Here is a 288,358-nt window from a genome sequence, read left to right as displayed (position 1 = left end):
TGCAAACCCAGCAGACTCTAAATTCTACTATAACCTCTGACTGAAAGAAAATGTGACTTCCACTAGATTATCTGATACAATTTAGTTATAAAAAACATGTCTTCTTATTTCTAGTGCAATATAATATCCATGGAATCATACTGCCTGAAGAGTAAATATATTCCCAGACAAATAAAAACTGAAGGAGTTTGCAAAAACTATACACCACTCTTCAAGAAACATACAAAGGAACTATAGTATCTAAGTCAAACAGAAACACAAAGAACTAGAAAATGAAAAAGATACAACCTCAAAATTACAGGCAAAATAGGAACAACCAACTTTCATTTATCAATAGTCATTCTAAGTGTTAATAAATTAAATTCAACAATTTAAAGACACAAAGTATCTGGTTTAATTAAGAATGGAATCCAATATTCTGCTGTCTCCAAGAGACACACCTGAGCTCCAAAGATAAACATAGGCTCAAGGTAAAGACTTGGGAAACAATCCAGCAAGCAAATGTGACCCAAAGGAAGGCCGGTGGAAATGTACACTGGTCCAGCCCCTATGGAAAGAAGTGTGGAGATTCCTCAAAAGACTAGAAATGTATTTATCATATGACCTAGCAACTCCACTCCTAGGTAGCTATCCAAACAGCACAAAAATACTAAATGGAAAGAAAACCTGCACTCCTATGTTTATAGCAGTATTATTTACAAAAGTCAAGATTTGGAAACATCAATCTAAATGCTGCAGAACAGATGAGTGGATAAAGATGTGGCACATATACACAGTGGAATACTACTCAATGATTAAAATAGAAAAACTCATGTCATTGTAGCAACATGGATAGAACTGGAAGGGACATGAGCCAGAAAGAGAAACATAAATACTGGATGGTTTCATTTATTTATGGAATCTAGAGAAATGATACAAAGTACCAAAGACAAACTGTAAGTCTGACCCTTGAATGCAAACAGTAGATCTGAAATACTCAGGAGGGGAGGAGGAGAGTAGGGAATGGGGTGGAGCATAGAGAGGGAAGGGGGACATGGTAGATGACGTGGACACTTTGTTGGTGGGGAAATTATGGAGATCACACCTGAGGTAAGAAATCCTATCTTGTTAAAAAATAAACAAGGATGTTTAAAAACAAACAAATAAATAAATAAATAAATACATAAAATAAGCTAGCAAGAGAAAGGTATCAACACTAGATAATGATTCAGGGAAGAGTACATCAGAAGGACAAAACTCATCAGCATATACTCACCAAAAGAAGGAACACCAAAATACATTAGGCAACTACTTTCAATACAGGAAAGAAACATTGGGGAAAAATGGTGGGAGACCATAACAGCCCACTAACACCAACGGAAATTTGAGTTAAATGATGATAGCTCTGGGTTTGCTATATATGTCCTTTATTACTTTGATGTATGTTGCATCTATGTTCAGTTTTTTGAACTTTTTTTTATCACAGATGCATATTGTATTTTATCCAATTTTTTCTACATCTATTGATATGACCATATAATTTTATATTTATTTTTATTGATGTGGTGAATTATGTTAATTTTTGGGTCTTGAACCACCATTGCCTCCGTGGTATAAATTCCACTTGGTCATTGTGTATAATTTATTGTATGCATCACTAATTCAGTTTGCTATTTTATTGAGGATTTTTGTATCTGTTCTTCATTAGGGAAATAGGTCTATAGTTTTCTCTTTTTGTGTTGTCTTTGGTTTTGGTATTATAGTAATGGTTTCTCATAAAGTGTATTTTGACTATTACTTCACCCTCAGATTTTTGGAAGAGCTTGAAAAGGACAGGTATAAGTTCAAATCTGAAGACTTGGTAGAACTCACTTGTGAACCCATCTGGCCCTGAACATGTGTTATTATGGGAGAGTTTTAATTAGTGTTTCAGTACGTTTTCTTATGTCTCTTTAAGTTTTCTATATTTTTCCTATTAATCTCAGATGGTTGTGTAATTCTGAGAATGTGTCCATCTCTTAGATTGAACTTATCATATAAATGTTCATAGTAGTCTCATTATTTTCTGAATTTCTGCAGTGCCTATTGTAATTTCTGTTTTCATTTCTGATCCTACTTGTTTGAATTTTCTCTTTTATTTTCATAGTGATGCTAATGAAAGGTTATTTTGTTTATTTTTTCAAGCTGCCTTTTATTAATCTTCATTAATCTTTTGGAATATCTTTTTATTTTATTTGTGCTCTAATATATCAATTCCTTACTTCTGTTGGGTTTTGGTTTTGTTTTGTTTTTAAAGATTTATTTATTTATGTATACAAGAACTGGGGTACAGGCCAGAGTTGCAAGGGGTGAGAGGATTCATGAGACAGAGTGGGGAACAGAACAGCCAGACTGACTGAAATGCACTGCTGAGGAGAGCAGTGGGTGAGTCAGGAGAGGTCTGTTGTGCCATGTGTGTAGCTCCCTGGCCTGGTATCAAACTTATGCTGCAGTGTCTGTGGATAGTTTCATGGGTGGCATCTTAACCCCTTGTGCCACCAGGGAGGCCCAGGTTTTGCTTTTGTTTGTTCATCTTTTTCTAACTCCTTAAGGTTTTAGATAAAATTATTTGAATTCTTTCTTGTTTCTTAATGTGTCCCTTAATTTCTGGAAGGTTGTGTCCTCATTTTCATGTGCCTTTAGGTATTGTTTAATTTCTTCTTTGATTCCCTCCTTTACCCAAAATTCATTCAGTAGTGTGTTGTTGAATCTGCACATATTTGGGATTTTCCTGCATCTTGTGATTGATTTTATTTTGATAACTTTGTTATTAGAAAATATATATAGTTGATATGCTCTCAATCTTATTGATTTTATTGATACTTGTTTTGTAACCCACCACATGGTGATTCCCAGACAATGTCCCTTGTGTACTTGAGAATGTGTATTCAGCATGTTATGATTGCAGTGCCCTTAACTGTCTATTAGGACCACATGGTTTAATTCTTTGTCTAAGGCTATTGTGTCTTTATTTATATTGTCTGGTTTATCTGTCCATTGATAAAGATGGATTGGTTTAGACCCCGACAATTGTGTTTTCCCAATGTCTATTTTCAGATTCGACATAAATTGACATAGGAATCTTGAAGCTCCTGTACTTGTTGAGTGTACATTCTGTGTACATTAAATGTTATGTCTTCTGATGTATTATTATTCCCTAAGCCATTATACAGTACCTTCACTGTCTTTTATTACCTTTTCTAGGGGAAATTATTTTATCTAATATAATGTATTGGCCCTGCTTTCCTTAGGGTCCATTTTTTGTAGGATTGCTTTTCAACATTTTCCCCTGAGCCATTTTGTCTTTAAGTTTGTGGCTCTATCTAGTTTTTTGTGGGTATCGTTCTCTTTGATTCAGACATCAGTGATAATTTCAACATTTCTTGGTCGGGATTCTAGAGTTACTTAATACTTTCACAATCTAATTGACTGAAAAGGCCATTATTTCTCCTTCACATTTGAAGGAGATCCTTGAAGGATAGAATATTTTTAGCTGGAAATTTTGATCTTCAATTATTTTGATTACATCAATCCTTTATTTCCTTGCTTGTAGTGTTTCTTCAGGGAAATCAGATGTAAACCGGATTGGAGTTCCTTTATATGTTATCTGCCTCTTCCACCTAACCAGTTCAGTATTGTTTATTTTTCCTGAACTTTGGAAATTTCTTGGTATATGCTTCATTACATTAATTGCCCACATGTTATTTTACCTTCATGGACTTGTATATTTAGTTCCTTCATGTTTTGGTAGTTTTCCTCTGTTATTTATTTAAATAAGTTCTCTTTCCCTGCCTCTCTTTCTTCCCTTTCTGAAATACCCACTATTCTTATATTGCCTTTCCTTATGTACTTGTATAATTCTCAAAGTGTTTCCTCATTTTTTGTTGTATTTTTCTTTCTCCATATGTATTATTTGTGCATTGTCACCTTTGAGGTCACATATTTGATCTTCCATTTATTATTTTCTATTTATATATATTTCTCCAAAAATTTTATCTCCTCTGTTGATCTTTACACATCCTGCATCCCTGTTATTTTCTTATTTAAGCTTAAATTTTGACATTTTATTTATTTCCCAGGACATTTATATTTTTTCTGAGCATTCTTATATATTTTTGATCAACTTTTCTGTGTTTTCTGCACATTCTTTGCATTTATTTATCATGACAATTTTGAACTCTGTATCTGATAGGAAGAAAATATCTTCCATGTTTGTTGTTGGTTTCTGGAGGTTTGTTCTCTCTCTGTGGTGAAGTATTCCCCTAAGGACTCAAGGCATCATTTATTGTATTTTTCCATATTCCCATTATTAGTTTATTTTTACGTTCAAGTGTCATACGGGTGCAGGTCATCCACTTTTCCAGTGGATGGCACTGTATGGCAGGGAGATCTAATCTATAGCTGATTCTCTCCGTGAAACGATATCTCCTTGTAGCTTTGAATGCATTTCCTGAAGACTAATGTTTATCATATCTTCATGATATTAGCAAATATTTTCTCACATTCTGTGTGTTTTATGTATATACTTTCTTCGCAGCCACAATCCCTCTATTTTAGAAGAAAATTAATTATTTAAATGTTCTCTTTGAATTCTAGAACTATGCACTTTTTTAGAATAAGGTAGTTTTACAACTGAACACCTCAATTTAATTAAGTACCTACTCATTAAAATACCACAGAACCTTACAACTCCTGTTTCATTTGCCTCTAATATATACCTTAAGATATATATATATATATATATATATATATATATATATATACACACATACCTGCCAGAGTGCACTTATTTTTAAAGATTTATTTATTTTTTATGTATACAAGAGCTGGGGTATAGGCCAGAGTTGCAGGGGTGTGAGAGGATTCACCAGAGACAGAGTGGGAAACAGAACGGCAGATTGACTGAAATACACTGCTGAGGGGAGCAGCAGGTGAGTCAGGAGAGGTCTGCTGCACCATGTGGGTTGCTCCATGGCTGGGGATCGAACTCATGCTGCAGTGGCTGCTGTTAGCTTCGAAAGTTGCGTCTAAACCCCTTGCGCCACCAGGGAGGCCCATACCAGAGTGCACTTTAAAGCATTTATTTTCCTAGAATGAACAGTGACCCAATTGTTCCATATTAAGGAAAAGTTTAGAGTAATTTTGGTAGTAGCATGGTGAAGTTTCGTCTACAAATCAAAACTGATGCTACTAGATGACTTATTTCTGTACTCTGCTTAAAATATTGTCCATAACAAAATAAATATTTACTAAATTAGTCTATCCATTTCTGATATATTAGCACAGTTCATTTTCTCACACTTAGTAGGTATTCAATAAATTTTGTCTGAATTTAAATATTTCAAATAGTGTCTGAACCCAGGAAAATGAACATGGAAATTCTTATTTCTTTCTTGCTATATCAAATAAAAACTTCAGCTTATATTTAGCATTTTCACTTATACGTTTCTTTGTTCAAATCACAGAGAAACAATATGAATAAGAAATGCATCACTGTTATATATGGTAAATCTATGCTAGCAGGAATATTTGGTAAAATATAACTTCCTAATCCCCAATTGTGTCATATTAAAGTAGATTTCATATGTCTCAGTAACTAAATATTGAGTTGCCCTAGATATAACAGCCTTTATGAAACATATAATAATGTTTTGTATTAGAAATGTTTTTACTTTAAAAAGGGAAATAATTGAGTTTTATAACAGTATAATTATATTACTATAATACTTGACTAATTGATTGTAAATAATAGCACCAAATTATTAATACCACGGTAATAAAATAAAAATAAAAAACATCTTTGTTGTAAATTTTATTATGTATTTCAAAGACTTGATAGGAAATCCCTGAAAGAAAAATTATTTCATATAGATGGAAACATGGGACTGTCTATTCAAGTACATTCTTTCTCATAAAAACAATTTTAAAAATTCACTAAAAGAGACAGAAATCTGTGAAATAAATCTAGAGTTGTCAATAAGGATTTTGGAGTAAGGGAGAACTTGAGCATATACTAAATACTCTGTTGCTTTTACCAGAATCTGTGGCTTGGAGTATCCCTTTCCCTCAGCAATGGAATTCCCAGTCATGTGTCAAAGATAAGTAGTTTTCAGTCATCCCAGCAATAACATTTGAGAGTAGAGACAGGTCAGGAGAAGGCTAGCAAATGGTTTAGGGCATGATCCAGTAAATTAAGAAGAACAATTGAAAATTGTCCTTAAGTGGCCTAAAAGTCAAGTAGCTTAAAATGGCCATAATATTTTTGGTTTTGTGTTCATTTAGTAAACATCTATTAATTACCAATTTGTGAATAATTATGTCCTGAGACATATAAAACATATCAAATACAAATACTCATAACTGAGAGTTACTGTGAATGGAATTTTCTTTAATTTTATTAAGAAAATTAATGAATGAGTGCTAAGGGGAAAATGTGGGGAGTTTAAGAGTGCAACATAGAGTTCAACAACATAAAATCAATCTTGAACATATTAATTAGGTGAGACTTCACTCTATCAAATTTATGTACCATTACAGGGTTTGAAAGTATTGCAGTAAAATCCAAGGTGACAATTTTATGGGAAGACAGGATTGGTCTTAAGAATATTAGATATAATATGAAGAACATTGGAGAAAATAACTTCTCTCTGTTTGTGAAATACCAACATTAAAATGTGCTCTTCCATTCTGTCTCTTAAAGTTCAGGTGCAATTAACAAAAGAAATATGCTATGGTACTATCCATAGTTTGCATCTTAGTGTGATTTTTCTTTTATTTACTGAGGTTTTGGTTTACAACTGTATGTGATTCTCATGCAGAGCCTCATATCTCTTCAGATGTAAGGTACACCACCATACCCCAAACTAAGGAACATCTCGTCTTCCACCACCATACCCCATTTGCTATCCACATAGCCCCTAATTTCTGGTAGCTTCAATTTTAAAGAGTAGATTGCTAGGGTTTGCTTTTGTTTTGTTTTGTTTTGCATGTATGTAAACACATCAGGTATTTATCTTGCTCCTTTTGACATATTCCATTCACCATAACACCCCTTTGAATTAATGTTTTTGTATACTTTGGGTAGATACCTATGAGTAGAATTGCTGATTATATAAGAAATCTATTTTTAAAATTTTGCAAAACTTCCATATTTTTTCCATGGGGGTTGAACCATACTATACTCTCACTGCTAGTGTACAAGTGTCCCTTTCCCTTCACATTCTCACTAGCACTTGTTTCTGCTCTTTTGGATGTGGGCCATTCTCATAGGTGTGAGATATATCTCATTGTAGTTTTGATTTGCATTTTCCTGATGATAAGTGATATTGAACATTTTTTCTTGTGCCTCTTAGTCATCCATGTGTATTTTAAAGAGTGTCCATTTATTGATTGGTAATTATTGTTGTTGTTGAGTTGTATGGTTTCTTTGTAGATCTGGATATATATCACTTGCCAGAAGTATGATGTGTAAACATTTCTCCCATTCAGTAGGGTATCTTTTCATTTTATTTATTTTTTTTAAAAGATTTATTTTTTATTTATTTATACAAGCACTGGGTATAGACAGTAGCGCGGGAGGGTGAGAGAATCCACCAGAGCCAGAACGGGGAGCAGAGCAGGCAGAAGGACCGAAGTACACTGCTGAGGGGAGCAGTGGGCAGCAGGAGAGGTCTGCGCGCCATGTGGGACCCTCCTCCGGTGGCCGGGGAGCAGCCGGGGATTGAACCAGAGCTGCAGAGACTGCGGGCAGCTTCGCAACCCAGCACTCAACTGCTGAGCTGCCATGGAGGCCCGGGTATCTTTTCATTTTAAAGACATATTTTCTTTTTTTTTTTTTTGTGAACAAGTTTTTGAGTATGATGTAGTCCCATTTGTTTATTTTTGCTTTTAGTTAACTCATGGTGGAGTCAAGCCCCAAAATGCATCTATGAAGTCAATGCCATGAAGTGTTTTCCTTATGTTTTCGTCCATGTATTTTTTTTGGTTTTCAGATCATAGATTCAACCATTAATACACTTTGAGTCAATTTTTGTATGTGGTGTGAGGTAGTAGTCTAGTTTAACTCTTTTGTAGGTGGCTGTCAGTTTTCCCAGCACCATTTGTTGAAGAGATTTCTCTTTTCATGGTGTATACTCTTGACACTTTTGTCATAGATTAACTGTCCATATCAATGTGGGTTTATTTCTAGCAATTGAATTCTAGTCCACTTGTCTGTATCTGTATTTATCCCACGACCATAGTCTATCGATTATTATAGCTTTTAAGTATACTTTGGGTATGAGATTCCTCCATTGGCCGCTTTTTTTTTTTGGTCAGTATTTTTTGGTCTATTTGGGGTCTTCTGTGTTTCATATAAAAAATTCAGTAATGTCTGTTCTATTTCTTTGGAGAATGCCATTGAAAATTTGCTAATGGTTGCATTCAATCTGTATGTTGTTTTGGATAAGATGGTCATTTTAATAATGATAATTCTTTCTAACTATGAGCATTGAATATATTTATTTATTTAATTCATGTATTTATTTAGTTATTTTTGTGTTCTCCTTTTAACAATGTCTCATAGTTTTCATTGTAGAGGTCTTTCACCTCATTTTTTAAATTTTATTCCTAGATATTGAAAAAAATAATGTTATAGTAAATGAGATTATTTTCTTGATTTCTTTCTCTTCTAGTTTGTTGTTTGCATATAGGTATGCAACTGATTTTTGTAAATAAATATTGTAATCTGACACATTACTGTATTGATTTATTTTTTCTACAAGAAATGTTTTACTGTTGTCTTATGGTTTTATATGTATATTATTACCATGTTCTCTGTAAATGGTTACAGTTTACTTATTATTTCCAAATTTATATCCTTTTATATCATTCTTTTGCAGGTTTACTCCAGCTAGGACTACTAATAATATGTTGTAGAGTAGTGGTGAAAGTGGACTTTCTTGTCTTGTACCTGATCTTTGAGATAAAACTTCATTTTTTTCACCATTTATTATGATGTTAGCCTTTTTTATGTCATATATGACCTTTATTAAGTGCTAAATGACCTTTATTATGGATGTTGAATTTGTCAAATGCTTTCTATACATTTGTTTACATGATTTTTATCTTTCCTTTTGTTGATGTGGTGAATTACATTGAACAATTTGCACATATTGAATAATCCTTGTGTCCCTGGAGTAAACCCTACCTGGTGATGATGTAACTAGTTCTTTGAAAAAAATAGACAAACCTCTACTAGGCTCACAAAAGTGTGGAAAAACTAATAAATAGAATCAGAACTACATGAGATAATAAGAAACTGCTATGAACAACTATATGTTAATATATTGAATAACTTACAAGAAATGAACAATTTCTTAGAAGTATACATCCTTCTGAGACTCAATTAGGAATGTATAATAAACCTAAACAGACCAATTGCAAGCAATCAAACGTCTCCCCAAAACACAAAAACCTAGTGAGTTCTACAAAACCTTCAAAGACAAACTACTTCCTATCTTTCTCAATCTCTTCCAACAATTTGAGGAAAGAGAATGCTTCCAAACATATTTTATTAGGTCAACAATACTCTGATACCAAAATTTGACAATGACTTCACAAAAAATAAAATTATACAGCAATATTCCTGATAAAGTTAGATGCAAATATCCTCAACACTATCCTAGCAAAACAAATTCAACAATACAATAAAATGATTATACATCTTGTGTAATTTTTCAAGAATTCAGTATAATTTTTTTCATGATCACTTGTAAAAGAATATGTTTTGAAAGGTAAATTTTGAAATGATATAATTTATCTAGGCATGGAATAATAAAATTTGAAAAAAAATTGGGAGAAAAAAACTAAAACAAACTCAAATTCCCTATTTTTTAGCACTCAGCATCCAATGCCACCGACATTGCCCAACCATTTCCTATAAGTACACAGTATGAAAATTGGGCATGATGCTGCTACTTAAGAAATCCCCTATGTCACATCTCTTACCTATTTTGTTGGTGGCTTTGTTTTTTGCTTATGTCCTCTTCTGCCTTACCTATCTTTCAAGCCTTTTGAACTCTGGGAAAATTCATTCTAATCTAACTCGATGATTTAGAAAAAAATGGTTTATTCATCTAGAAAATTGTGAGAACAGGAGCAGGGGACAAGATTTCTCTTAGCTTGGATGTGGAATACTGAGCACAGGTAATAATGTGTACCACGTGGTGATTTGATATATGGATATAATGTGAAGTCTTACCACAATTGGTTTGGATAATATCTGTGGCCAAACATAGTTAAAAGTTTTCTTGTTAAGAAAACTTTTAAGATCAAACTCCCTTAACAACATTCAAATATTCAGTAGTGTTGCTAACTATAGTCACTATATTTTAAATGATATCCCCAGGAAATATTTGCTATAAATTGAGAAATTTTGCTATATGAATTTCTTCACCCATTTCCCCCATCACCCTTAGAAACCAACAATCTGTCCTATGAATCCATGAAATTTATTTTTAGATTTCACAAACTAGTGAGAACATACAATATATTTCTCTGTTTAATTTCACTTAGCATAATGCCCTGAAAGTCCAAGTTCATCTATGTTGTCAGAAGTAACAAGGTTTCCATTGCTACTGTATAATATCTGTGTTTGTGTGAGTGTGTGTGTGTGTATATACATATATATATATATATATATTTCCTTCATATAAATATAAATATAAATGAATGGAATTACTGGTTCTGTAGTAGGACTTATTTTATCTTTTTGATGAATCTACATACTGCTCCCCATAGTGGTCATACTTATTTACATTCTCACCAACAGCACAAAAGTTTTGTGCTCTATTAACTTACCTTCAGATCCTTGCAACAATTTCTTGCGTTTTTTTTTTTTTTGATAAAAACTATTCTAACAGTTATGAGTTGATATTTTGTTTTGATATTTATTTGCTTTACTATAATAATTAGTGGTATTGAATATATTTTCCTTAAATAGTTGGTCATTGTTTTTTGTAAGTCTTCTTTGAAAAAATATATTCTGCTCAAATTTATATCAGATTTCTTAATTGAGTTCTTAATTCAATTTCTTAATTGATTCATGTGATTTATTTATATGTTCTCTCCTTTATTTCTGAAGGGCAACTTCACTGGATAGATTATAAACTTTTTGCTTTTTTTTTCTATCAGCTCTTTAATCTAAAGGACAACTCCTTCCTGGCTTACAATATGTCTGCTGAAAAATCTGCTGATAGTCTTATTCAAGTTCCCTTTTATGTAACAAGTTATTCTTTTGCTGCTTTTAAGATTCTCTGCTAGATTTTAATTATTTTTTTAACATTTATTTTTATTTATTTATACAAGCACTGGGTACAGTCAGAAGCGCGGGAGGGTGAGAGAATTCACCAGAGCCAGAGCAGGGAGCAGAGCAGGCAGAAGGACCGAAGTACACTGCTGAGGGGAGCAGCGGGCAGCAGGAGAGGTCTGCGCGCCATGTGGGACCCTCGCCTGGTGGCCGGGGAGCAGCCGGGGATCGAACCGGCGCTGCAGAGGCTGCGGGCAGCTTCGCAACCCAGCGCTCAACCGCTGCGCCACCGGGGAGGCCCTGCTAGATTTTAATTATAATGTATCTTGACGTGGATCTCTTTTGACCCCTTATTTGAAACCCTTTGAATTTCCTGGATTTTAATGTATGTTTACATCCTCAGTATGGGCAGTTTGTCAGCCATTATTTCTTCAAATATATTTTTTTTTCTTTTGCGGCATTATCTAGTTTCTCTTTCTGATACACCTATAATGCAAATGCTGGTTTGTTTGATTTCCTAAAAGTCCCTTACACTTTACTCTTCATAATTAATTTGTTTCCCTTTCACTCCTTTGATTAGATCAATTCCGGTACTCTGGCCTCAGTTTCTCACATTTATTCTTTCATTTTATCTAGTTTAATGCTGAAGTATTCTGTTGTATTTTTAATTCAAATGTTGTATTCTTTAGGTCCATGATTTCTTTTTGTTACTTTCCTACATTTACTATCTCCTTAAAATCATCACATTATTCATGCATTGTTCTCCCGACCTCAGTAAGTGTCTTTTTTACCATTATTGTGAGCATCATCAGGTAAGTCACTTATCATTAGAACCCTGAGCCCATAGGTAATTAAAAACTATTTCTTTGATTGTTACCATCCTTTTAAAATTGTTAACACAAGGCTGTTGACTACCAGGGGTAAGGTATCAATAGATATATCCTCTGGGCAGCAGTCACGACACCTGGTGTGCCAGGTGTGAGCAAAAAAATTAATAGAAATATTATTGTGGGGAAAGGGAGAGTTCAAAGTTAGACTCCACTAGTTTCTCTGGTCTCCAGAGATGATTGCAGCCCTGCCCTTGATATGTGTTAAATTAGAGGCATGTTATTAAAAGAAGCAAAAGTGTCTATTTAAGGGCAAGTGTGAGCATTTTATTCAGCTGCCTTTATGCTATGCCCTGGGATTCTGGCAGTGATAGTCATGTAGGACATGCAAATGAAGCTCCACTGGCCACCTTAACCAGACAGCCACACATACACACACACAGCACTGACTGTGTGCACAATCTCCTATTTGGGAGACACCATTAACTTAAAACAAGTCAGAAGAAGAACATGAAGATTGCTAATACCAGGCCCTGGGTCTTTGGAAAGTATTGCAATCGGTCCCATTGTGTATTAAATTAGAAGTCTGCCACTGAGACAAGACCTTTTAAGAAAAACATATCAGCCTTCTTCTTCATGGAAATACTCAATACTTCAGTGTTCTTGAAGTGTACCTGAATGCTTCAGTGGCCCTGCTAGGCCATAGGAACTTAGTCACAGTGAGTCCATCTATGCCCTTTGAAACTGTCTCTCACTTTGTGGTTAAGAGATTGCATTTTTCTTACTTGGATTGCAATATTTCAAGCAAATTTTTGTTGTGAAAAACTAATTTCAATGAATATGTGTTAATTCTTAAGAAATAAAGATCAACAATGGCATTGTGACATATGGCTTAAAATGATTAAAATATGTTTTAAACAGTTAAACACTAATAGCTATACTATGGAAATGTATTAATGTGTTTCATAATTACATATGCCTTATATTCTCTAAATTTTGAGATTTGTTTTTTAAAAACTAATTCAAAACTTAATTTTAAATTGACAGCTTTGGGAAAATTAATATTAATTTTTTTTAAAAAAGAAAAATATTAAATGCTTATGTGACTCAGATAAATCACATATTGATGACTTCAATATAAATACATAAGAAGCATATGGAATAAATAGCTCTGAAAATATATTACATATAGATTTGCAAATGGAATTTCAGTGATTTTAAAAAATGTATACTTGGTTCTGAACTCAAATATGAATAATATAATTCAATATATAGCACATCAACCAATGTAAAAATCTCAACAAAATAAAAGTTATTGAGTATGTGGTGCCAGGCACTTTGATGTAATCTAGCATCACAAAATCTGATCGGGGTCTCCCTGGTGGCACAAGGGATAGAGCACCACACTCTGAAGAAATTTGCAGCCTCTGCATCAGGAGTTCAGTCCCCAGGTGGCCAGGCAGCAACCCGCATGGTGCAGCAGACCTCTCCTGACTCTCCTGCTGCTCCCCTCAGCAGTGTACTTTGTTCAATCTGCCTGTTCTGTTCCCCACTCTGTCTCTGATGAATCTTCCCATGCCCCACATCTCTGGCCTGTACCCCAGCTCTTGTAGGCATAAATAAATAAGTCTTTTTAAAAAAACTGATCAAAGTACAGTTTATTACATTTTGAGGCAAAACAAGATTTGGGGAAACAGCAATTAAAAAAAATCTACTTTTGGACTGAGAAACTTAATAGAAGATATCAACTAGTAGTTATGTATACACATTTGGTTTCCAGAGGTCTGAAATGAAGATAAAGTTAAAGTTATCTGTGCAGGAATAGTTTTTAAATAAGGAAAATGAATCAAGAATTTGTAAAGAGAAGAGATCCAAAAGTAGGGTCCTGAGGACAAGCAATATTTAGAAATTTGGTAGAGACAGAAAAGGTGTCAAGACATCTACAGAATACTGCACCCCCAAAAATCTGAGTACACATTTTTCTCAAGCACACGTGGATCATTATCCAAGATCCATCACAAACTGGGACACAAGACAATTGCAAATGGTCCCATTGTGTATTAAATTAGAAGTCTGCCACTGAGACCAGACCTTTTAAGATAAACATAACAGCCTTCTTCTTCATGGAAATACTCAATGCTTCAGTGTAACTGAAGTGTACCTGAATCAACAAACATCAACAGACACACAAAGATTCAAATCATACCAACTCTTTTCTTTGACTATGAAGGCATCAAACTGAAATAAAACATAAAAAAGAAGGCAAGGAACCCTCCTACCTCATGGACATTGAAACCCACACTACTGGAAGACCATTGTATCAATGAGGATATCAAAGAAGAAATTAAAAAAAATACCTTGAGATGAATGATAATGAGGACACAACACTCCAGAACATATGGAACACAGCAAAAGTAGTTAAAACAAGAAAGAACATAGAAATATAGGCTCACATCAAGAAATAAGAAAGATCACAAAGAAACAACCTAATCTCCCACCTTAAAGAACAGGAAAAAAGAACAACAACAACAACAAAAAAAAAAAACAGTAGAAGTAAGGAAACAATAATGATCAAAGCAGAAATAAATGAAATAGAGTTTAAGAAAACAATCCAAAAGCTCAATGAAACCAAAAAGTTGGTGCTTCAAAAACATAAACAAAATAGACAAACCACTAGCCAGGTTCACAAACCAAAAATGGGAGAAGACACAAATAAATAGGGTCACAAATGAAAGAGGAGAAATCACAACAGACACAGCAGAAATCAAACGAATAATCAGAAACTACTACGAACAGTTATATGCAAACAAGTTCAACAATCTAGAAGAAATGGACAAATTCCTACAACTTTACAATCAACCAATGCTAGATAAAGAAGAAATGCAACACCTAAACAGATCAATTACAAGCAGGGAAATTGAAATGGTAATCAAAACCCTCTCCAAAAACAAAAGCCCAGAACCAGATGGAGGTACAAATGAATTCTACCAAACGTTCAGAAACAAACAAGTGTCCATCCTGCACAAATTCTTTAAAAAAATTGAGAAGGAAGGGTTAATATCAAACACATTCTATGACACCAAAATTACACTAATACCAAAACCAAACAAGGGCAACACAAAAGAAAGAAAACTACAGGACCCTATGTCTAATGAACACTGATGCAAAAATCCTCAATAAAATCTTAGCCAACAGAATACAGCAATGCATCAATAAGATAATTCACCACAAATAATTGGGATTTATTCCAGAGACATAAGTATGGGTCAACATCTGAAAATCAATCAATGTAATCCAATACATCAACAAAAAGAAAAATGAAAACCATATGATAATATACATTGATGCTGAGAAAGCATTCAATAAAGTTCAATATCTATTTATGATAAAGTCCCTCAAAATTCTTGGGATATAAAGAACATACCTCAACATCATAAAGGCCATATAGGACAAGACCATAGCCAATATCATTCACAATGATGAAAAGTTAAAGGCATTTCCATCAACCACTATGGAGAGCTGTGTGGAGATTTCTGGACCTACTAAACATAGAGCTTCCATATGATCCAGCAATTCCACTCCTAGGTATTTACCCAAAGGACACAGAAACATCCATTCCAAAGAGCACCTGCACCCCTATGTTTATAGCAGCACTGTTTACAATAGCTAAGCTTTGGAAACAACCCAAATGCCCAAAAATAGATGACTGGATCAAGAAGATGTGGTACATATATACCATGGAATATTACTCAGCATTCAAAAAAGATAAACACATGCAATTTGCAGCAACATGGATGGCGCTGGAAGGGATCATGCTCAGCGAAATAAGCCAAAAAGAAAAAGAAAAATACCGGATGGTCTCACTCATAGCAGGAATCTAGAAAACTTAAATAAGGGACCAGGAAAATGAATATAAGAAAGTGAAAATCAAAATCAACAAAAAACTATGAACCAGAGACACTTTTTGGGGGGGGGGGCGGGAGGGGAAGGATTGGGGTTAGAATGGGGCGTTTGCAATTGTATGGGGGAATATAAAAATAAAATTTATTATTTAAAAAAAAAAAAGATCTGGAAAAAGATGAGAATGTCCACTTTCACCACTGTTTTTAATATAATACTGAAAGTCCTATCCAGAGCAAAAAGACAAGAGAAAGATATACAAGGAATCCAAATAGGGAAAGAAGTAAAACTATAACAATTCACAGATGATATGATAATATACATAGAGAATTCCAAAAACTCCACAGAAAAACTGAACAAATTAATCAACCAGTTAGGTAAAGTAGAAGGATACAAAATCAACAAACAAACAAAAAAAAAATCAATACCTTTCCTATAGGCAAACAATAAATTTGAAGAAGAAATCAAGAAAAACATCCCTTTCATAATCGAAACAAAAAAAATCAAATACTTGGGAATAAAACTAACAAAAGAGGTAAAGGACATATACAAAGAAAACCATAAAACACTGTTAAAAGCAATAGAAGGAGACACAAAGAAATGGAAATACATCCCCTGCACATGGACTGGAAGAATTAACATTATCAAAATGGCCATCCTACCAAAAGCAATTTACAGATTCAATGTTATTCCAATAAAAATTCCAATGACATTCTTCAAATAGATTGGAACAAATATTGATGAAATTCATATGGAGCTACAAAAAAATAACCCGAATAGCCAAAGTTCTCCTGAAAAAAACAAAAAACAAAAAACAAAACAAAAGAATGGAGGTAGCACACTCACAGACTTCAAACTATACTACAGAGCCATAATAATAAAAACTGCATGGTACAGGCACAAGAACAGACACACAGACAAATAGAACTATGGAACTGAATAAAAACCACAGAAATAAACCCACAGATTTATGGTTAACTAATCTTTGACAAAGCCTCAAAGAATATGCAAAGGAGAAAACAAAGTTTGTTCAATAAATGGTGGTGGGAGAACTGGGCTACTACATGCAAAATAATGAAACTTGATTACTAACGCACACCATGCACAAAAAACAACTCAAAATGGATTAAAGAACTAGATGTAAGAACTGAACCATAAAATATATAGAAGAAAATATAGGTAAAACACTACATGATATACACCACAGTAACATCTTTAAAGACACAACACCCAAAGCAAAGACAGTGAAGGAAATGATAAACACCTAGGACTACATCAAATTAAAGGGTTTATGTACAGCAAAAGAGAAATTAACCAAAATAGACACTGCAGTGATAGGTGAAAGTTTTTGAACACAATGCTAATGACAAGGGACTCATCACAAAAATCTACAAAGAGCTGATGAGACTCAACAAAAACAAACTAAATAACCTAGTCAAAAAATGGGCAGAAGAGTTAAAAAGAAACTTCTCCAAAGAAGAAATGCAAATGGCCAACAGGTATATGAAAAATTGTATGTCACTTGTAATCAAGGAAATGCAAATCAAACCCACAATGACATAGTATCTTACACCGATGAGAATGGCACATATTAAAAAAAAATGAAACTAACAACAACAAATGTTGGTGAGAATGTGGTGAAAAAGGTACTCTTGTACACTGCTGGTAGGAATGAAAACATCCAGCCACTATGGAAAGCTGTTTGAAGGTTCCTCAAACTGCAGAAAATGGAGCTTCCATATGATCCAGCAATTCTACTCCCAGGTATCTACCCAAAGGACACAAAAACATCAATCCAAAAGGACAACTGCACCCTTATGTTAATTCCAGCACCATTTACAATAGCTAAGCTATGGAAAAAACCCAAATGCCCAAAAATAGATAACTGAATTAAGAGGATGTTGTGTATATATATATATAGTGGAATATTATGCAGCACTCAAAAAGATAAACTCATGCTATTTGCAGCATCATGGATGGAGCTGGAAGGGATCTTGCTCAGTGAAAGGAGCCAGAAAGAAAAAGAAAATTATCAGACGGTTTCACTTATAGGAGGAATGTAGAGGAGCCAAATAAGGAATCATAATAATTATAATAAAGTAAAAAAATCAACAGGTAACTATAAACCAGAGACATTCTGCAGGGGTGGGAGAAGGGAGTAGGATCAAAACAAGGGTGGGAGGAAAACAAGGGACTATGATGGTAGTTCACAGGTGAATGGGTGGTGGGAATTTGATGTGAACTCTAACTGAGATGAAAATGCAGACATTGTACAAAAATGAAAAATGATATAAAATATGTAAAGTGAAATTTAAAAACAATAACTTGGAAAGGTGTCAAGAAAAGAAAATCAAGAAATGTGTTTTCCTGAAAGCATTATAATGTGACTTATAAAGAGTAGATGATAAATGGCATGAGGTTAAATAATATGAGAATAGACATTTGACTTTTGGATTTAGCAGGATTTAGAGGTGTTAATGATCATGAGGGTGAGAGTTTTGTAAAAATGTTATGTATGGAGGTCATTTAATAATGGCATGTATAGAAGGCAGCAGCAGATGTGCACAGTTCCTGGAAGTCAACCCAAAGCCTGTACAGGAGGAAGAACCTCACCAAACACAAAATACCTGAGAGAGGGGTACTTCCCAGTAAGTTCACCCTCTTATCTAAGAGGGGCAGAATCAAACCCAGTCTAGAATCAACCCTCAAAGCAGTGGGGACCCAAAGGAAAAAAAATGCAGAGATGAAGAAACAGAGCAAATGTAAACATGGATCCTTAGTGGTATACCACACCACAGAAAGGGAACAGATCTTTAGAAAGCAATTGCAAAAACATGGAAGATCTGTTCTTCCTATCAGAAACAGAATTCAAAATTTCCATGATAAAGAATTTTTTTAAATTGTAAAAAATCAGAAAAATAATTTAATGTATTAAGAAATAAAATCAATAAATGGAAGATTAAAATAGAACTTAAAAATAAGTAAATGGAAACGTAGGATCTAAAAAAAAATGACAATGAAGCAGGTATCCTATAAAGGTGTTCCAATCAGGTTAACATGGGAGTTCTCTAAAGAAACACTATGGGCAATAAGAGAATGGAATGACCTGATCCAAATAATTAAATGTAAAATCTGTCACATAAGGATACTCTACCCAGAAATTCTTACCCTTTAAATATGAGAAAGAAATAAAGGACTTCTCATACAAAACAAACTGAAGGAGTTTGGAATCACTAGACCTCCCCTCCAAAAAAAATAATGAAACTAATTCTTGTAACTGCAATGGAGGGAGAAGCATACCCAAAGAACTGCAAAAAAAGAAATAGAACACAAGTGTTGTGGATAAATGGCAGAAGTCTTCCATAGATCTATAACCACTCTAAATGTAAATGGACTGATATCAACAATTTAAGGACACTGAGTAATTGGGTGGACTAAGATATAGAATCAAACTTCTGATGACTCCAGGAAATTCACCTAAGCTCCAAAGATAAATGTAGACTCAGGAAAAGGATCAGAAAAAAATCCTACAAGCGAGTACAGCACAAAGACAGACAGAGACACTTGTATCATTCAAAATAGATTTCCAGTTAAAACAGGCAATAAGAGACAGGATCAAGGAAACAATAAAACAGGAAGACATAACAATTATCAATGTATACTCACAAAATTAAGGTGCACCAAAATAAATCAGGACATGACTTTCAAATCTGAAAATGGACATTAGTAAAAAGCACATTTGTGGGAGATTTCAAAAATCCAGTCACACCAACTGATAGGTAAACTAGACAAAAACAAATAGCCTTAAACAAAGAATTAAAAAACATGAGCCTAATAAGCAATTAGAAGGCATGGCACCTCCCCAAAAAAGTTGAATACATGTGTTTCTAGAGTACACATGGGACAATCTCTAACATTGACAACATAATGGTTCACAAAACAATTATCAACAAATTCATGAAGATCAATATCACACCAGCTATCTTTATTAACCATAAAGGCATCAAACTAGAAATCAATTATAAAAAGCAGGAAAATCTGCCAAAACATATATACAAAACAGTACATTACTAAGAGTACTGCGTTAATGAATAAATAAAAGAAGATATTAAGAAAATGCCTTGAGACAAATGGCAATGAGTACAAACCTTCCTGATCTTCTGGGACACACCACATGCAGTGCTAAGAGTTGAATATAGCAATACAAACCCAAATTAAGAAACAAGAAATATCTCAAATGAATAATCTATTCTTGCACCTCAAGGGAATAGAAAAGAACAAACAAAATCAAAAACAAGCAAAATAAATGAAATAATAAAAATGAGAGAAGAAATATAATAGAAATAATAAAACAGTCCAAAGGATTAATGAAACCAAAAACTAATTTTTAATTACACAAAATAGATAAATATATCCTAGGATCACTAAGAAAGTAATGGAGAAAACTCAAATAAATAGGATCATAAATGAAAGAGGAGAACTTACAACACAGTGCAGAAATTCAGAGACAAATAAGAGACTACTATGAACATCTGTATGCCATTAAGTTCAATAACCTAGAAGAGATGAACTAATTTTTATATTACATAAACATCTGAAACTGAATAGGGAAGAAACTGAAAGTCTAAACAGACCAATCACAAGCAAGGACATTTACACAGTAATCAAAGCACCCACAGAACAAAAACCTAGGATGAGACAGATTCACAAGCGAGTTCTACAAAACCTTCACAAGTGAAATAATCCCTACATTGTTTAAATTCTTCCAATCAATTGAGAAAGAAAAGGTACTCCCAAACATATTTTATGAGGCCAATGGTACTCTAATAGCCCCCAAAAATAATAAGACACACATAAAAGAAAAATATAGACAAATTTCCCTAATGAACACAGATACAAAAATCCTCTGTAATATCTTAGCAAACAGAATCCAACAATGCATTAAAAGAACTATACACCATGACCAAGTGGGACTAACATCAAAAACACAAGGGTGCTTCATCATCTGAAGATCAAACAATTTAATTCACTACATCAACAAAAAGAATGATAAAAACAATATGATCATAGGGCCTCCCCGGTGGCGCAGCGGTTGAGCGCTGGGTTGCGAAACTGCGCGCGGCCTCTGAGGCGCCGGTTCGATCCCCGGCTGCTCCCCGGCCACCAGAGGAGGGTCCCACATGGCGCGCAGACCTCTCCTGCCGCCCGCTGCTCCCCTCAGCAGTGTACTTCGGTCCTTCTGCCTGCTCTGCTCCCCGCTCTGGCTCTGGTGAATTCTCTCACCCTCCCGCGCTTCTGACTGTACCCAGTGCATGTATAAACAAAAACAAACAAACAAACCAGCAAACAAATAAATAAAGCATGCCCCTATTAAAAAAAAAAAAATCGTTAAAAAAAAAAAAAAAAAAAAACAAGATGATCATATATGCTGATAAAGCATTTGATAAGATGCAATGCCCATTTATGAGAAAAACTCTTCAAATATTGTAGATAAATAAAAAATAACGTAATGGATGCCATATATGACAAACTCACAGGTAACACATTTCTCAAAGTTGAAAAACAAAGTTTTTCCACTAAAACAATAGAATAAGAATAGGTATCTACACTCACCATTACAATTCAATATAATAGTAGAAGCCCTAGGTAGAGCAATTAAGCGAGAGAAGAATATAAAACTTACTCTGAGTTGAGAAAGTGGAAGCAAAACTATCATTATTTGTTGATGACATGATTTTATATATATATATATATATATATATACAAAATACCATAAAGACGCCACTGAAAAACTAACTGAAAAAGTAAATCAGTTAACTAAATTGGCAAGATATAAAATCAATACAGAAGAAAACAGTTATCTTCTATATATACAAACAATAACCTAGAAGAGGAAGAAAGTAGGACAAACATCCCATTTAAAATAACTGAATAAATAAATATTAGGAAATCTAACAGATAAAATGAAGAACCTGTACAAAGAAAATTAAAAGACTTCATTAAAGGAAATAAAAGACACAAAGAAATGGAATGCTATTCCCTGCTCATAGATTGAAAAAAAAATCAATAATCAAAATGGCCATCATATCCACAGCATCACACAGATTCAATCATATTGCAATCAAAAATTAAATGGTATTCTTCAAAGAATGCTTTAAAGAATTCAATTATTTAAAGAATTCTGGGGAGTGTGTGTGTCTGTGTATACACATTATTAAAATTCATGTATTTTCATAAAAGACCTTGGATAACCAATGCAATCATGAGGAAAAAATTTAAAAATATGTGGCATTAAATTTCCAGACTGGGGGCCTCCCTGGTGGCGTAAGAGGTTAAAAAACAACCTATGAAGCTATCCCTAGCCACTGCAGAATGCGTCGATCCCCAGCCAGCAAGGGAGCCACCCATATGGCACAGTAGACCTCTCCTGTCTTGCTCACTGCTCCCCTCAGCAGTGTATTTCAGTCAGTCTGTTCTGTTCTCCACTCTGTCTCTGGTGAATCCTATCACCACCCACACCTCTGGCCTGTACCCCAGTTCTTGTATGCATAAATAAATAAATCTCAAAAAATAAAAATAAATTACAGACTTCAAATCATACTATAAAGCTCTATATGTTTTTGATTGAACAAAAACCAATACACAGGGAAGAGGAACAGAACTGAGACCCCAGAAAAAGAGCCACATATATTGACAGTTAATATATGACAAAGGAGCCAAGAACATACATTGGAATAAGGAAAGTTCTTTCAATTAATGATGTTGGGAAAAGTGAACAGCCACATGCAAAAAAATGAAGCTAGATTACTATCTAACACTGTTCATGGAAATCAACTCAAAATAGAGAGAAGACTTGAAAGTAAGACCTGAAACCATAAAGTACATAGGAGAAAACATAGTCAGAACACTTCACAACATTATCTTCAGTGATGTCTCTGTGATACATATCTAACAGCAAGGAAAACAAAAGATAATATGAATATTTGGGATTACATAAAGCTAAAAAGCTTTTTCGGGATGTAAAATAATGGCACATCATTTTTTTTTTTTTACAAAAAGCTTCTGCACAGCAAAACAAACCATAACTAGACAAAAGGACACCAAAATGAATGGGAGAAATTTTTATACACCATTCACCTGACAAGGGACTGATATCAAAGACCTAAAAATTGTTCATACAGTTCAACAAAAAGATATAACCCGAAAAAAATATGAGCAGGGGAACTAAAAAAGAAGTTCTCAAAAGAAGACACCATTGCCTGATCATTGACATTGCCTGCTGATCAGGGCTCTGTGCTCACTCCACCTCTAGAGATTCCCCCTATTGCTATTGCCACTTCACAGCCAGCCTGGCATCCATGCTACTGTTATTGGCTGCTGCAATGCTGAGGCAGCACCACCTGATTGTTTTTGTCACCGTAAGTGCACTGCAATTGCAGACAATTGGCAAGATTTGATTTAGAGTAATTTCTATTTATTTTTTTTATATTTCTTACATCATTCTTCATTTTTGTACAATGTATGCTTTCTCATCTCCGTTATAGTCCCCATGATATTCCCACCACCAATTCACCAGTGTACAATTACCATAGTCCCTTGTGCTCTTCCCACCCCTGTTTTGATCCTATTCCCTTCTTTCCCACTGCAAAATATCTCTGGTTTATAGTTGCTTGCTGATTTTGATGATTTAGAGTAATTTAGAATAGATGTGGGTTCAACCTTCAGTTTGGGGTGGCACTGATTCTCCTTTTTCTTGTTCTTTCTCTTCTGCCTCTGCCCCTCCCCCTCCTCCTTCCATGTCTTCCTATCTTGTGGTTTGGCAAATTTAATAAGGTCTGGTGTATTCAAGTTGATTTTTTTTTGGGGGGGGTTGTATGAGCATACAATTGGGGCTTGTTTACAACTTTTAACTTAAGTTTTTTTTTTTTTTTTAATCTGGAGGGCTTCTTGGGTATATGTGTATCTACTTTCTAGTTTCCTTTGAGGTTAGAGAGGAGGTGAGCCTTCTTTAGTTGAGAGTTTTCAAGAACAGATTCCAGTTGCCCTCCATAAATTAAATTTGAAGGAGACAAGGGCTCATTTGATGGCACAAAGCAAAGGTAACAATCTTCCTTCCCTTAAAATTGATATTTGTAATGGGTGGGCACAAGAAGAAGCAGACTTCCACTTAGTGGCAGCCTCAAATACACTAAGGGAAAATCCCTTCCCTGCAGCCAGTGCCCCTTCTGGGAAGGAGGTGGAGCTTCCATGGGCCTCACTGTCTTCCCACCATTTACCCCCTGGAAGAGCTTCTCCTTCTCATATCAGACAGGGCATACAATTTGGCCAAAAGAGCAGCCCTGGGGAAGGACAGTTCCCTCTTCAATTCCCAATGGGAATATTGAATGAATGGGGTTAGCCTACTGGGTATTATTGGGCATATAAAAACCCATTTCCACTGGAGACCTTCTGAATTGGATAAATTCTGTCCTTCCATAACATCAGGATCCTACAATGATGATCAATTTTTGCATCTATTTTTGCCTTCTATTGCCCTACTTGAGCAGGCATACAATTTATATCATATATATTCTTTTTTTTTAAAGATTTATTTATACAAGAACCAGGGTACAGGCCAGATGTGCGGGAGGGTGAGAGGATTCACCAGAGACAGAGTGGGGAACAGAACAGGCAGACTGAAGAAATACACTGCTGAGGGGAGCAGTGGGTGAGACCAGAGAGGTCTACCACGTCATTTGGGATCCTCACCAGCTGGCCTGGATCGAATCGGCGCTGCAGAGGCTGCGGACAGCTTCACAGCGCGGTGCTCACCCACCAGAGCCACCAAGAGAGGCCCTATGACATATATATTCTTATCATCTGATGAATGGAGAATGGTTTTAAGGAAGGCTGCTGAAGAGGTTCATTTTGTGTACCAGGAGGCTATAGAAACCCCAGGACCAAAGGAAGCGCTCCCAGTGGTAGATCCTAACTGGAACAATAATGATAGCAGTATGGAAATGCTAGTGCACTATCAGAAGTGCTTATTAGTAGGGCTAAATCAGGGGAATTCTTAAGCAAAAAAGTTTCATAAAGTTACTGGAACTTCTTCAAAAGGCCAATGAATTCCTTGAAAGGATCATGTAAACTTCTAATACCTACACAGCTATGAATCCTGATGGTCCATAAAATGTTTTGATGATTAATATGACATTCATTGATCAGAGTACTCTGAATATAAGGAGGAAAATAACTAAGATAGAGGGTGCTATAATGATTCCTCAATGGCGGTTATAACCTTAGCCTTATAATGCAAGAGAGGAAAGGAAGCCTAGGCCCATAATGCTATTTTTAAGAGAGAAGACAGGATTAGGTACAGAAGGAAGAAAAAGGACATGGAGAGAAAAAAAGAGAACTTTTTAGGAAGAATAAGTAAGGATATTGAAAGAACAGGTGTACCAGGATGGAAGCAAGAAAGGGGAGAAATACAAAGGGCACAAAAACACTAATTTGAAAGCAAACCTGCACTCCTATGTTTATAACATCACTATTTACAATGGCAAAGATATGAAAATAACCCAAATGCCCCAAAACAGATGAATGTATGAATGTATCAAGAAGACGCAATATATAGGGCCTCCCCTGGTGGCACAGCGGTTGAGCACTGGGCTGCAAGGCTGCCTGCAGCCTCTGCAACACTGGTTCATTCCCCAGCCACTGGCGAGCATCCTACCAAAAAAAAAAAAAAGAAGAAGAAGAAGATGTAGTATATATACACAGTGGAAGCTGGCACTCCTTTTCTTACAAGAAACAAGCTGGACAAACTGAAAAACACCAACACTTCTTGAACTGACAAACAACTGACATAATGGAAAAAAAAAAACACCACTTTTCAATTTAGATATATAAGCACATCCAGAGAAAAACAGTAACTGAATTTATCCTATCTCAAGAAGTCATTATAGTCATAATCTGGTGGGAACACTGAAATGATGGTCTTGATAAGTGATTCCTGGTAAAATGCAGAGTAGCTTAAGAATGAGAAACTACTGGGATAGAAGTTTTGGGAGGAAATATATTCTAGGGCTTTATTTCTAGAAACCCCATCATATTTTTATGGTGAAGAAGCAAAACAAAATCCTCTCAGTGTTCTGGCAGGGGAAACAAAGTTGTACCATTGCAAAATACACCCATAGATTTTCCATAAAAATTCTTAATCTAGAGAGGAAAGGATTTTGTTGGAGCACAATATTGAAACATTATCCCATCTGTGAAAAGAGACTACTTCTTAACTCTGGGCATTTAAGCTTTTCTGTTCCACCTACGGGAATAGAGAAACATGTAAAAAATATCAGGTTTTCAAATAAATTGATTGAAGATGTTCCAACCAGGGAATGCAGGAAAGATCATAACAGAGAAGAGGGACAGAAGTATTACTGAAGGTAACAACTGCAACACTGAGATTCTCTAAAAGACTAATACCTAACTGACAAATTTCATAAAAGTCTCCCATCCCACTTTACTACCACCCCAAGACAGCACCAGTACAATAATTTTGAAACACAGTTTAAAATATTTATAAGAAAGAATCTCTGAAAGGCACTACCCACAGCAACCTCAAACTCCAGAAGAGAGACAAAAGCAAGGACACTAGGGGTATATGAAATCTCTAATAATTAACTACAGCAAATATTAAAGGCAATCAAAACCCTTGCAAGATTAACATTGAACCTCACGCTATAGGCCTATATACATCAGATTCAAACATGACAGGATTTTGGAATATTACAAATCAATTTAAATAACTATATATTAAGGAATTAAATGGAAAAAGTGGAAAACCTGCAGAAACAGATGGGTAATATAAGAAAAGAGATAAAAACTCTAAGAAAACATAAAAATAAGCTAGAAATCAAAATATTTTAACAGAAATGAATAATGTGTTCTGTGGACTCATTATTGGACACCAGCAACTAGGAATCAATCAGTGAATTAGAAGTTAGTTATTAGTTAGATGGTGAATTAGATAGTTCAAAAGAAACTTACTTAACTGTAAAGCAAAAGGAAAACATAATATATATAATTTTTAAAAATGGAGCAAATAGCTCAGAACTATGGGATAATCATAGATGATGGAATGTACACATAATAGGAATGCCAGCAGGAAAAAAAGGAAGAGAATTATCTCAAGAAATAATGACTGAGATTGTTTTCAGAAAGTAATGACAGAAAAAAAGCACAGATTCGGGAAGTTCAGTTAACAAAAATCATATTAAACTATCAAAACAACAGTGATTGGGCATATCACATTCATATGATAGAAAACCATCAAATGAGAAAGGAGACATCTTGAAAGCAAGGAGATTTGTTCCATATATATATCAAGATACAAATTACACTGGATTTCTTTTCAGAAACCACACATCCAAAAATAGAAGGAAGGAAATATGTAGTCATGAAAAAGATTAATTTAGCAATATAAAATTCTTTACCCATGAATTTATTCTTCAAAAGTAAAGGAAAAATATTTCCTTGGCTAAACAAAATGAAGGAAATGTGTTTTCAGGGGACATTACTGGCATATGTTATTAAAATGAGTATGTCAGAGACATGCTATTAGATACATACATAGGTCAAAAGCATGGAGCTATATAAAGTAAGGAAGAGCACAGTGAAGAAATAAAGAAAGGTCAATTAATTTATTTAAATTTTCTTTATTCTGAATAGATCTAACAAATGTTGGTTTGTTCGAATTAATAATAGTTTCCACGTATTAACTAAACGTAGATTGTGGATGAGTGAAATGAATGACAGCAGTGATATAAAGGATGGGAGGAAAAAATTTGGAATATTCTATATAAAGTGCTGGCACTGATAAAGGGCAGAAAGTGGCATTAAAACCGGCCAAGGACACTGCCCAATAGTTTACAGGTCACTGTCTGAGTTCTTCACCCATGTGCACAATTGCAAGACTATTCAGGTTCAGAGAACAACAATAATGGGATTTCTTTAACAAACCAGGGAAAAGAAAGCGTTACTAAGGCCACAAATGGCCATTTATCTCACCCAAAGCAGCGTCCAGTGTTTTAAAGTCCTAAACTCAAATGCTCCCAAGATGGTGTCTTCCTGCAACTGAGGACCTGGAGCACAGGCTATAGATGGGTTCCAACTCATGGAGACAACGGAAGACACGAGTGATGCTCCCCAGAGCTGCTGAGATGCCCCAGTGCAGCACCAGACAAGCAACACTCAAAACAGCAGCAGCAGTAGCTGAATGACCTGACAAATGGCCACACTCATGCAGCTCAGGAAGAGCCTACTCCAGATCTTGGCCTTCTCAGTCAGGCTGTAACAGCAGCAAAACCGGTAACAGTTTCAATTGCTTGGCTACTTGCAAAACCTCCAAACTTTTCCCCTTGGCTGCTGGAAGCCTCTCCACATTCTTCGAGTCCTGCAATAACCTTCTGGAAGATCAGCACAGTGAGGGCAGAAATCCCTGACCCTGGAATCACTGAAGATCCAAAAATGCTGAAATCATGAACATTGAATGCCGAACACTGATTGCTTGAACACTCAATCCGGAAAACTGAATGCTGGGGACTGCTTTTACAGCCTGTTATATTTCTTTTCAGAGTATCCACCCCCACGGGTACTTTGTTTGCACTTCACCTGGGGCCATCCATCCTCATCAGCACCCCGCTTCAGGGGATACCACCTGTAATAGTCTGATTTCAGCCACTGGTTTCAATACTGCTAGGGTGTAGGGTAAATGACTTTTAGGCTTTTCTGTGCTCCCATCATTAGGATTGCAATCATGATAGCTGGCACCTACATTTAGTTGCATTGTAATATTTAGTTATATTGTTTACTTCTGTGGGCCATGGCTGCAGTATTGATATATTTGCCAAGAGAAGCAGAGGCAGGAGTGAGAACAGGACAGAGAACAAGAAAGAGAAGCCAGAGAGGCCAGGAAAGTGTGGAGATTTGCCTGGGGCTGGGAGGCCTGCCAGCATCTTGGCCCCCTGGCACCCCTGCCTGCCATGTACCTGGTTGCTGCATTACATGTAAAAGCTCAATAAAAGCCTGAGAAATCCACCAAGGGCTCCAGGACTCTCCTTTACCCATCTTCTCTGATCATAGAAAATCTGCTCAGTGCCCTTCCTGGCACCACATAGGATAATACTGATAACTCTAGAGAAACTAGATTTAAAAGAATTACAAATTGATATACTAAAAAAGGAGAAAATAAAAGTTTAAGATATGATCAATTTAATCCAGAGAAGACAGAAAACAGAAGACAAAAAATACAATGATATAAAATAGAATATTTTAAAATATGGTAGATAGGCATTTCTTGGGGGGCGGAGCAACATGGCGGCTAGGAGACACTGCGAGTAAGATCTCCCATTAAAAAAAGTTAATAGGGAGGAAAAGCGGCAGGTCCCAGTGAGAACTGGGACACGGAAGATAAACGGACAACTTCAGCAAACTACCCGAAGAAGAAAGTTGCCATAAAAGAGGACCAGAAGGGAGGAAAGCGCAGAGCCCTGCTCCCCTCCCCCACCCACAGAGTCCGCACTCTCCGACCGGCAGAGAGGAGGAAAACAACAAACCAAAACAGCCAACAAGAACAAACGACGCAGCAAGCGGGACTGTGAGTGGAAAGGAACTATTGCAGCCACCACACCCCGTGAACGGGAGCTGTGGAGAACCCTGCAGGATTCGCCATGGCTGCGAGCAAATGGCTTCGGGCGCCATTAGAGAAGAACAAAGAGACTCTGGAGGAGACCTGCACTCAGCCCCTGGCGGCCCATAAGCTTGCTCGGAAAAGCAGTGCGCTTGGCGCGCTTGAAAAGAAAACTCGGACCAGGATCCCGGCTGCCAAGGTCACCGCACCTGAACCTAACTTGCAGGGAGACGCGCGGAGGCCCTCACGGGGGTGAAAGTCCCTCACTGAGTAAGCAGGAACCAGGCGCCCAGGCACAGGAGCAGGGTGCAAAAGGCGCCATTCCCGCGCCACTGAACTGGGCTACAGCCCGCGTCCTGGACCTGAGGGCTTTGAACTGAGACCCGGGGCACGAAAATTCCGGGCGTGGGGTCTTCACGACGGTGGGGCACAAGGCAGACACAGCACCCCAGGCTGTTGAGGTGTACCCTACCATTCCCGCTCTGTTCCCTGTCCCACGGGGTGGGGGGAGGCGAAAAACAGCCCCCCAAGGACAATAGGAGAGATCTCTGGCGCCACCTAGCGACCAGAAAAAAAAAGTCACTAATACCCCATAGAACAGGAAATTTCTTAAGACTGCTTGAAAAGAGCAGAAGGCTTCTGGAGGACCCAGTGGCCAGCTGGGAAGTTAGCCCACGCGAGGCCCCTTCCGACCAGCAGTCTGAGCCCACAGAGGGAGCAGGCACCCACGTCCGGGGCAGACCGGGTGCGCAGAAGAGTGTGCCTGAAACCAGAGGCGCAGGGACTGCATTCCGCTTCGCCATTTTAGAACAGGAACATTTCTTCAGTAAAAACTGCCTAAAACCAGCAGAAAGCTCCCCCAGAAGCCAGAGATGGCTCCTGGAGGAGCCAGAGGGGAGCGGAGAAGTTCACCCAAGATGCCAGCCAGACCGAGCAACACAGTGTCCCAATGCATACGACAAATTAGAAAACAGACAGTAGGGAGTAGAAGAACCACAAGCAACCTAACAACTCCTCAGGAAAGAAGCACACCACAAAAAGAAAACCACTCCCCAGATTGCAACGACAACAACTTGGAAGAACTTCTGAGCCTTCCAGAAAGAGAATTTAAAATTGCCATGATTAAAAAAGTGATAGATCAGAAGAAGGAAATTGAGTCCCTAAAGAGGGAGAACAATGGTCAGAAGAATGAAATTGAGTCCCTAAAGAGGGAAGTAAAAGAAATGCAGGAGATCAAAGAATTAATGGAGGAACTAAAGAACTCTGGGAAAAGCAATGAAAGCAGAATAGATGAAATGGAAGAACGAATAAGTACTCTTGAAGACACAGAAATAAAAAGAACCAAAACAGAAAAGGAAAGAGAAGTACGAAGGAAAAAGAACGAAGAAAGACTTCGGGAACTATCTGACTCCATGAGGAAAGGAAATATAAGAGTTATAGGAATTCCAGAAAGAGAGGAGAGAGATGTAGGAACAGAGAAAATATTCCAGGAGATAATTGAAGAGAACTTCCCAAATGCGAAGAAGGAGCTGAAAATTGATATACAAGAAGCAAGAACACCAAACTTCCACGACGAAAGGAAAAACACAGCAAGACACATAATAGTAAAGCTCCCAAAAATCCAGGACAAGGAAAAAATAATGAAGCTGACAAGAGGGAAGAAACAGATAACATTCAAAGGAAAACCAATCAGGCTGACATCAGACTTCTCTGAAGAAACACTATGGGCAAGGAGAGAGTGGAGGGACATAGTAAACAGACTCCAAGAAAACAGATGCCAACCAAGAATACTCTATCCCGAAAGCTCTCTATCCTCCATGAAGAAAGAATATGGACCTTCCCAGACAAAGAGAAACTCCGGAATTTCATTACAAATAAACCCCCACTCCAAAAAATACTACAAGGAATCCTAAAGCCAGAACCTCAGAGGGACGAATAACAACGAAAGAAGACCAAAAAAAAAAAAGTTATTAAAAGAATAAATAAATAAAATCAAAGGAAAGACAAACATAATGGCAAATACAGATGCTAACATATCAATATTAACTCTAAATGTAAATGGACTAAACTCTTCAATAAAAAGACACAGAGTCTCAGCCTGGATTAAGAAACAAAACCCAACCTTTTGCTGTCTCCAGGAAACACATTTAGCTACAAAAGATAAAAATAGGCTCAAAGTCAAAGGATGGAAAACAATCCTACAAGCAAATGGGCCAAAATAGAAAGCAGGAACAGCTATACTTATATCAGATAAAACAGACTTCAAACTCAAAAAGATAAAAAGAGACCCCAATGGTCACTACATTATGATCAAGGGGACAATACTTCAAGAAGAAATAACACTCATTATCATATACTCACCAAGCGAAAGAGCACCAAAATATATCAGACAACTGTTGTCCTCTCTGAAAACAGACATCAGAGAAAACACATACGTAGTGGGAGACTTCAACACAACACTATCAACAATGGATAGATCAACAAGACAAAAAATAAGTAAAGAAACTAAAGCTCTAAATAAGGACCTAGAGCATTTGGGCTTAACAGACATCTATAGAACACTAAACCCAAAAAAAACGGAGTACACATTTTTCTCAAGTGCACACGGATCATTCTCCAGGATCGATCACATACTGGGGCACAAGACAAACATCAACAGATACACCAAGACTGAAATCATACCAACCATCTTTTTCTGACTACGAAGGCATCAAACTAGAAATAAACCATAAAAAGAAGGCAAGGAACTATTCTACCTCATGGAGATTAAAAACCATACTACTGGAAGACGACTGGACTAACGAGGAGATCAAAGAAGAAATTAAAAAATTCTTTGAATTGAATGACAAGGAGGACACCAATATCCTAAATGTATGGGATGCAGCAAAAGCAGTAATAAGAGGAAAATATATAGCAATAGAAACTCACATCAAAAAATAAGAAAGAACTCAAAGACAGAACCTAATCTCGAAGCTCAAAGATCTAGAAAAAGAACAACAAAAAAACCCCAAAACCAGTAGAAGAAAAGAAATAATAAAAACCAAAGCAGAAATTAATGAAATTGAAACTAAAAAGCAATCCAAAAGATCAATGAAACCAAGAGCTGGTTCTTTGAAAAAATAAGTAAAAGAGACAAACCCCGATCCAGGGTCACAAAGGAAAAAAGGGAGAAATCACAAATACACAGGATCATAAATGAAAGAGGAGAAATAACAACGGACGGACACAGCAGAAATCAAAAGAATAATCAGTAACTACTATGAACAGTTATATGGAAACAAGTTCAACAATCTAGAGGAGATGGACAAATTCCTACAACTCCACAATCACCCAAAGCTAGATAAAGAAGAAATAGAACACCTAAACAGACCAATTACAATTAGCAAAATTGAAATGGTAATCAAAAACCTCTCCAAAAACAAAAGCCCAGGACCTGATGGATTTACAAATGAATTCTACCAAACATTCAGAGACGAATTGGTGCCTATCCTTCACAAACTCTTCCAAAAAATTGAGAAAGAAGGGACAATACCAAACACGTTCTATGAAGCCAACATTACACTAATACCAAAACCGAACAAGGACAACACAAAAAAGGAAAACTACAGGCCAATCTCCCTAATGAACACTGATGCAAAAATCCTCAATAAAATTTTTGCTATCAGAATCCAACAATGTATCCATAAGATAATTCAACACGACCAAGTTGGATTCATTCCAGGGACACAAGGATGGTTTAACATCCGAAAATCATTCAACGTTATACAACACATCAACAAAAAGAAATATAAAAACCATATGATAATATCAATAGATGCTGAGAAAGCTTTCGACAAAGTGCAACACCCATTCATGATAAAAGCCCTTGAAATTCTTGGGATACAAGGAACATACCTCAACATCATAAAGGCCATCTATGACAAGCCAACATCCAGTATCATTCTCAATGGTAAAAAGCTGAAAGCAATTCCATTAAGATCTGGAACAAGACAAGGATGTCCACTCTCACCACTGCTTTTCAATATAATACTGGAAGTCCTAGACAGAGCAACAAGACAAGAGAAAGACATCCAAGGAATCCAAATAGGAAAAGAAGAAGTCAAACTATCACTATTTGCAGATGATATGATAATATACATAGAGAACCCCAAAAACTGCACAGAAAAACTAATTCAACTCATCAATCAATTCAGTAAAGTGGCAGGATACAAAATCAACACGCAAAAGTCAGTAGCCTTCCTATACACAAACAATAAATCTGAAGAAGAAGAAATCAAAAAAAAAACATCCCTTTTATTATCAAAACAAAAAAAATAAAATATTTGGGAATAAATCTAACAAAAGAGGTAAAGGACCCATACAAAGAAATCTATAAAACACTGTTAAAAGAAATAGAAGAAGACACAAAGAAATGGAAAGACATCCCCTGCTCATGGATTGGAAGAATAAACATTATTAAAATGGCCATCCTACCAAAAGCAATCTACAGATTCAATGCTATTCCAATCAAAATTTCAATGTCATTCTTCAAAGAAATAGAACAATTATTGATGAAATTCATATGGAATCACCAAAAACCCCGAATAGCCAAAGCTCTCCTGAAAAAAAAAAATAAGGAAATGGAGGCATCACACTCCCAGGCTTCAAACTATACTACAAAGCCATAATCATCAAAACTGCATGGTATTGGAACAAGAACAGACATACAGACCAATGGAATCAAATAGAAAATCCAGAAATAAACCCACAGATTTATGGTCAACTAATCTTTGACAAAGGAGCAAAGACTATGCATTGGAGCAAAGAAAGTTTGTTCAATAAATGGTGCTGGGAAAACTGGGTCGCTACATGCAAAAGAATGAAGCTTGACCACTACCTCACACCATACACAAAAATCAACTCAAAATGGATTAAAGAACTAGACATAAGACCTGAAACCATAAAATACATAGAAGGAAATATAGGCGAAACACTACGGGAATTGCACATCAAAGACATCTTTACAGACACATCACCCAAAGCAGTGATAGTGAAGGCAAAGATCAACAGCTGGGACTGCATCAAATTAAAGAGCTTCTGCACAGCAAAAGAGACAATAACAAAAACAAAGAGAAACCCCACCAACTGGGAGAACATTTTTGCACCCAACACTAATGATAAAGGACTGATCACAAAAATCTGCAAAGAGCTGATGAGACTCAACAACAACAAAGAAAATAATCCAGTCAAAAAATGGGCAGAAGAGCTAAAAAGAAACTTCTCTGAAGAGGAAATGCAAATGGCCAACAGACATATGAAAAAATGTTCAACATCACTTGTAATCAGGGAAATGCAAATCAAAACTACCATGAGATACCATCTCACACCAGTGAGAATGGCACATATTAAAAAAACTAGCAACAACAAATATTGGCGAGGGTGTGGAGAAAAAGGAACTCTTCTGCACTGTTGGTGGGAGTGCAAACTGGTCCAACCACTATGCAGAGCTGTGTGGAGATTTCTGGACCTACTAAACATAGAGCTTCCATATGATCCAGCAATTCCACTCCTAGGTATTTACCCAAAGGACACAGAAACATCCATTCCAAAGAACACCTGCACCCCTATGTTTATAGCAGCACCGTTTACAATAGCTAAGTTTTGGAAACAACCCAAATGCCCAAAAATAGATGACTGGATCAAGAAGATGTGGTACATATACACCATGGAATATTACTCAGCATTCAAAAAAGATAAACACATGCAATTTGCAGCAACATGGATGGCGCTGGAAGGGATCATGCTCAGCGAAATAAGCCAAAAAGAAAAAGAAAAATATCGGATGGTCTCACTCATAGCAGGAATCTAGAAAACTTAAATAAGGGACCAGGAAAATGAATATAAGAAAGTGAAAATCAAAATCAACAAAAAACTATGAACCAGAGACACTTTTTGGGGGGTGGGTGGCGGGAGGGGAAGGATTGGGGTCAGAATGGGGCGTTTGCAATTGTATGAGGGAATATAAAAATAAAATCTATTATTTAAAAAAAATAAAATCTGGAAAAAAATAATAAAATATAATATGGTAGATATTAGCACGTTGATACAGTATATATCAATATCTTTAATATCAACAGTCAAAGTAAACAAAGTAATAGGCATAGATGGCCAGGGTGAATAAAAAAATATTTTCTACCTGCAAGAACTCTAAAGGTAAATGAACATATCAATTAAAAGCATAAAGGTGGAAAAAATATACCAGTCTGCTGTGCAACCATCCCAGGCCAGGTAGGTTCATTGTCAGTTCTGGCAGACGAAAAGAGAATTGGAGCTTTTCATGGACTTTGCATTCCTTTAATGCCGAGACAGGGAGCCACATACACAAGCAGGCAGACAGAGCAAGAGAGACTCCAACACTAAGAGAGGCAGAACAGCAACTCCACTGCCTAGACCCTGTAGGGTAAATGATTCAATAATTGTCAGGTTTTCTGCCCTCCTGCCATTAGGATTGATGATGGATCTCTGCCATCCTGAATGCTGCCTGATGACAGGCACCTGGAGTAGGGTGTGGGCATAACGTAGGTGGGATACACCTGGGCTAACACTGGGCTTATAAGGGCAGTATCACAAGGACACCAGCAGAGCAAAACAGGAGTGGAGATAGAACAGGACAAAGAACACCAGAAGGAGAACCAGCAGAGAAGCAGAGGCCGCTAGCGAACGCCAGAGAGCCCAGAAAGAGTGAAGAGTCACCAGGGGCTAGGAGGCCTGCCAGCCTCCCTGCCCCTCCCCGCCCCTCCCTGCCATGTATCTGGTAAACTCAATGAAAACCTGAAAAAGGCACTGAGGGTTCCAGGATTGCTCCTTCACCTGTCTGCTCTGATCATATTGCTCCTGACCTGTGCCCTTCCTCCTGCTACACCCCCATTACACTGTTAAGTTCCCATAGCCACACAACCAATACAATGTTGTAAATGCAAGGCCCATCTGTGGTTTGATAGATTTCCTAAGGGTGGAAACATAGCATTTCAAGGTACGGTGTATCTGTTGTGTGGAAAGCGAAAAATAGGCTGATTTCAACACATTTTCCTTACACAGACTAACACTAAACAATGGAAAGTAGGAATTGCTATACCTATTTCAGATAGAGAAGATTTAAGAGCAAAAGTTGCTATTTCCAAGATGTAGGGACAGGAAGGACCACTGAACAGGTTTTCTGATCCCATGCAGACCAGGTAAAGGAGGAGACAGAGTCCTCAGTGGTTTTTTGCAAGTTTTTTATTTAGATTACCAGGTACACGGCAGGCAGGGGTGCTGGGAGGCTGGCAGGCCTCCCAGCCCCCCAGCAGGTCTTCACTAAGGGCTCTCCGGCCTTCTCTCGGCTTCTCTTTTGGCTTCTCCTCAACTTCTACTTGTGTCCCCGTGACACCGCCCTAAAAGGCACAGTCTTAGCCCAGGTGAATCCCATCTACCTATGCCCACACCCTATTCCAGGTGTCCGCCATCAGGCATGCATTCACGTGAGTGCAGAAAAGCCTGACATTTTTCCTTACCCTATACAAGAATAAATAACAATTCTAAACATGAAAGACATTAACAAATGTGAATCAAATTACATGAAGTAAAATCTGATAGAGCAGAGACAGGAAATATACACAATGATAGGTTATTTCAATACCTATTCTTTTTAAGATTTATTTATTTATGCATACACAAGAACTGGGGCATAGGCCAGAGGTGCAGGGGGTGAGAGGATTCACCAGAAGCAGAGTGGGGAACAACAGGCAGACTGACTGGAATACACTGCTGAGGGGAGCAGCAGGCAAGTCAGGAGAGGTCTGCCTCGCCATGTGGGTAGCTCCCTGGTGGGAGGCTTGAACTCATGCTGCAGTGGCTGTGGACAGCATCATAGGTTGTGTCTTAACCCATTGCGCCACCAGGGAGGCCCTCAATACCTATTTTTAAGTTACTAACAAATCAAGCAAGTAGAAATCAATGAGAAATAATTACATGAAAGAATATCAATTGAATTGAATGGAACTGAGAGTGTGTAGGATAACGAAAAATGTCAGACTTTTCTGCCCTCCTGCCATCAGGATAGATGATGGATCCTTGCGGTCCTGAATGGATGCCTGATGGCGGACACCTGGAATAGGGTGTGGGCATAGGTAGATGGGATTCACCTGGGCTAAGACTGTACTTTTAAGGGTGGCATCACGGGGATGCCAGCAGCAGCAGAAGCTGAAAGAGAAGCTGAGAAAGAAGTAGTAGAAGCCAAAAGAGAAGCCAAGAGAAGGCCGGAGAGCCCAGATAGTGAGGATTTGCTGGGGGCTGGGAGGACTGCCAACCTCCTGGCCCTCCAGCACCCCTGCCTGCCATATGCCTGGTGAACCCCAATAAAAAACCTGCAAAATCACTGAGGAATCTGACTCCTCCTTCACCCGGTCTGCGTGGGATCAGAAAACCTGCACAGTGTCTGTTCCTGACCCTACAATTGGCGTAGTTGGCAGGATGATACATGCAGATGGGTATGGAGCTCTCCGAAGACCTGGAGGGACTCAGGAGTAACAGACTGTTTGCCTGTGACGATGCTGGAGGCATCAGGGCAGCACAGGAGATGGACAAGGTCCAGGAGCTACAGGACGAGACCTGGCATGAAGGAGACGCCCAAGAGGACCAGCCAATGACCCCCAAGGCAGCAAGAATCGTTGGGGAAGAGAGGACCACAATTCGGAGCTCGCCAGTGCTGATGGAAAGGCCTAATGGACTTGGACTGATGGACTTGGACTGACAATCCCGCCAGAAGGTGGAGGACCTTGGCAGGTTATGTTTTTTTTTTGGGGGGGGATCTGGGGGAGGCCAGTGGGCCTTGATGGCCAAAAGCATCCTGTGTATGCCCAGCAGCCAGGCAGAGAAGAAAAGCCAACTGAGAAGGCAAAAGCTGGTGCTGATGCTAAGTTTGGGAAGCCCTGAGTGGCTGTGAAGCAGCCTGAGTATGATGAAGAACTGTGAGTCTCATAAAATCAGCTGTGGGTAATGCTGTGCTCATTGTTGAGTGAGGGTGAGTTGCTGAGGAACCCGTCCTTGGGGATAGGTGGGGAACATGGCTTGGGGTGGAGCCCAAGCCAAATGTAGAGTTTGGATCCCTGACCCATATGCTTGTGCAGTGGGTTGGCCTGAGTGCAGGGGTCTGCGAGTCGCATTGGTGGCTATGAAGGCTGAATGTTAGAGTGACTGCAGACAGAAACCCTGAGGGTTGGCGATTACCCCCAACAGAATAGAATTGCCAATCCCGGAGCGAGTGCATCCTGGGGGTGGATGCTGTGTGTGGCTTGTAGTCGAGACTAAAGCCCGAGAAGGCCAGGACGTCTGACAGCTCCTGGTGTATTACAGTAGATGCCATGAGCAGTTCCCCTCCCTCGTATGAGCAGTGCCTTCGGCAGCAGATTTGGTGGGTCATCTGCTGGTACCAATAATTGTCTTTTGCCACTAGGTTGGAACCCTGCCTGGACTTATTTGTGTTCTGTTATATTTTTTTTTATATTGTGATGTATTTGCTTGTGTGGGCCATGGCTGCACTGTTTATGTTTGCTAAGAAAATTGTATATATATGTAGATTATATGGCAGAAAACCCTGAGGGGGTGGACTGTAGGGTAAGGAAAAATGTCAGGCTTTTCTGTCCTCCTGCCATCAGGATAGATGATGGATCCTTGCTGTCCTGAATGCATACCTGATGGCAGGCACCTGGAATAGGGTGTGGGCGTAGGTAGATGGGATTCACCAGGGCTAAGACTGTGCTTTTAAGGGCGGCGTCACGGGAATGCCAGCAGCAGCAGAAGCCGAAAGAGAAGCCGAGAAAGAAGTGGTAGAAGCCAAGAGAGAAGCCGAGAGAAGGCCGGAGAGCCCAGATAGTGAGGATTTGCTGGGGGCTGGGAGGACTGCCAACCTCCTGGCCCTCCAGCACCCCTGCCTGCCATATGCCTGGTGAACCCCAATACAAAACCTGCAATACCACTGAGTACTCTGACTCCCCCTTCACCCGGTCTGCATGGGATCAGAAAACCTGCACTGTATCTGTTCCTGACCCTACAGAGTGCTTAATCATATATTCATAATAGTAGAATACACATTTTTTCTCTACTCACAGGGAATATTCATCAGGACATCATATTTTGAGGAATAAAATACACATTAACAAATTTGAAAAAATATAAAGGAGTCAGGCATGATGATAGCAAAGTGAAGTTGCTATGTTTACCTCCTCCACATATTTGCAAAAAAAAAAATCACATGTAAAACAAAACAACTACCCCTTTATTATAAACTGGTTACTATTGTATATATCAAGAGTAATGACTTGGTGGAAATGATTAGGGAAAACTGCAATTAAACTATGCTGGGAGTGATATCAGGGCAACAGAATCCATGAGTGGAAGGAATGGTTGCCAGAAAGAACCTTTCTGTTGTTAACTTAAAAGAACATGCCCATATTGAGGAATTTTAAAAACTGTAACTACACAGATGTCTGAACATATTTTACATGTAAGACAGGGAGTGCACAACAGGAGAACTGTAGCAGGGTAGGGTAAGTGATTATAAGGCTTTTCTGCACTCCTGCCATTAGGATTAATGATGGATCCCTGAGGTTCTGAATGCATGCCTGATGGTGGGCACCTGTAGTGGGGTGTGGGCATCATAAGTGGATACACCTGGGCTGAGACTGGGCTTATAAGGGCGGCGTCACAGAGAATGAGTAAAATGAAAGAAAACTAGCAGAAGAGGAAGAAGGAGACCACGAGAGACCACCAGAGAGCCCAGAAAAGAATGAAGATTTGCTGGGGGCTGGGAAGCCTGCCAGCCTCCTGGCACCCCAGCACCCCTGCCTGCCATGTACCCAGTAAAAGCCCAATAAAAAGCTGAAAAGCCACCGAGGACTCCAGAACTCTCCTTTACCCGTCTTTATAGGTTCATAGAGATCATGCTCTGTGCCATCTTGGCACTACAAGGAGTAAGTGTGTAGAATAATGATTATTGGCTTCAGTCTGTGACTCACAAACAATTGAAGCCAAAACAGGTATAGTGAGATTGGATCATCTGTCTCACTAAAGAAAAGACTATTATTTTTAACCTGTAACTATGCTATACATATTTTCCCTAACCAAAGCCAAAATAAAGACAACCAAACATTAATTTATCAAAACTAAAACTCCTGGACTTGAACAACTGGGGCGAGTGTCATAGGTCAACTCTTCAGGATGCTTTGGATGAGAAATCAGGCTAATGGAGTTGATTACTGTGTATCTTCACCATACAACTCAGGTACCCACCACCTACAGGAAGCTTAGACACTCAGTGCTCATTGGAAGTGACCTTTAGTGGCCTTCTCCCCCAGTTCCTACATATTATCACTTACCAGAATCAGTGCCAGGATCATCCGAAGAGATTCAGATGCACTGCTCTATAAAACAATAGACGCTTAAGATCCCGGATATAAAATCTAGGATTATGCCCAGTTACATTTAAGCAGAGTATATATCGAATTTGTCATAAGAAAACTCCCATTACAACCCATAAAACCTAAAAATAAGGAATGAGAAGAATGGATCATAAATGCTGGATGAAAATAAAAATATATCTCAATCCAGCAGAAATTCCAAATATGTGAATATGCCTGATGAAAGCATACAGGTCTCCCTGGTGTTGCAGCGGGTTGAGCGCAGTGCTGTGAAGCTGTCCACAGCCTCTACAGCGCGGGTTAGATTCCCAGCTGGCCAGGGAGATACCCACCTGGCACGACAGACCTCTCCTGTCTCACTCGCTGTTCCCCTCAGCAGTGTTTTTGTTCCTTCTGCCTGTTCTGCTCCCTATTAACTCTGTCTCTGGTGAATCCTCTCACCCTCCACTGCCTCGGGCCTGTACCCCAGTTCTTGTATAAATAAATAAATCTTAAAAAAAGAAAGTTTAAGCATACATTGTACAACAATGAACAATAATATAAAATATATAAATAAAAACAATAATAAATTATAAATAGGAGGAATACATGTTTCTGGGGGTAGAGATAAAAAAAAGAAAGTTTGAGCAGTTATAAACATGCTTGCTGAATTAAAAACAATTGATGATCAAAAATAAGAACCAAATAAAGACAATGAAAATGAGTTTGCTATAAATAGAATAAATGGATCTGAAAAATACCATCATAGAATTTATAAAAATATGATAGAGCTCAACAACGGAAAAATGCAAGTAATGTAATCAGTGAACTTGAATGTGCAGTGGTGGAGAGCACATATATAGAAAAACAAATATCAACAATTACCAAAGAAAAAAAAGGAAATACTCCCAGCTGCACTCGAGCGAGTGTCCCTAGCCCTGTGCCTATCTTCCAGCACCATGGGAAACAAACAGGCCTCAGTCCAGGTCATACAAAGCCCGATATGCCAGCGGTGAAACACCCACCCTCAAGTGAGCACCCCAGCCCCAGATCCATCAGCTAGCACGATGGGAAATGTGCAGTTGCACGTTGAAGAGTGCCACCAGTTCTGAACCCATCTTCCAGTGCCATGGGAACAACACAGGCCCCAGCCCAAGCTATGCAAGGCACTGCCTGGCAGCAGTAACCCCATCACCCTCCAGTGAGTGCATCCAGCCCCATATGCAGTGGTAGAGACTTAACATGGAGAGGTCATCCACAGCATTGAGATTCTGAAAGCAATGAGGAAACAAAATAACAAAATGAATGACCACAGGAGTCTTAAGGGAATTGCTACAAAACAGAAAGAGAACATAACTCCAGAACCCAATCACCAAGGCATGGGAGATTTATTCCCAGAATCAGATACAGAATTAAATCTCGCCATTATAAAGAAATTCAAAAAACTCAGAGAAGATTCAGAAAAGTTGACAAAGTTTATACAAGAGGGCATGGAGAAAAGACAGTATCTTTAATAAATGATGCTAGGAAAATTGTAAAGACACACATGAAAGAATACAGTTGCATTATTCACTAACACCAAACACAAAAATTAATTATTAATAGATTAAAAATTTAAATATAAGACTTGCAACAATAAAATACGTCAAAGAAAACTTTGGCAATATATTCCATGATAGCAACAATAAAGATAATTTTGGTGACTCAATCCCTATGGAAAGAGTTTTATTTTATTTTTTAATTGATTTTCAATGCTATTTTCTTTTTACATCATTGATTATTTTTATACAATATTTGCTTCCCCCCAACCTCTCAGGTTTAGTCCCTATATAATTTCCTTCCCCAGTGCACCCATGCACCATCACCACAGTCCCCTGTGCTCCTTCCTCCTTTCCACTGATCCCTCTCACTCCTCCTCCACCGCAGTATGTCTCTGATTTATAATTCTCCATTTTTGCTTTGCTGTGTTTTATACCATTAATATCTTTTTACACTGATGTCTTATTTGGTTTCCCTATATACCTGTTATAAGTGAAACCATCTGATATTTACTTTTTTTCTTTTTCCTTCTGGCTTATTTCACTGAGCATGATTCCTTCTAGCTCCATCCACGTTGCTGCAAATGGCATGCATTTATCTTTTTGATTGCTGAATAATATCCCATTGTGTATATAGATCACATCTTCTTGATCCAGTCATCTATTTGGGGGCATTTGGGTTGTTTCCTGGTTTTGCCAATTGTAAATAGTGCTGCAATAAACATAGGGGTACAGGTGTTCTTTTTGAATCAAAGTTTTTGTGTCCTTTGAGTAGATTCCTAGGAGTGGAATTGCAGGGTCATATGGAAGCTCCATGATTAGCCGGTTGAGGAATCTCCAGACAGCTTTTCATAATGGTTGAACCAGTGCAATCCCACCAGCAATGTAAGAGAGTTCCTTTTTCACCACATCCTCCCAACATTTGTTGTTGCTTGGTTTTTTTTTTTTTTTGATATGTGTCATTCTTACTGGTGTTAGGTGGTATCTCAGTGTGGTTTTGATTTGCATTTCCCTGATTATAAGGGGTATTGAACATTTTTTTTCATATGTCTGCTGGCCATTTGCATTTCCTCTTTGGAGAAACGTCTTTTAAGTTCTTCTGCCCATGCCTTGACTGGATTGTTTATTTTGTTTTTGTTGAGCTTTGTGAGTTCTTTATATAGCTTTGTGATCAGTCCTGTATCAGTTGACTGGGGTGCAAAGATTCTTTTTTCCAATCAGTGGGGTGTCTCTCTCTTTGGCTTAATGTCTATTTTGCTGTACAGAAGCATTTCAGTTTGATGTAATCCTATGTATTTATCATTGCCTTAACTATCGCTACTTTGGGTGATGAGTCTTTTTTTTTTAAGTTTTATTTATTTATACAAGCACTGGGTACAGTCAGAAGTGCGGGAGGGTGAGAGAATCCACCAGAGCCAGAGTGGGGAACAGAACAGGCAGACTGATGAAATACACTGCTGAGGGGAGCAGCGGCGGGGCAGGAGCGGTCCATCGCACCATGTGGGACTCTCGCTGGCAGCTGGGGATCGAACCAGCGCTGCTGAGGCTGTGGGCAGCTTCACAGCCCAGCACTCAACCACTGCACCACCAGGGGTGGCCCTGGGTGATGAGTCTTTAAAGATGTTTCTGAGATGTATGTATTGTAGTGTTTTACCTATATTTTCTTCTATATATTTTATGGTTTCAGGTCTTATGTCCAGTTCTTTTATCCATTTTGAGTTGATTTTTGTGCACAGTGAGAGGTAGTGGTCTAGTTTCATTTTTTTGCATGTGGAGGTCCAGTTTTCCCAGCACCATTTATTGAACAAACTATCCACAATCCATTGCATATACTTTGCTCCTTTGTCAAAGATTAGTTGTCCATATAAGTGTGGCTTTATTTCTGGGCTTTCTACTCGGTTCCATTGTTCTGTGTGTCTGTTTTTGTTCCAATACCAAACTGTTTTAATTATTATGGCTTTGTAGTATAGCTTGAAGTTTGGAAGTGGTGTGCTACCTCCTTTTTCCTTTGTTTTCATCAGCAGGGCTTAAGCTGTTCGCATTTTTTTGTGGTTCCATATGAATTTCATCAGTATTTGTACTGTTTCTTTGAAGAATGTCATTGAGATTGTTACTGGAATAATATTGAACCTGTATATTGCTTTTGGGAAGAAGGCCATTTTAATAAAGTTAATTCTTCCAATCCATAAGCAGGGGATTTCTTTCCATTTCTTTATGTCTTCTTCAATTTTGTTTAACAGCGTTTTATATATATATATATATATATATATATATATATATATATTTTTTTTTTTGGTATAGGTCTTTCACCTCCTCTTTTGTTAGGTTTCATCCCAGGTATTTAATTTTTTTTGTTTCAATTATAAAAGGGATGGTTTTCTTGATTTCTTCTTATTCCTATTGATCGTTTGTGTATAGGAATGCTACTGATTTTTGTGTGTTGATTTTGTATCCTGCTACTTTACTGAACTGGTTGATTATTTTGAGTAGTTTTTTTTTTTTTCCTGTGGAGTTTTAGGGTTCTATATGTATATTATCACATCGTCTCAAATAGTGATAGTTTTACTTCTTCTTTCCCTATTTGGATTCCTTGTATGTCTTTCTCTTGTCCTATTGTCCTGGCTAGGACCTCCAGTATAACATTAAAGAGCAGTGGTGAGAGAGGGCATCCTTGTCTTGTTCCTGATCTTAAAGGAAAGGCCTTCAGCTTTTCACCATTGAGAATAATATTGGTGGTGGGTTTGTAATATATGGCTTTTATCATTTTAAGATATGTTCCTTCTATCTGGAGAATTTCAAGGGCCTTCATCATAAATGGGTGTTGGACTTTGTTGAATACTTTCTCAGCATCTATTGATATGATCACATGGTTTTTCTTTTTCTTTTTGTTGATGTGTTGGATTACACTTATCAATTTTCATATGTTGAACCATCCAAGTAGGATGAATCCTACTTGAACATGGCTTACTATCCCTTTGATGTAGTGTTGGGTACTGTTGGCAAGGATTTTGTTGAGGATTTGCATCAGTGTTCATTAGGGAGATTGGCCTGTAATGTTATTTTTTTTGTGTTGTCCTTGTTGGTTTTGTTATTTGTGTAAGATTGGCTTCGTAGACCATATCTGGTAGTATTACTTCTTTTTCAATTTTTTCAAAGAGTTTGTGTAGGATAGGCACTAATGCACTGCTGAACATTTGCTAGAATTCATTTGTGAAGCCGTCTAGGCCTGGGCTTTTGTTTTTGGGGAGTGTTTGTGATTACTGCCTCAATTTTCTGCTCTGTTTAGTTGTTCTATTTCTTCTTTGTCCAGCTTTGGATGATTATATCATTCTTGGAATTTGCCCATCTCTTCTAGGTTGTTGAATTTGTTTGCTTATAAGTGTTCATAGTAATCTCTGATTATTCTTTTTTTTTTAATTTTCTAGAGGCATGTCTTATTTATTTATTTATTTATTATTTGTTTGTTTGTTTGGTTTATACATGCACTGGGTACAGTCAGAAGCGCGGGAGGGTGAGAGAATTCACCAGAGCCAGAGCAGGGAGCAGAGCAGGCAGAAGGACCGAAGTACACTGCTGAGGGGAGCAGCGGGCGGCAGGAGAGGTCTGCACACCATGTGGGACCCTCCTCCAGTGGCCGGGGAGCAGCCGGGGATCAAACCATCGTACTGGCGCCGCAGAGGCCGCAGGTAGCTTCGCAACCCAGCGCTCAACCGCTGCGCCACCGGGGAGGCCCTGATTATTCTTTTGATTTATACTGAGTCTGTTGTAATCTCTCATCTTTCATTTGTAATCCTATTTACATGTGTTTTCTCCCATCTTTTCTTTGTGAGCCTGGATAGAGGTTTGTCTATTTTGTTTATTTTTTCAAAGAACCAACTTTTGGTTTCATTGATCTTTTGGATTATTTTTTAATATATATTTCATTTATTTTTGCTTTGATTTTTATTATTTCCTTTCTTCTACTGGCTTTAGGGTTTTTTTGGTGTTCATTTTCTAGATATCTGAGATGTGAGATTAGGTTTTTTCTTTCAGTTCTTTCTTGTTTCTTGATGTGAGTCTGTATTGCTATATATTTTCCTCTAATTACTGCTTTTGCTGCATCCCATACATTCTGACAAGTGGTAGCCTCCTTGTCATTCAACTCAAAGTATTTTTTAATTTCTTCTTTGATCTCCTCATTAGTTCAATGAACATATTTTATTTTCATTGCATTGTATTGGTTCTTTATAGATGTTGGATATCAGTCTATTGTCAGATATATGGTGCAAAAATTATTTCCTCTCGGGCTTTCCCAGTGGTGAAAGGGGTAAAGACACAACCTATGAAGCTGTCCATAGCCACTGCAGCATGAGTTTGATCCCTGGCCAGGGAGCTACTCACATTATGCAGCAGACCTTTCCTGACTCGCCCACTGCTCCCCTCAGCAGTGTATTTCAGTCAGTCTGCCTGTTCTGTTCCCCACTCTGTCTCTGGTGTACCCTCTCACCCTCCCACACATCTGGCCTGTACACCGGTTCTTGTATAAATAAATAAATAAATCTAAAAAAAAAAGAAGATGTGGTATATATACCCAATGGAATACTACTCAGTGATCATAAAAGATAAACCCATGTCATTTGTGGCAACATAGATGGAAATGTAAATTATTGTAAGTGAAGTGATCCAGAAAGAGAAAAGTAAATCCTGGATGGTTTCACTTATATATGCAATCTGGAGAAACCAAACAAAGAATCTGGTCAATGAAGACTGACCCTTGAAAGTAGACAGTAGATCTGAGACACTCCAGAGGGGAGGGAGAGTGGGAAGGAAAGGGTAGAATAAAAAACAGTGGGGTATGAGAGCAACATGGAGTATGGTGGATGATTGTGGGCACTTTGTTGGTGGGAAAACTATGGTGACCACACCTGAGGAAGAAATCCTATATAATAAAAAATAAACAAGGATGCTTTAAAAATTAACAATAAATAAAATGTCAACCAAAAATAACATTTGTTACTATCACCACCAATCTGGTCAGGCAATTGTTTTGGGGAAAAAATATTTTTTTTTTATTTATGTATAGAAGAGCTGGGGTGTAGGCCAGAGGTGTGAGGGGGAGGTGAGAAGATTCACCACAGACAGAGTAGTGAGCAGGACAAGCAGATCTAGTGAAATACATTGTCAAGGGGAGCAGTGGGTGCAACAGAAGAGTTCTGCTTCTCCACATGTGTGTTAGCTCCCTGGCCAAGGGATGGAACTCAGGCCGCAGTGGTGAGAGTGTGATAGTGCTGAGATTTAACACCTGCACCATCAGGGAAGCCCCAACAATTCTTTAATTACTGGGAGAATGTCAAACTCATCTAGTAACAATTTTCCGTATTTTTATTTTTTGCTTGAAAACTCAAATTATGTCATTTGCAATGAATACTAACAGTTACATTCCTTTAAGTGGACATTCTATTTAATTTGAGGGGGGGAAAGCCTACAAATATCCGTATCTGGATATTTTTCTATTAGTGTTTAGGAGTGAAGAATATATAACATACTAGTGTGATTTGATATCACAATGCCTTGATTTCCATTTGTATAATCTGCAAATGTCAGCACAGTGAAAAAGGCAAATAATATCTTATTATTATGAAAGTGGGTTTGACTCTGCAGGCATCTGAAACCATCTTGGAACCTCCACAGTGATCTTTCATCAACACTTTAAGTACCACTACTCTAAAACAATGCTTCTCAAAATTTAATGTGTATAAAATTTCCCAGAGAACTTATTAAAATTCAATTCCTGAGTCATTAAATATGGAGTAGGGCCCATGGTTTTAACTCTCTAACAAGTTCCCATATAATAATATAACATGATATTGATTCCCTCATACTTTGAGTAGCAGGACTCTGAAGTATCAGTGATTAATTAGTTCAAATGCTACCTTTGTTTAGACTTGTCAGCTTCAATGATAAAGTAGTTTTATTTTTTTGCTTAGGTTTTCCTACTGATGATGAATCATTAATGTAGAATAAAATATATAAAAATATACAACCCCATTGATAAATGTTGAGAACACTTTTTTTTTTTAAGATTTATTTATTTATTTATACATGCACTGGGTACAGTTAGAAGGGCGGGAGGGTGAGAGAATTCACCAGAGCCAGAGCAGGGAGCAGAACAGGCAGACTGACAAAGTACACTGCTGAGGGGAGCAGCAGGTGGCAGGAGAGGTCCACGCGCTATCTGGGACCCCCGCCCAGCAGCCGGGGATCAAACTGGCACTGCAGAGGCTGCGGGCAGCTTCGCATTGCTCAACCGCTGCGCCACCGGGGAGGCCCGAGAACACTTTTTTAAATAAGGTAAATATATCCTTATTTTATTTGTCTTCATAGATGATTAAGTTGTTGAAATTAAAAATAAATCTTATGGTGAATAAACTATTTGTTCTTATTGTGTCCTTTCTCAGGTTTCCTATATTGTGAATGATACAGAACAACATGATCAATCTGGCATTACCTACCCATGTTACTAATTTATAGGGATCATTTTAGTAGATAGACTAGTGTTCATTAGCTAAAAATTTAGAAATCATGAAGGATTTGAACTGTATCTTTCAACTTGTATGTTAAAAAGTATGTGAGTCTAATTGAGCATGTTAGCATTTCCAAAAATTCAGTTATTCTTATACCACCCTTGTGACTTTTTCCCATATTTTGAATATCAGCTATACTATTTTTAACTTTATACTTTTTAAATTGCTTTGAGTCAGCATCTTTGAAATTCAAACTTATACTAATCAAATCCATGAAAACAGAGGTCTAAAGCAGTATTTTTTCTAATACATTTTAATGTCTAACCTTTAACATACAGAATATTCATGTATCCTCTAAATCTCCCATACCACAAGAAAATTGACTTCAGTTTACGTAGGAAAGTTATCTGCCTGGTCTAGGTAACTAAATGGCATTGGGACTTTACAAAAACATCCAAAAAGTCTCTTAAGATTGGTAAAACTTTCTATCTCTTAGAGTCAAATATATTCTAACCACCATATGAATAACTACAATGTAAATATGAAATACTCAGAGTGACATTTTCAGATGAGTTTCTAGTAAGTTTCTTGCCACTGAAGATCAGAAAAAAGTGTTATCTGTGTGACTGTGAGGATAATATTGAAGCCGGATTCCTGCCATTTAAACATTGGATGTGGGGAATTGAACCCAGCGCTCTGCAGCACAAGCCTCCAGGTAAGATCTACTTTGCCAGGGCTAACTACCTGGGCACTGTCATGTTGAGGCCTAGTGGCAGTGGCTGGTTTCTGCCCTGTTGCTACAGCTGCAGGAGGAGGGCTCCAGGAGCGGCAGCAGCAGCTGAAGTTGGGGGTTCCAGCCAGCTGGAACATGCTGCCTGAGAGCAGCCCACCCTCGACAACAGCACACCTTGATTCTAGGGCCCCTAGACTCAGGTAGAGGTGTCAGTTGCAACTCTGAATACTGCCTCTGGGAAGGCCCCAGGCCGCACTGCGGTAGAAGGCTGCAGGATGGCTTGGGCCAGGCTTGATAGCCCTGGGCACTAGCAGAGGTCTGAGGCTGAAGCAGCCCCCCTCGAGGTCCTGGCTCTGGGCCCCAGAAGCAGCTTGTAGGCAGGGCAAGAGTCAGGGGTTGGCCCCACTGGGGCTCAGGCTGCAAGTAAGGGACAGCAGTGATGGCTGGAGCCAGTAGCTCCCTTACCAGGCAGTCTCAGTGCATGCAACCCCACAGCCCTGTGCTGGGGCTCCAGACTCAAGCCAAGATGGCATGGAGGAGGGACTGCATACAGGCAGCACACACTGGTCTTGCCTCCAGGCTTGTGCCACGGGATGCAGGCTTCAGTATCTGTTCTGGTACATCTTGAATCATTTTCTCCCATGTTTTTCTGATCTCCTGTTTCCCACAATGTTTTTGTCTTATGTATCTGTGCTGTAATTTTGACCCCTTTCCTTTTCTGGGATCTTTATGTAAATTTGTAGATTTTCAAACTTGGTTTACATGATTATTTCAAGTTCATTTCAAGTATAGATTTATTATTACTATTTCCTAAGGATTTTAATTCCAACAGCCCATGGGAAAAAAATTAGTTTCTTTCTTACCTTGGTAGCAGTAGCTTCATTATTTGCTGTAAAAGTTCTGGAGCTCTTTGCCTAACCCAATCCCCCCTTCCTGCCTCTGTTTTCTAATACATATGTTCTCACTCACACGTTTACAATTTAGGTTCCAGTGATTTTTATGTATATTCTACTTTAGTCTGTGGTAGAAAGCAAAATGAAAATGGCTCTAAAATTAAAACTGCCCCCTGGATTGTTAAGAGTCAAGCCTTATTATTGAGAGTTTAGCTAAGCTACTGTACGGTATTGCTGCTTTGGTATCCATTTTAATTGACCAAGCCACCCATGGGTGACTTAAAGTGACACTAGCTCCTTCATGCAAGTGCATACCCAAGAGAATAACAGCTTAGAGAGCCATAAGCAAATGTAAGTTTTGATGTGACTTTCCTAAAAAACCTTTATCAATGCTTTATCAACCCTTGATCAATAGTCTCCTACATCTCAGGACATTCTTCAATAGTCTCCTACATCTCAGGACATTCTTCTTGTGTGCGTCATAAGTGAGACTTCCCCAGAACTTATGAAAACCTTGCCCTTTTGGCTTGAATTGACTAACAAGACCTTAGCCCAAGAACCCCAAAACACTTGATCCACGGATCCCAATAAAGGCATATGCTTCTCGCTCTGTCTGCACCTTGCCTTGACCTCTGCATAGGGGCCTTTGAAACATGTCATGTAATTTCATAAGGATCCATAAGCAATAAATTTCACTATTTCAGTTTATAATCTAGCCCTCTGTTGAATCATGGTTTACTGCAATCTGACACCTGGTGCATCAACTAACACATATTAATTTAATAAAGTTGTAACACTTCTGTATCACACAATTAAATATTATTTTTTTGTCTCAGGACATTTCTGTGCAACTATGTCATATTTAATATTACACAATATTTTAAAAAAATTGATTCCTGCTCCCAATAGCATGCAACACATATAAAAACATTGTTTAAGATATCTGCTTTGGAAACATATATACAGATGTAGATGTGAAATCTATTCTTACTTTATCAGGCAAATGTCCTCCTATGTAAAGATATGGATAGTACCAGCATTACTTTATAGGGTAAATTGGTTCATCCTGGAAGCAAACAAGGATGAAAAATAGGATATTTTAATATATTTAATCTCTGGTGGTGAACTCTCTTTGTTCCTGGATCTCCTTAGATTTTACACCTACCTGTATATATTCAACTGACCTTCCAGTGGCTCTTTCAACATTTTTAACATTGTTGTTTTTTTATTTTTTTTAATAAATTTTATTTTTATATTCCCCGTACAATTGCAACCCCCTTAATTTGACCCCAATCCCATCACTCCCCACCCCCCAACCCCCAAAGAGTGTCTCTGGTTCATAGTTTGTTGTTTGTTGATTTTGATTTTCATTTTCTTAAAGTTATTCACTTTCCTGGTCCATTATTTAAGTTTTCTAGATTCCTGCTATGAGTGAGACCATCTGGTATTTTTCTTTTTCTCTCTGGCATATTTCGCTGAGCATGATCCCTTCCAGCGCCATCCATGTTGCTGCAAATTGCAGGTGTTTATCTTTTTTGAATGCTGAGTAATATTCCATGGTGTATATGTACCACATCTTCTTGATCCAGTCATCTATTTTGGGGCATTTGGGTTGTTTCCAAAGCTTAGCTATTCTAAACAGTGCTGCTATAATCATAGGGGTGAAGGTGCTCTTTGGGATTGATGTTTCTGTGTCCTTTGAGTAAATACCTAGAAGTGGAATTGCTGGATCATATGGAAGCTCAATGTTTAGTAGGTCCAGAAATCTCTACACAGCTTCCCATAGTGGTTGGACCAGTTTGCACTCCCACCAACAGTGCAGGAGAATTCCTTTTTCTCCACATCCTAGCCAACATTTGTTGTTGATAGTTTTTTTTTTAATATGTGACATTCTCACTGGTGTAAGATGGTATCACATGGTAGTTTTGATTTGCATTTCCCTGATTACAAGTGATATTGAACATTTTTTCATATACCTGTTGGCCATTTGTAATTCCTCTTTTGAGAAGTTTCTTTTTAGCTCTTCTGCCCATTTTTTGACTGGATGATTTTCTTTGTTTTTGTTGAGTCTCATCAGCTCTTTGCAGATTTTTGTGATCAGTCCTTTATCATTAGTGTTGTGTGCAAAAATGTTCTCCCAGTCGGTGGGGTTTCACTTTGTTTTTGTTATTGTCTCTTTTGCTGTGCAGAAGCTCTTTAATTTGATGTAGTCCCAGCTGTTTATCTTTGCCTTCACTCTTCACTATCACTGCTTTGGGTGATGTGTCTGCAAAGATGTCTTTGATGTGCATATCATGTAGTTTTTCGCCTATATTTCCTTCTATGTATTTTATGGTTTCAGGTCTTATGTCTAGTTCTTTAATCCATTTTGAGTTGATTTTTGTGTATGGTGTGAGGTCGTGGTCAAGCTTCATTCTTTTGCATGTAGTGACCCAGTTTTCCCAGCACCATTTATTGAATAAACTTTCTTTACTCCAATGCATATTCTTTGCTCCTTTGTCAAAGATTAGTTGACCATAAATCTGTGGGTTTATTTCTGGATTTTCTATTCTATTCCACTGGTCTGTGTGTCTGTTCTTGTTCCAATGCCATGCAGTTTTGATGATTATGGCTTTGTAGTATAGTTTGAAGTCTGGAGTGTGATGCCTCCATTCCCTTCTTTTTTTTTTTTTTCAGTAGAGCTTTGGCCATTCGGGTTTTTTTTGTGATTCCATAGGAATTTCATCAATAATTGTTCTATTTCTTTGAAGAATGACATTGAAATTTTGATTGGAATAGCATTGAATCTGTATATTGCTTTTGGTAGGATGGCCATTTTAATAATGTTTATTCTTCCAATCCATGAGCAGGGGATGTCTTTCCATTTATTTGTGTCTTCTTCTATTTCTTTTAACAGTGTTTTATAGTTTTCTTTGTATAGGTCCTTTACCTCATTTGTTAGATTTATTCCCAAATATTTGATTTTCTTTGTTTCGATAATAAAAGGGATTTTTTTTTTTGATTTCTTCTTCTTCAGATTTATTGTTTGTGTATAGGAAGGCTACTGACTTTTGCCTGTTGATTTTGTATCCTGCCATTTTACTGAATTGATTGATGAGTTGAATTAGTTTTTCTGTGCAGTTTTTGGGGTTCTTTATGTATATTATCATATCATCTGCAAATAGTGATAGTTTGACTTCTTCTTTTCCTATTTGGATTCCTTGTATGTCTTTCTCTTGTCTTGTTGCTCTGTCTAGGACTTCCAGTATTATATTGAAAAGCAGTGGTGAGAGTGGGCATCCTTGTCTTGTTCCAGATCTTAATGGAATTGCTTTCAGCTTTTCACCATTGAGAATAATACTGGCTGTTGGCTTGTCATAGATGGCCTTTATGATGTTGAGGCATGTTCCTTGTATCCCAAGAATTTCAAGGGCTTTTATCATGAATGGGTGTTGCACTTTGTCGAAAGCTTTCTCAGCATCTATTGATATTATCATATGGTTTTTATATTTTTTTGTTGATGTGTTGTATAACGTTGATTGATTTTCGGATGTTAAACCATCCTTGTGTCCCTGGAATGAATCCTACTTGGTCGTGGTGGATTATCTTATGGTTACATTGTTGGATTCTGATAGCTAAAATTTTATTGAGGATTTTTGCATCGGTGTTCTTTAGGGAGATTGGCCTGTAGTTTTCCTTTTTTGTGTTGTCCTTATTCGGTTTTGGTATTAGTGTAATGTTGGCTTCATAGAACGTGTTTGGTATTGTCCCTTCCTTCTCAATTTTTTGGAAGAGTTTGTGAAGGATAGGCACTAATTCATCTCTGAATGTTTGGTAGAATGTATTTGTAAATCCATCAGGTCCTGGGCTTTTGTTTTTTTGGGGGGGGGGTTTTGATTACCATTTCAATTTCGCTGCTTGTAATTGGTCGGTTTAGGTGTTCTATTTCTTCTTTATCTAGTTTTGGGAGATTGTAGAGTTGTAAGAATTGGTCCATCTCCTCTAGATTGGTGAACTTGTTTCCATATAAATGTTCATAGTAGTTACTGATTTTTCTTTTGATTTCTGCTGTGTCCGTTGTGATTTCTCCTCTTTGATTTATGATCCTATTTATTTGTGCTTTCTCCCTTTTTTCCTTTGTGAGCCTGGCTAGGGGTTTGTCTATTTTATTGATTTTTTCAAAGAACCATCTCTTGGTTTCATTGATATTTTGGATTTTTTTTTAGTTTCAATTTCATTTATTTCTGCTTTGGTTTTTATTATTTCTTTTCTTCTATTGGTTTTGTTTTTTTTGTTGTTGTTGTTCTTTCCCTAGCTCTCTGAGCTTCGAGTTTAGGTTGTTTCTTTGAGTTCTTTCTTGTTTTTTGATGTGAGCTTCTATTGCTATATATTTTCCTCTCATTACTGCTTTTGCTGCATCCCATACATTTAGGATATTGGTGTCCTCCTTGTCATTCAATTCAAAGAATATTTTAATTTCTTCTTTGATCTCCTCGTTAGTCCAGTGGTCTTCCAGTAGTGTGGTTTTTAATCTCCATGATGTAGGATAGTTCCTTGACTTCTTTTTATGGTTTATTTCTAGTTTGATGCATTTATGGTCAGAAAAGTTGGTTGGTATGATTTCAATCTTGGTGTATCTGTTGATGTTTGTCTTGTGCCCCAGTATGTGATCGATCCTGGAGAATGATCCGTGAGCACTTGAGAAAAATGTGTACTCCGTTTTTTTTGGGTTTAGTGTTCTATAGATGTCTGTTAAGCCAAATGCTCTAGGTCCTTATTTAGAGCTTTAGTTTCTTTACTTATTTTTTGTCTTGTTGATCTATCCATTGTTGATAGTTGTGTGTTGAAGTCTCCCACAACGTATGTGTTTTCTCTGATGTCTTTTTTCAGAGAGGACAACAGTTGTCTGATATATTTTGTTGCTCCTTCATTTGGTAAGTATATGTTAATGAGTGTTATTTCTTCTTGAAGTATTGTCCCCTTGATCATAATGTAGTGACCATTGTGGTCTCTTTTTATTTTTTTGAGTTTGAAGTCTGTTTTATCTGACATAAGTATAGCTGCTCCTGCTTTCTTTTTTGGTCCATTCGCTTGTAGGATTGTTTTCCATCCTATAACTTTGAGCCTATTTTTATCTTTTGTAGCTAAATGTGTTTCCTGGAGACAGCAAAAGGTTGGGTTTTGTTTCTTTATCCAGCCTGAGACTCTGTGTCTTTTTATTGAAGAGTTTAGTCCATTTACATTTAGAGTTAATATTGATATGTTAGCATCTGTATTTGCCATTGTGTTTGTCTTTCCTTTGATTTTATTTATTTATTCTTTTAATAACTTTTTTTTTGGTCCTATTTCATTGTTTTTCATCCCTCTGAGGTTCTGGCTTTAGGATTCCTTGTAGTATTTTTTGGAGTGGGTGTTTAGTTGTAATGAAATTCCGGAGTTTCTGTTTGCCTGGGAAGGTCCTTATTCTTTCTTCATAGAGGAAGGAGAGCTTTGTGGGATAGAGTATTCTTGGTTGGCATCTGTTTTCTTGGAGTCTGTTGACTATGTCCCTCCACTCTCTCCTTGCCCGTAGTGTTTCTTCAGAGAAGTCTGATGTCAGCCTGATTGGTTTTCCTTTGAATGTTATCTGTTTCTTCCCTCTTGTCACCTTCATTATTTTTTCCTTGTCCTGGATTCTTGGGATCTTTACTATTATGTGTCTTGCTGTATATTTTCCTTTCGTCGTGGAAGTTTGGTGTTCTTCTTGCTTCTTGTATATCAATTTTCAGCTCCTTCTTCGCATTTGGGAACTTCTCTTCAATTATATCCTGGAATATTTTCTCTGTTCCTACATCTCTCTCCTCTCCTTCTGGTATTCCTATAACTCTTATATTTCCTTTCCTCATGGAGTCAGATATTTCCCGAAGTCTTTCTTCGTTCTTTTTCCTTCGTACTTCTCTTTCCTTTTCTGTTTTGGTTCTTTTTTATTTCTGTGTCTTCAAGAGTACTTATTTTTTCTTCCTTTCTTCCATTTCATCTATTCTGCTTTCATTGCTTTTCCCAGAGTTCTTTAGTTCCTCCATTAATTCTTTGATCTCCTGCATTTCTTTTACTTCCCTCTTTAGGGACTCAATTTCATTCTTCTGGCCATTATTTTCCCTCTTTAGGGAGTCAATTTCCTTCTTCTGATCATTGTTTTCCATTATGACTTCTGTCACTTTTTTAATCATGGCTATTTTAAATTCTCTTTCTGGAAGGCTCAGATGTTCTTCCAAGTTACTGTCGTTGCAATCTGGGCGGTGGTTTTCTTTTTGTGGTATACTTCTTTCCTGAGGAGTTGTTAGGTTGCGTGTGGTTCTTCTACTCCCTACTGTCTGTTTTCTAATTTGTCGTATTCATTGGGACTCTGTGTTGCTCGGACTGGCCGGCATCTTGGGGGAACTTCTCCGCTCCCCTCTGGCTCCTCCAGGAGCCATCTCTGGCTTATGGGGGAGCTTTCTGCTGGTTTTAGGCAGTCTTTATTGAAGAAATGTCCCTGATCTAAAATGGCGAAGCGGGACTCAGTCCCTGTGCATCCGGTCTCAGGCACACTCTTCTGCGTGCCCGGTCTGCCCCGGACGTGGGTGCCTTCTCCCTCTGTGGGCTCAGACCGCTGGTTGGAAGGGCCTGGCGTGGGCTAACTTCCCAGCTGGCCACTGGGTCCTCCAGAATCCTTCTGCCCTTTTCAAGAAGTCTTTTCTTAAGAAATTTCCCTGTTCTGTGGGGTGTTAGTGACTTTTTTTTCTGGTCGCTAGGTAGCGCCAGAGATCTCTCCTATTGTCCTTGGGGGGCTGCTTTTCGACACCCCCCCCCCGTGGGACAGGGAACAGAGTGAGAATCGTAGGGTAAACCTCAACGTCTTTGGGGTGCTGTGTCTGCCTTGTGCCCCACCGTCGTGGAGAACCCACACCCCGAATTTTGTGCCCTGGGTCTCAGTTCCAAAGCCCTCAGGTCCAGGACTCGGGCTGTAGCCCAGTTCAGTGGCGCGGGAATGGTGCCTTTTGCACCCCGCTCCCGTGCCTGGGCACCTGTTTCCTGCTTACTCAGTGAGGGACTTTCACCTCAGTGAGGGCCTCCGCGCGTCTCCCCACAAGCCTAGGTCTCAGGTGTGGGGAGCTGGGCAGCCATGATCCCGATCCGCGTTTGCTCTTCAAGAGCGCCAAGTGCACAGCTTTTCCACGCAAGCTTACTGGCTGGCCCGGGGCTGTGTGCAGGTCTCCTCCAGAGTCTCTTTGTTCTCCAATGGCGCCAGGAGCCGTTCGCTCACCGCAGCGGCGAATCCTGCAGGGTTCTCCACAGCTCCCGTTCACGGGGTGTGGTGGCTGCAATAGTTCCTTTCCACTCACAGTCCCGCTTGCTGCATAGTTTGTTCTTATTTGTCATTTTAGTTTGTTTTTTTCCTCCTCTCTGCTGGTCGGAGGGTGCAGACTTTGTGGGTGGGGGAGCGGAGCAGGGTTCTGCGCTTTCCTCCCTTCTAGTCTTCTTTTATGGCAACTTTCTTCTTTGGGCAGTTTGCTGGAGTCACCCGTTTATCTTCCGTGTCCCAGTTCTCACTGGGACCTGCCGCTTTTCCTCCCTATTAACTTTTTTAAATGGGAGATCTTACTCGCAGCATCTCCTCGCCGCCATGTTGCTCTGCCCCTCTCAAGCAGCCTTTTTTGAAGAAAGTTCCCTTTTCGAAAAAGGCAATGTGTGTACGTACTCCCATGCACCCCCGGTCTGCCCCGGCCGTAGGTGCCCGCTCCCCCTCTGGGCTCAGACTGCTGGCCAGAAGGGGCTTGGCGTGGGCGAACTTCCCAGCTCACCTCTAGCTCCTTCAGGAGCCTTCTGCCAGGTTCAAGCAGTCTTTACTGAAGAAAGGTCCCTATTCTAAAATAGCGATTCAGAGACAGGCACACTCTTCCGCACGCCTGGTCTGCCCCGGCCGTGAGTGCCCGTTTCCCCTCTGGGCTCGGACTGCTGGTCAGAAGGGGCCTGGTGTGTGCGAATTTCCCAGCTCACGACCGGCTCCTCTGGGAACGTTTTACTGGTTTCAAGCAGTCTTTACTGAAGAAAGGTCCCTATTCTATGGGGTGTTGGTTATTTTTTTTTCTGGTCGCTAGGTGGTACCAGAGATCTCTCCTAGTGTCCTTGAGGAGCTGTTTTTTTCACCCCGTGGGACAGGGAACAGAGTGGGAATGGTGGGGAAAGCCTCAACGGATTTGGGGTGCTGTGTCTGCCTTTTGCTCCACCGTCGTGAGGAACCCACACCCCGAATTTCGTGCCCCGGGTCTCAGTTCCAAAGCCCTCAGATCCAAGACGCGGGCTGTAGCCCAGTTCAGTGTCTGCAGAAATGGCGCCTTTTGCACCCCGCTCCCGTGTCCGGGTGCCTGGTTTCTGATTACTCAGTAAGGGACATTCACCTCAGTGAGGGCCCCCAGGTGTCTCCCTGCAAGCCTAGGTCACAGGCGCGGGGACTTGGGCAGCCGCGATCCACGTTTGCTTTTCAAGCATGCTGCTTTTCTGCACAAGCTTACTGGCTGGCCTGGGGCTGTGTGTAAGTCTCCAGAAGTCTTTGTTTTTCTCTAATGGCACCTGGAGCAGTTCGCTCAACTCCAGGGCAAATCCTGTGGGGTTCTCCACAGCTCCAGTTCACAGGGTGTGGTGGCTGAGATAGGTCCTTTCCACTCGCAGTCCCGCTTGATGCGTAGTTTGTTCTTGGTTGTTTTAGTTTTTTTTTTTGGGGTTTTTCCTCCTTTCTTTGGTCGGAGAGTGCTGACTTTGTGGGTGGGGGAGGGTAGCAGGTTTCTGAACTTTCCTCCCTTCTAGTCCTCTTTTATGGCAACTTTCTTCTTCGGGTAGTTTGCTGGAGCCGTCCGTTTATCTTCCGTGTGCCAGTTCTCACTGGGACCTCCCACTTTTCCTCCCTATTAACTTTTTTTTTAATGGGAGATCTTACTCACAGCATCTCCTCGCTGCCATGTTGCTCCGCTCCGCTCTTCCCCCTCTCAAATCTTAAGGACAGTCTTGAAGTATCGTGTAGTTTTGGCTGTTAGCTTTTATCTTTAAGTATTTGGAACATACCCTTCTGTTCTCTCCTCCCTCATAATGTTTTCAGAGTTGTCTGATGTCAGCCCAATTGGGATACTTTTATGGGTTATCTGTTTCTATCCCCTTGCCAGCTATGATATTCTTTCTTTGTCCTGAACTCATGGTAGTTTCACAATTACGTGTATTAGAGTTGTTCTTTTTCTTTTCCTAGGTATGCTAGGTTTCTTTTATTTTCTGTATTTTTATTTTTATTACCTTCCCTTGGTTTGGGAAGTCATCCTCCATTATTTCTTTAAATACAGCTTCTCTTCCTTTGCCCTCTTTCCCCCTTTGGTATCCCCATTATTCTGTTGCCATCTCACATGGACTTTGATCCTTGCAGTTTTTCTTCATTTCTCTCTTTCCTTCTTTACCTGGCTTCTCTTAATATCTGCATCTTCAATTTAACTCATATTTCCACTTGATCTAATTAAATTCTACGACTTTCTGCTATTTTTCATGTCCTATATTTTTCTTTTTAAATACTGAAATTTCATTCTTATCTAATTTAGTTTCATTTTCTACTTTCAGTTGATTGATTTTATGTCCAAAGATTTCATTTTTCTGAGTTTTCTTCCATTTTTTGGAATTTCTTTATCATTAAAATTCTAATCACTGTCTATGATAGGGCAAACATAACTTCCATGTCTGTGAATTGGGGTTCTGGATTTTTTCTCTATGTATCATAATATTCCTTTGAACATTCATTTTGCCATTTATTTTATTTAACATTATTCTGGTTATTTCCTTTGGAACCCAACTGCTGTATGTAGGACTTCCTCTGACCATGTTTACTGCCTCCTCACTGAGCAGGGGTTTCACCTATTTGGGCAAGCAGCTAGCAGGGTCTCATGGGAAATTGTGAGGTCTCTGGGAGATCTGGGTGGGCACTGGAGGGGTATCAAGGCAAATGACAAAGTTTCTGTCCACTATGGCTCCTTCCTTGATGTGGGTCTAGGGTTTCACCCATTTGAACAGGTGCTGGCATGGTCTTGCATGGGGTCACAAGACTTCTGGCCACTCTGGAACCTTGCCTGACACAGTTCCACATGGGACTGAATAGGGGTTTGTGATAAGTCTCAAGGCCTCTGTCTATTTTTGCCAGTGCTGGGAGAGTCATTTGGGAGATTCCCATATCTCTTGCCACTCTGGCACATTCCTGGACACAGGTTTGGGGTCTCACCAGTCCAGGTGGGCCCTGCAATGGGAGTTATGCAGAAGGTTGCAAGGCCTCTGCTTGTCAGGGCAGTCACTGGCAAGATTCCACTGCAAATTTCAGTGGGCACTGGTGGGGTCTCTCAAAAGATCACAGGGCCTCTGCTGGTCTGGAAGGTAATTGTGTGGTTGTTGTATTCTTATAGATTACATTTATGAACTTCCTAAAGCTTTCCTAATGGCTTCATTATTTTTCAAACTACAAAGTCATACAAAATCAGAGTTGGAAATTCTAACACTTACTAACTAGCCCATTGGAAGATACTGACATCCAATTTATATCCCCCAGAAAATGAGACCCTTCTCATTCAAGAAAGGAATTGAATCAACAGCAGTTTTATAAGGCTTCCCATAGAACTCTAATGTTCAACCATGATTGGGAACCATTTATCTAATTTAACCCTTATCATATATTTAAAATGCTACTCACATATTCTAAAGTCCAAATAATTATGTAGAGTATTAACGTAGTTCATCCTTTAATTTTGTATATAGAAAACATAAGTCACAAATAGACTGAGGGGCAAAATCAAGTCCTATTATATTATATGGATTTCTCAGTTTATAACTCACTTCATTTTGGCATTGTACTGAAGAATCAATGAAAATTATTAGAGAAGGGAATGATAGGAGAGAAAAAGGTTTTCTTTACTAATATTTAGTAATGTTGAAACAATTACAAGGAGGTTCTAAATAAGAATGACTTGTAGCTTCAATAAGAATGAATGAAAAGCATGATTCCTTCTAGCTCCATCCATGTTGCTGCAAACTGCATGTGTTTAGCTCAGTGAAATAAGTCAGAAAGAGGATGATCTCACTCATAGCAGGAATTTAGAAAACCTAAATAAGGGACCAGGAAAAAGACTAATAAATACAAAATTAAAATCAAAATCAACAAACAACTATAAACCAGAGACACACAGTGGGGGGGAGTGGGGAGAGGAAGGATTAGGGTCAAAATAAGGGGGGTGCAATTGTATGGGGACTATAACCAAAATGAAAATGCAGACATTGTGCAAAAATGAAAAATGATGTAAGACTTATATAAAATAAAATATTAAAAAAGAAAAAAATGAATGCAAAATAAAGGTAATAAAGAAAATTGATCCAATAATTTTTGTATTACCTACAGTGCATTCATTAATGAAGAGTACAATAGGACTATAACACAGGATCTTTACATTTAAAAACATATATCTATGTTATAGATGCATAATATATATATGCCATATATATATTACAGATGTATAATACCATATTATATAATATGCTATGTATATATATCTATATCTATATATCTATATATATATATGAAAACATCTGTGAATCATCATGGGAAATCAATATCACCGTCAACTAAGTATTTTTGTTGCCTAATGATGTGTTTGGCATTTAATAAATGCTTATTATATATTGAGGACATGAATATATGCAAAATAAGCAGGAACCATTAGTAGCTTATCAAGAGGAAAACTAACTCTAGACTGCAGTGGTTGGAAAATCTTTATGTATAAGAAATTACAGTTAATCCCTGAGGAGAAGGGGATTTTGTATAAGTACAAAATAAGGGGACAAGTGATACAAGACAAGAAAATATGCATAAGAAAATTAGTTCATGATGGCTGGCATAGAGGAAATTGACTAGAACAGATTTATTTAGGAAATCAGTAACAAAAAGAAGGACATGCTGATGTCAGATTATAGAGAATCTTAAGTGGTGCTCAACTGGGAGTTTTATCTTGAGGGCAGCTGGTGACCATTACTTATTTCTGAAAAGGCAGATGATCTATTGAAAGTGGTATCACTTATACATTCAGTCTTCATAATGATTTTCTTCTACTGAAAAAATATTACAGTTCAAATAAGCTCTACTTACTTCCAGAAAAAGGAAATTACTGTAGCATGAAACTGTTAGAGTTTATAACTGCCAATATATATTTTAAAATTTAACTTGTTAGGGGATTATTGCTAAGTATCATACTGGCAATTTTTTAAAATGGAACATACTCAAGGGATTGTTAGTATGATCAATTTTCTTGAGTTTATAAAAAAACATATTTAGAAATAAAACACTGTATATAGCAACAAGTCTAGATTGGTAGCTTTTCTGTTTGGCTGTCATATTTATCTTTTGCTGAAAGCCAACAAGCTTCTTTTTTATACACTTAGGCCATTTGTTAAAAATACTAGTATTCTCATCACAATGTTTTTCTTAAACCTAAGCGAGGTGCACACATTTGAAGATATGAGCACAGGAAATTACTAAATTATTTGACAATGAAGAAATATTAGAAGGAAATTCTGATATTTCACTACAAAATATTGCCAATTATGGAAGCTGTCAATTTAACAATAGGCTTATTCACTATGGTGCTTGATTAATGTGAAATTATTCAGTTGGCTAACTTGTGGTTGGCCTATTTTTGTGTCCAATTAGTATGCTAATAATGGTAATTATGTTCTATACTGCATGTCTCATCACCTAGAGGGTTTTTAAAATGATAAAATAATGAGAATAAACAAGCTGATGCTGACATTCAGTGGGCCATTCTAATTACTTGCTGAGAGCTCTCTGGGGAATCAACACTCAACTAGAGAAAATGATTCTTGCTTACTTTGTTAAAACTACTTTTTCTGAAGAACAGTAAATGTTTGCTGCTGTTCTCATTATTATTGAAATATTTTATATACTTATCCCATTTTTATTTTTTATGTATACTTTCTGTATTTACTAAAAGATACAAACTTATATTTTTATTTATTTTTTAAATAATAAATTTTATTTTTATATTCCCCATACAATTGCAACCCCCCCATTCTGACCCCAATCCCTCCCCTCCCACCCCCCACCCTCCAAAAAGTGTCTCTGGTTCATAGATTTTTGTTGATTTTGATTTTCACTTTCTTATAGTTATTCATTTTCCCTGAACATCATAAAGGCCACTTATGACAAGCCAACAGCCAGTATCATTCTCAATGGTGAAAAGCTGAAAGCAATCCATTAAGATCTGGAACAAGACAAGGATGTCCACTCTCACCACTGCTTTTCGATACAAACTTATATTTACATTTTGTAATTTACAATAAGGTGCTAGAAAAATAAAGTTGGAAAATTATTTAATTGTACACCTTGCCACCCAGTAACTCCTATTTCTTTCTTTTTTTCCATTATCTACAAAAGAACAAAATAAATATAAACAAAATTAAAGTGCTCTACTGACAACTTTTTTGTGATTAAGGATGTATGATGAGAAGTGATGATTTTTGCTTAATCCTCAACAAGATAACCAAACATACACAGGACAGACTATTCTCAAAAACTTAAAACAAAAACTCTGTTGTTTGGTTAATAAACCAATATTTTAAGATCACCAGATGATCTGTTTTAGGTAATCATTATGGAGTCATCATGTTATTATGATCAAGTTATTGTGATAACTTATACTATTACTATACAATATATTCTATAGTATACAAAATTTAAATGTATAATTGATAATTGATACTTCTCAACTTTCCAGATAGATATAAAGTGATTCATAGAGTTTATGTTCTAAATCATTAGAAGTTAAAATAATAGCTTGGAAATTTATAAAATAAAAGTGTTATGCAGTATAATTGTATTTCTTTAGGAGAGTAAAGCAAAAGAAATCTCATTCCTTGGAAAACTTATGATGAATTTAAAAAAAAAAAAGACTGCTAAACATTTAATTCCTTGCTCATCTGATAAGAAACTGTAATTTTAGGCAAATTAGTTGTGCACTCTGATCTTCAGTTAGTTTAATTTTTTTTGAACTGCAATATAAGTGGGTTCAAGTAGACAAGAGTTTCTCAATTGGTTTCCATGAGACTATTACATGTGATAGTAACAAAGTTTGTATAAGAAAGGAATTATGTGTTCAAATGAATTTTGGAAATGCTGGATTAAATTGAGGTAAACATATTTGCTTACTACAGAATATTGCAAAACATTTAATGTAGAAATAATGTGTACTTTACAATTATAGGCATATATAGTACTTTTCAATTTGATCACTAAAACCTATTTATTTCTCAAATAGCTACTACTTAACCTTCAATTACTAACACTTTACAAACAATATTTTGGAAAATATTGGATCAGACAAACATTTTAAGGTCCTTCTAAGCAACAATATATTTTTCTCTCAAAACATTTAAGATCCATGATAGTAGGGAGAGGTAAAAGGGGTTGGAGTTAGGGCTCGATACAGACAGTGTGTGTAGTGGACCAGGCACAGTGAATCATTTATTTTCAGAAAGGGGAGTACAGACCCATAAGCACACAGAGGCTGGGACCACTGGTTTCAGTGACAGAAGAACTATTTACCAGCAGCATTGGTGACAGAGTCACATTTTCCCCTCCCTGCTGAAGATTGGGGAAACAGACATGTTCAGTGTCACAGAACAGAGTGAAAATAGGAAGGGACATGGAATTTGGGCTTGGTCAAGCAGTGAATAGAGCTCGTTCTGGAGAAAAGGGAGGGGATGCAAATCCTCCTTGAGTAGCCTTCCCTTCCCACCAAGACCAAGACAAGACAAAGTTTCAGCACTCCAAAGATTAAGCACTCCAAATTCCCATTACTCCCTCACCTGCCACCAAGTGAAACAAATATAAACAACAACATCAAAAACTAACAGTATCCTAACTAGGAAATAGTAAATAAGGCAACACACACGCTTAGGAAGTCAGGAATTTCTGACACAAGATGGAAAGCTGAAAGATAATAATATAAGCCCAGAGACTGAGCCAGAATCCCTGCCATCTGTATCTTCTGTCCCAGGTAGCAGCCTCCAGGCCTTTCTTTCCAACAACAGAAATCAGTGAATCAAGGAGGTACAAAAAACTTAGGAGTACAAATTAATAACCTCAGAAATAAAACAATAATGAAAATAAAGTAGAAATTGAAGCTTTAAATAAGAAAGGAACAGAGATTCAGTATTTAAATGAGGAAAAGAAACCTGAAGATATTTTTGAATGTAGAATAAAGGGAATAATGAATCAGTGACCTTGAAAATAGTAATACACAAAGGAATGAGGTGGTTTTCAACAGAGAGTTGAGATGTAAAAATAAAATAAACATTTTGAGATTATCTGAACTATTAGGAAAGACAATATAAATATGATTGTTACCTTAAAGGAGGAAGTATTTATTCAAAATAATAATAGAGAAAAACATGACAAACTTGATGGGAGATTTAAACTAGAATCCCATGAGGTTAATTGAACACTTAGTTATCTACAATAAATGCACACTAAGACAAATAGACAAGAAACTACCAAGAGTTCAAGAAAAAGAAAGAATATTAAAGTTAGCTGGGGTGGGGGGCAACTAATTTATGAAGTTACTCCCATCAAACTGTCAAAATATTATTTCAGAAAAGAAGAGAATGGAATGACAAATATTCAGATTTAAAAAGCTGTCAGCCAAAGTTACTATACACTAGAAGAGTATCAATGAGATATGAAGAAGTAATAAAGGCCTTCCTAGATAACTGAACAGGTTTAGCAGCACAATAACTCCCCTATGATAATTGTTGAAAGAAGTTTTTCCATGAAAATGAAGAAAATCTGCAAAAAAAGAACAGAAAACAAAAGACAAAATATCAGTATCAAGCCCACATATTATTTCAAAATCAACCAAATATTAATGGAATGAACACTAATCAAAATGTAAAAAGTGGCTGGTTGGATCATAATACAAAACACAACTTTCTGCTGTCTTCAGGAGACCCATTTGAGCTCAAAAGATAAATATGTGCTCAGAGTAATTAGTTTGAAAAAATCCTACAAACAAATACTATTCTCAAAAAGGCAGGGAGAGCAATAATTTTATCAGATAAAATAGACACTAGCAAAAAAAATAGTTAACAAAAAATGGATCTGCCATGTGACCCAACAATTCCACACCTAGGAATCTACCCAAACAACACAAAAGCTCTAATTTGAAAGAAACTTACACACCTATATTTATTGAAGCACTATTTATAATAGCCAAGATATGGAAACAACCTAAATTACCCAAAAGACATTAATGGATCAATAAGATGTTTTGTACATACATAATGAAATACTAACTACTCAGAGATGTAAAAAGATAAACTCATGCCATTTACAGGCACAAGGATGGAACTGGAAATATTGATGTTAAGTGAAATAAGTTGGAAGGAAAAAAAAATATCAGATGGTTTCATTTATATATGGAATATAGAAAAAACATAAAAAGGTCAGACAAAGACAAACCTTGAAAGCAGACTGCAGTAGATCTGAGATGCTCAGGAGGGAGGGGGAAAGAGAGGGAGGGAGAAATGTGCAGAGGGATGTGAAAACATAAGAGAATATTGTGATGGACTATGGCTGCTTTGGTGGTGGTAAAACCATGTGACCACACCTGAAGGGTGTCTATAAATTAACAACAATGTAAGAAAAGAATAATACATTTGAAAATAAAAAAAAAAAAACAAATCACTTAATAAATCAAAATAATTTAACAAGTGACAGGAATGTACATTAAGTAATGGTTGAAGGATCAGTACATCAGAAGGACATAAACCTTATCAATATACATGCACTAAATGGAGGAACAGCAAATGACAAAGCAACTACTTACAAACCTATAAGTGGATATTGGCACATAAACGGTAACACATAAACAGTAACAGTAACACATAAACAATGGGTGACTTCAGAAGGCCAATTATAGATATGGGCAGATTAACCACAGTAAGTCAACAAGGAAACAATAAACTAAAATACAGAATTAGATAAGTTTGATCTAATAGGTATTTATAGTTTCCTGCAACCCAAAATAGCTGAGTGGACATTCATCTCAAGTGCACATGAAACATTCTTGAGATAGCCAAGTATTAATGAGTTCATATTGATGTAAATCATATCAAGTATCTCCTCTGGTCAAATAGATTTCATAATATGAATTGACCACAGAAATAGGGAAAAACCTTAAATATATGAAGACTATAAAACATGCAACTGAATTATTAAACAGGATTGAAAAAGGAATCAAAAGATAAATTAAAAAAATAACTGGAGACAAACAAAAATGAAAGCATTAGCTACTTTTTGGATGAAATTAAAGTGCAACTAAGATGAAGATATATATTAATACAAGCCTACATCAATGAATAAGATCCCAAATCAATGAACAACTAATCTTTGACAAAGGAGCAAAGAATATGCAATGGAACATGGACAGTTTGTTCAATAAATGGTGCTGGGAAAACTGGACATCCACATGCAAAAAAATGAAACTAGACCACTACCTCTCACTGTGCACAAAAATCAACTCAAAATGGATAAAAGAATTGGACATAAGACCTGAAACCATAAAATATATAGAAGAAAATATAGGTAAAACACTACAAGACATACATCTCAAAAATATATTTAAAGACTCATCACCTAAAACAATGATAGTGAAGGGAAAGATAAACACCTGGGATTACATCAAACTGAAAAGCTTCTGTACAGCAAAAGGGACATTAACCAAAATAGAGAGACACCCCATTGATTGGGAAAAAAATCTTAGCACTCCAGTCAACTGATAAGGAACAGATCACAATGATATACAAAGAACTCACACAGCTCAACAAAAAACAAAATAAAAAATCCAGTCAAGAAATGGGCAGAAGAACTCAAAAGACATTTCTCCAAAGAGGAAATGCAAATGGCCAAGAGGCATATGAAAAAATGTTTAACATCCCTTATAATCAGGGAAATGCAAATCAAAACCACACTGAGAGACCACCTTACACCAGTAAAAATGGCACATATCAACAAAACAAGCAACAACAAATGTTGGCGAGGATGTGGTGGAAAAGGAACTCTCCTACATTGCTGGGGGGCTGTGCAAACTGGTCCAACCATTGTGGAAAAATGTCTGAAGTTTCCTCAGTTTACTAAAAATGGAGCTACCATACCATCTGGCAATTCCACTCCTAGGGATCTACCCAAAGGACACAAAAACAGTGATTCAAAAGAGCACCTGGGGCCTCCCTGGTGGCGCAGTGGTTGAGCGCTGGGCTGCGAAGCTGCCCGCAGCCTCTGCAGTGCCAGTTCGATCTCTGGCCGCCAGGCGAGGGTCCCACATGGCGCGCAGACCTCTCCTGCCGCCCGCTGCTCCCCTCAGCAGTGTACTTCGTCAGTCTGCCTGTTCTGTTCCCTGTTCTGGCTCAGGTGAATTCTCTCACCCTCCTGCGCTTCTGACTGTACCCAGTGCTTGTATAAATAAATAAATAAATATATTTAAAAAAAAAAACAAAAAACAAAAGAGCACCTGTACACTTATGATTATTGCAGCACTATTTACAATTGGTAAAACCGGGAAACAACCCAAATGCCCAAAAATAGATGACTGGATCAAGAAGATGTGGTATATATACACAATGAAATATTATTCAGCAATCAAAAAGATGAACTCATGTCATTTGCAGCAACACGGATGGAGCTAGAAGGAATTAAGCTCAGTGAAATAAGCCAGAAGGAAAAAGAAAAATATTAGATGGTTTCACTTATAACAGTTATATAGGGGAACCGAATAAGACATCAGGGTAAAAAAAATAATATCAGTACAAAACACAACAAAGCAAAATCAGACAATTATAAACCAGAGACATACTGTGGGGGAGGAGGAGGGAGAGGGGTGAAAGGGATGGAGGGAGGAGCACTGGGGACTGTGGTTATGGTGCATGGGTGCCTTGGGGAAGGAGATTCTATGGGTCTCAATCTGAGGGGGTGGGGGGAAGCAAAACTTATCTAAAAATATAAAAAATGATAAATGTTAAAATAGAAAAATGAAAAATGAAAGAAAAAAATCTCAAATCAATAATTTAATCTTACACCATAAAAAGTAGGAAAGGAAGAACAAATGAAATAAAAAATAAACTAGAAAGAATGAAATAATAAAAATTAGAGTGGAAATAAATAAAATAGATGTCAATATAATAGTTTAAAAGATCAATGAGACAAAAAAATTGTTACTCTGAAAAGAAAAATGAAATAGAGAAAGTTCCAAGTCAGCTCATAAAAGGAGAAGAGGGTGAAACTTTATGAAATATAATCAGAATTGAAAGTGATTTACAAGAGAGCTCACAAACACAGACAATAAGAAATTATTGTGATCGTTTATGCCAATAAATTAGATTATCTCAAAGAAATACATCCATTTTTTGAAGCACACAATCTTCCAAGACAGATTTAGGAAGAAATAGAAAATATGGGCAAATCACAAACAAAGGCATTATTAATCAAAAGTCTATGAAAAAAAAAAGTTCAGGAACAGACAGTTGCACTTGTTAATTCTACCCAAACCTGCAAAGACAAAGAAATACCACCACTTCTAAAATCTTCCAAGTAATTGAGGGAAAGGGATGATTCCAAACACATTTTATATGACCAAATTTACAGTGATAACATTGATAGACAAAGGCAACACAATAAAGGAAAAATCCATGGAGCAATTTCCTTAATGAACTTAGATGAAAAAAATCTTCAACAAAATCATGGAAAACAATGTTGAACAACACCTTAAAAGATTCATATGTCAAGACTAAGTAGGATTGATTCCAGAGGTACAATGATGGTTCAACATCTGCAAATCAATTAGGCAGGAGAATGATATAAAATTAATTCTAATTGTGAAATAAAAACTGAAGCTAACATTACTTGTAGATGACATAATATACATAGAGTAGGCTAAAGACTCCACAGAAAAACTAAATATATATAAATCAGATCAGCAATTTTTCAGGCTATAAAATCACTACACAAAAATCTTTCACCTTCCTATAACCAACAATGAAGTAGATGAAGAAATTAAGAAAAGTACCTCACAATACCACAAAAATTAATTATCTAGGAATAAACCTAACAAAGGAGGCAAAGAACCTATGCAAAGAAAATTATAAAACTTTGTTAAAAGAAATATCAGCCCAGAAATAACCCCACACATTTATGGATAGATAATCTATGACAGCGAGTGAAGAATATACACTGGAACAAAGAAAATCTCTTTAGTAAATGGAGTTGGGAAATTTAGAATGCTAAAGTATAAAACTAGTCCTTTGTCATACACAAAAAGCATATCAACGTGGATAAAAGACTTGGATATAAGATCTGAAATCATATGATACAAAGAAGAAAATAGGCAAAGAAGAACTCCACAACATAGGTTTCTGAGATTTCTTTGAAGATTCTTCCTAGCATCACGGATGCCAAATATCTACAAAGATATCATCCAATGCAACAAAATGAGAACAAGTAACCCAATCAAAAAATGGGCAGAAAAGCTAAATAAGCACTTCTCTAAATGTATACAGATGGTCTATGGACACATGAAAAAATGTTCATCTTTATTTATCATTAGAGAAATTCAAATCAAAACCACAATGAGATATCACCTCACATCTGTGATAATGGCCCATGTCAAAAAGAACAGAAATGACAACTTCTGGGGAGAGTTTGAAAAAAAAAAAAGAACACTCTTACAGTGTTGGTGAGAATGTAGACTTGTTCAATACCTCGAGAGCAGTGAGGAGGTTTCTCAAAAGACTAAAAAAAGACTTGCCATATGACCAGCAATCCTAGGTATCTACCTGAAGAACACCAAAATATTCATTTGAAAGGAACCCTGTATTCCTGTATTTATTGCAGAACTGCTTACTATAGCCAAGCTATGGAAACAATGGAAGTGCCCAAAAAGAGATATGTGGAATATATATAGAGTGGAATACTGCTCAGTAATCAAAAATGATAAATTGATGCCTTATACAGCAACATGAATGGTTCATGAATGGATTATGGTACTCAATATAAGCCAGAAAGAGAAGAATATATACAGGATGGTGTCACTTGTATATGGAATATAGAAAAATCAAGTAAAGGATCTGACAAACTTAACCATTAAAACCAACATGTGAGAGTTGACTAGAGATTTGAGACATCCAGTGGGGGAGGGGAGAAAGGACACTTAAGAAAAGGGCGGGGAGGGCCTCCCCGGTGGCGCAGTAGTTGAGCGCTGGGTTGTGAAGCTGCTCACAGCCTCTGCAGTGCCAGTTCCATCCCCGGCCACTGGGCGAGGGTCCTACATGGCATGCAGATCTCTCCTGCCGCCCGCTGCTCCCCTCAGCAGTGTACTTTGGTCCTTCTGCCTGTTCTGCTCCCTGCTCTGGCAATGGTGAATTCTCTCAACTTCCTGCGCTTCTGACTGTACCCAGTGCTTGTATAAATAAACAAACAAACAAACAAACAAATAAATAAATAAATAAATATTTTTTTTAAAAAATGAAAGAAAGAAAAGGGAGGGGAGAGCACACAGTAGATTATGATGGAGGACTAGGAGTGCACTGGTGGTGTGAGTGCTATGATGATGTAAAATAATTGTATTTGAATAAAAATAATTTAAAAAGAAATGAAGAAACAAATAAATGGAAATGTATTCCTTTGTTATGGATTGGAATAATACTTAAAATGGTCATCTTACTCAAAGTACTATATAGATTCAATGCAATAACTATCAAACTTTCAATAGCAGTCTTCAAAAACAATGGAAAAATGATAATGCCATTTTTTTTGAAGATAAAAGATCCTGAATAACTGACACAATCCTAAGAAGAAAAGAACAGATATCTCAATCTCTAAGACTTGAAATTATACAACAAAGATACAGTAATCCAATTCCAATATGGAATTGAAACAAAAATTGACATATAGATCAATGGAATAACATTAAGACCCCAGAATAAGGAGACAAATATCTAGAGACAATTAATATATGAAAAAGAAGTAAGTGAATGGAATATAGAAGGGAAAGTCTCTTTAACAAACTGTGTCAAAACTTGGTAGCCGATGCAAAAGAATGAAACTATATCACTATCTCATAGATTCAAAATGTATCAAAATAGGGCCTCCCCTGGTGGCACAGCGGTTGAGCGCTGGGCTGCGAAGCTGCCCGCAGCCTCTGCAGCACCAGTTCGATCCCCAGCCGCTGGGTCCCACATGGCATGCAGACCTCTCCTGCCACAGACCTCTCCTGCCATGCCCACTGCTCCCCTCAGCAGTGGCACGCAGATCTCTCCTGCCACAGACCTCTCCTGCCACACCCGCTGCTCCCCTCAGCAATGTATTTTGTCGGTCTGCCTGTTCTGTTCCCCGCTCTGGCACTGGTGAATTCCCTCACCCTCCTGAGCTTCTGACTATAACCAGTGCTTGTATAAATAAATAAATAAATAAATGTTTAAAAAAATATATTGGACCTGAGACCTGAAACCATAAGACACATAGAAGAAAACATGCAGAACAGTCAACAAAATTGACTGCAATGATATCTTTAGAGACTCTAATATTTAGGGTAGGAAAAGCAAAAATAGGCAAATTCAGTAACATCAAACTCAAAAGATACTGTATAATGAAAGATATTATCAGTAAAATGAAAAATTAAATACACGCAACCAAATGGGAGAAAATATTTCCACATTATACATCAGGCAAGGTGCTAATACTAAAAATCTGCAGAAAAGTCATAAATCTCAACAAATGAAAACAACCTAGACTGGTGCGTAGAATTGCTAAGTAGACACTTCCCCAAAGAAGACATAGACATGATACAAAGAAGACACATGGAAAATGCTTACCAGCACTGAGCATAAGGGAAATGCAAATCAAAAACATGAGGATATATCACATTACAGCTGTGATAATAGCTAATATCAAATACACCAGAAATAATAAGTGTTGGGAAGGTTGTGGTGAAAAAGGACTGTAATGCACTATTGGAAAAATGGACTGATCCATTCCTTATGACAAATTATAGAGAAGATTATCAAAGTATTAGTAGATGATGATCTGTCACAGAACAGAGTAGCATGGAATCACAATATGAATTTATGACAAGTGAAGCACAGAACAGGACTTGCTCTTGAGAGAGAAAAAAGAAGTCAGAGGTGATCAACATCACTCTTCAAAAAAACTGAGATGGAGAAATTAAGGCCCAGATATCCCTCCAGCTCCCAGATCATGACAACATAAACAAAGACAAACAAACTAAACTAAACATGAAGAAGTCCCAAACAAAAAAAAAAAAAAAAAGCAAATAGGCAACCCATATGCCTGGGACATATGGAAAATCTGAAAACAAGATGAAAAGCAAAAAGAATAAAACAGAAGTTCTGGGCCATCCATAAAATATGCAGAAATAGAAGACATATTAGACAAAGATATTAAAACAATAATGTTAAAGAACATGGAAGCAAGGAAACACTGCTAGTAAGATCTCCCATTAAAACAAAAAAGTTAATAGGGAGGAAAAGGGGCAGGTCCCAGTGAGAACTGGAACACGGAAGATAAACGGACGGCTCCAGCAAACTACCCGAAGAAGAAAGTTGCCATAAAAGAGGACTAGAAGGGAGGAAAGCTCAGAAACCTGCTACCCTCCCCCACCCACAAAGTCAGCACTCTCCGACCAAAGAAAGGAGGAAAAACCCCCAAAAAAAAAACTAAAACAACCAAGAACAAACTACGCATCAAGCGGGACTGCGAGTGGAAAGGACCTATCTCAGCCACCACACCCTGTGAACTGGAGCTGTGGAGAACCCCACAGGATTTGCCCTGGAGGTGAGCGAACTGCTCCAGGTGCCATTAGAGAAAAACAAAGACTTCTGGAGACTTACACACAGCCCCAGGCCAGCCAGTAAGCTTGTGCAGAAAAGCAGCATGCTTGAAAAGCAAACGTGGATCGCGGCTGCCCAAGTCCCCGCGCCTGTGACCTAGGCTTGCAGGGAGACACCTGGGGGCCCTCACTGAGGTGAATGTCCCTTACTGAGTAATCAGAAACCAGGCACCCGGACACGGGAGCGGGGTGCAAAAGGCGCCATTTCTGCAGACACTGAACTGGGCTACAGCCCGCGTCTTGGATCTGAGGGCTTTGGAACTGAGACCCGGGGCACGAAATTCGGGGTGTGGGTTCCTCACGACGGTGGAGCAAAAGGCAGACACAGCACCCCAAATCCGTTGAGGCTTTCCCCACCATTCCCACTCTGTTCCCTGTCCCACGGGGTGAAAAAAACAGCTCCTCAAGGACACTAGGAGAGATCTCTGGTACCACCTAGCGACCAGAAAAAAAAATAACCAACACCCCATAGAATAGGGACCTTTCTTCAGTAAAGACTGCTTGAAACCAGTAAAACGTTCCCAGAGGAGCCGGTCGTGAGCTGGGAAATTCGCACACACCAGGCCCCTTCTGACCAGCAGTCCGAGCCCAGAGGGGAAACGGGCACTCACGGCCGGGGCAGACCAGGCGTGCGGAAGAGTGTGCCTGTCTCTGAATCGCTATTTTAGAATAGGGACCTTTCTTCAGTAAAGACTGCTTGAACCTGGCAGAAGGCTCCTGAAGGAGCTAGAGGTGAGCTGGGAAGTTCGCCCACGCCAAGCCCCTTCTGGCCAGCAGTCTGAGCCCAGAGGGGGAGCGGGCACCTACGGCCGGGGCAGACCGGGGGTGCATGGGAGTACGTACACACATTGCCTTTTTCGAAAAGGGAACTTTCTTCAAAAAAGGCTGCTTGAGAGGGGCAGAGCAACATGGCGGCGAGGAGATGCTGCGAGTAAGATCTCCCATTTAAAAAAGTTAATAGGGAGGAAAAGCGGCAGGTCCCAGTGAGAACTGGGACACGGAAGATAAACGGGTGACTCCAGCAAACTGCCCAAAGAAGAAAGTTGCCATAAAAGAAGACTAGAAGGGAGGAAAGCGCAGAACCCTGCTCCGCTCCCCCACCCACAAAGTCTGCACCCTCCGACCAGCAGAGAGGAGGAAAAAAACAAACTAAAATGACAAATAAGAACAAACTATGCAGCAAGCGGGACTGTGAGTGGAAAGGAACTATTGCAGCCACCACACCCCGTGAACGGGAGCTGTGGAGAACCCTGCAGGATTCGCCGCTGCGGTGAGCGAACGGCTCCTGGCGCCATTGGAGAACAAAGAGACTCTGGAGGAGACCTGCACACAGCCCCGGGCCAGCCAGTAAGCTTGCGTGGAAAAGCTGTGCACTTGGCGCTCTTGAAGAGCAAACGCGGATCGGGATCATGGCTGCCCAGCTCCCCACACCTGAGACCTAGGCTTGTGGGGAGACGCGCGGAGGCCCTCACTGAGGTGAAAGTCCCTCACTGAGTAAGCAGGAAACAGGTGCCCAGGCACGGGAGCGGGGTGCAAAAGGCACCATTCCCGCGCCACTGAACTGGGCTACAGCCCGAGTCCTGGACCTGAGGGCTTTGGAACTGAGACCCAGGGCACAAAATTCGGGGTGTGGGTTCTCCACGACGGTGGGGCACAAGGCAGACACAGCACCCCAAAGACGTTGAGGTTTACCCTACGATTCTCACTCTGTTCCCTGTCCCACGGGGGGGGGTGTCGAAAAGCAGCCCCCCAAGGACAATAGGAGAGATCTCTGGCGCTACCTAGCGACCAGAAAAAAAAGTCACTAACACCCCACAGAACAGGGAAATTTCTTAAGAAAAGACTTCTTGAAAAGGGCAGAAGGATTCTGGAGGACCCAGTGGCCAGCTGGGAAGTTAGCCCACGCCAGGCCCTTCCAACCAGCGGTCTGAGCCCACAGAGGGAGAAGGCACCCACGTCCGGGGCAGACCGGGCACGCAGAAGAGTGTGCCTGAGACCGGATGCACAGGGACTGAGTCCCGCTTCGCCATTTTAGATCAGGGACATTTCTTCAATAAAGACTGCCTAAAACCAGCAGAAAGCTCCCCCATAAGCCAGAGATGGCTCCTGGAGGAGCCAGAGGGGAGCGGAGAAGTTCCCCCAAGATGCCGGCCAGTCCGAGCAACACAGAGTCCCAATGAATACGACAAATTAGAAAACAGACAGTAGGGAGTAGAAGAACCACACGCAACCTAACAACTCCTCAGGAAAGAAGTATACCACAAAAAGAAAACCACCGCCCAGATTGCAACGACAGTAACTTGGAAGAACATCTGAGCCTTCCAGAAAGAGAATTTAAAATAGCCATGATTAAAAAAGTGACAGAAGTCATAATGGAAAACAATGATCAGAAGAAGGAAATTGACTCCCTAAAGAGGGAAAATAATGGCCAGAAGAATGAAATTGAGTCCCTAAAGAGGGAAGTAAAAGAAATGCAGGAGATCAAAGAATTAATGGAGGAACTAAAGAACTCTGGGAAAAGCAATGAAAGCAGAATAGATGAAATGGAAGAAAGGAAGAAAAAATAAGTACTCTTGAAGACACAGAAATAAAAAAGAACCAAAACAGAAAAGGAAAGAGAAGTACGAAGGAAAAAGAACGAAGAAAGACTTCGGGAAATATCTGACTCCATGAGGAAAGGAAATATAAGAGTTATAGGAATACCAGAAGGAGAGGAGAGAGATGTAGGAACAGAGAAAATATTCCAGGATATAATTGAAGAGAAGTTCCCAAATGCGAAGAAGGAGCTGAAAATTGATATACAAGAAGCAAGAAGAACACCAAACTTCCACGACGAAAGGAAAATATACAGCAAGACACATAATAGTAAAGATCCCAAGAATCCAGGACAAGGAAAAAATAATGAAGGTGACAAGAGGGAAGAAACAGATAACATTCAAAGGAAAACCAATCAGGCTGACATCAGACTTCTCTGAAGAAACACTACGGGCAAGGAGAGAGTGGAGGGACATAGTCAACAGACTCCAAGAAAACAGATGCCAACCAAGAATACTCTATCCCACAAAGCTCTCCTTCCTCTATGAAGAAAGAATAAGGACCTTCCCAGGCAAACAGAAACTCCGGAATTTCATTACAACTAAACACCCACTCCAAAAAATACTACAAGGAATCCTAAAGCCAGAACCTCAGAGGGATGAAAAACAATGAAATAGGACCAAAAAAAAAGTTATTAAAAGAATAAATAAATAAAATCAAAGGAAAGACAAACACAATGGCAAATACAGATGCTAACATATCAATATTAACTCTAAATGTAAATGGACTAAACTCTTCAATAAAAAGACACAGAGTCTCAGGCTGGATAAAGAAACAAAACCCAACCTTTTGCTGTCTCCAGGAAACACATTTAGCTACAAAAGATAAAAATAGGCTCAAAGTTATAGGATGGAAAACAATCCTACAAGCGAATGGACCAAAAAAGAAAGCAGGAGCAGCTATACTTATGTCAGATAAAACAGACTTCAAACTCAAAAAAATAAAAAGAGACCACAATGGTCACTACATTATGATCAAGGGGACAATACTTCAAGAAGAAATAACACTCATTAACATATACTTACCAAATGAAGGAGCAACAAAATATATCAGACAACTGTTGTCCTCTCTGAAAAAAGACATCAGAGAAAACACATACGTTGTGGGAGACTTCAACACACAACTATCAACAATGGATAGATCAACAAGACAAAAAATAAGTAAAGAAACTAAAGCTCTAAATAAGGACCTAGAGCATTTGGCTTAACAGACATCTATAGAACACTAAACCCAAAAAAAACGGAGTACACATTTTTCTCAAGTGCTCACGGATCATTCTCCAGGATCGATCACATACTGGGGCACAAGACAAACATCAACAGATACACCAAGATTGAAATCATACCAACCAACTTTTCTGACCATAAATGCATCAAACTAGAAATAAACCATAAAAAGAAGTCAAGGAACTATCCTACATCATGGAGATTAAAAACCACACTACTGGAAGACCACTGGACTAACGAGGAGATCAAAGAAGAAATTAAAATATTCTTTGAATTGAATGACAAGGAGGACACCAATATCCTAAATGTATGGGATGCAGCAAAAGCAGTAATGAGAGGAAAATATATAGCAATAGAAGCTCACATCAAAAAACAAGAAAGAACTCAAAGAAACAACCTAAACTCGAAGCTCAGAGAGCTAGGGAAAGAACAACAACAACAAAAAAAACAAAACCAATAGAAGAAAAGAAATAATAAAAACCAAAGCAGAAATAAATGAAATTGAAACTAAAAAAAAATCCAAAATATCAATGAAACCAAGAGATGGTTCTTTGAAAAAATCAATAAAATAGACAAACCCCTAGCCAGGCTCACAAAGGAAAAAAGGGAGAAAGCACAAATAAATAGGATCATAAATCAAAGAGGAGAAATCACAACGGACACAGCAGAAATCAAAAGAAAAATCAGTAACTACTATGAACATTTATATGGAAACAAGTTCACCAATCTAGAGGAGATGGACCAATTCTTACAACTCTACAATCTCCCAAAACTAGATAAAGAAGAAATAGAACACCTAAACCGACCAATTACAAGCAGCGAAATTGAAATGGTAATCAAAACCCCCCCCCCAAAAAAACAAAAGCCCAGGACCTGATGGATTTACAAATACATTCTACCAAACATTCAGAGATGAATTAGTGCCTATCCTTCACAAACTCTTCCAAAAAATTGAGAAGGAAGGGACAATACCAAACACGTTCTATGAAGCCAACATTACACTAATACCAAAACCGAATAAGGACAACACAAAAAAGGAAAACTACAGGCCAATCTCCCTAAAGAACACCGATGCAAAAATCCTCAATAAAATTTTAGCTATCAGAATCCAACAATGTAACCATAAGATAATCCACCACGACCAAGTAGGATTCATTCCAGGGACACAAGGATGGTTTAACATCCGAAAATCAATCAACGTTATACAACACATCAACAAAAAAATATAAAAACCATATGATAATATCAATAGATGCTGAGAAAGCTTTCGACAAAGTGCAACACCCATTCATGATAAAAGCCCTTGAAATTCTTGGGATACAAGGAACATGCCTCAACATCATAAAGGCCATCTATGACAAGCCAACAGCCAGTATTATTCTCAATGGTGAAAAGCTGAAAGCAATTCCATTAAGATCTGGAACAAGACAAGGATGCCCACTCTCACCACTGCTTTTCAATATAATACTGGAAGTCCTAGACAGAGCAACAAGACAAGAGAAAGACATACAAGGAATCCAAATAGGAAAAGAAGAAGTCAAACTATCACTATTTGCAGATGATATGATAATATACATAAAGAACCCCAAAAACTGCACAGAAAAACTAATTCAACTCATCAATCAATTCAGTAAAATGGCAGGATACAAAATCAACAGGCAAAAGTCAGTAGCCTTCCTATACACAAACAATAAATCTGAAGAAGAAGAAATCAAAAAAAAAAATCCCTTTTATTATCGAAACAAAGAAAATCAAATATTTGGGAATAAATCTAACAAATGAGGTAAAGGACCTATACAAAGAAAACTATAAAACACTGTTAAAAGAAATAGAAGAAGACACAAATAAATGGAAAGACATCCCCTGCTCATGGATTGGAAGAATAAACATTATTAAAATGGCCATCCTACCAAAAGCAATATACAGATTCAATGCTATTCCAATCAAAATTTCAATGTCATTCTTCAAAGAAATAGAACAATTATTGATGAAATTCCTATGGAATCACAAAAAAAACCCGAATGGCCAAAGCTCTACTGAAAAAAAAAAAAAAGAAGGGAATGGAGGCATCACACTCCAGACTTCAAACTATACTACAAAGCCATAATCATCAAAACTGCATGGCATTGGAACAAGAACAGACACACAGACCAGTGGAATAGAATAGAAAATCCAGAAATAAACCCACAGATTTATGGTCAACTAATCTTTGACAAAGGAGCAAAGAATATGCATTGGAGTAAAGAAAGTTTATTCAATAAATGGTGCTGGGAAAACTGGGTCACTACATGCAAAAGAATGAAGCTTGACCACGACCTCACACCATACACAAAAATCAACTCAAAATGGATTAAAGAACTAGACATAAGACCTGAAACCATAAAATACATAGAAGGAAATATAGGCGAAAAACTACATGATATGCACATCAAAGACATCTTTGCAGACACATCACCCAAAGCAGTGATAGTGAAGAGTGAAGGCAAAGATAAACAGCTGGGACTACATCAAATTAAAGAGCTTCTGCACAGCAAAAGAGACAATAACAAAAACAAAGTGAAACCCCACCGACTGGGAGAACATTTTTGCACACAACACTAATGATAAAGGACTGATCACAAAAATCTGCAAAGAGCTGATGAGACTCAACAAAAACAAAGAAAATCATCCAGTCAAAAAATGGGCAGAAGAGCTAAAAAGAAACTTCTCAAAAGAGGAATTACAAATGGCCAACAGGTATATGAAAAAATGTTCAATATCACTTGTAATCAGGGAAATGCAAATCAAAACTACCATGTGATACCATCTTACACCAGTGAGAATGTCACATATTAAAAAAAAAACTATCAACAACAAATGTTGGCTAGGATGTGGAGAAAAAGGAATTCTCCTGCACTGTTGGTGGGAGTGCAAACTGGTCCAACCACTATGGGAAGCTGTGTAGAGATTTCTGGACCTACTAAACATTGAGCTTCCATATGATCCAGCAATTCCACTTCTAGGTATTTACTCAAAGGACACAGAAACATCAATCCCAAAGAGCACCTTCACCCCTATGATTATAGCAGCACTGTTTAGAATAGCTAAGCTTTGGAAACAACCCAAATGCCCCAAAATAGATGACTGGATCAAGAAGATGTGGTACATATACACCATGGAATATTACTCAGCATTCAAAAAAGATAAACACCTGCAATTTGCAGCAACATGGATGGCGCTGGAAGGGATCATGCTCAGCGAAATATGCCAGAGAGAAAAAGAAAAATACCAGATGGTCTCACTCATAGCAGGAATCTAGAAAACTTAAATAATGGACCAGGAAAGTGAATAACTTTAAGAAAATGAAAATCAAAATCAACAAACAACAAACTATGAACCAGAGACACTCTTTGGGGGTTGGGGGGTGGGGAGTGATGGGATTGGGGTCAAATTAAGGGGGTTGCAATTGTACGGGGAATATAAAAATAAAATTTATTAAAAAAAATAAAAAAACAACAATGTTAAAAATGTTGAAAGAGCCACTGGAAGGTCAGTTGAATATATACAGGTAGGTGTAAAATCTAAGGAGATCCAGGAACAAAGAGAGTTCACCACCAGAGATTAAATATATTAAAATATCCTATTTTTCATCCTTGTTTGCTTCCAGGATGAACCAATTTACCCTATAAAGTAATGCTGGTACTATCCATATCTTTACATAGGAGGACATTTGCCTGATAAAGTAAGAATAGATTTCACATCTACATCTGTATATATGTTTCCAAAGCAGATATCTTAAACAATGTTTTTATATGTGTTGCATGCTATTGGGAGCAGGAATCAATTTTTTTAAAATATTGTGTAATATTAAATATGACATAGTTGCACAGAAATGTCCTGAGACAAAAAAATAATATTTAATTGTGTGATACAGAAGTGTTACAACTTTATTAAATTAATATGTGTTAGTTGATGCACCAGGTGTCAGATTGCAGTAAACCATGATTCAACAGAGGGCTAGATTATAAACTGAAATAGTGAAATTTATTGCTTATGGATCCTTATGAAATTACATGACATGTTTCAAAGGCCCCTATGCAGAGGTCAAGGCAAGGTGCAGACAGAGCGAGAAGCATATGCCTTTATTGGGATCCGTGGATCAAGTGTTTTGGGGTTCTTGGGCTAAGGTCTTGTTAGTCAATTCAAGCCAAAAGGGCAAGGTTTTCATAAGTTCTGGGGAAGTCTCACTTATGACGCACACAAGAAGAATGTCCTGAGATGTAGGAGACTATTGAAGAATGTCCTGAGATGTAGGAGACTATTGATCAAGGGTTGATAAAGCATTGATAAAGGTTTTTTAGGAAAGTCACATCAAAACTTACATCTGCTTATGGCTCTCTAAGCTGTTATTCTCTTGGGTATGCACTTGCATGAAGGAGCTAGTGTCACTTTAAGTCACCCATGGGTGGCTTGGTCAATTAAAATGGATACCAAAGCAGCAATACCGTACAGTAGCTTAGCTAAACTCTCAATAATAAGGCTTGACTCTTAACAATCCAGGGGGCAGTTTTAATTTTAGAGCCATTTTCATTTTGCTTTCTACCACAGACTAAAGTAGAATATACATAAAAATCACTGGAACCTAAATTGTAAACGTGTGAGTGAGAACATATGTATTAGAAAACAGAGGCAGGAAGGGGGGATTGGGTTAGGCAAAGAGCTCCAGAACTTTTACAGCAAATAATGAAGCTACTGCTACCAAGGTAAGAAAGAAACTAATTTTTTTCCCATGGGCTGTTGGAATTAAAATCCTTAGGAAATAGTAATAATAAATCTATACTTGAAATGAACTTGAAATAATCATGTAAACCAAGTTTGAAAATCTACAAATTTACATAAAGATCCCAGAAAAGGAAAGGGGTCAAAATTACAGCACAGATACATAAGACAAAAACATTGTGGGAAACAGGAGATCAGAAAAACATGGGAGAAAATGATTCAAGATGTACCAGAACAGATACTGAAGCCTGCATCCCGTGGCACAAGCCTGGAGGCAAGACCAGTGTGTGCTGCCTGTATGCAGTCCCTCCTCCATGCCATCTTGGCTTGAGTCTGGAGCCCCAGCACAGGGCTGTGGGGTTGCATGCACTGAGACTGCCTGGTAAGGGAGCTACTGGCTCCAGCCATCACTGCTGTCCCTTACTTGCAGCCTGAGCCCCAGTGGGGCCAACCCCTGACTCTTGCCCTGCCTACAAGCTGCTTCTGGGGCCCAGAGCCAGGACCTCGAGGGGGGCTGCTTCAGCCTCAGACCTCTGCTAGTGCCCAGGGCTATCAAGCCTGGCCCAAGCCATCCTGCAGCCTTCTACCGCAGTGCGGCCTGGGGCCTTCCCAGAGGCAGTATTCAGAGTTGCAACTGACACCTCTACCTGAGTCTAGGGGCCCTAGAATCAAGGTGTGCTGTTGTCGAGGGTGGGCTGCTCTCAGGCAGCATGTTCCAGCTGGCTGGAACCCCCAACTTCAGCTGCTGCTGCCGCTCCTGGAGCCCTCCTCCTGCAGCTGTAGCAACAGGGCAGAAACCAGCCACTGCCACTAGGCCTCAACATGACAGTGCCCAGGTAGTTAGCCCTGGCAAAGTAGATCTTACCTGGAGGCTTGTGCTGCAGAGCGCTGGGTTCAATTCCCCACATCCAATGTTTAAATGGCAGGAATCCGGCTTCAATATTATCCTCACAGTCACACAGATAACACTTTTTTCTGATCTTCAGTGGCAAGAAACTTACTAGAAACTCATCTGAAAATGTCACTCTGAGTATTTCATATTTACATTGTAGTTATTCATATGGTGGTTAGAATATATTTGACTCTAAGAGATAGAAAGTTTTACCAATCTTAAGAGACTTTTTGGATGTTTTTGTAAAGTCCCAATGCCATTTAGTTACCTAGACCAGGCAGATAACTTTCCTACGTAAACTGAAGTCAATTTTCTTGTGGTATGGGAGATTTAGAGGATACATGAATATTCTGTATGTTAAAGGTTAGACATTAAAATGTATTAGAAAAAATACTGCTTTAGACCTCTGTTTTCATGGATTTGATTAGTATAAGTTTGAATTTCAAAGATGCTGACTCAAAGCAATTTAAAAAGTATAAAGTTAAAAATAGTATAGCTGATATTCAAAATATGGGAAAAAGTCACAAGGGTGGTATAAGAATAACTGAATTTTTGGAAATGCTAACATGCTCAATTAGACTCACATACTTTTTAACATACAAGTTGAAAGATACAGTTCAAATCCTTCATGATTTCTAAATTTTTAGCTAATGAACACTAGTCTATCTACTAAAATGATCCCTATAAATTAGTAACATGGGTAGGTAATGCCAGATTGATCATGTTGTTCTGTATCATTCACAATATAGGAAACCTGAGAAAGGACACAATAAGAACAAATAGTTTATTCACCATAAGATTTATTTTTAATTTCAACAACTTAATCATCTATGAAGACAAATAAAATAAGGATATATTTACCTTATTTAAAAAAGTGTTCTCGGGCCTCCCCGGTGGCGCAGCGGTTGAGCAATGCGAAGCTGCCCGCAGCCTCTGCAGTGCCAGTTTGATCCCCGGCTGCTGGGCGGGGGTCCCAGATAGCGCGTGGACCTCTCCTGCCACCTGCTGCTCCCCTCAGCAGTGTACTTTGTCAGTCTGCCTGTTCTGCTCCCTGCTCTGGCTCTGGTGAATTCTCTCACCCTCCCGCCCTTCTAACTGTACCCAGTGCATGTATAAATAAATAAATAAATCTTAAAAAAAAAAAGTGTTCTCAACATTTATCAATGGGGTTGTATATTTTTATATATTTTATTCTACATTAATGATTCATCATCAGTAGGAAAACCTAAGCAAAAAAATAAAACTACTTTATCATTGAAGCTGACAAGTCTAAACAAAGGTAGCATTTGAACTAATTAATCACTGATACTTCAGAGTCCTGCTACTCAAAGTATGAGGGAATCAATATCATGTTATATTATTATATGGGAACTTGTTAGAGAGTTAAAACCATGGGCCCTACTCCATATTTAATGACTCAGGAATTGAATTTTAATAAGTTCTCTGGGAAATTTTATACACATTAAATTTTGAGAAGCATTGTTTTAGAGTAGTGGTACTTAAAGTGTTGATGAAAGATCACTGTGGAGGTTCCAAGATGGTTTCAGATGCCTGCAGAGTCAAACCCACTTTCATAATAATAAGATATTATTTGCCTTTTTCACTGTGCTGACATTTGCAGATTATACAAATGGAAATCAAGGCATTGTGATATCAAATCACACTAGTATGTTATATATTCTTCACTCCTAAACACTAATAGAAAAATATCCAGATACGGATATTTGTAGGCTTTCCCCCCCTCAAATTAAATAGAATGTCCACTTAAAGGAATGTAACTGTTAGTATTCATTGCAAATGACATAATTTGAGTTTTCAAGCAAAAAATAAAAATACGGAAAATTGTTACTAGATGAGTTTGACATTCTCCCAGTAATTAAAGAATTGTTGGGGCTTCCCTGATGGTGCAGGTGTTAAATCTCAGCACTATCACACTCTCACCACTGCGGCCTGAGTTCCATCCCTTGGCCAGGGAGCTAACACACATGTGGAGAAGCAGAACTCTTCTGTTGCACCCACTGCTCCCCTTGACAATGTATTTCACTAGATCTGCTTGTCCTGCTCACTACTCTGTCTGTGGTGAATCTTCTCACCTCCCCCTCACACCTCTGGCCTACACCCCAGCTCTTCTATACATAAATAAAAAAAAAATATTTTTTCCCCAAAACAATTGCCTGACCAGATTGGTGGTGATAGTAACAAATGTTATTTTTGGTTGACATTTTATTTATTGTTAATTTTTAAAGCATCCTTGTTTATTTTTTATTATATAGGATTTCTTCCTCAGGTGTGGTCACCATAGTTTTCCCACCAACAAAGTGCCCACAATCATCCACCATACTCCATGTTGCTCTCATACCCCACTGTTTTTTATTCTACCCTTTCCTTCCCACTCTCCCTCCCCTCTGGAGTGTCTCAGATCTACTGTCTACTTTCAAGGGTCAGTCTTCATTGACCAGATTCTTTGTTTGGTTTCTCCAGATTGCATATATAAGTGAAACCATCCAGGATTTACTTTTCTCTTTCTGGATCACTTCACTTACAATAATTTACATTTCCATCTATGTTGCCACAAATGACATGGGTTTATCTTTTATGATCACTGAGTAGTATTCCATTGGGTATATATACCACATCTTCTTTTTTTTTTAGATTTATTTATTTATTTATACAAGAACCGGTGTACAGGCCAGATGTGTGGGAGGGTGAGAGGGTACACCAGAGACAGAGTGGGGAACAGAACAGGCAGACTGACTGAAATACACTGCTGAGGGGAGCAGTGGGCGAGTCAGGAAAGGTCTGCTGCATAATGTGAGTAGCTCCCTGGCCAGGGATCAAACTCATGCTGCAGTGGCTATGGACAGCTTCATAGGTTGTGTCTTTACCCCTTTCACCACTGGGAAAGCCCGAGAGGAAATAATTTTTGCACCATATATCTGACAATAGACTGATATCCAACATCTATAAAGAACCAATACAATGCAATGAAAATAAAATATGTTCATTGAACTAATGAGGAGATCAAAGAAGAAATTAAAAAATACTTTGAGTTGAATGACAAGGAGGCTACCACTTGTCAGAATGTATGGGATGCAGCAAAAGCAGTAATTAGAGGAAAATATATAGCAATACAGACTCACATCAAGAAACAAGAAAGAACTGAAAGAAAAAACCTAATCTCACATCTCAGATATCTAGAAAATGAACACCAAAAAAACCCTAAAGCCAGTAGAAGAAAGGAAATAATAAAAATCAAAGCAAAAATAAATGAAATATATATTAAAAAATAATCCAAAAGATCAATGAAACCAAAAGTTGGTTCTTTGAAAAAATAAACAAAATAGACAAACCTCTATCCAGGCTCACAAAGAAAAGATGGGAGAAAACACATGTAAATAGGATTACAAATGAAAGATGAGAGATTACAACAGACTCAGTATAAATCAAAAGAATAATCAGGGCCTCCCCGGTGGCGCAGCGGTTGAGCGCTGGGTTGCGAAGCTACCTGCGGCCTCTGCGGCGCCAGTACGATGGTTTGATCCCCGGCTGCTCCCCGGCCACTGGAGGAGGGTCCCACATGGTGTGCAGACCTCTCCTGCCGCCCGCTGCTCCCCTCAGCAGTGTACTTCGGTCCTTCTGCCTGCTCTGCTCCCTGCTCTGGCTCTGGTGAATTCTCTCACCCTCCCGCGCTTCTGACTGTACCCAGTGCATGTATAAACCAAACAAACAAACAAATAATAAATAAATAAATAAATAAGACATGCCTCTAGAAAATTAAAAAAAAAAGAATAATCAGAGATTACTATGAACACTTATAAGCAAACAAATTCAACAACCTAGAAGAGATGGGCAAATTCCAAGAATGATATAATCATCCAAAGCTGGACAAAGAAGAAATAGAACAACTAAACAGAGCAGAAAATTGAGGCAGTAATCACAAACACTCCCCAAAAACAAAAGCCCAGGCCTAGACGGCTTCACAAATGAATTCTAGCAAATGTTCAGCAGTGCATTAGTGCCTATCCTACACAAACTCTTTGAAAAAATTGAAAAAGAAGTAATACTACCAGATATGGTCTACGAAGCCAATCTTACACAAATAACAAAACCAACAAGGACAACACAAAAAAAATAACATTACAGGCCAATCTCCCTAATGAACACTGATGCAAATCCTCAACAAAATCCTTGCCAACAGTACCCAACACTACATCAAAGGGATAGTAAGCCATGTTCAAGTAGGATTCATCCTACTTGGATGGTTCAACATATGAAAATTGATAAGTGTAATCCAACACATCAACAAAAAGAAAAAGAAAAACCATGTGATCATATCAATAGATGCTGAGAAAGTATTCAACAAAGTCCAACACCCATTTATGATGAAGGCCCTTGAAATTCTCCAGATAGAAGGAACATATCTTAAAATGATAAAAGCCATATATTACAAACCCACCACCAATATTATTCTCAATGGTGAAAAGCTGAAGGCCTTTCCTTTAAGATCAGGAACAAGACAAGGATGCCCTCTCTCACCACTGCTCTTTAATGTTATACTGGAGGTCCTAGCCAGGACAATAGGACAAGAGAAAGACATACAAGGAATCCAAATAGGGAAAGAAGAAGTAAAACTATCACTATTTGAGACGATGTGATAATATACATATAGAACCCTAAAACTCCACAGGAAAAAAAAAAAAACTACTCAAAATAATCAACCAGTTCAGTAAAGTAGCAGGATACAAAATCAACACACAAAAATCAGTAGCATTCCTATACACAAACGATCAATAGGAATAAGAAGAAATCAAGAAAACCATCCCTTTTATAATTGAAACAAAAAAAATTAAATACCTGGGATGAAACCTAACAAAAGAGGAGGTGAAAGACCTATACCAAAAAAAAAAATATATATATATATATATATATATATATATATATATATAAAACGCTGTTAAACAAAATTGAAGAAGACATAAAGAAATGGAAAGAAATCCCCTGCTTATGGATTGGAAGAATTAACTTTATTAAAATGGCCTTCTTCCCAAAAGCAATATACAGGTTCAATATTATTCCAGTAACAATCTCAATGACATTCTTCAAAGAAACAGTACAAATACTGATGAAATTCATATGGAACCACAAAAAAATGCGAACAGCTTAAGCCCTGCTGATGAAAACAAAGGAAAAAGGAGGTAGCACACCACTTCCAAACTTCAAGCTATACTACAAAGCCATAATAATTAAAACAGTTTGGTATTGGAACAAAAACAGACACACAGAACAATGGAACCGAGTAGAAAGCCCAGAAATAAAGCCACACTTATATGGACAACTAATCTTTGACAAAGGAGCAAAGTATATGCAATGGATTGTGGATAGTTTGTTCAATAAATGGTGCTGGGAAAACTGGACCTCCACATGCAAAAAAATGAAACTAGACCACTACCTCTCACTGTGCACAAAAATCAACTCAAAATGGATAAAAGAACTGGACATAAGACCTGAAACCATAAAATATATAGAAGAAAATATAGGTAAAACACTACAATACATACATCTCAGAAACATCTTTAAAGACTCATCACCCAGGGCCACCCCTGGTGGTGCAGTGGTTGAGTGCTGGGCTGTGAAGCTGCCCACAGCCTCAGCAGCGCTGGTTCGATCCCCAGCTGCCAGCGAGAGTCCCACATGGTGCGATGGACCGCTCCTGCCCCGCCGCTGCTCCCCTCAGCAGTGTATTTCATCAGTCTGCCTGTTCTGTTCCCCACTCTGGCTCTGGTGGATTCTCTCACCCTCCCGCACTTCTGACTGTACCCAGTGCTTGTATAAATAAATAAAACTTAAAAAAAAAAGACTCATCACCCAAAGTAGCGATAGTTAAGGCAATGATAAATACATAGGATTACATCAAACTGAAATGCTTCTGTACAGCAAAATAGACATTAAGCCAAAGAGAGAGACACCCCACTGATTGGAAAAAAGAATCTTTGCACCCCAGTCAACTGATACAGGACTGATCACAAAGCTATATAAAGAACTCACAAAGCTCAACAAAAACAAAATAAACAATCCAGTCAAGGCATGGGCAGAAGAACTTAAAAGACGTTTCTCCAAAGAGGAAATGCAAATGGCCAGCAGACATATGAAAAAAAATGTTCAATACCCCTTATAATCAGGGAAATGCAAATCAAAACCACACTGAGATACCACCTAACACCAGTAAGAATGACACATATCAAAAAAAAAAAAAAACCAAGCAACAACAAATGTTGGGAGGATGTGGTGAAAAAGGAACTCTCTTACATTGCTGGTGGGATTGCACTGGTTCAACCATTATGAAAAGCTGTCTGGAGATTCCTCAACCGGCTAATCATGGAGCTTCCATATGACCCTGCAATTCCACTCCTAGGAATCTACTCAAAGGACACAAAAACTTTGATTCAAAAAGAACACCTGTACCCCTATGTTTATTGCAGCACTATTTACAATTGGCAAAACCAGGAAACAACCCAAATGCCCCCAAATAGATGACTGGATCAAGAAGATGTGATCTATATACACAATGGGATATTATTCAGCAATCAAAAAGATAAATGCATGCCATTTGCAGCAACGTGGATGGAGCTAGAAGGAATCATGCTCAGTGAAATAAGCCAGAAGGAAAAAGAAAAAAAGTAAATATCAGATGGTTTCACTTATAACAGGTATATAGGGAAACCAAATAAGACATCAGTGTAAAAAGATATTAATGGTATAAAACACAGCAAAGCAAAAATGGAGAATTATAAATCAGAGACATACTGCGGTGGAGGAGGAGTGAGAGGGATCAGTGGAAAGGAGGAAGGAGCACAGGGGACTGTGGTGATGGTGCATGGGTGCACTGGGGAAGGAAATTATATAGGGACTAAACCTGAGAGGTTGGGGGGAAGCAAATATTGTATAAAAATAATCAATGATGTAAAAAGAAAATAGCATTGAAAATCAATTAAAAAATAAAATAAAACTCTTTCCATAGGGATTGAGTCACCAAAATTATCTTTATTGTTGCTATCATGGAATATATTGCCAAAGTTTTCTTTGACGTATTTTATTGTTGCAAGTCTTATATTTAAATTTTTAATCTATTAATAATTAATTTTTGTGTTTGGTGTTAGTGAATAATGCAACTGTATTCTTTCATGTGTGTCTTTACAATTTTCCTAGCATCATTTATTAAAGATACTGTCTTTTCTCCATGCCCTCTTGTATAAACTTTGTCAACTTTTCTGAATCTTCTCTGAGTTTTTTGAATTTCTTTATAATGGCGAGATTTAATTCTGTATCTGATTCTGGGAATAAATCTCCCATGCCTTGGTGATTGGGTTCTGGAGTTATGTTCTCTTTCTGTTTTGTAGCAATTCCCTTAAGACTCCTGTGGTCATTCATTTTGTTATTTTGTTTCCTCATTGCTTTCAGAATCTCAATGCTGTGGATGACCTCTCCATGTTAAGTCTCTACCACTGCATATGGGGCTGGATGCACTCACTGGAGGGTGATGGGGTTACTGCTGCCAGGCAGTGCCTTGCATAGCTTGGGCTGGGGCCTGTGTTGTTCCCATGGCACTGGAAGATGGGTTCAGAACTGGTGGCACTCTTCAACGTGCAACTGCACATTTCCCATCGTGCTAGCTGATGGATCTGGGGCTGGGGTGCTCACTTGAGGGTGGGTGTTTCACCGCTGGCATATCGGGCTTTGTATGACCTGGACTGAGGCCTGTTTGTTTCCCATGGTGCTGGAAGATAGGCACAGGGCTAGGGACACTCGCTCGAGTGCAGCTGGGAGTATTTCCTTTTTTTTCTTTGGTAATTGTTGATATTTGTTTTTCTATATATGTGCTCTCCACCACTGCACATTCAAGTTCACTGATTACATTACTTGCATTTTTCCGTTGTTGAGCTCTATCATATTTTTATAAATTCTATGATGGTATTTTTCAGATCCATTTATTCTATTTATAGCAAACTCATTTTCATTGTCTTTATTTGGTTCTTATTTTTGATCATCAATTGTTTTTAATTCAGCAAGCATGTTTATAACTGCTCAAACTTTCTTTTTTTTATCTCTACCCCCAGAAACATGTATTCCTCCTATTTATAATTTATTATTGTTTTTATTTATATATTTTATATTATTGTTCATTGTTGTACAATGTATGCTTAAACTTTCTTTTTTTAAGATTTATTTATTTATACAAGAACTGGGGTACAGGCCCGAGGCAGTGGAGGGTGAGAGGATTCACCAGAGACAGAGTTAATAGGGAGCAGAACAGGCAGAAGGAACAAAAACACTGCTGAGGGGAACAGCGAGTGAGACAGGAGAGGTCTGTCGTGCCAGGTGGGTATCTCCCTGGCCAGCTGGGAATCTAACCCGCGCTGTAGAGGCTGTGGACAGCTTCACAGCACTGCGCTCAACCCGCTGCAACACCAGGGAGACCTGTATGCTTTCATCAGGCATATTCACATATTTGGAATTTCTGCTGGATTGAGATATATTTTTATTTTCATCCAGCATTTATGATCCATTCTTCTCATTCCTTATTTTTAGGTTTTATGGGTTGTAATGGGAGTTTTCTTATGACAAATTCGATATATACTCTGCTTAAATGTAACTGGGCATAATCCTAGATTTTATATCCGGGATCTTAAGCGTCTATTGTTTTATAGAGCAGTGCATCTGAATCTCTTCGGATGATCCTGGCACTGATTCTGGTAAGTGATAATATGTAGGAACTGGGGGAGAAGGCCACTAAAGGTCACTTCCAATGAGCACTGAGTGTCTAAGCTTCCTGTAGGTGGTGGGTACCTGAGTTGTATGGTGAAGATACACAGTAATCAACTCCATTAGCCTGATTTCTCATCCAAAGCATCCTGAAGAGTTGACCTATGACACTCGCCCCAGTTGTTCAAGTCCAGGAGTTTTAGTTTTGATAAATTAATGTTTGGTTGTCTTTATTTTGGCTTTGGTTAGGGAAAATATGTATAGCATAGTTACAGGTTAAAAATAATAGTCTTTTCTTTAGTGAGACAGATGATCCAATCTCACTATACCTGTTTTGGCTTCAATTGTTTGTGAGTCACAGACTGAAGCCAATAATCATTATTCTACACACTTACTCCTTGTAGTGCCAAGATGGCACAGAGCATGATCTCTATGAACCTATAAAGACGGGTAAAGGAGAGTTCTGGAGTCCTCGGTGGCTTTTCAGCTTTTTATTGGGCTTTTACTGGGTACATGGCAGGCAGGGGTGCTGGGGTGCCAGGAGGCTGGCAGGCTTCCCAGCCCCCAGCAAATCTTCATTCTTTTCTGGGCTCTCTGGTGGTCTCTCGTGGTCTCCTTCTTCCTCTTCTGCTAGTTTTCTTTCATTTTACTCATTCTCTGTGACGCCGCCCTTATAAGCCCAGTCTCAGCCCAGGTGTATCCACTTATGATGCCCACACCCCACTACAGGTGCCCACCATCAGGCATGCATTCAGAACCTCAGGGATCCATCATTAATCCTAATGGCAGGAGTGCAGAAAAGCCTTATAATCACTTACCCTACCCTGCTACAGTTCTCCTGTTGTGCACTCCCTGTCTTACATGTAAAATATGTTCAGACATCTGTGTAGTTACAGTTTTTAAAATTCCTCAATATGGGCATGTTCTTTTAAGTTAACAACAGAAAGGTTCTTTCTGGCAACCATTCCTTCCACTCATGGATTCTGTTGCCCTGATATCACTCCCAGCATAGTTTAATTGCAGTTTTCCCTAATCATTTCCACCAAGTCATTACTCTTGATATATACAATAGTAACCAGTTTATAATAAAGGGGTAGTTGTTTTGTTTTACATGTGATTTTTTTTTTTGCAAATATGTGGAGGAGGTAAACATAGCAACTTCACTTTGCTATCATCATGCCTGACTCCTTTATATTTTTTCAAATTTGTTAATGTGTATTTTATTCCTCAAAATATGATGTCCTGATGAATATTCCCTGTGAGTAGAGAAAAAATGTGTATTCTACTATTATGAATATATGATTAAGCACTCTGTAGGGTCAGGAACAGATACAGTGCAGGTTTTCTGATCCCATGCAGACCGGGTGAAGGGGGAGTCAGAGTACTCAGTGGTATTGCAGGTTTTGTATTGGGGTTCACCAGGCATATGGCAGGCAGGGGTGCTGGAGGGCCAGGAGGTTGGCAGTCCTCCCAGCCCCCAGCAAATCCTCACTATCTGGGCTCTCCGGCCTTCTCTCGGCTTCTCTCTTGGCTTCTACCACTTCTTTCTCGGCTTCTCTTTCGGCTTCTGCTGCTGCTGGCATTCCCGTGACGCCGCCCTTAAAAGCACAGTCTTAGCCCTGGTGAATCCCATCTACCTACGCCCACACCCTATTCCAGGTGCCTGCCATCAGGTATGCATTCAGGACAGCAAGGATCCATCATCTATCCTGATGGCAGGAGGACAGAAAAGCCTGACATTTTTCCTTACCCTACAGTCCACCCCCTCAGGGTTTTCTGCCATATAATCTACATATATATACAATTTTCTTAGCAAACATAAACAGTGCAGCCATGGCCCACACAAGCAAATACATCACAATATAAAAAAAAAATATAACAGAACACAAATAAGTCCAGGCAGGGTTCCAACCTAGTGGCAAAAGACAATTATTGGTACCAGCAGATGAGCCACCAAATCTGCTCCCGAAGGCACTGCTCATACGAGGAAGGGGAACCGCTCATGGCATCTACTGTAATACACCAGGAGCTGTCAGACGTCCTGGCCTTCTCGGGCTGTAGTCTCGACTACAAGCCACACACAGCATCCACCCCCAGGATGCACTCGCTCCGGGATTGGCAATTCTATTCTGTTGGGGGTAATCGCCAACCCTCAGGGTTTCTGTCTGCAGTCACTCTAACATTCAGCCTTCATAGCCACCAATGCGACTCGCAGACCCCTGCACTCAGGCCAACCCACTGCACAAGCATATGGGTCAGGGATCCAAACTCTACATTTGGCTTGGGCTCCACCCCAAGCCATGTTCCCCACCTATCCCCAAGGACGGGTTCCTCAGCAACTCACCCTCACTCAACAATGAGCACGGCATTACCCACAGCTGATTTTATGAGACTCACAGTTCTTCATCATACTCAGGCTGCTTCACAGCCAATCAGGGCTTCCCAAACTTAGCATCAGCACCAGCTTTTGCCTTCTCAGTTGGCTTTTCTTCTCTGCCTGGCTGCTGGGCATACACAGGATGCTTTTGGCCATCAAGGCCCACTGGCCTCCCCCAGATCCCCCCCAAAAAAAAAAAAACATAACCTGCCAAGGTCCTCCACCTTCTGGCGGGATTGTCAGTCCAAGTCCATCAGTCCAAGTCCATTAGGCCTTTCCATCAGCACTGGCGAGCTCCGAATTGTGGTCCTTTCTTCCCCAACGATTCTTGCTGCCTTGGGGGTCATTGGCTGGTCCTCTTGGGCGTCTCCTTCATGCCAGGTCTCGTCCTGTAGCTCCTGGACCTTGTCCATCTCCTGTGCTGCCCTGATGCCTCCAGCATCGTCACAGGCAAACAGTCTGTTACTCCTGAGTCCCTCCGGGTCTTCGGAGAGCTCCATACCCATCTGCATGTATCCTCCTGCCAACTACGCCAATTGTAGGGTCAGGAACAGACACTGTGCAGGTTTTCTGATCCCACGCAGACCGGGTGAAGGAGGAGTCAGATTCCTCAGTGATTTTGCAGGTTTTTTATTGGGGTTCACCAGGCATATGGCAGGCAGGGGTGCTGGAGGGCCAGAAGGTTGGCAGTCCTCCCAGCCCCCAGCAAATCCTCACTATCTGGGCTCTCCGGCCTTCTCTTGGCTTCTCTTTTGGCTTCTACTACTTCTTTCTCAGCTTCTCTTTCAGCTTCTGCTGCTGCTGGCATCCCCGTGATGCCACCCTTAAAAGCACAGTCTTAGCCCAGGTGAATCCCATCTACCTATGCCCACACCCTATTCCAGGTGTCCGCCATCAGGCATCCATTCAGGACCGCAAGGATCCATCATCTATCCTGATGGCAGGAGGGCAGAAAAGTCTGACATTTTTCGTTATCCTACACACTCTCAGTTCCATTCAATTCAATTGATATTCTTTCATGTATTTATTTCTCATTGATTTCTACTTGCTTGATTTGTTAATAACTTAAAAATAGGTATTGAGGGCCTCCCTGGTGGCGCAATGGGTTAAGACACAACCTATGATGCTTTCCACAGCCACTGCAGCATGAGTGCAAGCCTCCCACCAGGGAGCTACCCACATGGCGAGGCAGACCTCTCCTGAATTGCCTGCTGCTCCCCTCAGCAGTGTATTCCAGTCAGTCTGCCTGTTGTTCCCCACTCTGCTTCTGGTGAATCCTCTCACCCCCTGCACCTCTGGCCTATGCCCCAGTTCTTGTGTATGCATAAATGAATAAATCTTAAAAAGAATAGTCATTAAAATAACCTATTAATGTGTATATTTCCTGTCTCTGCTCTATCAGATTTTACTTCATGTAATTTGATTCACATTTGTTATTTGCTTTCATGTTTAGAATTGTTACAAGCAGCAAAATTGAAATGGTAATCAAAAACCTCCCCAAAAACAAAAGCCCAGCACCTGATAGATTTACAAATGAATTCTACCAAACATTCAGGGACGAATTTGTGCCTATCCCGCACAAACTCTTTCAAAAAATTGAGAAGGAAGGGATAATACCAAACACATTCTATGAAGCCAACATTACACTAATACCAAAACTGTACAAGGACAACACAAAAAAACGGAAAACTACAGTCCAATCTCCCTAATGAACACTGATGCAAAAATTCTCAATAAAATTTTAGCTATCAGAATGCAACAATGTATCCATAAGATAATTCACCACAACCAAGTAGGATTCATTCCAGGGACACAAGGATGGTTTAACATCGAAAATCAATCAACATTATCCAACACATCAACAAAAAGAAATATAAAAACCATATGATAGTATCAATAGATGCTGAGAAAGCTTTTGACAAAGTGCAACACCCATTCATGATAAAAGCCCTTGAATAGAAGGGATACAAGGATACAAGGAACATACCTCAACATCATAAAGGCCATTTATGAGAAGCCAACAGCCAGTATCATTCTCAATGGTGAAAAGCTGAAAGCAATTCCATTAAATCTGGAACAAGACAAGGATGTACACTCTCACCACTGCTTTTCAATATAATACTGGAAGTCCTAGCCAGAGCAATAAGACAAGAGAAAGTCATGCAAGGAATCCAAAAAGGAAAAGAAGAAGTCAAACTATCACTATTTGCAGATGATATGACAATATACATGGAGAACCCCAAGAACTCCACAGAAAAAGTAATTCAACTCTTCAATCAGTTCAGTAAAGTTGCCGGATACAAAATCAACACGCAAAAGTCAGTAGCCTTCCTATACACAAGCTCCAAGAGGCCAAAAAATCTTTGACAAAGGAGCAAAGACTATGCATTGGAGCAAAGAAAGTTTGTTCAATAAATATTGCTGGGAAAACTGGGTCGCTACATGTGAAAGAATGAAGCTTGAACCACTACCTCACACCATCCACAAAAATCAACTCAAAATGGATTAAAGAACTAGACATAAGACCTGAAACCATAAAATACATAGAAGGAAATATAGGCGAAACACTACAGGATATGCACATCAAAGACATCTTTACAGACACATCACCCAAAGCAGTGATAGTGAAGGCAAAGATAAACAGCTGGGACTACATCAAATTAAAGAGCTTCTGCACAGCAAAAGAGACAATAACAAAAACAAAGAGAAACAACTCCACCAACTGGGAGAACATTTTTGCACACAACACTAATGATAAAGGACTGATCACAAAAATCTGCAAAGAGCTCATGAGACTCAACAACAACAAAGAAAATAATCCAGCCAAAAAATGGGCAGAAGAGCTAAAAAGAAACTTCTCCAAAGAGGAAATGCAAATGGCCAACAGGAATATGAAAAAATGCTCAACATCACTTGTAATCAGGGAAATGCAAATCAAAACTACCATGAGATACCATCTTACACCAGTGAGAATGGCACATATTAAAAAAACTAGCAACAAGAAATGTTGGTGAGGTTGTGGAGAAAAAGAAACTCTTCTGCACTGTTGGTGGGAGTGCAAACTGGTCCAACCACAATGGAGATCTGTGTGGAGATTTCTGGACCTACTAATCATAGAGCTTCCATATGATCCAGCAATTCCACTCCTAGGTATTTACCCAAAGGACACAGAAACATCAATTCCAAATTACACCTGCACCCCTATGTTTATAGCAGCACTATTTACAATAGCTAAGCTTTGGAAACAACCTAAATGCCCAAAAATAGATGACTGGATCAAGAAGATGTGGTACATATACACCATGGAATATCACTCAGCATTCAAAAAAGATAAACACATGCAATTTGCAGCAACATGGATGGCGCTGGAAGGGATCATGCTCAGCAAAATAAGCCAGAAAGTAAAAGAAAAATACCGGATGGTCTCACTCATAGCAGGAATCTAGAAAACTTAAATAAGGGACCAGGAAAATGAATAACTATAAGAAAGTGAAAATCAAAATCAACAAAAACTATGAACCAGAGACACTTTTTGGGGGTGGGGCGCGGGAGTGGAGGGATTGGGGTCAGAATGGGGGGGTTGCAATTGTATGGGGAATATAAAAATAAAATTTATTATTTAAAAAAAAAAGATTTGAGAGGGAAGAATAAAGTCCATTTCAGACCCAGAAATAAAGTCACACATGTATGGACAGATAATATTTGACAAAGGAGTCCGGAACATACACTGGAACAAAGGAAAGCCTCTTCAATAAATGGTGTTGGGAAAACTGAACATCTGCACACAAGTGAATGAAATTAGACCATCCTCTCACAAAAATCAATTCATAATGGATCAAAGACTTGGCTGTAAAACCTGAAACCATAAAATGTTTAGAAGAAAAGATAAGCAAAACATTTCATGACATAAGCTTTAGAGATGTCTTTAGAAATTCATCCCCAACAGCAAGGAAAACAGAAGAGGTCATAAACAATGGAAACAACATTGAACTAAAAAGCTTCTGCAAGGGGAAGAAACCATAAATAAAGTGAAAAGACACCCAACTGAATGGGAGAAAATAGTAGCACAATGTGCATCTGATAAAGGACTGATATCAAAATTATAAAAGGAACTCATAAAACTCTACAAAAACAAAAGAAATAACCCAATGAAAAAATGGACAGAAAAACTAAACAGACACTCCTCCAAAGTGGACATTCCAGACTGCAAAGGGACACAGGAAAACATGTTCACCATAACTGATTATTAGAGAAATGCAAATCAAGACCACAATGAGATATCATCTCACACCTGTGAGAATGGCCCATATCAAAAAGAAAGAAACAAAAAGTTCTGGCGAGGATGTTGGGAAAAGGGAGCCTTTCCACATTGCTGGTGGAAATGCAAGATAGTCCAGCCCTTATGAAAATCAGTATGGAGTTGTCGCAAACATTAAAAATGGATCTGCCATTCAACCCAATAATTCTACTGCCAGGCATGTATCCCAAAATTTCAAAAATATTAATTTGAAAGTTAATATGTCCTCCTATGTTTATTGCAGTGCTATTTACTATAGCTAAATTGTGGAAACACTCTAAGAGCCCCAAAACAGATGAATGGATCAAGAAGATATGGCATATATACACACAAAGGAATATTACTCAGTGATCAAAGAAGATTAAATCAATCCATTTGTGACAACATGGACTGAGCTGGAATAATGGATAATATGAAGTGAAGTAAGTCAGAAGAAGAAAGATAAATATCATATGGTGTTACTAACATGTGGACTATAAGGTAACTAAATTAAGAGTCACGTAAAAACTAACTCTTGATAGCTGACTACAGAACTGAAGCCCCAAGATGGCTAGAGAGTGGTGGAGGTCTAAGAACAAAGAAGGAGGAAACCACAAGGGACTATGCTGGTGGACTACGGGTGAGTTGGTGGTGGGTGCACTACTGTGGTAATAACTGATGGGTATGAAAATATTACCTCAATTTGAAATAAATGAAAATAAAATTAAAAATAAAATTTTAAAAAGTATTTAACCACATTTGCGTGTTTAACAAGACATTTTTAATAACATATTTTATGTCTTGGTGAAAATCTAACCTACAATAATTTTGAGAGGAGGAAATTCAATATTAGCTCTACATATCATCAGCTTGAATCAGAAATAGGCGCTTTCTCATGCATAATCTGCTTCAGTTAGGGGGTTAAATAAAAATTCAACATTGAATTATGACTTATAAATCTAAACAGAAATAGGTCTCATGAATTAACACAAATATCATTCCTGGCAGAGAAAACTAGACCTTTGCAAAAATTCACACTGTGGGTTTATTTTTGTCATCTACGTGCTGTATCAACAGAATCCTCAGATGAGTCTTTGTCTTGAACATAGTCCTGCAGCTACAGCAATTTAACATGTGAGTTTCAAGAGAGAACTGTGGAATGGAGCCTCTAGCTAACCATGGGCAGTACATTTAATTACAATACTGACTCACCTGATGTAATTGCTTAAAGAAAATAGAATTTTTTTTCTGTCATGTAAATCTGGGTCGGTTGATATGGTAACTCCATAAATATCAGGGAACCAGTATTCTTCTCAACAGTGCACCACCATTCACAAAATACATCTTCCCTTTTTTAAAGAAATATAGAATGGTTGTTTCAACTCCCAACATCATGTTCACATTCAATCAAGCAGGAAAAAGAGGTGAAAGAAGTGGGAATGCTTTCCTACTTAAGCGAAAACCCCTAGATATTTCACATGTCGCTTTTCTCATGCTTCAGTAGCATTAGACTTAGTAATACAGCCTTTGGCTGAGTAGCAATTTGTTCAACTAACAATTTTATTGGTATATATGTAGAGATTCTGTGTTTATGGGAAACTGTGTATTTTTATGTAGGCAGAAAGTTGTAATAACCAACCAAATTCCAAAGGAATTTCCAAGATGGATGAATTTCCTTACTGTATCAAGGTCCATTAGTGTTCATAGCTGAAGGAATATGAATTCTTTCTTTCCTTAACTGTGCTTCCATCTCTCCACATCTATATTAATGTCACTTGCTGAATCAACTGTACTCCAGACCCTGAGTGTGCACCATCTAAAACATAGTTAATGTGTTTTGACTACCGGAAAGAAAAAAATCAGTTGATTTTCTTTGCTTTGATTTTATTATCTTGTCTCTTCTAGCACATGCATAGGAAAAGTAAATGCCTTACAGAAATATTACCAGTCTTTCTGAGGGAATTGGTGGCAGTCTTTCCAGAAACGGATGGCAGATAAAAAGTAAAGACATAATATTCCGTGGTGGGTTTCCTAAGTCCAAACCTTTCAGGGAATTTGAGCATTAAAGGATTTTGTTAACAGCCATAATATGTCTCAGCCCTTCCAATTTTGCCTCTCCCAGAAACTGATAAATTGTTCTAAAGAAACTGACTAAATTCTTAAAAATCTTGTGTTCTCTTATTTGACACAGAAAAACTGCATTCTACTGTCTCCCTTGCCATTAGCTGAGGTATGTGACTGCTTCTGGACAAGGCAATGTCCCAAGTAATATTCAAAATGGATAGTCATGAGATATAAAGAATCACGATCTCAGAAGCAAAGCTTGCAGGAGAACTGAACAAAAGAACCTTCCCTATTTATGTGAGGAAGAAACAAATCAATTTATTGAGTCACTGAGATTTGGGGATTTGTTTGTTACTACAGCTACTACTTAACTAGGACATCAAGTTGATTTTTAAAAAACCCAGTCAAAGACTGACACTAAGATGACTTTTGAAATCTAAGACCTTGTTGTGTCATTGACATCGCTTGCACTTTAGCAACCCTTTATAAATCCATTGGTCCTGAGCAAGAGCATAATTATTACCACGGATATTAATGTGTAGACCAACTCAGAACTGTTAGAATTTAATTGTAACTCACTGCATCAACAATTCAGTGTTCTCCAGAAGAAGACAGTCAGTACACGAAAAGAGAAAGATAGAGACAGAGATATAGACAAACAGAAAAAAAATTGATTTTAAGAAGTTGGTTCACATGATTGTAGAGAATGCAAATCTGAAATTTGTAGATCTGGCAATGTGACTGGAAATTCAGAGAGGACTTTATGATGTAGACTGGAAGCAGAATTTCTTCTCTGGAAAACTTTTTTTTTTCCTAAAAGTTTTCAAATGAGCGCATTGGTTACATTAATATCATCCTGGGTAACATCATTTACTTAAAGTGAACTGATTGTACATGTAAACTATATCCACAAAACATGTTCAGAGCAAAACCTAGATTAGTGTTTGATTGAATAATTGTGTTATCAGAACCCAGCGACCTCAGCTATGGGAGCCAGCAGGGGCAATGATGTTCCTTCGACCTGTTGCTCCAGCACAAGTCAGTTGTGGCAGTTGCTCCTCAGAGCTCAGTAACTGCCTTTTTGTCAGTTGCGGCAGTTGCTCCTCAAAGACCTTTTATGTCACAATGTACTTCCTGGATCATGGAATGGATAAATCAGGAGCAAGTTATGAGTTGATTGGTGCAAAATGGTCTAATCAGAGTTTTGCTACCAGGACCTAGCCTCTCACCACAAGTCAGTTGTGGCAGTTGCTTCTCAGAGCTATGAGCTGATTGGTAAATGGCCCAATCAGCCCAAGGATTGAAAAATGGCCCAATCAGACTTGTGGGTGGGACATCCTAAAAGAAGATATAAACAAGGGCCTGAGAGTGCTGAGGGGAGATGATGCCATCCCAGGGAGAGACCATGCCAGCCCCTGAAGCATAGAAGAGGATGCCAGCACCCGAAGGAGAGAGCCGCCAATGCCTGCCCCTGAAGAAAAGATGATTCCAGCCTCCAAAGGAAGAAGGGGGGACTCCATTCCTGGACTCCTAAGAAGAAAGAAGAAAAGAAGAATCCAGCAGCCAACCTCCAAGGATGGAAGAGAAGCCAAATGATTCTGTCACAGACTGGGCCTCCTGTCCTTTCTCTGACATTGCCTGAAAGGAACACCAAAGGCCCTGTGCTTGGTGTCTCAAAGAGCTGTTGTTGTTGGTATAGCCCAACAAGTCACAAAGAGCTATTAACACTGGGTGTCTCTGACACCACCTCTGAGGGACCAGTAGTGGCCATCACTACTGGCCAGTGCTGCCCAGCACTCTTGGTGACTGGTGGCGGCCATCGCTGACACTATCTGGGTGAGATAGCCAGACACTTGTGGATACAGTAAGCTCTTTGTTTCCCCAGTTTGTAAAATAAACCTCATGGTTGTTGTTCCTAGAGCTTGAGGTCTCTTGCAATTGTGCACGTGGGTGAGAACCCACAGTGACCTGTCCTCTTTGGGCACTCTACTTTGTTAAGCTATAGCCCATAGGCCTCTATTGTGTAGGTGTGGTATTCCTGTAGCCCTTGGTTTTGGGTTTTGGCCACTTGGAGCTTTTTGGTGGCTGTCTGGTTCTCCGAGCCCAGGCAGGTGGGTGGCCATTCCATCCTTCCACACGGCCTCCTGACTTGTTGCCCTTTTGTAGCCCTCAGTGTCCCTATTTCAACTGGGTTGTATAGCCTAGTAAAAGATCTATCACAAACCTAACTTGAAGCTTCTTTAAAGTCTGAGATTGTACCCTGCTTTACTTTTTTTTTTGTTATATTTTATTACAAGAGGTACAGCCATAGGAATAGCCAAAGGGCAAAATAATAAATTTTGAATCTTGATGTTTTGAGTTTTTTCTAAAACATTAATATATAATGGACCCTGTAAAATACAGAGTTCTTTCATACTAAATTTTAAAATGGGAAAGAATGTTTATCCCAGAAAGATAGCAAGTATCTTAATATGTAAAAAGCCTACATTTTCTGTGTATGTGGTCAAAATTATAGTAAAAATCACAATTTGTAAGCATTTCTGATTTTTTTCTCATCAACATTAACTCTTCAAAAGTATTTGAGTTGGAAAGTATTTTTAAATATCATTATCACAAATTTGGGACATAAGATTGTCCTTCTCCATTGTCAGCTTCTTTCTTTCCTCCTTATTTATATCAATCATCTCTTCCATGCTTGATATTAAAATGAAGAAATCTTGAAAGTTATAAAGGATTCTTCTGTTTGATCTAACAACAAAATACCATGAATCCAAGGGTTGTCAGGTAATAAGGTATGAACAAAAACTAAAATCAATCTTTAAAACTATGGATTTTTTTTCTTTTTTTAAAATTTATTTGATATATTTTACATCATTTTTCATTTTTGTACAATGTCTGCATTTTCTTTTTTCTTTTTTTTTTTACAATCCAGATTTTTTTTAAAGAATAAATTTTATTTTTATATTCCCCCATACAATTGCAAACGCCCCATTCTAACCCCAATCCTTCCCCTCCCGCCCCCCACCCCCCAAAAAGTGTCTCTGGTTCATAAAAACTATGGATTTTCAATGAAATTTTAATTTTAGGCAATTACTTAGACAATTATTTAGATAATTATTTAGTTTTCCATTTTTGCCATTGGGCATTTGGAAATGAGTAATCTAAGAATAAGTGTAACAATGAACCATGTTGATTCTCTATCAGTCAAATTTTTTCTGAGTTATATGTAACAAATGGCTCCTCCTTTATTTTTTATTTCCAAAATAGGGATGCTAAATACCAATATACTTCACCTAAATAACGAACCTTTTCTAAATGTTGTTTAATCCCCATTTATACGGGAAAATTATCATTTACAAATCAATGCAAATCTCTGGTGAAAATTAAGTATAGCTGATTACTATGTTCCAAAGTCAATGAAAACATATATCATTTAAAATAAGGAACGGGGGCCTCCCTCATGGCGCAGGCACTTGAGCACTGCACTGTGGAGCTATCCACAGACTCTGCAGTGCCACTTCTATCCCCGCCGGCAGCAGAGCTACCCACATGGCACGGCTGACTGCTCCTGCCTCACCTGCTGCTCCTTTCAGCAGTGTATTTCAGTTCTTCTGCCTGTTCTGTTCCCCGCTCTGTCTCTGGTGAATCCTCTCATCCTCCCATGAATCTGGCCTGTACCCCGGTCCTTGTATAAATAAAATAAATCTTCTAAATAAATAAATAAATAAATAGATAGATAGATGCATAGATACATAGATAATTAAATAAATAAATGAAATAAGGAACTGAAGAAATGGGAGAAGAAAAAATACCAAGTACCAATGCTATATTTACTCAAAATAACAAAAAAAATATATTTTACTGAGGTTCCATTTAATTATAACACTATGTAATTCAGAAGCATAGGTGACATGCTCAGAATCATGTTACCATGCCACAACTATCACCAAAGCACTCATAGTCTTCCACTGTTATATCATTCTGGTGACAGCAGCAAAGTGAGTGTGTCCCCCTCACTTTACTTTCCCTGTTAGTCCTTCCTGTCATGTAGCCCCACCTCTGGAGTCAGATTTCTAATTTTATTGGTTTTATTTGGTTCTCTATATTCTGCATATAATTGAAAACATCTGGTATTTACTTTCTTCTCCTGATTTATTTCAGTTAGCATTATCATACCCATGTTGCCACAAATGGAATGATTTCATCTTTTCATAGTTGAGTAGAATTGCATTATGAATATATACCACATCTACCTAATCCATTCATTTGCATCTATGTTGTTTCCATAAGTCAGTTTTTAAGTCACTCTGTGATAAACACAGGAATATATATATATATATATATATATATATATACCTTCAAATTAGTGTTTTTGTATTCATTAGGTAGATACCTAGTGGTGGAATTGCTGTGTCACGTTATATCTATTTTTAATTATTTTGAAAATCTCCATACTGTTTTCCTTATGGCCTGTAACAATCTATATTTCCACAAGTAGTGTGCCAAGTCTCCTTATTCTTCACATCATTGTCAACACTGTTTTTTTTCTGGTCTTTTTGATATGGGCCATTCTCACAGGTATGTGATGATATCTTATTGTGGCTTTGATTATCATTTCCCTGTCAATAAGTGATATGAGCATTTTTTTCATGTGCATTTTGCAACTGTGTATTTTCTTTGGAGAAGTGTCTGTTTAGCTTTTCAGCCCTTTTTTTTTTGTTTATTTGCTTTCTTTTTGTTGCCATATGAGATCTATATATATCTTGGATATCAAATCACTGTCAGATGTATGATGTGCAAATATTTTATCCCAATTCAGTATCCTTTTGTTTAACTAACAGTTTATTTAGCTGTGCAGAAGAATCTTAGCTTGATGTGATCTCATTGTTTATATTCACTTTTGTTGCTCTTGCCCTTGGAAAGAAATCCAAAAATCATAACTGAAGCCAATGACATGGGGTGTTTTATTCTATATATTTTATGTTTTGGGCCTTACATCTTTGTCCTCAATCCATTTTCAGTTGATTTTGTATGAGTTTGATAGTGATCTAGTTTTTTATTTTGCACGTGGCTATCTAGTTTTTCCAGTTTTCTATTTGTTGAAAAGACTTTTCTTTCTCCGATGTATAATCTTGGTTACTTTTTTTTAATATATTTTTTAAAAGATTTATTTATTTATTTATGCAAGCACTGGGTACAGTCAGAAGCGCGCGGGAGGGTGCGAGAATTCACCAGAGCCATATGGGGGAACAGAGCAGGCAGAAGAACCAAAGTACACTGCTGAGGGGAGCAGCGGGTGGCAGGAGAGGGCCATGCACCATGTGGGACCCTCCTCCTTGGCCTGGGAGCAGCAGGGCATCAAATCAGTGCTGCAGAGGCTGTGGGCAGCTTCGCAACCCAGCACTCAACTGCTGCACCACTTGGGAGGACCAATCTTTGTTACTTTTGTTTTCCTTTAACTAGCCATAGATGTGTGGTTTATTTTGGGACCCTCAATTCTTTTCCATATATCTGTGTTTTTTTTTTTTTTATGCTCCAGTAGCATACTGTTTTTATTATCACAGCTTTTTAACGTAGTTTGCAATCTCAGCAAGTGATCCCAGCACTCTCTCTTTTTTGCCAGGATTGCTTTGGTTATTTGGGTTATTTTTGGTTCCATAGAGATTTCAATGTTTGTTATACATCTTTGAAGAATGCCATAAAATCTTTGGTAGAAATTGCATTGAATCTGTATTTTTCTTTGTGTAAAATGGCCATTTTAACCTTACTAATTCTTCCAATACATGAGAAAGGAATCTCTTTCCATTTTTGTGTCTCATTCAATTTTTTTAAAAAATGCCTCATGGTTTTCATTGTATAGGTCCTTTGCCTCATTTTTTAAGTTTATACTTTTGTGTTTAAAAATGGGGCCTCCCCTGGTGGAGCAGGCAGTTGAGCACCGTGCTGTGAAACTGTTGGCAGCCTCTGCAGCATCGGTTCCATCCCTGCTGGCTGGCAAGGGTCCCACATGGCGTGTCAGACCTCTCCTGTCTCGCCTGCTGCTTCCCTCAGCAGTGTATTTTGTCAGTCTGCCTGTTATGTTTCCCACTCTTTCTCTGGTGAATCCTATCACCATCCCACGAATCTGTCCTATACCCTGGTTAAGAAAGAAAGGAAGAGAGAGAGAGAGAGAGAAAGAAAGAGAGAAAGAGAGAGAGAGAGAGAGAAAGAGAGAAAAAAAGAAAGAAAGAGAGAAAGAGAGAAAGAGAGAAAGAGAGAAAGAGAGAAAGAGAGAAAGAGAGAAAGAGAGAAAGAGAGAAAGAGAGAAAGAAAGAAAGAAAGAAAGAAAGAAAGAAAGAAAGAAAGAAAGAAAGAAAGAAAGAAAGAAAGAAAGAAAAGAAAAAGAAAACTTTTTATTAAATTGTAAATAGGATTGTTTTCCTTATTTTTTCTCTTCTTGCACATTGTTTGCATATAGAAACAAAACTGATTTTAGAAAAAAGATTTTGTAATAGGCCATTTTATTATATATTTTTTGAATTATTTTTCCCCTTGTTTGTTGTCTTTAGTGTCATATATATATTGGGTTGTTGGAAAACTTGTGACACCCTTTTGCTTGAAAAAAAGAAAAAATACATCATGACATTACTAACAGGCCAATAATGAGTCTTTTACTTTCTCCTTCATTTGTATTCCTGTTATATCTTTCTTTTGGCTGATTGATCTAGCTAGAATTTTCAATAGTATTGAATCTATAAAAGTTTTAATGTTCCTGTTTTATACCAGATCTTAGAAGAAAAACTTTTAGCCTTTCATCAATTAGTGTGTGAGCTGTGAGTTCAGCCTTTATTATATTGAGATATGTAACACTTATCTTCAGTTTATTGAGTGTTTATAATTAATTGATATTAAATCTTATCAAATATTGATAAATTCTTAAATATTGATAATTATCATATGATTTTTATTTTTCCTTGTACCCTTGGAATAGATTCCACTTAGTCATAATGCATGATCCTTTTGATGTATTGATGAATTTGTTTTGCTAAGATTTTACTGAGGATTGGTCATTAGGGAGTTTGGTCTGTAGTTTTTTTTTTTTTTATGTCATTGTCTGATTTTGGTATCAATGATGCTGTCCTCAGAGAATGTTTTTGGAAGCATTCCCTATTAATATATATTTTTTTATTTTTACACTTCATTTTGTAATGTTTGATATGTGGATGAAAAACCATTCTAGAAGTCCTGGAACTTCTTACATAAATCATGGTGTATGATCATTTTCATGCATTATTGAATTCAATTTACTAGTAGTTTACTGAGGATTTCTGTATCTACATTCATCAGTGGTATTGACTTGTACTTTTTTTTTTTTTAAAGAGGCATGTTTTTTTTTTATTTATTTATTTGTTTGTTTGTTTGGTTGGTTATACATGCACTGGGTACAGTCAGAAGCACGGGAGGGTGAGAGAATTCACCAGAGCCAGAGAGGGGAGCAGAGCAGGCAGAAGGACCGAAGTACACTGCTGAGGGGAGCAGCGGGCGGCAGGAGAGGTCTGCACGCCATGTGGGACCCTCCTCCAGTGGCCGGGGAGCAGCCGGGGATCGAACCGGTGCTGCAGTGGCTGCGGGCAGCTTCGCAACCCAGCGCTCAACCGCTGCGCCACCGGGGAGGCCCTTGACTTGTACTTTTCAGGTGGTGTTTTTCTACTTTTGGTATCAGAGTAAGGTTGGCCTTGTAAAATGAAAATTGTACACTGGTAGCTTTCTCTCCTTTTCTATACTTTAGATGAGTTTCAGAATTTTTATTAACTATCTTTGAATGTTTGGCAAAGTTTCTAATGAAGTCATTTGATACTGAACTGTTTGTTTGAAGGTTGTTTATTACTGACTCAATCACCTTGCTAATAGTCTGTTTAGATTTTCTATTTCTTTATCATTCAGTCTTGGTAGGTTGTATATTTTAGTAATATTTTTCATATCTTCTAGGCTGCCCAATTTGTTGGTATGTATATGGTCATAGATGTAGTTTATGATCCTTTATATTTTTGTGGTATCAATTTATACCATCACCCCTTTCATTTCTGAATTAATTTGAATTATTTTTTCCTTCTAAATCTAGCTAAAGCTTTATTAATTTTGTTTATCTTTTCAAAGATCAAGCTATTAGTTTCATTTATCTTCTATGTTCTCTTTTTAATCTCTATTTCATTGTTTTCCACTTGATTTTTGATATTTTCTTCCTTCTAACTTTGGACTTCCTTTCTCTTATTTGTCCAGTTATTGAAGGTATAAAATAAGTTGATTTGAGATTTTGTTTGATGTAGGAATTTTGTGCTGACCTTGCCTCTTAGAACGGGTGTTACTGCATCTCACTTATATTAGTATGTTATATTCATTGTCATTGTTATTTTCGTTTGTATTATTATTTGTATTATTTCATTTGTATTATTTCTATGTTAATTTCTTGTTTTTTCTCAGTAGCATGTTGGTTAATGACCACATAATTTTGAATTTTCAAGTTTTATTCTTTTAATTGATTTCCAATTTCATATTTTGTTATAAAAGATCTTTGATATTATTTCAATCTTCTCATATTTATTGAGACATACTTTATAGTTTCACATGCAATCTATTCTAGGAATGTTGCAGAGTGTTTGAAAAGAATATGTATACTACTGCTTTTGGATCATATTTTCTGTGATGACTATTAGTTCCATGAGGCCTAAAGTGTAACTTAAGGCCACCCTTTTTATTGATTTTATGTCTGGATGATCTATTCACTGATGAAAGTGGAATATTAAAGCCTCCCAATTTATTATGTTGCCACCTATTTCCCCCTTTAAGTCCGTTTATATTTTTCTACATATTTAGATAATCTTATATTAGATACACAAATATTTATAATTTAGTGGATTGACTTCTATATTGTATATATGTCATGAACTCCTTTGATGCAGTGTTTGTCTTAAAGTACATTTGTTATAATGTAGGTACCTCAGCTTGTAAAGTTATTTTGTTCTGTATCATTTTATTCTATCACTATATTTGTTCTATCATCTTTTTGCTATTCTAATTCACATTTTATGATCAAATTTTCAAAAACAAACTTCAAATTGACTGAGTGCCCACAAGTCTTTTTTTCTAAGATGAATAATTAATAACTATAAGTGGAAAATTTTGATACCATGCAATAAGAAAAAGATATAGAGTCATACAGACCTGGTGTTAGTGGGAAGCCTAAGGGGTAAGCTGAAGTACCAAACTTGCATACTTAAAATGGGGCTTGGCCATCCTGTGTGCAAAGCAAAACATACTTAATATAAAAGCACTTTTATAAGATTAATGTGCATAGAAAGAGAAAAGAAAATATTCTGAATAAAACACCCAAAGTTATTCATTCCCTCATGGGTAAATATCCAGACAAATAGGGCTGACTGAGGCTGAAAAGCTTGCTGAAAGTCTAAGGCACCTTCTGGAAGAGAATCATAGAAAGGGGACCAAAAAAAAAAAAAAACCAGGCAAGTTTAGGACAAAAGAAACAAAATCAAAGTACAAATCAGAAAAAGGACTCCCACTGTTAACCTCACCTTGTATCTCATGCATTTGTCTCTTCCAAGTGATGCCTCTCTCCTTCATGTGTCTCCTCCAAGTTCCCCAAGTGCCTGGTGCAAGTCTAAAGCATAGAAGAACGTGGTTTAATTCTTCTCCATATGTGTCTCTTCCTATGTTTCTGTGTGTCTCCTTCTGAGCCCACCTGCCTTCCTTGTTACATGGTTTCACCTTGTCACTCGGTTCTACCCCTCATAAGGTGAGGCAAGGAACATGAAACCTCCCATTTTCATGGAGATGCCTCTGTTACAACCGCCTGTTTGCTTTTTCTAACCATGTCTATAGTGGCAAAGATCTGGGGATATAGCCTAGATAAGCCTTTTCTGGGGTTCCAGTGTATTCAAAATAAACAAGACAAAAGGCATTGTGCATGGACATCCAGTGTGGCAAAGCCCTTCATTTATGGAAAAGAATTGATCAGTCTAAGCCAAAGGATAAAAAAAAAAAAAAAGAAAAACATGGAGGAATTAGTCAACCAAAATAACAAAATAACAAATAGAATAACAGAAAATCACAGAAAGAAGAAAAAAAAAAAGAGAAACATCTTAAAACTGGTATTTTTTAAACCACATTCATCCCAATTCTATCCAATAGTACAACAAAATGCTTTTGTAAACTAAATCTGATTTCAATCTATTTTGATATACTTTTGCATGAATTCAGAAGGCGGAATAACCAAATAGTATTATATTGGCTATTTTGGAGTGCTCCATAAGGGTTTAGAGTGAGTCAACACCTGGTCTCTGTAGGCTTTAGGATCAAGGCCAGTCTTACCAGGCTCCACTTAAGATTTGATCTTCTCAAGTTTCCCACAGCTTTTCTAAGATTCCTAGTACTTTTTCTCCAGGGGTTTCCAGTCCTGCCAATGAAGGCAAACTTCCACACATTGGTTAGATGTCTCTAGAAACCTAGAAGCAAAGTGGAAGGTTCTCTTGTACTTGGTTAACCGTGAATTCAACTCCAAGAAGAATTTCAATCAGTGACATAAAGAAATAGTTTCCCAATTCTTTATTATAATGACAAATAAAATTCCCTATTGAGATTATGCAAAGATAAGCATATTTTCCTGATAAGTAATAAGAATGCTTATTACCATTTTTTATTAGTAGGATGGTATCAAAGAGAGAGAAAATGCAAAAACAACTTGTTTTAGCTTACACAAACACACACACACACACACACACACACTCAGTTTCCACAATGTCAAAGCTAGTTCTTCTAATCTAAGGGTTAGAAAGATTCTACACATATTATTTTCATGCAGAATGAGGGGCACCCTGAGAAAACACACTCTTAGTGTGTAAGATCTTCAAAAGAAAAGAACTTAAATGTAATTAGTGTACAACAGAGAGAAGAAAAATAATAGAGTTTCCAAATGAAGCACACAAAGTTTCCCATTCCTTCATGAGTAAATGCCCATCCAAACAGCGTTGGCCCAAAGCAGGGCCAGTGAGGCCCAAAATCTTAACACAAATCTAAGGCATCTTCTAGGAAAAACGCAAAAGGGGCCTTGAAAGTGTGTAAAGAGAGAAGCAAAATCAAAATGCAAGTCAAGATAAAAACTGCCACTGTCAGCCTCCTCACATGTTTCTCACCCATGTCTCTTCTAAGCAGCTCCTTCCATGACCCCCAAGTTCCTGGTGGTAAGAAGCAAGCATGGCTTCTTCTTCACAAGTCTCCCTGCTCCACATGCCTCCTCCAAGATTCTTCCTGTTACATGTCAGGGGGTGGGGCACCCCAGAATCCCCAAACCCACCCATTCTAAATAGATTCTGCCAACCACCACATCAAGACAAAACATACTCCATTCAGTAAGACCTTCAATGGAAAAGAACTTTAATACAATGAGTGTGCAACAAAGAAAAGGGGAAGAAAATAGTTTACAAATCAAGCACCCCAAATTACCCTTCCCTTTGTGAGTAAATGTCCAGCCAAATAGGGATGGCTCAAAGCTGGGCCACTGAGGCCCAAACACCTGCCACAAATATAAAGCACTTTCTGATAAAGACCCATAGAAAGAGGTCAGAAACAGACAAAAAGTATCCAAAGCAGGGCTTGCAAGGCCCCAATATTTGACACACATCTAAGGTAAATTTTGGCAGGGAAACATGGGAAGGAGACAAAAGGAGCCAGCCAGGCTTGGGACAAAAGAAATAAAATCAAAATATAAATCAAGATAATGGCTGCCATTTTCAGCCTCCCCATGTGGGTCTAACCCCTGTGTCTCTTCCAAGTGTCTCCTCATGTCCCTTGTCAATGTGCCCCCTTCAGGAAACCCAAGTCCTTCGTGCAAGTCAAACAGGGGCCTCCCTTGTGGCGAAAGGGGTTGAGCACCACACTATGAAGCAATCTGCAGCCTCTTCAGCACTAGTTCAATCACCAACTGTCCAAGGAGAAACCCACATGGTGCAGCAGACCTCTCCTGTCCCTTCCACTGCTCCCTTCAGCAGTGTATTTCAGTCAGTCTGCCTGTTCTGTTCCCCACTCTGTCTCTGGTGAATCCTGTCAACCCCACCCACACCATCACATCTCTGGCCTGTGCCCCAGCTCTTGTATGCATAAATAAATAAATCTTTATTTTTAAAAAAGCTGACAATAAAAACAACAAGAACAAACTATGCATCAAGCTGGACTGTGAGTGGAAAGGAACTATTTCAGCCACCGCTCCCTGTGAACTGGAACTGTGGAGAACCATGCAGGAATCCCCATGGAGGTGAGCAAATGGCTCCAGGCGCCATTAGAGAAAAACAAAGACTCCCAGGAGACCTACAAATAGCCCAAGGCCAGCCAGTAAGCTGGTGGAAAAGCAGCGCTCTTGAAAAGCATAAGCAGATGGCAGCTGCCCAGGTCCCCATGCCTGCAACCTAGGCTTGCAGGCAGAAGCACAGGAGCCCTCATTGAGGTGAATGTCCCTCACTGACTAATTAGAAACCAGGCGTCCGGACACAGGAGCTGGGTGCAAAAGGCACCATTTCTGCAGACACTGAACTGGGCTACAGCCCATGTCCTGGACCTGAGGGCTTTGGAACTGAGACCCGGGGCATGAAATTCGGGGTGTGGGATCCCCATGACGGTGGGGCACAGGGCACACACAGCAACCCCATGCCATTGAGACATTTCACACTACTCCCACTCTGTTCCCCGATCCACAGGGTAAAAAAACAGTTCCTGAAGGATACTAGGAGAGATCTCTGGTGCCACCTAGCAACCAGAAAAAAATCACCAACACCCTATAGTTGGAAATCAGGGATTCCAAAAACACCCTCAGGTGCTGAGAGAGGGTGGGTCAAGCAAACGGGGGAAGGGAAATAAGGTGTGGAACAAGACCCCATCCTGGAACTGAGAGCAAGGCACAGGATCCGTGGGTAGGACACGCCATAGCAGTGGGCACTGCACAGGGTGACAGCCAGAGTTTTGGATCTGATAGCGCTGGAACTGAGACCTAGAGTGCAGAATTCAGGGTGTGGGATTCATACAGCTGAGGGCACAACACCGGTTGAACACAGGGCAGACACAACACCTGGCTTGAATAAGAGCCCTTGTGTTGAGGAGCTCCCCTCCGTCCCCGCTCCACTACTCAGAGAACCACTGGGAAAAAGCACAGGTCAGCAAGTAAGGGTCTCTGGTGCCACCTCATGACCAGAACTAAATAACCAACTAGCTGATTCCCTGTTGGAACTGAGTAAATACAGAGGGAGGGAATTGTAAGGGACAGAGCCCAGCAACATAGCATCAACACCCTGGTGGAGTTTTGGTCTACCAGTGCTGGTCTCAGTCTGGTAAACAGTTTCCAACAACCCTAAAATAGCACTCCAAAGAGATGCCCACCAACACCAGTGGCACAACGTCCCAACACATAGAACTAATTAGAAAGAAAACAACAGGGAGACGAAAAAATATAAATAACCCAGCAAGCCCGCAGGAGGACACACCACAAAAAGAAATACAGTCACCAGAGCTCAACAATGACATGGAAGAACTTCTTGGCCTATCAGCTAGAAAACTAATAATCATCATGATTGAAAAGCAGAAAGAAAATGAAAAGGAAAAAATGATTTGAGACAGATAATCACTGAATGGAAGAATGACATTGAGACCTTAAGAAAGGAAAGAAAAGAAACACAGGAGATTAAAAGATTACTAAAGGAGATAAAGAACTCTGGGGAAAGCAATGAAAACAGAATCAATGAAATGGAAGAAGGGATCAGTACTATCAAAGATACAGAAATAAAAAGAGCCAAAAGAGAAAAGGAGAGAGAAGTGCAAATGAAGAAGTATGAGAATACTCTTAGACAGTTATCGGACTCCATGAAGAGAGGAAATGTAAGAGTTATAGGCATTCCAGAAGGTGAGGAGAGAGACAAAGGAACTGAGAAATTATTCAAAGTGATAATTGAAGAAAACATCCCAAGCATGAAAAAGGAGATGAATATAGAAATACAAGAAGTGAGAAGAACTCCCAATTACTGCAATGAATAGAAAACTACAGCAAGACACCTAATAGTAAAGCTTGCAAGAGTCCAAGACAAGGAAAAAATAATGAAACTGGCAAGAGGGAAGAAACAGATAACTTATAAGGGAAAACCAATCAGGTTAACTTCAGACGTCCCTGAAGAAACATTACTGGCAAGAAGAGAAAGGAGGAAATATTCAACAAGCTTCAAGACAGCAAAGGTCAACAAAGAATACTTTACCCTGCAAAGCTCTCCTTCCTCTACGAAGAAAAACCATGGGCCTTCTCAGACAAACAGAAACTCCAGAAAATCATTACAACTAACCCCCCCCACTCCAAACTATTCTACAAGAAGTCCTAAAGCCAAAACCAACAGAGGAATGAACAAGAAGAACAGAATAAAACAATGAATAAAATCACAAAAAAAAGACAAACAATGGCAAATTCAGATGCCAACATATCAATATTAACTCTAAATGTAAATGGATTAAACACATTAATAAAAAGACACAGAGTAGCAGGCTGGATTAAAAAAAAACAAAATTCAACCTTTTGCTGTCTCCAGAAAACACATTTAACCACAAAAGATGAACACAGACTGAAAGTAAAAGGTTGCAAAACAATCCTACAAGCAAATGGACCAAAAAATAAGGCAGGAACAGCCATACTTATATCAGATGAAATAGACTTCAAATTAAAAAAGGTAAAAAGAGACATAGATGGACACTACATTATGATCAAGGGGACACTACATCAAGAAGATATAACACTCATCAACATATCCTCACCAAATGAAGGAGCACCAAAATTTATTAGACAATTATTAACAGCTCTGAAAAAAGATATTAAAGAAAATACATTGATAGTGGGAGACTTCAACACCCCACTCTCACCAATGGACAGATCAATGAGACAAAAAATAAACAAAGGCACTAGAGCCCTAAATAAAGACATAGAACTCATGGCCTTAACAGACATCTATAGGACACTGCACCCAAAAAAATCTGAGTACACATTTTTCTCAGGTGCTCAGGAATCATTCTCCAAAATCGATCACATACTGGGCCACAAGACAAACATCAACAGATACATGAAAATCAAAATCATTCCAACTATCTCCTCAGATCATAATGGCATCAAGCTAGAAATAAATCATGAAAAGAAAACAAGGAACCCTCCCACTTCATGGAGATTGAAATCTACTCTACTGGAAGACCACTGGACTAATGAGGAGATCAAAGAAGCAATTAAAAAATACTTTGATTTGAATAACAAGGAGATCACCAGTTTCCAGAATGTATGGGATGCAGCAAAAGCAGTAATAAGAGGAAAATATATAGCAATACAGGCTCACATCAACAAACAAGGAAGAACTCAAAGAAACAACTTAATCTCACATCTCAAAGAAATAGAAAAAGAACAACAAAAAACTGTAAAGCAAGTAGAAGAAAGGAAATACTAAAAATCAAAGCAGAAATAAATGAATTAGAAATTAAAAAAAAAAAAACAATCCAAAAGATCAATGAATCCAAAAGTTGGATCTTTGAAAAAATAAACAAAATAGACAAACCTCTGGCAAGGCTCACAAAGAAAAAATGGGAGAAAACACATATAAATAGAATTATAAATGAAAGAGGAGAAATCACAACAGACACAGTATAAACCAAAAGAATAATCAGAGATTAATATGAACACTCATATGCAAACAAATTCAACAACCTAGAAGAGATGGACAAACTCCTAGAATGATATAATCATACAATGATGGACAAAGAAGAGATAGACCAACTAAACAGACCAATGCAAGCAGAAAAATTGAAGCAGTAATCAAAGCACTTCCCAAAAACAAAAGTCCAGGCCCAGACGGCTTCACAAAGGAATTATACCAAAAGTTCAGCAGTGAATTAGTGCCTATCCTAAACAAACTCTTTCCAAAAATTGAAAAAGAAGAAATACTACAAAATACATTCTATTAGTCAACATTACACTAATACCAAAACCCGACAAAGACAGCATAAAAAAAAGAAAATTACAGGCCATTCTCCCTAATGAACACTGATGCAAAAATCTTCAACAAAATCCTTGCAAAAGAATCCAACAATGCATCCATAAGATAATTCACCACAACCAAGTAGGATTTATTCCAGGGATACAAGGATGGTTCAACATCCGAAAATCAATCAACGTAATCCAACGCATCAACAAAAAGTAATATATATACCATATGATAATATCCATAGATGCTGAGAAATCATTTGACAAAGTACAAAATCCGTTTCTGATAAAGGCCTTTGAAATTCTCAGGATACAAGGAACATATCTCAACATCATAAAGGCCATATATGACAAGTCCACAGCCAATATCATTCTCAATGGTGAAAATCTGAAATCATTCCCATTAAGATCTGGAACAAGGGCCTCCCCTTGTGGTGCAGTGGTTGAGCACTCGGCTGCAAGGCTGCCCGCAGCCTCTGCAGTGCCTGTTTCTTCCCTGGCCGCTGGCTAGGGTCCCACAAAAAAAAAAAAAAATCTGGAATAAGACAAGGATGTCCACTCTTAACACTGCTTTTCAACATAATACTGGAAGTCCTAGCCAGAGCAATAAGACAAGAGAAACACATACAAGGAATCCAAATAGGCAAGAAAGAAGTCAAACTATCACTATATGCAGACAATATGGTAATATACATAGAGAACCCCAAAAACTCCACAGAAAAACTCATTCAACTAATTAATCAGTTTAGTAAAGTGGCACTATACAATATCAATGCACAAAAATCAGTAGCCTTCCTATACACAAAAAATAAATCTGAAGAAGAATAAATCAAGAAAACCATCCCTTTTATTATTGAAACAAAACAAAGCAAATACTTGGGAATAAACCTAACAAAAGAAGTAAAGGACCTATACAAAGAAAAATATAAAACATTGTTAAAAGAAATAGAAGTAGACACAAAGAAATGGAAAGACCTGCTCATGTATCGGAAGAATTAATATTATCAAAATGGACATCCTACACAGAACAATCAACAGATTCAATGCTATTCCAAATAAAATTTCAAAGAAATAGAAAAAAAATGATGAAATTCATAGGGAGCCACCAAAAATCATGAATAGCCAAAACCCTCCTGAAAAATGGAAGGGAGTGGAGGCATCACTCTCCCAGATTTCAAACTATACTACAAAGCCATAATAATCAAAACTGCAAGGTATGGTACCAGAACAGACACATGGACCAATGGAACTGAATAGAAAAATCACCCGAATAGAAATAAACCCACAGATTTATGGTCAACTAATCTTTGACAAAGGAGCAAAGAATATGCACTGGAGCAAAGAAAGTTTATTCAATAAATGGTGCTGGGAAAACTGGGTCGCTACATGCAAAAGAATGAAGCTTGACTACTATCTCACACCTTGCACAAAAACCAAATCGAAATAGATTAAATAACTAGACATAATACCTGAAACCATAAAATATATAAAAGGAAAGATAGGTGAAACACTACATGTCATGTATCTCAAAAACATCTTTACAGACACATCACCCAAAGCAGTGATAGTGATGGCAAAGATAAAAAGCTGGGACTACATCAAATTAAAGAGCTTCTGCACAGCAAAAGAGACAATAACCAAAACAAGGAGACACCCCACCAACTGGGAGAAAATTTTTGCACACAACACTAATGATAAAGGACTGATCACAAATATCTACATAGAGCTGATGAGACTCAACATAAACAAAGTAAATAATCCAGTCAAAAAATGGGCAGAAGAGCTAAAAGTGAAATTCTCCAAAGAGGAAATGCAAATAGCCAACAGGCATATGAAAAAATGTTCAGCATCACTTGTAATCAGGGAAATGCAAATCAAAACTACAATGAGATACCATCTTACATCAGTGAGACTGCACATATTTAAAAAAAACTAGCTACAGCAAATGTTGGTGAGGATGTGGAGAAAAAGGGAGTATCTTGCACTGCTGGTGGGAGTGCAAAATGGTCCAACCAATATGGAAAGCTATATGAAATTCCTCAACCTGCTAAAGATGGAGCTTCCATATGATCCAGCAATTCCACCCCTAGGTATTTGCCTAAAGGACAGAGGATCATTAATTCCAAAGGGCGCCTGCACCCCTATATTTATAGCAGCATTATTTACAATAGCTAAGCTGTGGAAACAATGCAAATTCCAAAAATAGATGACTGGATCAAGAAGATGCCATACATGTACACAATGGAATATTACTAAGCAATCAAAAAATAAACTCACGCAATTTGCAGCAACATGGATGGAGCTGGGAGGGATCATGCTCAGAGAAATAAGCCAGAGAGAAAAAGAAAAATACTTGATGGTCTCATTCATAGCAGGAATTTAGAAAACCTATATAAGAGACCAGGAAAAAGACTAATTATAATAAAGTAAAAATCAAAATCAACAAGCAACTATAAACCAGAGACACAATACGTGGTGGGGGGGATTGGGAGAGGAGGATGGATTAAGGTTAAAATAAGGGGTGTGGGAATTGTTTGCAGATTATAACCAAGATGAAAATGCATACATTGTGCAAAAATGAAAATTGATGCAAAATATATCAATTTTTTAAAAAATATATTAAATATATTATAAAATAATATTTTCTTAGAATATTTTTGGTCATTACACTCACAGCAAAGTCTTATTGGATATTTTATCTATCCCTCGACACTGCCTTTGATTTTATTGCCCAGTATCAACTCAGTCTTCTCTCTATCCCTTCCTCCTCTCTAGCTTCCTAACCCCACAATAATTTAGATTTTTTAAGGAAAAATATAAACTGCTTATTTATCTATCTTCATTTTAGGGATTCACTTTATATCACTTAACATACCTATCAAGGCATTTTCCTAAGCAAACAGTTCTATAATGGAGAAACATTGGAAATAACTATTAAAATACAATTTTTACTATGTCTATGTAATAATACAAATCCCTGTTTGTTAAATAACATTTTGTTAGGATTAAATAAAATAATACATATGAAAGTGTTTTGTAAAACATTTAATAAACTACAAACACTATGAAATTAGATATTAAGGAGTACGGGTTAAATGGAAGAAAATATTTCTACCCTTGATGGTAATGGTAGTTTATCTGTATTTCTAATACTTTATCTAAAAACTTGTCCAGAAAATAATTTATCTTCCTAGGTAAGGTAATGATCTCTGAATCTAGAAAAATATAATAATATCAAGAAAAGTATGATTTCTCCTATTGAAGAAAATAAAGAATCCTCTCATTTGGAAAGAAAAGATATTGTAAAATCTCATGAATAGACATGTCTCAGTTTTTATTTCACAACAAAATGCTCTCATAACTGTCCACTTGTTCTTCCAACTCTTTTCATTTCTCCTGATTACATATGAGGGGAAAAAACATTGAAGTACAAATCTTTTTATCTATTGCTGATTTCTGTTGTGATTAAGAAGGTAAATGGAAACATTGGCACATGTGGGTAGGAGCCGGGGTCACAAAAAAAGACAGTATTATAGTTATTGGAATCCAAAAATCTAAATTTGCAACCTGGCTTTGCCAGGAGTGTCCACTATTTCATTGGGAAAGAAAGGATCCACCAGTAGGTTTCAATAAAAGTCTACAAGAGCCAAATTTGTATTATATTAGTTTGAGCTACTCAGCAATTTTTAATGCATGTAAACAGTTTAGAATAGTTTTTTTTTTTTAATATTTACTGATTTATTCATAGAAGAGCTGGGGTAGAGTCCAGAGACGTGGGGGATGAGAGGGTTCACCAGAGACAGAGTGGGGAGCAGAAGAGGCATATTCACTGAAATACACTGCTGAGGGAAGCAGCAGGCAAGACAGGAGAGGACTGCTGTGCTCTGTGTGTCACCTCCTTGGCTGGGAATCAAACTCGTACTGCAGTGGCTATGGATAGTTTCATAGTGCTGTGTCTTAACACTTTGCACCATCAGGGAGGCCCCTTTTAGAATAGTCTTAAGAATTTTATACATTGTGTTTTCTTTTTTTTTATTTTTATAGAGGCATGTTTTCTTTCTTTCTTTCTTTCTTTCTTTGTTTATACATGCACTGGGTACAGTCAGAAGCGCGGGAGGGTGAGAGAATTCACCAGAGCCAGAGCGAGGAGCAGAGCAGGCAGAAGGACCGAAGTACACTGCTGAGGGGAGCAGCGGGCGGCAGGAGAGGTCTGCGCGCCATGCGGGACCCTCCTCCGGTGGCCGGGAAGCAGCCAGGGATCGAACCGGCGCCGCAGAGGCCGCGGGCAGCTTCGCAGCCCAGGGCTCAACCGCTGCGCCACCGGGGAGGCCCTACATTGTGTTTTCAACCATACATTTTGTGGCTTTAATCACCATTTTTCTCTTTTGTTTCTTTAACTTTGCCAGTTTGCTTTTATTCCTCTTATTTTATATCATTTTATTATTTGAGGAGGATATGTTTTTAGGAAGAGTATGCTATCTATAATTTCTTTGAGACTGTGAAGAATTATTTATTATGATTCTTTTACTTCTTTGAGCGGTTTCTATTATGGTACATATTCAACTGAGCATCTTATTTTCCTGTGCTTCTTTCCTCGTTAGGCTTTGCAGTTTTCATGCAGATATTCTGCATCTCCTGTGTCCTATCCATTTTATTAAATCCAATCAGTTTAATAAAGACTATTTATGTATTCCTTTCAGTACGATGATAGTTAAGTCAGGAAATATTTGCGTTTATTTTTTGAGATCCATGAAGGTAGTATTTATTTGAGGGGGGCTCTGTTTTCTTTCTGTTTTTTTTTTTATATTCCCCATAGAAGTACAACCCCCTTATTTTGACCCCAAACCCTCCTTTCCCCACCACCCCCCAACCGCCATAGAATGTCTCTGATTCAGAGTTGTTTGTCAATTGGGATATTTTCTTTCTTATAGTTATTCTTTTTCCTGGTCACTTATTTAAGTTTTCTAGATTCCTGCTATGAGTGAGACCATCCGGTATTTTTCTTTTTCTTTCTGGCTTATTTCTCTGAGCATGATCCCTTCCAGCGCCATCCATGTTGCTGCAAAATGCATGTGTTTATCTTTTTTGAATGCTGAGTAATATTCCATGGTGTGTATGTACCACATCTTCTTGATCCAGTCATCTATTTTGGGGCATATGGGTTGTATCCAAAGCTTAGCTATTGTAAATAGTGCTGCTATTAACATAGGGGTGCAGGTGCTCTTTGGAATTGATGTTTCTGTGTCCTTTGGGTAAATACCTAGGAGTGGAATTATTGGATCATATGGAAGCTCGATGATTAGTAGGTCAAGAAATCTCCACACAGCTCTCCATAGTGGTTGGACCAGTTTGCACTCCCACCAGCAGTACAGGAGAGTTCCTTTTCTCCACAACTTCACCAACATTTGTTGTTGCTAATTTATTTTTAATATGTGCCATTCTCACTGTTGTAAGATGGTATCTCATTGTAGTTTTTTTAAATAATAAATTTTATTTATATATTCCCCATACAATTGCAACCCCCCAATTCTGACCACAATCCCTCCCCTCCGCCCCCCACCCCCCAAAAAGTGACTCTGGTTCATAGTTTTTGTTGATTTTGATTTTCACTTTCTTATAGTTATTCCTTTTCCTGGTCCCTTATTTAAGTTTTCTAGATTCCTGCTATGAGTGAGACCATCCGGTATTTTTCTTTTTCTTTTTGGCTTATTTCGCTGAGCATGATCCCTTCCAGCACCATCCATGTTGCTGCAAATTGCATGTGTTTATCTTTTTTGAATGCTGAGTAATATTCCATGGTATATATGTACCACATCTTCTTGATCCAGTTATCTAATTTTGGGCATTTGGGCTGTTTCCAAAGCTTAGCTATTGTAAATAGTGCTGCTATAAATATAGGGTTGCAGGTGTTCTTTGGAATTGATGTTTCTGTGTCCTTTGGGTAAATACCTAGGAGTGGAATTGCTGGATCATATGGAAGCTCTATGTTTAGAAATCTCCACACAGCTCTCCATATTGGTTGAACCAGTTTGCACTCCCACCAACAGTGCAGAAGAGTTCCTTTTTCTCCACACCCTTGCCAACATTTGTTGTTGCTAGGTTTTTTAATATGTGTCATTCTTACTGGTGTTAGATGGTATCTCATGGTATTTTTATTTGCATTTCCCTGATTACAAGTGATGTTGAACATTTTTTCATATGCGTGATGGCCATTTGCATTTCCTCTTCAGAGAAGTTTCTTTTTAGCTCTTCTGCCCACTTTTTGACTGGATTATTTTCTTTGTTGTTGTTGAGTCTCATCAGCTCTTTGTAGATTTTTGTGATCAGTCCTTTATAATTAGTGTTGTGTGCAAAAATGTTCTCCCATTCGGTGGGGTTTCTCTTTGTTTGGGTTATTGTCTCTTTTGCTTTGCAGAAGCTCTTTAATTTGATGTAGTCCCAACTGTTTATCTTTGCCTTCTCTATCACTGCTTTGGGTGATGTGTCTGTAAAGATGTCTTTGATGTGCATATCATGTAGTGTTTCACCTATATTTCCTTCTATCTATTTTATGGTTTCAGGTCTTAAGTCTAGTTCTATAATCCATTTTGAGTTGGTTTTTGTGTATGGTGTGAGGTAGTAGTCAAGCTTCATTCTTTTGCATGTAGCGGCCCAGTTTTCCCAGCACCATTTATTGAACAGACTTTCTTTGCTCCAATGCATATTATTTGCTCATTTGTCAAAGATTAGTTGACCATAAATCTGTGGGTTTATTTCTGGATTTTCTATTCAATTCCATTGGTCTGTGTGTCTGTTCTTGTTCCAATACCATGCAGTTTCGATGATTATGGCTTTGTAGTATAGTTTGAAGTCTGGGCGTGTGATGCCTCCATTACCTTCTTTTTTTTTTTCCAGGAGAGCTTTGTCTATTAAGGATTTTTGGTGATTCCATATGAATTTCAGCAATAATTGTTCTATTTCTTTGAAGAATGTCATTGCAATTTTTATTGTAATGGGATTGAATCTGTAAATTGCTTTTGGTAGATAGCCATTTTGATCATGTTAATTCTTCCAATCCATGAGCAGGGGATGTCTTTCCATTTCTTTGTGTCTTCTTCTATTTCTTTTAACAGTGTTTTATAGTTTTCTTTGTTTATATCCTTTACCTCCTTTGTTAGATTTATTCCCAAGTATTTGATTTTTCTTGTTTTGATAATAAAAGGGATTTTTTTTTTAATTTCTTCTTCTTCAGATTTATTGTTTGTGTATAGGAAGGCTACTGACTTTTGCGTGTTCATTTTGTATCCGGCAACTTTACTGAACTGATTGATGAGTTGAATTAGTTTTTCTGTGGAGTTTTTGGGGTTCTCTATGTATATAATCATATCATCTGCAAATAGTGATAGTTTGACTTCTTCTTTTCATATTTGGATTCCTTGTATGTCTTTCTCTTGTCTTATTGCTCTGGCTAGGACTTCCAGTATTATATTGAAAAGCAGTGGTGAGAGTGGACATCCTTGTCTTGTTCCAGATCTTAATGGAAATGTTTTAGCGTTTCACCATTGAGAATAATACTGGCTGTTGGCTTGTCATAAATGGCCTTTATGATGTTGAGATATGTTCCTTGTATCCCAAGAATTTCAAGGGCTTTTATCATGAATGGGTGTTGCACTTTGTTGAAAGCTTTCTCAGCATCTATTGATATTATCATATGGTTTTTACATATCTTTGTGATGATGTGTTGGATAATGTTGATTGAGTTTTGGATGTTGAACCATCCTTTTGTCCCTGGCATGAATCCTACTTGGCCATGGTGAATAATCTTATGGATACATTGTTGGATTCTGATATCTAAAATTTTTTTGAGGATTTTTGCATCAGTGTTCATTAGGGAGATTGGCCTGTAGTTTTCCTTTTTTGTATTGCCCTTGTTTGGTTTTGGTATTAGTGTAATGTTGGCTTCATAGAACGTGTTTGGTGTTGTCCCTTCCTTCTCAATTTTTTGGAAGAGTTTGTGAAGGATAGGCACTAATTCGTCTCTGAATATTTGGTAGAATTCATTTGTAAATCCATCAGGTCCTGGGCTTTAGTTTTTGGGGAAGTTTTTAATTATCATTTCAATTTTGCTGCTTGTAATTGGTCTGTTTATGTGTTCTATTTCTTCTTTATCCAGCTTTGGGTGATTGTAGAGTTGTCGGAATTTGTCCATCTCCTGTAGATTGTTGAACTTGTTTCCATATAACTGTTCATAGTAGTTACTGATTATTCTTTTGATTTCTGCTGTGTCTATTGTGTTTTCTCCTCTTTCATTTATGATCCTGTGTATTTGTGCTTTCTCCCTTTTTTCCTTTGTGAGCCTGGCTAGGGTTTTGTCTATTTTACTGATTTTTTTTTGAAGAACCTGCTCTTGGTTTCATTGATCTTTTGGATTGTTTTATTTAGTTTCAATTTCATTCATTTCTGCTTTGGTTTTTATTATTTCTTTTCTTCTACTGGTTTTGGGTTTTTTTGTTTTTTTTTTTTTTCTAGATCTTTGAGCTTTAAGATTAGGTTTTTTCTTTGAGTTCCTTCTTGTTTCTTGATGTAAGTCTCTATTGCTATATATTTTCCTCTTATCACTGCTTTTGATGCATCCCATACATTTAGGAAATTGGTGTCCTCCTTGTCATTCAATTCAAGGAATTTTTTTAATTTTTTCTTTGATCTCCTCATTAGTTCAGTGGTCTTCCAGTAGTGTGGTTTTCAATCTCCATGAGGCAGGAGAGTTCCTTGCCTTCTTTTCATTGTTTATTTCTAGTTTGATGCCTTCATGGACAGAAAATATGGTTGGTATGATTTCAATCTTGGTGTAACTGTTGATGTTTGTCTTGTGCCCCAGTATATGATCGATCCTTGAGAATGATTCGTGTGGGCTTGAGAAAAATGTGTACTCCGTTATTTTGGGCTTTAGTGTTTTATAGATGTCTGTTAAGCCCAAGCACTCTAGATCCCTATTTAGAGATTTAGTGTCTTTACTTATTTTTTGTCTTGATAATCTATCCATTGTTGATAATGGTGTGTTGAAGTCTCCCACTATGTATGTGTTTTCTCTGATGTCTATTTTCAGGGATGACAATAGTTGTCTGATATATTTTGGTGCTCCTTTCTTTGGTGAATATATGTTGATGAGCATTAATTCTTCTTGAATATTATCCCTTGATCATAATGTAGTGACCGTTGGGGTCTCTTTTTACTTTTTTGAGTTTGAAATCTGTTTTATCTGATATAAGTATAGCTGTTCCGTTCCTGCTTTCTTTTTTGGTCCATTTGCTTGTAGGATTTTCCATCCTTTAACTTTGAGTCTATTTTTATCTTTTGTAGCTAAATGTGCTTCCTGGAGACAGCAAAAGGTTGGGTTTTGTTTCTTAATCCAGGCTGCAACTCTGTGTCTTTTTATTGAAGAGTTTAGTCCATTTACATTTAGAGTTAATATTGATATGTTAGCATCTGTATTTGCCATTTTGTTTGTCTTTCCTTTGATTTAATTTATTTATTATTTTAATAACTATTTCTTTCATTGTTATTCATCCCTCTGAGGTTCTCGCTTTAGGACTCCTTGTAGTATTTTTTGGAGTGGGGGTTTAGTCATAATGAAATTCCAGAGTTTCTGTTTGTCTTGGAAGGTCCTTATTCTTTCTTCATAGAGCAAGGAGAGTTTTGCAGGATAGAGTATTCTTGGTTGGCATTTGTTTTCTTGGAGTCTGTTGACTATGCCCCTCCACTCTCTCCTTGCCCATAGTGTTTCTTAGGAGAAATTTGATAGCAGTCTGATTGGTTTTTCTGTGAATGTTATCTGTTTCTTCCCTCTTGTCAGCTTCATTATTTTTTCCTTGTCCTGGATTCTTGGGAGCTTTACTATTATGTGTCTTGCTGTATTTTTCCTTTCATCATGGAAGTTTGGTATTCTTCTTGCTTCTTGTATATCAATTTTCAGCAACTTCTTCACGTTTCGGAAGTTCTCTTCAATTGTTTCCTTGAATATTTTCTCTGGTCCTACATCTCTCTCCTCTCCTTCTTGGATTCCTATAACTATTATATTTCATTTCCTCATGGAGTCAGATAATTCCCGAATTCTTTATTTGGTCTTTTTCTTTCGTACTTGTCTTTCCTTTTCTGTTTTGGTTCTTTTTATTTCTGTGTCTTCAAGAGTTCTTATTCATTCTTCCATTTCATCTATTCTTCTTCCATTGCTTTTCCCAGAGTTCTTTAGCTCCTCCATTAAGTCTTTGATCTACTGCATTTCTTTTACTTCCTTCTTTAGGGACTCAATTTCATTCTTCTGATCGTTGATTATTTTTCTCTCATCATTGTTTTCCTTTATGACTTCTGTCATTTTTTTAATCACAGCAATTTTCAATTCTCTTTCTGGAAGGCTCAGAAGTTCTTCCAAGCTACTGTAGTTGCTATCTGGTGGATGGTTTTCTTTTTGTGGTGTGTCTTTTTTTCTGAAGAGTTGCTTGGTTGCATGTAGTTTTTCTTTTCCCTACTGCCTGTTTTCTAATTTGCCATATGCCTTGAGACACTGTGTTGGTGGTACTGGCCGGCACCTTTTTGGTGTGCTCTTTGTGGGATTTGGAAACTGGCAGTCTAAATGAGTCAAATACTGTTATACCAGAAGTCTAGTGAGGCAGTGGTACTTTGATTATGTTAATTGTAGCTGTCACAGAATATTTCCTCCTTCTGTGTTTAATTACAATGTTGTGTGTTGAAGTCCCACAAACTTCCCTGGAGGGGGGCAGCTGGATTGCTTTTGGGTTCCAAATCCCTGGATCCCTCTCTGGTTTCCAGCTTCCTGCCAAGTGGGACCAGGCTTGTGGGGGCCTTCAGCTCACCTCTGACTGCACAGAGAACCTTTTCCCTCTGGTTCCACAGGGAGCATTCTGCCAGTTTCAAGCAGTCTTCATTGAAGAAAGATCCCTGTTCTTATGTGGTGATGCAGAGATGCACTCTCCTGCGTGCCCGGTCTGCCCAGATGGTGGGTGCACACTCCCCTCTGTGCTCGGACTGCTGGCCAGAAGCGGCCTGGTGTGGGCGAACTTCCCAGCTCACCTCTGGCTCCTCTGGGAGCCTTCTGCCGGTTTCAAGTAGTCTTTACTGAAGAAAGGTCACTGTTCTAAAATGGTGATGAGGGGACCCACTCCCCTGCGCACCCAGTCTTCCCTGGCGGTGGGTGCCCGCTCCCCTCTGGGCTCCGACTGCTGACCAGAAGGGGCCTGGCATGGGCGAACTTCCTAGCTCACCTCTCTTTCTCTTTTTTAATTGAAAGCAGGTTTCTTGATGACAGCAAAAATGTCAGAATTTCATTCATCATTTTATCCTCAACCCTTATCAAAGTGTTTGGCGTAGATACTCAATTCACATAAACTTTGAAATAATGAGATGGTGTTTCAGCAAACTATTTCGGCATTAATTTTCTAACATTTGTTAGGTAATTTGTAATTTATAGTCTGAACTTTTACCAGCTTCCCTGATTCTCTGAGAGTGATTTTCTTTGTTTGTTTTTATTTAGTGGATTTCAAAAGAAGAGAATGTTGTAGAATTGTCTTCACTATTCTATTTTAATAATAAGTTTAATCCATCCTTTAATAATTAAAATGTTCTTATTCATTAGGTGTTAAATATACATTACTGAAAATGCACATTTTTACTTTCATTGTTTATTACTACTCTATCAGTTAAATATTATAATTGGGGAAATTACACAAAAAAGACATTAAATAGCTTGCTAAAATTACAGTATTAGTAAACTTTGTAAGTCAAATCAAACTCATTTCGTTTGTTTCCTTTCACTTCTGTATTTCTGTCTACTAAGTGATGGCTATGCCGCTTCTATCATTCAACTACATGAAATGGCTTATGGAACATACAGATATTAGAAAAGCAGTCACCTTTTCCTCTAGGAACTTGCAACCCAGTTGAAGACATCAGCAGCTATATCAAGAACAAACTCAGATATAAAACTATAGATGCTAAGTAACATAAGAAAAGATTAGTGCTATGTGATTTCTAAACAGAAGACTATCACTTCCAGTTGATGTAATTAAGAACTGTCTTATTAAATATCAGATACATATGGTGGTTTTTGGCTGCAAAAATAGTATTAGGGGTTAAGTACAAGATATTGGCTACTGTCAAGTCCCATGAGGTCACTAGAAGAATAATGATATTTGTTGGATGGGGGAGGAAATTATAAGATGAAAAACATGAATTAATTCTGACTTCCTCTAAGAAATGTGTCTGTATGTGTGTGTGTGAAATGTTGCTACATTTTTACTAACATGCTTCAGAAATTTTGTAGTTATTACAAAAAAACAATGATGAGTAAGTGTCAGCAATAATTGCCAGTACATAGGTAATAGAAGCTTGTGTGTTTTAAGTAAAGTTTTTCCACTATTTATATTGTTTAAATTTGGCAACGGCGGGCCTCCCCGGTGGTGCAGCGGTTGAGCGCTGGGCTGCGAAGCTGCCTGCAGCCTCTGCAGCACCAGTTCGATCCCCAGCCGCTGGCGAGGGTCCCACATGGCGTGCAGACCTCTCCTGCCATGCCTGCTGCTCCCCTCAGCAGTGTCCTCCGTCTGTCTGCCTGCTCTGCTCCCCACTCTTACTCTGGTGGATTCTCTCACTCTCCTGAGCTTCTGACTGTACCCAGTGCTTGCATAAAATAAATAAATAAATCTTTAAAAAAATTTTGAAATGGCATGTAACTTTGAGTGGTAGAGGCTTGAATATTGAAATTTTCAGATTCTACTTTCCTGAGAATTTGATCTGACATCACAGAACACAATAGTATACTCTGTTTCCAGTAGGAAAGCTATTTGTTACAATAAACTTTTGTGTGAGTTGACATGGTTATTAGTCCTAGTCATACACTATGACTTAAGATGCTGTTGTAAAGGGAGTTTCTTTCTTTATTTCTTTTTGAATTCCTCATTTCTAGTGTAAAGAAACTGATTTTTTAGTTGATCTTGTATTCTGAAACTTTCCTGAAATTTTTAATTAGCTTTACAGGTTAGCTTTTGTGTGGATTTCTTGGATTTTTTTTTATTTATGAAACAATGCCATATGCAAATAGAGAACATTTAACTCTTCTTTTTCAATTTATGAACAGTTTATTAAATTTTCTCATACCATGACTCCAGCTACTGTTCCAGTACAGTGTTGAATGGCAGAGAGGAATGTGGGCACATCCAGCTTGTTTCTGATAATAGGGAGAAATCTCGTGCATTTGCTTTGCTTTTTTAATATTATGCATAATTAAATTTATTAATTTTTGAATCACCTTTGCAATACTAGGATAAATCACATTAAGTCATGGTGAGTAAGTCTTCTGATGTTCTGTGGATTCTATTTGTTAATATTTTATTGAGATTTTTTAAAATCTGTATTCACAAAGAATATTGATATAAACTTTTATTTCTTTAAGATTTTATGTTGTTATTGTATTCATTTAATGTTAACTCATGAAATTAATTATTTTTTCCATTCTAGAATATATAGGCAAAACAATACATGACATACAACTCAGTAACATCTTTAAAGACACATACCGCAAAACAAAGAAAGTGAAGGTAAAATATAAACAGCTGGGACTACATCAAACTAAAAAGCTTCTGTACAGAAAAAGAGACATTCACCAAAGCAAAGAGACACCCTACTGATTAGGAGAAAAATTTTGCACACAAATGCACACAATGCTACTGATAATGAACTGATCACAAAGATCTATAAAGAACTCATATGTCTCAATAAAAGCAAAGTAAACAATCCAGTCAAAAATGGGCAGAAGAGCTAAAAAGACACTTTTCCAAAGAGGAAATGATCAACAGGTATATAAAAAAATGTTGAACATCACTAATTATCAGGCAAATGCAAATAAAAAACACAATGAGATACCACCTTACACCTGTGAAAATGGTGCATATTAAAAAAACAGGAAGCGGCAAGTGTTGGTGAGGATGTGGAAGAAAAGGAGCTTTCCTACATTGCTGGTAGGAACATGAACTAGTTCGACCACTATGGAAAGCTGTGTGGAGGTTCTTCAGTCTACTAAAAATAGAGCTCCTATATGACCCAGCAATTCCATGCCTAGGAATCTACCCACAGGACACAAAAACATTAATTCAAGGGATATTTGCACCCCTATGCTTATTGCAGCACTATTCACAATAGGTAAGATATGGAAACAACCCAAATGCCCAAGAGTAGATGACTGGATCAAGAAGATGTGGTATATATACACAATAGAATACTATTCAACAGTCAAAAAATACAAAGTCATACCATTCACAACAAAGTGGATGGTGCTAGGAATTATGCTCAGTGTATTAAGCCATAAAGAAATAGGAAAATATTGCAGAGTTTCACTAGGAGGAATGTAGGGGAAACAAATAAGGGATTAGGGGAAAATTATAATAAATTAAAAAACAAAATTAACAGACAGCTATAAATCAGAGACATTCTGCAGGAGGGGGTTCAAAACAGGGGTGAGAACAGCACAAGGGACTATGGTGATGTTGCACCCATGAATTGGTGGTGAGAATTCTATGGAGACTACACCTGAGTGGAGAAAGCATACATTGTACAAAAAGGAAGAATGATGTACAATATATATAAAATAAGAAAAGAAAGCATACATTGTACAAAAATGAACAATGATTTGTATGTATATATATTTAAAAGTAGTAAAAAAGTTTTCCTTTATCTTCAATATTGAGAGAGTTTCAGGAAGATAAGCATTAATTATTTTTAAATGTTTGCAGGATTCATTAGGGAAGCCACTGTGTCTAAGACTTTAAATTTTTAATCTACATTTGACTAAAAATTAGTTCTCTTTAATTGTTAGAGGTTTGTTGAGTTTTTCTGTTTTTTTTTTCCTTGGATACTGTTAATGTAATATGTGTGTTTGAAGGAATTTGATATTCTGGTCACCCTCTTTGGTGAATGATCTGTTCATATATACTTCCCATTTGTTAATTGGGAAATTTGTTTTTTATTGTAGAGATGTAAGTTTTTGCTTTTGTTTTTGTTAATAAAAATATTTATTTATTTATTTATACAAGCACTGGGTACAGTCAGAAGCTCAGCAGGGTAAAAGAATTCACCAGAGCCAGACTGGGGAGCAGAACAGGCAGAAGGACCGAAGTACACTGCCGAGGGGAGCAACAGGCAGCAGGAGAGGTCTGCGTGCCATGTGGGACCCTCGCCAGCTTCTGGGGATCCATCCAGCGCTGCAGAGGCTGCAGGCGGCTTCGCAGCACAGCGCTCACCCGCTGCGCCACCAGGGGAGGCCCTGTATGTTTATTTTTTTATATATATATCTTGGATATTATCTCTTTTCAGTTGTATATAAATAGTTGTATATAAATACTATGTAAATATTATCACCGTTCAGTAAAATATCTAATCATTTTGTATTTTCTTTTTATGTAGAGAAGATTCTTGAAATGAGATAATGCCAATTGTTTAGTATGTTTTTAAATCCCTTTACATTGGGAATGAGTCAATATGTATGTATTAAATGTAAATATGTATTTATTGCTTTTCTCATGGAATGCATTGCAATGCTTTCTTCTTTGTGTTTAACTGTTTCAGATCCTGTATCTAGATATTTAATTCTACTAGAACTTTTTTTTGTGTGTATGGTGTTAAAGAGTAATCCAAGTTCATTCTTTTATGTATGGCTTTCCAACATTTCCAGCTCCAGTTGTTAAAGACTGTTTTTCCCCATTTTATAGATATGGATGTGTTATCATGTATGAATTTATTTCTGAAGTCAACATAATGCTAATAAAAAAACAAAGACAAAACAAAGAAAGAAAAAAAGACCACACTCCCTAATGAACACAGATGCAGAAATCCTCAATAAAAACCTTAGCAAACCAAATCCAATAATGCTTTCAAAAGATTATAATTCATGGCCAAGTGGGAACACAAGGATTGTTCAACATTCAAAAATCAATCAACATAACTCACCACATCAATAAAAAGCAAATTAGCCCCCGCCTCCGCCCCGGTGGTGCAGCAGGCCTCCCCGGTGGTGCAGTGGGTTGATCACTGTGCTGTGAAGCTGTCCGCAGCCTCTACAGCACATGTTCGGTTCTCGGCCGGCCAGGGAGAAACTCACATGGCGTGGCAGACCACTCCTGCCTCACCTGCTGCTCCCCTCAGTGGTTTCTTCGTTCTGTCTGCCTGTTCTGCTCCCCACTCTCTCTGGTGAATTCTCTCACCCTCTGGCGCCTCTGACCTGTACACCTGTTCTTGTATAAATAAATAAATCTTTAAAAAAGGCAAATTAAAAAACATAATCATATCAATAGATGCTGAGAAAGTGTTTGATAATATTCAACATTCAGATTATGATGAAAAACCTTGAAAATTTGGGGATTAATCAAACACATCTTAATGTAATAAAAAATATATATGACAAACCCTCTCCTAGTACCATTCTCAATGGTAAAAACCTGAGAGCCTTTCCACTAAAATCTGGTACAAGGTAAGAATACATACTGTCACCAACAGTATTCAACGTGGTATTAGTAGTCCTAGCCAGAGTAATTAGGGAAGAGAAAGGAAACAAACCTGGAAAAGAAGAAGCAAAGGTATCATTATTTGCAGATCATATGATAATATACATGGAGAACTCCATAGACTACATGGAAAAACTAAGTGGAACTTTTCACCATACATGTGAAAAGTTCAGTGCATTGGCACCCAAAAATCAGTTGTCTTCATAGATGCAAACAAAGAGCTAGAAAAAGAAATTATGAAAAGCCATCCCATTTACATTATCACTGGAAGTAAATATAAAAGGGAGGTGTAGGACCTATGCAAAGAAAACTAGAAAACATATTAAATGAAATACAAGAAGACACAAATAATTGGAAAGTTAGCTTCTGCTCATGGTTTGAAAGAATCAATGTTATCAAAATGGCCATCATAGTCAAAGCAATCTACAGCTTCAATGAAATCCCTATTAAAAAAATCACAAAAGCATTTCTCAAGTAAATAAGACAAATATTACTTAAATTCATATGGAACAACAAAGGACAACAAATAGGAAAAAATGGAAAGATCACACTTCTAGATTTCAAACTATACCTTAACAACATAATAATTACAATAGGGTACCAGGACAAAACCAGACACACAGAAAAACAGAACAGAATTTAGAGCCCAGAAATAAAACATCATATGTACATATATGGACAACTTATCTACAACAAAATAATGAAATATTCACATTGAAAGAAGGAAGGCTTCTTAAGTAATGATGTTGGGAAAATTGGACTACTACATGTAAAAGAATGAAACTGTGTCACTATCAAACCATTCATGAAATAAACTTCAAATGCATAGAAGACTTGGAGGTAAGACCTGAAATCACAAAATACATAGAAGAAAACTTAGGGAAAACACTCCATGACATAAACCTTAGAAACATCTTGGGCAGATTCATCTCCAACAGCAAGGAAAACAAAGAAGAATATAAATAACTGGCAATACATCAAACTAAAAGGATTTTTTACAGGGAAGATAATACTTGTCCACCATACATGTGAAAAGGGACTGATATCAAAGATCAACAAAGAACTCATACAACTCAAAAAAAAAAAAAAAGAAAACAACCAAAAAATGGCCAGAAGACCTAAATAGGCTCTTTTCCAAAAAGGCATACAAATGGCTAACAGTCATATAAAAATATGTTAGCCATCTCTTATCATTCAGGTAATGTACATCAAAACCACAATGAGATATCACCTCACACTTGTGAGAATGGCCGGTATTAAGAAAAAATAGAAGCAGTAAATGTTGCTGAAGGTATGGAGAAAAGAGGTTCCTCTTACACTGTTGTTGATAATGTAAACTCGTTCAGCCCTTATGGAAAGAAGTGCGGAGGCTACTCAAAAGACAAAAATGGAACTGCCGTACAAACCAGTAACTCCACTCCTAGGTATCTACCCAAGGAACACAAAAACACTAATTCAAAACCAAACCTGCACACCCATATACATACAGCACTATTTATAATAGCAAAGATATGCAGCAAGTTAAATGCTCCAGAAAAGATGAGTGTATCAAGAAGATGTGGTATATATTCACAGTGTATTATTCAGCGATCAAAAAAGATAAACTCATGCTATTTGTGGCAATGTGGATGGAACTGGAAGTGATTATCCTCAGTGAAATAATCCATAAAAAGAAGTATACATACTGCATGGTTTCACTTATATGTGGAATATAGAGAAATTAAACCAAGAATCAGAAAATGAGAAATTGTAAAAGTGACCCCCGAAAACAGAACATAGATCTGAAGCATCTCGGAATGGAGAGGAAGTAAAGTGATAAAAGTTCAGGAGAAAAGAGCAGGGAGGGAGTGGAGAAAACAATATTCTATAGTGGACAATTATGGGTGCTTTGGTGATAAGAGAACTAAGGTGACTACATTTGAGGTAAAACATGCTATATTGTGAAAACTTTACAAAGATGTAAGATAAGACTACAGCATTAAAAAAATAACAAAATAAAATGTTATCAAACTGAATCCCACAATGCATTAAAAAGATTATACATCATGTCTAAGTGGGATTTATAGCAGAATGGCCCAACATCTGAAAATCAATTAACATAAACCCCACATAAACAACAACAAAATGTAGTTAAAAATTATATGATCATGTTAATAGATGCTGAGAAATCATTTTGAGATTCAGCATCCATTCATGATGAAAACCCTTGAAAAACTGACAATAAATGGAACATACCTTAGCATAATAAAAACTATATATTACAAGCCCACAGTATCATTCTCAAAAGTGAAAAACTGAAAGTCATTCCACCAAGATCCAGCACAGGACAATGATGTTCACTCTCACCCCTACTATTCAACATAGTATTAGATGTTCTACCCAGAGCAATTAAGGAAGAGAGAGATATAAAAATAATCAAAATTGGAAAAGAAAAAGTAATCATTATTTGTGGATGATATATATATACATACATATATATATATATACACACACATATACACACACATATATATATACACACACACACAATATCATATGGAACCATAAAGACTCCATGGAAACACCAATTAAAATAAATCAGTTTGGCAAAATGGCAGGCTAGCTATCAACATGCAAATCATTTGCCTTTCTATATGCAAACAATGAGTTAGAACATTAAGAAATTAAGAAAGCCATCTCATTTATAGTCAAATCTGAAAATAAATAAACACCTGGGAATAAACCTAACAAAGGAAGTTAAGGACCTGTACTAGTGAAACTATAAATCATTGTTAAAGAAAATATTAGAAGACACAAAGAAATGGAAAAAAATATTCCCTGCTCATGAATTAGAAAAATCACCATTGTGAAAATGGCCATCCTACCCAAATCAATTTACAGATTCAGTGCTATCCCAATGAAAATCTAATGACATTCTTCAAAGAAATGGGACAAGTATTACTGAAATCCACATGGAACTACTAAAGAAACTGAATAGCCAAAACTCTCCTGAGAAAAGGGAAAAATAACAATATCACATGTCCACACTTTAAACTATAATATAAAGCTATAACAATTAAAACAACATCGAACTGGAACTTAAACTGACACACAGAAATAGATTAGACTTGAGAACACCAAATTAAACCCACACCTATATGAACAGTTAATATACAATGAATAAGACAGTAATATATACTGGAACAAGAAAAGCCTCTTCAATAAATGGTCTTGAGAAAACTGGACAGCTGCATGTAGAAGAATGAGAATAGACCACTATTTCACACCATACAAAAAAATAACTCAATAACACACTCGGATGTATGATCTGAAACCATAAGACACATAAAAGAAAATGTAGGCCAAACTTTTCATGACATTGGCTTCAGAGATGTCTCTGTGCATTCATCTATAGCAACAAGCAAAACCAAAGAGAATACAATTAGGACTACATCAAACTAAAAAGTTCTGCACAGTGAAAGAGACCATAACTAAAATGAAGATATACCTTAGTGATGGGAGAGTATATTTTCAAACCACACATCTCACAAGGGAATAATATCGAAGATCTACAATAAACACAAACAACTCAACAAAAAGAAAATTAATAACCCAATCAAAATATGGGCAGAAGACTTACATAGGTACTTCTCCAAAAAGACAAGCAAAGGATCAAAGGGCAAATGATAACATATTTATAATCACTTATTTTCAGGCAAATGCCAATCAAAACCACCTCATGCCTAAGGGAATGACCTATACTGAAAAGACCAAAAACAACAAGTGTTGGAAAGGATATGGAGAAAAGGAAACCCTCTCAAACTGTTGGTGGGGATGTAGACAGGTGCAGAGCTATGGCAAACAGTATAAATATTTTATAATAGATTACAAATGGATCTGCCATATTACCCAGCAATCCACTCCTAGTATATACCCAAAAAACACACAAAAAATAACAAGTTGAGGGGAAACATGCACTCCCATGTTGGTTGCAGAACTATTCACAATAACTAAATTGATGGGAAACACCTACATAGCCAAATACAGATGAGTGGATCAGGGAGATTTGCTATGTATCAAAATGAAACACTACTCAGCTATCAAAAGCTATAAACTCTTGTCATTTGCAGCCACATGGATGAGGCTGGAGGGGATTATGCTAAGAAAAATAAGTCAGCAGGAGAAAGACAAATATTCAATGGTGTGGCTTACATGTGGAATATAGAGAAACCAAACAAAGGGTCAGACTATGACAAACTTTAAAATCAATGCTTGTATTCTGACCATAGATCTTAGGTATCCTTTAGGGGGAGGAGGAGGGTTATGGGGAAGGGGAGGAGGAAGGTTATGGGGAAGAGGAGGGGTGATAACCTGATGTGGGGAGAGCACAATGGATTATTGTGGAGAACTTTGTATGCTTTAGTGGTGGGAGAGCTATGGTAGCTACACCTGAGAGGAAAAATCCTATGCACTCATAATATCAACAAAAATGTAAAACTTGTACTTAATTCTATAAAAACATTTTTAAAAGATACCCCTTTCACCATTGCGAGGAATAGAATAATGTTTATATAAAGTACTTATAATGGTGCCTAGAATAGATTTAATGATCAATAAATGGTAATATTTGTTATTATCTGGATCACTGTGATTATTGATAGTAAATTACATTAGAAAAGTAAGTACCAGAACACAGTTTGCAGTCTGATGTGCATTCTTCTATTCTGGCCCTCTCAGCTGTTACTGCCCATGTCTTTCCCATTACTATGCCCTTGCGATGCCTTGGCTGAGTCTCCATGAAGAATTCATCATCTTACTTTTCCTTCATTAATTTAGTCAGACCCATTCCATTCCTCAAAGTTCTCCTTATTAAGAAAAAAAGGCTTTTGTTAAGATTAAACCATCTAAAAATGAATTCTTTTGTAATCAATAGTAGTCAATTGTAGTCACCTGCAATATATAAAATGATGTTATACCTTAAACCGAATAAAAAGCATAATATTTTCAGAAGGCCCATTTGGATGAAATATCAAAAATAATACTTATAGAATATTTAACAAACTATTCTCTGAGTTCAGAGGCTTCATATACCTTTTTATAATAATTCACAATAAGAAAATATATTTTATACTATTACTCAACACAAAATGCCCATATACCTACCCACTAAATAATGTATGCAGGTGTACATAGCTAAAAAGTTAAGGTTGCAAACATTTTTATAATATTAAAGCATGCTGTGCAATTTTCCACTCTATCATATTAAATTTTAAAAAATACCAGTGATGTCCTACTAAATTGATTTTACAACCCATTACTGAAGGCTATCCACTTTTCAAAAGCACTGCTCTTATTCAACCACTTCAGAGGCTGTTATACAGATAGTAAAACTGAGTCCAAGGAGTTGGTTAGTTGTTGCACAGCTTCTAAAAGATAATGCCAAAATAGTGGGGCAATAAATTCATACCACTTCCACGAGATCCAGAAACCTTTGTGCAATACTTTGATGCAAAGTATACTTAAATGATGCTTCAATTCCGAATATAGTTGACGCTCAAAAAATATTTGTTGAAATGTTGGCGAGGGTGTGGAGAAAAAGGAACTCTTCTGCACTGTTGGTGGGAGTGCAAACTGGTCCAACCACTGTGGAAAGCTGTGTGGAGATTTCTGGACCTACTAAACATAGAGCTTCCATATGATCCAGCAATTCCACTCCTAGGTATTTACCCAAAGGACACAGAAACATCAATTCCAAAGAACACCTGCACCCCTATGTTTATAGCAGCACTGTTTACAATAGCTAAGCTTTGGAAACAACCCAAATGCCCAAAAATAGATGACTGGATCAAGAAGATGTGGTACATATATACCATGGAATATTACTCAGCATTCAAAAAAGATAAACACATGCAATTTGCAGCAACATGGATGGTGCTGGAAGGGATCATGCTCAGCGAAATAAGCCAAAAAGAAAAAAGAAAAATACCGGATGGTCTCACTCATAGCAGGAATCCAGAAAACTTAAATAAGGGACCGGGAAAATGAATATAAGAAAGTGAAAATCAAAATCAACAAAAAACTATGAACCAGAGACACTTTTAGGGGGGCGGGGGCGGGAGGGGAGGGATTGGGGTCAGAATGGGGGGGCTGCAATTGTATGGGGAATATAACAATAAAATTTATTTAAAAAAAATATTTGTTGCTAGGGGCGGAGCAACATGGTGGCGAGGAGACGCTGCGAGTAAGATCTCCCATTAAAAAAAGTTAATAGGGAGGAAAAGCGGCAGGTCCCAGTGAGAACTGGGACACGGAAGATAAACGGACAACTCCAGCAAACTGCCCGAAGAAGAAAGTTGCCATAAAAGAGGACGAGAAGGGAGGGAAGCGCAGAACCCTGCTCCCCTCCCCCGCCCACAGAGGCGGCACTCTCAGACCGGCAGAGACGAGGGAAACAACAAACCAAAACGCCCAACAAGAAAAACGGATGCAGCAAGCGGGACTGTGAGTGGAAAGGAACTATTTCAGCCACCACACCCCGTGAACGGGAGCTGAGGCGAACCCTGCAGGATCCACCGCGGAGGTGAGCTCCACGCGCCATTAAAGAGAGCCCCGCCCACCAGGAGGAGACCAGCACCAGCACACAGCCCCGGCCGCCGGTAAGCTTGCGCGAAAGCGGCGCTGGAATTGCAGCTGCCCAGGCCCCTGCGCCTGCGACCTAGGCTTGCAGGGAGACGGCAGAGGCCCTCCCTGAGTGAGCAGGAACAAGGTGCCCAGGCAGGGGAGCGGGACTCAAAAGGCGCCATTCCCGCGCCACTGATCTGGGCTACAGCCCGCGTCCTGGAACTGAGGGCTTTGGAACTGAGACCCTGGCGGAGGCCCTCCCTGAGTGAGCAGGAACAAGGCGCCCAGGCAGGGAAGCGGGATTCAAAAGGCGCCATTCCCGCGCCACTGATCTGGGCTACAGCCCGCGTCCTGGAACTGAGGGCTTTGGAACTGAGACCCGGGGCACGAAATTAGGGGCGTGGGTTCCCCACGACGGTGGGGCACAAGGCAGACACAGCACCCCAAAGCCGTTGAGGTGTACCCTACCATCCCCGCTCTGCTCCCTGTCCCACGGGGTGGAAAATCAGCTCCCCAAGGGCTCTAGGAGAGATCTCTGGTGCCACCTAGCGACTTGACCCCAGCACAGGCTACTGAAGGAGCTAGTGGCCAGCTGGGGAGTTAGCCCACACCGGGCCCCTTCTGAACAAGTAGTCTGAGCCCACAGGGAGAGCGAGCACCCACAGCCGGGGCAGACCAGGCGCGCAGAAGAGTGTGCCTGAGACCAGAAGCGCAGGGAGTGTGTCCCACATCACCATTTTAGAACAGGGACATTTCTTCAGTAAAGACTACCTGCAGAAGGCTTCCTCAGGAGCCAGAGGTGAGCGGGGGAAGTTCGCCCACGCCAGACCCCCTCTGGCCTGCAGTCCAAGCCCAGAGGGGAGCAGGAACCCACCGCCGGGGCATACCAGGCGCACAGGGGAGTGTGTCCCCACATCGGCATTTTAGAACAGGGACCTTTCTCCAGTAAAGGCTGCTTGAAACTGACAGATGACTCCTGGAAGAACCAGAGGGGAACAGAGAAGCCCACCCAAGATGCCGGCAAGTCCCAACAACACAGTGTCCCAACGCATACGGCAAATTAGAAAACAGACAGTAGGGAGGAGAAGAACCACACGCAACCTAGCAACTCTCCAGAGAAAAAGCACACCACAAAAAGAAAGCCAGCCCCCAGATTGCAACGACAATAACTTGGAAGAATTTCTGAGCCTTCCAGAAAGAGAATTTAAAATTGCCGTGATTAAAAAACTGACAGAAGTCATAAAGGAAAACAATGATAAGGGAAAAATAATCAACGATCAGAAGAATGCAATTGAGTCCCTAGAGAGGGAAAACAATGGTCAGAAGAAAGAAATTGAGTCCCTAAAGAGGGAAGTAAAAGAAATGCAGGAGATCAAAGAATTAATGGAAGAACTAAAGAATTCTGGGAAAAGCAATGAAAGCAGAATAGATGAAATGGAAGAACGAATAAGTAATCTTGAAGACACAGAAATAAAAAGAACCAAAACAGAAAAGGAAAGAGAAGTACGAAGGAAAAAGAACGAAGAAAGACTTCGGGAACTATCTGACTCCATGAGGAAAGGAAATATAAGAGTTATAGGAATACCAGAAGGAGAGGAGAGAGATGTAGGAACAGAGAAAATATTCAAAGAGATAATTGAAGAGAACTTCCCAAATGTGAAGAAGGAGCTGAAAATTGATATACAAGAAGCAAGAAGAACACCAAACTTCCACGACGAAAGGAAAAATACAGCAAGACACATAATAGTAAAGCTCCCAAGAATCCAGGACAAGGAAAAAATAATGAAGCTGGCAAGAGGGAAGAAACAGATAACATTCAAAGGAAAACCAATCAGGCTGACATCAGACTTCTCTGAAGAAACACTACGGGCAAGGAGAGAGTGGAGGGACATAGTCAACAGACTCCAAGAAAACAGATGCCAACCAAGAATACTCTATCCCGCAAAGCTCTCCTTCCTCTTTGAAGAAAGAATATGGACCTTCCCAGACAAACAGAAACTCCGGAATTTCATTGCAACTAAACCCCCACTCCAAAAAATACTACAAGGAGTCCTAAAGCCAGAACCTCAGAGCGACGAATAACAATGAAAGAAGGCCAAAAAAAAAAAAAGTTATTAAAAGAATAAATAAATAAAATCAAAGGAAAGACAAACACAATGGCAAATACAGATGTTAACATATCAATATTAACTCTAAATGTAAATGGACTAAACTCTTCAATAAAAAGACACAGAGTTGCAGCCTGGATTAAGAAACAAAACCCAACCTTTTGCTGTCTCCAGGAAACACATTTAGCTACAAAAGATAAAAATAGGCTCAAAGTGAAAGGATGGAAAACAATCCTACAAGCAAATGGACCAAAAAAGAAAGCAGGAACAGCTATACTTATATCAGATAAAACAGATTTCAAACTCAAAAAGATAAAAAGAGACCCCAATGGTCACTACATTATGATCAAGGGGACAATACTTCAAGAAGAAATAACACTCATTAACATATACTCACCAAACGAAGGAGCACCAAAATATATCAGACAACTGTTGTCCTCTCTGAAAACAGACATCAGAGAAAACACATACGTAGTGGGAGACTTCAACACACCACTATCAACAATGGATAGATCAACAAGACAAAAAATATGTAAAGAAACCAAAGCTCTAAATAAAGACCTAGAGCAATTGGGCTTAACAGACATCTATAGAACACTAAACCCCAAAAAAATGGAGTACACATTTTTCTCAAGCGCACACGGATCATTCTCCAGGATCGATCACATACTGGGGCACAAGACAAACATCAACAGATACACCAAGATTGAAATCATATCAACCATCTTTTCTGACCATGAAGGCATCAAACTAGAAATAAACCATAAAAAGAAGGCAAGGAACTTTCCTACCTCATGGAGATTAAAAACCACACTACTGGAAGACCATTGGACTAATGAGGAGATCAAAGAAGAAATTAAAAAATTTTTTGAATTGAACGACAAGGAGGACACCAATATCCTAAATGTATGGGATGCAGCAAAAGCAGTAATAAGAGGAAAATATATAGCAATAGAAGCTCACATCAAGAAACAAGAAAGAACGCAAAGAAACAACCTAATCTCGAAGCTCAAAGATCTAGAAAAAGAACAACAAAAAAACCCCAAAACCAGTAGAAGAAAAGAAATAATAAAAACCAAAGCAGAAATAAATGAAATTGAAACTAAAAAAACAATCCAAAAGATCAATGAAACCAAGAGCTGGTTCTTTGAAAAAATCAATAAAATAGACAAACCCCTAGCCAGGCTCACAAAGGAAAAAAGGGAGAAAGCACAAATAAACAGGATCATCAATGAAAGAGGAGAAATCACAACGGACACAGCAGAAATCAAAAGAATAATCAGTAACTACTATGAACAGTTATATGGAAACAAGTTTAACAATCTAGAGGAGATGGACAAATTCCTACAACTCTACAATCACCCAAAGCTAGATAAAGAAGAAATAGAACACCTAAACAGACCAATTACAATTAGCGAAATTGAAATGGTAATCAAAAACCTCCCCAAAAACAAAAGCCCAGGACCTGATGGATTTACAAATGAATTCTACCAAACATTCAGAGACGAATTAGTGCCTATCCTTCACAAACTCTTCCAAAAAATTGAGAAGGAAGGGACAATACCAAACACGTTCTATGAAGCCAACATTACACTAATACCAAAACCGAACAAGGACAACACAAAAAAGGAAAACTACAGGCCAATCTCCCTAATGAACACTGATGCAAAAATCCTGAATAAAATTTTAGCTATTTGAATCCAACAATGTATCCATAAGATAATTCACCACGACCAAGTTGGATTCATTCCAGGGGCACAAGGATGGTTTAACATCCGAAAATCAATCAACGTTATCCAACACATCAACAAAAAGAAATATAAAAACCATATGATAATATCAATAGATGCTGAGAAAGCTTTCGACAAAGTGCAACACCCATTCATGATAAAAGCCCTTGAAATTCTTGGGATACAAGGAACATACCTCAACATCATAAAGGCCATCTATGACAAGCCAACAGCCAGTATCATTCTCAATGGTGAAAAGCTGAAAGCAATTCCATTAAGATCTGGAACAAGACAAGGATGTCCACTCTCACCATTGCTTTTCAATATAATACTGGAAGTCCTAGCCAGGGCAATAAGACAAGAGAAAGACATCCAAGGAATCCAAATAGGAAAAGAAGAAGTCAAACTATCACTATTTGCAGACGATATGATATTATACATAGAGAAGCCCAAAAACTCCACAGAAAAGCTAATTCAACTCATCAATCAGTTCAGTAAAGTGGCAGGATACAAAATGAACACGCAAAAGTCAGTAGCCTTCCTATACACAAACAATAAATCTGAAGAAGAAGAAATCAAAAAGACCATCCCTTTTGTTATTGAAACAAAAAAAATCAAATATTTGGGAATAAATCTAACAAAAGAGGTAAAGGACCTATACAAAGAAAACTATAAAACACTGTTAAAAGAAATAGAAGAAGACACAAAGAAATGGAGAGACATCCCCTGCTCATGGATTGGAAGAATAAACATTATTAAAATGGCCATCCTTCCAAAAGCAATATACAGATTCAATGCTATTCCAATCAAAATTTCAATGTCATTCTTCAAAGAAATAGAACAATTATTGATGAAATTCATATGGAATCACAAAAAACCCCGAATAGCCAAAGCTCTCCTGAAAAAAAAAGAAGGGAATGGAGGCATCAGACTCCCAGACTTCAAACTATACTACAAAGCCATAATCATCAAAACCGCATGGTATTGGAACAAGAACAGACATACAGACCAATGGAATCGAATAGAAAATCCAGAAAAAAACCCACAGGTTTATGGTCAACTAATCTTTGACAAAGGAGCAAAGACTATGCATTGGAGCAAAGAAAGTTTGTTCAATAAATGGTGCTGGGAAAACTGGGTCGCTACATGCAAAAGAATGAAGCTTGACCACCACCTCACACCATACACAAAAATCAACTCAAAATGGATTAAAGAACTAGACATAAGACCTGAAACCATAAAATATATAGAAGGAAATATAGGCGAAACACTACGTGATTTGCACATCAAAGACATCTTTACAGACACATCACCCAAAGCAGTGATAGTGAAGGCAAAGATAAACAGCTGGGACTACATCAAATTAAAGAGCTTCTGCACAGCAAAAGAGACAATAACAAAAACAAAGAGAAACCCCACCAACTGGGAGAACATTTTTGCACCCAACACTAATGATAAAGGACTGATCACAAAAATCTGCAAAGAGCTGATGTGTCTCAACAACAACAAAGAAAATAATCCAGTCAAAAAATGGGCAGAAGAGCTTAAAAGAAACTTCTCTGAAGAGGAAATGCAAATGGCCAACAGGCATATGAAAAAATGTTCAACATCACTTGTCATCAGGGAAATGCAAATCAAAACTACCATGAGATACCATCTTACACCAGTGAGAATGGCACATATTAAAAAAACTAGCAACAACAAATGTTGGCGAGGGTGTGGAGAAAAAGGAACTCTTCTGCACTGTTGGTGGGAGTGCAAACTGGTCCAACCACTGTGGAAAGCTGTGTGGAGATTTCTGGACCTACTAAACATAGAGCTTCCATATGACCCAGCAATTCCACTCCTAGGTATTTACCCAAAGGACACAGAAACATCAATTCCAAAGAACACCTGCACCCCTATGTTTATAGCAGCACTGTTTACAATAGCTAAGCTTTGGAAACAACCCAAATGCCCAAAAATAGATGACTGGATCAAGAAGATGTGGTACATATATACCATGGAATATTACTCAGCATTCAAAAAAGATAAACACATGCAATTTGCTGCAACATGGATGGCGCTGGAAGGGATCATGCTCAGCGAAATAAGCCAAAAAGAAAAAGAAAAATACCGGATGGTCTCACTCATAGCAGGAATCTAGAAAACTTAAATAAGGGACCAGGAAAATGAATAACTATAAGAAAGTGAAAATCAAAATCAACAAAAAACTATGAACCAGAGACACTTTTAGGGGGGCGGGGGCGGGAGGGGAGGGATTGGGGTCAGAATGGGGGGCTGCAATTGTATGGGGAATATAACAATAAAATTTATTAAAAAAAAAAAATAAAAAAAATATTTGTTGAAGGAATTTGTAGAATCAATGAGTACTTTGTATGTAACCCTTACCTAATGCTACTAATGAAGTGAGGCATGCTGAAGAGAATTTAGAAAATGAATCACTGGAAATTTACTGAAAAAAAAAAACAATTTTTAGAACTATTATTGGAAATCAATGTGGTGGAACTCAGTCTCATGACAAAATGAATCCTGCGTGCAAAATCTGGAAGTCTGAAAAAAAAAAAAAAACTTTGTTAAGTCCTAGGAGGGGTGAAACAAACATAAGAGTGTTAATGGGGTATTGAAATGTTAGACATTTTCAGAGGAATTTAGCGTACTACAGGAGTAATTTGTAAAAGCCAACTTCACTTTTAGTAGCTGCATCACAAATACGATAGACTAGGTTTTGAGGTTTCCTTCACTGTTCATTTTCAGTATTTCAGTATTGCAACGGCTGCTTTTGTCATGGTTGTGCTTCCCTTACTTTTATTTCATTTTCACCCAGGACCAGTGACTAGGACCAGGTTGCAGGTTTTGATAGTTAAAAAAAAAAAAAAAAAACCAGCAGTAAATAGACAGGCAGGTAAGGACCTCGTTTTGCTTATTCACTTTTTTTAAAAAAAAATTATTTATTTGTATTGTTTATTTTGTTGATGTTGAAAATGTAACATTTCTTTTTTAAAAACCTCTGCTGTTCCATTTTGTTATAGTGCTTTAAAAAAAAAAAACCTAAAAAATATAACTAATTGTGTAAATGTACTGACATTCATTTTCATTTTTTTCCATTTCCAGTGACAAACTTAATTGGATTAAAAAAGTCCAAAATATGTGTTTTTTTCCTTGAAGTGCAATATGTTGATGACTCAAATATGTATTAATTGTGATCTAATGATTAAATTACTTTTTATAGTTCTTAAATATTTTTTTTCAAAAATATTGTGACATCCAGTAATCTCCCGAGGGGATTTACTTGATTTTAAAAATAATAAATGAAATTAATCATTGCCTGAAAATGGCCACTAAATCCAAATTTCCACTTCTTTCTGGGTGCCAATTACACTCAGGAAAAAGTGCCATAATTTCTGGTGCTTATACATGTTTAGTTCAATACTTATAATTTGTCCTTTTAAATAATTGCTATTTTTATATAATCAGAATCTTTTCTTTTTTAGAAAATATAATAGCATCTCTCTTCCCAATCACTCTTCAAAAGTGATTTTTTTGGTGAAAATGAAACTGGACCTTTATGAATGAAAGATGGGGGGAAAAGTAATAATAATCATAATTGTGACCAAATGAATTTTTCTTCAGATTTTTCAGGTCTCTGCATTTTCTGTAAGTTTTAGTTTTCTTATAATGTCCAAAGCTAGACCCATCTGGCTGCATATTTCCAAGAGCAGAGACTGCATTACTAGTTTCCAATAAATATTAAAATATTTTATTCCATAATTGAATATTAACTATAATTTTGAATTATCAAATGTATTCATAAACAAATTATTTTGGAGGGAATTTTAAAGAATTTGAAGTGCATTTTCTTGCTTCTAGCTTTTTTTTAAATCATGGTTTCATTTAAGAAATAAAGAACAGTGAAATAATTTCTGCAGTATTTTTTTCTGAATATAATAACATGCCTATGATTGAGCAGAAAGAGATTTTTACAAGTATTGACAGCAAATTTACTTTCTCCAGGACTCATCAAACTATAGTCAAGAGACCAGAGCTTTTTTTTAATATAGAAATCAGCACTTTTCCCAATAGAGTAGTCTTCCCTATGTATCAGAATAAAAATTAAGGATTTGGAAGGCAGACGCTATTATTCTCATCTTTGTTCCTTCATAAGTTTATGCATACACTTTGGATTTTTAATAAGTCTGTGAGTATATTACAATTTGAGGAATTTTTTAAATCAATGAGAAATTTTAAATAAAATAACAGGGAGAAAGAATAAAATTTGCAAGCTTGAAAGAAAAAGGAAAGCTAAGGAAGGAAAGAATAACATAGATATACATAATTAATATGCATACAAAGTCAAGAAAGAATGATAGTGAAAAAAGGAAGCCAAAAGGGAAGGAATGAATGAAGCGGAAAGAAAAAATAAAAAGAAACAGGGAAAGAAAACGGGAAGGGAGGGAGATTAGTAGAGAATATTTTTTGTTTTTTAAAGATTTATTTATTTTTATACAAGAGCTGGGGGTACTGGCCAGATGCACAGGAGGGCGAGAGGTTTCCCCAGAGAGAGAGCGGGGAACAGAACAGGCAGAATGACGAAACACTGCTGAGGGGAGCAGTGGGCAAGACAGGAGAGGTCTGCGCACCATGTGAGATTCTCTCCAGACAGCCGGGATTGAACCTGCGTTTCAAAGGCTGCGGACAGCTTCAGTGTGCGGGCTCAACCAACTGCGCCACCAGGGAGGCCCAGTAGATAACCTTTTCATTCCATCAAGATATGTTATCAAGTTCAGCTATTATATTGCCAAATAAAACCACTATTTTTCCTTAAAGGAAAGAATACTGAATTTTGATCCCAAATGAATGCTATAATAAAAATATTGATCTTAATATTTATATTTGGCATACTTTACAAGAAAAGCCCTTATAGATTAATCAATAACTACCAAGTTTCAGACTGCTAAAGTGGGTAACTATGCCTTGATTACACCATTAGCAAGGGTTTTTAATATATTGTCAGATTTCATATGAAAGTTTAACACTAACACTATAGTTCACAATGTGATAGGAATAAAATATTAAATACTCCAGAATTAGCAATTAAGTAAGATTTACATTTCAGAGGAAATAACAATCTTGTAAAATACTTAAAAAATATAATTATTTACTCTTCCAATTTTATGTGCATGACATCTATGACGGAAATTATTCTTTCTCCCTTTAGCAATTTTATCATTCTAGCGATTGTTCTTTTTATTGAAATAGTACCTAAAATTATGTCCCTTCCAAGTATGATAAATGTTATTTAAAGAACGGGTATTTTCATGAAATATATCAAAGGAAGCATAAATAGCATCTTCAAAGGCAGATTATAAGTTTAGTAAAACATCTCCAGAAAAAAAAAAAAAATAAGAGCACAACTCTTGTTTTCTAACTATTGACTAAGCTGAATAAATATATAAACATTTATATTGGAAGTAAAAACTATAACAAAGATATTTTATTGTGAAGGCCAAACACAAACTTTTTTTTTTTTTTCTGCTGTTCTAGGCAGCTCAGCTTCTATCCTGAAGGATATCTTACCCTTATGTGCTTTGGCAGATCTCCAGGTTCCCCTGGGAGAAAGCAATATCTTCATTTACATATCAAAGCAAATGAAGGATCCAAACCCATTAGAGCACTAAGGGGATGTGAAAATACTCAAAGAATTAGGAGTATCAACAATTTTCCTCCTAAAAACCAAGCTACCTCCCACTCTGTCACATAGTGTAGTATCACAGAGTGTAGTGTCACACACAGAGTGTAGTGTCACAAAGTGTGGTATCTCACAGAGAAGCAACCAAGATAGGTCTAAGAAAGAGTTAAAGAAGACAGAAAGTGTTTTTTAATTTATTTTATTTTTAATTTATTTCTTGTTTTATTAATAATTATTTTGAGTAGATATATGAGGAATTGTGAAGTCAGTCGAATGATCTGGTCGATTCAACTATTTTCTCTCTTTCGGCATTTATAGAATTATATAGAGAGAAGTACCTAATTACAGTTCTTCAATTCATGACAAAGGATGAGTTCCCCATTCCCAAAAGGTACTTAAATTATTTTTAACTGACCGTTGAAGAATATTTTTAACTACCACCTGAACTCTTATGTATTATTAGAATACAGTTTCCATGTTATAGACGTTCTTAGCTGTCTGCTCTTTGTGCAACCTGGAGTGCACTTTATAGTATGTAGAAACACATGTTAAGTTAATGTGGGGTTCAAAAGACCGTTGAGGTCTTCATTAAGATTCTCTTACTCATATGGCACTGAGTACTTCCTCTGAAGGTATGAAAAGAAAACTAAAAATGTGAATTAAATAAACATAGTTTGACTAATAACAGAGAATATAAAGTACTCAAGGATGTCTTTTTTCCTGATTTGTTTAAAAAGGTTTCCACAAGTCTTTAACTATTTCCTTTCACAATTGAACTATATGATCTGTCAACTTTTAACAATTCTCAAATTGCATCTTTTCCTTCGCTCTAATTAATGTTTTCATTTAATCTTCACTTCAAAATTGCCTTTTTAATGAAATTATTATAATAATAACCACCATAATTCCTCATATTTACAAATTTCTCTTAGTTTCTCTCAAAATTCCTTTAAGACCTGCCCAATAGAAGTCATCTCAGACCAGATAGAGATTAGCTCTTTTCTCTTTCATCAAACTTTTCCTTGTTCTCCCTCCTCCTCATCCTCCACACTGCTCTCTTTTTCTCCCTCCTTCTCTCTTTCCTTAAACATTTATTGAGTCCTGGGTATGATTTAAGCATTATGTTAAGGTAGTTTCCATGAAGTTCATCTCCATATATATATGTAATCCTGTACCTTGGTGATGTGGCAATTTAAAAATATAAGGACCCTTTTTTCCGACTTTCCTATTTGTCACTTTAATTACAGCGATAAACATTTCTTGACATAAAATTATTTGCAGATTAGAGTACTAAGTAGTTAAAATTCCCTGCAGCTTTAACTATCTGGAGAAAACATCTAATATCAATATATTCTGCTTTTTTTTATTTACTCCTAAAATTTTATAACAATATCATGCAGGCCAGAATCCCAAAGACAAAAACATATTCTTGAAGTTGTTGAAAGCGGTTATTATATTTTTTTTAGTGAATGCTTATTGAACACCTACCATGTACCAAGCACCGTTCTATATGCTAGATACGTAAATTAACCACAATAAATCCCAGAGCTCAAGAGATCAATCTTAGTGAGGAAAACTGATGAATGCAAGGCAGTGATAATGCAAGGCCTGATAATGAAGGAATAGCAGCGTGTTATGGGAGAGACATGAATGAATTTTGGAAGAAGCATGTGTGAGAAAAGGGTGCACAGATGAGATGGGTTTTAATGATGATGGCTTTTTTTCAGGTGAATAATAATAATCTAATTATAACTATCTTATTGAGCCTCTACTAGGATTCAGGCACTAGTCCATATATATTAATCAATATCTCCATTTTATAAATTAGATAGTTAAAGTTCCGGTCAGTAATTAGCTTCTCGAAGATCACACAGTAATTAAGAGAGGCACACTCCAGTTTTATCTTACTCCATATACATTATGATGTAATAGTTTGTGGTCATTGTATTGTACTCTTTCTAATACAGTGTTTTGAAATGTTATTTTTAATGAATCGTCTGTTTCTGAATATTTATTTTATTTTTATTGTGCTTTATGATATAATTATATTATATTGTGCTATATACATATATATCCTAATTAATCAATTTCTTTTCTTTTTGTATATAAGTTATGTTAAACAAGAAAAATGATTCCAACCCTGCCCATATCACAGGATTTTTGCAAGGATTAAATAATGTGACAGAGTAAAAGAGGCCTTTGGAATTTTAACAAACTAAAAAGTACAATATTTGTATAATATTTATAATAAATATTTTCAGTTCCAAAACTTTGCTTAGCTTTAAGTTTTGCTTTCACTTTTAAGCACGATTCCCTTGTGTCTATTGATTTCATCTTTGTGTGTATGGAAATTTCCATGCTTTGTCTCTTTGCAATTATATTTAATGGATTAATAGTATTCTGATTTAGCAATAATTACTTGATCATCTGTATAATAAAAACAATTAATCAATCATTTTTAAATTGGCTACCATTGTTTGCTTTCATTTTCCATTCTTACATAATTTTGTAGATGTATGCAGGCATGTTATACCAATGCTTAAGTTGAATTTAACTAACTTAAGCTTCATTTCTGTTCACTGACATGTGCATTCAATAAACATTAGGTTTTTGACATTCCTTGAATTTTCAATATGGTTGTGGCATTTTTTTTTAATGCGTTTGTATGTCATTTTCCAAGTGGTTATGTTTTGGACACTTTTCTGTGATATTTACAGAGCACTCAGTATGTCTTTGTGTTATTCATTTCTAATAGTTTTTATATACTTGTACTAAATTTTACATTTGAATATTTAACTTCTGCATTATTAACCAATGACTTTTTTTTAATCACATCTAGGTTCTAAGATCTCTGTTATTTTATTTACTTAAAAATAATAAGTCATTTGTGATCTGTTTAGTAGTGAAAAAATTATTATTTTTCTCCATTTTTTTATATCTACTTCAAACAACAGATGTTTATTAGCCCCAAAGACCTGGGGATTTAAAAGCAAATGTCTTAGATCATTTTACTTTCCATTTCTATTTTCTTCTGCATTTGGTAATAGAATGTTTGAGTCTCAGGGAATTATAGTCATATCATTTATTGACCCTGCTTGATACCAAGATGATGGATATAGTATACCCAGACTAAGAAGAGAGTGATCTGTACTTTCTAATCATGTATTTATTTTCATTATTTATTTTCTGAAATTACCTCATATGTTGGATATAAATATTTAATTTCATAAAGATTTTTCTTTAGTCCAAAAGAACAAAACATATGTCTCCCTTTAAGTATAATATTTGAAATTAAAATACATCATATAATTTTTAAAGAATATGTAGCATCAACAACAAAAACACTGCCCTGATTTAGTATTTCCATAATATTTCTTGTTTTAAATAAGGACATCTTTTTCTAATTAATGTACAAAATTAAGACTGGAAAAATATATTATTACCTTTTTTCCATTGATGTTTTCAGTTTGGTAATAATGTGATCTACATTTCAGCAATGAACTATAGTTTAGAGAAAGCAATGTGGAAATTTAGAATACTTTAAAATATTTTGTACATTTGGGAGTATAAGGAATCTGAACATAAGGTTCTCCTCCCATATCCTAAGATTTTAAAATAGAGATGAGGGCCTCCTTAGTGTCACAGGGGTTAAAGTCTCAGCACTATAAAGTTATAGCCAGCCACTGCAGCACAAGTTTGGTCTCTGGCCAGAACTAACCCACATGTCACAACGGACCTCTCATGTGTTGGCCACGGCTCCCTTCAGCAGTGTATTTCAGTTTATCTGCCTGCTAGGCTCCCCACTCTGTCTCTGGCGAATCCTCTCAACTCCCACACTTCTGGCCTACACCCCAGTTCTTGTTTGCATAAATAAATAAAATAAACCTTTAAAAATAAAGTAAAATAGAGATAAGAATATAAAAAACATTCCCTTTTGTGGAATACAAAACAATAAAAATGGGAAAAACCTCTATCAAGTATTTTATAAGTTATCCCCACATTCCCTTCCACCATGTCCTGGCAAGTTTTTCTAACTTAACCCTTTCCAGATATAGACAAAGAAGTGTGTCATGATAATTTGTACTTCACCTTCATGGTAGATTTCCAATTCTTATATTGCAGGAACTCATTCCACAGTGTTTGATATAAAACTGAGTTCACTATGTTATATCTGCATCAAAACTTCTTCAAATGAGCATGCTTTTTTATTTAAATATTTTATTTTATATAAGTCTTACATCTTTTTTCATCTTTGCACAATGTATGCATTTTTATTTTGGTTATACTCCCCATACAATTGCACCCCCCCCTTATTTTGTTTGACTCTACTCCTTCCTTTCCCCACCTCTCCCTCCCCGCCTCCACCCGTAGTGTGTCTCTGGTTTATAGTTGCTTGTTGATTTTGATTTTCACTTTGCATTGATTAGTCTTTTACCTAGTCTCTTATTTAGGTTTTCTAAATTCCTGCTATGAGTGAGATCATCTGGTATTTTTCCTTTTCTTTCTGACTTATTTCGCTGAGCATGATCCCTTCTAGCTAAAGGAGCATGCTATTAAAAAGTTATGAAAAGCCTCATCATATGATAGTGCACCCTACAAAGATCAGCACGAAGTCTTGTGGACCACTTTTTTTTTTTAGAGTTATTTATTTTTATTTATTTATACAAGCACTGGGCACAGTCAGAAGCGCGGGAGGGTGAGAGAATTCACCAGAGTCAGAGCAGGCAGAAGGACCGAAGCACACTGCTGAGGGGAGCAGTGGGCGGCAGGAGAGGTCTGCGCACCATGTGCGACCCTCCACTGGTGGCCGGGGAGCAGCCGGGGATCGAACCAGCGCTGCAGAGACTGCGGGCAGCTTCTCAACCCAGCGCTCCACCGCTGCGCCACCGGGGAGGCCCCATCACTTTTAATGAAAATTGTATGGGTGGATTACTATCTTTTTTTATGCACCCCTAGGAAATTTCAGATAAATCATTTCTGTTCTAGCACAAGAAGTACACATTTAAGAACTGATATGCAGGGGAAAATGGAAGTTAAATGTGTTAGTTAAAACTAAGTGTTAAATGATGAGCAAATGTTTGATTTGCATAAACCCAAATAGTGTTTTCTTAAATTTCTAGGAGACAATAACGAGAAGACAAATGATTATTGAACAGATTCTTTTATGGTTCATAATCACCACATAATATATTGTCATATATATCTCTCTTACACCAAATTTTCATTTACATGCAAAACATATATTCTAAGCTTCCCAGTGTCAACACATCTATGGTAACATACCTGAAAACATGTAGATAAGAGTATGGTAAATAATCTTTAACAATAAAATAAATGGACTCTGCACTTATGTTATTGCTGAGAGGAAGTTGAAAAGTTTCCATAAAATAATTAAGTTAAAACGTTAGATTGTAAAAAGCAGAACAATTTAAAAAATCTTTAATTCTGACATCTCACAACATGAGATTTAATCCACATCCATTTTAACACAGACTTTCAAAGTGCACACAGCAGATATGGTCTTGGATTAGGTGCTGTGGAATACAAGATAGACTATGATGTGAACCCTATCCTTAAGGTATTTGCACCATATGTGAAGAGACAAGATAGATTGGCAGTTATAGCTACTGAATAACTTATGAGTACATATAATCCAATACCAGAAGGCATGAGGTTACATTAAAAATCAAAGATGAATGTAGAAAATTCATGTTATATTTGTTCAAAGAAGAGAACAATGTGGGCTGAAGCAATCAGGGAAGATTTTCTGGATGATGTAAGCCTTGCACTGGGCAATGAAGGAATGATGATGGTAAGGAATTATGTAGATAATTGCAGGAGTAGGGGTAATACTGTGAATGAAGGAAATTAATATTAAATTCTTAAAGGGTAGAATTAATGACTTCAGGATCTTTTCTTGGGAAAAAAAGCATTAAGGAAGAACAATAGGCCAGCAATCATGTGCCCTTGGGCTAAACTGGATGCTACTCTGGTTTGACCAGGCATTGATCCTATTGTCATTTTTCCTGTGTTCTCAGATTTTCTTGCTGGACTCATTTTATTATGTCCTACTCATAAGTAATTATACATAAATCAATTACCATGTGGGATGTTTTACAAATAAACAAAAACATTGCATCTGAGCATATATAATATGGCACAGAGAACTTTCATCTGTTAGCCCTACTTATTTTAGAAGGATCATCCACAGATGTTTCACAGAAGAAGGGAAAGAGAAAGAAAGAAACTCACCCACTGAGAATACATTTAATTGTTCTTATCAGGGCATCTGTGTCAATGATTCAAGCTGTGCAAAATTATTAATTTTAAATGTACCATGTTCCACACAAGCCTATTTAAAAGACAAGTACAGGTTAGTGAATAAGTATATCGTATATCTTAATATGATTATGTGTATAAACATACACACATGTCATCATCATCATCATCATATTTATGAGATATATATATATACACATCTTCTAAATACAAACCCTTAAATGTATATCATGCAAGCAGTTCTCTGCATTCAGTTTTGTTAATGCAGAAACTGAATGGGATGAATATTGGATGAGATGAATTTTAAGGTGAAGTTGCAAGATTCCTGCCTTTTGTGCTTTTGTTCTTACTCAAATCAGCCAACACAGAAAATTTGTGAATTTTCTTCCTTCATCTTTCTCTGGTGCTTGCTAATGCATGGAGACGGAGAAAACATGTATTGTATTAAATACTCAGGGGACACTCCTGAGAAAATTTTACCAGCTTCTGCTATGGAGGACTAGTTTGTTCATCATGACCTATATGGGCTGCCACAGAACACACTCATAAGATCTGAACATCATTAAAATTTAGTTCATGGCTTTCTTGCTTTATTGCACAAAACAAGTAAACACTTTTGTTTTCTAATCAGTTGCACACACTGATTTTATGCATGGTTTATCTAAAGAAGCAGTAAATGGGGGGAAAGGAACTTAGTTACATCAATGATAAAGTGGTCTCAGTGCACACATATACATGCTAGTGCTAATGAGTCCTGCCTTTCTTTTTTATTTATTTATTTTTTGAGATTTATTTATTTATTTATACTAGCACTGGGTACAGTCAGAAGCGCAGGAGGGTGAGAGAATTCACCAGAGCCACAGCGGGGAGCAGAGCAGGCAGAAGGACCGAAGTACACTGCTGAGGGGAGCAGTGGGCGGCAGGAGAGGTCTGCGCGCCATGTGGGACCCTCCTCCGGTGGCCGGGAAGCAGCCAGGGATCGAACCGGCACCGCAGAGGCTTCAGGCAGCTTCGCAACCCAGCGCTCAACCGCTGCGCCACCGGGGAGGCCCCTGCCTTTCTTTTTTAAAAAAGAATTATTTTATTTATTTATGCATACATAATTGGAGTCCAGGCCAGAGGTGTGGGGGCAGGGGCTGAGATGATTCACCAGAGACAGAGTGGGGAGCAGAACAGGTGATATACTGGAATACACTGCTGAGGGAAGCAGCAGGTGAAACAGGAGAGATCAGCTGCACCATGTGGGTCGGCTTCCAGGCTGGGGATTGAACTCATGCTGCAGTGACTGGCAGTAGCTTGATAGTGCTCTGTCTTTAACCCATGCGCACCACCAGGAAAGCCCAGTATTGCCTTTCCTAAGACACATAATCAGATACAATGGATTGGTCTCAAGCTTTGCTGATTTTTCATATGACTTGTTGGATATTATTTTCCATCATCGCACACAGAGATAAGGAATAACTGAAAAAGTATCAGTGATTTTGATGTGATCAACTGTGTTGTACGCTCTACATTGTAGAAACCCTGTTTGTACCTGTACATAATAATTTTGGATGATGATGCTAAAGAAATCTTTAAGGGCTTTTCTCATGAAGTATTACTCTGCTTTTATGAGTCTTAATATAATTTTGTTGTTATATGCCAAACATATAGGCATGTATTGCCTTATTTAGTACCCCCAAAATATTCTGAGGCGCTACAATAGATTTTTATGATTAGATATCCACCAGCAATCCATCCTTCCCCTTCTGACTCTCTAGAAAAACCCTAGTTTTGTTTGGGTATCACTTTTCTCCTGAAGTTTTGTATTTAAAGCAAGTAAATGCCTTTTCTAATGCGAGTGATGAATGACAATATCCAGGCAGATTAATAATGTCATATTTTCTGGTCAGTAATTGGTTTCAGTTATAGGCATAGGACACACATCTGACCAATAAAACTTGAGAGGGAGTGTGTTTTGTAGATTTGGGGGAAAAATAAAACAACAACATTCCTTGATGATTAATAAAAAGAAAACAGATACACGAAGAAACAGGTCTTATTGTTGTTGTTCTGGCCATTTTAACATCTGTATCTGATTCCTGAAAATGCTACAGTTATCTTGCACTTATAAAGATACCTTAAGTGCTTGGAATGGCTGAGTAAATCCTTAGCAAGAACCGTAGTCTTTTATGTTTTCTCCAAACCACTGAATGAACCAACCTACAACCACTCTCTCTCTCTATCTCTGGATTTCTTGTGTGAAATAAAATATATCATATTGTTTAACCTGTTGGAGTCAGGGTTTTCTGTTACCTTCAAGTAAAAGGAAACTAAGCTAACAAATAAATATTAACTTCTTCACTTTTCAGATGAAGAATCGGAAATTTATTTTTTGTAAAGATTTATTTATTTATACAAGAACCAGGGTACAGGCCAGATGTGTAGGAGGGTGAGAGGATTCACTAGAGACAGAGGAGGGAACAGACAGAGGCAGACTGACTGAAATACACTGCTGAGGGGAGCAGTGGGCGAGACAGGAGATGTCTGCGATGCCACGTGGGTATCTCCGTAGCCGGCGGGGATCAAACTGGCACTGCAGAGGCTGTGGACAGCTTCCCAGTGTTGTGCTCAACTGCCTGTGCCACCAAGGAGGCCCAGAATCGGAGATTTAGAGAGACCAATTGAATGGCCCAGTTTCTTAGAAATAAAACTTGAGAGGGTATAAATTCATATCCAGAGATTTTCTGCAAAACAGATTCCCATGGTATATGCCACATTAATATGTTGTTAAGAGTACAATTCCTGTTATTCCTCTAAATTAAATAATAGACTGGGGAAATCCCTACCAAATGTATCAAATACTATGGTATCTATTTTAATTATTGACCATGGTTAGCTGTTTATATCACCACAGTCTAGACCTTATAAACATCATACTGTAGTTCCAATAGTATATTGGTTATTTCTATCGTTGTATCACAGTATCATTTCTTCTTCAGCATATCCAATATTGACATTGCCAACTTGACCTAAAACCTGTTCCCCCTTTTGTATTCCTATTTTGATTAAGGATGCCAAAATTCATCCAGGGACCTAAAACATACAAAATAATTTTCAGCATTTCTTCCTTGCTTTATCTGTGATTCATGATATCTTTGTATTCTGTAACCATTTTCCCCCCATCTTTCTCATCTATGCTACCCTCAACACTGGGACCACTGCTTTGGAACATATTGTATATCCAAAGCAACAAAATGAATTTTTCAAAATAATACATGGACCCCAATACCACTCAGGCTTCAGCGCACAGCACTGGCATAGAATCTACTCTTACAAATAACAACTCATACAACTCTCTTCCATATCACTTACTCTATGTCCTCAAATCAAATGAAACAGTATCCAAATGTCATGAAGATTTGTATATTTCATTGATGTAGCAGATGGACACTATCTTGGAATGTGATGAATATTGAGGCAGATGAGGTACTAAGATAACTGAAAAGATAAATGTACTTGTCACAGCCTTTCTCTCAGACATAATAAATGTCATAGATACACATATAACAAAGTATTTCTTAATGATGTGTAGCATGCATTTTTCTTGTTTCTCATCATGTTCTAATCTATGGTTATAGATAGATCCATGAATTCCAAAAGCATGCACATATAGCAGCTGAGGAATATTTTGCACTTTTGAACAATTCTTATTAGTATATATATGTATATGTATGTGTATATGTATATATGTAAAAACAGGTATAGTGTGAATCAAACTGGATACTAATGCTAGAAATACAAATACTTTTACTTTATAAAATAATGTAATAAGATTTAATTAGACTCAGAAAATTAAAGTATTTCAGATTTATTTAAATAAATTTGAACTTAAAAGAAATAGAAGAAGACACAAAGAAATGGAAAGACATCACCTGCTCATGGATTGGAAGAATAAACATTATTAAAATGGCCATCCTACCAAAAGCAATATACAGATTCAATGCTATTCCAATCAAAATTTCAATGTCATTCTTCAAAGAAATAGAACAATTATTGATGAAATTCATATGGAATCACAAAAAACCCCGAATAGCCAAAGCTCTCCTGAAAAAAAAAAAAAAGGGAATGGAGGCATCACACGCCCAGACTTCAAACTATAACACAAAGCCATAATCATCAAAACTGCATGGTATTGCAACAAGAACAGACACACAGACCAATGGACTCGAATATAAAATCCAGAAATACACCCACAGATTTATGGTCAACTAATCTTTGACAAAGGAGCAAAGAATATGCATTGGAGCAAAGAAAGTCTGTTTAATAAATGGTGCTGGGAAAACTGGGTCGCTACATGCAAAAGAATGAAGCTTGACCACTACCTCACACCATACACAAAAATCAACTCAAAATGGATTAAAGAACTAGATATAAGACCTGAAACCATAAAATACATAGAAGGAAATATAGGGGAAACATTACGTGATATTCACATCAAAGACATCTTTACAGACACATCACCCAAAGCAGTGATAGTGAAGACAAAGATAAACAGCTGGGACTACATCAAATTAAAGAGCTTCTGCACAGCAAAAGAGACAATAACAAAAACAAAGTGAAACCCCACCAACTGGGAGAACATTTTTGCACCCAACACTAATGATAAAGGACTGATCACAAAAATCTGCAAAGAGCTGATGAGACTCAACAACAACAAAGAAAATAATCCAGTGAAAAAAATGGGCAGAAGAGCTAAAAAGAAACTTCTCTGAAGAGGAAATGCAAATGGCCAACAGGCATATGAAAAAATGTTCAACATCACTTGTAATCAGGGAAATGCAAATCAAAACTACCATGAGATACCATCTTACACCAGTGAGAATGGCACATATTAAAAAAACTAGCAACAGCAAATGTTGGCGAGGTTGTGGAGAAAAAGGAACTCTTCTGCACTGTTGGTGGGAGTGCAAACTGGTCCAACCACTATGGAGAGCTGTGTGGAGATTTCTGGACCTACTAAACATAGAGCTTCCATATGATCCAGCAATTCCACTCCTAGGTATTTACCCAAAGGACACAGCAACATCAATTCCAAAGAACACCTGCACCCCTATGTTTATAGCAGCACTATTTACAATAGCTAAGCTTTGGAAACAGCCCAAATGCCCAAAAATAGATGACTGGATCAAGAAGATGTGGTACATATACACCATGGAATATTACTCAGCATTCAAAAAAGATAAACACATGCAATTTGCAGCAACATGGATGGTGCTGGAAGGGATCATGCTCAGCGAAATAAGCCAGAAAGAAAAAGAAAAATACCGGATGGTCTCACTCATAGCAGGAATCTAGAAAACTTAAATAAGGGACCAGGAAAATGAATAACTATAAGAAAGTGAAAATCAAAATCAACAAAAAACTATGAACCAGAGACACTTTTTGGGGGGTGGGGGGTGGGAGGGGAGGGATTGGGGTCAAAATGGGGGGATGCAATTGTATGGGGAATATAAAAATAAAATTTATTATTTAAAAAATAAATAACTTTGAACTTGCAAATTTGATCCATTCATTAATTACAAATTGCATTTGTATTGTAAATTCAACAAATTATTTTTAATATAGAAACAAGAAATTTCTCTTTTATATTGACTTAAATTTACATTTGTGCTAAAACTATATTCAAATGTTATACCTTATAACATTTTTAATCATTTGGTTTATTCAGATGTGGAAACATTCATTTAATAGAATGAAAAAATATAAAAGTGCAACAGAAAAGAAGAAAAAAGATCATGTTTTTTTTTTTTTTATAAAAGCAATAAAAGTAAACAGACTTAGGTTGAACACGACTCACAGAATATTGATGAGACAGAAAATCTCACATTCTTTATTAATGTTAAGTTAATTTCAATTCAAAGCTAGGATTTGAGCAATAAATTATTCTCATCAAGGTGCAAATTTGAACAGGTCAGATTAAATTATTGAATCTTTTTTAAACAAATCTATTCCAGAGCCTGTAATTTATCAATCTATTGTTTTATTTATTTATTTATTATTAATTTAGGTAATATTTGGTTAGCCCCATCATGTGTTACTACTATAGTGTGCCTACCACCAAATCTCTCATAATCTACCTAGTCCATTTTGCTCCCTTCCCACTTTGTTCTTCCCTTCCTGTACCCATCCCTCCCATGGTGCTTCAGTTCTGTAGTCAGATTTCAAGAGTTAGTTTTTAAGCCTGTCTTTTTCTTACTCTTAATTTAGTGACTTTTTATTCCACATATTAATGACACCATCCTGTGTTTATCTTTGTTCTTCTGATATTTCACTTAGCATTTACCCTTCCAGCTCTATCCATGTGCCATAAATGGCATGAGTTTATCTTTTTAGATTACTAAGTAGTATTCCATTGTGTATATATATACCACACTCATCTTTTTGGAGACTCTTAGGGTGCTTCTATAATTTAGCTATTGTAAATAGTCCTGCATAAAACATGGCAGTGCATGTTTCCTTTTGAATTTACATTTTTGATTTTTTTAATTTATTTATTTTTATTTTTTGCATCATTGTTCATTTTTTCAAAGATTTATTTATTAATACAAGAACTGGGGTACAGGCCAGATGTGCAGGAGGGTGAGAGGAATCACCAGAGACAGAGCTGGGAACAGAACAGGCAGACCGACTGAAATACACTGCTGAGGGGAGCAGCGGGCAAGACCGGAGAGGTCTGCCGGCCACATGGGTTGCTCCGCGGCCTGCAGGGATTGAACCGGCAATGCAGAGGCTGCAGAGCTTCACAGTGCTGTGCTCAAATGCCTGCGCCACCAGGAAAGCTTTGCCCCCAGGGGTAGTCCCCATAAAATTTCCTTCACCAGTGCACCCGTGTACCATCACAACAGTCCCCTGTGCTCCTCTCTCCCTCCCTCTGATCCTTCTCCCCCCTCCTCCCATGCAGGATGTCTCTGATTTACACCTGTGGTTACATCAAACTGAAAAGCTTCTGTACAGCAAAAGAGAGATTAACCAAAACAAAGACATACCCCACTGATTAGGAAAAAAAAAAAATTGCACTCCATACAACTGATAAGGGACTGATCACAAAGCTATACAAAGAACTCACATGACTCAAAAAAACAAAAGACAAAAAACAAAGTAAACAATTCAGTCAAGAAATGCACAGAAATGGGCAGAAGAATTTAAAAGACATTTCTCCAGAGAGGAAATACAAATGCCCAGCAGGCATATGAAAAAAAAATTGACATCACTTGTAATCAGGGAAATGTAAATCAAAATCACAATGAGGTACAATCTTACACCAGTGAGAATGCACATATCAAAAAACTAGCAACAATGAATGTTGGCCAGGATGTGGTGAAAAAGGAATTCTCCTACATTGCTGGTGGGAGTGCAAATTGATCCAACCACTGTGGAAAGCTGTCTGGAGATTCCTCAGCCTGCTAACCATGGAGCTTCCATATGACCCTGCAATTCCACTCGTAGGAATCTTCCCAAAGGACACAAAATCATTGATTCATAAGACGACCTGTACCCTTATGTTTATTGCAGCACTATTTACAATAGGTAAAACCTAGAAACAACCCGAATGCCCAAAAATAGATGACTGGATCAAGAAGATGTGGCATATATACACAATGGAATACTTTATAGCAGTCAATAAAGATAAACTCATGCCATTCGCAGCAACGTGGATGGGGCTATAAGGAATTATGCTCAGTGAAATAAGAAGGAAAAAGAAAAATATCACATGTTTTCACTTATAGGAGGAATATAGGTCAACCAAATAAGACATCAGTGTAAAAGAATAATAACAATACAAAACACAACAAAACAAAACCAGACAATGTTTTTGAATTTTTTTTGGTAGATGGTTACAAGTAAAATTTCTGGGTCAAATGACAGATCCATTTTTAATTTTTTGACACCTCCATACAGCTTTCCACAAGGGTTGAGCAGTTTACATTCCCACCAGCATGTAGGAGTGTTTCCTTTTTGACACATCCTTGCCAGTACTTGTTTCTGGCCTTTTTGATAAAGGGCATTCTCACAGTTGTGAGATGATATCTCATTATGCTCTTAATTTTCATTTCTCTAATAATTTTATGGTGAACATTTTTTTCCTGTGTCTATTTGCACTCTGAATGTCTATTTTGGAGAAGTGTCTGCTTAGTTTTTCTGCCCATTTTTTATTGGCTTTTTCTTTTGTTTTTGTAGTTTTAAGAGTTCCTTTTATACATATTTTATATCACTTTTCATTTTACCACAATATATGCGTTTTCATCTTGGTTATAGTCCCCATAAATTCCCACTCCCCTTGTTTTGATCCCTGTAGTGTGTCTCTGGTTTATAGTTGCTTGTTGATTTTTATTTTTACTTTATTAGAATTAGGTTTTTTCTGGTCCCTTATTTAGGCTTTCTAAATTCCTGCTATGAGTGAGACCATCCGGTATTTTTCTTTTTCTTTCTGGCTTATTTCGCTGAGCATGATCCCTTAGCTCCATCCATGAGTTCCTTTTACGTTTTTGATATTAGTCCTTTATCAAATGCATGTTGTGCAAATACTTTCTCCCATTCGGTTGAGTGTCTTTCCTTTTACTTATGGTATCTTTTCCTGTTCAGAAGCTTTTTTAGTTCAATGTAGTTCCGTTTATTTATGTTCTCTTTTGTTCTCCTTGCTGTTGGAGATGAATCCCTAAAGACATCACTAAAGCTTATGTCATGAAATGTTTTGCTTATCTTTTCTTCTATGAATTTTATGGTTTCAGGTTTTACATCCAAGTCTTTTATCCAATTTGAATTGATTTTTTTTTATGTGAGATGGTGGTCTAGTTTCATTTGCTGTGTGCAGCTGTCCAGTTTTCCCATCACCATTTATTGAAAAGGCTTTCCTTGTTCCAGTATATGTTCTGGGCTTTTTTCCCAGCCATGGAGCTAATCTACCTATGACACAGCAGAGCTTTCCTGTCTCACCTGCTGCTTCCCTTAACAGTGTATTTCAGTCAGTCCATCTGTTCTGCTCCCTACTCTGTCTCTGGTGAATCCTCTCACCATCCACACCTCTGGCCTATACCCCAGTTCTTCATCTCTCCATCTAGGTCTTTGAACTTATTGGCATTTAAAAGTTCATAGCAGTCTCTTATTCCCTGAATTTCTGTGGTGTCTGTTGATACTTATCTTTTGTTTCTAATATTTAATTTTGTGGTTGTATCCATTTCCCTTTTTAGTTGTTTGTGTATGCTATTCAATTTTGCTTAGAGTTTAGAGTTCCTTTCAATATTTCCTGGAGGCTGGGTTTAGTGTTTGCAAACTCCTACAGTTTCTCTTTTTCTGAGATCTTTATTTCTGACTCATAACTGAAGAAGATCCTTGCAGGCTATTATTGGCTCATACTTTTTTATTTATAAATATTTGGATTGCATCACTCCATTCTCTCCTTGCCCAAAAAAACATAAGATGAGGACCAGATGACTTCACAAATGTGATCTACAAAATCATCATAGATGTGCTCAAAACCATCCTTCTCAAACTCTTCTGAACATTATGGTGATCATGGTATCTTAGGTTATCTGATTCTTCTCCTTTCCAACTTCAATATACTTTCCCTGTCATGAACACACTATCACTGTTGTGGCCTGATTTCAATTCCCATCCAGGGAGCCAACCCACCTATGGCACAGCAGAACTCTCCTGTCTCACCTGCTGCTTCCCTTAGCAGTGTATTTTAGTTAAACCACCTGTTCTGCTCCCTACTCTGTCTCTGGTGAATCCTCTCACCCTCCACCCCTCTGGCCTATATGCCAGTTCTACTATGCATAAATAAACAAAATTAAAACATTAGCTTCAGTGACATCTTTTTGGATTCATCTCCAGAAGTAAGCATTACAAAATTGAATATAAGTAAGTCAGACTCTATCCAACTAAAATTCTTCTGAACAGTGAAAGGAAATATCATTATAAGAAAAATCATCCTACAGAATGGGAGAAAAGATATACCTATCATATATCTGACGAGAGGCTGATATACAAGGTCTGCAAACTCATACATCTCAACAAAAATGCCAACACCCAATCAAAAAATGAGCAGAAGAACTAAATAAACTCTTCTCTAAAGACATAGAAATGGCTAATAGGTACATTAAAATATACTCATCATCATTTATCAAATAAATGCAAATCAAAAGCACTATGAGATAATACCTCACACCTGTAAGAATAACCCACATTAAAAATTACAAAAATAACAAAATTTAGTGCATATGTGGAGAAAAAGAAACACTTGTACACTGTTCATGGGTATGTAATTAGTATAGACCTTACTGAAGACTGTGTGAAATTTCCCCAAATATTAAAAATAGAACTACAATAATAGTCAACATTTCCATTCCTAAATATCTACCTTAGGAATACAAAAACACTAAATTTAAGGGATATATGCACTCGTATGTTCATTGCCACACTATTTACAAAAGCCCACTATGGAAACCACCTACCTCCCCAAGGATAGATCAGTAGAATAAGAAGATGTAGAACATATACACATTAGCATAGTACTCACCAATTAAGAAGATGAACTTTTGCCATTTTTTATTTTATGGATGAAAATGGATTGCATTCTGCTAAGTGAAATACGTCAGAAGGGGAAACAGAAACAGTTTGTGTTCATGTATGTGTAGAATATGGAGAAACAGCAAATGGTCAGTCAAAACCAAACCAATGACAAACCCTCAAATATGTCAGTAAAATTAAGACCACCAAAGTAAGCAAGGGAGTGTAGAGAACAATAAGCGGAAGCAAATCAATGCACTATGATGGAAGACTATGGATGCATTAAATAGTACTGGATTTGGCTGGAGGCATGCATCTGAAGAGGTGTGTTTCTATGCCTCTGAGTCACAGATAGTGCTGTACAGAAATACTGCCTCAATATTAAAAAAAAAAAACATAAAACCCAATTAATAAATAGGCAGCAGATTTAAATATAAAATTTGCCAAAGAGAATATCCAGAAGACATATAACACATGGATGCTTGTCATTCCTTTTAATAATGAAGATGCAGGTCAGAACCATAATATGATAACATCTCACACTGATGAAAACAGCACATATTAAGCAGATTCCCATCAATAAATGATGGAGAGGAATTGGAGAACGAGAAACCCTACTGCACTATTGGTGGGAATATAACCTGGTGCAACTATTTTGGAAGTTATCTGAATTTACCTTAAAGAACTAAAAATGGAAATACCATATGACCTAGCAACTTTATACTTGGGCATTTATCCAAAGAAAATGAAACCATCAATTCAAAAAATTATGACTTCTACAATGTTTATTGAAGCATTATTTACAATAGCTAGGATATAGAAAACAATCCAAAGTGCCCAACAATAGAATATTGTATCAAGAAGATGTGGTATATTTGCACAATGACATGCTATTTATCTACAAGGAGGGTTGATGGAATTCTGTATAGTAAAGCAAGGTCAAATACAAAGAAGAGATGTTCTGGACATTTTCATAGCAAAAAAACTTGACAAAGTGAAATAACTATAAAAAATTAGTGGATAAAGGAAGTGAGGCTTCAGGGGTTGAAGGAGGGAGAATGAATCAAAAAGGTATAATGGATAGTGGTGAGGGGAAAAGGAAAAAAAAATATAAAAACTGAACTATCACATGATCCAGCCATCTCACTTCTGGGTATACAGTCAAAGGAAATAAAATCACTCTCTTAAAGAAATCTACACTCAACTATAAACCAGAGACATACTACAGGGTGGGGGAGGAAGGGAGTAGGATCAAAACAAGGGTGGTGGGAATTGTATGGGGACTATAACCAAGATGAAAATGCATACATTGTGCCAAAAATGAAAAAATGATGCAAAAAAATATAAAATTTAAAAAAATTTAAAAATAAAGTAAAATAAAAAAAGAAATCTGCATTCTCCTGTTCATTGTGATATTATCCAAAAAAGTAAGAGGGCCTCCCCTGTGGTGCAGTGGGTTGAGCGCAGTGCTTTGAAACTGTATTCAACCTTTGCAGCACAGATTTGATTCCCAGGCGGCCAGAGAGATACCCACATGGAGCGGCAGATCTCTCCTGTCTCGCCCGCTGCTCCCCTCAGCAGTGCTTTCGGTCCGTCTGCCTGTTCTGCTCCCTGCTCTCTCTGGTGAAACCTCTCACCCTCCCACACCTCTGGCCTATACCCTAGCTCTTGTATAAATAAATAAATATTTTAAAAAACGAAAAAAAAAAAAGCTAAGAAATGGAAGCAACCTGAGTGTCCACCAATTGATGAATAAACAAATTCAATATGATGTAAATATGCAACAGAATATTATTCAGTCATATAAATAATGAAATACCACCATTTACAACAACATGGAAGGATTGTGTGAGCCTTATGCAAAGAAAAATTAGTCAAGCATAGAAAATACCATATGTTTTCACTTATGTGAAGAATCTCAACAATCCAATTTAAAAAATGAAAAGGATAAGTTCATTTATACAGAGCAGGCTGGTTTTTGTCAGAGGTGAGAGTTTTTTGTGGGGCAAGTAAAATGGGAGAAAGGTTAAAAAGCAAAAGCTTCAGGGCCTCCCTGGTGGTGCGAGTGGTTAAGCACAGCACTGTGAAGATATCTGCAGCCTCTGCAGCATGAATTCAATCCCAGGCCAGCCAGGGAGCTACCCACATGGCATGGCAGACCTCTCCTGTCTTGCCCGTTACTCCCCTCAGCAGTGTATTTCAGTAGATCCACCTGTTCTCCCCACTCTGTCTCCAGTGAATCCTCTCACCCCCGCACCTCTGGCCTGTACCCCAGTCCTTGTCTGCATAAATAAATAAATCTTAAAAAAGTAAAAGCTTCTACTTATAAAATAAATAAATCACGGTTATGTAATATACAACATGGTGACTATATTTAATAACGCTGTATCATATTACAAGAAAAAAATGTCTCTAACTATGTACAGTGACGGATGTTAACCAGACTTACTGTGGTGATCATTTTTCAATATATACAAATATTGAATCATCATGTTGTATACCTAAAACTGATTAGATATAATTGACAGATAACATTGTAGGGTAAATGGAAGTTGTCAGGGTTTTCCCCGCCCTCCTGCATTAGCGTCAATGATGGACACCTGTGAGCTTATACTTGTGTCTGATGGCAGCACCTGGTGTCTGGCATGGGCATGGGTAACGGGCACACCTGAGCTGAGAGACTGCCCATATAAGGGTGGCAACAGAGGACGGGAAGCAGGAGAGAATCTTGCAGTGGAGTGCAGTAGAGGCCAGAGAGCCAGGAGAGAACGCCAGAGAGCCCAGAGAGAGAGTGAAAATTTGCCAGGGGCTAGGAGGTCTTTAAGCCTCCTGGACCCCAGGCCACCCTGCCTGCCCTGCACCTGGTTGCCTCACTACAGATGGTATAGAAAGCTGATTAAAAGTCTGAAAAAGCCACTGACGGCTCCAGGACTCCTCCTTTACTGTCTGCCTAGATCATAAAAATCCTGCTCTGTGCCTTGCTGGCACTGCAATCATAATTAAAAATATTAAAAGTAATTGTAATGTCAGCAAGTCACATGGCAGATTCTCTATCCATTTGGGCAGGCAGGTAAAGGAGAGTCCAGGAGCCCTCAGTGGCTTTCATAGGTTTTAATTATCTTTCTACATCAATCCTTGTGGGGCAAGTCCACAGGCTGGCAAGATAGGGAAGTGGGATGAGGTGGGAGGGGGTCGTGAGGCTGGCAGGCCTCCTAGGCCCTGTGTAGTGACAGGAAGGCACAGGGCAGGATCTCTATGATCTGAGCAGATGGGGTTAAGAAGAGAGTCCTGGAGCCCTCAGTGTCTTTTTCAGGTTTTTATTGGGATTTTACCAGGTACATGGCAGGCAAGGGTGCCAGGGAGGGCCAGGAGGCTGGCAGGCCTCCCAACCCCAGCAAGTCTTCACTCTTTCTGGGCTCTCCGGCGTTCTCTTGTGGTCTCTGCTTCTCTGCTGGTTCTGTTCCAGTCTCTCGTTTGTTGTCCTTCTGGTAGTTTTTTTGCTCTGCTGGTGTCCCCATGTGTAGAGTAAGGAAAAATGTCAAGCTTTTCTGCACTCTCGTCACCAGGATAGATGATGGATCCTTGCGGTCCTGAATGCATGCCTGATGGTGGGCACCGGGAGTAGGGTGTGGGCATAGGTAGATGGGATTCACTTGGGCTGATACTGGGCTTTTAAGGGCGGCGTCTCGGGGACACCAGCAGAAGCCGAAAGAGAAGCCGAGAGAGAAGCAAGAGAAGCAGAAGCCAAGAGAAGGCCGAGAGCCCAGAGTGAAGACTTACTGGGGGCTGGGAGGCCTGCCAGCCTACCGGCCCCCCAGTACCCCTGCCTGCCGTGTACTCGGTAATCTAAATAAAAAACTTGCAAAAGCCACTGAGGACTCTGACTCCTCCTTTACCCGTTTTGCATGGGATATTAGAAAACCTGCTCTGTGGCCATTCCTGCCCCCACACCATGACACTGCACTTATAAGCCCAGTCTTAGCCCAGATGTATGCCACCTACGTATGCCCACACTCTACTCCAGGTGGCCACCATCAGGCATGCATTTAATCTAATGATGGGAGGGTGGAAAAGCCTTATATTTTACTTACCCTACACCCTGGAAAATCTTTACTCTTTGGGCATTTTCTGGTATTCTCTCATGGTCTCTTCCTCTCACAGCCTTGGCTCATCCTCTGGTAGCCATTCTCTGCCCCTATAGCGTCAGCCTCCAGGAGCAAGTGCTCCCACTTACCCATGCCCACACCATTCTCCAGATGTCCACAATCAGGCATACATACCTGGCACCCATGCTCCCAAGCACCTCCTGCATTCAAGGCCACAGGTGCTAGCCACAGATGCTATCAGCAGGAATGTCTGACCATCACTTACCCTACAGTAATCATTGTTTCACTCTAAACAAATGAACTAAATTTTATATCACCAGCATTTCAAAGTAAAACCTATAATCACATGCTTTCCAACTTCAACTATTTATTGGGTACCCATTGTTTGGTACAGGAATAGACATGTATACATCATAGCATTAAGGGAAGAATAATAATATTACAATACTATCTATTGAGTGTACATTTTATACTAAGCAATTCAGATATATTTTACATATTTTCCAATTAAATTAAATGTATGGGTTAAGTATCCCTAATCAATAAATAAGGGAATTGAGTGTCAGAATTATTTTGATATTTCTTTGTGGTCTCAAATGGAAAATGTTGTGGGCACTATTTTTTTCAAAAGCTGTTGGTTCTGTTTCCTAAACTAGCGCTATATACCAACTTGTTTGTTTTTATTCTGATTTCCTATGTCTTTACATTGCAGTGGAATAAAATGGTGCTAATTCAGCTACTCTTTTTGTATTTTATATATATTTTTACATCATTCTTAGTTATTGTACAATATATGCTTTCTCATCTCGGTTATAGTCCCCATGAAATTCCAACCACCAATTCACCCGTGTGCCATCACCATAGACCCTTGGGCTCTTCCCACCCCTGTTTTTTTCCTACTCCCCTCTCCCTCCCTATAGAATGTCTGTGGTTTATTGTTGCCTGTTGATTTTGATGTTTACTTTATTATAGTTACTTCCCCCCCCCATCCCTTGTTTGGATCCTCTACATTCTTCCTAAAAAGTGAAACCATCTGGTATTTATCTTTTTCTTTCTGGCTTATTCCACTGAGCATGATCCCTTCCAGCTCCATCCATGTTGCTGTGAATGGCATGAGTTTATCTTTTTTTTATTGCTGAATTGTATTCCATTGTGTATATGTACCACATCTTCTTGATCCAGTCATCTATTTTTGGTCATTTGGGTTGTTTCCATAGCTTACCTACTGTAAATAGTGCTAATTCAGCTACTCTTGTTACTGCAGATGTTGACTTCACTGCTACTATCACATCAAAACATAATTACAGATGTTTGTAATATGCTGCTATTGGATATTTGTATGTGGTGTGCATATATTCACACCAGGAAGGAGGCTGAGAGGCACGCACCAAACATACACACTATCTATGCAACAACTTTTCCTGATCAGTCCCTAATAAAATGAGTTTCTTTGTCAAATACATTCTATTGATACTTTTATTGTTCATATGTGGTTTTGCCATTTCATCACGTATTATTTGGAATCAGACTAGTTAATAAAATTGAGAAGAGAGTTGTAATGCCTCTTCTTTCAGCTTTAGCTCACTTGAGCCATTCATGGAGCTGATGTATACATTCTTGCCATTTAATGGTCTTCATCTTTACTGTGAATAAGGTGAAATTACACAGGTAAATCTCAACTTTTTGTCATAATCTTAACATTGATGTGAAGAGCAGAGAAAGAAATATAGAATTTAACAATCTCTGGAAAAAAAGTATTTTAGTAGGACCATTGCACTTGCCAAAATAAAGCAGCATTCCTGACATTCCTGAATTTGAGTCTCTTGTCCACCAGTAATACTGCATTTAATTGGTTTGTATTAATCTAATGAATGAATCATTGAAAGTTTCTAGGGAAATAAAGCTGCATCTACTTTTCCAAAACCTATTGCTTCATCAAATGCATTGCACATCAGTTAAGTACTTTCAGCTTCTCGTTTATTTAATATATTACAGATGACTCTCTGTTTAAATCATAATGGTCATTTCTACCAAGAGGTCAATCCTTCAGAGATTAGAGAAAAGAAATATATGCATGCTTCATATATATTTAATTAAATGTGAGACCCTCCATCTTTTTATCTCTGGAAAACATTCTACCAGTGGGATGAACTTCACTGTGAGGAAGTAAATTAATTTGAAAAAGGTAAAAGCCTCACTATCTAGTGCTTACTGTCTCTCCCAAACCTGATATAGCATGCCGCACCTCAAAAGAAAAATACTGAGTAAATACAATGTACTTTTAGTATCTTTCAACAATATCTGTGATCAGTAACTTGTCACTAGATATACAATTTTTCTTTACCTTCTAGTTTAAGACATATTTTCTTGTTTGCATATTTTTCTATGTTCATGATTCTGACCAAGTTTACTTTGTCGTGTTTGGCTAAGTCTTTCCTAGTAAGTGACTAAATTAATATTGATGTATTATGCATGAATTTCTAAAATTTTTAATCCTTTTCAAAAAATTAGAAACAGATCAAATTATTTATCTCTAAGATCAGAGTATGTGGTTTGGTCATAGTTTGTTCACAAACCTGACTTTTTAAAGGTCATTATTATTAAAGATCTAGAAGAAAACATAGGAAAATGATTTAAATAATCCTGGATTGGTTGAGGCCTTTTAAAAAATACATAAAACATGAAACCCATTTAGAAATTAGATAAATATGACTATAATATTTTGATTTATACACATTGAAAAATGCACCTGAAGACAAAAATAGAATGTAAAATATACCTCTGAGAAGGCACTATTTACTAACTATACCAAATATGCTAAAATCCATGAAAGAGGGCAATACCCTACAGAAAAACAGGCAGAACACATATGCACATGAATAGACAGTTTGTAGAAAAATCCAAATGGCTTAAAACACATGAAATAAGGCACAACATCAATAATACAGAACTTATGCAAATCATAACTATAAAGTGCCATTTTATCTATATATTTTTAAAATATTTATTTATGTATTTATACAAGCACTGGGTACAGTCAGAAGTGTGAGAGTATGAGAGGATTCACCAGAGACAGAGAGGGGAGCAGAACAGGCAGACTGACAAAGTACACTGCTGAGGGGAGCAGTGGGCAGCAGAGAGGTCTGCGCGCCATGTGGGGCCCTCGCCCGGCCGGGGATCAAACCGGTGCTGCAGAGGTTGCGGGCAGCTTCACAACCCAGCGCTCAACCGCTGCGCCTCTGGGGAGGCCCTTTATCTATAATTTTATATATTATTGAAAATGCTTGATTATATACTATGTTGTAAAGGGTTTGGGGATACAGAAACTGACGACTTGTTGATAGGACTTAAATTGATATGACTTCTTTGGAAGACAATTTATCAATATCCAACAATGATACAAGAGTCTCAACAAGTTCACTTCTAGGAATTATACCCTTTGTCACAGATTTTTTTTTAAGGATTTATTTACTATGCATACAAGAGCTGGGGTACAGGCTGAAGGTGGGGGGAGGGAAGAAGTCGGAGTGTGTGTGTGAGAGGATTCACCAGAGACAGAGCAGGGAGCATAACAGGCAGACAGACTGAAAGCACTGCTGAGGGGAGCAGCAGGTACGACAGGAGAGGTCTGCCATGCCATGTGTGAATCTCCCTGGCCAGCCGGGAATCAAACCCGCGCTGCTGCTGCTGCTGCTGCTGCTGCTGCTGCTGCTGCTGCTGCTGCTGCTGCTGCTGCTGCAGAGGCTGGGGACAGCACAGCACTCAACTGGCTGCGCCACCGGGATGGCCCCTGCCACAGATATTTCCACATGTCCATATACATAATGTACAGTTAATATTTATAGTTAAATATATACTCATGCACATATATACACATGCATATATGGACATACATTGCCATACAATAACATGAATAAAATAATAGACTGTCCCTGGATAGATACATTAAAAATAGTTAAGAATTGGGCCTCCCCGGTGGCGCAGGGGGTTGAGTGCCTCACTGTGAAGTTGTCCGCACCCTCTACAGTGTGGGTTCCATTCCTGGCAGGCCAGGGAGAAACCCACATGGCGTGGCAGACCTCTCCTCCCTCACCCGCTGCTCCCTTCAGCAGTGTCTTCGGTTTGTCTGCCTGTTCTGCTCCCCGCTCTCTCTGGTGAATTCTCTCACACTCCCGTGCCTCTGATCTGTATCCCAGTTCTTGTATAAATAAATAAATCTTTTTAAAAAATAGAAAAAAATAATTAAGAATGGTTGCTTCTTGAAATAGACAGTAAGTGTGTGGGGTGTGATTGCTAAGAAATTTGAGAATGGGGGATAGTTAATAAAAGAGAAACTTACTTTTCACTCTATTCACTTTTTTTAATCTTTTATTTTATTTATTTATACAAGAACTGGGGTACAGGTCAGAGGCTCTGGAGGGTGAGAGAATTCACCAGACAGAGAGGGAAGCAGAACAGACAGACAGACCAAAGATACTGCTGAGGGGAGCAGTGGGCGAGGCAGGAGAATTCTGCCACCCATGTGGGTTTCCTCCCTGGCTGGCAGGGAATCGAACCCGCAGTGCAGAGGGTGCGGACAACTTCACAGTGAGGCACTCAACCCCCTGCGCCACCGGGGAGGCCGTCTATTCACATTTATCATGTACATTATATAGTAAGTAATATAAGTTATTACACCATTTTTTCCTATGTATTAACCATTTTAAATGTTTTTTTAAAAAAAAAAAAAACTAAAGATATATTTGGTGCCTAGATATCTGAACTCCTGAACTAAGAGATGAATGCTGTTTGTGAATTTAAGACATGAATGAAAAAAAGAAGGTCAAATTGGAAATGCAGAGCTTAAAAGTAAACAACTCTTAATCCAGGACCGGTGTGATGCACAGATGGTGGCTTTGAAGAGAAAATATTATGGACTTAACAGTCAAACAAATCTGACCTAAAATTCTAGTTCTACCATTTACTCATTACATAGACTAAATCAAGTCACTAATCTCAATGAGCCTCAGTTTCCACATCTGCAAAGTTGTCATGATAATACCAACATATAATATTTCCATAGTATTCAAAAGGACAATATATATAAATTGCATAATAAAGGGTTAGTTATATAGTAAGCACTCCATAAATGTTCATTTGTAATAAAAAAAATGAACAAGGACTTCAGAATGTGTGGATTTATTTTTTCTTGGTTCTATCCCTAATTTGGCAAAGGCAATGTAAATTACTATTTACAGACTCTGAACCTCAGATCTGTCACTTGTAAAATTAGAAGAAATATTCTCACCTCACCTAACTCAGTTTTAAAAAACTGATATAGATCATATGTTGAGTATTACAATATTCATGAGTATTATTTTCATCCTAGAAAGGTTGATTTATACTCACTTTATAGATCTCTTTTATAAAGAAGAATCCACAAACTTCCCCTAGATATTTTGAAGCTGTCTCTAGACTGCCTTCATAATTTTGACCAGGGTCACACAAAAGATTCTAGGTCTTTGAATGCCTGAGGTCCTTGTGTATAGACTCGATGAGAAGGGGATCTTTGAGACCTGTTCTAGAATGTATGTGTGCCCCACTCCTTCCTAATCCTTATGTTGAAACCAAATCCCAATGTTACGGTATTTGGAATTGGGGCATTTGGGATTTAATTAGGAAATAGGTTATTAAAAATGGGATTAGTGTCCTGTGAGGACGGGCAGTGAGAAGGCACCATCTATGTACCAGAAAGCTGGCCTTTATGGAACATTGAAAGGCTGGTACCTTAATCTTGTTCTTTTTAAAGGCTTCCACAACTCTAAGAAATATATTTTTTTTATCGTTTAAGCCACCTCTTCTACAGTAATTTTGTTATAGCAGTCCAAATTGGATGAAGGGAAGATCTTCATCGCCTTCCTTTAAATAGTGGCTACCTCTACAATGTTTCCAACAAGTGACTATGCAACATCTTTTCTGGATCTCTTCCACTGATGGAGAACTCACTTATTTCCCAGGTAATCAATTCCATCTTTGTTCTCATGAAAATAGGAACATTTTCTCTTAAATTTGAAGCTATATAGTAGTATAGGTTTTATTGCTATTTCCTGTCAGTTCTTCAGTTATCTGAGACAGAAATTAAAGACGTTATTCTCAATTTGTTCTATTAATTCTTCTACTCTCACACAATTTCACATCCCTATACATCTCAGGTGTTTTCTTTTCTTTTCTTTTTTTAAGATTTATTTATTTATTTATTTATACAAGTACTGGGTACAGTCAGAAGCACGGGAGGGTGAGAGAATTCACCAGAGCCAGAGTGAGGAACAGAACAGGCAGACCGACAAAATACACTGCTGAGGGTGTAACAGGGTGGTCCCCAGGAAAGGGGGAGGTTCCAGGTTTCCTGCTCCACCCAAATGGACGGTGGAACTGAGCAGGAGGAGAAGAGACTGAGGAAGGAAGGAAGCAGGGTGGAGCCAAAAGAAGACCTGGAATCTCCCCCTTTCCTGGGGACCACCCTGTTACAATCCTTCCTTCCTCCTCTGCAGCCTCTACCTGCTCAGCTCCACCCTCCCTTGGGTGATGCAGGGAACCTCCCCCTTTCCTGGGGACCACCCTGTTACAAGGGCAGGAGCAGGCGCAGCTGGAGAGGTCTGCGCACCATGTGGAACCCTCGCCTGCAGCTGGGGATCAAACCGGCACTGCAGAGGCTGCAGGCCCCTTCGCAGCCCAGCGCTCAATTGTTGCGCCACCAAGGGAGGCCCTCAGGTGTTCTCTTAACGTATGGACTCTAGTTTGTGATTACCACCAATAAATATAGCTTTTCACATGTATTGGAGCTTTTCACATGTATTGGGAGAAGAATAAACTAGAACAGGCCTGTCAGTTCCTTTCTGAAACTTTCATTTTAAAAATTATCTTAGGATCTTAGAAACCATACATATCATTCTTCTTTCTCAAATTGTGGTTGCTGTTGATAAAAACCTTTGTATTGTTTATCCACATGTGTTGTGGCTAAGGTATGCCTCATATCTTTCCCGCAGGATTTTTGTGTGTGTTGTGTGTGTTTATAAATGTATAATTAGAAGTTATTTTCAGCTGGATGTGGATTATGAATATTTTAATTATATTTTCATATATTTTTAAAGTTTATTTTTTTCTAATTCTTATTTTTTTAATTTTATATATTTTTACATCATTCTTCATTTTTGTACAATGTATGCTTTCTCTTCTCAGTTATAGTCCCCATGAAATTCCCACCACCAATTCACCTGTGAACCACCATCATGGTCCTTGACCTCTTCCCACCCTTGTATCAATCCTACTCCCCTCTCCCTGCCTATAGTATGTCTCTGGTTTATAGATGCCTGTTCATTTTGATATTTACTTTATTATAATTATATATTTTTTCTTTTCCCTGATCCTTTATTTGAATCCACAGCATTCCTCCTAAAAGTGAACCCACTGATATATTTTTTTCTGGCTTTTTTCACTGAGCATGATCCCTTCCAGCTCCATCCATGTTGCTTTGAATGGCATGAGTTTATCTTTTTTGATTTCTGAGTAATAATCCATTGTGTATATGTACACATCTTCTTGATCCAGTCATCTATTTTGGGGCATTTGGGTTGTTTCCATAGCTTACCTATTGTAAATTGTGCTGCAATAAACATTGGGGGGCCTGTGTCCTTTTGAATTAATGCTTTTGTGTCTTTTGGGTAGATCCCTAGGAGTGGAATTGCTGGACCATATGGAAGCTCCATTTTTAGCATTTTGGGGAACCTCCAAACAGTTTTCCATAGTGGTTGGACCAGTTTGCATTCCTGCCAGCAGTGTAGGAGAGTTCCTTTTTCTCCACATCCTAGCCAACATTTGTTGTTGCCTATTTTTTTTGTTTGTTTGTTTGTTTTGTTTTTTAGATTTATTTATTTATTTATACAAGCACTGGGTACAGTCAGAAGCACAGGAGGGTGAGAGAACTCGCCAGAGCCAGAGCGGGGAGCAGAGCAGGCAGAAGGACTGAAGTACACTGCTGAGTGGAGCAGCGGGCGGCAGGAGAGGTCTGCGGGCCATGCGGGACCCTCCTTAGGTGGCCCAGGAGCAGCCAGGGATCAAACAGGCGCTGCAGATGCTGCTGGCAGCCTCGCAACCCAGCGCTCAACAGCTGCGCCACCGGGGAGGCCCAGTTGCCTGTTTTTTAAATATGATCCATTCTCACTGGTTTGAGGTGATATCTCATTGTGGTTTTGATTTGCATTTCTCTGATTACAAGTGATGTTGAATATTTTTTCATATGCCTGTTTGCCATTTGCATTTCCTCTTTGGAGAAGTGCCTTTTTAGCTCCTCTGCCCATTTTTTGTGATCAGTCCCTTATGTGATCAGTCCCTTAGTATTGTGTGCAAAAATTTTCTCCTAATTAGTGAGGTGTCTCTTTGTTTTGGTTACTGTCTCTTTTGTGGTACAGAAGCTTTGGGTAATGTGTCTGTAAAGATATTACTGAGGTTGTTTCCATATCTTAGCTATTGTAAATAGTGCTGCTATAAACATAGGCGTGCTCAGCGAAATATGTCAGAAAGAAAAAGAAAAATACCAGATGGTCTCACTCATAGCAGGAATTTAGAAAACCTAAATAAGAGACCAGGAAAAAGACTAATCAATACAAAGTAATAATCAAAATCAACGAGCAACTATAAACCAGAGACACACTATGGGGGGGGGGAGGAAGAAGGGGCGGGTGGGGAGAGGAAGAGCTAGAGTCAAAATAAGGGGGGGGGTGCAATTGTATGGGGAATATAACCAAAATGAAAATGCATACATTGTGCAAAGATGAAAAGTGATGTAAGAATAATATAAAATAAAATATTAAAAAAGATATAAATAAAAATAATAAATTAAAAATAAATAACTAAATAAGCTCCCCTGACATTAAAAAAAAAAGATATTACTGAGGTGTATGTCATGTAGATATAAATATATAGAAAAAATATAGGCAAAACTCTACATGATATATTTAAATTTTAAATATTCCTCCTTTTTTTCCCTTTCTCATTCCTTCTTTCTACCCCTCTCGATCCTCTTCTATCCTTCTTGAGTTATTGAATTACTTATTTCTTTCTTTCTAATTAATTTTGTTCAAACAATTCTTAGCTTGAGGTCAACATTTTGCAGACTTTTTTTTTTTAAGTTGTGTGTATTCAGAAGTTTAGATACTTCTTACTTTCTCAACTGTGTGCACATAAGTTGTGAACCTAGAAATTCCATGCAAATTGGATAACTTTTGATATTTTTTCATCTTCTACATATGTATGTCAAGACATCAATATAAAGCTGATGGTATTTCTTTTCTTGCTGTTCCAATCTCAAGTAGAAGCAACAGTTCAAAGGAAAAGTGATTAAAATGTTTTTGAGTTTAAGAATACCCTCAACCAATCTAGTTTCCCTTAATGATGATTTATATTCTTTAAAGTTTCTTTTATGTTCTTTTGAAGACTGGCAAGCATAGTGCAGTATGTAATCTCCACTTAAGATCAAATCATCCCATTCATACTCAATCAAAAAGGGGATTGGTAGTGAGGATAATTAGGACTTCCTATTCCTTTGGGGTGGTCTGGCCAGAAATGAAGCTATCTGAGGCATCCTACTCAAATAGTTTACTGCATTCAGCACAAAAGAAATCTTTCACTCTAGTTCTTCATTCCATCTAGCCCAAACATCAACATGGCATTTAGAATTCTCACAATGGTTTCTAACATTTGAACCATTTCATTTTCATTTTCACTTTCTGTGTGATCTAAGTAAAACTGTGGAGCATGTGAATGATCATTGGATTCACTGAAAACTTTGTTTCATGTAATGGGGTTTGGAGCTAAAATATATATCCCCAAACTTGGGATTCCCCCCCCTTAAACTTACTGTGTAGACTTGGAAAGGTAGCTTAACTTTTCTGATTTGTGTACTATAATACCAAAATGATTGCCAAACCAGATGATAACCTTTAAGAAAGAGAAACTATCATAAATCTTTCTAGAATCATGGCCTTCAGGATAGCATCTTTTTCTCTGCAGGCCACCAGAAAATATTTTGTATTCATGAATATTTGTTATGATCTCACAAAGGATTGTTCTAAGGATAGAGATAATGAATGTGAAAGTGCCCTGAATATTAAGCATTACATAATTGACATTTTTAGCCACAGTTAAAAACAACTAATACTAATTTAACTTCAAGTACTTGAACATAAATTTTCTCCTGTGATACTGACAATGATATTTTGGGGACAATGTTCTTATTTCAGTTATAGATGAATAAATTGAGTATCAGTGTATCACTCAACAAATCAGGAATTGAACAGCACCTCTAATGCAGGATATCTGGAATTGTCTCAAATTTTACTTTCAATTGATAAATATTTTCGTGAATCTTATACCAAAACAACCATGAAATGTATACAATTTGGCCCAAACATGAACTCCCATGCAGTTTTAAGGGTAGTATGCAGTTTCATTTTTTAAAAATATTTTCTTTCTTTACACATGATTTTTGAAAGTCATTGTTAAAGCCACAGCTTTACTAAAACTGTAATTCCTGTTTTTGCAGAAGTAGAACTGCAAATTTACAGGGTAGTCCAAACTGATCAAAGGTTAATTTCCAATAGTAAAGGGAAAATAAAACACTTAACACGATTCCCATTGTAAATTTCCCAAAACATATAGGAAATAATTGTTCGTATTTACTTTTCACATTAGGTACACAGGTGCTTATTGTTTGAATTTGAAAGGAAAGGCTAAATCAAAACAAACCCTAGAAAACTAACTGCAGAGGGGAAGAGTAGGAGATGGGAAGCCAAAGGAGGAGGAGGCCCAATGGACAGTGGTGGAAGATTATAGGTGCTTTGGTGGTGGGTGTGATGTGGTGACATACATCTGAAGATATGTGAGCCTATATACCTCTAAATCACAAACAGTTTTATAAAGCAACCATAACTCATAAAAAAATCCAAAAAAATATCTAAAAAGAAAGAATACATCCATTTCACATAAACTAAACTTTTAAAAATTACCATTACATTTTTTTAAGGTTAGGGGGTTATACCTAATGGTTTGTGAAGTAGTGCATTACAGCTTCGTAGTGTGCACACAACCCTTCTTTACTTACCATCTAGAGACAAGCAATTCAAATAGCATTTTTCTCCAGTCAAGGACAAACACATGAGCTTGATGGTGAATGATTCTGAAAGACTGTTGTTTGATTCAGTGCTTCTTTATTTCTCTTGAACCTGGTTGGCATCTCTTGCCACTCAGAGGAAAAACATTCCTTTTCTCCAGCAAGGTTACTCTTTGCTATGAACATTAAAAGATAGCTTTAAGCCATCCACAATTATGACCTTGACTAGGAAAATGTAAGTTAATAAGGCTTCAACAAATTATGGTCTTTTTGGTCGATTTGTCTAGTGAACTGTTAATTGTAAAACTGAAAGACATTATGTTCAGCTTTCTCTATCACATCTTTTGTGTTTTAACAGTGACACTTCATTGAGTGCAATTAACAAAGCCTAGGAGATTTATTAACACACTTCTTCATGGCCAATGATCCATTCCACTTAAGACATAACACTGTAAAATGCACATTATCTCCTTTTGGCACTTACAATAATGCTTCATGAACTAGGAAGGCATATGTTAAAGCAGATAAAATAGCATTATTAGCTGACAAATCTTACAATTTATTAGACAGTTAATTTATCAGCTTAAAAGACACTTAAAACAGCTGTGCATTTAATGTCTTTTTAATGTACCCAGTAAAACTTGCATAATTGCCTGTAGTGCAATTTATTTTTAGCTATGTTGCAAAATGTCTGCATTTACTGTTTACATCTTCTTTAATTTTTCCTGCAAGGCTCATCACATCTCTGCCTGAGCCCTAACAGCCAGGGCCAATAATCAGACAAAAGCCTCCTCAAATAAATGGTTCCCCATGAATGAACTATTCAAAAGTGCATACTGCTAGGGATCCAGGGAGTGTTAGCATTTTATTTCCACCCTAAGGGCAAAGAATAAGGTTCCAATAAATAAATAAAACAGGAATAAAACCAGGGTTAGTCAAATCAGTAGGGTATAGTGCTGCACTGTTTCACGCCTTTACATGATAGCAGCAGCCTTTCGAAGTATTTGGTGTTGAATTGAATTTGGAGCTCATTCATAACTACAAGTCTGGTGTGCAAACTAACAAGGCTTCCAGACTACATTAGCAAGATTGTTTCATTTTGTGATTACGGTTAACAGCTCTCTGATGATCAATTAGTTTATACCTCAAGCACTGTACTAGTGGAACAAGAGCACAAGAGAAAAATGTGAAAGAAAAGACACATTTCATGACTTTGATGTGTCAATTGGTTGCATTTGTTTATCGCTCTTTAATTTAATGGAATCTTTGCTAAAGCTTTCTATTTTCTACAGAATTTTTCACAACAATGAGATCTAGGAAGTAAGAGCCAGGTTATTATTGAAGCAAAAATTAAACAGTTCAAGGTGCCCCTAATGAAATGAAAATTTAAACCTTGATATTTAGTCTTTAGGAGAGTTTGTAGTAGCCTTCTAAGAGAGAGAGAGCATTAACCTCTCATTCTAAAGTTTTAATGTTTTCTCCCCACCCCTACTTAATGTGAGTTTGTCCACAGCTGGAAAGCATAGGAGTGTTGTCAGATTTTAGAAGAGTGGTGCTTAATTTCAACTATTCCTTTTTACTGACTTGAGGGTTCTTTATGGTTTCTGAACTTAATATGTCTTTTACCCTGCTTTCAGAAATTGAAATTGCAACAAAAATGAGAAAAATGTGCAACAGCTTGTATGGATGAATAAAAATACTTCACCTATGATTTAATGAGATCTAGGCTTCACTTCTAGTCTCTCTTTATTCATTTATATATATGCATATATATTTATATCATTGTTCATATTTTTCTAATTATTTAAATTATTTTATTTTATATAATCCTTACATCATTTTCATTTTTGCACAAGGTATGCATTTTCATTTTGGTTATATTCCCCATACAATTCCCACACCCCCTTATTCTGACCCTAATCCCTCTTCTCCTCCCCCTCTCTCCCTGTAGTACGTCTCAGGTCTATAGCTGCTTGTTGATTTTGATTTTTACTTTATTACAATAAGTATTTTTCCTGGTCCCTTATTTAGATTTTCTGAAGTCCTGATCAAAAAAAATATATAAACACATCATTGTTCATTTTTGTACAATGTTTGACTTCTACACTCAGGTGTAGTCCCCTTAAAATTCCCACCAACAAATCACCCATTCACCATCACCATATTCCCTTGTGCTCTTTCCTCCCCTGTTTTGATCCCTCCCCTTCCCTTGCACAATGTCTCTGATTTATGGTTGTGTGCCAGTTTTGTTTTTTGGTTCATTTTTTTTCCTGATCCCTTATTTGGTTGCCCTATATCCTTCTTATAAGTGAAATCATCTGATATTTTTTTTTCTTCTGACTTATTTCACTGAGCATAACCCCTTCTAGCTCCATCCAACTTGCTGCAAATGGTATGAGTTTATCTTTTTTTTGATTGCTGAATAGTATTTCACTGTGTATATATACCACATCTTCTTGATGGAGTCATCTAGTTTTGGGCATTTTGGTTGCTTCCATATGTTACCTATTGCAAATAGTGCTGCATTATATATAGGGGTTCAGGAATGCTTTTGAATTAATGTTTTTGTGTTCTTTTGGTAGATTCCTAGGAGTGGAATTGCTGAGTCACATAGTAGCTCTGTTTTTAGCATTTTGAGGAACCTCCACACAGCTTTCCATAATGGTTGGACCAGTTTGCATTCCTGCCAGCAGTGTAGGAGAGTTCATTTTTCTCCATATCCTAGCCAACATTTGTTGTTGCCTTTTTTTTTCAATATGATCCATTCTCACTGGTGTAAGGTGGTATCTCATTGTGGTTTTGATTTGCATTTCCCTGATTATTAGTGATGTTGAACATTTTTCATATACCTGTTGGCCATTTGCATTTCCTCTTTGGAGAAGTGTCTTTTTAGCTCTTTTGCCCATCTTTTAACTGGATTGTTCAATTTGTTTTGTTGATTCTTGTCAGCTTTTTGTAGAGCTTTGTGATCAGTCCCTTATCACTACTATTGTGTACAAAAATTTTCTCCCAATAAGTAGGGTGTTTGTTGGTTTTGGTTAATGTCTCTTTTGCTGTACATAAGCTTTTTAGTTTGATGTAGTCCCAGCTGTTCATCTTTTCCTTCACTTTCTTTGGGGGATGTGTCTTTAAAGATGTTACTGAGTTCTATGTCATGTACTGTTTTGCCTATATTTTCTTCTATATATTTTATTGTTTCAGGTCTTATGTTCAATTTTTTTAAAGACTGATTTTATTTATGCATACAAGAACTGGGGTACAGGCCAGAGGTTTGGGGGTTGAGAGGGTTCACCGGAGACAGAGTGGGGAACAGAACAGGCAGATTGACTGAAATACACTGCTGAGAGGAGCAGTGGGCGAGTCAGGAGATGTCTGCTGCTCCATATGTGTATCTCCCTGGCCAGGAATCGAACTCATGCTGCAGTGGCTGTGGATAGAGTCATAGGTTGTATCTTAACCCCTTGCACCACTAGGGTGACCCTTATGTTCAATTCTTTTATCCATTTTGAATTGATTTTTGTGCATTGTGTGAGGTAGTAGTCTAGCTTTATTATTTTGCATGTAACAGTCCAGTTTTCCCAACACCCTTTATTAAACAAACTTTCCTTGTTCCATTGCATATTCTTTGCTCCTCTGTCAAAAATTAATTGTCCATATATGCATCGCTTTATTTTTGGGTTTACTACTTGATTTCATTGGTCTGTGTGTCTATGTTTGGTCCACTACCACACTGTTATAGTTATTATGGCTTTGTAGTATAGTTTGTAGTCTGGGAGTGTTATACCTCCATTCTCCTTTTTTTTTTGTCAGGAGAGGTTTGACTATATGAGGTTATTTTTTGTGGCTCCATATGAATTTCATCAGTATTTGTTCTATTCCTTTGAAGAATGTCACTGAGATTTTCATGAGGATTGTATTGAATCTGTAAATTGCATTGGGTAGGATAGCCATTTTAATAACGTTAATTCTTCCAATCCATGAGCAGGGGATGTCTTTCCATTTCTTTGCATCATCTTCTATTTTTACAATGTTTCATGACTTTATTTGTATAGTGTGCTCACCTCCTTGGTAAAGTTTACTCCCAGGTATTTGATGTTTTTTTTGTTTCAATTGTAAATGGGATGGTTATTGAGGGCAGTACCAATTAAGCAGTTGGAAAGAACATCATACATTTTGCCCTTTTATTTCTTAATTTGTCTCCATTGATGTGTTTTCTGCAAAAATTTGTAAGCATTCAACCTGAGTTGAGTGCTCTAGAGAAATATTTAGACTCAAGGAGTGGTGAAAAAGGAAGAAATAAGATATGGTTAAGAGATGATGTGATTACATGAATCCTCAAGTCAATATTGTGGGCAAGGCAAACTTTTATAGACTTGCAAAATATTTTGAGCCTGTCATTAGTCTGAAGTAAATTGCTTTGGTAAAATTCTTATGTAATTGAGAAGAGAGTTCAGATGAGGGTGAGAAACTTTCCCATATGGATGTGAACTTTATTATTTAGCAAGAATGACCAAGCACTGCACCCTTTAATTTACACTTGCTTTATTTATTTTTTATATATTTCTTACATCATTTTTCATTTCTGCACAATTTATGCATTGTAATCTTGGTTATATTCCCCATACAATTGCACCCCCTTTATTTTGACCCCAATCCCAACTCACCCCACCCCCCATAGTGTGTCTCTGATTTATAATTGCTTGTTGATTTTGATTTTATCTTTCTTATATTCTTTTCCCTGGTCCCTTATTTAGGTTTTCTAAACTCCTGCTATGAGTGAGACCATCCAGTATTTTTCTTTTTCTTTCTGACTTATTTTGCTGAGCATATTCCCTTCCAGCTCCATCCATGTTGCTGCAAATTGCATGAGTTTATCTTTTTTTCATTGCTGAGTAATATTCCATGGTGTATATATACCATATCTTCTTGATCCAGTCATCTATTTTAGGCATTTGTTTCCCAAGCTTAACTATTATAAATAGTGCTGCTATAAACATAGGGGTGCAGGTGCCCTTCTGAATTAATGTTTCTGTGTCATTTGGGTAAATACCTAGGAGTGGAATTGCTGGATCCATATGGAAGCTCTATCTTTGGTAGGTTGAGAAATCTCCATACAGTTTTCCATAGAGGTTGGACCAGTTTGAACTTCCACCAGCAGTGCAGGAGAGTTCCTTTTTCTCCACATCTTCACCGACATATTTTGTTGGTGGTTATTTTGATATGTGCCATTCTCACTGGTGTAAGATGGCATCTCATTGTAGTTTTGATTTGCATTTCACTGATTAGAAGTGATGTTGAGCATTTTTTCATATACCTGTTCTCCATTTGCATTTCCTCTTTGGAGAAATTTATTTTTAGTTCTTCTGCCCATTTTTGACTGGATTATTTTGTTTGTTTTGTTGAGTCTCATCAGCTCTTTGTAGATTTTTGTGATCAGTCCTTTATCATTAGTGTTGTGTACAAAAATTTTCTCCCAGTTGGTGGGGTTTCTCCTCATTTTGGTCATTGTCTCTTTTGCTGTGCAGAAGCTCTTTAATTTGATGTAGTCCCAGCTGTTTATCTTTGCCTTCACTATCACTGCTTAGGTGGTGTGTCTGTAAAGATGTTTTTGAGGTGCATGTCATGTAGTGTTTTGCCTATATGTCCTTCTATATATTTTATGGTTTCAGGTCTATGTCTAGTTCTTTAATCCATTTTGAGTTGGTTTTTCTGCATGGTTTGAGGTAGTGGTCAAGCTTCATTCTTTTGCATGTAGCGACCCAGTTTTCCCAGCACCATTTATTGAACACACTTTCTTTGCTCCAATGCATATTCTTTGCTCCTTTGTCAAAGATTAGTTGATCATAAATCTGTGGATTTATTTCTTATTTTCTATTTGGTTCCATTGGTCCATGTGTCTGTTCTTGTTCCAATACCATGCAGTTTTGATGATTATGGCTTTGTAGTAGAGTTTGAAGTCTGGGAGTGTGATGCCTCCATTCCCTTCTTTTTTTTTTTTTTTCAGGAGAGCATTAACTATTCAGGGTTTTTGGTGCTTCCATATGAATTTCATCAATAATTGTTCTATTTTTTTGAAGAATGTCATTGAAAAATTTATTGGAATAGCATTGAATCTGTAAATTGCTTTTGGTAGGATGGCCATTTTTATAATGTTAATTCTTCCAATCCATGAGCAAGGGATGTCTTTCCAATTCTTTGTGTATTCTTCTATTTTTAACAGTGTTTTACAGTTTTCTTTGTATAGGTTCTTTACCTCTTTTGTTAGGTTTATTCCCAAATATTTGATTTGTTTTGTTTCAATAATAAAAATGATTTTTTTTTAATTTTTTCTTCTTCAGGTTTATTGTTTGTGTATTGGAAGGCTACTGATTTTTGCATGTTGATTTTGTATCTTGCCACTTTACTAAACTGTTTGATGAGTTGAATTAGTTTTTGTATGGAGTTTTTGGGGTTCTCTATGTTTGTTATCATATCATCTGCAAATAGTGATAGTTTAACCTCTTCTTCCCTATTTGGATTCCTTGTATGTCTTTCTCTTGTCATATTGCTCTGGCTAGGACTTTCAGTATTTTATTGAAAAGCAGTGGTGAGAGTGTTCATCCTTGTCTTGTTCCAGATCTTAATGGAAATGCTTTCAGTTTTTCACCATTGAGAATGATACTTGCTATGGGCTTGTCACATGGCCAATAATTTCAAGGACATTTATCGTAAATTGGTATTGTACTTTTTTGAAAGCTTTGTCAGCATCTATTGATATGATCATATGGTTTTTATATTTCTTTTTGTTGATGTTTTGTATTACATTGATTAATTTGCAGATGTTGAACCATCCTTGTGTCCCTGGAGTAAATCCTACTTCTTCACGGTGAATTATCTTATGTATACACTGTTGGATTCTGATAGCTAAAATTTTATTGAGGATTTTGCATCCGTGTTCATTAGAGATATTGGCCTGTTGTTTTATTTTTTGTGTGTTGTCCTTGTTTGGTTTTGGTATTAATATGAAGTTGGCTTCATAGAACATGTTTGGTATTATCCCTTCCTTCTCAATTTTTTGAAAGAGTTTTCTGAATCTTTGGTAGAATTTATTGGTAAATCCGTCTGGTCTGAGCTTTTGTTTTTGGGAAGGGTTTTGATTACCATTTCTATTTCACTGCTTATAATTGTTCTTTTTAGGTGTTCTATGTCTTCCTATCTAGCCTTGTGTGATTATAGAGTTGTAAGAATTTGTCCATCTCTTGTAGATTGTTGAGCTTGTTTGCATATAACTCTTCATAGTTATTTCTGATTATTGTTTTGATTTCTGCTGTTTCTGTTGTGACTTCTCCTCTTTCATTTGTGATCCTATTTATTTGTATCTTCTCCCATTATTCCTTTGTGAGCCTGGCTAGGGGTTTGTCTCTTTTATTTATTTTTTGAAGAACCAACTTTTGGTTTTGTTGATCTTTTGGATTGTTGTTTTAGTTTTGATTTCATTTATTTCTGCTGTGATTTTTATTATTCTTTTTCTTCTACTGGTTTTGGGGTTTTGTTGTTGTGCTTTTTCTAGTTCTTTGATCTTTGAGATTGGGTTGTTTCTTTGAGTTCTTTCTTGTTTCTTGATGTGAGCCTGTATTGCTATATATTTTCCTCTAATTACTGCTTTTTCTGCATCCCATCCATTTAGGAAATTCCTGTCCTCCTTGTCGTTTAACTCAAAGTATTTTTAAATTTCTTCTTCGATCTCCTCATTAGTCCAGTGGTCTTCCAGTAGTATGGGTTTCAATCTCCATGAGGTAGGAGAGTTCCTTGCCTCCTTTTTATGGTTCATTTGTAGTTTGATGCCTTCATGGTTAGAGAAGATGGTTGGTATGATTTCAATCTTGGTGTACCTGTTGTTTGTCTTGTGTCCCAGTATGTGATTGATCCGGGAGAATGATCTGTGTACACTTGAGAAAAATGTGAACTCAGATTTTTGGGGGGTTAGCATTCTATAGATGTCTGTTATTTAGAGCTTTAGTGTCCTTACTTATTTTTTGTCTCACTGTACTATCCATTGTTGATAGTGGTGTGTTGAAGTCTCCTACTACATATTTGTTTTCTCTGATGTCTCTTTTCAGAGATGATAATAGTTGTCTGACATATGTTGGTGCTCCTTTATTTGGTGAGTATATGTTAATGAGTGTTATTTCTTGTTGAAGTATTGTCCCCTTGATCATAATGCAGTGACCGTCTGGTTCTCTTTTTACTTTCTTTAGTTTGAAGTCTGTCTTATCTGATATAAGTACAGCTATTCCTGCCTTCGTTTTTTGCCCATTTGCTTGTAGGATTGTTTTCCATCCTTTTACTTTCAGTGTATTTTTATATTTTGTAGTTAAGTGAGTTTCCTGGAGACAGCAAAAGGTTGGGTTTTGTTTCTTAATCCAGCCTGCAACTCTGTATCTTTTTATTAAAGTGTTTAGTCTGTTTACATTTAGGGTTAATATTGTTATGTTAGTGTCTGTATTTGCCATTTTGTTTGACTTTTCTCAGGTTTTATTTATTTATTTTTAATAATAATTTTTTTTGGTCTTGTTTCATTCTTATTCACCCCTCTGTTGGTACTGGCTTTAGGACTCCTTGTAGTATCTTTTGTAGTGGGGTTTTAGTCATAATGAAATTTCAGAGTTTCTTTTTGTCTGGGCATGTCCTTATTCTTTCTTCATAGAGGAAGGAAAGCTTTGCAGGATAGAGTATTCTTCATTGGCATTTGTTGTCATGAAGTCTGTTGACTATGTCCCTCCACTGTCTCCTTGCCTGTATTGTTTCTTCAGAGAAGTCTGATGTCAGCCTGATTGGTTTTCCTTTGTATGTCATCCGTTTCTTTCCTCTTGCCATCCTCATTATTTTGTTCCTTGTCTTGGATTCTTGGGAGCTTTACTATTAATGTGTCTTGCTGTATTTTTCCATTCATCATGGAAATTTGGTGTTCTTGCTTCTTGTATGTCTATTTTCAGCTCCTTCTTCATGTTTGGGAAGTGCTCCTCTATTATTTCCTTGAATATTTTCTCTGTTCCTATGTCTCTCCTCTCCTTCTGGGATTCCTATAACTCTTATATTCCCTTTCCTCATGGATTCGGATAATTCCCGAAGTCTTATTACTTCTCTGCATTTTGTGTCAAATTACTCATTTTTCCTCTAAAAAAACAGTGGATTCCAGAAGTACATTTGAGTTCTTTTACTTACAGAACTATTTTTTTGAGTTTCTTTAGGTGCTATATGTCCATGAGAAAACATATACCTCCACTTTTTTATATTCCATGAATTTAGAATGAGAACATCTGCTAGGACTTATAGTTCTTGGGAATCAAGTTTTCTCATAATAGTGAAATCATCAGTGAGCAGTGAAAGCTGATAGGGTTGCTTTGTCAAGGGAGTTGGATAGTAGCACCAGTTTTGTCTCAAAACAGGAGTGTTTGCTTAAAAAAATGACAACTTTTCTATCCGTTTCTTTAGCTATCAAAAAAAAAAAGGTGATGTTCAAAAGAGATGGACATTTTTAAAACTAATATGAATAAAGTTGCTTACATGCATAAATTACTTCATTATATCCTTAAGATGAACTTTGAAAATATTTTAACATACATAATTGTATCATCATCATACTAAAAATTATGAGCTCTTTTTGTTTTATTTTTTAAAGATTAATTTATTTATGCATACAAGAACTGGGGTACAGGCCAGAGGTGTGGGGGGATGAGAGGATTCACAAGAGACAGTGTGGGGAACAGAACAGGCGGATTGACTGAAATACATTGCTGAGGGGAGCAGCATGCGAGTCAGGAGAGGTCTATTGCACCATGTGGGTCACCTCCCTGGCCGTTAAGAGATCAAACTGGTGCTGCAGTGGCATCAGGTAGCTTCATGGTGCTGCATCTTAACCCCTTGCCCCACTAGGGAGGACCCTATGATGTCTTTTTATTAACAAGGCCATCTATGGTTATTTTTGCACAAATTATATAGATTCAAAAATGCAATTTTATCCAAATTTTAGATAATAGCTCATTTAGACTTTAGACTATAGATTCATATATTATGAATGCATTCTGAACATGGGGTTTATAATTTTGTAGGCTGTCTTTATATTCCAATGTTTCTTTACAAAAAAAATGTAAAATAAACTATAATAGATATGACTATTTCACAGATTTTTACAAACTAAACATAACCTTACCATACAATCCAGCCATTACACTACTTGGGTTTTAACCCAAATGAGCTGAAAAATTATTCCTCCATAAATACCTGCATAGGGAATTTTATGGCAGCAATATTCATACTTATCAAAATTGAGAAAAAAAATCAGTATGTCCTTTAGTAGGTGAATGGAGAAACTGTGGTACATTTTGACAATGGAATATTATTCAGTACTAAAAGAAAATGAATGATCAAGCCAGGAAAAGATATGGGAGAACCTTACATGTATATCTGTAAGTGAAAGTAGCTAATCTGAAAAGGCTACTTACTATATGATTCCAAATATAAAACATTCTGGAGGAGGCAAAATTATTGTGACTGTAAAAGTTCAGTCTAGGGCTAGGGAGAGGGAAGATAAACAGGAAGAACACAGAAGATTTTAAGGGCAATGAATCTATTGTATATATAATGGTGAATATATGACATTATGCATTTTTTGAAACCTATGAAGTGTAAAACACTAGAAGTGAACTCTAAGGTAAACTAGGATTTGGGGCAATAATGATGTGTGCATGTAAGTTGCTTTATTGTAACAAATGTACCATTCTGATGTGTGATGGAGGCTATTAAGAGGGGAGTATGGGAGCATTTGCAGAAACTACATTTCACACATATTGTCTGTGAAACCAAACCTACTCTAAAAATAAAGTCTATTTAAAACAAAACAAAATACATTGATGAAAAAAAGGATGCTTTGGTAAATGGGCACCTAGGAAAAATCAAATATGGGTTATTTACTCTGGTTTTAATTTTTCAGTCCAATAGTTATTCCCATGCAGTAAGGAACAAGCATTGTGTTTGGCGACAATAACATATTTTTGGCCAAGAACATAAAACCATCCTCCTTTGTTTTTTTTTTTTTAATATAATGCATCCGATTGTTGATGCCTTTAAAAAAAATCTATTTATTTATTTATTTATACAAACACTGGGTACAGTCAGGAGCACGGGAGGGTGAGAGAATTCACAAGAGCCCGAGCTAGAAGCAGAACAGGCAGACTGACAAAATACACTGCTGAGGGGAGCAGCGGGCATGGCAGGAGAGTTCTGTGCACCATGTGGGATCCTTGCCTGCGGCCTGGGATCGAACCGCCAGTGCAGAGGCTGTGGGCAGCTTTGCAGCCCAGTGTTCAACTACTGCGCCACCAGGGGAGGCCCAAAACAATCCTTCTTATAATCTGCTCTTTCTTCTAAGTGATGTAGAGCAATGGGAAGCATAAACCAATGAATATACTTTTGGTGGTTATAATATGCTAAATTGTGTCCCACAACAATATATATATTATATTAAAACCTTAATCTCCAATAGCTCACAATGTGACTCCATTTGGAGATAGGGTCTTTAAATAAGTGATTAAGTTAGCCCACATCTCAGCTGCAGATCTGATCAATCTGTACTTGCCAATCAGCCCTTGACAGGAAGCTCCTTCTGCAACCCCTCTGCACTTATCTCCTGATTGGGCTTCTCTGCAAGATCATGATCACAACATTTTATCAGTGCATCTTTATCTCTTGGGGACACAGCCCAGTTGGATCAAAATAGCATTTCCTTTTTTTTCAAGATTTATTTATTTTCATACAAGAACCGGGGTACAGGATAGATGCGCGGAAGTGAGAGGATTCATCAGAGACAAAGCGGGGAACAGAATGGGCAGACTGACAATACACTGCTGAGGGGAGCAGTGGGTGAGACAGGAGAGGTCTGCCGTGCCATGTGGGACCCCCGCTGGCCAGCCAGGATTGAACTGGCGCTGCAGAGGCTGTGGACAGCTTCATAGTGCAGCGCTCAACCGCCTGTGCCACCAGGGAGGTTGCAGCATTTCCTTTTTATCTTCCCCTAAGAGCCTCCATCATAGACATCACAAATTAAAATAAGAAACCCCAAAAGGAAATTTGACTGGGGTCCCCCCATGTAGGGATTTTCCTGGAACAGAGGTCACAGGGAAATACATGTAGCAAAATCTTTTTCTTCCTTCTCCATCTATTGAGGTCTTGATTACCTTGTAGAACCTAGCTGAAATGCCTTCTCCCTGGAAAATCTCCCAATGCTTCTACCATGGCAGTTAGAGTGTTCAAGATTCCAAGCATAACTTGCTATTTGTCTCCCTGGATTGTAATTATTTGGTTTTGTGTCTCTTTTCCCCATAAGACTATTACCTGGAGGGTATAAATTTCCAAATATACATCAACCACTTAGAATTAATGTAAGAATTAATGGCAGTTGATCAAACTACTCGCTCTTTGACCTTGTGCAAAACTGCTGTTCTGAATCAATTGGCTTATCTGCACAATGAAGTAAAAACATGTCTCTTCAATGATCACTGTGGAGATTAATCATTTGAAGTGCTAGAAATATAGCAGCATCTTAATAAATATTAGTGCTGCTCCCCACTTCTATTCCCCCATGCCGGCACTGTGCCTAGAACATTGATATTCTCATCAATATTTATTTAAAGGAATTGCTAGATGGATAGATATAAATGAAATGCGAAGGTAGTCAGTATATTATCTTGGAAATACAGGGGAAAATAAAATCTAAAAAGAAAGTGATTAACTCAAAATGAAGCTAATATATGTCCTAATCTAATCTGACTGCAGTTGTTGATAAGCAGAGGAAACCTGTGTAGAAGGATGGAGACATACAAACCTTGTGAAGACAAAGACAGAAAGTGGCCACTGCAATCACAGGAGAAAAGCCTCAAAAGAAATTAAACCTGTTGACACATTGATCTTGGACTTCTAGCTACCAGAAGTTAAGAAGATACATTTATTTTATTTAAGCCACAGTCTATGGTGTTTTGTTATGGGAGTGCTAGCAAACTAATTCAGTGCTATAGGAGTTACATCTGTATGAAAATATGAAGGAGAGGGTTCGAGAAATAAGGGATTAAATTATTCTTACTGAAAAGAAACAATACTGTATTCTGGAGAGTTGCATTGCAGTTTAGGATAATAAAAGCTCGCATAGACATAACAACATTGCTACTAGAGTATAAATCCAAATTGCATTTTAATACGATTCAATTACTTGTCTAACTCAAATGCTTGAAGAAAGCCCTCTTGAGCCTAAACAAACTCTATTATCCTGACTTTGTTCTCAGAAACTCAGGCAGTTAGTAGAGCCTAACTGAAAGCAGTGCTTACTAAATTCTCTTTTAAATTTCCTCATTTTCTGGTCTCCTGTTTACTTCAGGGTTATAATCCTTGGGTTCTTTGGAATGTCCTAAACTAGTTCTTACCAGGCAGGTACATTCAATGAAAAGAAAAAAAAAATTACAGTTACTGAGTATTGGACAAACCATTTTATATGGATGATCTAATTTTATTCTAAGAAAGCCCAGTAAACTAAATATCATCATCCCCATTTACAGTTGAATTCACTGAGATTTAGAGATAATTTGACTTACAAGTTAAATGTTATGATACATTGTGTTTGGGCCCTCTCCAAAAGATGTTCTTTTGGAAATGAGGTTTTATTTGAGTTTGGGAATTAGGGATTGATAACTTATCCATATTCACTGATGGACAATGAAGGTAAAGCTTATGTGGAAAACAGACCATGCTGGAAAAAAATTGCTCCATTGTTTTAATTGTCTGCATTCTTAGGAGAGTCAATTTCAGCCAAAAGAAGCATTTTCCTCCCCTCCCACCCCAGATTATTGATTAAAATATGGAGCTTATGAAGGAATTACATGATAAATAATGTTTCATTGTATACTTAGTGAATGTGACTACCGTAGCACACAGTTCCCAACTACCTAGGGAATTATATCAGGTCATTATAAATGTAAACTTCATTTTATCATATATAATGGGTATATATTGAATGTCAGCAATGTGGTGGCAAAAATTAGAATTAAATCAGTACGATACTTTGCAGATTTTTGTGATCAGTCCTTTATCATTAGTGTTGTGTGCAAAAATGTTCTCCCAGTTGGTGGGGTTTCTCTTTGTTTTTGTTATTGTCTCTTCTGCTGTGCAGAAGCTCTTTAATTTGATGTAGTCCTAGCTGTTTATCTTTGCCTTTACTATCACAGCTTTGAGTGATGTGTCTGTAAAGATGTCTTTGATGTGCATATCACATAGTGTTTCCCCTATATTTCCTTCTATGTATTTTATGGTTTCAGGTCTTATGTCTAGTTCTTTTATCCATTTTGAGTTGATTTTTGTGTATGGTGTGATGTAGTGGTCAAGATTCATTTTTTGCATGTAGCGACCCAGTTTTCCCAGCACCATTCATGAACAAACTTCTTGCTCCAATGCATAGTCTTTGCTCCTTTGTCAAAGATTAGTTGACCATAAATCTGTGGGTTTATTTCTGGATTTTCTATTCGATTCCAATGGTCCATATGTCTGTTCTTGTTCCAATACCATGCAGTTTTGATGATTATGGCTTTGTAGTATAGTTTGAAGTCTGGGAGCGTGATGCCTCCATTCCCTTCTTGATGAGACTCAACAACAACAAAGAAAATAATCCAGTCAAAAAATGGGCAGAAGAGCTAAAAAGAAACTTTTCTGAAGAAGAAATGCAAATGACCAACAGGCATATGAAAAAATGTTCAACATCACTTGTCATCAGGGAAATGCAAATCAAAACTACCATGAGATACCATCTCACACCAGTGAGAATGGCACATATTAAAAAAATTAGCAACAAAAATGTTGTTGGGTGTGGAGAAAAAGGAACTCTTCTGCACTGTTGGTGGGAGTGCAAACTGGTTCAACCACTATGGAGAGCTGTGTGGAGATTTCTGGACCTACTAAACATAGAGCTTCCATATGATCCAGCAATTCCACTCCTAGGTATTTACCCAACTGACACAGAAACATCAATTCCAAAGAGCACCTGCACCCCTATGTTTATAGCAGCACTATTTACAATAGCTAAGCTTTGGAAACAACCCAAATGCCCAAAAATAGATGATTGGATCAAGTAGATGTGGTACATATATACCATGGACTATTACTCAGCATTCAAAAAAGATAAACACATGCAATTTGCAGCAACATGGATGGCGCTGGAAGGGATCATGCTCAGCGAAATAAGCCAGAAAGAAAAAGAAAAATACCGGATGATCTCACTCATAGCAGGAATCTAGAAAACTTAAATAAGGGACCAGAAAATGAATAAGTATAAGAAAGTGAAAATCAAAATCAACAAAAAACTATGAACCAGAGACACTCTATGTGGGGTAGAGGGTGGGAGGGGAGGGATTGGGGTCAAAATAAGGGGGTTGCAATTGTATGGGGAATATAAAAATAAAATGTATTATAAAAACAAAAACAAAAACAAAAACAAAACAAAACAAACAAACAGAAAAAAACAACCAGGCTTAGCATTATTGAAACCAGACAGATGAAAAGCAGGACAAGACAATAAAAATAAAATAAAATAAAATAAATCAGTACAATACTAAGAGAATCCCAAAACCCAGTAGGATTTATGCATGTGGCCAGTAATCATTGTGCAATTTAATATATTTAAACCCATTTCAGGTAATGGCAAACTTCAAGTTCTTAAATTTCTGGCAAGGCCAAAAAAGTGACTTTAAGAGAGCCAAAGGTAGGTTTCTCATCTTGGTGAAGTAATTTTTCAGAGTAGTATGTGTGTGTGACAAAATGTCAAAAAATTAGAGCAAGATATAAGGCAAATTGGATATAAGATATAAGCCTTTACTGAACTTAAAGACTTATTTGTTTGCACCACAGGGTGCAGCAGATAAAGAAGTCAAACTTCAACAGAAAAGTAATCTTTCTCTTCGAGAGTTATAAAGTGATTGGTGTGAATCTCTATAAAGATGAGAACTAAATCTGGGAACTACTTGAGAAGTTGGTGTGAATCACTATAAAAATGAGTATGGAAGTGTTTGAGACATTAGAGAACCATCATTCTGAGTGGCAGGCTGATCCCGAGCTAAGTTCATTGAAAAGGCAAATGGTTAGATGTGCATACCCCTTTATATTGTAGGTAGAAAACCATTGTTTTATCATAAAGAATACTAATCATTAACATGACACATTCCATAATATTTGGGATATGAGTAGGGATAGAGTGAATAAAATGAGTGGGAAACTCTAAAAAATGGGGAATTTTAGATTTGATCTATGGCTGTAATTCTCTAGGCAAATTACATTAGACTTTTCTCACTTCTCATGACTGAAATTTTTCTTCTATGTGCATGGAACACTCAAACTTTAAGGATATCCAAATCAGAGCTTTTCCCTTCTCTATCAAGGTTCCAGTGTTATCCTTCCTTCAGCCAGTTAACTGTGTTCTCAGACCACTGAAAATCTCATTCTTTTATTATCTTTGTCAAAACTATTTTTTTTTGTTTTCTTTCTTTTTTTATTATTTTTATTTATTTTTTCTTTATTTATACAAGCACTGGGTACAGTCAGAAGCACAGGAGGGTGAGAGAATTCACCAGAGCGGGGAACAGAAGAGGCAGACAGATGAAGTACACTGCTGAGGGGAGCAGCAGGCGGCAGGAGAGGTCTGCGCGCCATGTGGGACCCTCCTCCAGTGGCCGGGCAGCAGCCGGGGATCGAACCGGTGCTGCAGAGGCTGCGGGCAGCTTCGCAGACCAGCACTCAACCGCTGTGTCACCGGGGAGGCCCAGGCAAAACTATTTTTAACAATTTATATATATATTATATATTTTACATCATTGTTCATTTTTTTTAAATAAATTTTATTTTTATATTCCCCCATACGTTTGCAAACGCCCCATTCTGACCCCAATCCTTCCCCTCCCGCCCCCCACCCCCCAAAAAGTGTCTCTGGTTCATAGTTTTCTGTTGATTTTGATTTTCACTTTCTTATATTCATTTTCCTGGCCCCTTATTTAAGTTCTCTAGATTCCTGCTATGAGTGAGACCATCCGGTATTATTCTTTTTCTTTTTGGCTTATTTCGCTGACCATGTTCCCTTCCAGCGCCATCCATGTTGCTACAAATTGCATGTGTTTATCTTTTTTGAATGCTGAGTAATATTCCATGGTATATATGTACCACATCTTCTTGATCCAGTCATCTATTTTTGGGCATTTGGGTTGTTTCCAAAGCTTAGCTATTGTAAATAGTGCTGCTATAAACATAGGGGTGCAGGTGCTCTTTGGAGTTGATGTTTCTGTGTCCTTTGGGTAAATACCTAGGAGTGGAATTGCTGGATCATATGGAAGCTCTATGTTTAGTAGGTCCAGAAATCTCCACACAGCTCTCCATAGTGGTTGGACCAGTTTGCACCCCCACCAACAGTGCATAAGAGTTCCTTTTTCTCAAACCCTCGCCAACATTTGTTGTTGCTAGTTTTTTTAATATGTGCCATTCTCACTGGTGTGAGATGGTATCTCATGGTAGTTTTGATTTGCATTTCCCTGATTACAAGTGATGTTGAACATTTTTTCATATGTCTGTTGGCCATTTGCATTTCCTCTTCAGAGAAGTTTCTTTTTAGCTCTTCTGCCCATTTTTTGACTGGATTATTTTCTTTGTTTTTGCTGAGTCTCATCAGCTCTTTGTAGATTTTTGTGATCAGTCCTTTATCATTAGTGTTGGGTGCAAAAATGTTCTCCCAGTTGGTGGGGTTTCTCTTTGTTTTTGTTATTGTCTCTTTTGCTGTGCAGAAGCTCTTTAATTTGATGTAGTCCCAGCTGTTTATCTTTGTCTTCATTATCACTGCTTTGGGTGATGTGTCTGTAAAGATGTCTTTGATGTGCAAATCCCGTAGTGTTTCGCCTATATTTACTTCTATGTATTTTATGGTTTCAGGTCTTATGTCTAGTTCTTTAATCCATTTTGAGTTGATTTTTGTGTATGGTGTGATGTAGTGGTCAAGATTCATTTTTTGCATGTAGCGACCCAGTTTTCCCAGCACCATTTGTTGAACAAACTTTCTTTGCTCCAATGCATAGTCTTTGCTCCTTTGTCAAAGATTAGTTTACCATAAATCTGTGGGTTTATTTCTGGATTTTCTATTCGATTCCATTGGTCTGTATGTCTGTTCTTGTTCCAATACCATGCAGTTTTGATGATTATGGCTTTGTAGTATAGTTTGAAGTCTGGGAGTGTGATGCCTCCATTTCCTTCTTTTTTTTTCAGTAGAGCTTTGGCTATTCAGGGTTTTTGGTGATTCCATATGAATTTCATCAATAATTGTTCGATTTCTTTCAAGAATGCCATTGAGATTTTGATTGGAATAGCATTGAATCTGTATATTGCTTTTGGTAGGATGGCCATTTTAATAACGTTTATTCTTCCAATCCATGAGCAGGGGATGTCTTTCCATTTCTTTGTGTCTTCTTCTATTTCTTTTAACAGTGTTTTATAGTTTTCTTTGTATACGTCCTTTACCTCTTTTGTTAGATTTATTCCCAAATATTTGATTTTTTTGGTTTCGATAATAAAAGGGATGGTTTTTTTGATTTCTTCTTCTTCAGATTTATTGTTTGTGTATAGGAAGGCTACTGACTTTTGCGTGTTGATTTTGTATCCTGCCACTTTACTGAATTGATTGATGAGTTGAATTAGTTTTTCTGTGCAGTTTTTGGGGTTCTCTATGTATATTATCATATCACCTGCAAATAGTGATAGTTTGACTTCTTCTTTTCCCATTTGGATTCCTTGGATGTCTTTCTCTTGTCTTATTGCTCTGGCTAGGACTTCCAGTATTATATTGAAAAGCAGTGGTGAGAGTGGACATCCTTGTCTTGTTCCAGATCTTAATGGAATAGTTTTCAGCTTTTCACCATTGAGAATGATACTGGCTGTTGGCTTGTCATAGATGGCCTTTATGATGTTGAGGCATGTTCCTTGTATCCCAAGAATTTCAAGGGCTTTTATCATGAATGGGTGTTGCACTTTGTCAAAAGCTTTCTCAGCATCTATTGATATTATCATATGGTTTTTATATTTCTTTTTGTTGATTTGTTGGATAACGTTGATTGATTTTCGGATGTTAAACCATCCTTGAGCCCCTGGAATGAATCCAACTTGGTCGTGGTGAATTATCTTATGGATATATTGTTGGATTCTGATAGCTAAAATTTTATTGAGGATTTTTGCATCAGTGTTCATTAGGGAGATTGGCCTATAGTTTTCCTTTTTTGTGTTGTCCTTATTCGGTTTTGGTATTAGTGTAATATTGGCTTCATAGAATGTGTTTGGTATTGTCCCTTCCTTCTCAATTTTTTGGAAGAGTTTGTGAAGGATAGGCACTAATTCGTCTCTGAATGTTTGGTAGAATTCATTTGTAAATCCATCAGGTCCTGGGCTTTTGTTTTTGGGGAGGTTTTTGATTACCATTTCAATTTTGCTGCTTGTAATTGGTCTGTTTAGGTGTTCTATTTCTTCTTTATCTAGATTTGGGTGATTGTAAGTTGTAGGAATTTGTCCATCTCCTCTAGATTGTTGAACTTGTTTCCATATAACTGATCATAGTAGTTACTGATTATTCTTTTGATTTCTGCTGTGTCCGTTATGATTTCTCCTCTTTCATTTATGATCCTGTGTATTTGTGCTTTCTCCATTTTTTTTTTTTTTTTTTTTTTTTTTTATTTTTTTTTTTTTTTTTTTTTTATAGAGGCATGCTTTTATTTATTTGTTTGCTGGTTTGTTTGTTTGTTTTGTTTATACATGCACTGGGTACAGTCAGAAGCGCGGGAGGGTGAGAGAATTCACCAGAGCCAGAGCGGGGAGCAGAGCAGGCAGAAGGACCGAAGTACACTGCTGAGGGGAGCAGCGGGCGGCAGGAGAGGTCTGCACGCCATGTGGGACCCTCCTCTGGTGGCCGGGGAGCAGCCGGGGATCGAACCGGCGCCGCAGAGGCCGCGCGCAGTTTCGCAACCCAGCGCTCAACCGCTGCGCCACCGGGGAGGCCCAACTTTCTCCATTTTTTCCTTTGTGAGCCTGGCTAGGGGTTTGTCTATTTTATTTATTTTTTCAAAGAACCAGCTCTTGGTTTCATTGATCTTTTGGATTGTTTTTTTTAGTTTCAATTTCATTTATTTCTGCTTTGGTTTTTATTATTTCTTTTCTTCTACTGGTTTTGGGGTTTTTTTGTTGTTCTTTTTCTAGATCTTTGAGCTTCGAGATTAGGTTGTTTCTTTGAGTTCTTTCTTGTTTTTTGATGTGAGCTTCTATTGCTATATATTTTCCTCTTATTACTGCTTTTGCTGCATCCCATACATTTAGGATATTGGTGTCCTCCTTGTCATTCAATTCAAAGAATTTTTTAATTTCTTCTTTGATCTCCTCATTAGTCCAGTGGTCTTCCAGTAGTGTGGCTTTTAATCTCCATGAGGTAGGATAGTTCCTTGCCTTCTTTTTATGATTTATTTCTAGTTTGATGCCTTCGTGGTCAGAAAAGATGGTTGGTATGATTTCAATCTTGGTGTATCTGTTGATGTTTGTCTTGTGCCCCAGTATGTGATCGATCCTGGAGAATGATCCGTGTGCACTTGAGAAAAATGTGTACTCCGTTTTTTTTGGTTTAGTGTTCTATATATGTCTGTTAAGTCCAAATGCTCTAGGTCCTTATTTAGAGCTTTAGTTTCTTTACTTATTTTTTGTCTTGTTGATCTATCCATTGTTGATAGTGGTGTGTTGAAGTCTCCCACTACATATGTGTTTTCTCTGATGTCTGTTTTCAGAGAGGACAACAGTTGTCTGATATATTTTGGTGCTCTTTCGCTTGGTGAGTATATGTTAATGAGTGTTATTTCTTCTTGAAGTATTGTCCCCTTAATCATAATGTAGTGACCATTGGGGTCTCTTTTTATTTTTTTGAGTTTGAAGTCTGTTTTATCTGATATAAGTATAGCTGTTCCTGCTTTCTTTTTCGGCCCTTTTGCTTGTAGGATTGTTTTCCATCCTTTGACTTTGAGCCTATTTTTATCTTTTGTAGCTAAATGTGTTTCCTGGAGACAGCAAAAGTTTGAGTTTTGTTTCTTAATCCAGGCTGCAACTCTGTGTCTTTTTATTGAAGAGTTTAGTCCATTTACATTTAGAGTTAATATTGATATGTTAGCATCTGTATTTGCCATTATGTTTGTCTTTCCTTTGATTTTATTTATTTATTCTTTTAATAACTTTTTTTTTTTTTGGTCTTCTTTCGTTGTTATTCGTCCCTCTGATGTTCTGGCTTTAGGATTCCTTGTAGTATTTTTTGGAGTGGGGGTTTAGTCGTAATGAAATTCCGGAGTTTCTCTTTGTCTGGGAAGGTCCATATTCTTTCTTCATGGAGGAAAGAGAGCTTTGCGGGACAGAGTATTCTTGGTTGGCATCTGTTTTCTTGGAATCTGTTGACTATGTCCCTCCACTCTCTCCTTGCCCGTAGTGTTTCTTCAGGGAAGTCTGATGTCAGCCTGATTGGTTTTCCTTTGTATGTTATCTGTTTCCTCCATCTTGTCAGCTTCATTATTTTTTCCTTGTCCTGGATTCTTGGGAGCTTTACTATTATGTGTCTTGCTGTGTTTTTCCTTTCGTCGTGGAAGTTTGGTGTTCTTCTTGCTTCTTGTATATCAATTTTCAGCTCCTTCTTCGCATTTGGGAAGTTCTCTTCAATTATCTCCTGGAATATTTTCTCTGTTCCTACATCTCTCTCCTCTCCTTCTGGAATTCCTATAACTCTTATATTTCCTTTCCTCATGGAGTCAGATAGTCCCCGAAGTCTTTCTTCATTCTTTTTCCTTCGTACTTCTCTTTCCTTTTCTGTTTTGGTACTTTTTATTTCTGTGTCTTCAAGAGTAATTATTTGTTCTTCCATTTCATCTATTCTGCTTTCATTGCTTTTCCCAGAGTTCTTTAGTTCCTCCATTAATTCTTTGATCTCCTGCATTTCTTTTACTTCCCTCTTTAGGGACTCAATTTCCTTCTTCTGATCTATCACTTTTTTAATCATGGCAATTTTAAATTCTATTTCTGGAAGTCTCAGAAGTTCTTCCAAGTTGCTGTCGTTGCAATCTGGGGAATGGTTTTCTTTTTGTGGTGTGCTTCTTTCCTGAGGAGTTGTTAGGTTGCGTGTGGTTCTTCTACTTCCTACTGTCTGTTTTCTAATTTGTCGTATGCGTTGGGACACTGTGTTGCTCGGACTGACTGGCATCTTGGGTGAACTTCTCCGCTCCCCTCTGACTCTTCCAGGAGCCATCTCTGTCTTCTGTGGAGCTTTCTGCTGGTTTTAGGCAGTTTTTACTGAAGAAATGTCCCTGTTCTAAAATGGCGAAGCAGGATGCAGTCCCTGCGCCTCCGGTTTCAGGCACACTCTTCTGTGCACCCGGTCTGCCCCGGACGTGGGTGCCTGCTCCCTCTGTGGGCTCAGACTGCTGGTCGGAAGGGGCCTGGCGTGGGCTAACTTCCCGGCTGGCCACTGGTCCTCCGGAATCCTTCTGCCCTTTTCAAGCAGTCTTAAGAAATTTCCTGTTCTATGGGGTGTTAGTGACTTCTTTTTTCCTGGTCGCCAGGTGGCGCCAGAGATCTCTCCTATTGTCCTTGGGGGGCTGTTTTTCGCCTCCCCCCACCCCGTGGGACAGGGAACAGAGCCGGAATGGTAGGGTACACCTCAACAGCTTTGGGGTGCTGTGTCTGCCTTGTGCCCCACCGTCGTGGAGAACCCACGCCCCGAATTTTCGTGCACCGGGTCTCAGTTCAAAGCCCTCAGTTCCAGGACGCGGGCTGTAGCCCAGTTCAGTGGCGCGGGAATGGCGCCTTTTGCACCGCTCCAGTGCCTGGGCGCCTGGTTCCTGCTTACTCAGGGAGGGACCTTCACCTCAGTGAGGACCTCCGCGCGTCTCCCTGCAAGCCTAGGTCGCAGGCGCGGGGACCTGGGCAGCTGTGATCCTGGTCTGCACTTGCTTTTCAAGCGCGCCCAGCGCGCAGCTTTTCCGTGCAAGCTTACTGGCAGCCCGGGCTGTGTGCGCGTCTCCCGGGGTCTTTGTTCTTCTCTAATGGCGCCCGCAGCCGTTCGCTCACCGCCGCGGCAAATCCTGCAGGGTTCGCCTCAGCTCCCGTTCACAGGGTGAGGTGGCTGCAATAGTTCCTTTCCACTCATAGTCCCCTTGCTGTGTCGTTTGTTCTTGTTGGCCGTTTTGGTTTGTTGTTTTCCTCCTCTCTCCTGGTCGGAGAGTGCCGCCTCTGTGGGCGGGGGAGGGGTGCAGGGTTCTGTGCTTCCCTCCCTTCTAGTCCACTTTTATGGCCACTTTCTTCTTCGGGTAGTTTGCTGGAGTCACCCGTTTATCTTCCGTGTCCCAGTTCTCACTGGGACCTGCCGCTTTTCCTCCCTATTAACTTTTTTTAATGGGAGATCTTACTTGCAGCATCTCCTCGCCGCCATGTTGCTCCGCCCCCCTCCATTGTTCATTTTTTTTTACACTGCTTGCTTTCTTTTCTCAGGTGTAGTCCCCAGAATTTCCACCACCAATTCACCCATGCACCATCACCATAGTCCCTTGTGCTCTTCCCACCCTTGTTTTGATGCGTTTCCCTCCCCATCCCCTGTAGAATGTCTCTGATTTATAGGTGTCTGTTTATTATTGGTTTGTTGTGTTTTTATTGTTATTATTATTATTTTTTCCTTGATCTTTGTATGTTTCCCCTATATTCCTCCAATAAGTGAAACTATCCGATATTTTTCTTTCTCCTTCTGGCTTATTTCACTGAACATAATCATTTCTAGCTCCATCCATGTTGCTGTGAATGGCATTAATTTCTTTTTGGATTGTTGATAGTACTTCATTGTGTATATATAACATGTCTTCTTGATCCGGTCTATTTTTGGGCATTTGGGTTGATTCCAAGTCTTACCTATTATAAATAGTACTTCAATAAACATAGGAGTGCAGATATCCTTTTGAATTAATGTTTTTGTGTCATTTGGGTAGATCCTTAGGAGTGGAATTTCTGGATCACATTGAAACTACATTTTTAGCATTTTGAGGAACCTCCAAACAGCTTTCCATAGCAGTTGGACCAGTTTGCACTCCCACCAGCAGTGCAGGAGAGTTCCTTTTTCACCACATCCTCACCAATATTTGCTGTTGCTAGTTTTTTTTTTTTTTGTTTTTTTTTTTTTAATATGTGCCATTCTTACTGGTGTAAGGTGGTATCTCATTGTGGTTTTAATTTGCTTTTCCCTGATTATGAAGAATATTGAACATTTTTTCATCTGACTGTTAGCCATTTGCATTTCCTCTTTGGAGAAATGTCTTTTAAGCTCTTCTAACCATTTTTTGACAGAATTGAATACATCTCAGTAACATCTTTAAAGTCTCATCCCCAAAGCAAAGAAAGTGAAGGAAAAAATGAACAGCTGGGAGTACATCAAACTAAAAATCTGTACAGCAAAAGAGATATTAGCCAAAACAAAGAAACACCCTATGGATTGGTAGAAAATTTTTGCACTCCATACAACTGATAAGGGGCTGATCACAAAGATATACAAAGAACTAAAATGACTCAACAAACACAAGGCAAAACCATTTTTTAAAAAAAGATTTATTTAGAGCCTCCCCTGGTGGTGCAGTGGTTGAGCATTGGGCTGCGAAGATGCCCGCAGCCTCTGCAGCACCAGTTCAATCCCTGGCTGCCAGCTAGGGTCCCACATGGCGCACAGACCTCTCTTGCCGCCCGCTGCTCCCCTCAGCAGTGTACTTCGGTCCTTCTGCCTGCTCTGCTTCCCGCTCTGGCTCTGGTGAATTCTCTCACCCTCCCGTGCTTCTGACTGTACCCAGTGCTTGCATAAATAAATAAATAAATCTTAAAAAAAGATTTATTTATTTATGCATATAAGAACTGGGATACAGGCCAGAGGTGTGGGGGGTAAGAGTATTCACCAGAGACAGAGTGGGGAACAGAACAGGCAGACTAATGGAAATACACGGCTGAGGGGAGCAGCGGGTGAGCCAGGAGAGGTCTGCTATGCCATGTGGGTAGATCCCACAAATTTGTGATCAAATTTGTGCTACAGAGGCTGCAGATAGCTCCATATTGCTTTGCTTAATCACTTCACCACCAGGGAGGCCCAAGGCAAAACTAATTTTTGGAGGAAAATATTTGTTATAAAACTATAAGCAAATGATAATACTATGTAGTACAAGATTAATTTTCCACAGGTATTTGAATTTTTGGAAAATATTATTTTTGGCACCAAGAAGTGACTCCTTAATGGACAAAATTAAAGAAGGACATAGTATAGTCATGTGTTTCATAGTACTCCTCAAATCACAAAGCATATGAAGATTCATAAGTAAGACCGTTCCTATTAATCACAATTGTACATGATAAGTTCTTTTGTATTTGGAAGTCACTACAGAATTTTTAGGCAAAGGATGGATGTAAAAATCCTGGATATAGATTCCACAATCTATGTTTATCTGCCCACTGAGAATCTTGGTAATGTCTGCTTTAGTAGTTCACAAATTCCTGTCCTCATCTAGATGTCTAAAGACCTGTGTCAGTGAAATGAGAAAAATATGAACACTGATGTGAATAATAGCACTAATTTATTTTTCCTGAGATTTTCCCCAACTTACATTTTGTTGGTGTTAAGATAACATTTCTTGTATCAAGTTGCAGTATCAGTAGATAATATTAAATATGTAATTATTTGACAGAATGAAAAGTAGCAGTCTTTTTTTCATTTTTTTATTTTATATATTCTTACATATTTTTTCATTTTTGTACAATGTATGCATGTTCATCTTGGTTATAGTCCCCATACAATTCTCACCCCCCTTGCTTTGAACGTACTCCCTCCTCACCACCCTGTAGTGTGTCTCTGGTTTATAGTTGCTTATTGATTTCGATTTTTACTTCATTATAATTAGTCTTTTTCCTGGTCCCTTATTTAGGTTTTCTAAATTCCTGCTATGAGTTAGACCATCTATTATTTTTCTTTTTTTTCTGGCTTATTTCTCTGAGCATGATCACTTCCAGATCCATCCATGTTGCTGCAAATTGCATGAGTGTATCTTTTTTGATTGCTGAGTAATATTCCATTGTGTATACATACCACATCTTCTTGATCCAGTCATCTATTTTTAGGTATTGGGGTTGTTTCCATAGGGGTTAGCTATTGTAAATAGTTCTGCTATAAATATAGGGGTGCAGATCCCCTTTTGAATTAATGATTCTGTATCCTTTGGGTAAATACCTAGGAGTGGAATTGCTAGATCATATGGAAGCTCCATCTTTAGCAGGTTAAGGAATCTCCACACAGATTTTCATAGTGGTTGGACCATTTTTCACTCCCACCAGCAATGCAGGAGAGTTACTTTTTCTCCACATCCTCACCAACATTTGTTGTAGCTAGTTTTTTTTTTTTTAATATGTGCCATTCTCACTGGTTTAAGATAATATCTCATTGTAGTTTTGATTTGCATTTCCCTGATTACAAGTGATGCTGAACATTCTTTCATATGCCTGTTGGCCATTTGCATTTCCTCTTTGGAGAAGTTTCTTGTTAGCTCTTCTGTCCATTTTTTGACTGGGTTGTTTACTTTGTTTTTGTTGAGTCTCATCAGTTATTTGTAGATTTTTGTGATCAGTCCTTTATCATTAGTGTTCTAGGCAAAAATTATCTCCCAATTGGTGGGGTGTCTCTTTGTTTTGGTTATTGTTGCTTTTGCTGTGCAGAAGCTCTTTAATTTGATGTAGTGCCAACTGTTTATCTTTGCCTTCACAATCACTGCTTTGGGTGATGTGTCTTTAAAGATGTTACTGAGGTGTGTGTCATATAATGTTTTGCCTATATTTCCTTCTATATATTTTATGGTTTCAGGTCTTATGTCTAGTTCTTAATCCATTTTGAGTTGTTTTTTTTGTACATGGTGTAGAATGTCATTGAAAATTTTATTGGAATAGCCTTGAATCTGTAAATTGCTTTTGGTACGATGGCCATTTTGATAATGTTAATTCTTCCAATCCATGAGCAGGGCATGTCTTTCCATTTCTTTGTGTCTTCTTTTTCTTTTAACAGTGTTTTATAGTTTTCTTTCTATAGGTCCTTTACCTCTTTTGTTAGGTTTATTCCCAAGTATTTATTTATTTATTTTTTGTTTCAATAATAAAAAGGATGGTTTTCTTGATTTCTTCTTCAGATTGATTGTTTGTGTGCAGGAAGGCAACTGATTTTTGTGTGTTGATTTTGTATCCTGCTACTTTACTAAGCTTATTGATTGGTTGAATTGGTTTTTCTGTGGAGTTTTGGGGTTTTCAATGTATATTACCATATCATCTGCAAATAGTGATAGTTTGACTTCTTCCTTGCCTATTTGTATTCCTTGTATGTCTTTTTCCTGTCTTATTGCTCTGCTAGGACTTCCAGTATTATATTGAATAGCAGTGGTGAGAGTGGACATCCTTGTCTTGTTCCAGATCTTAATGGAAGTGCTTTAAATTATCACCATTGAGAATGATATTTGCTATGGGCATGTCATTTATGGCCTTTATGATGTTGAGGTATGTTCCTTGTATCCTGAGAATTTCAAGGGCCTTTATCACAAATGTGTATTGTACTTTGTCGAAAGCTTTGTCAGCATCTATTGATATTATCATATGGTTTTTATATTTCTTTTTGTTGATGTGTTGGATTACATTGATTTATTTTAAAGTTAACAGTCTTAGAAGACTTCATTAGGGCAAATATTTTCTTGAAGCTCAACTGGTCTGTGAAATCTCTAAATCTGGGAAACACTTTTCTTCACAACTCTAAAACAAGTCATCAACTCTGGAAATCCCTTAAGTGGTATTAGTGGGAGTGGGAATAGTGCACTGAACGGTAGCAATTGGGTTGAAGGCCCAGGAAGGAGAATTAGTCAAAGTGCCTAAAAGACCAATTGACTGAACTTTTGCCTCAGAAATAACCTTGGCTGTCCCTGTCTCTAAAAGGTCCCTGAAGTGTCTGTTTTTGGATTTTAGCCCTGAAAGATAGATGCAGTTCTCATCTTTCCCTTGCATCATGCATTCCAAAGGTTTGTATATGGTAGATTATTTTCTCCTTGAAAAGAAAAGAAAATCAAAATATAGGAAATTAGAGAGAATGAGTAACTATGGGTTGGGGGGCAGGTAGTAACAGGGATCCTGTGTTCAAAGAAAATTGAGGGGAAAGTCCATTTGTCTTCCACTAAATTAAAATATCCTTTTGTATGTGCTTGGGATTCAGATTTTTTAAAATAACCAGTCCAGTTGTTCTACTGGAGCTTTACTAGTCTAGAAAAAAAGCTCTTGTCATTATGCACAAGATTCTGTTGAATTAGAACTTGAGTGTGCATGTATACTGATTTACAAATCTGAGTCTGATCACTGTAGGTTTGTTTGCTCTTCTTAACAAATTTTCCTTTGGGAAGCTTTTCACTAGATATTGCAAGGGATAGAGGAATAGTGGGAGGAAACATGTTGAAACTGTAGCCCACAGGGATGGTCCAAGCCAGATGTCTGTTGTGAATGTCTTGCTAAGCCCACCCACACAACTGTTTATTTTTTCGCAACCAATCTGGGCATTTACCTTCTTATAGATTGGTGCCAAACACCTGCCTACAGCCAATACCAAGAGCTAGGCACAGAGACAAAATAGTCAACCACCTATGCAAGTGTGTTTTTAGGAATGGCAGGAAGTATCCAATGACAGAAAAATATTCATATGTGTGTGCAAATATATTTTTACCCCTTTATTGTCACTTCAAGTTTCTTTGCCGGGGTCCTTTCATTTCAAGTGAAACACTTCTAGCCTTTAATTGCAAACTAGTTATGGAGAGAGAACATATTAATACTAAAATGCAAATGACTAATAACAGAAACTTTCCTCAGCATATTTTTTTGATCGTCAAAAGCTGCTGAGACACCAAAAAAGGAAGAGGTTTAACTTTCAGAGGGAGGAAAAATTAAAGAAAGGGGTAATATAGCTGTAGTGGCACTCTAACTGTTTTATCAAGGGTCATTTTAATGATTTAGTAGTGTCTGAATTCAGGAGGAATCTGGTCATTATAAAATGGAATATTATGGGATATAAAATGAGTTATATACAACTTGTTAGCAATCCTATATTATAAAATAATGTTATTTGTTTATCTTCTTACCACCTGGTCAAAAAATAATTTAAGGCAAGAACAACAAGTATAAATAAACCTCACATATTACCACACTTCATAGTTTACAAAGTTCTTTAGTATTTAGTCTCTCATTTAAAATGATTAGTAATAACACATTTATGAAAAGTAAGAGGAATTTTATTGAAAACTAACAATACAAACATATCCTTTCTCCGATGCTTCTGAACAAAGCAGCCTGTACAGTGTCCTTTCTTTAGAAATACTTGTATACTTTCTGAACTCTTGTCTGTGGTTTTAACCTGCAATCATAGACGATGAACTTGTTATTAAACTTGTTTTCAGCTAATATCAGTTTATCCCCAAGCATCAGACGCCAGATGTTTTTGGTGAGAAGAAAATAAATGGCCTAAATAATGAATCAATTGTGGAGCAGTGGCCATAATCCATCTGCTCTTTAAGCTAAGGCCCCGAGTCAGGCTGGCTTCTGGCTACACGGAATATTAATCAGTTGAAGAGTTAAACGGAGGACTCAAAGCCTTTGTTGTGAAATGCCTCCGGGCGCCCTCAAACCACTCCTTCTATAGGCTGGGCTTTGTATAAGGAATGAATAGGCTAACAAAAAGCAGGAGACAGAGAGAGAGCTTTATAAGACTGGTAATTTGGACTGACTGTCCTTTGTGCACTCAAGGAGAGAATGACTAAATATGGACAGTGGGAGCCCAAACTGAGCCTTCTCTTTTTGGATAAAATAATATTACCTAAATACATAATCCATTTGATGACAGTTAAGTCATTTATTTATTGGGTTTTGCCCCATTTGTTCTTGTCCTTATTCCATTAGAATTTACTCCCAGTCTACACACTGCTATTTTCCTGTGATTTCATGTTTATGTGATTAGTTTATATCAAATAAATTTATTTTATATAAAGAAAATTTCTGATGGTTTGTGGCTTCATCCCAGGTGCCCTTACTTCATATTTACAGTTCTTGTGGATAGTTAAAAAAACAAGTCATAAAGGAGGCAATAAATGACCTATTCAGGCAAGGGGTTAAGCACCACACTGTGAGGCAATGCACATCCTCTGCAGCATGAGTTTGATCCCCGGAAGGCCAGGGCCCAACCCACATTGCAAGGCAGACTTGTCTTGAGGGCTGCTCCCCTCAACAGTGTATTTCAGTCAGTCTGCCAGTTCTGTTCAACATTATGTCTCTGGTGAATCCTCTCACCGCCCCGCCCCACCCCCCGCATCTTTGGCCTATACCCCAGCTTGTGTATGCATAAATAAATAAATCTTTTTAAAAATAAAATAAAATAAAAACCTGGAACTAACTAATCCATAGACTTTAAAGGGACCATACAAGGTAGACTGAAACTTCTTCTTTAAAATTTACAACAGGGCCTCCCCTGGTGGCACAGGTGGTTGAGCTCTGCACTGTGAAGCTGTCCACAGCCTCTGCAGTGCCGGTTTTATCCCAGCCGGCCTGTGAGGGTCCCACATGGTGCAGCAGACCTCTCCTGTCTCGCCTGCTGCTCCCCTCAGCAGTGTATTTCATCACTCTGCCTGTTCTGTTCCCCACTTGGTCTCTGGTGAATCCTCTCACCCTCCCGCACATCTGGCCTGTACCCCAGTTCTTGTGTAAATGAATCAATTAATCTTTAAAAAATAAAATAAAATTTACAACACACACATATATGCATATGTATGCATGTATATATGTGTGTGTGTGTGTGTGTATGTGTGTGTGTGTATATATATATATATATATATATATATATATATATATATATATGAGGGAGTCAAGATAACTAGTAAGCTAGCTAGATGATAATGATGAGGATAGATGAAGAGTTTCAGAAGAGTTCCCCTTTCAGCGGCACATGGCGAATTTACCCAGGAAATGAAGATGTTTGCACAGAAACAGGCAGGTGAAGGTTATATTTTAAAAGAACAGGTTGATTAGGAAAAGGAAAAAGAAAGAGACAGGCACCTGCAGGGTCACAGTCAGGCAGGAGAGCTGCCACTGCTGCTTTGCAAAGGGAGAGGTTTGTGAAAAGAAACACCAACATAGGCACAGGTGGGCAGGAGAACTGTGTGTTACTAGTGCAGAAATTGTACGGAATACTGTTCTTTTGGGGAGGGGTTCATTCCTTTGTGGAATTGTTACCTGCAATTAATTACTTGTTAAATTAATTACTTTAAGGGTATGATTGGGTTGATTTTTAATGACCTGTGATTCTCCACAATGGTGCTCAATCTCCATACCCCCACCTCTGCCCTGAGCCTCTGGACACTTTCTATAGCAGTCTGATACATGCTATAGCAGTTGGGGCCTAAGCGTTTTTCATTTCTATAGCTGGTTTAACAACTATGTTCATCATTTTTACCCCCAACTCCAGTTTCTGGTCTTGTGATGCCTGCATTCTGAATTTTCTACTCCTAGCCTCCATCAATAGATAGGTGAGGAAGGAAGGAAGGAAGGAAGGAAGGAAGGAAGGAAGGAAGGAAGGAAGGAAGGAAGGAAGGAAGGAAGGAAGGAAGGAAGGAAGGAAGGAAGGAAGAACAACTACAGCAAAGGCTGAATAACTTGCCAACCTTTATTTCCTCAGATCTCTTAAAATTTCTGGGAAAAAACTGGAATGGTTGTGATAAGCATGGGGAAAAAACCTGTGACTAATACATCATGCTGTTATAGGGCAGCCCCAATATTGAACGGGTTGCCTGGCTGTGGGTCCTCACCCGCGCGCTTAAAAGGGACTTATGAATACTCCACTACAGGCACACACAAAAGGTTAATAAAAGGTTTATTTACAAGGGAAAAGGAAATAAGGAAAATGTACAACTCAGGGAGAAAATAGGGAAATAAAGTCTTTAATGCGTCCTACCCTATCTGCCGACCTGGAAACCCAAAGGCACTCTCCGAGCTGGCCGGACGCTGCGAGCTGGCGGAGAGTCAAAATGGGGGAACCCCCTCCAAAGCCCACTTGTCTGGCTTTATACCAACCTGGCTGCTTAACCCCACCCTCAGGTCCAGCCACCTTCCCTTTGGTGGTGATGGGATTTGGAGTTCCCAGTGTCTTTGGCTTTGGCCTGGGGTGGGGGTGGAGTCCACAAAGCCTGTATGGAATTAGCTTTAGGACATCCTTTTCCCCCTAACAATTTTACCCTTACTTTTTTGCCCTACAAAAATAGATGACAAAAGAGGCCAAAATGCCAAAGAATAGAAATCAATAGAAAGAATTTTGCTTTTGTAGAGGCGCTTGTCTGAAGCATGGATACAATGTCAATGATTTGGGTGCATTGTCTGGGCATCATGTCAAATATACATGAAACAAGAAATTGGTCTTTTGCTAAGATAGCTATATAGATTAATTAGTATATTGCATGATGTCTTTAAGTGGAAATGATGCCTCCAGGCTCATGTCTGGAAGTTGGTGATCATATGAGTGCTACTTTGTAAACTACAGCTAAGTCAGAGGGGATCATGTATTGTTTCTCAGTCTGTGATCAAGTCATCCCAAACCAGCAAGAATTTATTGAACTCCTTTTTTTATCTGAAAGCTGTACCAATCTGTACTGGTTGAAAGACATTGTTTTAAATGGGACCAGATTTACATAAGAATTAATAGACACCTATGCTTATGATAATTTTGCTGGGCCTCAAATAATAACTACACAACCCATTACCGCATTGTTTTTAGACTTTATTTTTACTTTCCTATTTTCCTCTGAAAGGAATCTAATCTAGTAACTGGCAACTCCTGATTATCATATAATAATTTAATTTGATTAATTTTTTAAAGATTTATTTATTTATACAATAGCCAGTGTACAGTCCAGATGTGCAGGAGGGTGAGATGATTCACTATAGACAGAGCGGGGAACAGAACAGGCATACTGATGAAATACACTGCTGAGGGGATCAGTGGGCGTGACAGGAGAGGTCTGCCATGCTATGAGGGACCTTCACTGGCCGGCCTGGATGGAACTGGTGCTACAGAGGCTGCCAACATCTTCACAGCGAGGTGCTCAACTACTGAGCCACCAGGGGAGGCCTTAATTTAATTAAGAAACAATTGGATACAAGAGAAGTAGATTAGAGAAAAGACAGGAAAACTGTAAGAAATTAAAAAGTGTTTAAATGGGGATTAGGAGCCTCAAAATAATAACTTTTACTTCATTATCCAGTCCTGCCATAAGGAAATACTTTATCTCTCATTTATGTCTCCTAGCTCCTGCTGCAATCAGATAGCTCTCCTTCTGAACCATTGGTTGGAACACTTGATAAAGCAGTAGTCTCTTGGACCACTGTATGGCAGTGTCTCTTGCTCCCTCCATGAGTCTTCCCCGTTGCCTAAAGATTGCCTGACTCCCAGATGAAACTGACCTATTTTCTTCAGCACACCGTAACTGCATTCCTTTGTGCATAAGCATTTACACACACATGCACACACACATGCACAAACACACCAATCACAACAGTTCCAAAGCTTTGCCACTGTTCATGCTTTGGATTTTGACTATCAGAGATACCTGAGAAATGATGTGGGAGTAACTGAATGACATTCTGTTTGCCTAATTTAATTTCAATGCCCCTAAAATAAATTCACTCTGACCCTCCTTAGGGGTGCAGGAGTATGGAGCCAGTACTCTCTGCACTCAGGGATTGTGCCACCAGATAAAATAAACATACTCTTTATAGCACCATATTTTACTTATTTAGTTACCACTAGCACTTAAAAAAGCCAACTTCTATTTAAGTCTTCTAAAATATCAAAAGCTTTGGTCACTTTTAAAACTGGTTCAATATTTTGCCGGTTTTCTAAGTGAGAGGATGGAGAAAAGGCAAGAGTTTAGAAATATTGTTACTTAGAAGAGTTGGGATGTTGAAAGTTATTTTGAGATGTGGGAAGCATAGTGTGACTAAAAAGGTGAGGTCAACATCCTGAGTTTCTGACACTGCTAACCTCAGTTGCTCAAACAAGTAACTGTGATCAGAGCTCATTGTGACTGAATCCCTAAGAAAAGAAAAGCTGTTATTTTGAAATGCATGTGTATCATTTTCTCAGAGAAATAGAATCATGTATTTTTTTTTGGGGGGGGGGTGAGCAGTTGCTACACAGATTCTTTGCTCAAGGTCATCCTCATCTCAGATGTTATAATTGAGTCCTTTGAACCTGGAGGTGTTTTTGTTTAGGATATGAAATGTGTCTCAACAATGACCAAATGGTCTAAGTGACTTTTTCTTAAGATCCAGTCCCAATCCGCCAAACTAAAATAGTCTCCCAAAGTTGCTTTTAATTTTTATGTGAGGCTTACTTGTGTCATATTTGAATGTATTATTCTAAGGAAAATTATGAATGTGCTTATTGCTAAGTCAAACAAAGAAAACTTCTACAATCTAAAGAGGGCCTTTTTTTATTGAGTGGTTTCTGTAATAGATCCATTCTTCATATGTATTAATTTTCAAAATTTCAATTAGTACATTTTTCTTCCTTTTAATACCTTACTCTTCCATAGCAATTTTTTTTATAAATTTTATTTTTATATTCCCCCATACAATTGCAAACCATCCCATTCTGACCCGAATCCCTCCCCTCCCGCCCCCCACCCCCCAAAAAGTGTCTCTGGTTCATATTTTTATGTTGATTTTGATTTTCACTTTCTTATAGTTATTCATTTTCCTGGTCCCTTATTTAAGTTTTCTAGATTCCTGCTATTCCACAGCAATTTTAATGCTTTCAATTACAGTTTTTTTTTTTTTCAGGGAAATGTTGATTGATTTTTTTAAATAAATATATTTTTATTGAAGTTACAATTCACTATAACATGTTTCATGTGTGCATTCTTGAGAATCAAATGTATATACTACATTTAGTTTATCACCGAATGTCTAATTCCATCCTTCACCATGTCATTGCCCATCTGTGCCCACCCACTCACCCCCTTCCCTTTTTCATAATCATTAATTATTAGAGTCCACAAGTTTTGTTCACTCATACGTGGTATATAGATAATTTTTTGTCTCCTTATCTTTACTTCAGGTAGTCTTTAATTTGAGTTTTAATATATTATCTGCAATCCCTTTGGCTTTTAAAGTAAATAAGTTTAAGTTTTTTTGATAAAACCATCATGAAGTTGTAGGGTGCTCAAGTTTTCTCCACTGCATTGTGAGAATCAAGCAGATGAGAAAGAATACAGTTCTCTGGATTTCTCAATCACTTTGACTTGTCAGTTCCTATTTGAAAATCACATTTTCTTTTATAATTGTTCTGAGTTTTTGGTGAGCTGTAACAATGTTAAATGATCTGATGATTACACGAGAGCATGTGAGTTTTTAACTAGAAATCTATTTTAAAAATAAACACTCCAGTTAAAATGTCATCTCTTGGATCAAAACTTTGGACACATTTATACTCTTGATTAGGTGTATTATTTTATCAGCCTGTTTTTACTATATAAAAAATCAATAATTGACTATAAATTTATAATGAAAGGAATATAGAAAAAGCTTCAATTATAGTACCTCATTTTAGTCTTAGTACAAAAAAATTCTCGATTTAAATTTACATGAAATTTAAAAATAATATTATAAAGAGATGACATAGTTTTGTCTTTGTGTCGATTTAAAAATATAAATAGGATTATCAATAGAGAACAAGAGAGGCTCAATTGTGTTAGTGACATACATTCAAGGGTTCTTAGAGAATTCCATTTTCAAGAATTATGTAATTAGATTTCCCCCTTTCATTCACATTACTGTTCTAGATAGCCCTGTATATTAGTATGCCTCCTATAGAACATTATGAGTCAAACCAGAATAGGAAATGGAAAGAAAAAAAGGCATTTATGTACATATATTAACTATTTCAGATCTCGATATCACCAAGAAGACATTAAGGAATCCTTTTGATTTTACTCTTCTTTCTCTCCTCTTCAAAAGACCAGTTTTTTTTTTCTCACAAAAGAGTCTCATTCTGTTTCCATCAGGCACTGCTTTTCAGACATTTCAACTATTGCATTGTTTCCCTGTGTATTGGTTATTTTTGAACAGAACATAATGAAGCTAGGATTTTATGTCAACTTCCTTTTGAGGAGGTCTAATCACTTGCCCCACCTTTCAGTGAACACCCCTGTGAGATAAGTATGGTTATACTCAGTGTAGTAACAGAGAAAAGGAGGGCACAGAGAAGTGGCTAGTGATAGGGCTGTGCTTCTAATATGACCTTAAGCTTCTAATCCCTTAGCCTGGGTCTTATTGTTAAACTACATTGCCAAGTGACAGAACTCATGCAATTTGTTTTCACTTTCTTTAATTGTAAACTGTCATGATAAACCTTAAACTCATCACTATCCTATGCAGCTATATAGGCATTGAATTTTCTTGTTTGTTATCAAGTAACAATATTTCCCTAAATCAAGGTTGACAACTTCAGATAGAGTTTTGTTTCATTCTTTTTGTGGCCACCCAGCACAACTATCCTTCCCTACTCCAGTCACATCCCACAGGAGTATTAAACACTGAAATTAGTTGTCCCTGCTTCTCAGTGTTTGTACTCTGACAGTACCATTGTAGTTCTAGTGCCTCACGTTGCAATAGCTTCCTGAGTGTATTCTTTGCTCTACACTCCAGTGTATTATAATGCAGCATAAAAAACAGGGCCAGGAATTTTCTCTTCTTCAAGCATCATTTTGATCATATCCTTCCGTTAAAAATCTTTCAATGCCCCCCTTCTTTACTTACAAGACAAAATCCACATTTCTTATCTGGTATTCATAGCTTACTTTTATACACTGAGCTTATACCACAACTCCTCATCACATATAACTGTTACAGATATTTGTAAAAAAAAAACTAGATTCCTTTCCTTAAGTTCAGAGACTGCTATTTTCAACTTCACACAGGAGGTAATATAGTGATGTGTACATCAGAGATATTAAAGAAATATTTTATAGTGAATACATGAAAGAATAATAAAGGTTTTCACTTATACTTACTGTTTATCTGCTTGCTTCACTATTCTCAAAACTGAATCAGAAGGGTGAATTTTAAAAGGATCAAGCGGTGCATGTATAAGGAATGAACATGAGTGTATGCTAATACCAGACCCACAATTTTAAAAAAATAACCTTTGCTCCCTCTGCTAATATATGCTAGAAAATGCAGGAAACTCAGATAAAGTACAAAGAAGTACATGAAAGTGTTCACTATTAACATTTTAGTGTTTAACCTAAACTTTTGCTGTTTGTTTTACTAGAAGGTAGGATATTTGAGAGGAAAAGCCTCAGTGAAGTGTCTCAGTTTGTAACTAAAAATATAATGAATATATTCTCATACTCTTACATATTCTGTTACTTGTTACTTTTCATGTCACAAAAAAAAACAATAAATTAGATCTTCAGAGGAGAAAGGACAGAAGGTTGTATTTTCCTTTACTATTTCTGGAGCAGAAAATATTTAAATATGGAAATTTTCCTCATTCTAACCCCCCACAGGAAAGGGAAAAGTAATCTCAAATTTCACTTAAAGATTGATTTTGGCAGGTTTCTCAAGGATGTTTCAAATGGACAGTGGCATTTGTATTATTTAAAAAAGAAATTAGCTAAATTTTCCATGCGGGTACAAATTGGCAACTCTTACTGAAGTAAAAGAAACAGAATTTACTATTTCAAATGTTTCTTTAGTGCAGTTTTTGTTGTATCTTGTTTTTTTTCTTGGTCTCCTTAAGTCAGAAATTAGTACATTTGATTCTCCCAAGCCAGTAGGAATGTTTTTCCTGCTAAATTATTCCCTCTGCATACTTGTCAGAAAGTAGACTAGGTGAATGGTCACTGGGATTGGAATACAGTTGTTCCTCTACCTCTACCTATATAAAGAATCCCCTTTCTCTTCTTTTCCTGTTTCAGGGATATAATAAACTTTCTTCTCATTCCAAATATCAAAATAAAATTTAGCAGCAATTTACCCCATTCAATAAACATCCATTTATTTGTCACTGATTGAAATTTAATATTAGGTTCATTTGAGCCTTTAAATACTTTTCTTGATTGTTCTTGGTTTTTACACAAATGAGCTGAAAAATTATGCCTATACAAAGATATACACATGGAATTTTATATCAGCGATATTCATATCAATGGGACAGCTGTAATTCAAAAGTTATCACTGCCACAGGTAAATGCAAAAAGCACCATGGTTTACAATACTAGCATATCTCCTGCTATCAAATTATAGGTTTGCCTTCAGTGAGGAGGTACTCATTATAGTTATTGACAACTGTTAAAATACACTTTTTCCGCAAAGAATTTGAATCACATGTATGACATAAAAGGTAAATGTTCATTCAATGCAATGGAAGGAAGGTTCATTTACAAATGGTATGTGTGTTGGAGAGGTCTGTCCTTCAAATTTCAATACCATCTATTTTCCATATGAATGATAAGAAAAGCAATATTACTATAAAAATACAGGGTATAAATGAAAAGGTTCCATGTTACAGTTCAACTACAAGAGGCTAATTCTTTTCATGCATGAGGAAATTTTATTGAATATTATTTTAAAGATATATTTCCCCTCTTACTATGGCTTGCAGCTCAGATAACATCTTACTATGTTGAGATATATTTTTCAATGCAATTTATTTTAAATGCCTCATGCTCAGTAAAATCTTCCTCTAAAATGTCAGATTGCATTGACAATTAAAAAATGCTATTTTCTCCCCTTAAATACCTCCCCTCCGTGTATGGTTAACTCAAGATTTGTTTTTAAACCAAATCAAGAATAAATGAGAAAATGTTCTCATAATGTGGACATTTCCTAGACCACAGTGTAAAAGAAATGGGAACAAAAACATACAGTATAATATATGTTATATGTGCATATTCATACTGGACCAGCATATATTTGGCTGACCAAATTAAATCTTTCCTCCCTGCACTCTAAAATCCCTTTTAAAACTAACCTTATGATGCAATAATGATTCTTCTTTCTTCCCATAGGGTGACCTTGCCCAACTATAACTATAATAAATAATGTATGTGGTCACTTTTGTTGAAGGTCTTTGAAACAGAGACCAAACGTTAAAGTCCCATTTCCTGGTATTTTGCTATAAAGGATATAGGTTTCAAGTTCCTATTTTCATGGAAACTAGCAAGCACGCTGGGGCTAAGGAGCTTTGAAGTTATCAGAAAAGTTTTTTTAATCTAAATGATCTGGAGCAAAGTAGAGCTGTCTGTTAGTATTACCCAGAATACTTAGCTGCTCTGTTGTCCTTGTGAGTCAAACTTCAGTGTAAATAACTTTATCCAGAAGCAACTATTTGGATGTGCCCCACGTCTGTCAGCAAAGCATTTGGATCCAATCTAAACAGAAGCCTTAAGAAGGGTAGCTGCTGCACACATGAAACTTACCAAATTCCCCTATTTTGAAAGCTGGGATTTTGTTTTGAAATACACATGTGAAGGGAAAAAGCAGACATTTGACATTTCAGTCTCTGTTGTTTTTCTTTGCTTTCATCTGCCAAGTGACCAGAAATATTCAATGTCACTTGTCCCCATAGGTGAAAGCAGCAAGTCATTATATAGTAAAGTTACCTGCATGGAAGGATCTTCTCTTTCTGTCTCACACACCCACACATACCCCTTGCACACATCTGAAATGTAGACTAGTCTTGCATAATTCACATACCCTGTTTGGGGGTAGGAAGAAGGTTCAGGAATTAAACTAACTAAATATTTTCAGAACCTGAACGTTTAACAGCCTGCTAACTCTTTTTACTTTATTGTTTTTGTTAAGGAATCAAGTTATCTATATGTTACTTTCAGAAGCTTGCACTTTTCTTCACTGGTTTTCTGTGTTCAGTGATGTAGGGGTGTGTGTTTGTTTCGAATAAAACTGTAGAAGTATCTTCAAATCTCATACACATGTTTAAATTACAGCTGCAAATCTGATTCACATGTTTAAATATATAGCTTAGAAACCATTTCTGGTAACATTCTGGTTCTGCTTTAGAGATAATAAAAATTATCATTAAAATATATAGTTTTATGAGAAAGAACCATACAAGTGTATAAAAGCTGATATTCAAGATTTGTGTTCCCCTACCCCTAACAAGTAGCTACTAAAGTAAGTTATAGAGGGCCTCCCCTGGTGGCACAGTGGTTGAGCGCTGGTTGGCTCCCTGGCCACCGGCGAGGGTCCCACATGGCATGACAGACCTCTCCTGCCACGCCCACTGCTCCCCTCAGCAGTGTATTTCGTCAGTCTGCCTATTCTGTTCCCCGCTCTGGCTATGGTGAATTCTCTCAACCTCCTGTGCTTCTGACTGTACCCAGTGCTTGTATAAATAAATAAATAAATAAATAAATAAATAAATAAATAAATAAATAAATCTTTAAAAAATAAATAAATACATAAAGTAAGTTATAGAATTAAGGCATTCATTTCAGCCTTAAAACTCATGACCCTTTAAAGTGAGAATTGGTGCTCAGAGTGATAGCTTTGAATTTTTGAATTGGCTCAAAAATAGATTTTTTAATAAGCAGCTACTTCTTAATAAGCCCAAAATATTTTTGGTCAATCTGATCATCTCATTTTTGAGTTATGATATTTAGTATACCTAAAAGTCAGTATAAATTTTCTGATCAAATAAACAGCAGAGCCAGCATTTGTTCTTAAGAATGTCTGATGTTAACTACTGACTCAAATACCACTCTATAGTGATATAGGTATCTATATCCATTTTATGATATGCTAGCATACTGTATCTGTGTATGAGGGTACATACTAGGCTAAGCATTTTTTTTTGTGGGACCGTCGCCGGCATCCAGGGAACGAACCGGTGCTGCAGAGGCTGCGGGCAGCCTCGCAGCCCAGCGCTCAACTGCTGTGCCAACAGGGGAGGCCCTAGGCTAAGCATTTTTTATATGAAGATGAGATAATACTTGGAAAACTAGAGAACAGTTTTACCACTTAAAAATGTCTAGAGGAGACAGAAGACAAAAATAAGCAAAGTTTTGCATTACATGTGATTTAAACCAGTAGTTCAAAATAACAACAGAGATTTGTTAAGCTAGTACATTGCTCATTATATATAGACAACACTTCTTTAAAAGAGTGAGAGAATATTTTAGAGTAAAACCATCTGAACATATTCAAGGGATAAGTGGAATTTGAAATGAGTGATAAGTAAAATTTGCATCAAGAGGACAGGAGATTCTGGGAAAGAATTACATGATAAAAAGGTGGGAGACTGAGTTGTTAAAAATATTAAGTTATTATCATTATGTTTTTAGAATTTTGCATTATCTCTTAAAATTGGGGTTCTGTTTGTAACAGATATAATAACTTGTGACAGTACAGAACAGTTCATTTAAGAGATAAGTTAGATTTCCTTAATAAAAGGAACATCAATGATGAGATCGACCTTTACCTAGGTATTTTGTATAACAATATAATATTCTATTTATAATACAAGGAATTTAGACTTAGCTTTGTGTGAAGATGAATGTATTTCAACAACAATTACAGAACCCAGACAGACAAACGATGATCATACAAAAGCATAATCTACTGAAACACAAATATATATGTTTTATGTATATGTGTGTCACATATACTAAGCTTAAGTGAGAAAGAAGGACATAGCAAATTAATTGAAATAATGGGTCACTTTTCTTTTGTTCTTTACAATGATTATGGAATCTATTAAAAAAGGAAGAAGATCACAGAACATGCAACAGAGAAGAAGCCACTCAGTCTTATTCACAATCACAACCACAGTAAGTGAGGTAATTAAGTACAATTAAATGTAATGTTAATGTCTTCAGAAACAAGGATTTCTTATAAGTTCATTGTTCTTGCAAACTGTTGAAGTGTTGTGAATTACTGTAGGGATTCTTGTGGAACACAACTAATTTTTTACCCTCAATTGCAGTGTATGTTGTACACTTGCCACTGAGAATGTCAGCATGATGGGATCTTAAAGATTCCAGCACATTTTCCTCATCACTACCAAGTGTAGCTCTCAACTGAATGAATATGCTTATAAGTAGTGAAGCAGCTTGACAGTCACAAAGTCGATTACCCAGGTGAATTCACAGCTCCCTTTATCACCGAGCATCTGTACCTTTTCTCCTAAAGCAGTGGTTGGGCTCTATTTTGTAATCTAACTGGGATTGATCAGACTTCTCTTGAAAGATAGTTTTTAAGTTATCAATTTAAAGCAAAACAAAATAATGAAAAAGTCTGTTTCCTTATTATTTTACTTAGTAGTTCCTATTTATTCATTTTATTATTTCTGTACTGTTAGAAAGCAACTACTATGGTTAAAAAATATGACAGCAATAAAATTATGGTATCATGATTAACACAAAGCAATATGTTTAGGGAAACATTTGAGTGTGGTTTCAGAACTTCTGAAATGCATTGTGCTATTTTCCAAATCAAAGCTAAATTGTTTGGCTGTGAGATGAACTAGAAAATAAACTAGTAGCAATATAGTTAATCCTAAGAGAGCCAAAAAACCCAAACATAATGTTTCCTTTTCATAGTGTTTTTCTTCCAGTTCATTAGACAACATAATTATATATACAACTAAGGAAAATGAATAAAATTAATTCAAATAACTAAAGTTATACAGGTGTTTTAAGTACCTTTATTTATATTTATTTACTTTTTTGTTTAATTTTTTTTTGGCAGGTGGCAGTGAGTTAAAAGAGAATATAGATAGAATCATAGAAATTCCTCTTGGTTGTTCTGTTCAAACTAACAATAATACCTTCCCAAAACACAAATAACTCTTCTCTGATTTATTTCCCAGGGACTAAGTTTGGCTATGTTTCCCTCAATTGTTATTACTGACTATAGATCTAGAAATTTTAATATATTGAATGATTTTAATATGGATTTTTATAAAGTCCTCTTGTTCTACAGCACTTGAATATTGTGAATTAAAATTATGTCAAACAATTTATAATGGGCAAAATATTTCTATTCTTAGCTTTCTAGCCAAATATAAATAAATTTCACCATCCTTTAGATGAAAATAACCAAATTATCAGATGATTACAGCGGGAACAATCCATGCAGGTATAAGAGATTTTTACAGGGACAAACTATTATTTTTTTCAATAAATACAATCAATATAGATCAATATGCTAGAAAAACATTATCCTAATTCCTAAACATTTTCAACCAGCTAAATGTATATCTCAGAATATAATTATTTACTCCTGAATTTATTTCTTCTGAACTATTTACATTGCTAGCAATAATCTAAAACTAAGTGAAATAAAAACATTTTAACTTTTGTAAAATTGTAATGTTGCTAATTTAAAAGATAAACGGAAGTAGACATCATCATAATTCATGCTTTAAGTATACCTGAAATATCATTAATCAAGTCCATATCAACTAAAACTAGAACATGTGCTACAATGTACATCCTACCTTTGTTTTTCTTTTTTTTCTTAAAAGATTTATTTATTTATTTATACAAGAACTAGGTACAGGCCAGAGGCATGGGAGGGTGAGAGGATTCACAGAGACTGAGCGGGGAACAGAACAGGCAGACTGACGAAATACACTGCTGAGAGGAGCATCCGGAGCGACAGGAGAGGTCTGCAGCGCCATGTGGGACCCTCGCTGGCTGGCTGGATTGAGCCGGCCTGCGCCACCAGGGGAGGCCCTTGTCTTTATTTTTCTTTTAATTTTTCTTTATTTTTGCATAGAAGAATTGGGGTGTAGGACACAGGTGCAGAGGTGAGAGGATTTGCCAGAAACAGTGGGAGCAGAACAGGCAGATTTACTGAAATACACTGCTAAGGGGAGCACCAGGCAAGACAGGAGAGGTCTGTTGTGCCATATATGGGATAGCTCCCTAGCAGTGGATCGAACTCAGTATAGCACTGAGACTTAACACCTAGACCACCAGGGAGGTCCCTGCACATCCTATCTTTGAATTCATCTTTTATTTAAAAATTTACTTACATTCAACTGCCTAGGCTGAAACTTCTTGTCAAGAACTTTCTTTAGTTGTTGAAAACTCTATCACAATAAACATTATTACATGATTTAAATATATGAATAGATCAAAGAGATCTTTTCTAGAATGTCCATAAAAGCATTCTCTAGGGACTCCCCGGTGGTGCAGCGGTTGAGCGCTGGGTTGCGAAGCTGCCCGCAGCCTCTGCAGCCCCGGTTCGATCCCCAGCTGCTCCCCGACCTCCGGAGGAGGGTCCTGCATGGTGCACAGATCTCTCCTGCCGCCCGCTGCTCCCCTCAGCAATGTGCTTTGGTCCTTCTGTCTGCTCTGCTCCCCGCTCTGGCTCTGGTGAATTCTCTCACCCTCCCGCACTTCTGACTGTACCCAGTGCTTGTATGTATAAATAAATAAATAAATCATTAAAAAACAAAAACAAAACAAACATACTCTAGCTCTCTTTCCTTCAAAAACGTGCAAAATATGCTTATTGCCAATGCATAGAATGCATGTACATAAATTGTATGTAGTATATATATTCACAAAAATATATGCATAAATTTATGTATAAATATGTTAGTTGTAGCTGTTTAAATATATGATATTTTAAAGATTAAGATGTAGTCCACAATGCAGAAAACCCTCTTATATTTTTTATTTTACATGTTCTTTAATTTAAACTTGCTGAATTTTAGATTCCATATGTAAGCGATTTACACAGTCAAGAAAGCATTCTGTGCCCAATTAGCACAAGAAATTCAGTAGTGAAAGGCTTTTGGTATTCTACAATTTGGTTAACATTGTGGGGAGGCTGAATTTAAGGAAGGATAGGGAATAGCTATGAAAAGGATATTCCTTTTTAATTAACTCATTGAAAATCTGCTTCAAATTCCAGACAGAAGCACAAAGTGAATGTAGATTCCTCATGGTACTAGAACAATGATAATACTTAAAAGCATCTTGAGGGATCTTGACAGAATGAAGTAACATTTCATTTACTTCTGGATGATTTATCCATTTTGTACTCCATGCTACTTCAAATAGGCCCTATTTAGAAACAAGACAAAAACAAGTCATATGTGAAAATTCAGTTAGATGCTGACTATTCACATTATAAATATGATTGTTTAATTTTCTAAAATCTTCTGCATCTCACTACACACACACACACACACACACAAAATGCAGAAAAGAGACAGAGAATCAATGTGAAAGCAAGAGAGAGAAAGAATATTTGCAGATGCATTTGCTTACCTGCATATACTTTGAGCCTTAGAAACTTAGAGCATTTAGGAGCAACTGTGTTTTTAAGACCTATCAGCTGGAAAGATAAATAACCTCAGAAATTGTAATGTGAGTTGTTAGAAAAATGGAATTTAATTTAATAAAAGAGACTTTAACTTTGCACTATATTTTTCTCATTTTTAGGATTATTTCTCATAATCCTCATAACAGATATATGAAGTTGTTTATAACTGCAAATTCAGAACTGTAAGAGTCATTTGTTTTATCCTGTCATTTCTTCACATTAAAGATAAAGAAACCAAGGTTGAGTGGTAAACCTCATTTCAAATAGGTATTTTAGAAGCAGCACAGATTGTGACCAGAACACTGTGAATTTGAAATTCAGCTCTACCACTCTTGAACTGAATAAACATCCTTGAGTAAATAATGTAACTTCCTTGAGTCTCAACTTTCATACTTGTAAAATGTGGGACACAGAACCTAATTTGTGTGTGTGTATGTAAATTAAGTAACATAATGTTTGGAAGGTACCTAGGACAGTATTTTACATGTAGCAGATACACAACTAAAGATAATTCTATTCCTGAAGTATATTCTACAAGCATGAACAATAGACAGATGTCTTCAGGAATGCACTCGTTAATTGAAGCAAGTTGTACAAGCACACAGAGAAGAGAGTAACTTGGTAAATCTTAAACCCAAAAAAGGGCCTCCCTGGTGGCCCAAGGGGTTAAGCCACAACCTACTATCCACAGCTACTACAGCATGAGTTCAATCCCTGGCCAGGGAGCTACCCACATGGCACAGCAGAACTTTCCTGGCTCGCCCACTGCTCCCCTAATCAGTGCATTTCAGTCACTGTGCCTGCTCTGTTCCCCACTCTGTCTCTGGTGAATCCTCTCATCCCCTACACCTCTGGCCTGTACCCCAGTTCTTGTATGCATAAATACATCTTTTTTAAAAATAAAGTCTTTAATGACATACTGAATTCTGCTAGTTGCCATACATTTTAGCAAAAGCCACCCTAATTAGACTCAGAATTGAAACAAAACAAAAACAAAAAAACCTTGTCTGTATGCATTTGTCTGGGTGATATGACTTGACGGGGGATGAGTTCCTCTTCCTTTACCATATATTCTTTTGCCCAAATTATATTGAAGTCCTTTTATTTCTTTTTTCAAGTTTAGCATGCCCATTCAGTTGTTTCTTGATTGCAATATAATTTATTGCATACCTGTGAAATAATATAAAGAAGAAAATAAAGGTTAAGTAACTCAATATTAGAATAAACCTATGGTGTATGCCTTTTTTTTTTTTTTGTATTTTCCATGAATTTGTCCATATATTCGGATGTACATATATGAGAGGAGTTTCATCAGGCTCTTATCCAGCTTTATCTTGTGAGAATTTCCACGTCATCAAATATTTTTTAAAACCTAATTCTTTGTGGCTATATACTATTTCCATGATGCGAACATTCCTTGATCTATTTTAAATACATCTATTACTACAAAGTAGTTTTAATTTGGTTTAGTGCAGCTATTGACATAGTTTTACTTTTCTGCAAATGCATTTGTATCCATAGCTATTTTGTTTCAAAGAAGTAAATAGTTCCAGTATCTTAGGCAGGTGACAGATAATATATTGGTAGGTAGAGCATATTAAATGGGTGTTTTGACGGTTTTGATCATGGAGGTGGTATGTGACATATACCTAAGGAGGTGTGAACCTGTTCCCCTAAATCATATACAGTTTTGAAAAACAATGTTACCTCAGTAAAAAAAATATTTAAAAAAAGATAAATAATTTGACCAAAACCACCAATAACAAATAAATTAATTAAAAATTGTAAATTTGAAGTCTTTATGCAGAGTTTACTTTCCTATTATTTATCATAATCCCCACTGTCCCCCATAATTGTAATACTAGTTGGCTAGCCTTGCCTGTCTGACCCCTAAGGGGGCTTGTTTTATGACTTTTAATAAAGCTATACAATTGAATAAATTTATAATAATTTGTTTCAATGACTTTATCCTCTACTACCCTGTGAAATTTAAAGACACGGACCAGAAATATATATATAAAAGTCTTCTTTGTACATTATGTAATGCCTTTAACAAGATTGAATCCCAGGAATGACAGAAAACGGTCTGTAATCGTTTGCCATTAAGCCAGAAGCACAGCTAGTTACCAGTCGATGTATTGTCTGACTTGGAATCACATAAATTTTTAAACTGATTTGAAATGTTCTTCTTTGCATTTCACTCAACTAAGGTAAGCTAATAATATGGGTTCACTGTACTCCTACCACATATCCTGTCCTAGGTTTAGTAATGGGGAGAGCTTAAACACAGGAAGGTCACACCATTACAAAAGGAACAGAGAGGAAACTGGTGGCGGAGGCTGTTGAGCACAGTGCTATGATGCTGTCCACAGCCTCTGCAGCACCAGTTTGATCCCGGCTGGCCGGCGAGGGTCCCACATGACATGGCGGACCTCTCCTATCTCGCCCGCTGCTCCCCTCAGCAGTGTATTGTCAGTCTGCCTGTTCTGTTCCCCGCTCTGTCTCTGGTGAATCCTCTCACTCTCCCGTGCACGTGGCCTGTACCCCAGATCTTGCATAAATAAATAAATCTTTTTTTTAAAAAAGTTCAAGTATGTAGAGATAAAGAGAGCTTTCTTCTTTCTTTAGTTGGTATAAATTGGTAATCATCAAATGAGCTTATATACACATTTGGAACTTATCAAGAGCAAACTGATCCTTATATATCTACAAGGCAAAACTCAATTTATCCCTAAAGTATGCGAATCTTCACTCTTTTTACAGTTCTTTTTTTTGCAAACACTTATATGTGATAAAAATGTAGCCATAAAATTATGAACAATAATCACCCATTGACACCTTTTTGGAGTAGGGCTGGTGGGGAATGCAGGGATGCAGACATAATATAGATATTCTTGAGACCATACTGTCCCTATAGATTGTCAGTGAGGCCAAACGTACATTCATGAACTGCATTACTGAATTGGTACATGCTCCCAATCTAGGGCCTGTGAAAAATCTAATAACTATGCATAAAGAGAAGCACTGTTAAATGTATATCTTCAAGGAAATAGAAGTGGTAACTGTCTTTACATATGCATTGTTCTTGTCTCCCTCCCTAGATGTAACCTTCACAAGAGCTACAACTCAATATCTTCTCTTTATTGTGTTTTCTAAGAATGCAGTGAGATCATGTTGATTGACAGATGTCATTCAGTAGGATGGAAAACAAGATCATTATAAATCACTTTATTTTTTAAAATTTAGTTATTTATATATATTTTACATCATTGTTCCTTTTTAAACAATGTCTTTTTTTTCTCACATTTAGTCCCCAAGAATTTCCACCACCAATTCACCCGTGCACCATCACCACAGTCACCTTGTGCTCCTCCCTCCCTCCTTCCCATGTTCTCCTTCCCCCTCCCCCTCCCTTGCAGGCTGTCTCTGATTTATTATAAGTCACTTTAGAGAGGTCTGTGATCCCAACAGAATGTCCATTTATAACTAACTGCATCTAAAATGGACTGATGACAAACATCAGGACTTTTTCTATCATTCTTGGGATTCAGTATTTGTTAGAGATATTAATAACAATGAATCCCAGTGCAATTTTATGAATTTTCAGTGAATTATAATTGTACTGCTATATCTAGTCCTTATTTTAAAGACCCAAGCATTATCCCAAGTGTGCACTTCTGTATGATTGAAGAAAATGGTTCTGACCGCTGTCTTACCAAAAGCAAAATAAAAATTGTTATTTAATGTTTGCACTCCTTTTATCATTTTAAGCAAAAGTACAAAAATTTATTCATCAAACAATAGCCTTGTTTTCATAGGAAAGTGGGATAAGAAGCAAGAGAGGGATGTTAGTAATTTCACATATATTACTATGATCTGTTGCTTAAGTTATTATAAGAAGCATGTATTGATGTAGTGATTGAAAAATCAAATCCAATATAATAATTTATAAGAATAAAAACAAAATGAGAAAACATATTGAGGCTGAACAGCATGAAAATATGTTAAGGTGTACTAATGAAACAGAATGGCTCTAGCATATATTCCAATGAACTAGAACATTGGAACACTGAAACATAACTCTCAGTAGATATGAGATTTTATTATGGTATGTTCAGTATTTCTAAAAAATTACAGATATGTTGGATTATTTTAAAATGGAGTGGAAGCAATTTATTAGCTATTTGGAAACAACTATGTTGCTTTTCTTTTTATATATTTAATTATTTGTATTGGTTTACAATACTATATGTATTAGGGATATATGTTCACACCTTTTCATATGTATGTTAGCACACCCACCATCAAAGCACCTATGATACCCCACCATAGTTTTTTGGTGCCTACCCCTTTGTTCCCCTACCCTACCCTCCTTCTTTGGTAGCCTCAATTCTGCAGTCAGATTTCTGGGGGTTGTTTTGATTTAGTTTTGTCTATTCCTTTGCTTTGTTTCTGTAAACTCCACAGATGAGTGAAATAATCAAGCATGTATCTGTTTCCTTCTGGCTAATTCCTTTAGCACTATCCCCACCAGTTCAATCCATGTTGTTGCAAATGTCAAGATTTTTATCATTTTTGAAGTAGGATATTGAATCATTTATTGATTACACATGATAATGGATGATACACGAGCTTCATTCCCATCTATAATTTTATCGTGTACCATAATATTTAGATATATTGCATAGGATATGCCAAAAATCATTAGTAACCAAATAAACTCCATGATTCTGCTTTGTGACCCTTTTAATGATGAACTCCAAGTCACAAAACAATAACTCTCAGTTCAACTACACCAAGATTTCTGAAAACAATTGTTTCTCCATCTAAGCAAGTTATAAAACATTTCAAAAGAATCTGTCACCACCCTAAAAAAATTCTAGTTTCACACTGTTGCAGTACTATATCAAAATGGTTCATAGTAGACTAATTTTACAAGAACATCTTTTTAAAAGGCACATTTATTCAGTGCCGTGATAAGACTATTATATTTAGCAAGAACAGCATGCATACAAAATATAAAAACTATATTAAAACCCTTTGCAAGAATGCTTTACACTTTCCACAGAACAGAAAATAAAATAATTTGTTTTACAATTAATCACAAATACAGAACATCAGTTTTTTGCCCGTACACATGAATATTGTCTAAAACATGTCTTCTTTGTAACAGCAAGACCCTGCCTCCACTCTGCTTAACTGGGTTCACAAGTCTTTTGTAACCTGTGGCTTCCTGTAACTTCTCTGACTATCCTCTCCTGATAAGCTTTGTTTCCTGGCAGTTAAAATTTTCTGTACGGGGCCTCCCCGGTGGCACAGCGGTTGAGCGCTGGGTTGCGAAGCTGCCCACAGCCTCTGCGGCGCTGGTTCGATCCCCGGCTGCTTCCCGGCCACGGGAGGAGGGTCCCATATGGCACGCAGACCTCTCCTGCCGCCGCTGCTCCCCTCAGCAGTGTACTTCAGTCCTTCTGCCTGCTCTGCTCCCCGCTCTGGCTCTGGTGAATTCTATCACCCTCCCACGCTTCTGACTGTACCCAGTGCATGTATAAACAAACAAACAAACAAACAAAATAAATAAATAAATAAAATAAATAAAGCATGCCTCTATAAAAAAAAAAAAATTCTGTACTGTTGATGGTGGAACCGCCACAACCATCTTAGTTCTGTGGTTTGACAAAATCTCTGCCACTACCATAGGGGCCAGAGCTACTCCTTTCTGAAGTTTCCTTCTCTTACAGATCCAAAAATTGAAGATTGATTATTATAAAAAGCAATGTAGTTTTCACCACTTCCAAAATTGCTTCCATCATTACCAAATCCATTGTAGTCATTCGCACTGCCACAATATACACCATAACCACTGGTGCCACCATGACCACTGAAGTTTCTTTCATGACGAAAGTTCTCATTTCCACTTATATCACTTCCTTGCCCACCACCAAAGTTTCCAGAACCACTTCAACTCTTTGACTAGATAAAGCATTGACCATCGCTTGCTTAGACAGGGCTTTTTTACTTCAAAGTTGTGACAATTTACAATATGGTATTTCTGAATAGTAATCTTGTCTATAGAATCATGGTCATCAAAGGTTTTAAACAAAAGGATATCTTCTTGCCACTGTCTTGATCAATCATGATTTCAATCACTTCAATATTCCCATAGTGCTCAAAATAATCTCTTAGGTGTTGTTCCTCAGTCTCTTCTTTAATGCTACTAACAATCTTTTTCTCAGTTAAGCGGGAATCATGTATTTTAGAATATTTTCTTGACTTAGTCTTCTTTGATTCCACAATGCAATGAATGGCCTTGCATTCATGACTGAATCTCCTTCCTCCATGGTGGCATAAATAACAAACCTGAAGTCTCTGTTTACTTTCTGTTCTGTTTACATTCCCTTTGTTGTCCAGTCCCATAAGACATCACTGAAGTCAACATCACTGAGTGTTCCGTCTATGTTTTCTTCCATGCATTTTATAGTTTCAGGCTTTACTTCCAAGTCCTTAGTACTTTTTAAATTAATTTTTGTGTATATTGAGATTGTAAATGGGATGAATTTATTAATTTCTTCTTCTATTGATAGCTCATTGTTTGCATATAGGAAGGAAACATATCATCTGCAAATAATGATAGCTTTACTTCTTTCCTAATTTAGATTTATTTTGTATCCTTCTCTTGCCTAATTGCAATAGCTAGGGTTTCCAGTACAATGTTGAATAATAGGGGTCTTGTACCAGGTTTTAGTGGAAATGCTTTCAATTTTCACCCCACTAGATGTGGGGTTGTCTTATATATGTTATGTTCCATTTCCCCACAAATTTTTTTCAATGATTTTCATTATAAGTGGATCTTGAATCTTATCAAATACTTTCTCAGCATCTATGGATATGGCCGTATGGTTCCCCTCTCTCTTTTTGTTGATGTGGTAAGTTACATTGACTGATTTTCAGATACTGAACCACCCTCGTGTTCCTGCCATGAATCCCACTTGTTAGGGTGTATGTTCATTTTAATGCATTGTTGGATTTGGTTTGCTAAGATTATGTTGGGGATATTTGCATCTGTGTTCATTAGGGATATCGATCAGAATTTTCATATTTTTGGTGTTGTCTTTGTTTGGTTTTGATCATAGAGTAAGGTTGGCCTCATAAAATATATTTGGGATTATTCATTCTTTTGCAATTGTTGGAAGAGTTTGAGAAGTTTAGGATTTATTTCATTTTTTTTAATTTAAACATACTACTTTATTTTTATAAATTTTACATTCTGGCTTATTTTTTCACAATATAAGATTTCTCCCCTCAGTTGTGGTCACCATAGTTTTCCCACCACCATCTTTGAAGTCAGGTTCAGGGCTTACTTGGGGCAGGGAGTATAGTTTTGATTATTCTTTCAATTTATTTTCTTGTAATTTGCCTGTTCCATGGTTTTCTATTGTTGTGCATTTCTAGGGATCTATTAATCTCTTCTAGGAAATTGAACTTGCTAGTGTATAGATCTTCATAGCATTCTCTTATTATTCTCTGAATTTCTGCCTGTGGCCTGTCTATTTTCTTAAAGAAACAGTTTTTATTTTCATTACCCTTTTGGGCTCTTTATTTTTATTTCATTTATTTCTGCTATTTTTTATGTTTTACTTTTACTGGCATTTAGCTTTATTTTTTCTTGTTTTTCTAGTACTTCAACTTCAGAGTTATAGTTGTTTATTTTAATTCTTTCTTTTTTCTTGAATCAGATATATATTGCTATATATTTCCCTCTTAGTACTGTTTTTTCTGTGTCACATAAGTTCTGGAAGGTTGTGTCCTCATTGTCATGTTTCAAGGTAATTTTTTTTTTTATTTTTCCTTTGATTACCTTGTTAACCTAAGAGTCTTTCATTTGTGTGCTGCTCTGTCTTCATGTATTGGAGGTTTTCCCTTGAATTGTACTTGAATTGTAGCTTAATACCTTTATTGTCAGAAAAGATGTTTCATATAATTTTGATCTTCATGTGTATTTTTTTGTACTTGTCTTGTGGCTTATTATGCAGTCAGTTTTGAAAAATGCCCCAAGTACACTTGAGAATAATGTGTTTTCAGTTTTTATTGAGTGCAGTGACATAATTGTCTATTAGTCCTATGTTGTTTAATTCTTTGTTTAAGGCTATTATATGCCTACTTAACTTTGTGTACTTAATCTGTCCTTTGGTCAGGGTGGTTGAAAGCTGTAGTCTCACATCAGAAATATATTTTGCCAATGTCTGCATTCAGAGCTGATAGCAATAGCCTAATTTATTCTGGTGTTTCCTTCATTTGGTGAGTATATGTTAATGATTTTTGGTATATTGTTCCTTTAATCTTTATATAGGACCTACCTTCATCTCTTATTATGTTTTTCTCTTTTTTTTGTTTCCTATCTCTTTGTGTTCACAAAACTCTAGGAACAGGTATATCTATCAAAATCTTGAAACTAGAGTAAGCATTAAGGAGAATTAAATGGAACATAGTGGGCAGTAGGTTAGTTATAGTTCAGTGGTGTTTAAAAGTTGCTTCAAAAAAGCCATTCACTTTGTTTGCCATATGGCCAGTAGATTTGAGGAGACTTTGTTGACACTGATGATTGCTAGCAAATGCCTGATTCTTAGTAGGTTTTTAATACATATTGAATTTCTCCCCAAATTCCCTCACTTAGAGGTCTAGATTTTTGAGAAACCAGCAGGGTAGTAAAATAAATTAACTTAATTAGTTTGGGTTTTGACTAGTAGACCTTCTGTTGTCCATGTATTTTTAACATAAATACGTAATCATTATTTTATACACACCAGCACATAATATGTATGTGTCATAAGTTAATACAGAATTGGGATCATCTATATTTTACTTCTAATTTTATTATTTATTTTTTTAAATAATAAATTTTATTTTTATATTCCCCATACAATTGCAACCCCTCATTCTAATCCCAATCCCTCCCCTCCCACCCCCCACCCCCCAAAAGTGTCTCTGTTTCATAGTTTTTTGTTGATTCTGATTTTCACATTCTTATAGTTATTCATTTTCCTGGTCCCTTATTTAAGTTTTCTAGATTCCTGCTATGAGTGAGACCATCTGGTATTTTTCTCTTTCTTTTTGCTTATTTCGCTGAGCATGATCCCTTCCAGTGCAATCCATGTTGCTGCAAATTGCATATGTTTATCTTTTTTGAATGCTGAGTAATATTCCATGGTGTATATGTACCACATCTTCTTGATCCAGTCATCTATTTTTGGGCATTTGGGTTGTTTCCAAAGCTTAGCTGTTGTAAACAGTGCTGCTATAAACATAGGGGTGCAGGTGCTCTTTGGAATTGATGTTTCTGTGTCTTTTGGGTAAATACCTAGGAGTGGAATTGCTGGATCATATGGAAGCTCTATGTTTAGTAGGTCCAGAAATCTCCACACAGCTCTCCATAGTGGTTGGACCAGTTTGCACTCCCACCAAAAGTGCAGAAGAGTTCCTTCTTCTCCACACCCTAGCCAACATTTCTTGTTGCTAGTTATTTTAATATATGCCATTCTCACTGGTGTAAGATGGTATCTCATGGTAGTTTTGATTTGCATTTCCCTGATGACAAGTGATGTTGAACATTTTTTCATATGCCTGTTGGCCATTTGCATTTCCTCTTCAGAGAAGTTTCTTTTTAGCTCTTCTGCCCATTTTTTCACTGGATTATTTTCTTTGTTGTTGTTGAGTCTCATCAGCTCTTTGCAGATTTTTGTGATCGGTCCTTTATCATTAGTGTTGTGGGCAAAAATGTTCTCCCAGTTGGTGGGGTTTCTCTTTGTTTTGGTTGTTGTCTCTTTTGCTGTGCAGAAGCTCTTTAATTTGATGTAGTCCCAGCTGTTTATCTTTGCCTTCACTATCACTGCTTTGGGTGATGTGCCTGTAAAGATGTCTTTGATGTGCAAATCACGTAGTGTTTTGCCTATATTTCCTTCTTATGGTTTCAGGTCTTATGTCTAGTTCTTTAATCCATTTTGAGTTGATTTTTGTGTATGGTGTGAGGAAGTGGTCAAGCTTCATTCTTTTGCATGTAGCGACCCAGTTTTCCCAGCACCATTTATTGAACAAACTTTCTTTGCTCCATTGCATAGTCTTTGCTCCTTTGTCAAAGATTAGTTGACCATAAATCTGTGGGTTTATTTCTGGATTTTCTATTCCATTCTATTGGTCCGCATGTCTGTTCTTGTTCCAATACCATGCAGTTTTGATGATTATGGCTTTGTGTTATAGTTTGAAGTCTGGGAGTGTGATGCCTCCATTCCCTTCTTTTTTTTTCAGGAGAGCTTTGGCTATTCGGGGTTTTTTGTGATTCCATATGAATTTCATCAATAATTGTTCTATTTCTTTGAAGAATGACATTGAAATTTTGATTGGAATAGCACTGGATCTGTATATTGCTTTTGGTAGGATGGCCATTTTAATAATGTTTATTCTTCCAATCCATGAGCAGGGGATGTCTTTCCATTTCTTTGTGTCTTCTTCTATTTCTTTTAACAGTGTTTTATAGTTTTCTTTGTATAGGTCCTTTACCTCTTTTGTTAGATTTATTCCCAAATATTTGATTTTTTTGTTTCAATAATAAAAGGGATGGTTTTTTTGATTTCTTCTTCTTCAGATTTGTTGTTTGTGTATAGGAGGGCTACTGACTTGTGCGTGTTGATTTTGTATCCTGCCACTTTACTGAACTGATTGATGAGTTGAATTAGTTTTTCTGTGGAGTTTTTGGGGTTCTCTATGTATATTATCATATCATCTGCAAATAGTGATAGTTTGACTTTTTCTTTTCCTATTTGGATTCCTTGGATGTCTTTTTCTTGTCTTATTGCTCTGGCTAGGACTTCCAGTATTTTATTGAAAAGCAGTGGTGAGAGTCGAAATCCTTGTCTTGTTCCAGATATTAATGGAATTGCTTTCAGCTTTTCACCATTGAGAATGATACTGGCTGTTGGCTTGTCATGGATGGCCTTTATGATGCTGAGGTATATTCTGTGTATCCCAAGAATTTCAAGGGCTTTTATCATGAATGGGTGTTGCACTTTGTTGAAAGATTTTCTCAGCATCTATTGATATTATCATATGGCTTTTATATTTCTATTTGTTGATGTGTTGGATAATGTTGATTGATTTTCAGATGTTCAACAATCCTTGTGTCCCTGGAATGAATCCTACTTGGTCGTGGTGAATTATCTTATGGATACATTGTTGTATTCTGATAGCTAAAATTTTATTGAGGATTTTTGCATCAGTGTTCATTAAGGAGATTGGCCTGTAGTTTTCTTTTTTTTGTGTTGCCCTTGTTAGGTTTTGGTATTAGTGTAATGTTGGCTTCATAGAACGTGTTTGGTATTGTCCCTTCCTTCTCAATTTTTTGGAAGAGTTTGTGAAGAATAGGCACTAATTCGTCTCTGAATGTTTGGTAGAATTCATTTGTAAATCCATCAGGTCATGGGCTTTTGTTTTTGGGGAGGTTTTTATTACCATTTCAATTTCACTGCTTGTAATTGGTCTGTTTAGGTGTTCTATTTCTTCTTTATCTAGCTTTGGGTGATTGTAGAGTTGTAGGAATTTGTCCATCTCCTCTAGATTGTTGAACTTGTTTCCATATAACTGATCATAGTAGTTACTGATTATTCTTTTGATTTCTGCTGTATCCGTTGTGATTTCTCCTCTTTCATTTGTGATCCTGTTTATTTGTGCTTTCTCCCTTTATTCCTTTGTGCGCCTGGCTAGGGGTTTGTCTATTTTATTGATTTTTTTCAAAGAACCAGCTCTTGGTTTCATTGATCTTTTGGATTGTATTTTTAGTTTCAATTACATTTATTTCTGCTTTGGTTTTTATTATTTCTTTTCTTCTACTGGTTTTGGGGTTTTTTTGTTTTTCTTTTTCTAGATCTTTGAGCTTCGATTTAGGTTGTTTCTTTGAGTTCTTACTTGTTTCTTGAAGTGAGCTTCTATTGCTATATATTTACCTCTTATTACTGTTTTTGCTGCATCCCATACATTTAGGATACTGGTGTCCTTCTTGTCATTCAATTCAAAGAATATTTTAATTTCTTCTTAGATCTCCTTATTAGTCCAGTGGTCTTCCAGTAGTGTGGTTTTTAATCTCCATGAGGTAGGAAAGTTCCTTGCCTTCTTTTTATGGTTTATTTCTAGTTTGATGCCTTCATGGTCAGAAAAGACCATGGTTGGTATGATTTCAATCTTTGTGTATCTGTTGATGTTTGTCTTGTGCCCCAGTATGTTTTCGATCCTGGAGAATGATCCGTGAGCACTTGAGGAAAATGTGTACTCCGTTTTTTTCGGGTTTAGTGTTCTATAGATGTCTGTTAAGCCCAAATGATCTAGGTCCTTATTTAGAGCTTTAGTTTCTTTACTTATTTTTTGTCTTGTTGATCTATCCATTGTTGATAGTGATGTGCTGAAGTCTCCCACTACGTATGTGTTTTCTCTGATGTCTGTTTTCAGAGAGGACAACAGTTGTCTGATATATTTTGGTGCTCCTTCGTTTGGTGAGTATATGTTAATGAGTGTTATTTCTTCTTGAAGTATTGTCCACTTGATCATAATGTAGTGACCATTGGGGTCTCTTTTTTTTTTTTTGAGTTTGAAGTCTGTTTTATCTGATATAAGTATAGCTGTTCCTGCTTTCTTTTTTGGTCCATTTGCTTGTAGGATTGTTTTCCATCCTTTAACTTTGAGCCTATTTTTATCTTTTGTAGCTAAATGTGTTTCCTGGAGACAGCAAAAGGTTGGGCCTTGTTTCTTAATCCAGGCTGCAACTCTGTGTCTTTTTATTGAAGAGTTTAGTCCATTTACATTTAGAGTTAATATTGATATGTTAGCATCTGTATTTGCCATTATGTTTGTCTTTCCTTTGATTTTATTTATTTATTCTTTTAATAACTTTTTTTTGGCCTTCTTTCATTGTTATTCATCCCTCTGAGGTTCTGGCTTTAGGATTCCTTGTAGTATTTTTTGGAGTGGGGGTTTAGTCGTAATGAAATTCCAGAGTTTCTGTTTGTCTGGGAAGGTCCATATTCTTTCTTCATAGAGGAAGGAGAGCTTTGCGGGATAGAGTATTCTTGGTTGGCATCTGTTTTCTTGGAGTCTGTTGACTATGTCCCTCCACTCTCTCCTTGCCCGTAGTGTTTCTTCGCAGAAGTCTGATGTCAGCCTGATTGGCTTTCCTTTGAATGTTATCTGTTTCTTCCCTCTTGCCAGCTTCATTATTTTTTCCTTGTCCTGGATTCTTGGGAGCTTTACTATTATGTGTCTTGCTGTATTTTTCCATTTACCGTGGAAGTTTGGTGTTCTTCTTGCTTCTTTTATATCAATTTTCAGCTCCTTCTTCACATTTGGGAAGTTCTCTTCAATTATCTCCTGGAATATTTTCTCTGTTCCTACATCTCTCTCCTCTCCTTCTGGAATTCCTATAACTCTTATATTTCCTTTCCTCATGGAGTCAGATAGTTCCCGAAGTCTTTCTTCATTCTTTTTCCTTCGTAATTCTCTTTCCTTTTCTGTTTTGGTTCTTTTTATTTCTGTGTCTTCAAGAGTACTTATTCGTTCTTCCATTTCATCTATTCTGCTTTCATTGCTTTTCCCAGAGTTCTTTAGTTCCTCCATTAATTCTTTGATCTCCTGCGTTTCTTTTGCTTCCCTCTTTATGGACTCAATTTCATTCTTCTGATTGTTGATTATTTTCCTCATATTATTGTTTTCCTTTATGACTTCTGTCAGTTATTTTATCACAGCAATTTTAAATTCTCTTTCTTGAAGTCTCAGAAGTTCTTCCAAGTTACTGTCGTCGTAATCTGGAGGGTGGTTTTCTTTTTGTGGTGTGCTTTTTTCCTGAGGAGTTGTTATGTTGCATGTGGTTCTTCTACTCCCTACTGTCTGTTTTCTAATTTGTCATATGCATTGGGACACTGTGTTGCTCGGACTGGCCGGCATCTTGGGTGAACTTCTCCGCTCCCCTCTGTCTCCTCCAGGAGCCATCTCTGGCTTCTGAGGGAGCTTTCTGCTGGTTTCAGGCAGTCTTTACTGAAGAAATGTCCCTGTTCTAAAACGGCAATGTGGGACTTAGTCCCTGCGCTTCCGGTCTCAGGCACACTCTTCTGCGCACCTGGTCTGCCCTGGCCGGGGGTACCTGTTCCCTCTGTGGACTCAGACTGCTGGTTGGAAGGGGCCTGGTGTGGGCTAACTTCCCAGCTGGCCACTGTCTCCTCTGGGAGCCTTCTGCTCTTTTAAAGCAGTCTTAAGTAATTTCCCTGTTCTACGGCGTGTTAGTGACTTTTTTTTTCCTGGTCACTAGGTGGTGCCAGAGATCTCTCCTATTGTCCTTGGGGGTCTGTTTTTCGCCCCCCCCCACCCCGTGGGACAGGGAACAGTACGGGAATGGAAGGGTAAACCTCAACGTCTTTGGGGTGCTGTGTCTGCCTTGTGCCCCACTGTCGTGGAGAACCCACGTCCCGAATTTCATGCCCCGGGTCTCAGTTCCAAAGCCCTCAGGTCCAGGACGCGGGCTGTAGCCCAGTTCAGTGGCGCGGGAATGGTGCCTTTTGCACCCCGCTCCCATGCCTGGACGCCTGGTTCCTGCTTACTCAGTGAGGGACTTTCACCCCAGTGAGGGCCTCGCGTGTCTCCCTGCAAGCCTAGGTCGCAGGCGCGGGGACCTGGGCAGCCATGATCCCGATCCGCGTTTGTTTTTCAAGTGTGCCAAGCGTGCCGCTTTTCTGTGCAAGCTTACCGGCAAGCCCAGGGCTGTGTTCTGTTCGGGTCTCCAGAGTCTTTGTTATTCTCTAATGGCGCCTGGAGCCGTTCGCTCACCACAGAGGTGAATCCTGCAGGGTTCTCCACAGCTCCCGTTCACGGGGTGTGGTGGCTGCAATAGTTCCTTTCCACTCACAGTCCCACTTGATGCATAGTTTGTTCTTGTTGGTCGTTTTAGTTTGTTTTTTTTTTTCCTCCTCTCTGCTGGTCAGAGAGTGCTGACTCTGTGGGTGGGGGAGGGGAGCAGCGTTCTGCGCTTTCCTCCCTTCTAGTCCTCTTTTATGGCAACTTTCTTCTTCAGGTAGTTTGCTGGAGTCGTCCGTTTATCTTCCGTGTCCCAGTTCTCACTGGGACCTGCCGCTTTTCCTCCCCATTAACTTTTTTTAATGGGAGATCTTACTTGCAGTGTCTCCTCGCCGACATGTTGCTCCGCCCTCTCCTCTTATTATGTTTTTCAACTGAAAATCTATTTTGTCTGATATAACTATGGCCATCCTTGTCTTCCTTTGTGTTCTATTTGCATTTTGGATTATTTATAATCTGAGTTAATGTTTATATTATTTATATTTGGAGTGCAGGTACGTTTCCTGCAGAAAGCAGAAGACTGGATTCGGTTTCCTAATCAAACTAAATACTTGGTGTCTTTTAATTGGTGAGTTCAGTTCGTTTATATTTAGAGTGATTATAAATATATAAAAGTGTTGCTGCCATTTTTTCCTTATTTTTGTAGATTCATCTTGAGTTCTTTGTGCATGTTTCTCTCTTCTGTTTATATATGAGAGTTCCTTTCAATATTTCTAGGGGTGGGGATCTAGTGTTCGCAAATTCCTTCAGTTTCCCTTTGAGAACACTCTTATTTCTCCCTTATATTTGAAGAAGAGGCTTGCAGTGTAGAGTTCTTGACTGGAAATTTGTATCTTTAAATATTTGGAACACTATTGCATTCTCTCCTTTCCCATAGTATTTCTTTTGAGAAGTCTGATGTTAGTCTAATCAGGGTTCTTTTATAGGTTATCTCCTTCTTCCAACTCGATAGCTTTTTTTGTTTGTTTGTTTCTTTTGAACTCAACAGTTTCACTATTCTATCTTGGTGTAGGTATCATTGTATTTAGGTACCCTGGAGATCTTTCAGTTTCCTAGATTTGTGCATTTAGACCCTTCTCCAGGTTCAAAAAGTTCTCCCCTATTATTTTTTTTCATTAAATATCTTTTCTGTTCCCTCCTTTCTCTCTTCACCCTTTGAAAATCTCTTATCTTATGGTTTATATTTCATTCTTACATTGCCTATCCTCTTGGAGTCAAATAATTCTCAGTGTTTCTTCTTTATTTTATTTATTTATTTTTTTAATAATAAATTTTATTTTTATATTCCCCCATACAATTGCAAACCCCCCATTCTGACCCAATCCCTCCCCTCCCGCCCTCCACCCCCCAAAAAATGTCTCTGGCTCATAGTTTTTTGTTGATTTTGATTTTCACTTTCTTATAGTTATTCATTTTCCTGGTCTCTTATTTAAGTTTTCTAGATTCCTGCTATGAGTGAGACCATCCGGTATTTTTCTTTTTCCTTTTGGCTTATTTCGCTGAGCATGATCCCTTCCAGCGCCATCCATGTTGCTGCAAATTGCATGTGTTTATCTTTTTTGAATGCTGAGTAATATTCCATGGTATATATGTACCACATCTTCTTGATCCAGTCATCTATATTTGGGCATTTGGGCTGTTTCCAAAGCTTAGCTATTGTTAACAGTGCTGCTATAAACATAGGGGTGCAGGTGTTCTTTGGAATTGATGTTTCTGTGTCCTTTGTGTAAATACCTAGGAGTGGAATTGCTGGATCATATGGAAGCTCTATGTTTAGAAGGTCCAGAAATCTCCACACAGCTCTCCATAGTGGTTGGACCAGTTTGCACTCCCACCAACAATGTAGAAGAGTTCCTTTTTCTCCACAACCTCGCCAGCATTTGCTGTTGCTAGTTTTTTTTAATATGTGCCATTCTCACTGGTGTAAGATGGTATCTCATGGTAGTTTTGATTTGCATTTCCCTGATTACAAGTGATGTTGAACATTTTTTCATATGTCCTTTGGCCATTTGCATTTCCTCTTCGGAGAAGTTTCTTTTTAGCTCTTCTGCCCATTTTTCGACTGGATTATTTTCTTTGTTGTTGCTGAGTCTCATCAGCTCTTTGCTTTGCAGATTTTTGTGATCAGTCCTTTATCATTAGTGTTGTGTGCAAAAATGTTCTCCCAGTTGGTGGGGTTTCTCTTTGTTTTTGTTATTGTCTCTTTTGCTGTGCAGAAGCTCTTTAATTTGATGTAGTCCCAGCTGTTTATCTTTGCCTTCACTATCACTGCTTTGGGTGATGTGTCTGTAAAGATGTCTTTGATGTGCAAATCACGTAGTGTTTCGCCTATATTTCCTTCTATATATTTTATGGTTTCAGGTCTTATGTCTAGTTCTTTAATCCATTTTGAGTTGATTTTTGTGTATGGTGTGAGGAAGTGGTCAAGCTTCATTCTTTTGCATGTAGCGACCCAGTTTTCCCAGCACCATTTATTGAACAAACTTTCTTTGCTCCAATGCATACTCTTTGCCCCTTTGACCATAAATCTGTGGGTTTATTTCTGGATTTTCTATTCGATTCCATTGGTCTGTATGTCTGTTCTTGTTCCAATATCATGCAGTTTTGATGATTATGGCTTTGTGTTATAGTTTGAAGTCTGGGAGTGTGATGCCTCCATTTCCTTCTTTTTTTTTCAGGAGAGCTTTTGCTATTCAGGGTTTTTTGTGATTCCATATGAATTTCATCAATAATTGTTCTATTTCTTTGAAGAATGACATTGAAATTTTGATTGAAATAGCATTGGATCTGTATATTGCTTTGGTAGGATGGCCATTTTAATAATGTTTATTCTTCCAATCCATGAGCAGGGGATGTCTTCTTTATTTTAACTTTGTTTCTCTCCTTTTCTACTTCGATTCTTTGTTCATTTGCATCTTTAAATACATTGACTCATTCTTCCATTTGGTGTATTATACTTCCATAACTTTCTCCTTATTTTTTTATGTTTTTATTGCTTTTTTTATGTACTGAACCTCCATATTTCCTTATGTAGAGCTTCAACTTAAATATTCTGTCAGTTGATTTATTTCTCATTATATTAATTTTTCCTAAATTTTCTTATATTTCTTTGAATTTCTTTATCATGGCAAGTTTGAAGTATGATTGTGAAAGGAATAACAGATTGTCTATGTTTTTGTTATTAGTTTCAGGAGATTTGTTCTCTTCCTGTGGTGTGGTATTCCCATGTGGACTCATGTCATTTTTTGTGTTGTTTATCCATTTCACATGTGTTTGCTTTGGGGTCCCACTCTTTTGGAGGGCATCCAGTCTAGGTGCGTCTCAATGCCCTGCAGAACCAGAGTAGCCTTATGGAGGTCTCTTGGCACCTCTGCAGCTTATTTAGGGTATTTGTTAGGACTTTTGGGATAGGTAAGCCTTTGCCACCTATGTAGGATTGGGGGTGTACCTTGCTGAGGCTGTCAGGCATACCTGCTGCTGCTTTGGGCATGTGTCAGGGTTTTCAAATTATTAAATTCTCTCTTCATCTTTCAAATTTGATATTTTAATTATAATGCATTTTTGTGTGCATCTATTTGGATTCATTTTGTTTGTTATTCTTTGAGTTTTCTGACTATAGTATGTTTCCTTCCCCAGTTTATGGAAGGTCTCAGCTTTTTTTTCCACTTGATATAGCATTGTAGTACAAAAATATGTAAATTAGTCATTGAGAATCAGCATGTGCATACACTACATTAATGTCATTGCTAACAGTACAATCTATCTTTTATGCTATTGTCACTTTTTCCAATTTACCTACTTAGCTTCTTCCTTTCCCTCTGGTAATCCCAAATTGCTCTTGATGTAGAAAAATTTACTTTTTTTTTTCTTAGTTCATCTGTTTCTCTATGTACCAAATATGAGTAATATCATGTGGCTGTCTTTTTTTGTTTAACTTATTTTACTAAGCACACTTCCTACGAGGTAAATACATATTGCTGCAAATGACAGAATCTAATCATTTTTATAGCATTTTTAAATTTTGTATATATTCTACATCCTCTTTATACTTTCATTAATCAATGACCATTTAGGTTGCTCCCAGATTTTTGACATAATAAATAATATTTCATTGAACATGAGGATTTATATAACTCTTCCAGCCATATACTCTCCAACACTTGTTGCTTCTTAACTTTGAGTCAATTGCAGGTGTGAGGTAATCTCACATTGATGTTTTGATTTGCATTTCTCTAATGCCAAAAGATGATGAACATGTTTTCATATACATATTTGCCATTTGTATGTCTTGTTTTAAAAGTGTCTGTTCAGATCATCTTCCCATTTTTATTAGGTTGATTTTTATTGTTAGATTTTATGATTTGTCTATTTTGGATATTAACCTCTTGTCAGTTTATGATATACAAACATATTTTCCTTCAGTAGGATGACTTTAATTTTTAACGCATGATTTCTCACAGTGCAGAAGATTTTGGGTTTGGTGTAGTCCCATTTAATAGAGTTGGGGACCCAAACACATCTCTTAAGATTAATGTGTAAGAGTGTATGGCTTACTTTTTTCTTTTATGTACTGTATGGTTTCAGGTCTTATATCAAACACCTTAATCTATTTTTAATTAATTTTTGTATGTTGTTATGCAGTGATCTAGTTGAGATCTTTTTAATGTGACCGTTCACTTTCCTCAGATACATTTACTGATGAAAATTTCCTTGCTCCATATTTAACTCTTGGTTCCTTTGTTGTAAATTAGCTAGCCTTTTATGTGTGGTTTTATTTCTGAGCACTCAATTCTCTTGCACTGATTTGTGTGTCTGTTTTTATCCCAATACAAATTGTTTTGATTTCTATCATCTTATAGTATAGTTTGAAGTAAGAGAGCATTATGCTTCTATTTTCATTATTTTTTCCCCCTCAGGAGTGATTTTGCTTATTTAGGTTCTTTTTTTCTTCCGTCTAAATGTCATGATTTTTTGTTCTGTATCTATGAAGACTATTTTTTGGTAGTAGTTGGTATATTGATAGTAATTGCATTTAAGCTGTACATTGTTTTGGGTATATACACATTTTAATGATGTTAATTATTTTCATTTCATTAGCATGAAATACCTTTCCAACTTTTGTGTCTTCTATTTCTTCAAAATATCTTATAGTTGTTGTTGTACAGGTTTTTCACTTCTTTGGTTACATTTATTCCAATATATATTTTTTTATGTTATTTCCCTGATTTCTCTTTCTGCTAGGTTATTTTTTGTGCAGAGGGATTCCACGGATTTTTATATGTTAATTTTAGACCCACTTTACTATATTCATTTATTACATTTTTTGTAGTTTTTATTAATGTTATATTGGTTTACTATACTGTAAATAATTTGGAGGTAAAGGTTCACACCCTTCCACAAGCATGTTACCCAACCAAACCCACCATAAGACATCCATTGACCTCCACCATAACCGATTGTACTAACTCCTGCCTTTTTTCTCTCCCCTTTTCCCCTGGTAGCCTCAGTTCTACAGTCAGATTTCTAGGGTTTGGTTTAGTTTGGTTTTGTCTGTTCTTTTGATTTGTTCTTCTATATTCCATATATGAGTTTAATCATCTGTTGTTTATCTTTGTCCTTTCAAATTATTTAGCTTAGCATCATCACCTCTAGTTCCATCCATGTTGTCACAAATGGCAATAGTGCATCTTTCTATGACTGAGTAGTATTTCTTTGGGTATGTATACCACATCTTCTTAATACATGCATCTGCCCTTGGGCACTTAGGTTGCTACCATAACTTGGCTATTGTAAATAGTGTTGAAAAGAACATAGAAGTACATATATCCCTTTGAATTGGTGAGGTTTTATTTAACATTCTTCAGGGGGACTTCTAGCAGTGGGATTGATGGATCATCCTTTATTATTTGAAATAAATTTTCTACTAGATGTCTGTAGGATTTTTCATATATATATATATATATATATATATATATATATATATATACACAGAGAGAGAGAGAGATAATTTTACATATTTTCAATTATAGATATTTTTCTGGTTAGTTAATCTTGCTAGAAAAATCCAACAATATACTGAATGGTAATGATGTAAGTGGATATCCTTGTCTTTTTCCTGACCTTAGAGGAAAAGTTTCATATATTCACCATTGAGAATGATGACAGCTATTGGTTTGTCATATATAGTGCTCATTACTTTGAGGTATGATATTACTATATACATTTTGTTTAGAATTTTTTTTTAAAATATTTATTTATTTATTTATATTTTACATCTTTTTTTTTTCATTTTTTTACAGTGTTTGCTTTCATTTCTCAGGTGTAGTCCCCATAAAATTTCCACCCCCTATTCATCCATGCACCATCACCACAGTACCCTGTGGCCTCCCTCCCTCCCCCTCCTCTGCAGAATGTCTCTGATTTATCGTTGTCTGTTTCTTTTTGTTTTGTTTTGTTATGTTTTTTATTGTTATTATTTTCCCCTAATGCCTTAATTGGTTCCATTATATTCCTCTTATAAGGGAAACCATCCTTTATTTTTCATTGTCCTTCTGACTTATTTCAACTGAGCATAATCCCTTCTACCTCCATCCACATTGCTATGAATGACATTAGTTTATCTTGATCCAGTCATCTCTTTTTGGGCATTTTGGTTGATTTCAAGGCTTACCTATTATAAATAGTGCTACCAAAAACATAAGGGTACAGGTATTCTTTTAAATTACTGTTTTTGTGTCCTTTGAGTATATCCCTAGTAGTGGAATTGCTGGGTCATATGGTAGCTCCATTTTTAGTAGACTGAGGAAACTCCAGACAGCTTTCCATAGTGGTTGGACCAGTTTGCACTTCCAGCAGCAGTGTACGAGAGTTCCTTTTTTACCACAACCTCACCAATATTTGTTGTTGCTAGTTTTTTTTTTTTTTTTATACGTGTCATTCAACTGGTGTAAGGTGATATCTCATTGAGTTTTTTTTTAATTTTAATTTTATTTGTATATTCCCCATACAATTGAAACCCCCTTATTTTGACCCCAAACCCTCCTTTCACCACCCCCACATAGAGTTTCTCTGGTTCATAGTTGTTTGTTGATTTTGATTTTTACTTTCTTATAGTTATTCTTTTTCCTGGTCTCTTATTTAAGTTTTCTATATTCCTGCTATGAGTGAGACCACCTGGTATTTTTCTTTTTCTTTCTGGCTTATTTCACTGAGCATGATCCCTTCCAGTGCCATCCATGTTGCTGCAAATTGCATGTGTTTATCTTTTTTGAATGCTGAGTAATATTCCATCGTGTATATGTACCACATCTTTTTGATCCAGTCATCTATTTTGGGGCATTTGGGTTGTTTTCAAAGCTTAGCTATTGTAAATAGTGCTGCTATAAACATAGTGGTACAGGTGCTCTTTGGAATTGATGTCTCTGTGTCCTTTTGTGTAAATACCTAGGAGTGGGATTGCTGGATCATATGGAAGCTCTATGTTTAGTAGATCAAGAAATCTCCACACAGCTCTCCATAGTGGTTGGACCAGTTTGCACTCCCACCAACAGTGCAGGAGAGTTCATTTTTCTCTACAACCTCGCCAACATTTGTTTTTGCTAGTTTTTTTAATATGTGCCATTCTAACTGGTGTCAGATGGTATCTCATTGTGGTTTTTATTTGCATTTCCCTTATTATAAGGATGTTGAACATTTTTTCATATGCCTGTTGGCCATTTGCATGTTATCTTTGGAGAAGTGTCTTTTAAGTTCTACTGCCCATTTTTTGACTGGATTGTTTACTTTGTTTTTGCTAAGTTGTTTGTGTTATTTGTATATATTTGAATCTTATCCAGTGCTTTTTTTTCTACCTCTATTGAGATAATCATATAATTTTTTGACCTTCCTTTTATAATGTGTGGTATCATATTCATTGATTCCCTCATATAGAATCATCCTTGCATCCCTGGAATAAATTTCACTCAAGTCTCTCTACTCCTCCCACTTCTACAGACCTCTTCCCCTGCAGTACCAATGTGACCCTCAGACACCATAGTGAAGGTCAGAGAGTGAATAGTTTTGTCTGGGTTAGGGACCTGGTCACCAGGGCTGCTTTTAACTCTGGCAAAGTGTATATTGTTGCCATTAAAAGCACCTTCATTGACTTCAACATCGTAGTCTGCATAGTCCAGTATTATTCCACCTATGGAAAATTAAGTGACACAGTCAAGGCATATAATAGGAAACTTTTCATTGATATGGAGATGGGAAGTCCATATCCATATTCTAGGAGCAACATTCCTCTAAAATAAAATAGTGTAATGCTGGTACTGAATATGTTGTGGAATAGACTGGCATCTTCACTACCTTGGAGAAACTCAGGGCTCACTTGAAGTGTGAAGCCCAAGCATCATTACCCTTCTGCTGATGCCCCCATGTTTTGTGATGTGTGTGAACCAAGGGAAATACAACTTCCTCAAGATTTTCAGCAACACCCCCTGCACCACCAACTGCTTGGCCTCCCTGGCCAAAGTCATCCATGGAAAGTTTGAGATGACCATTGTCCATGCCATCACTGCCACCCAAAAGTCTGTGGATGATCCCTCTGTGAAGCTATGGTGTGATAGCTGAGGGACTGCACAGAACATAATCCTGGTTTCTACTGTTATCACCGAGGTGGTGGGCAAGGTCATCCCTGAGCTTAACAGGAAGCTGGTTGGCATAGGTTTCTGTGTCCATACTTCCAACCTGTTAGTTGTGTATATGACCTGCCACTTGGAGAAAGCTCCCAAATATGATGGCATCAAGAAAATAGTGAAGCAGGTGTCACACAGAGCCTCTTCAAGGGAATTCTGGGCTACACTGAGGACTAGGCTGTCTCCTCCAATTTTAAAGATGTATTTATTTATTTATTATTTATGCACAGAAGGACTGGGGTACAGGTCAGCAGTGCAGGGGGTAGGGGGAGGACAGTGAGAAGATTCACCAGAGACAGATTAGGGAGCAGAACAGGCAGATCTACTGAAATACACTGCTGAGGGGAGCAGCAGGTGAGACAGGAGAGGTCACCTGGGCCTTGTGGGTTAGCTCCCTGGCCAGAGATCAAACTCAGGCCATCACAATAGACCTTTGTAGTGGTAGCACTGAGACTGAACCCCTAGACCACCGTGGAAACCCCTGTCTCCTCCAATTTTAACAGTGATACCCACTCTTCCACCTTTGATGGGAGGGCTGGCGTTGACCTTTATGACCACTTTGTCTGGCTCATTTTCTGGCATGATAATGAATTTGGCTACAGAAAGAGGGTAATGAATCTAATGGTCCACATGGCTTCCAAGATGTAAGAGCTCCCTGGACCACCAGCTGCTGGGAGCCCTTCCTCCACTCATGCCCACGGAGTATCTTCTGACCTGTCACAGTTCCATCACATACTCCTTGGAGAAGAGGAAGGGCTTAGGAGACCATCAATAATGTACACTGTACTCCTAAAAAGAATCTCACTTTTTCACAATATGGGATTCTCTTAAGGCATTACTATATTCATTTTGCCAAAAATTTATTGAGGATTTTTAAATCTATGTTCATCACAGATAATGTTCTGCAATTGTGTGTGCGTGCATGTGTGTGTGTTTGATGTCTTTGCAATGTGTTGGAGTCAGATTATGAAATCCATACAATGTGTTTGTATGTTCTCCATCCTTGTAAATTTTATGGAAGAGCTTTAGTACAGATATTTTCTTTTTCTCTGAAAGATTAGTAATATTTAATACTGAAGCCATCTTTGTCTTATGCCTTTGTTTTTGCGTGGTTTGTGATAACCATTTCATTGGATCTGTTTATATCTTCTATTATTCCTGATTAATTACTTCAAAGCTTTATATTTTCAAGAATTTGTCCATTTTTCCTAGTCTGTCCATATAATTCTTCATAATACTCTCTAATGACCTCTTGTATTTCAGTATTATCTGCAGTAAGTTCTCTTCTTTTTCTTCTGATTTTATTAGTATTTTCTGGCTAAAAATTGTCTATTTTGTTAGTATATTTAAAAATCTGTTTATCTTTAAGATATCTTTTTAAATCTATTATAACTTTTGTTCTAATTTTTGTTATTTTCATCTTTCTACTTGCTTTGCTTTTTCTTCTTTTTCTAGTTCTTTTAAATGCAATCTTATATTTCTTACTTGTGATTCTTCTTGTTTTCTGAGGTAGGCTTATATTACTGTGATATTTGGTTAGTACTGGTTTTTCTATATTTCATACGTTCTAATAAGTCATTTCTTCTTTCTCATTTATCTACAGGTTTTTTCCCTTTAATTTCTTCATGGACATAGTAGTTGTTCAATAACATTTTCTCAATTATTCACAAATTTATGATTCTCCTCTCTTCTTTTGTTTGACTTCTAGTTTCATGATGATATAGTCCAAACAGAAGCTTGATATGATTTCAAAATTAATAAATTTGTCAAGACTTGTTTTGTGTGACAACATGTGCTCTAATCTTGATAATGTTCCATGAGCACTTAAAAAACTGTATGCAGGATAAATGGACGGAGCAACATGGAGGCGAGGAGACCCTGCGAGTAAGATCTCCCATTAAAAGAAGTTAATAGGGAGGAAAAGCGGCAGGTCCCAGTGAGAACTGGGACACGGAAGATAAACAGACAACTCCAGCAAACTGCCCGAAGAAGAAAGTTGCCAAAAAAGAGGACTAGAAGGGAGGAAAGCGCAGAACCCTGCTCCCCTCCCCCGCTCAGAGAGTTGGCACTCTCCGACCCGCAGAGAGGAGGGCAAAAAACAAACTAAAACGACCAACAAGAACAAACTACGCAGCAAGCGGGACTGTGAGTGGAAAGGAACTATTTCAGCCACCACACCCCGTGAACGGGAGATGTGGAGAATCCTGCAGGATCCGCCGCTGTGCTCCAGGCGCCATTAAAGAGAGACCCCGCCCCCCAGGAGGAGGCCAGCACAAGCACACATCCCCCGTCCGGTAAACTTGCACGGAAAAGCGGTGCGCTGGATAAGCAGACACGGACCGGAATCGGGATCGCGCGGAAAAGCAGTGCAGTTGAAAAGCAAATGCGGATACAGATCGCAGCTGCCCAGGTCCCCACCCTGCGACCTAGGCTTGCCGGGAGACGCGCAGAGGCCCTCACTGAGTGAGCAGGAACCAGGCGCCCAGGCACGGGAGCGGGATTCAAAAGGCGCCATTCCCACGCCACTGAACTGGGCTACAGCCCGCGTCCTGGAACTGAGGGCTTTGGAACTGAGACCCAGGGCACGAAATTAAGGGCGTGGGTTCCCCATGACAGTGGGGCACAAGGCAAACACAGCACCCCAAAGCCGTTGAGGTTTACCCTACCATTCCCGCTCTGTTCCCTGTCCCACGGAGTGGAAAATCAGCTCCCCAAGGGCTCTAGGAGAGATCTCTGGCGCCACCTAGTGACTTGAAGCCAGCAGAGGCTCCTGGAGGAGCCAGTGGCCAGCTGGGGAGTTAGCCCACACCGGGCCCCTTCCAACCAGTAGTCTGAGCCCACAGGGAGAGCGAGCACCCACAGCCGGGACAGACCAGGCGCGCAGAAGAGTGTGCCTGAGACCGGACGCGCAGGGAGTGTGTCCCACATCACCATTTAGAATAGGGACATTTCTTCAGTAAAGACTACATTTATTCAGTAAAGAAGGCTTCCTCAGGAGCCAGAGGTGAGCGGGGGAAGTTCGCCCACACCAGACCCCCTCTGGCCTGCAGTCCATGCCCAGAAGGGGAGCAGGAACCCACAGCCGGGGCAGACCAGGCGCACAGGGGAGTGTGTCCCCACATCGGCATTTTAGAACAGGGACCTTTCTCCATTAAAGACTGCTTGAAACTGACATATGGCTCCTGGAGAAACCAGAGGGGGGCAGAGAAGCTCACGCAAGATGCTGGCCAGTCCCAACAACACAGTGTCCCAACGCATACGGCAAATTAGAAAACAGACAGTAGGGAGGAGAAGAACCACATGCAACCTAGCAACTCCCCAGGGAAAAAGCACACCACAAAAAGAAAACCAGCCCCCAGATTGCAACGACAGTAACTTGTAAGAACGTCTGAGCCTTCCAGAAAGAGAATTTAAAATTGCCGTGATTAAAAAACTGACAGAAGTCATAAAGGAAAACAATGATAAGGGAAAAATAATCAACGATCAGAAGAATGCAATTGAGTCCCTAGAGAGGGAAAACAATGGTCAGAAGAAAGAAATTGAGTCCCTAAAGAGGGAAGTAAAAGAAATGCAGGAGACGAAAGAATGAATGGAGGCACTAAAGAACTCTGGAAAAAGCAGTGAAAGCAGAATAGATGAAATGGAAGAACGAATAAGTAATCTTGAAGACACAGAAATAAAAAGAACCAAAACAGAAAAGGAAGAAATACAAAGGAAAGAGATCGAAGAAAGACTTCGGGAACTATCTGACTCCATGAGGAAAGGAAATATAAGAGTTATAGGAATACCAGAAGGAGAGGAGAGAGATGTAGGAACAGAGAAAATATTCAAAGAGATAATTGAAGAGAACTTCCCAAATGTGAAGAAGGAGCTGAAAATTGATATACAAGAAGCAAGAAGAACACCAAACATCCATGACGAAAGGAAAAACACAGCAAGACACATAATAGTAAAGCTCCCAAGAATCCAGGACAAGGAAAAATAATGAAGCTGGCAAGAGGGAAGAAACAGATAACATTCAAAGGAAAGCCAATCAGGCTGACATCAGACTTCTGCGAAGAAACACTACGGGCAAGGAGAGAGTGGAGGGACATAGTCAACAGACTCCAAGAAAACAGATGCCAACCAAGAATACTCTATCCCGCAAAGCTCTCCTTCCTCTTTGAAGAAAGAATATGGACCTTCCCAGACAAACAGAAACTCCGGAATTTCATTACAACTAAACCCCCACTCCAAAAAATTCTACAAGGTGTCCTAAAGACAGAACCTCAGAGGGACGAATAACAATGAAAGAAGGCCAAAAAAAATGTTATTAAAAGAATAAATAAATAAAATCAAAGGAAACACAATCACAATGGCAAATACAGATGCTAACATATCAATATTAACTCTAAATGTAAATGGACTAAACTCTTCAATAAAAAGACACAGAGTTGCAGCCTGGATTAAGAAACAAAACCCAACCTTTTGCTGTCTCCAGGAAACACATTTAGCTACAAAAGATAAAAATAGGCTCAAAGTGAAAGGATGGAAAACAATCCTACAAGCAAATGGACCAAAAAAGAAAGCAGGAACAGCTATAATTATATCAGATAAAAGAGATTTCAAACTCAAAAAGATAAAAAGCGACCCCAAAGGTCATTACATTATGATCAAGGAGACAATAGTTCAAGAAGAAATAACACTCATTAACATATACTCACCAAGCGAAGGAGCACCAAAATATATCAGACAAATGTTGTCCTCTCTGAAAACAGACATCAGAGAAAACACATACGTAGTGGGAGAAAAAAATAAGTAAAGAAACCAAAGCTCTAAATAAGGACCTAGAGCAGTTGGGCTTAACAGACATCTATAGAACACTAAACCCCAAAAAAACGAGTACACATTTTTCTCAAGCGCACACGGATCATTCTCCAGGATTGATCACATACTGGGGCACAAGACAAACATCAACAGATACACCAAGATTGAAATCATACCAACCATCTTTTCTGACCATGAAGGCATCAAACTAGAAATAAACCATAAAAAGAAGGCAAGGAACTTTCCTACCTCATGGAGATAAAAACCACACTACTGGAAGACCACTGGACTAATGAGGAGATCAAAGAAGAAATTAAAATATTCTTTGAATTGAACGACAAGGAGGACACCAATATCCTAAATGTATGGGATGCAGCAAAAGCAGTAATAAGAGGAAAATATATAGCAATAGAAGCTCACATCAAGAAACAAGAAAGAACTCAAAGAAACAACCTAATCTCGAAGCTCAAAGATTTAGAAAAAGAACAACAAAAAAAACCCAAAACCGGTAGAAGAAAAGAAATAATAAAAACCAAAGCAGAAAGAAATGAAACTGAAACTAAAAAAACAATCCAAAAGATCAATGAAACCAAGAGCTGGTTCTTTGAAAAAATCAATAAAATAGACAAACCCCTAGCCAGGCTCACAAAGGAAAAAAGGGAGAAAGCACAAATAAACAGGATCATCAATGAAAGAGGAGATATCACAACGGACACAGCAGAAATGAAAAGAATAATCAGTAACTACTATGAACAGTTATATGGAAACAAGTTTAACAATCTAGAGGAGATGGACAAATTCCTACAACTCTACAATTACCCAAAGCTAGATAAAGAAGAAATAGAACACCTAAACAGACCAATTACAAGCAGCGAAATTGAAATGGTAATCAAAAACCTCCCCAAAAACAAAAGCCCAAGTCCTGATGGATTTACAAATGAATTCTACCAAACATTCAGAGACGAATTAGTGCCTATCCTTCACAAACGCTTCCAAAAATTGAGAAGGAAGGGACAATACCAAACACGTTCTATGAGGCCAACATTACACTAATACCAAAACTGAACAAGGACAACACAAAAAAGGAAAACTACAGGCCAATATCCCTAATGAACACTAATGCAAAAATCCTCAATAAAATTTTAGCTATCAGAATCCAACAATGTATCCATAAGATAATTCACCACGAACAAGTAGGATCCATTCCAGGGACACAAGGATGGTTTAACATCCGAAAATCAATCAACATTATCCAACAAATCAACAAAAAGAAATATAAAAGCCATATGATAATATCATTAGATGCTGAGAAAGCTTTCAACAAAGTGCAACACCCATTCATGATAAAAGCCCTTGAAATTCTTGGGATACAAGGAACATACCTCAACATCATAAAGGCCATCTATGACAAGCCAACAGCCAGTATCATTCTCAATGGTGAAAAGCTGAAAGCAATTCCATTAAGATCTGGAACAAGACAAGGATGTCCACTCTCACCACTGCTTTTCAATATAATACTGGAAGTCCTAGCCAGAGCAATAAGACAAGAGAAAGACATCCAAGGAATCCAAATAGGAAAAGAAGAAGTCAAGCTATCACTATTTGCAGATGATATGATAATATACATAGAGAACCCCAAAAACTCCACAGAAAAACTAATTCAACTCATCAATCAGTTCAGCAAAGTGGCAGGATACAAAATCAACACGCAAAAGTCAGTAGCCTTCCTATACACAAACAATAAATCTGAAGAAGAAGAAATCAAAAAAACCATCCCTTTTATTATTGAAACAAAAAAAATCAAATATTTGGGAATAAATCTAACAAAAGAGGTAAAGGACCTATACAAAGAAAACTATAAAACACTGTTAAAAGAAATAGAAGAAGACACAAAGAAATGGAAAGACATCCCCTGCTCATGGATTGGAAGAATAAACATTATTAAAATGGCCATCCTTCCAAAAGCAATATACAGATCCAATGCTTTTCCAATCAAAATTTCAATGTCATTCTTCAAAGAAATAGGACAATTATGATGAAATTCATATGGAATCACAAAAAACCCCGAATAGCCAAAGCTCTCCTGAAAAAAAAAGAAGGGAATGGAGGCCTCACACTCCCAGACTTCAAACTATACTACAAAGCCATAATCATCAAAACTGCATGGTATTGGAACAAGAACAGACACGCAGACCAATGGACTCGAATATAAAATCCAGAAATAAACCCACAGATTTATGGTCAACTAATCTTTGGCAAAGGAGCAAAGGCTATGCATTGGAGCAAAGAAAGTTTGTTCAATAAATGGTGCTGGGAAAACTTGGTTGCTACATGCAAAAGAGTGAAGCTTGACCACTACCTCACACCATATACAAAAATCAATTCAAAATGTATTAAAGAACTAGACATTAGACCTGAAACCATAATTTATATAGAAGGAAATATAGGCGAAATACTACGTGATTTGCACATCAAAGACATCTTTACAGACACATCACCCAAAGCAGTGATAGTGAAGGCAAAGATAAACAGCTGGGACTACATCAAATTAAAGAGCTTCTGCACAGCAAAAGAGACAATAACAAAAACAAAGAGAAACCCCACCAACTGGGAGAACATTTTTGCACCCAACACTAATGATAAAGGACTGATCACAAAAATCTGCAAAGAGCTGATGAGACTCAACAACAACAAAGAAAATAATCCAGTGAAAAAATGGGCAGAAGAGCTAAAAAGAAACTTCTCTGAAGAGGAAATGCAAATGGCCAACAGGCATATGAAAAAATGTTCAACATCACTTGTCATCAGGGAAATGCAAATCAAAACTACCATGAGATACCATCTTACACCAGTGAGAATGGCACATATTAAAAAAACTAGCAACAACAAATGTTGGTGAGGGTGTGGAGAAAAAGGAACTCTTCTGCACTGTTGGTGGGACTGCAAACTGGTCCAACCACTGTGGAGAGCTGTGTGGAGATTTCTGGACCTACTAAACATAGAGCTTCCATATGATCCAGCAATTCCACTCCTAGGTATTTACACAAAGGACACAGAAACATCAATTCCAAAGAACACCTGCACCCCTATGTTTATAGCAGCACTGTTTACAATAGCTAAGCTTTGGAAACAACCCAAATGCCCAAAAATAGATGACTGGATCAAGAAGATGTGGTACATATATACCATGGAATATTACTCAGCATTCAAAAAAGATAAACACATGCAATTTGCAGCAACATGGATGGCGCTGGAAGGGATCATGCTCAGCGAAATAAGCCAAAAAGAAAAAGAAAAATACCGGATGGTCTCACTCATAGCAGGAATCTAGAAAACTTAAATAAGGGACCAGGAAAATGAATAACTATAAGAAAGTGAAAATCAAAATCAACAAAAAACTATGAACCAGAGACACTTTTGGGGGCGGGGGCGGGAGGGGAGGGATTGGGGTCAGAATGGGGGGGCTGCAATTGTATGGGGAATATAAAAATAAAATTTATTATTTAAAAAAAAACTGTATGCATTCTATTGTTTGGAGGTGGAATTTTCTGTATTTATTAAATTTCATATCATCTAATTTTTTTTTAAGATTTATTTATTTATGCAAGCACTGGGTACAGTCAGAAGCACAGGAGGGTGAAAGAATTCACCAGAGCCAGAGCGGGGAACAGAGAAGGCAGACTGATGAAATACACTGCTAAGGGGAGCAGTGGGTGGCAGGAGAGGTCTGCACAACATGTGGGACCCTCCCCAGGCGGCCAAGGATTGAACCAGCACTGCAGAGGCTGCAAGCAGCTTCACAGCCCAGTGCTCAACCACTAAGCCACCGGGGAGGCCCCTACAATTTTTCATTTTTTTACAATTTTCCATTATTTCAACTGTAACATTTTGTACAGATAATCTGTCCATTCGTGTATGTGGTCTATAAAGTTCTACTTTTATTGGGTTTTGTCAATGCCTTCCATTAGGTCTTTTATATTTGCTTTATATCTTTGGTTCTGCTGTACTTGGTTGGTATTGATAATTACCATGTCTTCCTGTTATTTAATACCTTTATCATTATATAGTATTCATATTTTTCTTTTGTTGTATTTTAAATGTAAATCTACTTTATTTGATGTAAGTGTAGCTGTTCATGACTTTTAAATTATCCATTGTTGTGGAGTACCAGTTTTCATTTATCATTTTAAGAATATGTGTCTTTATAGTTCATGTGAGTGTCTTATAAGCTGCATGTAGTTGGGCTGTGTTTTTTAATCCATCCGGTCATTTTGTGCATTTCAATTGGAGAGTTCAGTCCATTTACATTAAGGGTGATTGTGAATATTTATATACATATTATTACTACTGCAATTTTTTCTTAAGTATTGTGTTTCTATGTATTTCCTTGTTCAATATTTTTGGACTTTCTTCTCTTCAGTTTAAATATGAGCGCTTCTTCAACATTTTGTGTAGGGTATTGTAGGGTATTTCTAGTGTTGGGAAACTCCTTCAGCATTTCTCTGATTGCTTTGTGTACCTTTATAAGTTACTTGCTTTCTTCCCTGTAACTGCGTTTGATATACTTTCATCTTGAAATCACTGTGATTTCGCTGCTATGTATCTTGGTGAAGGTCTCATTGCATTTAGAAAACAGGGTGTTCATTTAGCTTCATGAACTTTTATATGTAGTTCTTTTCCCAGGTTTGAGAAAGTTTCCTCTATTATTTCTTTGACTAAGCTCTCTGTTCTCTTATCTCTATCTCTCCCTACTGTGATATACATTTTCCTTATATTGTATTTCCTAATGTAGTTGGATAATCTTGAAAATGATTTTACATTATTTAAAATATTTCCCTCTTTTCTTTCTCTGTGTCTTTTGCAAACTACTATTTTTGAGATCACCAATTTGATTCTTTTTTTAAGATTTATTTATTTATTTATACAAGAACTGGGGTACAGGCCAGAGGCACAGGAGGGTGAGAGGATTCACCAGAGACAGAGCTGGGAGCAGAACAGGCAGACTGATGAAATACACTGCTGAGGGGAGCAGCGGACGAGACAGGAGAGGTCTGCTGCACCATGTGGGAACCTTGCTGGCTGGCTGGGATCGAACAGGTGCTGCAGAGGCTGAGAACAGCCTCACAGCGTGGTGCTCAACTTCCTGGGCCACCAGGGAAGGCCCAAGATCACTAATTTGATTGTATGCTTGGTCTATTCCACTTGCATAATTTTCTCTAGAATATTTTGTCTCATTTATAGAGCTTTTAAGTTCCTGAATCTATTGTTATTTAAAGAGTCAATTTCTATATTCTGTTCATTAATTTTATTTCTGAATTTAAAAAATATATATTTATTTATTTTATTTATTTGTTTATTTATTTATTTATTTATACAAGCACTGATTACAGTCAGAAGTGCGGGAGGGTGAGAGAATTCACCAGAGCCAGAGCGGGGAACAGAACAGGCAGACTGACAGAATACACTACTGAGGGGAGCAGCGGACTCAGCAGGAGAGGTCTGAGTGCCACGTGGGACCCTTGCGGCTGCCTGGGATTGAACCAGCGCTGCAGAGGCTGGGGGCGGGCACCTTCGCAGACCAGCGCTCAACCGCTGCACCACCAGGGGAGGCCCTATATCTGAATTTATTAATTTATTTTGCTAAATTGTGTTATATGTCTTTTAAAAAAAAAGATTTATTTATTTATACAAGCACCAGGTACATTCAGAAGCGTGGGAGGATGAGATAATTCACCAGAGCCAGATCAGTGAACAGAACAGGCAGACTGACGAAATACACTGCTGAGGGGAGCAGTGGTCGCAGCAGGAGAGGTCTGCAAGCCATGTGGCACCCTTGCCAGGCAGCTGGGGATTAAACCAGTGCTGCAGAGGCTGTGGGCAGCTTCATACCCCAGCACTCAACCGCTGCGCCACCAGGGGATTCCCAGTGTTGTATATCTTTTATTAGCTTATTTCCCCTGAAACTTATTGTATCAATCTGAGTTGATATCTGTTTGAGTTTCTTTATTATAGCAATTATGAACTCTTTATCTGATAAGGAGATATTGTCTTATGTCTTTTTTCTGGATTCTAGATAGTTATTTTCTCCTTGTATGTCATATTGCCTTGATATTTTGAGTTGTCATGTGTTATATTATTCTGCTCAATCAGTTACTTTAAATTTTCCTATTTATAAATATCTGCATAAGTAAATCAGATACTTTTTAACTACTTTTAATTTTCTTCAAGTGACACAGTATTTTTATTTTTTTGGCTTTTACTTGCTTCCATAAATCCTGAGACTTATCTTGCAGTGCTCAGTCAGTCAGGTGGGAAGAGGTCTGGAGGGTTCCAGTAACTGGTGTAAATGTGTTGTAGTAGTGCCCGGTTTGTATTTGTGGTACCACCAGTATTCCTGCTCTCTGATGTCCCAGATCTGTGACTCAGTAATCACAGAATACTCCACAAGGTCAGTTCTAGTCCTCACGGGTGGGAGAGGGAGTGTGCAATCTAGAGCACTTACTCTGTTGTTTTCTTACTGGGGACCTGGCCTGTGTGGAGTACCCCTGCCTTTCCATATAGGCGTTCACTTGTTCAAGTGTGTGTGCATTCCCACCATTTCCATTATGCAATCTGCACTGGTGCCACTGAGCTAGTAGCCCTGTTATCTGTGTCCCCTGTACTGGACCACATTTTCTAGTCCTCTTTATTTATTTACCTCTTATTTAATGAATATGGGTTTCCACAATGACCTTCTGTGACATTCTGTGCTGGTCTCTTACATACAAGGATTATTTCAGCCTTTTCTGACATGTAGGGCTTTGTTTTATATCCCTTTGGTCAACTGTTATATGTTTCTCTTATCGTTTCCTCAAGTAGTATTACTTCCTTGGCACTTTTTCTATCTCTTTTCTTCTGGAACCCCTATGTTGTTTCTCTGGATGCTGTCCCATATTTTAATTATGCCATCTACTTTTTAAAAATTATTTTCCTCTTTTACTTGTCTTTTAAAATTATTTCTACTACCACATATACCTCCTCAATTATTAGCTTCTCGCTTCACTGAATCTACTGGTGAGCCCCTCTATTAAGTTTTCATTTTTATTTTTTTAAGTTTTTTTTTAATTTAAATATTTTATATTATATAATTCTTACATCTTTTTTCATCAATGTGCAATGTATGCATTTTCATTGTGGTTATATTCCCCATAAAATTGCACCCCCCCTTATTTTGACTCTAGTCCTTCCTATCCCTGCCCCTCCCTCCTCACCCCACCCCCCATATTGTGTCTTTGGTTTATAGTTGCTTGTTGATTTTGATTTTTACTTTGCATCGATTAGTCTTTTTCCAGGTCTCTTATATAGGTTTTCTAAGTTCCTGCTATGAGTGAGACCATCCGGTATTTTTCTTTTTCTTTCTGACTTATTTCACTGAGCATGATCCCTTCTAGCTCCATCCATGTTGCTGCAAACTGCATGTGTTTATCTTTTTTGATTGCTGAGTAATATTCCATTGTGTATATGTACCACATGTTCTTGATCCAGTCATCTATTTTTGGGCATTTGGGTTGTTTCCATAGCTTAGCTATTGTAAATAGTGCTGCTATAAACATAGGCGTGAAGATGCCCTTTGGAATTACTGTTTCTGTGTCATTTGGGCAATTACCTAGGAGTGCAATTGCTAGATCATAACGAACCTCTATGTTAAGTAGGTCAAGAAATCTCCACACAGCTCTCCATAGTGGTTGGACCAGTTTGCACTCCCACCAGCAGTGCAGGAGTGTTCCTTTTCTCCACAACCTCACCAACATTTTTTGTTGCTACTTATTTAATATGTGCCATTCTCACTGGTGTAAGATGGAATCTTATTGTAGTTTTGATTTGCATTTCCCTGATTACAAGTGATGTTGAATATTTTTTCATATGCCTGTTGGTCATTTGTATTTCTTCTTCAGAGAAGTTTCTTTTTAGCTCTTCTGCCCATTTTTTGACTGGATTATTTTCTTTGTTGTTGTTGAGTCTCATCAGCTCTTTGCAGATTTTTGTGATCAGTCCTTTATCATTAGTGTTGTGGGCAAAAATGTTCTCCCAGTTGGTGGGGTTTCTCTTTGTTTTGGTTATTGTCTCTTTTGCTGTGCAGAAACTCTTTAATTTGATGTAGTCCCAGTTGTTTATCTTTGCCTTCACTATCACTGCTTTGAGTGATGTGTCTGTAAAGATGTCTTTGATGTGCATGTCATGCAGTGTTTCGCCTATATTTTCTTCTATGTATTTTATGGTTTCAGGTCTTATGTCTAGTTCTTTAATACATTTTGAGTTGTATTTTGTGCATGGTGTGAGGTAGTGGTCAAGCTTCATTCTTTTGCATGTAGCGACCCAGTTTTCCCAGCACCATTTATTGAACAAACTTTCTTTGCTCCAGTGCATATTCTTTGCTCCTTTGTCAAAGATTAGTTGACCATAAATCTGTGGGGTTATTTTTGGATTTTCTATTTGATTCCATTGGTCTGTTTGTCTGTTCTTGTTCCAGTAACAAGCAGTTTTGATGATTATGGCTTTGTGATATATTTTGAAGTCTGGGAGTGTGATGCCTCCATTCCCTTCCTCTTTTTTTTTTTTTCCCAGAAGAGCTTTGGCTATTTGGGGGTTTTGGTGATTCCATATGAATTTCATCAATATTTTTTCTATTTCTTTGAAGAATGTCATTGAAATATTTACTGGAATAGCATTGAATCTGTATATTGCTTTTGGTAGGATGGCCATTTTGATAATGTTAATTCTTCCAATCCATGAGCAAGGGATATCATTCCATTTATTTATGTCTTCTTCTATTTCTTTTAACAGTGTTTTACAGTTTTCTTTGTATAGGTCGTTTACCTCTTTTGTTTGGTTTATTCCCAAGTATTTGATTAGTTTTTTTTTTCAATAATACAAGGGATTTTTTTTTTATTTTTTCTTCATCAGATTTATTGTTTGTGTATAGGAAGGCTACTGATTTTTGCATGTTGATTTTGCATCCTGCCACTTTACTAAACTGATTGATTAGTTGATTTAGTTTTTCTGTGGAGTTTTTGGGGTTCTCTATGTATATTATCATATCATCTGCAAATAGTGATAGTTTACCTTCTTCTTTTCCTATTTGGATTCTTTGTATGTCTTTCTCTTGTCTTATTGCTCTGGCTAGAACTTCCAGCATTATATTGAAAAGCAATGGTGAGAATGGACATCCTTCTCTTGTTCCAGATCTTAATGGAAACGCTTTCAGCTTTTCACCATTGAGAATGATACTGGCTATAGGCTTGTCATATATGATCATATATGGCCTTTATGATGTTGAGGTATGTTCCTTGTATCCCAAGAATTTCAAGGGCTTTTATCATGAATGGGTGTTATACTTTGTTGAAAGATTTCTCAGCATCTATTGATATTATCATATGGTTTTTATATATATTTTTGTAGATGTGTTGGATGATGTTGATTGATTTTCGGATATTGAACCATTCTTGTGTGTGTTCCTGGAATGAATCCTACTTGGTCGTGGTGAATTATCTTATGGATACACTGTTGGATTCTGATAGCTAAAATTTTATTGAGGATTTTTGTATCAGTGTTCATAGAGAGATTGGCCTGTAGTCTTCTTTTTTTGTGTTGTCCTTGTTCGGTTTTGGTATTAGTGTAATGTTGGCTTCATAGAACGTGTTTGGCATTATCCCTTCCGTCTCAATTTTTTGGAAGAGTTTGTGAAGGATAGGCACTAATTTGTCTCTGAATATTTGGTAGAATTCATTTGTAACTCCATCATGTCCTGGGCTTTTGTTTTTGGGGAGGTTTTTGATTACCATTTCAATTGTGCTGCATGTAATTGGTCTGTTTAGGTGTTCTATTTCTTCTTTATCTAGTTTTGGGTGATTGTAGAGTTGTAGGAATTTGTGTATCTCTTCTAGATTGTTGAACATGTTTCCATATAACTGTTCATAGTAATTACTGATTATTCTTTTGATTTCTGCTGTATCCGTTGTGATTTCTCCTCTTTCATTTGTGATCCTGTTTATTTGTGCTTTCTCCCTTTTTTCCTTTGTGAGCCTGGCTAGGGGTTTGTCTATTTTATTGATTTTTTCAAAGAACCAGCTCTTGGTTTCATTGATCTTTTGGATTGTTTTTTTAGTTTCAATTTCATTTATTTCTGTTTTGTTTTTTATTATTTCTTTTCTTCTGCTGGTTTTGGGGGTTTTTTGTTGTTCTTTTTCTAGATCTCTGAGCTTCGAGATTAGGTTGTTTCTTTGAGTTCTTTCTTGTTTTTTTGATGTGAGCTTCTATTGCTATATATATTCCTCTTATTTCTGCTTTTGCTGCATCCCATACATTTAGGATATTGGTGTCCTTCTTGTCATTCAATTCAAAGAATATTTTAATTTCTTCTTTGATCTCCTCGTTAGTCCAGTGGTCTTCCAGTAATGTGGTGTTTAATCTCCATGAGGTTAGGATAGTTCCTTGCCTTCTTTTTATGGTTTATTTCTAGTTTGATGCCTTCATGGTCAGAAAAGATGGTTGGTATGATTTCAATCTTGGTGTATCTGTCGATGTTTTTCTTTTGCCCCAGTATGTGATCGATCCTGGAGAATGATCCATGTGCGCTTGAGAAAAATGTGTACTCCGTTTTTTTTTGGGGGGGTTTAGTGTTCTATAGATATCTGTTAAGCCCAAATGCTCTAGGTCCTTATTTAGAGCTTTAGTTTCTTTACTTATTTTTTGTCTTGTTGATCTATCCATTGTTGATATTGGTGTGTTTAAGTCTCCCACTATGTATGTGTTTTCTCTGATGTCTGTTTTCAGAGAGGACAACAGTTGTCTGATATATTTTGGTGCTTCTTCGTTTGGTGAGTATATGTTAATGAGTGTTATTTCTTCTTGAATTATTGTCCCCTTGATCATAATGTAGTGACCATTGGGGTCTCTTTTTATTTTTTTGAGTTTGAAGTCTGTTTTATCTGATATAAGCATAGCTGTTCCTGCTTTCTTTTTTGGTCCATTTGCTTGAAGGATTGTTTTCCATCCTTTTACTTTGAGTCTATTTTTTATGTTTTGTAGTTAAATGTGCTTCCTGGAAACAACAAGAGGTTGGGTTTTGTTTCTTAATCCAGCCTGCAACTCTGTCTTTTTTTGAAGAGTTTAGTCCATTTACATTTAGAGTTGATATTGATATGTTAGCATCTTTATTTGCCATTGTGTTTGTCTTTCCCCTGGTTTTATCAATTTATTCTTTTAATAACTTTTATTTTTTTGGCCTTCTTTCGTTTTTATTCATCCCTCTATTGGTCCTGGCTTTAGGACTTCTTGTAGTACTTTTTGGAGTGGGGGTTTAGTCGTAATGAAATTCCGGAGTTTCTTTTTTTCTGGGCAGGTCCTTATTCTTTCTTTATAGAGGAAGGAAAGCTTTGCAGGATAGAGTATTCTTCATTGGCATTTGTTGTCATGAAGTCTGTGGACTATGTCTCTCCACTGTATCCTTGCCCATAGTGTTTCTTCAGAGAAGTCTGATGTCAGCCTGATTGGTTTTCCTTTGTATGTTATCTGTTTCTTTCCTCTTGCCATCCTCATTATTTTTTCCTTGTTTTAGATTCTTGGGAGCCTTACTGTTATATGTCTTGCTGTATTTTTCCTTTCGTCATGGAAGTTTGGTGTACTTCTTACTTCTTGTATGTCTATTTTCAGCTCCTTCATGTTTGGGAAGTTCTCTTCAATTATTTCCTTGAATATTTTCTCTGTTCCTAGGTCTCTCACCTCTCCTTCTGAGATTCCTATAACTCTTATATTTCCTTTCCTCATGGAGTCAGATAGTTCCCGAAGTCTTTCTTCGATCTCTTTCCTTTGTATTTCTTCCTTTTCTGTTTTGGTTCTTTTTATTTCTGTGTCTTCAAGAGTACTTATTCGTTCTTCCATTTTATCTATTCTGCTTTCACTGCTTTTTCCAGAGTTCTTTAGTGCCTCCATTCATTCTTTCGTCTCCTGCATTTCTTTTACTTCCCTCTTTAGGGACTCAATTTCATTCTTCTGATCATTGATTATTTTTCCCATGTCATTTTTGACTTCGTTCAGATTTTTTTTTTTATAGAGGCATGTTTTATTTATTTGTTTGTTTGTTTGTTTATATAAGCACTGGGTATAGTCAGAAGTTCGGGAGGGTGAGAGAATTCACCAGAGCCAGAGCTGGGAGCAGAGCAGGCAGAAGGACCGATGTACACTGCTGAGGGGAGCAGCGGGTGGCAGGAGAGGTCTGTGTGCCATGTGGGACCCTCCTCCAGTGGCCGGGGAGCAGCCGGGTATCGAACCGGCGTCGCAGAGGCTGTGGGCAGCTTCGCAACCCAGCGCTCAAGCGCTGCGCCACCAGGGAGACCCACTTCCTTCAGATTTTTAATCATAGCAATTTTAAATTCTCTTTCTGCAAGGCTCAGAAGTTCTTCCAAGCCACTGTCGTTGCAATCTGGTGGGTGGTTTTCTTTTCCAGTGTGTCTTTTTCCTGAGGAGTTGCTAGGTTTCATGCAGTTTTTCTTCTCCCTGCTGCCTGTTTTCTAATTTGCCATCTTTGTTGGGACACTGTGTCTCTGGTACTCGCCGGCATCTTTTTGGTGCATTCTTTGTGGGGTTTCAGAAACTGGTGGTCCAAAGGACTCAAATACTGTTATGCCAGAAGTCTAGTGAGGCAGTGGTACTTTGAGTGTGTTAATAGTCACTGTCACAGAATATCTCCTCCTTCTGTGTTTAATTACAAAGATGTGTCTTGAAGTCCCAGAAACATCCCTGGAGGTGGGACAGCTGGATTGCACTCTGGGTTCCAAATCACTGGATCCCCCTGCAGGCTCCAATTTCCTGTCAGGCAGGACCAGGCTTGTGGTGGCCTTCAGCTCTCCTCTGACTGTGCAGGGAGCCTTCTGCCAGTTTCAAGCAGTCTTTATTGAAGAATGGTCACTTTTCTAAGATGGCAAGTCGGGGATGCACTCCCCTGCACGTCCGGTCTCACAATGTCTATTATATTTTTAGTTCAACTAATCTGTGATCACGTGATATTGGTATAAATGTTGACTTTGGATAGTTTGCTTTTTGTTGCTGTATTAGTGGACGCCTCATCACCTGTCAGGATGTTTGACACTAAAAAGTCAATGTGGGGTAGTGGTCCAGGAATCTAGTCTACAGTTTAAGGGCCAAGAATGTTGGTAGTATGGAAGCTGCTGCAGAGATTGCCAAGTATAAAAGGTTTACTTGGTGCTATAGCTAATTGAATCAAAGTTAGGATCTGCGATCATAATCTGCTTTAGGCAGACTCACCGGGTCATGATGTCCTGGAAGCCCTAGATTTACAATTGATCATTCAGCAGCAACCTGATCTTGGTGGGTTTTGTGGTAACTGACTTATCCTTAATGCTTGGGAAGAGCTGTGTGACTGGAAGGAGTGTGTGTGTGTGCGTGCCTGTGTTTGTGGGCTTCAGTTACAGGCAGGCATTGTAGGAAATTACAGATTGCATAGTAGTTGGGCTGTACAGAGGACTTCCAAATCCTGACAAGGAGAGCTGTTGCCTTTCATAGCTGCCAAACAAACGGTTAACCATGCCAAGTGTCAAAAGCTCTCCACCCACCCAACAGTCAGTGATCTCTCAGGGAGGCATGCTTTCACCCTTCTGCACTAGGCTAGGAGCCACTGGAAGACCCCAGGAGTCCAGGTGAGTAGTGAGAGTCTGTCTCAGTGCCCCAATATTGTTCGTGGTGGAATTCTGTCTCAGGATTTTCTACTGTCCAGTGGTTTCTGTCTCTCCTCCCTTTGTAAAACCTAATAATTGTTCTCAGCTCTCATCCAAATTCAGTTGCTCTCTTGCATATGTTGGTCTACTATGTCTGTAGAGGAAAGGGAGACAAGACCCTAGAATTTTGCTAGTTCACCATATTCCCCTCATCTCTTCTGTTTACTTCTACAAACCCTTGCAAGAATACTAATTAGAGCTCAGAGAGGCCAAATAGTAATGCATCCAAACTTTGAGGGATGTGGGAAACAAATCTCTGACAGTCCGTTCAAATTAGAGATCCAGTGGCCGTGGCTCTGAAGGGTGAAGCTGGAGGCACAACTGACATCAATATCTCCCTGAAGAGTTTCACATTGCAGTTCTACAACCCTGATGAATAAATATAAACCATTTTCCATGTGAGGAGATGGGAAACTTTCACAATGAGTTTGGAGGTTACAAGGAAGGGAGAGTTTTTAAAAACTTCCTAACTCAGGCATTATCACGCTGAGATTATCTAAAAAATAATCCCTGAAATGTGATTTCCAGGGTTATTGGTACAATTTTTATAAGTCCTGAAGGGTTTCCAACCAGCATTTCAGTGCCAAGTTACTGTAATGCTACTTGTTACAAGTGCTAGGATTAAAATATTTGAGATGCTTTCATAGTAAGTGAAGGAAAATAAAAACGGAGTTTAGATGTTAGGAACATTTTTCCTTGGCATAACAAGTGTTTTTAGCAAGTGAATTGAATGTTATTTGGTAAGATCCTTTTTCCAATTTTCTACACCATTTCTCGTGCCCCATACTCCAGCATTTTCATATAATTATACTTCCATGACCCCTGAAGTAAATATTTCAAGACCTTTGCATATCTAATAGGTCTATAACTTCCCATCTTGAGGAGTTATAGCATAGCCTCTTAATGTAATAATAGGTTATTTGAATTGTGTTCATTAAATCCCTTTTTAGAAATTGCTGTCAATTGAAAGCAAAATGAAATGGAAATGTTGCAGGTATAAGAGGTGATGACTGCAGATTGAGAGAAAGAAGAAGGAGGAAATATAAAGTAATTTGGTAAGGACACATTTCTACTTGACCCATTTTGAAATTATTTTTTTCCTATTAGAGTGCTTTGGGTTAGTGGATTCCAGGAATCTATACATAAATTTTCTAATCTCTTATTTTGAAAAAGTCAGTTTAGTGTTCATAGAAACTAGGTGACTTGTCTACATATGATAATTTGCCCTCAAATGCTACAGATTTTTGAGATACAAAAATAGTCAAAAGTGACCAAAATTATCATGAATTCAGCATAACTTAGAAAAACATATACTGAGGACTCATGGATCACAATCGTTTAGCAAAACAAACTCTACTCTGATGACACTAGAGATTCCCATAAAGACTTTCCTACCTGCTTTGCAGCCAATCCTGGTAGCAGGCAGTTTCATTCCCTGAAGATATGTGATAAACTTTCAAGTCTTCAAGATAACTTTATATACAAACAACTCCATAAAGGCAGGTACAAGTGCCTTTATATTAATAAAGATATCTCACACCAAATTTGAAAACAGATGCTTCACTCCTTTTCACACTGCTTTCCTTTATATTCTTTGATGCTTAGACTGTTATGATAATCAAACTATGGATAATGATAGATGCATTAACTGATATTTGCTGACTTCTTATTATTTGTTAAACATAATGCTTTATCCATTTCATAATTATTTGCCACATTTGACATTTCTATCATCCTAATTTTGTAGATGTGACAACTGATTTCTGGTAATTTAAATACATTGTCAAGTTTACTTTTATTACAATAGCACAGTCAGGAATTGAGTCCAGATCTGTCTTAGCACAAAGCCAGATGGGCACTAACCCAACTCCAAGTATTGGACTGATTCTCATAATATTGCATCCAGGCAGGCAAAGAAACTGTTCAACACATTGTCAAGCACTATTGCAACTAACTATGGTATTCTTTACACATGTCTGGTGTTTTCAGTAACTTTGAGTGGGCAAGATCCTCTGAAGTAGAATTTTGTATCCATTGAAGACTTTTTACAAAGTTCTAGAGTAAGAGGAGCCCCGTGGCTCCTATTTTAGAGATAACTTGCCCAGCTCCACTGTGCCCCAGCACGAGACTGCCAATCTCAGCACAAGGCAGGTTTGACTCAAATGTGGAGTTTTGGTTTTGAAACCACCATGGTTTTGACAATGGATCAATCACTAGTGCCAATCAAGTACTGAAAACAGTGCCAGTCTTGAAAATAGGCCAAACAAGTTTGAGACCTAGGTACCCTGAAAAGCATATTAAGCCAGAGTAGCAGACAGATTCATATTCATACCTCCAAGACTTGTTGAGACTTTTGCTTCAAAGACTCAGACCTTCGAGACTCTCAAGATCTTCCTTTCAAAGATAAAGATTGCTGAGACTCATTGAGACCTTCTCTTCAGAGCCCCAGAACTCCAAGTCTCATCAAGATACTCTCCTGAGAAGACTTTCCCTTCAGTTCTTTGACCCCTTAAATTCCTACCTTCAATTTTTAGTCACGTCACATTGTCAGATGCTGCTGCCTGACTGCTGACTGCCTGACCACAGTCCTTGTCCCTGGCTCTGCTTTCACGTTGCCTGCTGATAGGTGCTGTTGGCCTGTGCCCAGTGCCTTTGAAATAGTTGTACACTGGTGCCTGCTTACCTGATACTGTCTGACAGAGTTATGCACTGTTGCCTGATACTCCGGTACTGCCTCTCAATACTGCTAGATTCTCCACATTGCTGCCTGCTGTATGCTGACTTGCATTGATTGGCACTGCTGTCTGGCCATATCTAAGAGCTCTCCACTTCTGATCCTCTAGCACTGCCACCTGACCCAGCTCCTGCCCCTGGTATGACAGCACTCCTCCTTCACTGCTGCCTCTGGTGCTGCCCACTGAGCCTTTGGATAGGTGCTTTTTGCTGCTGTGTTGCGGCCTCAGAAGCATCACCTGTGACTACCTCCATCTCCCACCATGTGTTGGTTGCCGGTCCACCCCTAATGCATGTGCCACCAACTCCAGACTGTCATTGAAAAGATGATTCTATCTTGCACAAACAACTTTGGTTTGGACTACTGGATACTGTGGACACTATATAGGGTAGGAAAGATGGCCATCCACAGAAGTGTGGCCCCTCTTTCCTTTCCCCCAATGTCCTTATCTCACTCTTCCCTTTGTTATTACACAATGAGTTTGAGTTGTGTCTTGCAGATGTAAGTAAAGAGGTGAGAATTCACAAACCATGACATTTGAATCATGGTTTTGCATGGTTTCACTAGTAGATTATCACCTACCCTCTGCCTCACACACTTAAGTAATGAGGCACTTTTTACATATTGCCTCCTGGCTAGCCAAGAGCTAATAATAGTTTTCCCATCACAGTCCTGTAAATACTTACAAGGAACTATTACACTCTCCCCAAGGATTCTATCCTTTAGTCTGCCAATTTTTTCAAAATGCCAAATTATTTTGCCACTTCTGTTTTCAGATATTAGTTAATAAATGTGTTTATTCATTAATATATTCCGAGATTTATTGAACACACAAAGGCAACAAGCAGTGTACAAAGTGTATTCTGTTTTGCCACAGGTTAGTAAAGAAATTTCAATTTATCATTCTGATAAGGGCACAGTTTAATACAAATGATCATTTGTGGCACCAGTGGAAATGATAATTGGAAAAACACAACCCTGCCAGTGGTTATATACACCCTACTGTGTGTACATATTATATCTTTTCTGGATAAAATAGTTTTAATCACTCAAGGTGTTTGAATCAGTTAGGTATCACTGGAGAATAAGCTAACCCAAAACTTAGTGGGTTAAAACAATATTTTTTTTATTTATCATGAGTTTACTCATTGAGTGGGCACCTCTGTTGATCAGGGGTAGGTTTGAATGATCTTAGTTAAGTTTGATCATGTATCTTCAGTCATTTTGCAGGTCACTTTGGACTTTATTTAGTACTCATAGTGTTCCTTTACATGATCTCTCAGTGTATATTAGGTTAATCTGGGCATGTTCTCCTGGAGATTCAGGGTTTAGAGAGAAAAAAACAGGAGTGTGCAAATAGTATAGATTCTAAACTTGGCAAATTGTTATACATGATTCATTACGTTAACCAAACCAAGTCAGAAAGACAGACAAGATTTAATAATTGGGAAAATAGATTACTTCATTTAAAGATAATAGGGGGCAAAATCTCCTGCCAAGGGTATGAATATAAAGCAGGATAGAGAAGTAAGGCTTATTTTTTTAATCAAGCTACACAGTATTAGATTAAGATGTTCTTTTAATTATTTTGTTAATGAGGTGACATTGATTTACAATACTATCTATGATTCAGTGATATAGGATCACATCTCTTGATGAGTATTTTTCCACACCACACCCACCACAATACCCTTGATGCTTTGTCATAGTCCATTAGACATCTTATGCTTAATTTCCACTTTCTCCCTATCCCTCCAGTAGCCCCAAGTTTACAGTTAAATTTCTTTTCTTTTTTTTCCTTTTTATTTATTTTCTTTTCTTTTAAGATTGATTTATTCATACATACCAGAACCAGGATATAGGTCAGATGTGCGGGAGGGTGAGAGGATTCACCAGAGACAGAGCGGGGAACAGGACAGGCAGACTGAGTGAAATACACTGCTGAGGGGAGCAGCGGGCAAGACAAGAAAGGTCTGCCTACAGTTAAATTTCTGTGATTTGTTTTTGGTATGGTTTTGTTTGACTTTTTGTTTTGTTTTTTTTCTATATTTCACATCTGAATAAAGCCATAAGTATATGTCTTTCACATATCTTTTTGCACTTAAGGTTATCACATCCAGTTTGATCCATGTTGTCACACATGGCAGTTCATCTTTTCTTATAGCTGAGTATTTGAGTCTATATACCACACCTTTTTAATCCAGTCACCTGTCTTTTGCATTCAGGTTTCTTCCATAAATTCATTATTGTAAATAATGATTCAACAAACATAGGAGTGCATATATCCCTTCTTTAAAAAAAAAAGATTTATTTATTTGTTTATTTATTTATACAAGCACTGGGTACAGTCAGAAGTGCGGGAGGGTGAGAGAATTCACCAGAGCCAGAGCAGGTAGCAGAACAGGCAGAAGGACTGAAGTACACTGCTGAGGGGAGCAGTGGGCAGCAGGAGAGGTCTGCGCGCCATGTGGGACCCTTGCCCGGTGGCTGGGGATCAAACCAGCGCTGCAGAGGCTGCAGGCAGCTTCACAACACAGTGCTCAACCACTGTGCCACTGGGGAGGCCCACATATATCCCTTCTAATAGTACTTTTGTATTCTTCAGAAGGAAATGTAGGAGTGGAATTGCTGGATGATATGCATATAAATTTTCAATATTTAAAGAAATTTCCACCTTTTCTTACCCTTTGAGATAACGTTTATGCTTATGTTTCCAATTACAATGGAGTTTGGTACTTCTTGGAAGTTTTCTTTTTATTTTCTTTTTTTTTTTTAAAGATTTATTTATTTATTTATACAAGCGCTGGATACAGTCAGAAGCGCGGGAGGGTGAGAGAATTCACCAGAGCCAGAGTGGGGAACAGAACAGGCAGACCAACAAAATACACTGCTGAGGGGAGCGGCGGGCACGGCTGGAGAGGTCTGTCGTGCCATGTGGGACCCTCGCCAGTGGCCAGAGATCAAACCTGCGCTGCAGAAGCTGCGGGCAGCTTCGCAGCCCAGCGCTCAACCACTGCGCCACCAGGGGAGGCCCGGAAGTTTTCTTTTTAAGCCTTTATATTTCCCTTTCTTCTTCCACCTGGGCCCTTTGTGTATTACTTTCTTTAAAGTCACCAATTTAATGATTCGTTATGTCTATTCTGCTTCCAAAATTTTTCCAGACCATTTAACTTAATAAATGAACTTTTAGCATTTTAATCACTTTTATTTTATTACATAAATCTTCAATTTCTATTATCTATTCATTAATTTTATTTCTCAGTTCATTCATTTGCTTTTCTGAATGTTGTAATATCACTTTCATTAGATTTTGAGTTATCATGTACCACTTTGTCTTGCTTTTCTGCAATCTTCACTTTCTTCCATCTATTTTTTTTATTACAGCAATTTTAACTCTCTGTCTCATGGGAAGATAAAATCTTCCATGTTTTTATTTTTGAATTCTGGTTAGTTCTTTGCTTCTTGTGAAGACATGTTCCCTTGATGCCTCAAGTTGACACGTTGTGTTTTACTGTCTGCCTGTTTTGTTGCTTGATGTTTCTTTATTAAAAAAATATATTTTATAATAACTCAAAGTTATACCATGTTTACTTTCCTACCCAATAAGGCTACGATTTTATTTTAGTTTAGTTTTTTTGTCCCTTGCTGGATTCTGTATGTCTGGAGACCTGATATTGCAGTTGATTTGTTAGTGGTAGGGAAGCAGCCTATAGAATTCCAGCTCCTGGGATAAATGTTCTGTGGAGTTTAGTTCATGTGTGTGGTACTACTGATATATTTGCCTCTAAGAACTCAGTCTATAGTTTGCATACTATCAGTGCACTTTGTGAGATCAGTACCAGTCACAATATATAGGGGAGTGGTGTGAAGTCCAATATACTTTTTTTGTCCTTTCTACTGTTAACTCAACCTACAGGGAGTACCTCATCTCTTCTGCACATGCTTCCCCTCATTTTAAGTGTGTTTGACTCCACATTGTTAAGTTCTGTCATCCTTGGGAGCCCTGATGATCTGGTAGTACTGCCTACTGTGTCCAGGTCCCAGACTTCAACATACAGGCACATTTGCCACTTGTGACAACATGGATGGAACTGTAGGGTATTTTTCTAAGCAACAAAGTCGGAAAGAGAAAGATAAATATTTATTGATTATCCTCATATGTATAAAATAAAGAAACAAAACAAATTAACAGACAAAGTTAAGCAAAATAAAACCCAGAAATATGACTGTAGAATTGAGGCTATCAAAAGGGGAGGGTTCAGATTGGGGGAAAATGGGGAGGGGCCTTAATAGAGTGGAAGGTTATGGGTGCTTTGATTTTGGATATGGTGTGATATCATATATCATATATCTTTTAGGTATAAGCCTATACCCCAAGACATATATAGTGTTATACACTAACATCACCTCAATTAAAAATTGTACAATTCAAAAGTTAAAAGACAATAAAATAAACAAGAATGAAAATGGTGTCTAGTAATTTTGCATTATTACAGATTCTATTACTATGCATCAAACTGGGAGAATACTCTAAATCATTTTCGATTTTAATTAATATATGCTGTGGAAGCAAACTACTTTGATATGATTTTAAATGTGAGTGGTTCAAATTGGTAAAAATAAAGGAAAAATTCAACAGGTCTTTTTATAAATGGGGATTATTTGGATTTTCGTATCTAAAGGGTAAATTATCTGCTTTCTGTAAGAAAACGACCTATGATATTTTTGCCCTTAAAATGCCATTGAGAAACACAGATCTTACATAACAATGTTAGCAACACAGCTTTTTTATTTTGTCCTTCTCTATGATTTAATAATAGCCTTTAAACATAGGAGTACAGTTGCCCTTTTGAATTAATGATTCTGTGTCCTCTGGGTAAATACCTAGGAGTGGAATTGCTGGATCATATGGAAGCTCCATCTTTAGTAGGTTGAGGAATCTCCACACAGCTTTCCATAGTGGGTTGGACCAGTTTGCACTCCCACCAACAGTGCAGGAGAATGTCTTTTTCTTGGCATCCTCGCCATCATTTGTTGTTGCTCGTTTTTTTGTTGTTGTTGTTTTTTTTTTAATATGTGCCATTCTCACTGTTGTAAGATGGATCATGCTCAGCAAAATAAGCCAGAAAGAAAAAGAAAAATGCTGGATGGTCTCACTCATAGCAGGAATTTAGAAAACCTAAATAAGGGACCAGGAAAAAGACTAATTATAATAAAATAAAAATAAAAATCAACAAACAACTATAAACCAGAGACACACTATGGGGGGGGTGGCAGTGGAGAGGGGAGGAGGAATTACAGTCAAAATAAGTGGGGTGGGAATTGTATGGGGACTATAACCAAGATGAAAATTTATACAGTGTGCAAAAATGAAAAATGATGTAAAATATATAAAATAAAATAAAAAATATATTAAAACAAATAATAATAGGCTTTAAAAATAAACTCTTCAATCTTAATTTTATCACTCATTTTTGAGGTATGGGTTTTTCTACATTCAGATGCACATTTCATTGAATAGTTACTCTGAATTAGGGTTTTTGTGTTTTGTTTTTTTTTTTAAGTAGAACTTCCCAGACACATGATGATACATACAACAGTTACTCCAAGAATTGGTCTTTAATGGAATCCATCAATTCAGACATTACGATTGTTTACTATGAATACATGCTAAGTTTCATCTTAGAAGCAAGAGCTGCTTTTCTTAATGTGACTCATAATAAATCAGCTGAGACAAAAATAAATAAAAATACATTTTTTCATTGCAAGTTGCTTTGCAAATTCATCCATATTTAAGAAAGAAACTGTCGTTATGGAAAAAATCATGTTTTATTATTTTCTCCTCTTCAATCATAAGAGAAAAAAGAAAAAAATCTTCACTGTGTATAAAACCTTTTGCACTTTGACATAAGTCCTTCCAGCCAAATTCTCTTTCTGATTGAAACAAACTTAAACCATATTCCATTTCACAAAAGCAAAATGTGCTGACCATGTGGTTTTTTAAATAGAAGCATGTGCATCAACTGTTTTACATGAAGATCCTTTCTGAGAAATGTCTCTGGGGAAAGTTCATAATCCAAATCCAGAGAGTACAGGAAAAAGAGTGAAAGAGACTGAGATCAAGCATTCTTTAAAATGGAAGTTCCAAGCAGAAGCATAAGTGATATTTAATATGCATGCTCAAGGGCTCCTGTTGAGTGCCCTGTTTGCTAACCCGGATCAGGATGCTTGTTTAGTGGATAAAAGTGTAACTTTAGAAATTGGCAGGAACTCTTGCACTTGGCCACCTGTATTTTCAGCCAGAGATGGTAGAAGGGTAAAGTATTAAACAAGCATAATTTTTCAAATTTTGTTCTATTTAGTCTTCGTATAACTTTCTGATTTCAAAAGAGCCATTTATAAAACTGATTTAAAGATGCATTCACAACAATCAATAACTATTATGATATAGTTTATAATCTGTCTCGCCATTACAAAAATATGATTTAAAGAGCTGTAAATATAAACTGAGGGAAAAGTAGACATTATTTTTACTGTAACAACTGGAATGAATTGCCATATGAATAGGTATCTTTGTTGCACACTTTGGCCATCAATAAAACTATTTATATCTAAAATAAATACTGTGAGCTTTGAAAAGAGTTTGAATATTCAATCATCAGCGAATATTATCACTTCAAGGAAATCATCTCTTTCAGCCCCCAAAAAAAGGAGATTGGAGATTGTGAATTTTGACCTAAGAATATAATAAAGTTCCTAGATTTCACTATGTTTTATATCCATATCAGGCCATCTGTGATCCAGAATGATGAGAAAATGGTATAAATTCTTAACATCATAGACCTAGCAATAGTCTTGAATATTAGGTTAGATTAGTAGATTTAGTGCTAATCTAAACACTTGTAGGCCAAATTCTATCTGACACAACTGCACTCTAAGTCTACGGAAATTATAGCGAGTTGAGCTTTTGAAGAGCTAACAGCAGCCTTTAGACTCCAGGCACAAGCTGCATATGGTTTGACATCAAGTAGTTTTTCAGATTTGCATTTCCTCCATATTTGCAATGGCAAATCTTGCACTCTCCTATAAACACACTTCATGCTGATGGCTATTGTCAGCAACACATTTAAAGTAATTATATATTGTTGTCTAGACCAAGAAAATTTTTGAGTCAATTTTGTGCACAAGATATACATGATATCAGAAAACAAGACAAAGGCATGAATATATACTCTTAACGCATATAAAAGGGTTAGCCAAAAAATCTCTGAAAACAATATTTTACATTAGTTACTGCTAATTCACAAACTTAATGACAAATATGTCATTAGCAGCTATTATGCGAATTGATAATAATCTTTGAAGTGTCTGATTTTTTGTTTAAATTAGTGAATCTGTGATATTAAAATGTAAGTGATAATATTTATATCTGTGATGTGATTAGGTACAATTTACAATGTAATCATGTAGAAGCATCTAAATGAAAATCATTTAATTAAACATGAGACAAGAACATATAAAATGACTGAGAGATTATGTTATTTGGAACTGGATGACAATAATTCTAATAAATATAACTTGATCTACCACTTGTCTGGCAAAGGAAACTTTCACTAATATTAAATACAATAGCATTTTATTTTTTTTTTATTTTTTTTTAAAGATTTTTATTTACTTATTTTATTTTATTTATTTTATACAAGCACTGGGTACAGTCAGAAGCACGGGAGGGTGAGAGAATTCACCAGAGCCAGAGCAGGGAGCAGAGCAGGCAGAAGGACTGAAGCACACTGCTGAGGGGAGCAGCGGGCGCAGCGGGCAGCAGGAGATGTCTGGGCGCCATGTGGGACCCTCCTCCGGTGGCCGGGGAGCAGCTGGGGATCGAACCGGCGCTGCAGAGGCTGCGGGCAGCTTCGCAACACAGCGCTCAACCGCTGCGCCACTGGGGAGGCCCTACAATAGCATTTTAAAGAGCACTCTAGGTTCCATACTTTCTACATTCACTAGTATCGATCTTTACAAAACAAGATGAGGTAAATAAAATTCTTATTTCTATATTACCATAAGTATATGAAGATTGGAGAAAATAAGTGACTTATCCAAGACCCAAAGTGGAACTAAAACTTTATGTCTGGTACCCTTCTTTCTAAAATTCTTGAATTTTGAGTACAACACTGTCATGAATTGTGCACTTCTCTCTCTCTGTCTCTGCCTCTCTGTTTCTCTCTGTCTCTCTCTGTCTCTCTGTCTCTCTGTCTCTCTCTCTCTCTCCCTCTCTCTCTCTCACACACACACACATATACACACGGAGAGAGAGAGAGAGAGAGAAAAGACATATTTAAGTCCTAATCACCAGTATGCCAGTATGTATGAACCAGGATCATTTAAATATGCAAGGTTCAATCTTAATTTTTTACTTAATGTTTTATCATAAGACTTTCCAGTAATATAAAATATGGTATGTTAGGACCTCATTGTAGTCTACAATTTTGTAATATACTTTATTTTTAAAATCCTTAACTTGATACCTTTAGGTTGCTTCCATTTATTTTATAATGTTAAATAATGCTGCAATAACTTTGTGTACAACTCTGATCATTTTCTTCAGATATAAGTTCTAATTGTGGAATTCCTAAATCATTTCTGAAACCCTTGACACATTACATGTTTTCTATAAAAATTGTATCAATTAGCTCATAATTTTTATTACACCACTATTATACTGGATGCTATGTTTTAAATATTAAGCTTACATCCATTAATAAAAAGTATGTTAATATTTTTGAAGTCTTCCCATTGCTTTTCCTTAAAAGTTGTTTCATTATAAGTTTACTAAGGTGCTACAATGATAATTTTTAAAACACTTACAATTTTCCTACTATTATGATCTTTGTGAAACTTTTAAATGCAATTAAATATTTGCAGAAAATGGATATTCCTTAATATTTATGTGTTCTATAATAAGTGATTTGATTTTTAAAAATTTCTAATGTGGCATGTCACATATTGACAAAATTTATTCTCGGAAGAACAATTTGAACAGGATAATTTCTCTGTAGGAAAGTATAAAAATGCTAGAAGGATATTGGAGTTGAATACTAAAAATATTATTGCATCAAATACTCAAGGCCTGTAAGTATATATTAATAATACACATAGATAAAAAAAGAAATTGAGTAAAATTATATTATGCAGTAAATATTTTGATTTGATTATGTTTAATTGCTCTTTATATTTTTCTGTTTATAAAATTTATGTTGCTGTAGAAAAGATTTTATTTTTCTTTATTCCTCAAGAATGTGGCCTATAATCTAAATATATATTTTAATAAAATGGATTGAATGAACATATTAAGAAGTGACTAAAATTATTGAATATAAAAATAATATTTAGCTTCTTTCATTCATTTTAAGTAAAATAAAATGTGTTATCTTAAATAAACAGAACTATTTCTAGATATAAATAGAATACAGATAATTAGCATTGTAATACTTTTGTCATATGTCATATCATCTTACCCAAATTCCCAAAATCTAAAAAATCTATTGTGTACAAGTATTGCTACTTCTGAAAATTACTTCAAAAATTGTTTTGAATTTGAAATATGAATACATAAATGGCGTTGAGTGTAAAAGTAAGAAATTAATTGATTATTAATTTATAGCTATTTTACTTCCTTTACTGACATTTTAAGAGAAGTTATTTTTTGATGGATTTTTATTAGTTAACAAACTATGGTTTACATTGTCTACTATTTCTTACTTTATAATCACAAGAATGTCTTAATCATTTGCCCATGTTTTACTGATGATGAGTTAGACCCTTCATGATGTCCCCTTCCTTTTACTATAAAGTATAACAACAAAAACGACAATTTGAATACTAACCATATGCCAGGCCTTGTGTCAGGAACTTTATTTTTTGTTTTCATTTAATCTTCATAGTCTTTTGTAATAAATATCATAGCATACATTTGGTATGATGTAAAAGCATTTTATAAAATACAAAATGGATAAATGACTATTTGAAGTCATGCAACTATTAAGTGACATCCCAGTTTTGAATTCACATTTCTCTAGGCCTCCATATTATACCATAGTCTAATCACAGAATGTCACCACTTTAATTTCTTGATCTGGCATTTGCTTGCTTTGTTCAACTATAGCACATGCCCCAGCAAATGTAAACTGAAATTCAAAATAGAAAAATTTGTCTCACTGCAAATGACTTCAAGCATGATCCACAATTGCAACACTTATGAAAACTTTGGGAAATTTAGACTGTTATTTATCTTATTTTACTCACTGGCATAATTGAAATGAACCTTATACTATTTACCTAGGAGTTATGAAAATTACTTGATGTAATTTGTATGAAACACCCAACAGAGTGCCTGGTGTAGTGTTAGGAATACTTTAGATATTAGCCTTTGGACTTTCTTGCTTCTACAAAGCAATTAGCTTACATATCTTTTCCTACAGGTGATAATCCCTTCTATTGCTTAGTTTTCAACCAATAAAATTTAAAACTTTCACACATGAAAGAACTAAGTTATATCTGTCTGTTTTGCTATAAATAATGAAAAGAGAGACAGAAAGATTAGATAAAAGACCAAGGAGAAAAAAGAGAAGACTAGAAATGAGGAATATGGAAATGAATAAAAGATCCAAGGAAGAGAACTTTCACATTAGTTTACCATCTGAAACCAATCATATTAGTCTCTTATACACTAATTTTGACAAGAGCCTAACAAAATTTTAGTGGGCAAATAGAAGACCCTCAGGCAGATATTCAGAAAATCAGAGAACTTGTATAGTCCTGTAAAACCAGTCTTGTGAAAATAATTTATTTTTGCTCAATAAGAAGTGAAAGTTTGATTTTCAATTTATTTCCTAATAAAGCAAGTAAAAATGCTTTTGAAATAAAAACCATATCCTGAAATCAAAAGAGTAGGAAGTAAACTGTGATAATTTTGTTTTTCACTATACACATTTTCCCTCAATTCTTGAAAAATCAAGAACTCACTGGTCAGTATGGGCAGAGAGTTTTATTAGCTGCCAAATTTCTTATTTCAGAGAGCAGGGGTTGAGAAAGAAGTAATATGAATTTTTTATTATTCCTGCTCATAGGACCTTTCAGTTTCGGTCAGGGTATGTATTTTATATTTCAATCTTATTGAGATTAACAATGACTTGAATTTGAACATATTTTGGTCACCTGCAACTTATCATTATAATTGTTGTTTCTTAAGATATCATATATAGACAGTAAGCCAGTAGTGACTTCAATTCCAATTCTAAGTTTAATCTGTAAAAAGGTCATGCTTATGTAAATCATGCGCAGTTATTTATATATTTCCTCAAAATTCCTTCTGTGTTTATTTCTTTAAAAACTACTTATTTTAAAAATAATTTAGGTTTGCAGAGAAATTGCAAACACAATTTAATGTTCTCTATTACTAACATCTTGCATTATTATATTTGTTAAAATTAATGAACAAATATTAATATATATCATATTACTAAAGTCCATACTTTATTCAGATTTCGTTTATTTTCTCACACTTTGGTATTTATCAGGATCTCATATAGGAAACCACATTTGCATTTATTCATTATGGTGCTTTGGGCTTATCCTGATCATGACAGTGTCTGAGACTTTCCTTACATTTAGAAACCTTCACAATTTTGAGGAGTGCTGGTTAGGTATTTTGTAGAATGTCTCTCAGAGTTTATGTGAAGTTTTCACTGGCAGAGAAATACCACAGAGGTAAAATGCTATTCACATTCCCCAAGTTCATATGAACAGAAATAAATGAAGCAAACAGTCAATGACTATTAGCCCAGATGGTGCCATTTTTTGGGCAAACCAAATTTTAGCAAGACTTCTCTCTTCTCTGTTAAATAATAAGATTGTTGTATTGTTTAAAAATGAACAATGATGTAAAAACTAATTAATAAAAAAGAAAGGAAAAATTAAAAAAATACATTATTAAAACTTGAGTGTGACAGTAATATAATTGTTAATGCTTGAAGTAACATATAAATCAGAATTTATGAATTATATGTGACTGAGAAGTCTATAGGAAAACGTAAGTAGAAAAAAAATTCCTGACCTTTAGAATTTTAAATGAATAATTGGCTGACAAAGTAGGCAAGCCCATTGAATGATGTGAAAAGGACACATGCCATTAGGATCAAAATATATTAAAACTGAATAGTTTATGCCAGTTCACTCAACAATTATCTAGAAAATTAAGTTGATAAATTTATTGCTGTGCTTTAAGGAGACTAAACGAATTTAGGAGTAGGGTCAGAGGAAAGCAATAAAAAGCCTTAAGGGGAAATGCCATAGGAGAATGCTAAAATGAATTTCTCATTATATTAGAAACGGGTTTTGAAAATTATTATAAAAAGTGGGGGGTAGGACAAAGTAAAGTATCTTCAACATCTCATCATATCATGAGTATATGCTATCATCATGACATCACTATTATTGATGTTTGCATTATTTGGGTGAGTTAATGCTTGCAAAGATCCTCTAGTGTAAAGTTATACTATTTCCCTTCTTTCCATGTTGTTAACTGGAACAACTACTGCAAGCAGTGCACATTTAATGAGTGGGGAGTTATGCTCTATCTCCTTGAGATTGCCATATCTACTGGGAATTCATATGCCCTGGAACTTTGCTTATTATAGGTAATTTATTCAATCATTTATTTTATATCAGTATGGACTTATGGATATTGATTTTACATTTTGGGTTATAGTCCAGTAATACTCAATTTTGGTGATGCTCACATTGTTCCTGGTTTGGTCAATGGGAACTCATTCATATGGTTCCTCTGTCATTTAAAAATGTGTCAATCATAGTTAATATAGATAGATGCTACACAGCTAAATAAAAATGCACATAATATATAAGATGTATCCATATACATACAATTATATATCAAAACACAAGCACATCCTTTTTCATATTTTAAGATGTTAAAGGTTCACTTTATGTGCATATGGAGGACCAAAAATGTAACCTCAAAATTTTTGTTCCATATATATATATATACACACACACACACACACACACACACACACACACATATATATATATATCATTATGACTTATATCTTACATAATTGTTCGTATTTGTACAACCTTTGGCTTCTCTTGTCAGGTGTAGTCCTCATAATATTCCCACCACCATTTCAACCATGAACCATCTCCATAGTCCCTTGTGCTCTTCCAGCCTCCTGTCTTGATCCCTCTCCCTCCCTCTCCCCTGCAGAATGTCTCTGATTCACAGTTGCTTGCTAGTTTGGGGTTTTTATTTATTATTTTTTTTCCTGATCCCTTATTTGATTCCTCTATATTCCTCCTACAAGTGAAATTATGCAATCTTTTTCTTTTTCCTTCTGACTTATTTCGCTGAGCATAATCCCTTCCAGCTCCATCCATGTTGTTGTGAACGGCATGAGTTTATCTTTTTAGATTTGCTGCATAGTATTCCATTGAGTATATGCACCACATATTCTTGATCCAATCATCTATTTTGGGGCATTTAGGTTGTTTCCATAGCTTACCAATTGTAAATAGTGTTGCAATGTACATAGGGGTATAGGTATCCTTTTGAATTAATGTTTATGTCTTCTTTGGGTAGATTCCTAGGAGTGGAAGTGCTGGGTTACATGGTAGCTCCATTTTTAGTAGTTTGAGGAACCTCCACACATCTTTCCTTAGTGGTTGGACTAGTGTGCATTCCCACCAGCTGTGTAGGAGGTGATATCAGCATCATGCTAGTCTGAGATGCTTGTTTCCTTTATGTCTCCACTTTAATATATAAATAATAGATTGACTAAAATCAACAGGGGTTTTGTAACAGGGTGGACCACAGGTTCACTGTCCCACCCAAGGAAGGGTAGAGCTGTGTAGGAAGGAAGAAAACCTGGAGAGGAGACTGAGAGAAATAAGGAAGAAAGATGGAGAGCAAGAAGGGGACCTGGAGGTGGCTCATGAAGCAGAGAGACATGTGAAGAAGCTGCAATTGCTTCTTAGCCTTGGACTCGTACCTGGAACTTAGGGGACATGAAAGGAGACAATTGAAAACAGATGTGGGTGAGGGACATAAGGGGGAGGTTGACAATGGCAGTGTTTATCTTGATTTTGACTTTGTTCTTTTCCCTCCAGGCTTGTCTGGTTGTTTCTGCCACTTTCATATGAGTCCCCACCAGATGGTGCTTTAGACTTGTTGCAAGCTTTTATGCCTCAGTGGTCCTGCTTTGTGTCAACACTGATTAACTGGGCATTTACCCACGAGGGGATGGGTAACTTCAGGTGACTGACTTGAAAACAATATTCTTTGTCTTTTCTTATCTTCTCTTTATTGCACACTAATTGTATTAAAGTTTCTTTCCAAGGCCTCCCCAGTGGCGTAGGGGGTTAAGCACAGCACTGTGAAGCTATCTGCAGCCTCTGCAGCACAAGTTTGATCCCTGGCTGGCCAGAGAGCTACCCACATGGCACAGCAGACCTCTCCTGTCTCACCCGCTGCTCCCCTCAGCAGTGTATTTCAGTCAGTCTGCCTGTTCTGTTCGCCACTCTGTCTCTGGTGAATCCTCTTACTCTCTGTACCTCTGGCCTATACCCCAATTCTTGTATGCATCAATAAATAAATCTTTTTAAAAATTAAGGTCCTTTCCATTAAAGGTCTTATTCACTAGACTATATTCTGTCTTGATGTGGCAGATGGCAGAATTTATTTAGAATGCACAAGTTTGGGGGTCTTGGGGTACCCCTTACCCTGCCTGATAGCAGTTTCTCTTATGATGTGACACCAGGGATACCTATGAATTTGTGGATCTGAATGTGGGTGGATCATATTTTACAAGAAGTGTCAGATCTGATGGGGAGGAAAGATGGGCAGGCTTGCACAAATCATGGCCTGGGGAGTAGAGGATACACCACACTGTCTTGGATCCCAGCAAGCAGGGTGGAAGAAAAATAATATGTGTAACTAAAACCACCACTTACTCCGCTCCCACCACATAGGTATCAGTACCCAAAAGAATACCAACTATTAAGACTCAGACCTAGAACGCTAGAGAGGACTGGCAGCAGTGAGACAATGCACACAAGCCATAATTTCTTCCCCACCAAAGACAGAAGGTAAATACCTCCACCCACACCCCCTCCCCACCAATGCAAAACTAAAGCATGGCAGCTACTACCACCATTACCGTGTCACTGGAAATGATACACACAGGAATGGCAAAAAAATTACATTAGCAGAAAAAAGCAACCAAAAACTAAAGTCATAGCACCATCTACTGGGAAAAAAAATCTAATGACTGAACTGTCAAAATGGGGGGCAGGGGAAAGCCAAAAAAAGAGAGAAAACAAGGAAAGTGTTAAACTAATGTGCAAATGGTGAAATGTGTCATTGTGCAAC

The 288,358-nt window shown here is 37.4% G+C and overlaps 1 pseudogene across 1 annotated transcript; it reads left to right on the top strand.

Moving 5' to 3' along the window:
* Window positions 1-84,049: 84,049 nt before the first annotated feature.
* On the top strand, window positions 84,050-251,778 carry LOC311187583 (glyceraldehyde-3-phosphate dehydrogenase-like; annotated as a pseudogene). The gene is made up of 6 exons: window positions 84,050-84,175; window positions 92,937-92,981; window positions 93,396-93,441; window positions 100,187-100,284; window positions 103,753-103,819; window positions 250,856-251,778. The product of its transcript is annotated as a glyceraldehyde-3-phosphate dehydrogenase-like (transcript).
* The last annotated feature ends 36,580 nt before the right edge of the window (window positions 251,779-288,358 follow it).

Source organism: Talpa europaea, assembly GCF_964194135.1.
Source record: "Talpa europaea genome assembly, chromosome: X".
Lineage (NCBI taxonomy): Eukaryota > Metazoa > Chordata > Mammalia > Eulipotyphla > Talpidae > Talpa > Talpa europaea.
This window is presented reverse-complemented; position numbering and strand designations above follow the sequence as displayed.